General features: G+C 43.1%; 12 protein-coding genes and 4 pseudogenes across 27 annotated transcripts in view; 10 read left to right on the top strand and 6 right to left on the bottom strand.

Annotated features, from left to right (window-relative positions):
• LOC136955008 (SH2 domain-containing adapter protein F-like) overlaps window positions 1-23,045 on the bottom strand; it is a 70,957-nt gene extending 47,912 nt beyond the window's left edge. For both annotated transcript variants that reach the window (XM_067248564.1, XM_067248565.1), the window contains exons 1-2: window positions 22,417-23,045; window positions 7,398-7,533 (exon numbers count right to left, since the gene is read on the bottom strand). In XM_067248564.1, the coding sequence (XP_067104665.1) occupies window positions 7,398-7,533; window positions 22,417-22,851 (571 nt within the window). In that variant the 5' untranslated portion in view covers window positions 22,852-23,045. The remainder of the gene's footprint in view (window positions 1-7,397; window positions 7,534-22,416) is intronic.
• A 26,298-nt stretch (window positions 23,046-49,343) lies between these two features.
• LOC136955162 (ubiquitin-conjugating enzyme E2 Q2-like) lies at window positions 49,344-56,459 on the bottom strand. Of its 2 annotated transcripts, none has more exons than XM_067248785.1 (13): window positions 55,885-56,459; window positions 54,784-54,888; window positions 53,502-53,624; window positions 53,155-53,211; window positions 52,844-52,999; window positions 52,111-52,195; window positions 51,941-52,001; window positions 51,700-51,790; window positions 51,504-51,562; window positions 51,194-51,242; window positions 51,005-51,100; window positions 50,192-50,258; window positions 49,344-49,932 (listed from the first exon to the last, which is right to left on the bottom strand). In XM_067248785.1, the coding sequence occupies exons 1-13, from the start codon at window positions 56,041-56,043 to the stop codon at window positions 49,901-49,903; spliced, it is 1,140 nt and encodes a 379-aa protein (XP_067104886.1). In that variant the 5' UTR covers window positions 56,044-56,459; the 3' UTR covers window positions 49,344-49,900. The 2 variants fall into 2 exon arrangements, with proteins under 2 accessions (XP_067104886.1, XP_067104887.1); XM_067248786.1 differs by having other exon boundaries at window positions 52,859-52,999.
• Window positions 56,460-71,692: 15,233 nt separating this feature from the next.
• Window positions 71,693-77,202, top strand: chrnb4 (cholinergic receptor, nicotinic, beta 4 (neuronal)). The gene is made up of 6 exons (XM_067248513.1): window positions 71,693-71,738; window positions 73,943-74,088; window positions 74,864-74,908; window positions 75,188-75,297; window positions 75,495-76,560; window positions 77,038-77,202. The coding sequence occupies exons 1-6, from the start codon at window positions 71,693-71,695 to the stop codon at window positions 77,200-77,202; spliced, it is 1,578 nt and encodes a 525-aa protein (XP_067104614.1).
• A 3,323-nt stretch (window positions 77,203-80,525) lies between these two features.
• On the top strand, window positions 80,526-86,360 carry chrna3 (cholinergic receptor, nicotinic, alpha 3). The gene is made up of 5 exons (XM_067248547.1): window positions 80,526-80,608; window positions 82,870-82,914; window positions 84,507-84,616; window positions 84,962-86,135; window positions 86,232-86,360. Exons 1-5 carry the CDS (start codon window positions 80,588-80,590, stop codon window positions 86,358-86,360), a joined length of 1,479 nt encoding a protein of 492 aa, XP_067104648.1. The 5' UTR covers window positions 80,526-80,587.
• Window positions 86,361-104,424: 18,064 nt separating this feature from the next.
• On the top strand, window positions 104,425-109,435 carry chrna5 (cholinergic receptor, nicotinic, alpha 5). Its single transcript, XM_067249459.1, has 7 exons — window positions 104,425-104,497; window positions 106,351-106,502; window positions 107,094-107,135; window positions 107,717-107,829; window positions 107,999-108,176; window positions 108,300-109,004; window positions 109,277-109,435. Exons 1-7 carry the CDS (start codon window positions 104,425-104,427, stop codon window positions 109,433-109,435), a joined length of 1,422 nt encoding a protein of 473 aa, XP_067105560.1.
• A 1,562-nt stretch (window positions 109,436-110,997) lies between these two features.
• Window positions 110,998-111,933, top strand: LOC136955107 (UDP-glucuronosyltransferase 2C1 pseudogene; annotated as a pseudogene).
• A 1,591-nt stretch (window positions 111,934-113,524) lies between these two features.
• On the top strand, window positions 113,525-119,985 carry LOC136955105 (UDP-glucuronosyltransferase 2A1 pseudogene; annotated as a pseudogene).
• Window positions 115,976-117,715, top strand: LOC136955106 (UDP-glucuronosyltransferase 2C1 pseudogene; annotated as a pseudogene).
• A 222-nt stretch (window positions 119,986-120,207) lies between the features above and the next one.
• LOC136955228 (aminopeptidase N-like) lies at window positions 120,208-126,390 on the bottom strand. Its single transcript, XM_067248887.1, has 20 exons — window positions 125,786-126,390; window positions 125,335-125,477; window positions 124,930-125,069; window positions 124,545-124,671; window positions 124,311-124,465; window positions 124,114-124,227; window positions 123,870-124,013; window positions 123,705-123,770; window positions 123,433-123,498; window positions 123,177-123,352; window positions 122,977-123,053; window positions 122,750-122,883; window positions 122,531-122,586; window positions 122,282-122,429; window positions 122,103-122,194; window positions 121,581-121,691; window positions 121,158-121,325; window positions 120,928-121,068; window positions 120,736-120,817; window positions 120,208-120,582 (listed from the first exon to the last, which is right to left on the bottom strand). The coding sequence occupies exons 1-20, from the start codon at window positions 126,388-126,390 to the stop codon at window positions 120,418-120,420; spliced, it is 2,910 nt and encodes a 969-aa protein (XP_067104988.1). The 3' UTR covers window positions 120,208-120,417.
• A 427-nt stretch (window positions 126,391-126,817) lies between these two features.
• On the bottom strand, window positions 126,818-133,206 carry LOC136955103 (aminopeptidase N-like). 3 transcript variants are annotated; one of them, XM_067248719.1, is made up of 20 exons: window positions 132,605-133,206; window positions 132,266-132,408; window positions 131,964-132,106; window positions 131,748-131,874; window positions 131,453-131,607; window positions 131,249-131,362; window positions 130,946-131,089; window positions 130,729-130,794; window positions 130,536-130,601; window positions 130,268-130,443; window positions 130,079-130,155; window positions 129,753-129,886; window positions 129,609-129,664; window positions 129,378-129,525; window positions 129,176-129,267; window positions 128,850-128,960; window positions 128,603-128,770; window positions 127,870-128,010; window positions 127,529-127,610; window positions 126,818-127,365 (listed from the first exon to the last, which is right to left on the bottom strand). In XM_067248719.1, exons 1-20 carry the CDS (start codon window positions 133,204-133,206, stop codon window positions 127,213-127,215), a joined length of 2,898 nt encoding a protein of 965 aa, XP_067104820.1. In that variant the 3' UTR covers window positions 126,818-127,212. The 3 variants fall into 3 exon arrangements, with proteins under 3 accessions (XP_067104820.1, XP_067104821.1, XP_067104822.1); XM_067248720.1 differs by having other exon boundaries at window positions 131,967-132,106; XM_067248721.1 differs by having other exon boundaries at window positions 131,748-131,881; window positions 131,977-132,106.
• Window positions 133,207-136,938: 3,732 nt separating this feature from the next.
• ap3s2 (adaptor related protein complex 3 subunit sigma 2) lies at window positions 136,939-140,362 on the bottom strand. Its single transcript, XM_067248956.1, has 6 exons — window positions 140,208-140,362; window positions 139,753-139,844; window positions 138,749-138,860; window positions 138,422-138,493; window positions 137,627-137,734; window positions 136,939-137,442 (listed from the first exon to the last, which is right to left on the bottom strand). Exons 1-6 carry the CDS (start codon window positions 140,274-140,276, stop codon window positions 137,317-137,319), a joined length of 579 nt encoding a protein of 192 aa, XP_067105057.1. The 5' UTR covers window positions 140,277-140,362; the 3' UTR covers window positions 136,939-137,316.
• A 3,288-nt stretch (window positions 140,363-143,650) lies between these two features.
• LOC136955853 (insulin-like growth factor 1 receptor) lies at window positions 143,651-197,864 on the top strand. Of its 2 annotated transcripts, none has more exons than XM_067249620.1 (22): window positions 143,651-143,744; window positions 146,628-147,188; window positions 179,277-179,586; window positions 180,033-180,169; window positions 180,466-180,610; window positions 182,211-182,416; window positions 182,599-182,725; window positions 182,832-183,067; window positions 183,445-183,612; window positions 183,919-184,126; window positions 186,751-187,037; window positions 187,264-187,397; window positions 187,542-187,701; window positions 187,950-188,049; window positions 188,450-188,520; window positions 188,853-189,082; window positions 189,226-189,333; window positions 189,653-189,815; window positions 189,966-190,095; window positions 191,480-191,614; window positions 194,090-194,328; window positions 194,488-197,864. In XM_067249620.1, the coding sequence occupies exons 1-22, from the start codon at window positions 143,651-143,653 to the stop codon at window positions 194,661-194,663; spliced, it is 4,125 nt and encodes a 1,374-aa protein (XP_067105721.1). In that variant the 3' UTR covers window positions 194,664-197,864. The 2 variants fall into 2 exon arrangements, with proteins under 2 accessions (XP_067105721.1, XP_067105722.1); XM_067249621.1 differs by having other exon boundaries at window positions 187,542-187,708; window positions 187,948-188,049.
• Window positions 197,865-201,827: 3,963 nt separating this feature from the next.
• lrrc28 (leucine rich repeat containing 28) lies at window positions 201,828-213,218 on the top strand. Of its 2 annotated transcripts, XM_067248888.1 has the most exons (10): window positions 201,828-201,925; window positions 202,653-202,883; window positions 203,034-203,074; window positions 203,428-203,465; window positions 203,619-203,756; window positions 206,177-206,383; window positions 208,658-208,760; window positions 208,847-209,022; window positions 209,847-210,006; window positions 211,675-213,218. In XM_067248888.1, exons 2-10 carry the CDS (start codon window positions 202,716-202,718, stop codon window positions 211,742-211,744), a joined length of 1,101 nt encoding a protein of 366 aa, XP_067104989.1. In that variant the 5' UTR covers window positions 201,828-201,925; window positions 202,653-202,715; the 3' UTR covers window positions 211,745-213,218. The 2 variants fall into 2 exon arrangements, with proteins under 2 accessions (XP_067104989.1, XP_067104990.1); XM_067248889.1 differs by lacking the exon at window positions 209,847-210,006.
• A 6,749-nt stretch (window positions 213,219-219,967) lies between these two features.
• LOC136955786 (myocyte-specific enhancer factor 2A-like) lies at window positions 219,968-256,252 on the top strand. Of its 10 annotated transcripts, XM_067249521.1 has the most exons (12): window positions 219,973-220,073; window positions 223,119-223,217; window positions 231,912-232,082; window positions 236,060-236,263; window positions 245,361-245,492; window positions 245,565-245,699; window positions 246,351-246,564; window positions 246,896-246,961; window positions 250,675-250,832; window positions 253,917-254,046; window positions 254,190-254,316; window positions 254,429-256,252. In XM_067249521.1, exons 3-12 carry the CDS (start codon window positions 232,029-232,031, stop codon window positions 254,787-254,789), a joined length of 1,581 nt encoding a protein of 526 aa, XP_067105622.1. In that variant the 5' UTR covers window positions 219,973-220,073; window positions 223,119-223,217; window positions 231,912-232,028; the 3' UTR covers window positions 254,790-256,252. The 10 variants fall into 10 exon arrangements, with proteins under 10 accessions (XP_067105615.1, XP_067105613.1, XP_067105619.1 ...); XM_067249514.1 differs by lacking the exon at window positions 245,361-245,492 and having other exon boundaries at window positions 219,968-220,073; XM_067249512.1 differs by lacking the exon at window positions 245,361-245,492 and having other exon boundaries at window positions 219,968-220,073; window positions 254,426-256,252.
• Window positions 256,253-257,105: 853 nt separating this feature from the next.
• Window positions 257,106-277,384, top strand: mctp2b (multiple C2 domains, transmembrane 2b). Its single transcript, XM_067249510.1, has 23 exons — window positions 257,106-257,224; window positions 260,820-261,444; window positions 263,414-263,473; window positions 264,132-264,249; window positions 266,712-266,854; window positions 267,058-267,134; window positions 267,220-267,334; window positions 267,479-267,511; window positions 268,346-268,513; window positions 268,666-268,796; window positions 268,889-269,075; window positions 269,201-269,294; window positions 269,391-269,493; window positions 269,627-269,729; window positions 270,349-270,450; window positions 270,783-270,857; window positions 270,987-271,106; window positions 273,583-273,696; window positions 274,162-274,203; window positions 275,185-275,294; window positions 275,554-275,663; window positions 275,796-275,893; window positions 276,386-277,384. Exons 2-23 carry the CDS (start codon window positions 260,875-260,877, stop codon window positions 276,449-276,451), a joined length of 2,739 nt encoding a protein of 912 aa, XP_067105611.1. The 5' UTR covers window positions 257,106-257,224; window positions 260,820-260,874; the 3' UTR covers window positions 276,452-277,384.
• A 1,799-nt stretch (window positions 277,385-279,183) lies between these two features.
• LOC136955731 (high choriolytic enzyme 1-like) lies at window positions 279,184-280,417 on the bottom strand (annotated as a pseudogene).
• Window positions 280,418-285,306: the final 4,889 nt, after the last annotated feature.

Below are 285,306 nucleotides of genomic sequence, written 5' to 3'. Positions count from 1 at the left end.
ATAAATTGCCTCCCGGAGAAAAAAAGAACAAGAAAAAAAACAAACAAGTAACACAAGACAACAAGGCTCATATAAAGACCTTGGTCCATCATGAAGGGAATAGTAATGGCCTTACGGTGGCTGGCTCTTGTACTGACAGACAGAGAGAGAGACAGACAGAGACAGAGACAGAGACAGAGACAGAGACAGAGAGACAGAGAGACAGAGAGAGAGAGAGAGAGAGAGAGAGAGAGAGAGAGAGAGAGAGAGAGAGAGAGAGAGAGAGAGAGAGAGAGAGAGAGAGAGAGAGAGAGAGAGAGAGAGATGGTGGTGGGTTTGGTATGACGGCTTCATCAGAGCGTCGACCCCTCGGACCCACCTCATCCGCCCCGGCTGTCAGCCTGCTCCTCGCTCTGCATTACTCACACTGCACCGGACAAGCAACAGACTGGAGTGTGTGTGTGTGTGTGATGGGGGTTGGTCTCCTAGGACCACTCTGTTCTTCTCTACAGAGTTCAGTCAGGACACACTCACTCAGGACACTCTCACTCGTCTGTCACACACACACACACACACACACACACCCCCAAACTCACACACATCCCTGGAGATACAAAAGGACAAAGTGTCTGTTGGGTAGGGCAGTCTATTCTGGGTTATGACAAAAGACGACACATCCACATGTAGTCCCGACACACAGGGGGGAGATGGAACCAGGGATATTGATCCTCTTTTAGGCTTTTAGAAAGCCTAAGTTGCAGATGGCCTGGTCCCTAAAGAGCTCCAGTAATGGTGGAGATCTGCCTTAGCGCTGGCAGAGAACCTAGCGCACTCTCAGGTGTCTGAAGGGAGAGACCTACCCCGTTGTGCATTAGCTCTCCCTCGTGTTCTTTCTCTCTCTCGCGGTCTCTCTCTCGCGTTCTCTCCCTTGCGGTCTCTCTCTCGCGTTCTCTCCCTTGCGTTCTTTCCCTCGCGGTCTCTCCCTCGCGTTCTCTCCCTCGCGGTCTCTCCCTCGCGTTCTCTCCCTCGCGGTCTCTCCCTCGTGTTCTCTCTCTCCTTCTCCCAGACCTCAACAGCTGCAGCCCCAGCCAGACCCAAGGCCCACCCTCACACGGTCACGCCTAACAGAGTCCGCCTTCACACAGGAGCGACAACATACGAGCCGGAGACCGCAACACACACAGCAGCCCTTTCAGACCAGAGCAGGGCGGCTTCCACGACTCAGCAGCCTTCACACACACAGCAAACCAGCCCTGTCCACCGGCCCACTCCAGGAAACCCACATACGCTGACAGACAAGCCAATGAGCTGCAGGATATCCTGCCCCCGCTACGTCTCCACGGCCAGGGGGGGACCGCGAGACGTGTGTAAAGGGAACCTCGGATCGCTCGGAGAGCGCGGGTTTACACTGCGGCGGTGTGACTTGAGCGTGTCAAGGCAAAGTGACATTGCAAGCGTCGGGCAGAGTGGTCACCTGGGTGACGGAGCGAGGCAGTAAATGGCGGGTATAAATCCTGCGGCTGCGTCCTCTGCGGCGGCCATGACAGGGATTAATGGCGTCATTAATCTTGCCTGGAAAATGAATGACTTCGGCCCCCCCCCCCCCGACCTGCACTCTCCCCGCCCACTCACGGCCGGCTCTGGCATGACGGATGGCTGCCGGTTGTGCCAGCCCGTCCCTCTCCCTGGCACGGCATGGCACAGCACGGCTCACCAGCAGGGACTCACAGGCCAGCTTCTTCAACTCACATCCCGGTCTTACTACAGAGCACCTGTGTTTGTGTGTGTGTGTGTGTGTGTGTGTGTGTGTGTGTGGGGTGTGTGTACATAAGCAGGCAGTAAAGCAGCCCAGTGCAAACTCACTGCAGAATGGTTCTCTTTTTACAAGCTTGTGGACAGGGAAGGGGAAAAGAAGGAGGAGATGTGGGGAGGAGGAGGGTGGTGGGGAGGGTTCCTGAAGCGGCCCACTGTGGTTGACACAGGCCACGCCCACCTAAAACGGTCGAACCACACAGCTCCGGCTACAGGAGTGCGATGTGGCTGGGCCCTCCACCCACCCTGACTGAAACCAAACACCCTGACACCCAACAAACCAGGCCTCGGACGCTTTCTCAGGCATGTCTGGTCGATGGAGACCGCTTGAGATAGACCCGGGACGTTCCACAGGGGGACAGCTTCTGGCTCGGGTTGCACGTTGTTGTTTTTTTCTCCACAGGATTAACATTCCAGATATCCTAATCCAAGACCTAATCCAGTATCTGAAACGTGGGAGATATCTAAACCTTTCATCTCCTCCATGTTAGCCTATAATATCACCTGAGTTGCGTGGTGGAACTCTGAGAAATAGGATCCGGTAGGAGGACAGTTGTGTGCGATGATGCCACCACGCTTGTGCTTCGCAGGTCAGAAATCATTACCAATGCTGCAGTGAGACAACCCCGCTCATCTCATCAATAAGTCTTCAGTCCTCCTGCCGTGGACTACCACCACCCACCCACCTCCCCGCACACACACACACACACACACACACACACACACAAACGTCCCCCACGCTTTCCGTTCATTTGACACACTAAATTATCCCTTCTCCAGCCAAGGTTGTACACCACACAAACAAACGTGGAAGTAACCCTTTCACTGCAGACGAGTCTTTGAAAAGATACCACTACTAACCAAACACGCTAATGAGCAGTGGTCTCTGACCTATTGAGGCAATTATCCCGACAAGTTCCCAATACCCGGCGTGACCCTCATCCAGAGGAGGGGATAACGACTAGGTCACCATCGCCAAATCACAACCCATCTTCCTCATTTTCGTAACGAGTACACTGGCAGAAGACGGCGGATAAAAGTCGGATTTCTGGAAGGTTCCGCTGTCTGTACACGTCGTGGATATGTCCTCGGGTTTCACCTCAGTCAGCGGGGCTCACGGGCCAAGAAATGTGCCGGCACATGCAGCAGCTCTCGTAGCCTGGAGGAAGCTCGCCTCCGGGTGCGGCCTGGCTGGGAACCAGGGCACCTCATCCCACTCTCCCTCTCCTCCAAGTGTCCCAATAAGACGAACCACAGGTAGGGATATGCAGAGCGGGGGGGGGGGGGGGCACCACTCTGACTAACGAGCATGTCAGCCACGAGCCTGACCGTGAAACAGCATGGTGCAGATGAGGGGGGGGGGGGGGAGGCTGTGCCAAGCCCTGGCCGGGGGTGAGTAATTGAATGAATAATCCACAGACAGAGGAGGGGCACTTCTGCTTGGCACTGCCAGGCTCAGCTCAGGGGGGGGGGAGGAGGAGTGGGCAGCGGCCAGGATTGGGAAACGTTTCCCAGCACCGAGCGCCACGTTCCCATCGCAAAGCCGGGAAGACAACGGGTCGTCGGGTTCTTCTCCCGTGAGTCAGACGTGAGGGGAACGTTGTTCCTGAGCGTTCTGACTCAGTGCACTACTCCCTCCCTGGCTGGCTTCGACCTGGAGGAGATGATGAGGACAAATTGACTCTGGCTCTGTTGACACCATGTGTCATAAATTCTCCTACCCGACACAAACTATTTCACACCGGCGGGTGCCAGTTGTCTCAAATGCGGATGTTGCTCACCCCCCCCCCCCCCCCCACCCACCAACGCCACTTTCAAAGGTCGTGGTTTGGCCCAGGACAAGGCCAGGGTCAGAGAGCAGAAGGATGGCCTGTGTTTGCTCATCTGAGCTCAGTCATGCAGGCTGTATGCACTACAGGAGTGCCCCTGCTGTGGGAAAAAGTCTCACATGGCTCACTGACTGACCAGGCAAGGGACAACAGGGCCCCTGTGTGCGTGTGTGTGTGTGTGTGTGTGTGTGTGTGCGTGCGTGTGTGTGTGTGCTGCTAACTCAGGTAGTGGCACTGAGAAATGACTAATGGAGGACCGGCCTACAATAGCAACCCAACCCCCTCTGGCTCTTCCAGAGTTACAAGTCTCAACAGCAACAATAATGTGAAAGAGAACATGACGAAGACAGGACGAGAAAGGAAGAGGGAGTGGAAGAGAGGAAAACTGGCTGATACTATCCTTTCTTCCGGCAGCCGCACCTGTAATTAGGGAGTGCTGGGGCTTTGGTATGTGAGGAATGGCCAAACTGACAGCTGAGTGTGTGGTGTGTGTGTGTGTGTGAGGGAGAGACTGTGGGGTCTGCATCAGGAAACCTGCCTCCTCACACACACACACACACAAATGCACAAAGACATGCCCGGTATAAATCAAGAGAGACCTACAGCAGCTGACACTGAGGAAACACAAGCACATTCCATCCATCCCTTTTCTCAAAAAGGCACACACACACACACACACACCACACGGTAGAGCACACGCCAGAGCACATGCAGATACACACGCGCCAAGCACATAAAACTCTCTCACACACACACACACACACACACAATCTTCTCCACATATCTGAAGGGCGTGATGTAAGCCACAGCAGAGGGAAGATTATGAGCCAGGCTTTGCAGGTTAGTAAGTCGTGACATGCACCTCCAGCAGGTCCATAAATCAGTTGCCCGGACACAGTGGGAAAAGACTTTCAGGAGACGGAAGGATTAAACACACAAGCGTGCACACACCAGCATACACGCACCCACACACTGCCTGAGCTTGGAGGGTATGTTAACATATGTCCAACCATGCTCCGCCTCATTGTGGATGCATTTCGAGGTGTGTGTTCTGTATGTGCGTGTTTATTTTACAAGATCATTTAGTTATGATATGAAGAAACAACCCTTCATAATAGCACACTGTGACATTAGGCATGTTTAGCGTTAAACATTTTACGAACAGCAATTATTATACCCTATACCGAACACAATGCACACTAATTTAAACCCTCTAACTAACAATCAAGTCCAACTGTGCTAGAAATTACTTTGTTCACAGTTTTAGGGCATAATTATCAATATGATCCCTAAATGCCAGCCTATCAAAAATTCATGGACTTGCAAATGGATCTATAAAATGCCAGAATGTTTAGTCATGCCGTCTGTTCGAGACAATGGAGATTAAAACTGCTAGCCTCTCCAGCAGAGAAGGCAGAAAGCACTAAGTCTCATGCTTGGAAAAGGGAGAGCTCCAGTAAAGAGAGAGGCAGGCAGACAGAGAGAGAGACAAGAGAAAGATGCATTGTGTGCATGTGTAACAGAGTGTGTGTAATGTGTTTGTGAGACGAGACATTTTCAGACACATTCTACCCAAGGACATCTGAGTCTGTAGTATGTGTGCGTTTGTGTTTGTGTGTGTGTGTGTTTGTGTGTGGGGAGAGACAGGGAGAATGGGCTGGGGACACAATACACCATTACTAATAAAAATTAAACACAAATCTGATTTACCACTGATCCACTTCCTCTAATTACTGTTTTATATGCAACTATAATTCACACACCTCAGACATTTACAGGTTTAAACAATTACAGTCACTTTCATTTGAAACCTTTTAATGGTCCATATAAATTTGACCTGCTCAGTGATTAAAAATACTTCCACTGACAACCATAAAAAAGAGAGTTTCAGTTCATGTTTAGTGGGTTAGGTGTTCATATCAAGGATCTCAGAGATCAGGGTCTCTCTCTGTACAGCAGCTCTCCCTCTCCTCCCTCTCTCCCCCTCCCTCTCTCCCCCTCCCTCTCCCTCTCCCCCCCCTCTCTCCCCCTCTCTCCCCCTCTCCTCCTTCTCTCCCCCTATTCCCTCTCCTCCTTCTCTCCCCCTATTCCCTCTCTCCCTCCCTCCCCCTCCCCCCCTCCCCCCCCTCCCCCCCTCCCTCCCCCTCCCTCCCCCCTCCCTCCCCCTCTCTCTCCATTCCTCCCTCCACTGCCACGCCGTTCAGAGCCAAACACTCAAGCAGAGGGAAGCTCAGGCCATGCCACACATCACCAGGTGGAGAGAGAGCTGAACCTGTGTCAGCCTCGACAGAGACGAACGAAGGGAGAGACGGCAGAAAGAGAGAAATGTCCTTTATGACCAGGTCTCACTTCACTAACCAAATCCCATGATTGCATTGGTCTGCGCTATGGACTCTCTCTCACTCTGGCTCCACCTCTCTTAACCCACCACAGAATGGAGGGATGCGGCCCTGAAGGAAGTCCTCCACCATACTGCCAGGGCCCTGACAGGCTAGTGGGCAGTCATGGGAAACTCAGTAATTACACTGTCCATGGACAAAACATCAGCAGCCATTTCAACCACTCACTGTCATTTCCCGTGTGTGTGTGTGTGTGTTGTGTGTGTGTGTGCTGCAAGTGTGTTAAAAAATATCCCAGTTTAAATTTCAGTGTACTATTTGACAGAGGCTTGATAGCAATCAGAGCCAGCCTAGCATATGTGATAGTTTAGTGTGGTTATAAGCCTGATAGAGGAACAGCAGGGAGCTATATAAATCCACAAACGGCACAATCCCAAATGCTCCCTGACAGCTCAGTCAAGTCAACAGGAAGACAGCGAATGGCAATCAATAGCATACACCAGCAGAAATATGCCAGAGACACAACACAAGCACACTCCAGTGACAGGAACACTGATCTTCAACTCAAACTCTTTAAATTGCTTCACTGGTGCTTACTTACTTAGAGTGAGTGAAATTTTGTAATAATGGAAAAACAAATATAGATTTCTCCAGAGTTTGTCTCTAGAGTTTGTCTGTCTGGTACACAAAATTGCACGATATCCCAGCATCACCGTAACAGTATAAAGCTCTTCCAAGTCTTAGTTAAAGAAAGTTAAAGCCTAAAATGCAGAACCCTATTCTGCTTCCAGCTCCACACCTGGGACAGGTGTCATCAGATCATCACTCTGCACGTGCTCACTGTCCCGGTGTTTTGTGGTGGATACGGTTTGTCTGATATGGTCTGGGAAGCCTTCGTCTTCTCCAGAAATGGTCGACCTGAATGTGTTGTAACAGTAAAATGTATTGTGTCGGTACGCACGCATTGAAAGCAACTCTAAAAGCCAAGTCTTTCCTGAAAGAAATGCTGTGTTATTTTTACCTCACCCCTCACTGTGCGTGCGTGCATCGTCTACCTGGGAAGAAAGCTGCTGATTCTTGGTTGGTTTCTCATCTCTCCGCAGAAAATCATTTGTGCTCCACTGCATCCATCATGTACCTTGTCATTGGTGCCATCTGACCCAAGTTAATTAGTGACCAGCATATGGCCTAGTGACACACCGTGTTCATTAATGATCAATAGAGAGACTGACTCAATAATATGAATCTATAAAACGGGCTTTGACTCTTTACTGGGCACGTGGCCTGCGATTCACGAGAGGTCGAAGGTCAATGGAAGGCTAAACATGGTGCCATCAGGAGAGGGAACTTGGTTTTCATTTTGAAAACAAGAACTTGTGGAACGGTGCCAGATCTGTGAGTGGGAGTGCAGAGGCGGGAGGGGAACAGCTGCATGTACCTGCCATCATCTTCTGGGCCTCGTACGGTTCCATGTAGCCATCATTCTCTGTCACCTTCTCCGTACTGGCCTGTGTCCCGCCGGCCTGCTCTGCATCGAAGGGGTCTGCATAGTCCTCCTGCCATAGGATAATGGGCTGTGAGGAGGTAAAGAAAGGGAGAGGGGGGGGGATGAGAGAGGAAAGAGGAAGAAAGAGAAAGGGGAGAGGGAGAGAGAGAGTGAGTGAGAGAGAAGGAGGAAGGGAGTGAGTGAGAGAAATTGAGGGCGCGTGGGTGATGAAGAAAGAGAAAAAAGGGGAGGGAGGGAGGGAAAGATGAGTGATTTAAAGAACATGTTGGTCTGTGTTGAAAGTCACAGCACACTCATGGAGCCCGGGGAGTCACACAGCTGCACAGTGAAGCAAGGAGCTCCCAGGCTAAGGACCATGTCATCCACACATCACTACGGCCACATAGAAGAGGATGGGGTGCGAGACCCCAATAAATCACATCCGTTCTCTCCCTCTGTAGGCTTCTGTGCATTAGCATCTTGTTGTAATATATTTTTTACCATTTTAAAATTTGATTAATTTAGCAGGCTTTTTTTTCCAACTTGACGTGCAAACACTGCATTTAGAAAGGACTGCAGAAGATCAAGAATCAGAAGTGGGTAGCGCTATAGTATTTCGGTGGTCAGAGTCAAGGAATGGTGTTAATGGTCGCAAAGTAACCACATCTTAGCTACCAGGTGCTGTGAACAGAGAAACTACAGTTCAACAATAACATCTCAATTAGAATAGCTAGCTCATTTAATGTATGGTGAACAAAACTATAATTCTACTTGGCAATAATTACATCCCAATTCCTCAACGGCGGTCTTGCGCATCTCCTCTTTAGACAGACTTAGTTCTGCTACCGTTAATGCACTTAATTACACGATTGCTCTCTTGACAGTGCCTGTATTTCAAAGAGTGGGAGGAGTAGGAAAAATTAGACAAACCGCAACTGGTAAACTGTCTTAAGAGAAACTATTTGGTAGATTTACGTGGAGCTGGCAGTGAGCCACAGCTAATTGCAGCCTTGCTCTTTCACTGAGAATTTGATGCAGAGGACACCAATTAAGTGGACATCTTAAGACCCAGAAATAAAGAAAAGCATTCGGAAGAACAGGCTGTCTGTCGAAACAGTGTCTCACCCCCAAAATTATAATATATATAGAAAAACTTTCCTGCAGACAAAAACTGAAGAAAAAAAGAAAACAAATGTTCAAATCAGAGGAGAAAATGTGGATTTGTCGCTGCCATCTGCCATGTTGGCTCGAGGAACCAAAGGGAGGCAGACTTGTAGGGGGGGTCTGGATGGGCCACTTCCCGTGTCTGGTGCTGGGACTGCGCAGGGCTGAGTGGTGCCGGTCGGACTCTCCCAGCAGCAGGCAGACAGACGGGACAGCGTGAGACAGAGGCCTTGGGTCCAAAGACTTGGAAGCATCTCAATGGAGACCCAACTGATGGAGTCCATGAATGCATAATCAAGCATGTGCACAGGCTCTCAAAGTGGACACACACAGGAAAGAGACTGATTGGCACAACACACCCTATGACTCATTAGTTAGCTTCAGGATGTTATTTGATTCCATTCTTAATCAGCTCATCACTCATCGGGTAGGCCGAGCATGGCGGTGGCAGGCAGTCAGTCGCTCAGTCACTACTAGGTCCAGAGAACCAAGCCTCCAGAGGAACCACAGTTCATCCTTTCCTCCACAGCCTTCCCAGAAACACTGGCCACAGGGGCCAGCCCTCCCTCCCTCCCACAGGGGCCAGCCCTCCCTCCCTCCCACAGGGCCACAGCCAGAGGAAGGCCACACCTGCCGGGTGTGTGGGGAAGCTAGGGGAATTCAGACCTCGTAACACCTGCCAAAATACAGTCTATTCCTGCTTTCATGTGGTTTTGATATCACTTTATAAGATGATACTATTAATATAACTGAAACTTGTGGAGGCCTATACAGAGACATTGAGCTTGGATCGGCAGGGTTGTGTGGGTAACCAGAGCTAGTGAAGTTATGCAGAGTGAATGCGGCAGGTATATGCTCCAACATGTCACCCACGCAAGACACGGATTAGGCTCTAGAAGGGCTTTAAAAGGCACCCTTGCGTGCTCCTTGATTTTCTCTGTTACGTCTAAGACTTTCTCCATTTCCATCTGTAGGAAAATAACTGGGACTAGTTCAGCCGCAGCGTAATTACAGGTTCCTCCTCTGCTTTGCGTCTGTGAATTTAAGGGGGGGGGGGGGGGGTAAGGGGGGCCAATCAAACACAAACACCATTTGGGTTTGTTTTTCTACCGCAAATGTAAAGTATCTCTCTCGGGACGTTAATTCAATTCAGACATTTGTATTACGAGTGTCACGGTGTTTGACACTGAAGTGTGCACTGTGACAAATGAAAAGAACGTGTGCTTTTTTTTCGCCTTTTTTCCTTTCACACCTTGCCACATCTAAAGAGAGCTATCAATCACCTTGTGTGTCAGTCCTGCTCCAGGTGCAGTGGTGCACCATCCAAACCAGCTCACACCATAAACAAGGCATATGTCAGACAAACAAGGAGGTCATCTGTCTGTCTGGTCAACACAACATAGGACCCTGCCACATAAACCAAGACCCTGACCCAAAGTCCCACACAACTGACGAGCCTTCGGACCAACAGGTTATCTCCAGTGTCAGCTAACCTTGGATTTACAGTACTGCATGTCAGAAAGCTCCACACAAAGGAGAGCAGTGGATTGTGGGAGCTGGGAATATACCTCCTCACATAAGCTGGCACCAACAGCTGTAGCTTTACGATAACCACCGTGCCCACACACTTTACATGGGGCTGTGAGGTCTTGTCATCAAACAGCTCAGAGGACAGAAAAAGAGTTTATAAATTACACCAACTGGAAAAGAACATGGCAATCAAGCCAGACGTATATTTAGCAGCGGCCTTGTTCTCTCAATAATTTTTCACAATCACCCACTGAAAGCTCTTTTTAGCACCTGGTAATGTTCCTGTTCCTGGTGCTCACATGGGCTGCCCTGCCCTGCTTTTAGCTCCACTCTGAAGCCAAGAGTGTGTTACTGACCAACCTGCCTTCTCACCACCTCACCGATCAAAGCCAGCTTACCAAGAAAATACATAGTGAATTATGTAATAACATACAGTAAATATTTATGCGTGATTAAGTGTGATTGTTTGAAAAACACCTTTAAAAGACGTGGTGGAGAAGAAGGTGTTCCTGCCAAAGACATCGTAAATCACAAAAGTGAGGATAAATGTAGGAAGCAAGGAAACCAATCAAACCAGTTGAAGCAGAACAGAATGTCCCACAGCTATCTCTCGGGGGGAAACGAGCCTTTCCCCTTTGGACCTGAGGCTGATCTAGACTGGAGTGTTGGGGAGGAATGGAAGCGAGGCTGAGGAACCAGTGTTTCTCCTCCCTCTCCCTGTCCCACTGCCCTAATGACTCGACATCAGGTTGAAAATGGGGACACGGAGAGCAGGCTCTGCTGAGGAGAGAGGGCCCCGACAGAGAGCAGGGCACAGCCCTAGGACCCGCCATCTGCCCACTGGCAAACCAGCACGCGTCAGGACCACCGCCAAGCCACCAGTCATGAAAGTCTAATTCCACCCACAGTGCACTACGGCAGAGTCTCTTCTCCCTGGATAGTGTGGATGTGAGCTTGGCTAAGCAGGTATCTTCGCTCCTAAGGCCTCACAAAAGGTCTGTAGGCTTCTTAGGACAGGTCCCCTGGAAGCAGGACATATCACTGTGCCGCAGAACTCAATTACTCTCATGCTGATGTCACGCCGCGCCCCCTGGTTCAGCTTGTCTTGCTGCCGCTAAACAGGCCGAGTGTGGGAACTAGCCCCGGCCTGCTTAGCATGCATTGCATCTCTCTAGGAATGAAGTGGATTTCGAATGAGCGTGGGTCTAGTGAGAGCATTAGCTATGGAGGGAAGGTGTTACTGGGAGCTGCCTCTTTGGGTCAGCGTTCTGCAGAGGTTCCATAGAGCTTCTAGGATTACATTTCAATTGGGTCCTGGTCCTTCATTAGAAGTGAGAAAGTGCCGTTTTTAAGTCTGTGGACTACTTGACGCCTTTGCAGCTAATTATCATAAAGCATCAGGGGCCATGAAAAGGACAGCTTTAAAGTCTTAAATTGGCCACCATGCTCATGGGAAACAGTCGCTAACACGCTAGCCCAATTAAAGCTACAATAGTGAAGATTAATAAATACATTTGAATGTGTGCCCCCAATTCTTGTCTGAACTTCTGTGCTGTCCTCCAGCTCATGTTTGATTGACAGTGGTTTCACAGAATAAGCCAAGGAGGAAGGCCCCCCTTGCCAAAGGCGATTGGCTGAAACAGGATTGCTAGAACATAATTGGCTGGTAAGTAGCAAGCCACTCCAAAATTATAAATGGATATTCAACTGGCACTGAGCTGTCTGTGTTGCTAAACAACTCTCAGAGGGACTCATTAGCTTTCACAACATGTTTACAGGGGACCAACTTTTATTTTTTTACAGAAGAAAATCCTACCTATTATACCATAGTCCTCAAAAGATATGAACAATGTAAAAGTATCTTTGTAGAAAAAGGGAAAAAAAAGCTAAAAAGACCCCTTCTGATCTACAGACATAAATATCGATATGAACCGACAGAGATGAAACCAGACAGGCAGACAGACAGGCAAAGACACAGAGAGAGTAAATCAGACAGACAGGCAGACAGACAATCGGACTGACAGACAAGACATTAGTAACCACTTGATCGGCCGGGGACAGAAATGCGACAGAAATGCCAAGACTGGAGAGAGAGGTTGATGGGCTATCATCGGAGTTGCCCCACCCCCCTCCTCCCCTCATGAGACCACCACTACAGCCTGAGTGCTGGAGAGGGAGGGGGGCTCAATGGAGGGAACGGGGCGAAAAAGGACTGACGTCTGTGATTTATGTCTCACGCCACAGGGGATTTCAGCCACTGATAACCTAATACGACTCAGAGCTTAGCAGCTCGATTGCATTAGGGCATTTCAAAGGGTTATTTCTGCTGCTGTTGCTCTTTTGTTCCTAAGTAAAAAAAAAAAAAAAAACTGCTATCAAAACCAATAGAGGCCGTCGGAGGAGAGGAGAGAAGAGGAGGAGAGATTAATCCGAAAGAAAAATACCCAAACTGAAAAACGCCACACAGTGTATCGCTTGTAGATAAGCGCTACAATGCATGTTGACATGTACTGTACTGTTCAGGGCACAATCTGCTTCAGTCAGCCTCGACGAACAGAACGGCCTCAAATGTCCCCACAAGGCAATTTACTTGAAGAGAAGAGACTGCAACCTCTGTGTTGACACAATGAAGTCACTATCAACAAGATACGAGAGGGACACAGAGAAGCAGTACAAGCTCAAATCCGGTTACAATTTAATAAAACCCTATTGTGAAGTCTGCAGCTCCCTTTGCAGTATTGCTCTCGAATGAGTAAGAGGGGTCTAGATTAGGACTGCTGGCTATGACTCCCAGCCCATTTCGAGGAAGACTACATAGACAAAGCTCTCCCACAATCCAACTCTGACATTAATGAAACTTTATTGAAACGCCTCCCGAGCAAGCAGTTGCTGGCTGGGAATCAAAAGAGGCACTATGTGGCTCTGTAAGGACAAAGCAGCACTGAATGCCTACTTAAGAATCAGGGGAAGTAGCTAATCAAATTATGATGTCCCTTTTTCAATCAGTCACTGGCAATGGAAGCTAAAACACTGCTAAGTAGGAGAGTACTTCTCATAAGTCAGGTAAATCATGTTTGTCTTAGTAGGGAGAATTCATTTGTTAGCTCTGCTTTGAGCTTTCATACAGCTGCTGAAAGCTAATGTTTCATGTTTGACATGTGCTGCTTGTTTCAGAATGACTAAAAGGAAAGTATGTATTATGGTTCATGCAGATCCACAGGGAACCGTAAATTCAAAAAAATCTAATTAAATAAAAAAAACACTTTCTTGTTCAAATGAGAGATTATACAACATTGAATAATGACACTGAGTACAAGTAAGAGATTACTTATTCCCTCCCTCAGCAGAGAATCATTCTTCACAGAAACCCTACTATTAGAGGGTAATGATTTTAAGAGGGGTTTACAGCTTGCTACGTTAAGCGCCTCACCATGCAGAGGGCCGTTGTTCCTGGAATCTCCTCCTAAAACATCCAGCCATCAGTTTCACACGTGTCCCCACCCCAACTCAGAGACATCTGTGTTGTTCAAAGCCTCGCTCACACTTTTAAATGCTGACTTATTTATTAGCTGCTCCTTTAAGATTCCAACCACATTCAAAATGTGGTCCTTCAGATCCCTGGTCTGCTGCCCATGTGGGGGGGGGGGGGGGGGGGGGGGGGGGGAGGGGGTTGGGTCTTTGCACGCCCATCGGGGAGCTGGGGAGGGAGGGAAGCAGGGAGGGTCACATGAAGAAGTGATTCAGCCTGTCATTGCTCATACTTTGCATGTGAACCCTTCCAGACTCAGCCGCGGTGACGTGTCGTGCCCCATGGCGCGGGGTTTGGAGACGGGGTAAGAACACGGTTGGTGATCTACAGTAAAAGGAAACCGTTCTTGCCACTTGGTTGGGGGGAGAGGGGGTATGTAACACTGCTGGATAGGAGCGGGCTTTGCCCTGCAGGCTCGTGTCAAAGACCCTTACGAGCTTTCTTTGCACGTGCACAAACACACACACAGAACATTCTGAGGCCACCAAAAGGAAGGGGCACAGGTAACGTGTGGTTTCCCCGTTATCCAATCAGCACTTGGACGGCGGTAACGAGGTGCTGATGTTTACTCATCTACTTCCATCAATCTCTATGACGGAAACTTCCGGCATACAATCCTTACGGTACATCCTGTCAGACACACAACTGAATTTTCTTCTCTGGAAAACGTCATGTCTGCGAGAACGTTTCAACAGCAAGATGAGTGAATAAGTAACTAGAGAACTGTACAACACGGTATCATAATTTCTGCTGCGATCCAGAGCCAGCCTCCTGCCTCGATTCTTCTCCTGAGCCCTGGGGATTCACAAGAACAAGATCAAGGTCGTACATTTCTTGTTTCCTGTCAGTCCCAGATGGATCCCCGAAAAAAAACATGGAAGATGTCTTTTTTTTTATGTATCTTTAAGCTCCTTCTATTTATATTCCAAACTGTGATGACACAAACATTGCGTAAGACTGAGCCAACAGACAGGCAGAATAAACAGGACACACGGCCGCTCTGGCCCCAAAAACTACATCCCCAAAGCCTGTGTTCACACAGGTGCTCCACTTCCTCTTTCAATATCTTCTACTGTGACTGCCTGCCCAAAAACCCCAGGGCACTGTCGCGTCGTCCAGTCTTTCAATGGAATTCAATACACTTGTGTCTTTTCCGGCGGAAATCTTTTTCTTGCCATTCATTCCTTTTAGAGAGCGTGTCCACTTTTGACTCCCTTGACTCCCTAGGCAGTCGAGTGTAAGACAGATTCAACCACTCCCTACGGACCTCCAGTGACACACACACACTTGACACCCTCCCAGGACCTCAACTGGAGAGAGGGATGTTTGGGAGGAAGGGGTACCACATGATTAAGGTGCTCTTAATATGCGACAGGTATTCAAGATTAAGCACTTGAGGCTACGCTTGGCAAAATCCAATTTCCTTTCTCTGCCTTCTCTCCCTCTGAAACTGAATTATTACTCTTTGACTTTAAGAAAGAGGGAAGTGGAGTTTAAAGTGTGCTGGCTCACTAGGCACAGAGGTCCGAGGCATTTACAAACACACTCTCTCTCTAACACACACTGATGCTCTCATGGTGTTGCTACATCTACGAGCCACAGGCAAAGCTAAGCTAACTCGTTCTGTTATGCTAAATAGAAGAAAAGAACCGACCACATTATGAAAATTTGGCCTCTTCAAACAAAAGCCATGGATGTCCGTCCACTGAGAGAGTGGAGTTTGGATTTGGGTGTGTGGTGATTTATAGAGCCTGGAGAACAACAGAAAAGGACTGGGGCATAATCATGGCCAAGGGAGGATGACTTGATTGCGGAGGGAAGTGCCGTGGCCTCAGATAGCCTCTGTGTGGTGAGTGTGTGTCTAGAGGCCCCAGCACGTCAAACCCACAGCCCAGGGGACTGACAATGCATCAGGCAGGGTGGAGTCCTGTATCAGGCAGCCATCGCTAACATGGCTTTCCTCTTCTCCCAGCAGGACCCGGAACAGGAGGGTGACTTGACTTGCAGCTGTCTAAGGAACATTCAACGACCTTGTTCCCCTTCTGCGTGATCCAGTCTCCAGTGACAGAGGACTAGGTTGGAACAGGAGAGGAAAAATGAACCCTGGCTACATTGTACAGAGGATGCGGGAGCAGAATCAACATGCTTAGCCTTCCTAGTGGCAGCGAGCACAGGCTTGCCCAGTCAAAAGGGAATGTCACCAAGTTGTAAACACTTCCTTTCAGGAAGAGAGCACTTCCTTAATCCTGGAGCAACCCTCTTGGTCCTTGTTTTCGACCAAACAAAAGCAGACAGTGGCCTGGTTTCTTTACCGTTCGTCCAATGAGAACAAAACCATCCACACCCATAGCCTGAACGTAGTCTATGAGACACGGACAGATTCACTTCAAATCGACCCACAGCAATGACTTCAGACTCACATTATACAGCTCAAAGTAAACAAGCTTACAAAACACGTTTAGAGCTGAATAGCTGCCATGGAATACCATGAAGGAAATTGGGCGGCACATTCAGTAGCGGAAACACAGAGGTCAACGGTCTAACTCCAACTGGTTTACTCCTACTGACTGATACAGCAGCCCAGCCCACTGCCCAGCCGGCACACATAGCAGGCCAGCACCATCAGCCACAGCACAGTTCCTCTCCACTTCAACCTCCCAGAGCACTTTTCCCTTCCGCACACCACCCACAATTCACAGGGATAATTCCTATGTGCTTCCACTCCAAAAGGTCGGAAAAAAAACTAAAACAACACCAAACATGACGAAAACCAGAGCGGTTCTTGGAAAAGCAAAAAATGGTCGATTTGGCTAAAGCCTAGTTGTGTGTACCCAGGGATGAATGCAGTCCTACTGTTTCCAGTGAGTGACGGTTAAAAATACTCAGGCTTCACTCAGATTCTCTTTTTGAGCCAGGGGATGGAATGAAACCTCAGGGAACAATTTGTTTCCTTTTAATCAGTGTGCCCTGACGATCTCCCTGCCCATCAGACTTCTCCCCTCGTAGGCACTGCTACACACTGTCATTAAACTAAACAGTGCCATGTGTCGACAAGTCTCAAAGCTATAGTGTCTTTAACTACTAGGTTATAGCATCTAGGCTAACGGGCACCTGATCATTAGTAGAGTCACCACTGCAGCAGCAGAAACAAAAGATTGTACAACGTGACAGCTTACAGGCTGCTAGCCTGCTTTTTCCTCTCACAAGTTCAAATACATAAACAAATATATATAAAGATTCTTCTTGCTACTGCTTTCTGTCAATCATTTTCAGGAACATTTGATGGTGATCAGGATCCTCAATCACATACTGAGCTAATAGTCAAATGAAGAGCAGAACATTTCAGAGCTCTGTCCTCTAGTCATTCCACCACTCCATCCTGTGGTCATCTCCGCCTGGATGACATCACCCTTCCCAAAACAGCAAGCTCTTTTGGCACGGGACCAACAGCACACTGACTGTCTTCCTATCCGAGCAGCCTTCCAGGATTCCTGTCTCAGAGGAAACGACCACCTACGAGTTCCTGTTCCAGAACCAAGTCATGTTCATAATCTTTCTCTGAATGAATTGTATTTGATTGCACTTGAAGAACTCCTCATAAACTTGAAAAACAGTGGCTTGAGTACAGCTGGTGCGACATCCTCAAAAAGCTCTATGATATTCTAGAACACCTCAGAGAACAATACAATCGACATCAAACATTGAATATACAACTCTCATCCCAGAAGAACAAACAGTGCTAGCGCCAGTACATTATAGACCAGCCTCAGCTGTAATTATGGACAGTGTGTCCATATCAACTCACAACTACCGGGGAGTTTGAAAGCAATTATGATAATTGTGGGGGGGAAATGATTAATTTACTCAGTGTACACTATGTAACAATGAATGAATCATTAATCATAATTAATAAGGTATTCAGTTCAAAGGCTATGTTACTTTTCCAAAATAGCTTTAACAGGAGAGGAAAAGTTCAAATTACCTGATGCAGACAGCTCTTGGGTATATGACCTCAACAAATGCTATTCAATGCCTGGGAGCTCTTTCACACAGTATGTGGCAAAGCTATTAAAATAATTGAACACTTTCTATGCCATAACCTTCACAGGGTACTTGACTGTGGATTAATTTACCGTAATATACAACTGAAAGTTAACCTGAACTCATTGTTTGCATATGTGCCACATTGAAAGCAAGCTTCCACAAACATCTAAAAAATGTTCACTTTAAGCACCTAAATCTCTGTCTGGCATAAGAGTATTTTTAGGCAACGTTTGTCAATGTCTTCCATGACACTGCTAAAACAAGAAAGCCTGTTCGATGCTTGTGGAGGTGGGAAGTGAAGGGCATTTCCTGCTCTGTAGTGACATTCAACTATGCTTGCTATCACACCTACCCACGCTTGCTATCACACCTGCGCCTCACAGGATGGGTTCTGCTGCGTCCGTCCAGCCACGAGGGGGTCAGACAGCCATGTTTACTTCAGCTTTGACATTTCTTCCATCGCCAGCAGAGATGAGAGTGGGATGTCAGGACACTAAGAGCTGACAGGATTCGCTAATCGCATGCCCCTACAGAGCGGGATGCCAGGAGCCAGGGCTTTACGACTGCGGGGAGAGCGAAGCTGAGGAACGTTCAGCCATCCACTATGCCAGACCAGTCAGACACGCTGGATTTAGCCACCCTGGGAGATTGCAGCTGGATGAAGGGTGTGTGCTGTACCCCGCATCAAGAGAATCTAATTCAATCACACCAGAAAACATCAGAATAGATTGAGCATAACGCCATCGTGTAAAGGAAACCTCGCAAGTCATTGGATGTCTACTGCAAGATAAATGAAAGAGCATCTAAACCCCCATGCGCTGTTCAAAGGCACTCCTAAGCCAATTACACACAACTGTCCCTTCAAGGACTCTGCTAAACGACACCTGATTGGCTCCCAGTGCCTCCTCTGATTCCATTATCAGAAATGTGATCTGTGTTGCGGAGGCGAGGCAGCTGATGCCCACTTGTGGCATTCATCTCAAACACAAGGAGACAGACACACTCTCCACAGACATGAGAGAGAGAGAGAGAGAGAGAGAGAGAGAGAGAGAGAGAGAGAGAGAGAGAGAGAGAGAGAGAGAGAGAGAGAGACAGAGAGAGACAGAGAGAGACAGAGAGAGACAGAGAGAGACAGAGAGAGACAGAGAGAGACAGAGAGTGAAAAGGAAAGAATACATGAGATGTCTGAAGTGGAAATTGGTTTCTGAGATAGTTATTCGAGTCCGGTGGGAATGGGTCTCAAGCACAGGCCAGAAAGAAAAAAAACATAAGCAGACCTGAGACTCTCAAGGTGCAAATATGCTTCGCTGCACTTTGGGCTCTATAGTGCAGGCTGTTCTGCTTTCCATCACCTGGGGGGAGAGACGGTTAGGAAACAAAAGGTTCTAACTAACAACATAATCATTCTAAATGCTAAACTGCCAGTCATCTCTTTCATGTTCAGGGATGTGCTGAGCCAGGAGCTATTAAAAAGGACGTGGAAGAGAATAAGGAAATAACCGTGCAAGAAATCTGTCAAGCCAGATGTCTTGCTCGGTCGTACGACAGCTGTCTACGTTTATGATCCAACTGCATGCTTCTATACATAGATATGTAAACTGGTTTATGAGCTGTCCTTGGGTCCTCCCAGCTTTGTCTGTGGGAGCTAGGCGTAATGTCAATAGTACAGGCTCTAGTAACAAAGGACATGGTTGGTAGAACAGAACACAATAATGAATACAATATAATGCTGTGCCTTCAGTACTATCAATGAGAAGGTATGACTAAGTAAAGACAAGTTATAGTTCTGCACTCATGTCTATGTTGACATATTTCCAAAGTTGTGTCCGTCATCACTTTCAGGTGTCCTTGAGATGTTATTTTCAGCTGAGCAGGAGGATGGTTTAAAAGATGAGGCCCTTAATTAACTCCACCGTGGCAGGCTAATAATTGATCATCTCCCTCAACTCGCTCTACCATGAAGGTCCCGCCATGATAAACAAACAAAAAACAACAAGGGTTTGCCATAACAGCACTTCCATCAGCATGGAGATAATGGCTCTCACCGAGGTCTCTTGTAATACAAATATATATATATATCTTCATGAAACACAGCCCCTCACCATCCTTGCTTTCTTCCATGTAAACTGTTAATAATACAATGAAAGTGATTTGGAGGACTGAGATTAGGACTAAACACTATACGATGCTATTGACAGCCCAGGCATTAGGTAAGCAGTTATATAATTAGCATCCAGCAGTCAAGTAATTAAAACATCAATGGGGCTCATGCTGTAACAAGAAGGCAACAGCCTAGACTCTCTCTTGTCAGCATACTGCTCTTGAGCCAGCAAAATTGATAGAGAGACGAGAGAGAGAGAGAGAGAGAGAGAGAGAGAGAGAGAGAGAGAGAGAGAGAGAGAGAGACAGAGAGACAGAGAGACAGAGAGACAGAGAGACAGAGAGAGAGAGAGAGAGAGAGAGAGAGAGAGAGAGAGAGAGAGAGAGAGAGATCAAATGGTCAAAACTCTTAAATCACTTGTTTCAAAAAGTAGCGTTATCAAACACGAAGTTACAGGATCTAGTCCAGACACTGTCAGCACCATCCATTCCATATTCTCAGTTTGTTTTAAGGGAAACAACCTTTTAGTAGTCTATACACATGTAATTGTTAAAGATTGTCGCAAATATCTCAAATTGCTAAATATTACATTAAAATGTATCTGGTCTGGAGCACAGCAACTGAATCTAAGCCAACATGTATTTTAAGCAGTGATTTAACATTTTGTTCAGATGGCTTTATATCAATAGCAGTTTGTCTGAGTAAGCCTTGTTGGAGACTAGACAATAGCTCCTTCTGGAACATTACCTTGTCCTGTCAGATACAGAAGCATTTTTATGGTTGAGCGCTTGTGTTGCCTGGTGACCAAACCGTCTCAAGGGCAGCTTTTTGTCTTTATTGCATTGTAGCCCCCCCCCCCCGCCCCCCCCCCCCCCCCGCCCACAACAACACAAATTTCCCCACCAGAAGTCATCAGCGTATTCATCAAACATCTAGACCTTCAAAATCCAGGTCTCTAAAATGTAGCTCTGAATCCCCCATCAACTCACATTGAAATGCTATTCCTGCACATCATGTTCCTGTTTGAAGGAAGTCACTTAACCCATGCCAGAGAGTGATCTGCATGTCTGCCTGCTGCACCATATGTGCCCAGAGTGGAGAAAGGGGGGTTGAGGCAACAGTATTTTCCTGCTTGAGAATGCCATGCCTAATTGACTGCCGAGATCAAAATAAACCCCAATTAACAGGAGACAGCAGTAATCCATTTAATTAGCCAAACAGAAGCTGTTGCAGAAGAAATAAATGTTGAGTCCTGACTTTACCATTGTTTTATTCTAAAAGGAGCACGGCAACTTGATTATTCTTTACATAAATCCCTGCATTACCATCAGAATCATCAATGGGTTTGCAAAACATACTGGTACAAGACCTAGTTAAACAAAGACACATTCCACATACAAGATGCCAATTTGTACAATCCTTCCTTGCAATATACAGTATAAAAGGATTGTACAAATGTAGCCTAAATGACTACAACTGTTTCCTCCAACAACTGATTTAGTTCTCTGGCATGATGGAAAATGTTTGTTAACCCCAACACACAAACCTTGGATATTGTGTAACAGGCATCACATGCAGGAGCAAAACAGACAACGTTATGGCTACTTGTTAAACTGACATAAAAAGAACCTCTTTGGAATGGCACTCGGTGTGAACAGACCACACCTGAAAGCAGAGGAGTGGCAGGTACATGCAGGAAACAGGAAGTAGGCTAAATATGGGTCTCACACATTTTATAGTTAAAATCAGTACAGTGTTTTAATATTTAATACAACACTGGTTGGTTTGGCATCTCACCACAATACTATGATTGTGTTGTGATGTAAGAAGCTCAAAAAAGAAATACCTGGCATTGGTAATTATTGTGTCAGCGCCACAATAAAACATGGAGTTATGCAGCTATGCTGTTATCAGACCTCTTCCTCCAGTGTGAGTCGAGAAGCTGGTAGGCTACATTCCTAAGCAGAATCACACTTCATTCGTCCTTAACCTCACTGACATTGAACATCTCAAGTTTCTTTAAATGAACACAGTGTGTATGAATTCCTAGAGAGCTTGTCACTGAGCTTTAAGGCACATGGTGGAACACATTGCCTTCAAGCATTTTTGCCGTCTGTCTCTACATTTTTCTGCCGATGGTAAAACCCCACGGGGTAGACGTGAAATTGAATAATTTTAAAAATAGTAGGCCAAATGCTGTTACAAAATAACAGTTTGCAGAGCATAGTTGAAATCTATGTTACTTAAGGGTTCATACTGCTTACATCTGTTTTTGTCTATTGCAGTTTCTTACTACTAAATTGTTCTTTTGGTAAACATTTCTTAACAATAATGACAGAAATCAACAAAAATCTTTTTTTTTCCGATGTGTCCAAATGAGGTAGCTTAAACAATCAATGTGTAGCCTACCTCTCTAGTTAATACCACATGTGTGCTAATAGTGTCTGTCACGAAAACTACACGGGACCAAGTACACCTGTGCGATGTCGTTCAACCGGTTTTAACGACTATAGTTTGGAAACATTCAGTTTCAATGAGAGCAAGTAGGCTACTCTACATAAAAAGTTGTGTGCAATGTGTTTTGGACCTGCGTGGCTACTTACCTTTTCCTTATTTTCTTGATCCGAGGGAGGCGAGGTAGGAGATTTAACGCTCCCTACAGCAACAGCTTGGGCTGCTATAACACAGCTGCCCGGGGCAGAGTTGCTTTTTTCGATTGTTTCCACCTTTATGAGCCGGTGCTTTGGTGACACATACTTTATGTCCGGAGACCCCACAGAGCTCAAGCCAGTTCCAAACGAAATATTTCCGCCTGGCGTGTACGGGTCTTCGAAGTCCAGTTCCTTTTGTAGTTTGTAAGCAGCAAGAATGTCCGGCTGAGCAGGGCTCGGATAAGTGGCCCCAGAGCTTGGTTGTTGGTAGCCAGGAGTACCGGACACAGCTTCGTGTCGACAATGTCTGTAGTCCGGTTTTGGAGGCGCCGGAGGTGGTGCTTTGGTAGTTTTGAATGCTAGGTGTTCCTTGAACCATTTGGCCATGCTGCCAGTGCATTGCTCACAAGTCAGTTGAGATATTTTGTCTACCTTTCCTGGTCCTACTCTTTTTTTGTGAGCGTTGGGGTCCTTGGCTCTCTCCGACTTGCTTCGGAGTATCTCTCTTGCTCCAAGTCCGACAGAGAACCTCGCGCTAACCCAGCGCGCGCAGTCACAGGCACTTTCTGATCTCCCTTAACTCTGACACTACTGTCGCTCTGACAGCCCGACCGCTCTCTACGCCAAGCCCATGCTATAGCCCACGCAACATGGGAGAGCGCTTGTGCAAAGAAGGAATAGGCACTTCCCTGTCCCCTCACCTGAGAACATTCACTGCCATCTACCGGACTATTGTTCCGCATCTTATGCTCAACTAGGCTATATAGTTTTACCGTCATCAGCGTTTTTGTTTGTATGGGTGTTGATAAGGAAATCTAAAGGAAATTAATTTATAATTCATGGACCGGCGAGAAAATTATCGTATTCCATAATTACTCCCTTCTGTATTAGAACTCATTCCAGTACAACTGAAGGAAGATGCATCCATGACATTTACAATTAGGCTAACTAATCGTGACCACTGGAAACGCATCTGTAAATAGCAAACACCTTTCACCTGTCACCTTCCAAAACATTTGGATCACAGGCTGAGGTGGCACAAAATTAAATTGTGGTCAACACAAACTTTGCAATTCAAGACAAACCCACTCATTTGACACAATAACCAGCAACAACAACCATGGCCTTTTATGAAGCAATATTTCATTTCATATCACATCCTCCAGGAAGGTGCGCAGTGCTGCTCAGGTTAACCATGACAAAGCCCTGGGAAAAGGAACTCCCATGTATTGAAGATAAAAAATCTATTCTCTTACCCAAATATGGCCACCTTTTGATGGAAGGTCGGCAGTATAATTTTAGTCAGACATCCTTTTTATATTCCATTCACAAATGTAGCAAAAACATGAACATGCATAAAGTGAAACTGGACATATTAAAAAGACGAATATAAAGTGCTTAAACATGGGAGGTAAATCATTTAGATCCGAGCTGACATTTATAGTTTCTGAATGTAGAGTTTGGCTCTGGGTGAGGTTTCTGAAAGGCAACTGACTCCATAACACCTAGTGCTTGAATATTTGCGCTTGACTGCCAGCAGAAAAGCAGAGTTTAAAATATGCATTCCAAACCACCAAGCTCGAAGCACTGTTCAGGACCTCACTCGCCAACTGTTTCACACTACCATTACCCAAGCTTTCCAGCACCCAGGCCAGGCGCTGAACCACAGGAAGCAGACAAAATAATTCAGATACGAGAATTCAAGGTTGGGAAATTCAGGTAGCTCAAATTCAAACAGTAAAATTCAGATTTCAAAAATTCAATGATAAAAGAAACAAAACAATTTTAGCCGAAAAGAATCGAGACGAAAATATTCGAGACAAAAATATCGAGGAAAAAATTGCAGATTGCAACATCCGGGATACCAAGGATAGGTAGGGAAAACGAGCATGAATGCAATCGAACCATCTCACTTCTCCGAGAAGGATCTAGACCTCTCTCCTCAGGCCCCTCCAGGTGTAGCTGCAGGCAGTCATAAATACAGATCAATCACAGCCTGGGGTCTGAGGAGAGAGGTCAGGTCTGATGCAAGCAATACCTTGTATCCCCGGATGTTGCAATCTGATTTTCTGGATCTGGATTTTACCATTAGCTTTGAGCAGCCTGAATTTTTCTTTTTTTAATAATTTTTTGGATCAGAATTTTCCTGTTCGAAATTGAACAACCTGAATTTCTGAAGCTTTTTTCAAAAAGTTTTTGGCAAATATTTTTTCAACCTTTTTTGGCAAATATTTTTTCAACCTTTTTTGGCAAATATTTTTTCAACCTTTTTTGGCAAATATTTTTTCAACCTTAAAAAATTCAAGATTTTTATTTATTTTTTACCTCTGGAAACTTTTTTTCCCACACACAACACACAACTGTTAATATTTCTTCAAAACTTTTTTAAAAAACTTTTTCAAAAAAGTGTCCGACTGCTTGCCTCAGACCTGACCCATCTCCTCAGACCCCAGGCTGTGATTGTATGACTGATCTGCATGTATGCATGACTGCCTGCAGCTACACCTGGATGAGAGGTCTGCAGTTGGACCCATCTCGTAGAAGTGAGATGGTTCAATTGCATTCAGGCTCGATTGCCCTACCTATCCCTGGTATCCCGGATGTTGCAATCTGAATTTTGGAATCTTATTTCACCATTCAAATTTGAGCAGCCAGAATTTTTGTTCTATTTGAATTTCTGAAGCTTGAATTGTTTACATTGAAATAAATTCATATTTCAAATTTTAAAGAGGTGAATTCAAAACCAACCAATTCGGTGGTGTTTAAATTACGTATTCAATGCCTTTTAAAAAACCTAACCCTTTTAAAACATGTCACTGATTTGCGTCCTCAAGCAGACCTCAAGAAATAAATTTGGCGCTCGCTTAACCCTCTACGACAGACAATTGAGAGAATAAGGGTACACGTTACTGATGCCAGAAATATAAGTTTACGTAGCCTGACAAGAGTCTGACATGATACGAAGTTTGTACTTAGGCTACATGTGTATATTTAGAGGCCATAATGCACAAAATTCTACCTCAGAAACAACTGTTGCACCTGAAGAAGATCTAATTCAGCACTTTTCATAGAAATTGATCAGTAGTAACGTCACCCTTCACAGCTGTATTGAGTTACATTGATTGAAACAGAAGGCCGTCAACTAGGTTAAGGAAGATGACGCTGTCCAAAAGCTTTAAATGTGTTCATATCTGATATCCATATCAAATTCCATCTATGGTTTTTGGTTATTTAGGGCTACCCAGGTGTAAATCAATCAGTACATTGAACAAACCAGATGTACAGGGACAAGCTTTGTATTTTCATTGCTTGAAATTGATTATAAAAAATAGTCTATGGTCATGCAGCCTTGATTTCCCCTGGCTCTTAGTTCAAAGTAGAGTTTTTTGGGTCCTTTTTTTTTACACAGCTAATCCACATAGTTTTGTCTTTTCCGGGCACCTAAACGAAGCCGTTGTCTTCACAGAGGTGAAGAGAAGTACTGTGAGAAGCCATGGAAATTACAGCACATGTATGACATGCTTTATAGAGTTTAGAGAGCAACTGCCCACACACACTCACACATCAAAGTGTTCTCATGTGTACCCAGGGTATTGTCTGGCAATTCAGTTTCAAGTCAGGCACCAGACCAGGAAAAAAAAGAGAAAGAAATCGAGCTCTTTTGAAAACATCAATAATTCATCACACATTTTTTTACCAGGTAAATAGTGCAGCTCAGATATCCAAGTATATGTTCTAAGGCATTGATGGCATCCACAAGCCCAAATACTCATTTGGCGTGGACTCAGAGTAGAGCATGAGGAATAGCAGTAAGTTCCATCTGCCAGGTGCACAATGGTACCATCCAAGTAAAACACTTTGTCAGACATTCAAATGTTGCTTGATTGCTGATGACACAGCTTTCATATTCCTGAACTGTTATATTTTACACACTGTTATATTTTTCCCTTTTAAAAGTATTAATGTAATCCCACTTGGAAGAGGTTGTCTGTTAACATGTCCATCAACCATGAAGAGCAGGGTAGCATATGAGCCCTGTGTACAGTATTCACCACCAGAATGCTCTTCAGGTGGTAGAAACATTGCCTTGTACGTCGACTCGAGGTACAGAAGCTGTAAATATAAAATGATATAAAGCACAGCGGTGTCACCAACACACATGGAGAGGTTAGAGTAGCAATGTCCCCATGCCCACTGTTCCCACAGTAAAATCATCAATATTTCAGTGTGTTCTGGTGCACTTCCCTGCCTACTACCTCATGTACCCTCCCCCCCCCCTCCCCCCCATTTCGGCAGTCTGATTGCATTGTTTTGTCTCCTCTCCCACACCTGTCAATCAAAGAGTTGTGGAACACAGCCACAAAAAGCAGGTGGCTCCTGCCACTCAAAACCCCCACAGTGGCCATCAACTGCAGCCATAATACAAAGACCCTGAGCAAGGGAGATGAAAATCTGTATTAATGGTGGTTGTGCTCTGAAGGAAAACATGGAAAGAGTTCTAACGGGATTTATTTGTGGCCACTCTTTGGGCCCAGGTGTGCATAGATACAGTATGATCTCAGAATAATATTCTGTGTTTGTTATGAGGTCATCTCAGATTGGTGGAACCAGGTGCAGAAAGCTTGACTTCTTTCATGTCAAAGTGTATACTTTATGTGGTTATATGTAAAATAGTGGTGCATAGATGAGAAACATATGGGCACCCTTCCCACATGATTACTCCTTTGATACTGTTTTGAGAAAGTGTATTCTATGCACTCTGATAGGACACACAGAAACCTACAGTTGGCAGTTGTATAGTTAGCAACAGGACCTGTCAGTCAGGTCACCATCTCACATCCTCTCGTATCCTTTCCCCTCTCCCATTGGCAGCATTTTACCCTAGCTTTTTTTCAAGAATGAGCAACATCAAACAATCTTATCATAATTGTATAAACCTTTGAGAAGAAAATGCAAAGGAACAGTTATTAATCACTTCTATTGTATTTGTGTGGGTGAATGTGCAAAGGCTCACAATAACCCATTTGCAAATCCTCTCTTATCTTAGAAGATTTTTAACCTCTATGTGAGAGAAATCTTCTTTGTCGTCAATAAGACTGAGCCTCTGCAATATCAAATTATTCCAATATTGCCTTTTTGAAGTGATAATGCAGCATGTCAGACCTAAGGAGAACATTCCAGGCTACTAGCTGAGATGGCCTACTTTTTCCTCAGGGTTATTCGGGTTCATTTCCGCTAGCCACTTAAAAACAGATCAGTCAGATGTGCAAATCATAAGAAATGGGTTATTGTATGGCAGAATCTGCAGACTCAGTCACTGGGGAATTGATCTCCATTTAGTTATGCAATGTTGTTCAGGTTTGACACTCCCTCTGAAACTTCCCTGCCTTCCTATTGCCTCTCTCTCTGTCTCTCTCTTCCTCCCCTTGTTACACATCTGACAGCATGTCACAGTCAAACTTACAGCCTGGTCAATTATTCATGAGCTGCATCTCAAATTCCCTTTAAACACTTTCTTCTGGCCTTGTTTGCTGATTCTCATGCCAGTCCGTGCATGCCAAGCTTCTGTATTTGCTGGCATGTGGAACACAAAATGTGACATGTTACCTATTGAACCCTTTTAAGTGTGTCACTTCAGTAACGCTTCAATATAATCCTTGCACATGCCTTCCTGTTTGGGTAACAGTGTTATTCACTTACTGGGAATAATTGTGCTAGTAAGTGTGGCTAGGTGCTCATGACAAGCAGGGGCAGTCTCTGGGATAGTCTCCATGTGTTTATTTTGTCTTTCTTATAGTTATCGTTGCCGTGCCATGCTGCATGCTGAACACCCCCCCCCCACACACACACACACACACACACTCAGACTGTTTTCTTGTGATTGTGAGCTGTGACTGTGATGGATCACAGCTGCATGGTCTACAGCCCAGCCTCCCCACACTGTCAGACACAGTCAATGGTCGCAGACTAATGAACGTTTACAGGCATCTAACTCTTCGTTCCACCTCCCTATCCTAACTATCTTCTTTTAATGCACAGCTGGTATGCGACGCCATATTTACTAACATATGGGGGTCACAGCTTCGCTCATCCCTGGGAACTTGCTAATGGCCTAGATAGCTCTGCATAATCTCCATCACTCGTAATTGCTCTTTCTCTTTCTCTCTCTCTCTCTCTCTCTCTCTCTCTCTCTCTCTCTCTCTCTCTCTCTCTCTCTCTCTCTCTCTCACTCCATCCTGTGTTCATAACAACAAAATTATCATTATGTTGGTCATGCCCCACCTTGAGCACAATTTCATTATTCTGAAGCACAATTACCAAAGCTAGAATTGCTGCTGGTTAGATTCACATTGATTGCCATGTGAGGGGGACACACTGTGACTGAATCATTCCCCACCAGGGGCGTAGCCACGGGTAGGCACAGGCTTACCCAATTTGTTCTAAGGCCTACCCCAAAGACGAAAATATCTCCGAAAAATTATGCAACGAGTGCACATCGCAAAGTAAACTAGAGAGGGTACAATTTCTGGGGAAATTGTAGGGTGTGCTTGCTTGCGTCGGTTGCACAGGGGTCCGTTTTTGGATGACATTTTTACAACTGATATTTCTGTATATTTTATATAAAACTGCATACTTATTATTCATAAAGATTACAGATTTAAAAGATTTTTTTTGCTGCTCATTTACAACTGAAAATACGAGTGAAGTGTAGAATGAAATAGATTTCTTCTCATTTCCCCTGCAAGAGGCAGCCTCATCGTTGAATCAAAACGAATAAATTTGGCAGACCGGTGTAAAAATTTACCCAATCTCTATGACTTAAACGTCCTTTTAAGTGTTTCCCTTCTCGTGATATTTTAAGGCATTTACCCTACTCATATTGCATTCATTCATGAATAAAGAACCCCCTTTGAAGATTATTCTACGACGTTACCGGCAGTAGAAGATGGAATCGCGATTCAAACAGTACCATCTGCTAACTGAAAATATGCCCCCAAAAACGTAAATAAGCTTGACATTTATTTAGTGGAAAATCGCTTTCATAAAAAGCTCACTGGTAGCGATCATTGTCAGTAACAACGCCAAGTGCGATATAGCCCTGTGTGGAGAAGCTGCCCCGGTAAATTGTACAGTACAGTACACTACTGCTGTGTTCGTCTTGGTAGCGATTGCGTTGGTTGAATTTGATTTAACGTTCCGTTGTACGGTTTAGGCTGAAATTAATTATTTTCATGAACAGATTGACAAAATTTAGGCTGTGGCAATGAAGTTAAGGTTAGTAGTTAGATAGACTTTTGATTTAAGTAAGGGGAGTGCTGCATTAACTGTAAATAGTGATGTGAGAAATGCACCAAAGCGACTGAGAAAAACTGTAATGCGTGATCCTATGGAGAGCAGCAAAGGGGCAAAGTTGAGCTTCCCCGGGGAAATGTGCTCTGCAGTAACTTTGAGTATTGGAAGATGAGAAATGTGACCCGATGGCCCAGTCTTACTCTGTGGCATTGCTATCACTGTCTTGCTAATGGTTCCGTAGTGTGTTAGCACGTGCCACGGCAGGCCCGGCTGATTGGGGTCCTCAAACTGCCAGGTCCAACCGCCACAAAAAGGAAACGGTGACTGAACACCACGTTCTGCTGTCTCTGGAGACGGAAATGTCTTCATCCTAACGCCAAGTCATTTCCCTCACTGAGGGTCTTCTTTCTTTTTCGCAGCCAGGATGGTGAGATAGAGGACTAGAGTGCTCATCACTCCAGCGCTGAGAGGACGGCGCCATTATCTTCAGCAGGGGCACCGGGCTGACAGGATGCAGGAGATGACTGAGGACGCTGACAAGCTGGAGATTTAACAGTGAACACATCATCATAACTGGCACAGGCTTGGATGATTATGTTTCGGGTCGGTCCTCGTAGGAAGTTAGCTTCTCTAGTTTTTGAAGAACAAAGAACTCTTCCTCAGTGATATTTGTCAAAGTATATACATTTTGAGTAGAAAAAGTACTCATTGATTTGTTATTAATGAAATATTGGTAAACTCTGCGGGTGGCTTCAGGGATCACTTACTCTGATCTGTACTCTTATTAATCATATATTGATTTCTTGCTTACATAATTAATGTCCTGGTTGGCTGACTGTAAACTCTTAGTGTATATCAGTACCTTGTTTATCCATTAATTGTGTATTGATTTAGCACATTTATTGAAACGGTTAGTCTTAGTATTTTGAGACTAACATTAAAATGCCATACCAAACCGAGCATACTGTCTGCAATCATTATTTATTTTTATATGTTCAATGTTGGTAAAAAAAGAAAAGAAATAACAGACAGCTGCAAACGTAGATTAATAGGGCCTAATTGATTTAACTGGACATATTTTGAGGCATTAGAAATGGCATGTCTTCATATCCCTGTGTGAAGTTCCAAACAATTGTAAGTGCTAAACACATTTGCGTTGAGACTTCACATGCCACAAAACATGAACATTCTTGAGTACCTCTCTAACACCTTTCCAGACAAATTAGACACAGCTCACTAGTATTCAATGGGACTCACCCCTGGGAAATTATCGTGAGGCAATGTGCCGCTCATCTCAGTTTTATGTTCCCTGGGCAAGGACTGAAAAAACGTCAAGAAAAAAAAAAAAAAATCTAAGACCTCATCTTAAGACTGCCAGAGACTGCGAGTGCTCGACAATCACCCGGCCGTGAATGATAAATAAGTAATTTCCTAGCGGGTTTGTCTACGCAAGGGAGCGGATCCTTCCGACTCCATCGTAGCTGAGTTTTTTCGGAGGGATGATTAGATGGTGAGGATGATGGATGGACGAAGTGTGATCCCGGAGACAGGGGATGTCCGGGCCTCTCAGTGCCGGACGACTCACTACTGGCGGCCATAACCACAGCCTCATTACACTCACAGCTCAGGCTAAACTCTTTATCTTGTGACATGTTACTGAAAGGCCATCTCTAGCCAGCTGCTCGATAGAACAGCATCATCGACACCCCTCGTTTTAGAGGGAGCCCATTAGAAGCTCCATTGGAAGGAAAACGTGTTAAGAAATTCAAGGATGAGATGTGCTGCAGGTACTATAAAGAGACGGAATGGATTTCACTGAAAGGAACCGATTTAAAGTGTAGTAAAGTGTATTGGTTGGAAATTAAAAAATGGACCAGTACCCTCTGTGGATGAGCGTTACTGATCTGTGTCAGGACGTTGACTGAGAATATCTTCCCAGCATGCTATCTCAGTCCCGAGAGCACACTGAGAGACAGCAACATAGACCATTCAGAAAGTGAGCTACAGTTCACGATGTAAGCAAAACAAAAACAACACGACTACTCCAGCCTAAGGGCAAAGAGCCAAGGCAACATCAGTAGAAATGCAAGTCCAGACTGAAGCACTCAGAAACGTCCGACTCCTTTGTACGAGTATGCTCGGTCGTTTTCCTGATGTAAAGGCACACGTTTCCTCCAACTGCAAGCCCAGAGCTTAGCTTTACAGAGTAACAGCCATCTCAGCTGTAACTAGCAGCAGTTTATTGGACGTGTCTTTATGTGCAGTAAAGCTCTGGAAAAAGCTCCCGGCAGTTCTTACCAGTGACTGAGCTTTGCCTCAGACTTCTATTTCTCTCTACTGACAAGGGATGGCCATAATTCTAGCACTGTTACTTACCAGCAGTCTGGGGAGGGCTTACATTTTTCTATTTCAGCTCTCTGTGCTTCATACAATGGTGAGTCTACCACCCTACACGTGTCTGTCTGACAAGCGTTGTTCCTTACGGCGTTCCATGTATAGGAATGACTAGTGTGAAGGCATGTCTGTATGTAGATAATGTACCCGTGGAAATGTGTTTCATGCAGTGTAATTGCATCACTTATTCCACCAATTTTAGACCTCATTACGGTCACAGACTTCAGACTTTTTACCAGGTGGCTTAGAAAATGATTCTCCAAAAACATGTAGCAGCTGTATGAAGTAAAGGGATACTATAGGCTAGTGCAGCCCAATTAAGACCCCAGTGACATGAACGTTCAGATAGAGCAGTCTACTGGGACGTTCCTGAATGTTAACTACTTTAGGTGTAATTTGACTAAAGTGAAAGTAATTCTCTCTTAAGGATGAACATGCTTTGCTTTGTGTCCACCTTGGCATTGAGATGGTGAGAGTGCAAGGGGAAAATCCAGCCACAAGCATATAAATGTGTGTTGACTGGCTTGACATTCAGAGTACCAGGCTACTTCGGACACAGTTACACTGACGGAAGGATACACACCTTTTCTTCTTCCCCCAGGAACTAATCTTGTGACAGTTCGGCACTCTGTACTTTTCCCATGAGACGCCAGTGTCTGAAACAAGCTAATAACACCTAAAACTGTCTTGCACAGAGGAGGGAGACAGACAAACCAGGACGCAGAAACATAGGAATGGATAAGCCCCTATAGACGGTAGCTCTCTGAGAGGAAAGTGCCAATCAAGGCAGCTCTGCAGCATTATTTCCAGAGGACACAGTTCGTGTCTCTTCTGAGGTAGCATAATTAGCACTCGGTGATAAAAATGGGTCTCAAGGGAGCTATCCACTCACAATATATTTAATTGAACTAAATGATATAAAGGGATAAATTAAACGTGAGTAGTATTGAGCTTGCCAGAAAAAAAAGAGAGTTCAATCAAACTGTTGTAAAGGGCACGGTAATATTCTTTTTAGTGTTCATCAGATAATGGGTGTCTCTTGTGAAGGCTGAGAAGGGAATTATACAGCCACAACCTCTCTTGAGGGTGTGTGTGCATGCTAATGACCTCTCACTAGGTAGCCCCAACTCCTCGGTGGGATCCACCAACTGCCATAGCAGAAAATCCCAGGACATACTCACACACACCTAACACTTAAACACACACACACACACGCACGCACGCACACACACACACACACACACACACGGTATAGGTACATGCAACAGGAGCAGGTCAAAGTGAGTCTCACACCTTGTCTCTGTGCTCGCCTTCATTACCTTCTTCCTCCAAAATCCCCCCTCTGGTCATGAAGGACTCTTCACGTCCCACACACCCTTCTAGTCTCACACCAGCCTTCACCACTCACTGTGGCTGTCTGAGGCACCTTCTAGACCCACATTAACACCTAACCACCTCTGGCTTCCCACTCTGAGGAGAGGATCAGCTTTCTATTTGTGTGTGTTTGTGTGTGTGTGCAAGTGTATGTTCATGTCGTATCTTGTAGCTTACAGTGAGAGGTTCCCAGACAGTCAGAGTTTAAGTGCCTTAATGATAATGCAATGTAGGTGTCAGGCAATCTTTTTTTGTGCCACTTAGGGGTCATTTAGAGTCTAGCTTTCAGATCAATAGTCTGGGCTTTTGGAATTATTTACATTTACCAAACATCCAAGAGCATGTTTTTCTCCTCAATTATCAGTAAATGCATGAAGAGCTTCGCCGACAAGACCAATGATTTGGGGTCAAAGAGTGGTTTTAGTGTACTTATTGTGCAGTTTAGGGTGTCAGTTGCATATAGTGATGGGTGAGTCATCGTGGATGTCATTTTAAATGGGTTGATGTAAATTGAATCATTTTGAAAAATCAATATGTGGCATGTTGTGTTTTTATACAAAATGAGCACTTTAGTTGTTGTGAATGCTTTTCGTGGTACTTAAAAATATGACAACATACATTTTAGCACAAAAAAATAATGGAATGATCCTTATATCAGGGCAGTACATCACGTAAAAGATCCCTCAGAGCTTCACACACTCAGAGACACACACAAATATACCACACACACACACAGACCAAAGGGTGTGGAGAGAAAGTGAGATAGTGTAGCGTGTCTTTGATTTCAGCGACTCCAAAGCCCTGCCAAGCCCCGTTGCACCTCGCTCCAACGCCCCCCCCCCCCACCCCTACGCCCCCAACACCTTTTCCCACCCTGTCACAGGCAAGAGAGGAATACAAACCAACCCCCCCAACCCTGAAGCAGAGCACAGCCCCCTCCCTCCCTCCCTCCCTCCCTCCCTCCCTCCCTCCCTCCCTCCCTCCCTCCCTCCCTCCCTCCCTCCCTCCCTCCCTCCCTCCCTCCCTCCCTCCCTCCCTCCCTCCCTCCCTCCCTCGGCTCCTTCCATCCCTGGCTGCTCTCTTCCAAGGACAGGCAATGACATCCCCCTCAATGAGAGAAATGTGATTTCGCCGGATGCAGACATGATGGAGAACACAGCTCGAGGGATGGAGATAGGGGTGGGGGGGGGTGGGGGGGATAAGAGGCGATGCGGGCAAGTGTGGCGGGGGTGGGGGGTGGGGGTGGCAGGAGCTCTGTGATTGAGACTTAACTGCATATGTTTGACTGCCCCCCCCCCCCATCACCCCGCAGACACACTTCACACTCTGAAAGTCATCCTATTGGCCATCCTGCCTCAGTGACTTCTGTCAGACACCATGGTTAACAGTGGATGCCAATGAGAGTAAGAGACAGTTGTCACATCACAACCCATCAACCCAGTGTGAAGGAACCTCGGCCAGGCACAGTGTTAGCCTAGCCGCTAACAGAAGGGATAGTCTCTGAGGGTGTCATGTCATTGTTGCCATACTTTTTTCTTGTTGTGTGCATAAATCTATGGACAGGCATTCATATTTGGACCATGTCCAGTGGTCAATAAACAGTAGAGTTCGGGCCAGTGCATGCTCGCCTATCTGGACAGAGCACATGGGGTTTGTGACTGTCATCGATGAAGTTATTTAGCTCCAGAAGGCCAAAGCTGAGAGGTGATTAAAACCAGAATAGAATGTCAAGCCTAATAGATACAGAGAAGGCCACAGGATGAAGAAAAGAATGAGGGGAGAGAAATGGGGTGGAGGGATAAGAGAGAGAAAGAGGACTGGTAGGAGGGATGACAATGGGGAAATAAGGGATAGTAAAATAGTTGTGTGTGTGTGTGTGTGTGTAGACACTGGGGAATGAGCAAGATTGGCGTTACCATGGCCGGCTCTATTGCAGTTGTAATTACCCAGACTGGAGAGGAGAGGTAAGTGCACCTGACACAAGCCCCTACACTGCAATACAGACCCTGTTCTCTACCAGACTGCAACCATATGGACCCTGAGAAAACACACACAAACACGCTCTGTGCCCTTACAGGATGTCAGCTGCAAAGGAAACACATCACCTATGATACATATCTGAGATTCTCCATGTTCGGAGTCTCTGTAAGACAAACCATCCTGTCGTCTACAAGCCCGTTGCCTTGCAAACCCATAATGGTTCCGCTCTGTGGCATTTGAGAGTAAAGCGCAGTGTGCAGAGCCAGAGCGCTGTCTAAATGCAGGGAGACAAGCTTTATGGCATGACCTTCTCCACAGACATCCCCTCCCTCCCTTCCTTTCTCACTCCATCCCCCCCCCCCCCTCACTACCTTCTTCTTTTTCACCTGCCTTCTCCCCTTTAAGTCTGTGTAGCCATATCTGAGGCTCTGGTGATTGTTTCCAGAGATGACACGCGTGTCACGCAGTTGGGCTGTCCTTGACCAGACCACACTTCACCCCAGGGCCAGCTGGGGGGGGGGGGGGGGGGGGGGGGGGGGGGGGACAGAGGAGCAGTCAAGGGAGCCGTAAACTCACACACACACAGATTTATATTCTCTTGACATATATTCATTGTAAGGTTGTTTTTTTTTCACGACAGTGTAGAGTGTACGCAGTGGGATTACGTTTTGTTGAAGGCGTCCCTATGTAGTGGCATATCCCCAGTGAACAAACAGTAAATAACCATGGATAGGCCTGGCATCGAGCTCTCAGATCAGGCACAAACTTCATCCGCTTTCAGATCGCTCGGGGATGGCGTCGCGGGGGGTTGTGTGTGGGGGGCGTCCGAGCTGTGAAGCAGCACGCCGCTCACTTTGTCCCCTGCCCCTGTCTGAGGGCTCTTGCTGTGACAGCCTGGGGCCGGGGTGAAGCCAGAGGTCTGGACAAGTGACAGGTTCACACGACTTGATGCTCTGCATGTTGAGCAGACCACACAATGTGCCGCTCACCTGCAGTGCTCTCCAAATCTGCCTCCCTGTCCTCCCTTCTTTCATGGATATGGTATATTTGAACTGAGCAATGAACTGCATTTTGTCATTACAGATTGATTATTTGTCAATGTATATGGCTCAATGACAAAGGCCGATAATAAGAAAGGTCTATTTATTTAATCTGTGCTATTTTCAGGCAAAATGTCAATTATCAGACCTATTTCTACTACAGTATCTGCAAGTACACATGGATGTGAATGCGCACACACACAGAGACATCAATTCCCTGATGATGAGTAAATGTCAGTAGGCTGCAGTTTTATAAATTAATTTAGACTTCAGACTGTGGAGAGATGGATGTTCTCTAGCAAAGTGAATCCCAAAGTGACTGTTACTGGTCTACTGCAAGGAGAGCAATCAATTTTACCATCCGGAGCAGTGAAAGGAGGGAGTGACTGCTGGGTTATGAGATGAGGGCTCGATGAAAATGCACCAGGCAGGGAACCAGTTTCCTGATGTTCCCTCTGTGTGCTGTGCAACCGGCTTCCCCATGTCCCCGCACAAGTCTCCATCATGGCCCCTCGCCCTTGACTGCCTCTGCCCTGGTTACGAGCCACTCCAGACAGCCATCAAGCCTCCAGGTCCGAGGCTCCCGCTCCTAACCTTATCTGATGACTCCTCTCTTGGCGCAGAGATTGAAATTTCATTACCCTTGCAGCTTGGAGAGATTGACATTGCTTTTCATGTCACACTGTGTATCTGAGCAAGGAGAAGAACAAAGCACAGATTGTATTCTTATTCATACAGTACCTTATCGCTCACGAAAACAATGTTTATTTGTGATGATGATTCAGGAATATTCACATTATAGAACAAAACAACGATCAATAAGGATGACGCATGAATATTCATCATAGATAAAAGCAATACCTGTAAGGGCTTTTATTGGTCTAGTAAAATGCCCATCTATTTTAGTGATGTGATTCAAACTTTGGTGGGCCATTTCAATAAAGCCGGAGAGTAATCAAAACAGATCAGTATTCCTCTGAAGTCCCTTCCCTTTTATTAGCAATCTCATAAAAGTGACTATTTCAAATAGGCAATTGACTTGCTGTCCTGGCATCGGGTTTTTAATCTGGCGTAAAAGCCCATTTACAATAAATAAATCAGCTTGCATGATGTCATAAGCAACTAAAGGGGACGGCAATGCCTTTTCTCTTCATAGGAGCTGTGTGATTACCTCTGCTTGTATTCCCATAGATGAATATGTTTGCAATTATGTAAGAATCAATCACGATCCTTATCTACCCCTGTTTTGTTGAAAGTGCTGGACCGTTTCCGTAGGGACGGAGGAACATACAGTGTGTACACTGGCAAGTCTCGGTGTTCCTATGCAAGCTTGGTACACTTTCTCAAAGTCATCCAATTGACCTGACACAGAGGTCCCTCCACCTCGACGGGTCTGCAGGCCTGTCTGAGTCTGCCTCAGGGACCGGGCTAGACTGCAGCCGTCACTCTGCACACTAAACACCCCCTCCTGAGGCAGCAGGGGAGAGGCGGGCAGGGAAACAGGGCAGGCAGGCGAGGAAGAGCGCCAGCTGGGAGGCAGGCAGGCGGGCAGACAGGCAGGTGGACAGACAGCAAGGAGGAAAGGTAGCTTCGGAGAAAAACAGACAGTGGTCAGACGGGCAGAAAGACAGGCGAGCAGGAAGGCAGATATCGTTCTGTTGAACAGCCTGTGCTCATGTTCTTGCACACATGCCCACACACACCTGTTCATGCCCACACATATAAAGTGCAAAACTGCGGGATTGGACACCCGACACTCTTTTTCACACATACACATGCTTGCACCCACACACTTTTGCTTCACACAAACGCACCAGTTATTAATGAGATGACACAAACAACTACTATAACCGTGCACACACACACACATTTCCCTTGATGCTGGTGGTGCTGTGTCTAGTCATCACTCTCTGTCAGGCTTGCTCTATGTACACAGCCTGTGGCCTGTGGGTGGCTATGATGGCAGAGCCAATCACAACCACTGTCAGCAGGCCAGCCCAGAGTGTGTCAGCCCCAACATCCTCATTTATTCATCACCCCTTTCCCTTTCCATTTCTGTCTTTCTTTCTATATTTCTTTCATTCTCTCTCTCCCAATTTCTCTCTTTTCTTTTCTATCCCTGCTACATAAGCGGCTGCTCTGCCGATGATGTGAGCTGACTCCTAAAATGTACCTAATTGAAAGTCCTGGTGTTACTTAATTCAATCTGACAACAAATCCCATTTTTTCCCTCTTTATCCATACACCGCCTATCTAAACTCAGAAAGTCTCAGGCTTCAGTTATCAAAAGATCAATCACGAGTCAACCTGTCAGGGGTCTACCCTCCACAAAGATTGATAGAATGTGTCTTGATTCTGTTGCTTGACAAGTGGTCCAGATTGAACTTGACATATTTGACTAATGGTCCCGGCGAGTGTTTTGACGAGCAGTTATTACACCGATGGAAATGGGCTCAATTAACATACTCTATTCCCACTTGAACATGAAAACAGTTAGCCTCTTGATCCAGAGCCATTGCTGTGCCATTGCATGGACCACATCCTCCTGATAGTGGTCCATGCACTGCCAACTACTGTCAATATGTCACCACCGCTGGGTAATGCTCCTACTGTATCTCCCAGGGTTGGACAGCATCAGTGAATTTATATGTCTCTTGGGGCTTACACCGAGAACCTCTTTCAGAAATGAGCTTTGACAAAGTCCTCGCTCTAATTCTATAAGCATCATCCACTTCTTCTCTCCGCCCGGGGCTATCAGCATAACGGATGCCTGGAGGAGCTGCCCTCTGGCCCCCATCCCTGCCGCAGAACCCCCCCCTCCCCACACCGCCTGAAAATCAAATACACTTAATGGGAGGAGGAAACATTACAGCTGTAATCGAACCCAGAGTGGGAAGGAGTGTATTATCCTTCATCCACCCCCCACTCTGTGGAGAGGAGGTTCAGAAAGGCTGATCAGACATAACCGGAGCAGTCCTTGCCTTACATCACTCCTTCCTTCAGTGTTTATGTGTGTGTGTCTGGACCCTCTGTTCTCACCACACTTCCACACACAACCCCACCCCCAGCCACTGATTGGCCCAAATGGCTTCTGTCAGGAAATAGAGTGCATGGCCAGTGGATCAGGTTCTCCTTCTGACTGAGGAGAGAGCAGCGTGAGTGGAACGACTGGAAGGTGCTCCTCTCACCACAGACTGGCTCTCGTTTCATGGTACGGTGTTCAGAGGGCAGACTCAAGGTGAGGGAGCTAGGTTTATCAGGCTTAAGATGCCCTGTTGCTTTGGTGGTAAAAAACACGTAAATATGTAATGTACAGTACATTAAGTATACAGTTTAGCGTAAGTATACAGTAAGTATCTGAGAAGAGGCAGTATTAGGGTAGGATTAGAGTAGACTTCCCTCTGCTAATCTGGGTTTGGCTGTTTTCTGTACCAGGAATGGGATGGTTCAATGCTGTGTCATCCTTCCTGTCTCTCTCTCTCTCCCTGAGCCCCAGCAAGGCAGCCTGGCGTCAGTATCCCCCTCACCTCATCATCCAAGCACATTAATACATTAACAATAAATAATGAGGAAATCCATTGAAACAGACTTTGCATATAGATAGCCTACTTAAGGGGGAGACGGTCATTAACACAAAACTGCAGGGAGTGGCTAGCAATTAGAATCCCACCCCCATTCTTTTTTTCTTCCAGTGCCGGGCAGGAAGGCAGGAAGGCAGGTGGGCAAGACGGCAGGTGGGCAGAGGGGCCAGTGTGGCAGGAAGAAGAGGACGTATGCATATCTACACCGTACCCACACTCACCCCTTCCTCCGCTACGTGGAAAGGTCCCTAAAAGATTACAGCCACGCTGGGAGGAAGCAACTCCCAGTGCGCAACACCTTCTCATGTTGGTGGATGGGCAAACAGATCCATCGTAGATGTCACCAGTAAAAGTTAGCAGAGAGGATGTATCTAGGAAAACCAAAAAAATTGTCATCGCGTGGTGGCAGGAATGGATGTCAAAGCCCAGACAGTCATAAAGCCTCGGGTGACACACTTTCCCTCAGATTCATTACACATATGACAGGCTCTCGGTAATGAAACTCTATGCTGCTCTCTCTCCTGTCTCTGAGAGGGCTCCGTGTCCAGCCAGGAGAGGTGTCCTCGCACTAAATCACCTGAGCAGGGCCACAGGGCCCCGTCAGAAGACAGCTGAATGGCCAATCCCTTGCCAGCAAAAGGAAGGAATTATCCAGCGTCCAGCTAATTACCCAAATCACAGACAGCGGGTCATTAAATATGGGCTAAATTAAATATCATGGGCCTTCGTGTACCATCCATCAGGATTCCGGTTTCCTTTCCTCTTCGCTGGATGTGAGTCATGCTGATTAGTCTGCGGAGTGGGAAACCAGGGTCTCATTTATGAGGAACAGAAAGAGTGGATGGGAGGGTGTCCCTGTTTGGGCGCATCGGATCTACGTTGGCCATTGGCTGACTAACGGACGGTAACATGCTTTTGGCTGGCTGGCTTGCACATTCCCATACTGCCGTGGCCACTTAAAATCTCCTGCTGTCAAGAGCAGGTCTTGACATTGGTTGTAAAGGTTGTCATGGCAACAGTGGCTTGTTAGGGATGTTTATGCAGGGGAACCTGTGGTTTGCACTTAGGGTAGAAACACATTCACCATCCTCTGGCAATATAACTAGCATCAAGCAACAGGGGGACACTGAATGCAAAGATCAGATGGCATTACTCAAAATTGCATTATACAATGCTAACGTGTAATGTCTACCATAAAAGTTGGTGCAATGTATTTAGAGTCCCTAAAGCATATTTACACAATAACCCTGTTAAGTAGGTATCATTGGATACGCGAGTTATAAACAGGCCTATGTGAAAGTGTGAGAACAGAATAACGGCACATTAAATCTCCTCAGCACATATCGGCTGAACTGAGAATCCCATTCACAGCTGTGCTTGTCAGTGGTTATAGAACTTCCCACCAATCTCTTGGCTCTCGTCGTATCAATAATCAAGCCAAACAGCTGTTTTCTGGAGGCTGAGTGGAGGCACAGGGTGGCAGGGGAGACAGAGAGGATGTCCGCCCCCTCCTCTGGAGAAGCGGAAGGAGATAGAGATCTGCCAGCCAATCCTCCTTTTCCTTACCCACCTCCCTCAGTATCAGGATAGATGGCTGCGGCGCTCCCTTCCCAGGCCTCTGATGAGCCCCCTTTGTGAGGCCCGAGGAGGAGACCCTTCTTAATGGGATTGCTCTCATCCTGGGAGCGCCGATCTATCGACTGCCTTCAGTGAAGGAGGACCCCCATTGTGAACCGAATGAACTCAGAGATTGATGACGCCGGGTTCGGTGGGAAGCCGACCCACCCTCGTCTTCCATCTCGCCCAAAGGCTTTAAAGGCGGGTCTATTTGGAGGCATAATTCATATCAATGTGAAAATGAAGGGCTTGTGCCAGGTTGTCAGAGCACTAGTATAATGTTAACATTTTTCATGCTCAAGAAAGAACAGCCTGGAGAATCTAATTGGGAGGCCAGGTAACACAATGTAATGTATATACAGTATTTGCTCTGTCTTGAGGGCATATTGCATTCCAGGCTATAAAGGCAGCATAACACTGACAATGGGAGGGAAGAAAAAAACCTTCCATATGTCAGCACAACAACAAATGGCCCTGCATAAACTTTCAGCCCCATGCCTTGCTTCCTGCTCGGGAGAAATGATAGCTGCTTTAATTGAAAGAGTGTCAGAATGTATTTTTTTTCCTTTAAGAAGGCAGAGACTGAACGATTCTTTATCTGCAGGTGTCAGGGCATGTCTAACAGCCCTGTAATACAACAGGTCTCCTCTGGATGTTGGTGTGGACGACCAGACAGGCTGATAAGATGCTTATCTCTGCTGATGGCACATCGTCTTATCTCTTCTATGGCTGTTAGCCAGCCACACAATGTGACTTATGCAGGAATCTCAACACTAGAGAGGAAAGGAAGCTAACATTATTGTCTGTTTGTTTGTTGTTGTGGTGGTGCTTGTACCCTGTGTCATAACGCCCAGTAAAGACAGTTCCATCCTGAATGCTAAGGATATATACTGGGCATTACACCAAAATTCATTGATGTACAGAAATATCTGCATTATTCAATTAATGTATATCATTTTAATGATTATCCTACATATGTGTATAATGTTTGGTTTACACAAGGTTTACACACAAAACAGATCCTCTTTTGCTGTTCTTCAGTGCTGGACGATGCCGCACTTGTCTTTGGCTCTGGCTGTGTCACAAAGGCCATTTTAACCAATATAGCCTTCCCATTCATCAGTCATGTGAGTGCTCTTCAGTGCACACCATCCATCTCCCAGCCTGCTCATCCTGCTCCTGCTCCTCAAAAGAGACGAAAGACAGAGGAAGAGGATAAGGGGTGGGGGGTGGGGGAGTTTAACTAGCCCCACGACCTCCATCCACCCCCCCAACTCGCCACCCCCCTTCCCTCTTCAACCTGATGAAGCCATCAACCGACCCCGAATCCAGATGCTATGCCTCATTAGTGGAATATAGGATTCTAGATCCTAGGGCTAGCCTTAGAGCTGGCCAGTAGAACAGTCCAGGTTTGGAATTCTCTTCTGTGAAGGGCCACAAGTCATCATGGTGGAATGGCCTGGGGGAACCAGCTGTTCTCTCTCTTAAATGTAAAAGAAAAGAGGCTTTGTTCCTGCTTATCTCTCACAAATAAGCTTTTTTCATTATCGGACTGAGGTGCATTGAGAAAGGGAGAAAAGAAGGCCCTATCTCCAGTTTAAATCAATGTCCTAACAATAAGTCAGTTCTATCTCTCTGCTCTGTGGTTTAGGTATTGGGAATCAGAATAAGACAGATAGTCTACTCCAATGAGCTCATTGCCCTCCTCGTTGATCTGCCAGTGCAATTGTAGCCTGAGCCCAGACAGAGCTGCATCATGTAGCAGGTAAATAACCTTCACTCACTGCCTGTTACCTCACAAACACCCAAATAAAGGTGCAGTCAGGAACCTTCGGAGATCACCAAAGCATGGAAGGATGTTCAGGAATATGATCCTTTTGTTCTGTGGGCCTGGAGGTGGAGGGGTGACTTTCTGCTACAGTACCCTCACACAGTATTGAGTAAGCATCTGAAATGAATCATAACCCCCCCACAGTGGAAATCTATTTAGTTTAGCCCAGTCGAAGCCTGTGCAGGGAAGCACATCTCAACAGGGAAACCTCTGATCATTGGACAGTCTAAGATGAGGGGTAAAGACGTGACTATCCCATACAGATTATTTTGAATGGTGTGAACAGCAAAAAACTTGTTTACTACAAAGACTGGTCTGGTTTGAAATTCATATGAAATGAACAGAAAGGAACGGTATAATAGATGACACACAATCAGCAAATGGGATTGCCTGATTGCCTTTTAGTGTAATTTATGCATTCTATCTTCCAGAGTCGGAGAGGCAAACCGGGAATACATTTGAAATAACTTCAAGAATAGCAACATGAAAAAAACATGAAAGTCATGAAAGATGTTAACTACAATCACACAAACTTAAAATGCTGATTTGGGTATGCTTAATGTAACAGGGCACACATCCTTTCCAGCGTGGAAGTATGCAACAGGAATAAAAATCATGCAAACTACGCCATCCCTTGCAATGCTGATAAAAAGCAGCCTGGAAGCGAAATAATAATTATTACAGAAAATACTTACCGCATCTCTCTCACTCTCTCTTTATCTTGGCAATAGGTCATGCGATTCAATTGAGATTCTGTGTTGTGTCCCAGACATCTGTCCAATATTCACTTGGGATTTATATCCATGCCCTGGAGGGTTGAATCTGTCATCAGCGGTGCATTGAGACATTCAGTTGCAAGGGCAGTGCCTCTAGTGACAAAAACACACATACACTGTCCTCTGGTCATACACAATCAACGTGATCTAATATTGAATTGTATCTATCTACTGATACATTTGTTTGTCCCTCTAAGACAAACAAGGAATTCATTTGTGGTCTGTTTATAATGTGCATACATCACTTTTTCGTCAGGTGGACCTTTGCAGCAATTTCTTCCACAATACTTCATCTGGAGGAAACAGCGGTTTCTCACAGACACTTTAGGCACATGTATAAGAGAATCAAGAGGAATGACTAAATCACTGTCCAAGGTTATTCAATCTTTACCCTCGTTGCCACTGGCCATTTGTTTCTGTTTCTTCCAACCCCCAGTTTATGCGTCAGGGATGTTTTAGCCAAGAAATGTGACTTTAATTTTACAGCCACCTGGGTCCCTAGTGCCTTGGACAGGATTTTACCTTGGTCTGATGGGTCTGTTGTGCGGGGTCGACACCTGCCTGATTGCTGTCCAGCTGTTCCTCTGCAGCAGAAGGTCTCTGAAAGGCACAATGGGATTGGCTCCTTGGTCTCGTTCATGGCCCTCTTTGTCAGCCGGAGGTTACTGTTGCTGCCCCATTTTTCTGTCTTTAATTTGGCCTGACAGGGTAGATTACCAGGAAAGTGATGAACACTGCAGTCCACTCGCTTCACGGCCACGGCCAAGCCCTGTATCAGTACCATCTTAATGACATGTGAGCAAAGATTGTACAATTTATAATCTAATCTGACAGTTTAATATTCTCGTCCTAGACTTTGCCAGCATGTCTTCAACTTCCATTCGATGCAGTACAATGCCGAACAGCCAGAGTTATTGGAAACTGAGCTTCTTCCTTGATGTACCCCCTGATCCAGGGTTATGCTTGAGCGTTTTACTGATATGTGGTGCGCAGTGCAAGTCAAGCTCTGATGGACACGACTGTTAAGCCACGGGCTATCAATCAAGTTCAGTTGATCCTCAGAGCAGGCCACAGTGAATTTAGGCCTGGCCTCAGGGTCGACATACAGGCCAGCTATAGATGGGAGAGATAGCAGGAGAGATTGGATGAAGACATGCAGTATAGTGAAGTCTGGGGTTGCCAAACTAAACCCTCAAATCAACAAAAATGACGTAAATAAAAATGGTTTCAATAATGGTCAATTACCCTTACAGGAGTACCGTAGAGGTACAGATATGGTCTCTGTCTGTCTGCCTTTCTCTCTGTTCCCTCCTTTCAGACGAACGCGCCTGTATGCCCTGCATAGAAGATTGTGATCCAGAAAAGCAATTGAAAATATCTACTTTTTTTAAATTGAAAATTAGTTTTTATTGTCTATGTCATAGTCTCTTGGAGTGGATATACCTTTTAAGTGAACAGTGACTGTTTATCCAAGGCCACTTTCCAGAGATGACTTTTAAAGGTTTTCCAAATGCACTTTGTTCTTGGTAATAGTGGTTTCTAGTGTCCATAGAGGAATGAAAACAAGCAAGCACAGTTAATAGAGGACGGGTCCAGAATAATAAGAGAATTGAGGTTTTCTATTATAACTTCAGCGCTCTACATAAGTCATTGGAGATTGAAGTCTAGCCATCAAACTTCTGAATGACAAGACATGGTTATCTATCCTCCATTTTCCCTAAAAACGTAGTACGAGTAAAGTCTGTATTTGCTCATTCAAATTAAACAATAGAATGCTGTGATATGAGATTCCATCAACCTAATACTTTTACTTGAATGTGTACTATTGAGTACCCATACAAGTCATACTGTCCATTTGCAACAGCTCCCTCTAGTGGCAAATAATTTAACTCACAACGGCAACAAAAATAGAATAGATTAGACTGCAGCACATCAGACACCACCTGCTGGCTGGTCAGCAATGTTCACATGATTATGCAAACAGACAAAAAGAAAACAAACAACCAGTGACAAGCCCACAACAGACAAGTATTTCATAAAATTCTTTATTCATAAACTTGATGCAAGTTTACAAATTACTGTACATGGTCAAAATTACCCTTGCAATGAAAAATATAAAATAAAACCAAAGCATGCTAACAGTGCATAACTTTATAACCCACCCACCACAGAATGAAGCCAGAGAGGGAACCCATTATTAGGCAAGTTTATATCTCAAGCCAATATTCCCACAACCCCTAGACTTTATGTTAGACACCCAATCTAAATAGGTGTAAAAAGAAGCTGTAACTCACTGCACAACTGACAAGACTACAGACACGGGGGCCCGAGGAGAAGCAGCACCTCCACCCAGGTTAAAGATGAGACCGTCTCGTGAGGAGGGTGACAGGGACCAGGACAGAGAGGTGGAGAGTCCTATCATCTTCACTAGGTGGAAACAACAATAGTCTGCTGTGTGTGTGTTTACTGATGAGAATTAATTTGGTCTCGTATTTCTAACAATGCGCCGGATGCAGCCGATGCTCTTCGCTAACCTGATCTCGTTAATCAGGTTTTACACTGCCGTAAAAAATCCCTTTTCCAGGACCCCCCCCCCCCCCCCCCCCCCAAAAAAAATCAACCCTATTCAGTATTCATCTTTAGACATCAACCCTATACCCACAGTTACAACAGAGCAAAAGGACTTGTTATATCTACATGCGAAAAGGGACAATTAATATCAAAGGGACAAGTTGGAGTCTGTCCTGAAAACACCCATGTAGACCAGCACTGGTTGAGGTAAATGAGTGTGTTTGGAGTCAGTGTTCCCAAAAACATCCTTCAGCACGGGACCGAACATCTGTGGAGATTGATTATGTCTGTGTGGAGAGGGGTCTAAATCAAGAATGGCAATGTCTGCCCAAAAACAATCACTTCAACCTTAGCACAACAGGCTCCCCTCTAAACAACCTGAAGGATGTTTGTCAGAATAAAACTCAGAAAGTGTGCAGTCCAAAAGCAAAAATTAAATAAAAAGCACTCTTATGCTTACTGTAATTACAGGGGAATCAAATGGTAAACCAGTTATGAAGAAATAAACAGAAAAATAAAACTAGCATCTTGTGAAGCAATCCCTTGCAAAGTCAAGTGCGCATTATGTATTCCTGAGTTTGCTTCTGCAGAGAACACAGGGGCAGGGGTAGTTATAAGTGGGCATGTCTGGACCCAGGAGGAGGTGACTAAGAGGAAACCAACAACACCATCAACATCCATGCCTATGACAACAGCTATTTATGTACTTGTACTGTAATGGAGTGAATAGTGCCATATGTCATGACTGTTACAAGTCTTGTGAGAGAAAAAAAAAAAAAGAAACTGTAAAAAAAATCTACAAAGATGTGTCTTGAGAAACTAGTGAGGTGGCTGTTACTTGCACAAACACAGGTGGAACTTAATCTGACCTACATGATACATGGTCGTTTTAAAAGGAGAACTGTGTTCTGGATTAGGTTAGCTTTAAGATGACCCAAAACGTTGATAGTAAAAGCAGGATATTAACTAGGAACATGCTAGTTCCTATGCTGGGGTTCAGGACGACATACAATGTGGAACAGCGTGAGCTCACAATCACCTATGGAGTCATATGTAAGAGCATTAAAAGCAATGCAACATACTCTTTTTTTTCTGCATAATATTCACATTCTACTTAAGACTCAGCATGCTGATGGTATGGCAGAGCTGAGGTTAAGGGTCATGACTAGGTACCATAGAGTAGGCTATGGTTGGAGGAGAGGTTTCGTCTGAACACCTTAGGCCTCAAAAGGGACTTGACCAATACACCAGTCTCTTGGGGGCCAAAGGTACAACACAATGTTCCTTCCAGCCACTCAATCTCTGCCCGTGGGTTGGTGGTGGCAGTTCTTAAGGACCAGGGAATGGCTGGGACCTGTGGACCCCGTTGATTTATACTTGGAGACTGAAGAAACTTGAAAGGAGACATGTTTTTTGGTATGGTCTCGTCACTACTGGGAAATACAATGCTGTCCCTTCTCTGCATAGCCTTACTGAGGTGCATCAAGTTTCAAGAGACAGCTACAAATAGATTCAATGTCTGGAATGCCAAAACAGCACCATCTGTGCAATTACAACAACGTATGGTAAAGAATGAGGTACCACTAGAACAAGGAATGGTGTGTTGTAGGCTGTTGCCAAATATGACCTCAGAACTCCACTTCATACAGGAAATCAATAAACAGTAGTAGTCATTAAGCTTACATAATAACATGGTTTATGGTGTGTGTGTTTTTTGTGTGTACTTCTGTAAAAGTATCTGTGTAGCAAAGTTTGACTTATTTCTATAGCGTGACACGTCTTCAGAAGTTGTGATGGCCCTGCTATGAGTAGTCAAGGGTATACTAATGCAATTCCTGCCCACCCCCAAAGACCCACACAAGGTTACATTAAAAACAATTAGAATCCATTCTCGGAAATACAACTTTACAAGTTTACATGTGGAGTTAAATTCAACTACATTACAGTGATTAAATTCCAATTTGCCACTGCTAAGCCTGGTCATTGTCTCAGTATGTTGCTGACACTGCCCAAAACTCCAGCCCAGGAGGTAGGAGGAAGATGGAGGGGGGGGGAATGGGGAGCCCCCCCCCCTTATCCCCAACACCACCACTTATCTCAACAGGATATCCTTCACAGAGCAGCAGTCTCACCCTGGCCACAGGAGTCTGTGCTGCTCGTCTTCTCCAGTCAGGCAGGGAGTTTGGCTTCCGTAGACCCAGGGTATGTGTAAGCAGGCTAGCCTCAGGAGCACCAGCGTCCAGAGGAAGAGGAATCTTGGCATTATACAGATATTACACAAGCACGGACATGACAAAAGCCAGAATGGGGAGGGGCTGGGGGGGTGAGGTGGGGCTGGGGGGGTGAGGTGGGGCTGGGGGGGTGAGGTGGGGTTGGGGGGGTGAGGTGGGGTTGGGGGGGTGAGGTGGGGCTGGGGGGGTGAGGTGGGGCTGGGGGGGTGAGGTGGGGTTGGGGGTAAATCTCTGCTGCCCCTCTGGGAGGATGCCTCTGGTTAGTCAGGTCCAGTCTGAGGCCAGTGGGGCTCTGCGTGGTCGAGATGGATGTCCTGGCAGAGAGCCTCCGCTGGTAGAAGAAGCCGTGCCTCATCCATGACCAAAATCACAGGCAGAATCCACTCCTTCGCTCGCCCACGTGGGAATCAGCGGAGCCAGATGATATGGAGTCTAATACGGGGTTAGGGAGATGTCGCAACGGAGGACGGGGGGAAATGACAGGCGAGAGAAAAAGAGGAATGGTGGTGGAAAGGGAGGTTCCTGTACTGAAGGCTAGCTGAGGTGGTTTTTCAAGGGAGTCGTCATCAGTTTGGTCACAGAACAAGTGGAACTGGTGTGGGAGTTGAACATCCAGTGAAGAACATAACTCCAGTTAGGAGAAAAGGAGGGAAAAAATTGTCACAAAAAAAACAAAACAAAAAGAAACAAAAAGGGTATGGATCCTAAGACAGGGGGGTCCCAGAACTGACATGGCCACAATCCTTATCTAGCCGTCCTCCTTCGGGGGTGTGTACCAGCCTAGAGTCGAGAAAAAACATGATTAACTGGAAGATAAGGGACATCTGGCTTCTGCACATAAACATTCAATCTGCATATGAAATTCCTTTATACATTTGGTTTGTGCTAGATTATCTACATTATCTGCAATGAGAACCAACATGAGATTGTTGCCAGAAAGATCGGTTCAACCCCCCCAGGGTGATATATGGAGGGATTAAATATCAGTAAACAAGGTCAGAGATGCTCACTGGGTGTAACTGGAGATGGGAACACTCACCATTCTTTTCATGGATCTGGACCAGGGATTTATATGACTGTTGTGCTCTGGCAAGATTATACTGGTTCTGAAAACAACAAAAAAACAACAATTATACACCACACAAAAAGACAGAACATAGATTAAACCTCCTGTGCATATGTACAAAGAAATGCCTCGGGTTGCACGAAGAAAAAATGCTTAAAATAGCTTCAATTCTGGCAACTCTCCCGACATAATGGTTGGGCCCATCTTCAACCATCTGCCCTGCGGCGTGTTCTGCTTATCTGACTTCTCATTCCCACTGATTCAGCCCTCATCAACGGGACTGATTACCAAGTCCTGTCCGGATACTTCACACCCACTTAGCCCAAGATGATAACTTTCCAAGTGCCCCCAACACACCAGTCGTGGTGCGTTCCTACTCGGAATCGCAGGGGCTGACGCTTGGCTATAAATAACCCTGACTGGTCAGTCTGCTCTAAATTCTAATGGGAGCCTAGAGCCAGATTGGTCTCTGCCAGGAGTTGGGCCGAGCCTGGAAGTGACAGCATGAAGTGGACTCATCGGAAGCTGCAGAATTAAGAGATCAGCATCTTGTCCCAGGGAGTGCCAGGCAACCACACCCAGTAGGAGTTGAGTGGAGAGGCTTATCAGAGCAATAGCTGCCTGCTGCCGCCTGCGTGGAGGGAGAACTAACCAGCTGGCCACACACAAAGCAGAGCACAGCTGAGAGCTTTGCCCCCACCTTGTTCTACTCCACAGTATCAACATCAAGTATCGTGCACATCCCTGCAATAAACAGGAGCCGTTAGCCGCTTCTCTTGACCTTACCTTATTGGCTCCGAACTGCACTCTGGCTTTTCCTTTGACTAAAGTGGCATTGATCTGCATGATGACAGACTCTATGGAATAGGCACTGCTCCAGCCCTGCAACCAGAACAAGTACATTAGAATCTGATGCTACACCATGACAGAAGGAGGAACTGCCACAGAGTCTGGATAGTAGGCCACTTAACCAACCTGCTTAGTGAGAAGTTCCATGCACAGGGCTCCCCCTCCAAGGACGTAACTACAGAGAAAAGGTTAGAAAAACAGAACAGGGTACTTAGACGGTGGCCAACTGGAACAGAGTTCCCAGCAGCTCGGTGATCTCCTTGTTCCGCAATCACAGACCACCCGTTTTCACCGGCCAAACGCCCAGTGTGACCTTGAGGTTTTCACGAGCTGCTGACAGAGAGGGGAGTCTGGGCTAAGACCACCCTTCCCTTTACAGTCAGGAGGGGAGGAGTACAACAATGTCTGTGAAAACACACACACAGAAAGAACTCACCCTCCGGACAGAACAGGCGACGCTACCCGCACAAACGGAGGGTCAAAGGGGAAGTTATCCTGTCGGGAGCAGAGGGATGGAAACAACATTAGTACGGCCTCACAGCACCCGGAGCTTTAGGTCCAAACATGATCCTTGATTTACAAGGATCAAAAATCAAGGATGAAAATGAATGCTTTGTAGAAGTCCCACTCACTTTATATGAAAAGTTTAGCAGAATGTAATCCATCCCCTCCTTTTCCTTCAGGACTTGTAGGTCACTGTGCAAAGGGCTATCAGGATCCACCCTAGTGAAGCATACCAAGACAGAAGGTAAACTTCTATATTTACCAAAAATATTATAATGACGAACAGGCTGTAAATGTATTATGAAAATGCTATGTATATCTAAATCAATCTATGTGGAACTTCTGGACCCAGAAACATGGGTTACTCACGTCCTCAGTTTCACGTGCCATTCATAGAGGCTGTCGTTGCAAAGCTCCACAGAGTAGATCCCTGTAAGACACACCCAGTCTGATAAGACACACACACGATACGATGCATCCAACCTCTGTCTTTTCACATCAAGAGGACACAGTCCTGGGGGGGGGACGACAGAACGTACCGGTCTTGTAACTCTGGGACCTGTAGATCTCCCGGAGCTCCTTCATCAGGCGGTCGGAGGCCTGCACTGACCCAGAAACAGCCCCCTGTGGAGTCCAACACAGCAGGACAATATAACACCCCAACACACTATGCTCACGTCTCCGCACTGGGGGGGAATATTAAGATGGGTAAGCAACACACGTGAAACAGTGCCTTAAACGATCAAAAAGTTATGTTCATTCTCCACACCAAAGTGCATTCCTAAATGAACAATAGAGCCTGTTGTTTACGCCAAGAATATCCTCGGCTGGGCTGAAACACCACTGGTGTTTCCCTGCGAGGCAGTTTAAGAATTTCTGACAGATTTCAGATGTCAGCAGCTGAGCCACTGAATGCAGTGAAGAAGCTGGGGGAGGGAGGTCCGTCACACAAACTAATCTATTCACCACTGTGCACTGCCCCTCAGAAATCAGGCTCAAAGAAAACCTGGAGATAAAAATGCAGATAAACACACCGACAGAGGCTTAGACCAGTAAAAAAAAAAACAAGATATCTTGATCAACGCTACAGTAAAAAATATTTTCCTACGTCAGAAGTCACTACAGCTATGCATCTTAAGTGAGCGTAGCATTACTATGGGTAATCGTTGAGCGAGTTAAGCCCATATCATACATCCGTTACATCGTTAGTTCAACAACAACAACAACCCCTCATGCGCCCCACCCCAAAAAAGTATGAAAAGGTTGCCTTACCGAATGAGCACTTACATTCAAGTGGTCCTGCCTCTGGTTCTTTCTGATCTTCTCCAGGATAGCCAGGTTCTCCTTCTCGATCCCGTCGTCCTCAGACTTCTTCCCGTCCACTGGCTCCTCCTCTTTCATCTCGTAGTGGTCGAGGTCTTCGATGTCCTACGCGCGCACACACACCAGATAACAACAACATACACAATCAAAGCCAGCAAAGAGACCCTGTGATAATCCAGAACCATTGTTCTCTATGTGACACGAGTGAGAATGAGAGGGTATGAGTGTGTATGGGAAACGTATTAGAAAGTGTGACAGACCTCTCCCATTTCCTCCTCTTCCTCCTCCTCTGACGTGACCTCATCAGTGGTTCCATGCTAAAGAGACACCAAAAAAATATAAATAAACATGTTCAGACAGCAAAATATACACCATTACTGTGCTCTGGTTCAGCAATCAAGACTTGTAATGAAACAAACACTGAGCCAAAGGGTCCTGTAACTGAAGAGAGAACACAGCTCTGACAAGGACTCAGTAGCAGGGATGCAGGACATCTTTTCATCAGCCAAGAAAAGTCATCCTCAGTCTCTTGTCCTCAATGAAACTTTTCGCAGTCCTGTAAAAAATAAAATAAAAATAAAAACGACCCTGGAGGATTTAGACTTGCCTTGCGGTCTTGCCCTACAGGCCCAGCAGGCAGGGGCTGGTCGAGCATTTCCACATCTGGGTGCTGGGGCAGGTTGTACAGGCGGCAGAGATCGCAGATGAGCCTCTTCAGCTGTTGCAAGAGCTGTGCACAGCAAACAGGGGAAAGAGAAGCCCACAGACCACGTCAACACACAGTCAGTGCAGTGACAGAGCAGGGAAGACGTGTCACAAGTAGCATTCCTCATGCTCCACACCCTCGCACGCAGCCACACATCACCAAAGGTTCGTTTTCGGGTGCACATGGGCGTTGTCTTCCTGATGTGCAGGGTATACAACCAGTCCCGGCTTTTCCTGAAATCTAGAACGCTGATTCTCTAGGACAACACACAGGGGGATGTTAGCACAGCTCTCCACTTTGAAAAGGAAACCTCTTGTCTTCTGCTGCTGGGAACTGTCACCAAACCCCTCACACAACTGGCTGAAAGAAACATTTCTGATCCAAGCAACCAAAATGTGTTGAGATCTTATTTTGTATGCAAAAAATAGTAAGAAACATTCCTTCTTTATATTGTTATGTATGTAGGATTATGTGTGTATTTTTATGCATGAATGCTTCTATTCACAGCAAATGTAGAAGAGCTGTGATATAAGGTTTTAGTGACAAAGCTATGACTCAAGTAACACTCCAGTGACCACACCAAGCCATATAACTGGGGATTAGATAGCATGGCACAGGGTGCACTCATGAGGTCAACAAGTACAAAACAACGAGTCGGTCAAACTTCCTGAATTAAACACTCATCAGAGCAAACAAAAATATGTATGGCCATTGAAACACTATTATATTACATGTACAGTAAGCTGCCTTATTCTAGTGTAATGTGAACTAAAGGATGTAATTGAAAAAAGTGCGGCGAAGATGAATTAGCACCAATTATCTGCCTGCTTTGGATAAAGCTCTGCTCAGCAGGCTAGTGTTGTTGTCATAACGCAGAGAGAATGCTCCTGCTGAGATAAAGCCTGGCCCATTAATTCTTAACCAGACTCATAGGGCCAGTCAAAGCATTCTTTTTCCAATTCAACCCATTTTCTCAAGACACAAATGTGCCTGTGCCTGTTGTGAAACTAAATTAATGACTCAATTATCCAGTATATCTTGACTTGTAGTAAACCCTATGAGACAGGCATGAGTGGGTTCACGGAAGGGAAGGTAACCATGTTTTCCAACGAAGCTATGTTAGCCAGTACACACATTTTTGCTGATACACTGGCTTATGTAGAAAGTTAATTTGATATCTTACCAGAGTGCTTCCTTTTCTCACATCATCAAGGCGCTCCAACACTTGTGTCAGGCTTGGATCATCAGAGTCCACAAACCATATAGGTGGTGTTAAAGGGTATGACTCCTGTTAGAATGGGGATGAGCGTAGAAATAAGTTGTGTACTGTAATCGTCGAGCTTGAAGTAACCCTTCACAGATACACGCAAATTCGAATAGATGTATTTTAAATATTTCATTATCTATATTAGGTGACTGTAGCGATTAACGTTTCCCTGCTATGTATACAAGACATATATACCGTCTGAAAACTGATTCTAGTTACCAAGTTAAATAACTGCGCAATCATTACGACAATGCGGATTCTAGCTTCCAAAAACACTACCAAACCATCGTCATGAGCTAAATCTAGAAAAGAATGCTAGCTAGCTTCCTTAGTTTAGGTCTAGGTCGTAATGGTGATTTTAGTCAAAAGGCAAAAGCGTATAGTGTGGAATTCAATAGGCCAAATTGACGAGCTGACATATGTCAAGCACACAACACTAGTGTGGGTTAAGGTGGACGGGTTGGTTACTAGCTAACACTCGCAGTAGCGTTAGTTATCGCCACAACCGCTAACTTAAGCTAACGCTAACTAAATTGAATCATAACGAACAATACGGGTCTTTTGCATGTCTTGGACCGAGTCCCTTGATAACTATAATTCTTATTAAGAATCTTAAGTTTCATTAAATGTTCCAAATAACGTAACGACAGGATTCAAGCCAGTCTTTCCCCCTAGTTTAACTAGCTAGCGTAGCTAGCTTATTCGTTAGCTTGACTAGTTTAGCTAAGCTATCAAAGTGACTACGCAGCAAGCTGTAACGCGTTAGCCAGCAAGCAGATTTTTTCCAAGTACGCCGTCGCACTGGCTGACTTTCAATTCCTCATAGTTCGCTAACCAGCTAGCCATTGCTAACAACCAAGCTAACTTACAGTTAGCTACGCTAGCTAATCAAGTTAAACGACGTAGAGCTACAGTACCTTGCTAGCGACCTAGCTAAATAAGTAGCTAGCTAGCAAGATAAGGTAGTGGCGAAGCAACATTTCTTTTTGCTTGGCTAAACAATCATTGCCATCTTACTGTTATGTTGCAGTGGATTATCAGAAGTTTTTCTCCAGTTACATTGAACTGACAGCTTAGTTCGTCCGGCTTCCAGTCAATTATTCGGAAGCGTTCGTGGTTTGGATCAAAAATGGACTCCAGAAACTTCAATTCGGCCTTCAGCCCCGAAACCGACATCTTCCACGCATCTCCGGCTGGACCGCTGGGGAGGGGAAAAGTCGGGACTTGCTGCCGGCACGCAATCGAGTCCAAATGGTGCTAACGTTAGAAAAGCAAGCGACAACAAAGGGGGCAAGACGTGGCCGTTTAAAAACAAAGATGCTGCTAGCTGACGTTAGCTAGCGAGGCTAGCCAGCTTGCTAGCTCAACAACAACGCCTTGAATGCACGTCCGTTGTGTCTCTTTCCGTCTATTGTTGTTGTCGTTCTTGGCTGTCCTTTTGTTAATATAGTCTCAAAACTATAAAGTGTGTCTCGATCGTGTTCTTACAGTTCCTTGATATGAAAACGTTTTAGTTTCACCGCTTAACAAACAGAAGATGCCCGCAGAACTTGATCCAGACGCGGGCGCTGTGCGTCGTTGGTCCTGCTGTTCAGAGGTTTCTTCTGGGGTTTAAAGATGGCGTTTTTCCGAACCCGCAGAATCCCAGCATTCAGCGCGTGCTCAGTTTAGGGCGGAGGTTAGAGCATCAAAACATATTTTTTCCATATTGATAAACCTTGCACAATATGCATACCTTTGTGGTTGTGTAAATAGTTGATTTAATATCAGTTTGACTGTAGCTGTTATTGTTTCTTTTTTAGGATGCACCCCCAAAATTACACATACTGTAACGAGAGGAATAGTAAAGTAAATTTGCATCCACAAATTGCGTAGATGTCAGTTGCACGATTGTCCTCTTGATACATTTGCATTATCTCCATTGTATTTATTCATGTGTGATAATATAAAATGTTAGGATAGATGGTCACAATAGTGTAAGTGTTACCATGCTGGATATCCTCAGTCAGTCTTCAATGTGCTGAGAAGAGGAGCCTTTAAGAAAGACCACAAATTTAACTGGAGACCCAATGGGGGGTCTCATAAGGCATTCTAAAATTCAAAAGCATTCCATCCCTTGACAGTAAGTAAGCCTGTTACACGGAGAGGACAAAATGTAGCAAACCAAATAATGCTGCGTTCTAATCACACTGTCACAAACAGAAGTCCTGTAACCTAATATAAGGACTTGGTGTACCCCTGTAAGAAAGTGAAAAGAGAGGAGAGGTGCTTCTATGTTTAACAAGAAATATGAAAGGAACTCTGACCGTAGTGTTCAAGGGTGCCATTCCTAGATATATTGTCACTTTAAAATAAATAAAAAATAAATAAAATGATAAAATCAATCATAATTTTATAATGTATTGTTTAAACATTAATTTATATTTTACAATGACAAAAATGTTTTGCCATCTGCTGTTAAGATGATTGAGTGTAGTCTATGTGTACTCCAAAAGGAGCACATTTAATTTTAAATGTACTTAGTCAGGAATCTATAACATAAGTTACTTTAAGAGTACCAGGCACCTTACACAGATACCTGTAATATGCTGTGAAATGAGGTTAACTGGGAAACAATAGTATGAGCTGTAGAGGACATTGTTGTCCTGTGTGTTGTATTTTCTGGTATTCATCAATGGAACCTTCCACAATAGCAAACTTTCTGAAGTGAGGTGGAATGACCACCAGATGGTAGTAGACACTAACATAATGAATGTATCAATTCAAGTATGCATGGTGTGTTTTCAATTGTTCAAGACTTAAGGGCAGTGTTCAACTTACGGGGGTCCTGGGGGGTTTGACCCCCTTAATTAAGACTTGGACCCCCCCAAAAGAGGTAAAAACAACAGGTCGGGGGGGGTCGTACTTACCTGTAATTGTAAATATTACTTTACGCCCTGGAGAAGAAGTAGCCCCCCCCGATTGTCATTGTATAATTCGCACTTTGCTTAAGTGCGAATGGGAAGTGGGAATTGTTTGTAACTGTCTTGTGGAACTAGAGGGGAAAGGGGGGGGGGGGGGGTCATATCCACCTACACTTGTTATTGCTTATTTTCCTGAACACAATCTATCTGCACAAATGCAGATTTAAAGGGGTGTCTTCCAGTGAGTAATGACTGTGAATGGGGTTATGGCATCTCTGCCATGGCATTTTTCCACATGAATAGGAATTTCAATGCAGACAAGCTGTATTGAAACATTTGTCACTATTGCACCTCCCGCCCTCCTTCAAGACTGAATCAGCAAGGCTGGCATGAGCATCACTGGCTTCTGTTTGCATGACTTTGTGCCTGATGCATTTTGTATTATGTTCACATGATGGCATGACATTTTTGGTTTTGTATGATCAAAATGAAATAGAAAAAAATTGATTCTTGTTACTTAATGTGTAAGTTTATGGTTTTACATCTTATCAGTAAGTTAACATTGACTGTTTTAAAGTTTTCACAAAAAACAACTTCTCAGGGTTTATTTTATAGCCTGGTATGATCAAAATCAAACCTCTAGATCAAAATTACTCACCAAAATGAACTGTACTTGATTGTTTTGGTGAGTGACAAAGGTAAATGTGCTTGAGTGAAGGTGGGTGGCAAGACATGAATAATTCACATTAACGAACCAGGTCCTATCCCTAAATTTAAATTTATGCATTTAGCAGACGTTTTTATCCAAAGCGACTTCCAAAAGAGAGTTTTACAAAAGTGCATAGGTCAGCTCCCCTTGCCGTTGTCCCATTGATTTAAACAGCAATCACTAACATCATTACACATATCACACCTTTCCAATGTATATCTGCTGTACATGCACAGGAACCTTAATACTAACTGTTGTTCTGTATTACCAATGCTACCAAACGTGTCCCAAGGTCAAGTGGTCACTGATGGGTTTGGGTAATGCGTTGGTGGCCCTGCAAAGGCCATCGTTTCACTCCAGTGCACAGAGTAATTCATTTTTCTGACTTTATACAGGAGACCGAGGTGTTGTTTCTTTCTCATAAAACCTTCTGTGGGTGGAGTGGTGAACATGAGGTATGACTAATACAGACTCCTGGTTTCATCTCATCTATTCGTCAAAATCCCATCTGTGTGTGTGTGATTAATGACCTTAAGAGGTCAGAGTGTTGGTCAGACCACCACAACAATAATTCACTTTGAGCAGAATGTAGAATAGGTTTTATGGGTCAGCTGAGACTGTCGTTCAGTTTTTAAAAGATATATATTTTTAATAAGTAGCTTTACAATTGTAATAGTATTTTTATTATTCTTAACGTTAATCCTGTTTTATTATGGAGAATAGAGCAGCACTACAGTAACTTGGAAAAACACATCAGAAATCTATGATTTTGCTATTTGTTTTTGTCATGCTCAGCCATTTGCTTCTAGTGGCATTTAATATTGGCCCATATATCTATTAAACAGAATAATACCAGAAAATCGACCTACCAAACTCAATTTAATTATGACCTTTCCTTCAGCTGTTGATATTTATTATTTTCATATAAATCATGAAAAACATATCTATTTCTCTATTGCCATTAATAGTCCATTACCTACATACAGCCATTCATTTAGAAATACTTTGAACCAGAAAACATTGATTTGCATTCCCAAGTACAGTTTCAGTTTTCTATCAAAAAGAGAATAAATTGAGTGGGTGTTTCCTCATTCATTCTCATAGTCAACACTCATACTATAGCTCTGTCATTTTCAACCGTCCTCTTGATGCAAAGTCCAAGAGCTGTTTAACCTGACCTGCGCTTACCAGAGGTGACTTTCAGTGGCAGGTATAATCAATAACATCTACTCCTTGTTACCGGGTAATTATTTACCATCGATTGCAGAGAGCAGATGGGCATTCAGGAGCGAGGCATACCCTCTTTCTGAGTTTACGACAAGGATATAATGTTGCAGAATGAAACAGCCACATAAGCCTCTGCTCAAAACAGTTAACCTTCTTGAATCTTCTCTCCTGATGACATTTGTAATGACTGCGAGAACAACTCTGTAAACTAATAGACAGGTTTAATGACAGTTACAATTCTCTCTTTTCCTGTCCCTGTGTATGATACATCATTTATACCTCCATTAACAATGATGTGCCAGGTGGGCCTGTTTCTGACCAGTCTTTTTGAAGGTTGAGTCAGGAGGGAAAATGGAGCTTGTACAGAGTGAAATAAACATCTTTGTTTAAATGGTGATTGTCCTTTCAGACTTGTTTTATGATTGAAGAGCTGACCTGGAGTTTGTCAGGCGGATGCGTGTGTACTGCTTAATAAAGAGGCAGATTGCTGTTGTCTGTTTCTGATTTATCTTTTGCCACTGTCCTGTCTCTGTCCTGTACCCTATAGCTGAAGAAAGTTAATTAAAGAGGCAGAGGCTCATTTCCACCCTGGACAGGGGAAGCAAATCACACCCCAGCATTTACTGTCTTTATTATTACTTTATGACAGAGCCCAGCTATGCTATTGAAGGCCCTGCCATTTCAGCTTAAAGTACAGCCCTTACCATTATCTTGAAGGACGCCTATACAAATACTGGTTGATTGTTGTCGTATGTGTTCTTAATCTAATTAAAGGGCAGTTTGTGATCAGGTGCCAGCACCTTTCTTGATGAAACATTAATTGTCTCGGTAGTCTCACTAAGTGAGATTAATAACGTGGACAAACTGCCATGTTGGCATACTAGGCCTATACAGTGCAACCCAGGACACTGTATACTGTCTCATGGCTACTTAAACTAATTTGTCTGCTAATGTCCACTTAATCAGACAGGTTTACCATGTCAAATGCAGAAAGATCTGACAGCACTTTGGTCTTATAGAGTTAAACAGTTGCGGCAGTAGAATTTCTCTCTGCCTACTTTGGGGTGTTCCGAGGTCTAACTCTGAATGGCAGAAGCCATCCCTCAATTCTCAGTCTTAATTGCCGTTGCCTCTCCTGCTGACTCACCACATACACAGGTATAGTTTGTCACAGCAGACAGCACCATTCCCTACTGCAAGGAGAAACAAGATCCAATTTTCTTTCGGGGAACGGTGAGAATACATCTCTCTGGGAGAAGCAGCAAGCAGTGTCTTGGTCCAGGACGTACAGTACTGTACACGTGTGGCGTCCTGCATCCTGGCCCCGCAGGCTGGGAACTGCGCCACCCGTGCATCACCCGGCTGGGTGATAGAGATGGCAGCTCATTTACAAAGAGGCTCCCTATCTCTCATCCTCAGTGGGCCCAGCACCACCACTGGGCCTTCATAAAGGACTGTACATCACCAGGCCGGAAATTTATGGAAATTAACCAAAGGGAGACGCTGCCCTTTACGCTGTGCAATTAGTTTAATGTCACATTCACATGCAAGACATTGACCTTGAAAGTTAATATTTTACTGCAAAGCATGTATTACATGGATATCAATTCAGCACATTGACTTTACGGTGTGAATAATTGTTGAGAGGTTGAATACATTACAAGATACTATCTGTTTGTAATATTGTTAAATATGACCCTAAACTCTTAGCATTGAAGACATTCACACACTCCTACCAGTATTACAAAGCTCATTCTGGCTGGCATAGATCTCCTCTGACGAAACATAATCTGAATGCTTAAGATCTGGTACAATATATTTGTGCAACAAAAGGGTTAAGGGTTACTTTGTCCACCTTGGTGGTCGAATAAAGCTTTTACAATTCCAACATCTGTGCCTTTAGATTCCAGCTCTATGCCTCCACAGGTACTGTAGAATAACAGGAAAACAGTTCTCATCCGGCTTTTAGCATATGTTAGATGGATGTCCATATTATTTGGCAACGAGTGAAACATGGTAAAAAGGTTGAAAGCTATTTCCGACAGTATTGCACCTCACCTTGTGGACCAGGATGGAATGGATGAAGGGAGAACATGACAGTGGCAATTCACTTTGCTGAGAGAAAACACTACATTAAAACAGTATCGTGGAGAGAGGTGAGTTATGTTACTGTCAACTCACTTTTATGTCACTCTTTGGGCCCAGCAGTCATTTTTACCATCTGCTACCAATAACTTTTATCCTGGATTAATAAATTCATGCTCAGAGTAATGGCTATTTAACACTACAATGATTATTTGCCATATATTTGTTACGTCCATTTGTCTTTCTGAAAACATTGCTGCGTACTGAAAGAAGCAATTGGCACCATTCTAATCATATAGGAAATACTGCAAAATAGACTGTATGTCTTCAGTGAATTTGGATGTTACTGGGTGTAAGAGAGACAGTGAATCATGTAACATCGACCTTTGATGGAGTTCAGCCCATCTGTAAAGGTGGGAAACACATCAATTAATTTCAGGAAAAATTGCTGAAGCAATACTACATGCAATGTCCTTTCACATTTCTTGATCTACTGTAATTGAAAACATGAATGGATGCACCGTTCCAGGTGAACATGAAAATACACGTACAGAGCAGGTATCACTAAGCACTAAAAAGGACTTGGCTTAGATAGTAAGTGTATGCGTTTTGTCCACATAATTGAATTGTTCATTGACATGAATCACCCTTTCTTCAGATTGGAAATGAAAAACATTGTTATGACAGCCCAATAAAGAATTGCTGCAAAGCACAAAAAACACATCTACATGGTGTTCAAATTCATTCATAGTTAGACAAATTGTGAGTTCGGTAGAAGTAAAGAAGGTTAACATTTCATGAGAAGGTTACTGCCCAGAGTTGGCACATGAAATACCCACTCACACAATGTTCCCTTTAAAATCTGGATCAAGGTGCTGATCCCACCACACCTCTTATAAATATGTACTTCTATATATAAAAAATGAGAGCACCTTAGAAACATAATTAGAGTAAGGAGCTACTAATCATTCACTTCACTTAAGTGCTTCTCTAAACGGCACCCCTGAGGGCCATTACTCTGCTCAAGTACACAAGCAACGCCTAAAATGTCACCTTGAACTGTGGTGGCATCGCTAATGGTGTCCTGAGAGCGACTCCAGCGTCTCGATGATTAGAAGCATCGGAGGGAGAAGAAGGAATGTCAGTAAAAAGACTTGATGTGACGTGATGTTTTGTTGTTATCAAAGGTATCAAGGATGAAGACAAGTATCTAACGTGATTACTAATGCCTGTACTGAAAGATTCTGATGGAAGAGACCATGATGAAAGGACTAGCTTGACACAGTGTATAGGCAGCGTCGATGTACTGTAAGCTTGTGAGCTTATATTGTTTTATGGCACAAGGCATGCATCGCCCCATAGATATAGAGGAAGATAGCTCTCCTTTATTTGTGCATAATGTATTTTTCATGAAGTCTGTAGTGTAATGAATAAATGGACCCTGCTCTGCAAGTCAAATTGGATAACTGTTATCTGTGGATCTGTATGGTGGGCTCTGCTGCTCTGCAAGCTCCTCTAACCAAGTCAACTGCAGCCTAATCACATTTCCGCCAAAGTCCATTTACTCTCAGGACCTGGGCGGTCTGGTCAGGAATGGGCTGTGCTTGGGTGGGGAGAATGCGGGGGTGCTCTCAGAGGGTTAAGGGTGGGTTGAGAGGAGAGCAGCATTGCCTATCTATCAGTTGTAATGTTAATGCAGTTTACTGGGATAGGCAGAGGCCCTGACAGACTGACAATGGGAAAAGGAGGCCCTGCCTAAATCAATTAGCTAAGAGGACAAATATAATCTAAATCATAGCCTGCGCAGCCCAAGGCAGCGGCGTTGCAAATGAGAGGAGCAGGCGGAGAAGAGTGCTTACTCAGGCCCGGACGTAGAGTTATGATCGCAGTGCTGACAATCAAACGTACCGCCTCCTGTAGCTTCAGACGCCCAGGAGCAGAGGATGTGGAACAGGAGCCAACTTCAAGGATCAAACTGTGTGTAAATCGGTCACCCTGTCAATCACAGTGTTGTTAATGTCTACTGCAGTAGGGCTTAATAGATCAGCAGTGGTGAAAAGGCAGGGAGATGTGGAGAGAGGCACAACTCCCATTTAAAGTATTTTTTATAAAGCTTAGGTTTCCAGGGAGACTGTTTTATGTATTCCTCTGATACAGCAAATTCAGCTACCTTATGTGCAAACAAAGCATTCTTTGGCCACACAGTATTGCCTTAATGTTAAAGAACATCAGCCACGACCTACACAAGTTAACCTACAAAAAGTTTCAAAGACAAGTAAAGCTTTTGTTTTTGTGTAGTTTGACTAAGTTGCTGAGGGTGTGTGGAGATTGGGGTAACATACTCTATAATGAGGATAGGCAGGAGCATATGGTGGCTGTGCTGGGAAGCTCTATGTGGCAGATATCATTTTCCGCCTATAACATAGATCGCAGCGGAGACTTTGAGGAGAAGAGGCCATTCTGCTGGGTCCCGGGGGCAGTGGCTTACCATCTGGAGCTCTGAGAGCCTTGACACATCCAATTTACCTCTACCTGTGACTGATCCGACACCTGTCCACACAGCACTCAGGGCCACAGACTAGGGAGCTCCATCGCTATCAAAACTGACAAGAAACGCTCGTTAACTGGGTCCAGAAGTCTTTAAAGTAGAGCATGTTAACTGAGAAAAGACACCACCATTTCACCCTTATGAGGATATTCATCAGCTTTTTTCCAGAGTGCTGTTCCTGTTTTTCCCTGTGCTGTTTAAGCTATCCTTGTAGTCCTATTTTCTCTTCAAAAGTAATTCAAGTTGAGGACATTTTCATGGATAGATGGTGCCCGGAGTTTCATTCTATTAATCTGAGTGGATGGCTGGATTACACATCCAAGACAAATGTTTACATTGCTAGGCCCCAAAAGGGTCGCATTCTTTAACTACATACTTGGATGTCATCCAGGTGGGCTAAGTGCACAGGCAGGTAATTCACCTCCGGATGGGCAGGGCAGGGTATGAGATGACAAGACAAAAAAAAACTCAAGCAAAGCCTAACTCGAATTTGAATTATTGCCACTATTGTAACAACAATTGAGAGCGGGCTACGCAAAATTAAATGCACTTTTATGATGTAAAACTCTCACACCTAATATGAATTGATACAGGTATAATTAGTAGTCTCTCCATTAAAGACAGCAAAGCAGCAACTTATATTTGCAGCAACTGTTTTTCTTTTCTTTGTCCTGCATACTGTAGTTGGTATCTGTTAGTGTATCTACTTTACTCGACTCTACTGCACTCTATTCTGCTCTGCTAATCTACGGCCTATCCAGATTCCAAGCTACGTATATCATCTGGCCCAAGTCTGTATTTAAATCCCATTCCCATGACTGTCTGTGTTACAGTATTTAAAGGAATAAGGAGGCAAATGCAGATCCGATGGGTTTTTTAATAACCCACAAGGGAATATCAACAACTGAGGCATATAATTCTGAATAACAAAAAAAACATAAGATAAGCCAGGAAAGGGTAACACATAATAACTGACAACCAAGTAACAGAAAAATCCAGGTTATATACTCCACTAACAAGAATTAGAAACAGGTGAACAAAAACACAGGTGAGCGTAATAGCGTGTAATCAGCACTAGACAGCGGCGCCACTAGTAACCTGGCGAGTCTGAGCGTAGATGTGGAGTCGCTGGCCTAGACGTAAGTCTGTGTGGTCTCCTAGTTACTGTGGCTTTGAAGCCCCTTCCTCCTCAACCCCTCCACCCCTTCCCTAGAGGGGGGCTTATGGGTAATACGGAGGACAAATTCAATCACAGATATGTGAAACACTGTCCAGATGATGTCACTGACTCTCACTGACCTCATACTCTTGCTAATTGTAAACAAAGGGGTGAAATGATGCTGTTGCCTCATGTTCATTATGCCTTAGGTCGGTCACACAATCACCATCACAAAGGCGTTTTAATGCACATCAGCTTTTTCCTCACTGGTCTCAGGTCCCATAGGCAGAATTAAATGTGCCCTGGCCTGTAGTCTTGAAATTACACCCAAAAAATTATGAGTCTATCCAGATAATGATTCAGTATTTCCAGACTGATGGAAACTGTTCGTGCATCATAGGTCAAGAGTAATATATGTGTGATGTATATTTCCTCATAATAGAAATGTCTAACTGCTGTAAATCTTTGATTAGGACCTAATTAAATTGATGCCCGTTAGGATATCTGCACCCAGCTTCCCCATTCACAATGTCTTTGTTCATGACAAGAAAGGGAATTAAGAAAATGCAGATACAAGCAAAAATCAATTAGACGATTCCAGCACTTCATAAAAACCCACTTTATTTCTCACTTTAAAGTTAAGCATATCAGAGATCTACCAGGCTTTTGATTTCTACTCAAGCCCTCATGTCAGGGATCATTCACACATTAGAAACTTGTCATTTGCTCATAGGCGGCATTGATCGCCACACCTAGTGCATTCCCTCTGAAGCAATAGGCAGACCCCAACTGTTCTGTGGCACTACATGTTTGACACGTATCAAAACCCTCAAGGCCTTTATACCACTCCCTCACGCCTTAACTCAGTCCCTGGCAGGTCATTTTCATGTCCAGCAATGACACCCATTGATTAGATCTTCCCAGCTTTGACCTCACATTGAGTCCCCAGAGAGGGATATCTTTTTGGGTTCAATAAGCCCAAAATGTAGCCGGTCCATCCAGCTCCAGCATCACCATCTTTGCCTGGGAGACGTCTGTTTCAATCTATCTGTCTGGCTATGGGATTATGCATGAACCATGATGACACAGATCATCATACTGTTTTGGGCATACTGTTTCCTCTTTTTCATACATTTGTTTAACTGAGGTGCAGAATTTTAAAGCATTGGAATGAAGAAGCCTGTCATTTTCTGTCAGGTCATCACAGTGTGTTTATTCACAGCTGAGGGGGGGGGGTGCTGCAATGAAGAGCACTCTGCCTTTCTAAGTCCTATTCAACCCTTCCACCAATCCTTTGCCTGCTTTTCTGTGTGAATGAGAGAAAGGGCCATTTGTTATTGTCATACAAACCACCCTGAGCCTTCATGCTCTATGGCTGTGTGTGTTTGTGTGCGCCAAATGAGGATAAGTCCATTTATTTTGAGCTTTCTTTGTGTAAAGGTTCAACAATATCTATTTAGTTTGAGGGGAGGAGGAGGGGTGGAGGACATTAACTGTCATTACAGTGCTTATGAAATACATTCTCAAAACCATTTTAAGGAAATGGTCAGTGCCTCTAAGGTCTTCTCCGTGTCCAAAACAACACACAAGCATCATTTATAGAGAGACCCTTTCGAATGCCCTTGTTCTGTCTCCCTGTCTACACTCTCAGACACACCCTTCTAAACACATTAAAACCTCATCTGGGCAGACCAGATTGATTCCAGACAGCCATGATTGGAGGATGCCTGTCAGTAAAATAGAGCTCATAAACAACACAGTGAGTGACAAATTAAATCAATTTTACAAGCCTGTTAATGTCAAGGACCAGTAAGGTATACAGATTTTTTCACATCATTCAAGGAAATGGACAGAACCTCACACACCCACACAGGCACACACACACACACACACCCACACAGGCACACACACACCCACACAGGCACACACACACACCATGCATCACACCTTCTTTTTTATTGACATATGTACAACCACATGCCATGGATCTATTTGCATAGCTGGCAGCAAATGAGACCTTTAAATAAATTACAAACATGCTTGTAAAAAAACAGCAACTTCAAGAACGGTCCAGGAAACAGGTGACATTTGATCTAGTTTCCACAGCCCTACGGGGTAACGTGTCTATGGTGGTCACTTGATAAGTAGTTGTGCGTGTCATTTTCCACTGCTTTGATAAGGAACATTCTCTCTTTAATGATTCCAATGTCCTTGAGATTCATGTGCCGTAGAACAAGAAGCCATCATTATCCCAAATGAGTTTAGTGATTCCTAATGAATCTCCCTCATGTGCTTGTCAGCCTGATGTGGCTCTGGTACGTGACGGTGAGACAACCACGACTGGTCTCTCTCTCTCCCTCTCTCTCTCTCTCTCTCTCTCTACTACACCTTCAATATTTCCCTTTCCACTCTCTCTTTTTCTTTCAATTCAAACCATTGTAACTTTCACCCTAAGGGTTGAGGTAGCTATCATTTGCTATGAAGAAAAGCCCTTTTCCCCCCATTTCTCTTTGGCTCCTTAACACTCACATACACTTTTCAATCATCTAGTTTGAAAGCCACCAGGCCTTCAACTCTAAATCCTCTTTGTGGCAGTTCACTTCACAGAAGCCTTTGATGGCAGGGACTAAAGAAGGTTTTCCATAGATGACCGTGAACATTATTTCATCCTCTGGAAGTCTCTCTCTAAATCAGCCTTCCAGGGAATGGAGGATCAGGGACAGCCTGAACCCATCGATCCCCTCGGGGATTTGTGGACAGTGCCTCAAGGCAGGTGTAGGTTTATGTGCAGAACAGCAGAGCTGTAAGAAATGACATCACAGAGCTCAAGTCATCACGTTACGGCTGAGGGCCAGTCCCGCCCTGCGGGTATCCCACAGGGCTCCCTCTTTAGACCATTCATCTTTTCTTAGTAACTCTCCTTGTGTGAAAGACTGGGTAATGGATTCCTGACTTCAGGCTTGATCACACCTGCCTGTCCATCACTGAGGAGTCCATGACTGTCCTGTAGGGTCTAACACTTTACCTGCACACATACACCATAGTGGGCATGGACACAGAAATCCCACTAACTACAGTGGTGCTGACACTTGCCAATGAAAGGATTGAGTGTTTTATAAACTTAGCAGTAATGTGCTACATTGAACCAAAATCTGTTTAGTTTGTCATCTAAATACTTTCAGACATTGATTGACAGGTAATCTGTACACAAACACGCACAAACAAACAGACACCCACACTCTCTGTAAACTTGTGACACACGCTACAATAATAGTGAAACACCCTGCAGAGCTATAAGATGGGTATCCCTCTGCCGACGCTGGACGGAGACTGATCAATACCATCACATATGGCTCTGGGCTAAAGGAGCCAAGCACTCCAGGTAATGAACTGCCTGTGTGATATACTCACAGGGTGGGACTGCAGCTGCCCGCGCTATACACGGCTGTGCTACAGAAGCAATTCGTTGATTAGTCATTTCTCTTCCATCATGCTTCCCAGCACAAAAAACAAATCACCTGTCCACACCGTCCCTCGACACACATGGATCCCTCTCCCTCGGCCTGGTCATCACAAGCCCATACGACCCCTCATGCATCGTCTCAGGATAACACTGAGCAATCTGTCAAAGCAATCCACCACTCAGTGACTGTCAATGACTATCTGTTGAGCCATGCGTCACATAAAAAGAGATGCATCTTTAGCAGGGGAAGAATTTGACTTGAGGCACGGGTAAAGTGGTTTTCTCTACAGCTTGCTTCCCTGGCTGGCTCTCCTCCCATGTTTGATGAGGAGGGTTCAAGGATGGGAGCCACGGCTATGGATTTGGTTAACTCAGGGAGAACCCAGAGTGCTCCAGCACAGATGTGCCAAACCCTCATCATCACAGCAGACCTCAGACAGGGCTGGATATTGACATTCCCCCCCCCCCCCCCCCCCCTCACCATGTTAGGCCATGGCCAAAAACCAAGCAGTTCAACAAAGAGTCATAAAGGAATCATCCAGTGAGGAGATACAGAATCAATGGCATACATACAGATCTAAATGTGCACATTTCTGGACCAGTGACCAGTGTCTGACTGGGATCACTAGGAACAAACTTTAAACCAGGTTTATCATCACTTTAGTACACAGCACTGCCAAAACAAGGGCAAATATAAGATATTGTGAGCAGATCATGGTCATATTTTCACTGTGACAAGGAGAACAACTTCAGCCTCTTTTCAGGCAAGAGGAGAGAGGAGAAAAGGAAAAGGAGAGAAATGTGTGGATTGACGATGTTGATTAGGGAGGCAAGCATTGGCTTGAATCCAGAGTGTTTAATACAAGCACTGATTCAATACTGCTGAGATAGAACATTTTGCATAAAGTGTCTCTCTGGATTGTCATCAGTATTCTGCATGAATAACTATGGAGACATTTGTACTTATTTGGTACAGGCTTCAAAATGTTTTCATATTTTCATATTGCTGAGGTAAACGGCCTATGAGGGCTTTTTCTTTATTGCGGCCTCCAAGAGAGGAACTTTAATACCCAACATGTTCTCTGTACATCTCAGTCTGTGCATAGTAAAGCTATATTGAAAACTGAAGGCTCACACACGGCCAACGGTCATACAATGAAGGCTGACATGATAACAAACTGCCAGTTGCATTTACAGATACTTCTTTAGTTTGTATACAACTCATCATAAGAAACTATGTTTATGTATGATTAATAATAATGGAGTGGATGTTTGCATGAAGTCCTTTGCCTTTTTCAAGTGTGTCTGATACTTCATTGGGCATAATGATGATGGCTGTTTAAGCAGTGAGCAGACAATAAATCTACCTTGCTGAGATTGTACTGTCATGAGCTTGACTGGAATTCACTCCTGTAAATCTCTCCTATCCACCAGCAAAATCTTATTTTTCACCAACTGGACCTTACAAATGTCCTTACAAAACCCACGAGACTTCACCAGATGACCACAGATCAGCCATGGTAGCCAGCCATGATGAGCTGCAGGAAACAAATAATGGTAATTGAAAGTATTGATCAGACTGGAGCACACATGTCAGGATAGCATGTGGACAGACTGAGCAGAGAGTGCCTGGTTTGTCCATATCAGGTTCATTCTTTTTAGGTTGATATCCTGTAAATCTCTGTTGGGGAGATAACTATGTATTCTCTCCCAATAATATCTGACTTTATCCTATGTGTGTGTGAAAGAGAGAGAGAGAGAGAGAGAGAGAGAGAGAGAGAGAGAGAGAGAGAGAGAGAGAGAAAGAGAGGAGGAGGCCCCCTGAAGGATGGACAGATAGACTGACAGACAGAAATATGTTAGTTAACTAGTGGTGGTTGGATGTATGTGTGTTTGTGTGTGTGTGTGTGGGGGGGGGGCATGTAGGGGACAGAGAGATAAATGGAGGTCAGACCAAGTGCATTGACCTTATCCTCAGAGTCACCGAGCTGTTGGTTAATGGAAGCACTCTCAAACCATCTGGTTAGAACACACACCAGTTCACCTCAGCATTCACACTATACACTAATGAAACCTGTCATGAAGGGCTCAGAAAGCCAGACTGTTTGTCAGTTGCCCGCAACTTAGCAGACCAACATTTTCATTTGTAAGACCACATTTGCTTTTAATTAGCAAAACATGTTCAAATTGGCAGAACAGTTGTTGGACATTACATGGGGAAGAACTTGACACCATGCACTCAACACTGCATGTTATAATGGACAGATGTATAGGACAGATAATGGATTGAATATCAGATAAGGAATCGTCAGTAGTCAAAACAAAATAAGGTTTTCATAGTTACTTATTTAATTTAGAATATTTAAAGTGTATAAAACAATTTGATGTGGAAAAACAGCTTTCAAGGCTTAAAAGGAGTATCTATGCGCATAGAATGGGATAGCCTTGCGAATATTACCGCGGATTACAAGCGAACCGCACGGGACAATTGCTCTATCCCCACTGTGCGATAAAGCTGACCCCCGATCTCCACGACTTTTAAAGAAGAATCTTGTTCCAAGTAGTGCTGGAGGCAGTGTCCGTCAACACAAAAATTTGCGTTTGTAGAGGAGGCTACAAACTCATATGGAGCCTTACAGGAGTTCGGCGTGCTCGATGAGAGCGTTATATTTTGTATCTTTCTAGAGTTTGCAATTAAGGATACACGGATGGACCTTTTGTCACCGACAAAATGACTTGGACTCTCCTAATCGTTTACTTTCTCACATTAATTATATGTAAGTATGTATGTCTTGTGGGAAATGTTGGGTAGAAGTCTGATATTTCTAGTTGTATGTAAATTATATAAAGGTCTGTCATTTATGGACGTCAGAGCATATGCGTACGCTTATTTGTATTAAAGTCCCTAATTTCTGAATGCTTCACTTCAATGCAGACAAATATATTCGCAATTATGGTTATTTAACAATTCAGTATACACATTTGGGACAGGAGGGTTTAACATGGTGTTCTAAAATGCTTTAAGTGCTTGCATTATTCTGTCACTCGATTTTGTCTATTATGTACATTTTAAAATAACAGTGCATGTATTTTCTCGGTCACTCGCCATTTGTTGTTAAAGCTACGGTTGGGACCGGTGGATACGCTACTAAACAGGGGGACATGCTGAATGTAACGTTATTTTGCATGAAATAACATATAATGTCACCGCCAAACTAATGCATATCCTGCCTATTAACATAATCCTTTCACTCAGTTTTAGTTTTTGAGTAAAACCCTCTGCACTACGCTGCCGTGGTGTTGCCAAGGCCTCCAGATTGTCTGGACCAGGGGCAATTGTCGCTTGTTAAATGTCAAAGTCTTGTAATCGACAATAACTAGTTTGCTCCCTGGGGTAAAACTCACAAGACTAAAGACACAGTACTTCTCTGGAAGTTTTCTACATGCAGAGCTTAATGTCCCATCTAGTCATCATCCTTGTTGTAATCTCTACAAAGTGTCTCTACAGAGTGTCAGTAGACTGACCTTTTTAAAAGTCAGCTGCTGATTCAGCCAATGCATTAAAGCTGTTGTCCTCCCCTGTCACTCAACCCAAGAGTCAAAACAATCCTTTAATCTGCTATTATTAAAAGGAATTGCCCTTTTAGGGCATTCACACGCACGCACACACACGCACAGCAGGTAGTGATTACTAGTTTATTTAGCCTGCCTCCCTCACTTGGCAGTGCCCTTCACCTCTGGGTACAGCATGATTTGTTTGACAGTGGTCTCCCAGAGCTTTGACAACATGCCATCTGTTAAAGGCAGCCCAAGCGAGACAGATGATGGGGGCAGGATGGCAGACATGGCAGCGGGCAACAGCCCTTGGGGACACCTGTCATACAAACCACACCTCTCTCTCCTCCATGGATCTGGGCCCACCCCTGGTGATAAGAAAACTGAGAAAACGGCACGTTAATGATGCACATCAACTTGCCTGACACACTATGGTTTAGAGATCAACAACTGAACTGCATCCTGTCTCCTCTCTTTGTTAATAAACTGGTGTAGGCCTACAAGCATGCATCCCTCTCTTAGCACTACAGGCGTATTTGCCTATTTGCCTTAAAAGCAATTTCTCCTGCAGGGGCACATCACTAGCATTGTTCCCCACCCTGCCATTGTATTTTATTTGGGTGGACCCAGGCTACTCCTTCCTGCTGTGTCAGAGCAGCAGTTACTTGAGGAGGGGTGAGATGGAGAAAGGGGTGTGGAGGGAAGTGGGAACCTTACAGCATCCATGTTTACCCCGTCCTTCAAAGTTTCAGATGGGATGTGCTGATAGGGTCACCCCGCCCGCCTGCCCGCCCGCACACACACACACACACACACACACACACACAAACACACACACCTGACTTGGCTATTTATCACAACATTGGTGGTGTTATTTATGTGTCGATATGTACCCCACACAAGAGCAAAGATGGTTGATATGGTCTCAGACAAAGAAACCACAAGTTAATTAACACTGCTGAAAGAAATCTTCTTTCAATCCAGAACTTCAGTAGAAAAGTTCAGTCGAAAAGTTGCAATAATTATATATCTTGCATCTCCCAAACAAAGACCCAGCCTGGCCCTCTTTCAGTCCTCAGGGTGTTGTATACCTGATTATGCAGTTTGTGAGTTGTGCTCCAGTCCTCCATGTTCATGGAAACAGGAAGTATAGCTGTGAAAGCTCTCCTTCCCTTCGTGTTGGTTGACACAGGAACAGATGGAAGAGTGCTGTTTCAGCAACAATTCCTTGCGTTGTGCAGTAAAACATGCTCCATGAAACAGCATACAAAGGGGGACATGGGAGCACTGACATTAAATAAGTGACAAAACCAACATTACCTATAAGTCTCCCTTAATACCGGGGCCAGTGGGGTAACCATGAACCTATAAAGTATCAAGGGTAACTATCTATATCCTGTTACTGAAGCTGTTGTTGGATTCTCAGGTGGCAGCTGTGCAGACTCAGAAGAACGCCTGATGAACTGGCTGCTGGGAAAGGATCGTTACAACAAGCTGATCCGGCCGGCCATAAACAGAACGGAGCGTGTGACTGTTAAACTTCAGGTGTCTCTGGCCCAACTCATCAGTGTGGTACGACTGTAAACATTCCACCCTGAAACCCAACCAAGACCCTGGAGCGAGAAAATAAAGATAAAGAATGAAAGAAAAACTGAGAGAGATGCAGACAGATTAGAGGAACTAGTCAGCCCAGTTAATTACCTTCACAGATTCTACTGAGCGCCCCAAACCTTAATGGCTGTGATGGGTAGGATGGATGTGGTTTGCTGATCTCTCTGTCTCTGTCATGTCCAGATTGAAACTTCAGCACATTACATTAAAGGGAGCCGTAAAGCTGCCGCTGGGCTATGAGGGTGTTGGAGGATGTCCTCTGATTTACAGGGTCCTTTCCACCCTGCTGCAGTGAAACAAAGACACACACCCAGACACACACTGTTTATGGGGTCGTCGTAGCTGTGGTTGTGGCTGTGCATAATGAAACTTTGGTATTGCGTTGTGTGAACTGCGTGAAATGACAATGTAATTGCTTTATCATAAACTAACGAGGGAGAACAAAGAATGGTGTGTGTGTGCCCGCTTAACTGCCCGTGTTTCTGGTCAGGTCCTGTACATTGTCTTTATCAAAGGGTCCAACAGTACACCACAACATCAAATCTGTTCCCTGTGATGGTGTTATATATCTGAACGTGGAGCCACTAAACTAGGCCATCTTTCAACGCAACACCACATCTATCACTTTCTCTTTCACAGACATTTTTTGTTGTGTTACCTTGTTGTTTTTCGTACCTGTGACTTAGTAAGTGGTATGTTGTTATTGAAGGTTAAATCTCACTCCTTCCCTCCCCAGAATGAAAGAGAACAGATTATGACCACCAATGTCTGGCTCACGCAGGTAAGCATGAATCTCACGGTAAGACTCTATTTATCGCCACTTACAGAGACCACTTCATCCTTCTCCATCTCCGCACTCCCACTCCCTCAACTTGAATTAAAGCGTAGCCATGCCTCTTCCTCGGTTAATGCGGAACAAAGTGGCCCTATATTTGTGCTAATACTCTTCTCCAGTGGTGTGATAATTACGAGAGTAATTGGGAATGATCTGGTGCTGATGGATTATATAGAATGACTGCTGTCTGGCTGGCCCAACGTGACTGTGCCTGTGTCTCTCCAGCACTGGGTAGACTACAGACTGTCATGGGATCCTTCTGATTATGAAGGCATCGATAAGCTACGTATTCCCTCCAGACACATCTGGCTTCCTGATATTGTGCTGTATAACAAGTAAGCATCACCTCGCCAAATAGAACGTGGAAGAAAAGATCATTACGTTCTTGCAATTTAAGAATGACGAGCCTCTATTTTTCAAAGTAATGCGTGTCATTGTAATGTGGTTTCTCATTACTGCATAATAGGATGCTGAAATGGATTCTGTCCCATATCTAATCTTCTGTCGCTCCTCTTTTCTCCCCATAACCCAGTGCTGATGGCACCTACGAGGTGACAGTGTTCACCAATGCCATAGTTCAATTCAACGGCAGCATCTTCTGGCTCCCTCCAGCTATCTATAAGAGTGCCTGCAAGATCGAAGTGAAGCACTTCCCCTTCGACCAGCAGAATTGCACCCTCAAGTTCCGCTCGTGGACCTACGACCACACGGAGATCGACCTGGTCCTGAAGTCGGAGGTGGCCAGCATGGATGACTTCACGCCCAGCGGTGAGTGGGACATCCTTGCCCTTCCGGGTCGACGGACCGTCAACCCCCTGGACGCCACCTACGTGGACCTCACCTATGACTTCATCATTAAGAGGAAACCCTTGTTCTACACCATAAACCTCATCATCCCCTGTGTCCTCATCACCTCCCTGGCTATACTGGTGTTTTACCTGCCCTCCGACTGTGGAGAGAAGATCACCCTGTGTATCTCCGTCCTCCTGGCACTCACTGTGTTCCTGCTCCTGATCTCCAAGATAGTCCCGCCCACCTCGCTGGACGTGCCCCTGATAGGCAAGTACCTGATGTTCACTATGGTACTGGTGACCTTCTCCATCATCACCAGTGTGTGCGTGCTCAACGTGCACCATCGCTCCCCCAGCACCCACACCATGCCCACCTGGGTCAAGCTGGTGTTCCTGGTCAAGCTGCCCGCCTTGCTCTTCATGAGGCGCCCCCAGAATAACTCGGCTCGCCAGAAGCTGCGGCTGCAGAGGCAGCTCAGGTCCCGCAGGTCCGTGCTCGGTCTGGGTTACCCCGTCCCCTGTAAGACAGCCCCAGTCTTGTCCTCCTCCTCGGTCCTCCTCTCCACCGCTTCCGCCTTCTCCTCCCCAGGACACTTTAACAACAAGAATGCAGGCCCACCAGGGTTCAGCCATTCCTCCAGGAAGGGGGATGTCCGTTCCACAGAGTACCTGCCCAACTGTACCTTCCCTCCCAGCCAGGACCTCCGTCTAAGAGGCGGTTCCGACTGGGGGGCCGAGATGCAGGAGGCCGTGGATGGGGTCCGCTTCGTGGCTGATCACATGATGGGGGACGATGATGACCAGAGTGTGAGTACTCCATGACTGAGAAAATACATGAATAACAAACAACATTTGTTTAACACCCCTGGGCTTAAGGGGCTGCAATGTGAGCAGGCTAATTAGGAGGTGTGTTAGCAGATTGGCTTTAAGGCCTGTCTGGCCCAGAAAATGGAAGCCATGGTCATCGATTGTTTACTTAAATGAATCAATAAAATAAGGATGTGACCATGCCTGAGGAATGGCCACCTTGAAACACTGCAGAGGATTGGGCTGAAAAGGTCAATAGCTATAGCGATGTACACCTCAGCAAATATCGAGCCTGTTTCTTTCCCTTTTCTCCCTTTACCTCAATGTTGAAACAAATCTTTGTTTTTCATGTGAAGGACTTTAAATGAATCATTTATCTCTACCCATAGCCCTTTCAGAGAGTCAACGTATTCAGACACGTTCTGACCTCTCTCCGTAGCTTTCTCTCATTCCCCATCCGTCCTTCTGTGTTCCCAGGTGATTGAGGACTGGAAGTACGTGGCCATGGTGGTTGATCGAATGTTTCTGTGGATATTTATCATCGTGTGCGTCGTGGGCACCCTGGGACTCTTCCTTCAGCCTCTCTTTCAGCACCAGATCGTCCCCATCCAGCATGCTCACGCAGAGACCCCCCGCATCTGAGCCCACATGAGGGGTGGGAGGGTCAGGGGGTTTGATCTAGTGGTTTACAGCAATACAAGCAACTGTAGCTTTGGTTACATTGAAGGACATGTACAGTATTTCCAAAATGACATAAATGCCTTATGAGAAGCTAATTTGGTCTCTGTAAAGTTTAAGATATAATGGACAATTCGTTTAACAGGACTGATGCAGGCAAGACTCATGTTGTACTTGAGGAAAAGTAAACCGAATAATGGCGGTTATCACATTATTGTGTTGAATGGCATTACCAAGTTGTTCAACTCAAAGGTGTCGTTAAAGAATGTATTAAATGGTTGTACCTTCAGGCTTTGTCAATGAGTTTGATTAACCATTGATCCATAAAAGTTGGTAAAGGATTTAACAAAACCTCTTCATGACATGTTAAAAGTGGTCCATGCAACACTCTTTGAAAATATTTTTTCTGAAAATTATATGTACCGGTGATATATTCATGGTTACTAAGTGAAAATAAGGTGCACAAAATATGCAAGTGTTAGGACAAACTCATGTCTAAACATTTCCGCTTTGTACCTGCTGCATCATTCAATGATGTATTTTGAACACAAGTGGTTGCATATAACGCCATCTACTGGCTGCACTGAGCAGACTCACATCCACTGAGGTTTGCAAGATGTCGCTGTTTTTCAATCGCACACCCGTACGCACACAAGCATACGCACACGCACGCACACACACATACACATCCACAGACACACACACACACTGAACCTTTACTGCCCAATAAAGGTTGCTGAGTGGGCTCGTTAGAGATTCTGCACACTGTTGGTTCTGTAGCGAGCTTGATTTAAATAAACAAATACACCAACATCTCACAGTGCCAATAACGGTTTTGTTTGGCTTCGTTCTGTTTCTGTTCACAGTACAATTGACTGCTTCCCAACATCAATTTAAAGCAAGGTCTTTACTGTATTCCGTTTCCTGTCACTATAGCTAATTCATATCGTCTTCCAACAGAGAACAGGGGACAAAACAACAAGAGGAAATATTGAGTTATCACCGTTTTAACATAGACATGTCATCAGTGAGTTAAAGCCTATTAATTAAAGCAGTGCTGTACGATACTATTTTAGAGGGTGTTCTTGTCAGCTAAGAAGAAATATTTTCATTGATGACTGCCAGAGCCAGATGTTTCCTGTCACATTAGATTCTAATGACAAAGCAAACTCTGTTCTAGACACATGCAGGATCACTGGGCTTGGAGGTTTATAGACATTAGAACTCAAGAGTCGCCAGCCATCGCTTATATTAGGGCATTAAGGTATTGTAGAACCGGGCTTCTGGCTTCACATTGGCGAACGTCACATAACTGATATCTGTACAGATGATACATTAATAAAATATTTCTTCTTATCTCAGTGTGGATACAACCAGTGGAATGTCCAGTTCTGTGGAGAGTTGTGGGAGTATGTCATGGTCTGTACGAATAATGCATGGTGGTGTTCATGTTTTGCAGATGAAGTCTAAACACTTACTGATGGTGGGGGCTAGTTGTTCCCGCCTTATGGTTTAATTTTTTTTCAATTTCAATTTCAATTAATTTTTTTATCGAGAGGGACAGTGTACATTAATGAACATTAAAATGTAAATGCACCCAATTATAGCCAAAAGGCTAGTTTCCTTTGGCAGTCCCCCTGCCAGAGTGAAAAAGGCTACAACCCACTAATGATCACATTACTTTACTTTGCTAACAGGTCGGGTGAGGCTATAATTAAGTTGAACAAACTTCTTGTCATCAGCATTTCCACCCCACTAGTTGGACGCTGCTATTACCAATGCTAAAGTGTCACAGTGGTGCCGCAGATACCGCTGTCATTGTAACCTATAGCCTACGGTGCAATTAGAAAAAAAATTGCGGTCACGTTTGCGGTCACGTTTACGGTCTTTCAAATTAGTCAAACCTTTTTCAAGCAATCAAGTTCATTTTATTTTTAAGTAATTGCTACAGATATTTGGTTTATATATATAAGAAATTAGCTTGAGGACTCTTAAACCGCACCCTAATAGAAAAAAAACGATTGGTTATCGACTGGGAAGATAAACTGCATCTAAATTGATCAGAAATCAAAACGAATACTTTTTTACATGACCTAAACAAATCTCATGAACAATTTGGTTACTCCTTTTCCTGAGATTGCCGGTGGGGGGTTAGCCTACGACAGCGTCTGCCATCATTCTCATTGATTAACTACCCTTGTCGCCCACCCACCCTCCCTCCCTCTACCCTTTCTCTCGCTCAAGCAGTACACTGCTTCCCTGCATCTTTAGCCTGCGAGTGCTTTCACTATTGCATGCTATATTTCTCTTATTCTGGTTTCTATTTTAAACTTCCTATACCAAATGAACCCTGGATTATTTTCGTTATCTCCTAACCATGAACTCTCACTTTTCCCTCATTGTCCACACTTGTTTCTACGTTTTTTTTCTTCTGTCTGGTAAGTGGGCTACAGTTTTTGTGAGACGATGTATGCCATGGCAAGATGATCAATGCATCCATCGACTAAGTTACTTGTTGCGTTTGAATGAAACCAAATAGAATGAATTGAAGGAATTGTAAAAATCCCTAAACGAAAACCTGTAGCCTTACAAAGAGTAACAACAGGTTGACAATTTTACACGCATGTGAGATAATAATCTTCTAGAATATTGTAAAATGTTGTTTTAGCATTGTTGATAGCCTACTAAAATGTCCATAAAATACCTAATAGTTGTTTTAGTCAGTTTGTGTTTTCCTGTTGAAATTCTGTGTATTTTGAGTATCTTGTGGATTTGAGCTCCACACGGACGTGTCAATGCAGGTTAAAGGCTTAACATGTAAATTGGCACTTACAGTACTGATGGATGTTCTCGCCCAGGGTTAAATGGAAAGCCACGTTGCTCACATATGGTGTAAGGACATTCATTCAAACATTGTATTTTAAATGTACTTTGTTGCAGTAGGTGCGGCAATTGGTCTTTTACTTTGTTGAGTTTAAAATCTGACCTTCAAATAAATAATTAGATCGATTTTGGGGAAAACAAGGCTCGTGAGATTAAATCAGAAATCGTAGACCTTACAAAAGTTAACGTATGGCCAATGCGTGACTACCAGTCGACATTGGCAGTGAAAAGAATGAGTCATTAAGCCTTCACACAAGGATTAGTGAGAACATAATCGAATAAACACAAAACTACCTTCACTATAAACCTCCTATGGCATGTTTCTAACTCGGACCTCTATTACTCAGGTGGCACCTGTTCAGAAGCAGAGCACAGGTTGTTCTCTGTTATATTCTCCAGCTACAATCAGTACATACGGCCAGTGGAGAATGTGTCCGACCCAGTGGTGGTCCAGTTTGAAGTGTCCATGTCCCAGCTGGTCAAAGTGGTGAGTAGCGTGAGTAAGTGTGTGTGTGTGTGTGTACATTTGTGTGTGTAGGTACGTATGTGTGCTTTTGTACAATGCTTGTATGGGATGTCAATGCATTCTACGGTACACCAGGATAGAACTGCAAATCTCAGAAAAAGCAGAGGGACGCAAGGTAGGATGAAACAACTCTTTCCATAAATAACATATTAGAAGCAGAGCCTCTTGGAATTCTCTTAACCCTTGTGTTCTCTTCGGGTCATTCTGACCCATCAGTCATTGTGACCCACCGTTGTATTGCGACAACTTTACCGCATACAAAAACAAAGTGAAGAATTTTCTTTTAACCGTTGGGCTGTCTCAGACCCCCCACATTGCGAAGGTTAAAAGAAAATTATTTTTATTTGTTTTTGTATTGGGTAAAATTGGGTAAACACAACAATGGTTCGTTACGAACCTTTGGGTCATGTGACCCGAAGGCAGCACAAGGGTTAAAAGGAACACGCATTGATTTATGGTGACGAAAGCCCACACTGTTCGATCCTGGATGTGGATAGGATGGGAGATGGAGGGCATCCGACTATCTGATCTCAGAAGAGAGACGAAAGTGAGGATAGAGGCCACCCTGGATTGCTGTGAGGTACACCTGAGATACTCCCTTCATGTGTCTGTGTTCTTCAAAGACGTCACCAGCAACTCTCCCTATGAGCCCAAGGCTGGACCCGGTAGAGCTCGGAGTCACAGACGAGGGCTGTGTGTGGAATCACAGAGCATGGCCATGTGGGAGTGTGATAGGCCAAGAGTAGATGTGAAATGTCAGCTCTCTGAGTTCTTCACTCTTCCTCCAGCTCTGTGCAGCTAGCCCCCAGTGTTCAATCACTGCCACTTCAAATGAGCGCTCCTGGTTTTAATGCCATGTTTTGGCTGGGGCAGAGGCAGCTGCTTCCGACTGGACCCGAGTGGACGGCTTTAATTAAACAAAAAAGCATGCTCTTAGGAGAGAGGAAGATGGCTTTGTTAACCAATGAACAGATTTATTAGATCCACAATAGTGCCAGTGCTTTCCATTGCAGGATCTTAATATTCAGGCTGAAGTCATATCATATCAGTTTTTATCTTTGTGAGCGTTAACCAGCTCCCTGTGTTACTGTATGGAAGGACATAAAAGATAACCACCATTATGGAAACAACCAACCTTTAGCATGGACCATCCTTCATTTCTAGTCTATAAGATGTGAGCAGAGCATGGAGCTATTCAAGATACTGATGATTCTTACAAAACAGCGGCCAACTAAATTATTCAAGATATTGCTTGGGTTCACTGGCAAACAAACTCAAAAAACAATTAAAGACACTGTGTATCCATCCTTCCTCAGTAAATAACCCTAAAGTAGATTTTCTTTCAAGAAAAATTGGCCTCCGATCCAGAATCACCCACAGCTGAACACGACAAAGAGGGATGTAGAGGATTTCTAATGTTCTTTTAAGCTTTGCTGATCAAGCAGAGCAGGGTTCCCTTTGTTGATGGATGGCCGTTATTTCCTCCCCACGCCTCACACTTGAAAACCAATCACCAGTCTGGGATTCCTCTGCCTACAGACATTGCAGTGTGACAATGAGCTCCTTTTAAACGCTGATAGGCTATCATATGGGGCGACTTGGTCATCAGACACAACACCCCAGGAGTCTCCAAGGCCCAGGTGGTTCAAGGGTGTGCAGGCTACCTGAAGGGAGACCCAGACAGTGGGAACCGTGTTTGAGTCTGTTGCCCCAGGCAGTCACAGAAATACCTGTGCAGATCAGCATCAGTTTCGTCTGGGGTCTGCAGTCCCTGGAAGGTCTGCCGGGAGTCCAGACCCACATGAATGGTTAATTATATGCACTGGGTCATGAGATGTATTCACTCACGCTCCAAGTAACCCAGACTTGCCCCTTTTCCATTCGCCAAGTAGTCAACGCATTCTGCTGGAACTGGTGTCTAACTAGCTATCTGTACCCCTCATCCCACGCCCCTGTTGAGCTGAGGTTCACTACAAACCCTACAAAACACTGTCTTGTGTGCTGTTCTCTGGGCTGAAGAACTCGACAGCTCCTCTCAGAAAACCCCTTAATAGAAAACACAGGGACCGAACCCTGGACTGTCTGTTGTCTTGACGCTAACCATCCTAGACAGAACATGATTGCTCTTGACAGCGCGGCCCCCTTTCTTTTTTTTGACCTCTGAAACATTCATATGGTTCAAGATCCCCACAGTAAATGTATCAATTTTTCTCTGTTCTCAGGATGAAGTTAACCAGATCATGGAGACCAACCTGTGGCTGAGACATGTAAGTCCACTCCTCCTCCCTCTCCTTCTCTCTGCCTGTATGTCATACGGACAAGGTCACCTTCTAGGCTCACCATCTTAAATGAGTCTAACTGCCTAGTCTGGTATCCTATATTATTCATCACAAAAACCTTTTAGGATCATTGATCCTAGAGCGATGCATGGTCAGCGAAAGGTTTTCGTTTAACCTGAGCACTGACAGTGTCAGTTCTATCTTTTTTTGTGTCACTGAAAGATGTTGCTCTTCATTTTATGCTGAGGACATAGATTGGACATGATCGTATAGATATATTTCCTACTGTGACCATGCCTTTCAATTCCGAGATGACATCAGAAAGGGGAGCTAAGGATCTGGATTTGATGTTGCATGGTGTGTTTTGTTTTTTTATCGCATGGTTGACATGATGGCGATATATGTGATGAGCCTGTTCTGAGAGAAATGAACTGGAACAGGTCTTTGCGTCTCCCAGAGAACAACCCGGAACAAACACACGTCGGTGCTAAAGCCAGGTGTCAGGTGGCTGAGCGGTTAGGGAATTGGGCTAGTAATCAGAAGGTTGCTGGTTCGATTCCCGGCCGTGCTAAATGACGTTGCGTCCTTGGGCAAGGCACTTCACCCTACTTGCCTCGGGGGGAATGTCCCTTTACTTACTGTAAGTCGCTCTGGATAAGAGCGTCTGCTAAATGTAAATGTCAAGCCATCTGGTAGCAACATGCGGTAGCTCAACAACATGTGTACAGGGATGAAGCAGCCACGTGGGCCAGTAAAGGGAACATAGCTTAGTCAATCAAATAAAACACTGAATGGAAAAGCTAAACCGAAAGGATTAGTTAATTTGTATTTAGGTCATTGATAATTAGTAGAACATTCATTGCCTTTTTATGTCGAGAAAAGGAACAGACATAAAATATGGTCCTTGGCCAATCCCTGTGGAGCTCCTGTCAGTGTCACTTCCTGCTGACTAATAGGTCAGATGTTTATAGCTTTCCTTAGTCACAGACTGTACTCCTGTGTCTTTTATGGGACCTGGGATAATAAATAGCTGTTGCCCTGGACAGAGGGTTAGCAACACTGACTGGCCAGCTCATGAAACACTATAAACCACTGTCTCTGCAGCCTTGTGAAAAAAGTCATGGTCCCTCCTTAGTAAACGGATCCTATAGTACATAATGGTTCATTTTAGAAGATGTTTTACCTGCAGCCAAAGCTTGCATACGCCAGCAGAATAGATACTGATCAAATGGAAGCCGATCTATATAGATACTGTGTCTATGAGGATATGACGAAATCCATTAGCACAAAGCATGCTTGTTTTGATCAGATGACTTTAGCAGGACTGCACTTAAGACCAAGTGTGTTTGTCTGAGGGGGAGAGTTATTTTCTTGCCAACTTTGATTTTCTTTGATTGAGAAGCAGACTTGGAAGAAAACGATAAGAAATCTTGTCTCGTTTGTTTGTTCTCTGTCTGTGCGTTATTTATCTCTGCTTCAACCGGTTGTCAGCAATTCATCTATGACACAATTCACACAAATGGGAAAGATGTAAATGATCCATATTGCATGGTAAGTACCCTCTTGTGTCATCACCATAGATTTGGAACGACTACAAACTGAGGTGGGATCCCAAGAACTTTGGAGGGGTGGAGTTTATCCGAGTGCCTTCCAACAGGATATGGAAACCAGATATTGTTCTGTACAACAAGTGAGTGGATCGATAAATGCCAGTGTTCTCTAAACTACTTTACTGATCTATGCATTATGATAATGATATGTACACGGAGTACAGAGATCTCTGAACTGTACAGAGTAATAAATGACAGGACAAAGCACACAAAGCCTGATATGACATTTTTTCTAATGTAAGACATCTAGGTATACATACAGGCATCCATAGCATGTCCTCAATGGAGTAAGTGGGTTTAGTCTATCTGAATTGACAAATTATTGTATGATTCCAGTGACTCATTCACCACCATACCCCTTTCTCTCTCGCTCTCTCTTTCTCTCTCTCTGTCTCTCTCTCTATCTTCCACTCTCTCTGCCACAGTGCAGTGGGAGATTTCCAGGTGGATGACAAAACCAAGGCTCTGCTTCGCTACAATGGCGACGTGACCTGGATCCCCCCGGCCATCTTCAAGAGCTCCTGCAAGATCGACGTCACCTACTTTCCCTTCGACTACCAGAACTGCACCATGAAGTTTGGTTCCTGGACCTACGACAAGGCCAAGATCGACTTGGTTCTGATTGGCTCGACCATCAACCTCAGGGACTTCTGGGAGAGTGGCGAGTGGGTGATCATCGACGCCCCGGGTTACAAACACGACATCAAATACAACTGCTGCGAGGAAATCTACACGGACATCACCTACTCTCTCTATATCCGCCGCCTGCCTCTCTTCTACACCATCAACATGATCATCCCCTGCCTGCTCATCTCCTTCCTCACCGTGCTGGTCTTCTACCTGCCCTCCGACTGCGGGGAGAAGATCACCCTCTGCATCTCCGTCCTCCTCTCCCTCACCGTGTTCCTGCTGGTCATCACAGAGACCATCCCCTCCACGTCCCTGGTCATCCCTCTGATCGGCGAGTACCTTCTGTTCACGATGATCTTCGTCACGCTCTCCATCGTCATCACCGTGTTTGTGCTGAACGTGCACTACCGCACGCCCAAGACCCACACCATGCCCTGCTGGGTGCGTAGCGTTTTCCTGGGGCTGCTACCCAGGGTGATGTTCATGACCAGGCCGGAGAGGGACCCGGAGAGGGTGGCTACGGGGGCTGTCCAGCTGCTGCCCTCCCAGCCCTGTGCGCTCCACACCCTGCAGCAGCACAAGCCGCAGGCCCTGGCCTCCAGCGTGGTGTCCAGCCTGGCTACGCGGCAGCGCCTCTTCGTCAACACGAAGCTCAACAACCTCGGAGGGGAATCATTCCAGGGCCCGGCCTTTCTGTGCCGCGAGGGCCGCTGCAACTGCTGCTGGAGCCAGAGGAGCACCAAGCTCCCGGCAGACTCCGGGGGAGGGACAGGGGGCCTGGGCAGCGTGGGGGCCCTCAGCGGAGGGGGGTCCGTCGGGGTGGGAGGAGGGTGCAGCCCCTGCTCCAGCTCCGAGTCTCTGGATGGTGGACTCATGTCTCTGTACCCGCTGTCTCCAGAGATCAGGGAGGCCATCGAAAGCGTCAAGTACATAGCAGAGAACATGAAGCTGCAGAACAAAGCCAAGGAGGTGAGTGGGGTTTAGGTTAGGGTACAGCCCGAAGGATTGAAGGTCGAATTTTGTGTCACATTCGCTGAACTGTATTTTCTCTGTCTTGTCTTGCAGGTACAGGACGACTGGAAGTATGTTGCCATGGTGATCGATAGAATCTTCCTGTGGGTTTTTGTCCTGGTGTGTATCCTGGGAACAGCAGGCCTCTTCCTCCAACCACTCCTATTGGCAGAGGACATGTGACCCCCCCCCCCACACACACACACACACACACCCTCACACACACACAAACACCCCCACAAGAACACACACACTAAGATTTGGCTATTAGAACCACACCATGCACAGGTTTACACTATACAAGGTTCAAACTACATCATGGACATTCCTCACTGAAGCCAACAGACAGGGCAACATGGAGGAAGGAGACGACACATGGGTGGATGTGAGCTCCAGCCAGCTGTTCACTGTCTTTTCTCTCCATCTAAATGTGTTGATTTGCTGAAATGGGGTTGTGACCTTCTCCGTGGTTGGGACGCTGTTTTTACCACGGCAACCACTGGACAGCACACCCAATCTCCTGCTGTGATGCTTTGTTTACATCTCATTATGATAGTTACACAGATACAGAGGTCCATGCTTCTGCTTCTCAAACAACACGGAGCCCTGAACTTTCTGTCAGATGAGAGGACAACATACATGGACATACTAATAGCTCACAAGGATTTCTGAAAGCCTGTAATGGGAAATTTGGAGCAATGTTGGGAAACAATGAGTGATTTAGCACGTAGATGCCGATGTTATGTTGGAAGATTGAATTATCGTGTTAAATATTCATGGGGATTCAGTTCCGTGAACATAATATAGATTCCGTCTTTCTGTTCTCTCACCCTGTTATGCTCACAAACAAGTCATGTATCAACACACGTATTCATAAAGATCATACATTATGAACATTAAAAACAGCTGCAGTATGTTCACCGTTCAGTGGTCTACAAAAATGGTTGGTTTTATACCGTTTGTGTTTATTTTATAGTGCAAATTGTGCCGTCTTGTGGCCAATATTTAAAACTACAATTCAGTGAAAGCAACATGTTTTTCCATACATACAGTTAATTAGTTTTAATTTAAAGACCAAATTTGTTTTCCTTTAACTAAACATTTAGTCATTTAGCAGACGCTCTTATCCAAACATCTTATTGTGTGCAAATTGCACTCCTTGTCCTTTTGGCACATCCCTTTTTAAAATAACTACTGTTCTCTGCAGTCACCTCTAGAGTCGACTGAGCATCATTGTCATTTTCTAGAAAACTCAGAGCATCATGCAGAGATCAATATCTCCTTGTAATGAAGCACATAGGACGACGCAGGGATGATGTAGATGGGATGATCAGACAGCAGGCCAGGCAGAGAAGGGCCTGGTTATGACACTGGACACTGAGCGTCAGGTTATTATATCACAATCACTATGGTTCTGTTCTTTATCTCACCAGACCACATTTCTCTTGCCTTTTGCTGTGGTCTATGTTGACATCTATTCTTAAGGAGCACTGTCTTGACTAGGGGCTTCTTAAACAGAGGCAAGTAGCACAGACTGTAATAGGAAATAAAGAAATAGGAGTAGATATTTCCCAGGCCTTGACTAAGATTAGGGTGCCTGAACTATTTGTCTGTTGGTTGGTTTCTTATACCAATGCTCCACCATTAATATCACCGTGACCTTCATAGACATTGGTTAGAATGAGTAGCATCTAACAGTAAATCCACCAGCACTTGTTTTACACCAGCCAATACCACTAATGCATTAGCTAGCTACTGTAAACCCAAAGCAGTAACAATGAGAATCTTCATCCTCTTCTTGTGTGAGTATATTATTGACAACCACATATTTGATGAACAGTTTGATTGCTATAATTGAATCGCTTGGTAACAATAGTATTTGAGAATAATTTGAATCGGTTTAAATTTGTTTCCCATCAAAGGCACTTATGCAAAAGAGGTTGCATCCCAGAATGAAGGTCAGTTAACTATTGTTTCAATTCAGTTGATAGAAATCAACATTACAGTAGGTATTTTTAGTTAATTTGTTAAACTTTAAAGCCTGTACAGTGAGATAATGATTCCATAACATTCTTCTTTCTTTTTTAATGCCAGACCTTGTTCCAGCAAAGATCTTTGGCCCAACGTCTCAATGTAGAGCAGGCAGTGACCTCTTATTAACCTGCAGCACATTTGGGTTCAAGCAAGCTTCAGAAGTGGTATATGTTTATTTATTTAAAGACGGCATTGCAATTGATAAGAAAAAACAGCATAAGGAACAACATGAAACTGTATTTATTTTGACGAGAGTCATTACTAAGCAGAATGGCAACTACAGTTGTATGTTTTCCAAAAATAAATCTTCATCCTCTGAAATAAGAGGGAAAGGGGGTAATTTAATAGGCATCACAGTGATAGGTAAGAACTTATTCTATCATTCTATTTTAAAACTTATTATTTATTGGACTGAACATACAGTAAATAGAATACAGGAGTTTTTGTCTGTTTAATTAGTTGACTTTGGAATATTTGTGGTCAAAACCAAGCAATATGTAAGTCTGTAGATACATATACTGTAGTGTATGTATGTATATGGACGGTACTAACTCATTTTCCTGCTCTGCTCCATATCCAGAGACTTTGATCCCTGCTGACCTCGTAACAGGTCCATCCATTGTGAGAAAGGGAGATGATGTAGAATTTACGTGTCGAATGTCAGACCCTCAAAAAGTAGCAAACAGCAGTTTTGTTCATTGTTACCTCATCAAGAACGGGGCTATCGTTCTGGTTCAGGTGTTTGACATTCAAAAGATGAAGGCCATTTTCACCATTAGAGCTCTGAGTAACGCAGCCAGTGGCAACTACAGCTGTGTGCTCCTCGTATTGGACTCAATAGACGCAGAGCTACATGGAAGCACTGCTGTGTTTCTTCAGGTGAAGGAGAGAGGTAAGATCCAAAATGAAAAGTTACTAGATGTCAGAAAAAAACGTTTAAGTCCTCATCTCCCTCACCTTATCGCCATATTTTCTTTCCAGGGGGATGGAAGAAGCTTGTCATAAGAATTGTGTGTACCGTTGGTGTAATCCTACTCATAATATTGGTCGTCTGTCTACCTACACATCACAAAACAAGGTCAGACCATTTACCGTAGGCCTTAATCTGTAGAATGACAAACATCTAGGCGTTAACAAAAGTGCATTCATACATTCGTTAACAGGGGCTTTACAGTGTTGCAGAGGAGGGTAAGTTGTTATTTCACAGTGTTGAATGCTGGCAGTGCCTCAATGGTTATATTGGATATTTCCCCTAGAACACAAGTGGTGATGAATGAAGATTTGCCATTCGCAGAAGGAGACTATAATGGTAACATATTTTCTTTTAATGGTAAAACTTAACAGCCATATAGTTTGGTTGATTACTCTGAGATTTACTGTCTCTATCTCTATATATTTTGAGCCGGAGCTTCAAACATGGAAGAGGAGCAGTGGTATGTATAGATACTGCACATGACATGTTTCCAATCTTAGAAACTTTCTCTTTTCAGTGTTTCTCTGTGTGTCTGTCTAACATGTTTGAAATGGAAATGTTTATTTTTCAGTTCTCATCCGGTCACTTTGGATGAATTTTCGGACTGTGAGAGTATAGAAGGTAGGTGGGGATGCTTTACAAATCTTACAATATGCAACACAAAAATTGAAAGAATTCATCAACAGAGATTAATAACCAAAACGTTCAATTTTCTTGGAATCAGACAATCCTGTGTACGACCAAGTTCGGGTAAGCTACAGCTCTAAAGTATGCTCAAAATGAAATTGTAAATATTTTGGTGACTAATTGCTGGCAACACCGTTGTCTAATCACATGTATTATACAGTTCTAAGATGTAAATTAACATTAGCATGTTCTTGCTGTTTGTTTGTTTTCTGCGCCCTTCAGGATGCAATATTTGAGGAAGGTATGTAGACTGTCTTGAAGTATACAGTCACTTTGATACATAGGTTACCATACAGCTCTGGCAATATTACTGTCAGATCAAGTACAAGAAAAAATGTCTCTCTCCTAACCACACATTATCTGTCTCGCATTTTGCATATGAGTGTTCACATACCTCTTTTACTGGCACATACTTATTTTTATATACTGTGGCAACATCTTTTTGACCTTGGATATTAAGAAACATCTTTTTAAAATAATTTAGTTATTCAATCTACAGTCAAAGATAAACACACTTCCGTACAAATATAATGAACCTGACAATAAATATCCTTCTTATCCGCAGAGCCTGCGATTCAAACAATGCCTAGCAAGGTTATTTATGCAGTGCCAAGTAAGTTAAAACACTGTTCAGAGCAGCATAAGTGCATTAGCAAATAAAGGATGCAATATTATTATGATTAAATGATTGGGTTGTTGGCTTGATCCCTAACTTCAAACACGTTTTACACAGCCAGTAAATGGAAATATTGTTACTGTACACACTTAGCAAATGTTGGGACAGAGTACTTTTTTTCTCATGAGATGAGATTTTTGAAATCAAATATTGTGTTGTTTCTATGCTTTCATTTATGAATCATTTTTCAAGCTGTACACATATAGTGACGTACATTTATGTTATATTTTTTTGTCATATCAAACTATCTGTAGCTGGTTACTGTGCTGATAAAAGACTCGATCCTTCTTCCTCACTGTCTAGAATGTTCTCTCGAAACACAACACATACTATTGTGTTTCCAATAACTGTCACAAGGGGGTCTCACTTCTTCTGTCTCTTCTAGTCTGTGCTGTACATGGAGCTAACACTGTCAATTGCAAAACTACCCAACCAGGACAGCAAAGTATTTCAGGGTTTGACATCTGAACTATTCTAAATATAAAGCATTGTATTTATACATGTGTTTCAGAAATATTGTCCATATTTAACAGAAAAGCTGCAAATACTGTATATGATTTTTTTAAGCAAAAGAACAACAAAAGTCCCATATGTAGTATGAGTGACCATTACTTTGACGTGACTTTGAAAACTTTAATGTCCTCTGAGAGGCAATTTGTTGTTCAGATAAATAAATAATGAGTCAAATTACACCAACCACCAAAAATGTAATTGGGATGCAAATGAGTAAGGTGCACAAGGGAGAAAATGCAATTGTTACCGTGAAAATTTAAAACGAGAAGACTGGCAACTACAGCTGTGTATACACCTAAGAAAAACTCAGTCATTTTCTAGAAAACTCCTTGCATAATGCAGAGATCAATATGTCTCCTTGTAATGAAGCACATAGGACGACGCAGGGATGATGTAGATGGGATGATCAGACAGCAGACCAAGCAGAGAAGGGCCTGGTTATGACACTGCTACATCCTCTGGACACTGAGCCTCAGGTTATTACATCACAATCAATATGGAGACCTGGTGATAAAGGACATCATTAGGCCAGGTTCAGTTCTGTATCTCACCAGACCACATTTCTCTTGCCTTTTGCTGTGGTCGATGTTGACATCTATTTTTAAGGAGTACTCTACAGAATGTGTCTGTAATTTAAAAGCTTTGAGTTTGTTAACAGTTCTTTTGTCTGGCATAAAAGGGTTTATGATAGACAAGGCTGTTGGGAGTTATGTTAAGTAAGACCCAGTTTAAAATTACATCACATTTAGCACTCAAAAAATCAAATTTGCAAATAAGATTGTTTTGATAGACCACATTTACATAGCCAATGGGTCCTATTGTCTTGCCTTGCAATGCTATTGGATAAATGTGGTCTTTCAAAAAAAAGAAATTAGCAATTAAAGAGCTAAAAGTGACGTTGTAATTTTACAACAAGGGGTCTTCTGTTTTGACGTTAACATGTATTGACTGCTGACAGTCTTCCACTCTCACACTCACAAATCTTGCATTAAACAAACCACAATTGATTTAACAAATTACTTCTTGGATAAATAAATCAAACTTAGCTCATTTGCAGAATCATGTAAAGTTAAAACATTGTCTTGACTGTGCTACTTGCCTCTGTTTAAGAAGCCCCTAGACTAGTTTCAGGGTGTTGCAGAAATAGGAGTAGGTACTTCCCAGGCCTTGACTAAGGTTTGGGTGTCTGAACTATTTGTCAGTTGGTTGGTTTCTTATACCAATGCTCCACCCTTAATATCACCGTGACCTTTATAGACATTGGTTAGAATGAGTAGCATCTAACAGTAAATCCACCAGCACTTGTTTTACACCAGCCGATACCACTAATGCATTAGCTAGCTACTGTAAACCCAAAGCATTCAAGTAACAATGAGAATCTTCATCCTCTTCTTGTGTGAGTATATTATTGACAACCACATATTTGATGAACAGTTTGATTGCTATAATTGAATCGCTTGTTAACAATAGTATTTGAGGATAATTTGAATCAGTTTAAATTTGTTTCCTATCGAAGGCACTTTTTCAAAAGAGGTTGCATCCCAGAATGAAGGTCAGTTAACTATTGTTTCAATTAAGTTTATAGAAATCAAAATTACAGTAGGCATTTTCAGTTAATTTGTTCAACTTTAAAGCCTGTACAGTGAGATAATGATTCCATAACATTCTTCTTTCTTTTTAAATGCCAGGCCTTGTTAAAGCGAAGATCTTTGGCCCAACGTCTCAATGTAGAGCAGGCAGTGACATCTCATTAACCTGCAGCACATTTGGGTTCAAGAAAATTTTAGAAGTTGTATATGTTTATTTATTTAAGGACGGCATTGCAATTTGTGATAAGAAACAACAACGTAAGGAACAACATGAAACTGTATTTATTTTGACTAGAGTCAGTACTAAGCAGAATGGCAACTACAGTTGTATGTTTTCCAAAAATAAAACTTCATCCTCTGAAATAAGAGGGAAAGGGGATAATTTAATAGACATCACAGTGATAGGTAAGAACTTATTTTATCATTATATTCTACAACTTATTATTTATTGAACTAAACATACAGTATCTAGAATACAGGAGTTTTTGTCTGTTTAATTAGTTGACTTTGGAATGTTTGTGGTTGAAGCCAAGCAATATGTAAGTCTGTAGATACATATACTGTAGTGTATGTATGTATATGGTGGAGTCAGTTGGCTGAGCGGTGAGGGAATCGGGCTAGTAATCCGAAGGTTGCCAGTTCGATTCCAGGTCATGCAAACTAACGTTGTGTCCTTGGGCAAGGCACTTCACCCTACTTGCCTCGGGGGAATGTCCCTGTACTTACTGTAAGTCGCTCTGGATAAGAGCGTCTGCTAAATGACTAAATGTAAATGTATATGGACGGTACTAACTCATTTTCCTGCTCTGCTCCATATCCAGAGACTTTGATCCCTGCTGACCTCGTAACAGGTCCATCCATTGTGAGAAAGGGAGATGATGTAGAATTTACGTGTCGAATGTCAGACCCTCAAAAAGTAGCAAACAGCAGTTTTGTTCATTGTTACCTCATCAAGAACGGGGCTATCGTTCTGGTTCAGGTGTTTGACATTCAAAAGATGAAGGCCATTTTCACCATTAGAGCTCTGAGTAACGCAGCCAGTGGCAACTACAGCTGTGTGCTCCTCGTATTGGACTCAATAGACGCAGAGCTACATGGAAGCACTGCTGTGTTTCTTCAGGTGAAGGAGAGAGGTAAGATCCAAAATGAAAAGTTACTAGATGTCAGAAAAAAACGTTTAAGTCCTCATCTCCCTCACCTTATCGCCATATTTTCTTTCCAGGGGGATGGAAGAAGCTTGTCATAAGAATTGTGTGTACCGTTGGTGTAATCCTACTCATAATATTGGTCGTCTGTCTACCTACACATCACAAAACAAGGTCAGACCATTTACCGTAGGCCTTAATCTGTAGAATGACAAACATCTAGGCGTTAACAAAAGTGCATTCATACATTCGTTAACAGGGGCTTTACAGTGTTGCAGAGGAGGGTAAGTTGTTATTTCACAGTGTTGAATGCTGGCAGTGCCTCAATGGTTATATTGGATATTTCCCCTAGAACACAAGTGGTGATGAATGAAGATTTGCCATTCGCAGAAGGAGACTATAATGGTAACATATTTTCTTTTAATGGTAAAACTTAACAGCCATATAGTTTGGTTGATTACTCTGAGATTTACTGTCTCTATCTCTATATATTTTGAGCCGGAGCTTCAAACATGGAAGAGGAGCAGTGGTATGTATAGATACTGCACATGACATGTTTCCAATCTTAGAAACTTTCTCTTTTCAGTGTTTCTCTGTGTGTCTGTCTAACATGTTTGAAATGGAAATGTTTATTTTTCAGTTCTCATCCGGTCACTTTGGATGAATTTTCGGACTGTGAGAGTATAGAAGGTAGGTGGGGATGCTTTACAAATCTTACAATATGCAACACAAAAATTGAAAGAATTCATCAACAGAGATTAATAACCAAAACGTTCAATTTTCTTGGAATCAGACAATCCTGTGTACGACCAAGTTCGGGTAAGCTACAGCTCTAAAGTATGCTCAAAATGAAATTGTAAATATTTTGGTGACTAATTGCTGGCAACACCGTTGTCTAATCACATGTATTATACAGTTCTAAGATGTAAATTAACATTAGCATGTTCTTGCTGTTTGTTTGTTTTCTGCGCCCTTCAGGATGCAATATTTGAGGAAGGTATGTAGACTGTCTTGAAGTATACAGTCACTTTGATACATAGGTTACCATACAGCTCTGGCAATATTACTGTCAGATCAAGTACAAGAAAAAATGTCTCTCTCCTAACCACACATTATCTGTCTCGCATTTTGCATATGAGTGTTCACATACCTCTTTTACTGGCACATACTTATTTTTATATACTGTGGCAACATCTTTTTGACCTTGGATATTAAGAAACATCTTTTTAAAATAATTTAGTTATTCAATCTACAGTCAAAGATAAACACACTTCCGTACAAATATAATGAACCTGACAATAAATATCCTTCTTATCCGCAGAGCCTGCGATTCAAACAATGCCTAGCAAGGTTATTTATGCAGTGCCAAGTAAGTTAAAACACTGTTCAGAGCAGCATAAGTGCATTAGCAAATAAAGGATGCAATATTATTATGATTAAATGATTGGGTTGTTGGCTTGATCCCTAACTTCAAACACGTTTTACACAGCCAGTAAATGGAAATATTGTTACTGTACACACTTAGCAAATGTTGGGACAGAGTACTTTTTTTCTCATGAGATGAGATTTTTGAAATCAAATATTGTGTTGTTTCTATGCTTTCATTTATGAATCATTTTTCAAGCTGTACACATATAGTGACGTACATTTATGTTATATTTTTTTGTCATATCAAACTATCTGTAGCTGGTTACTGTGCTGATAAAAGACTCGATCCTTCTTCCTCACTGTCTAGAATGTTCTCTCGAAACACAACACATACTATTGTGTTTCCAATAACTGTCACAAGGGGGTCTCACTTCTTCTGTCTCTTCTAGTCTGTGCTGTACATGGAGCTAACACTGTCAGTTGCAAAACTACCCAACCAGGACAGCAAAGTATTTCAGGGTTTGACATCTGAACTATTCTAAATATAAAGCATTGTATTTATACATGTGTTTCAGAAATATTGTCCATATTTAACAGAAAAGCTGCAAATACTGTATATGATTTTTTTAAGCAAAAGAACAACAAAAGTCCCATATGTAGTATGAGTGACCATTACTTTGACGTGACTTTGAAAACTTTAATGTCCTCTGAGAGGCAATTTGTTGTTCAGATAAATAAATAATGAGTCAAATTACACCAACCACCAAAAATGTAATTGGGATGCAAATGAGTAAGGTGCACAAGGGAGAAAATGCAATTGTTACCGTGAAAATTTAAAACGAGAAGACTGGCAACTACAGCTGTGTATACACCTAAGAAAAACTCAGTCATTTTCTAGAAAACTCCTTGCATAATGCAGAGATCAATATGTCTCCTTGTAATGAAGCACATAGGACGACGCAGGGATGATGTAGATGGGATGATCAGACAGCAGACCAAGCAGAGAAGGGCCTGGTTATGACACTGCTACATCCTCTGGACACTGAGCCTCAGGTTATTACATCACAATCAATATGGAGACCTGGTGATAAAGGACATCATTAGGCCAGGTTCAGTTCTGTATCTCACCAGACCACATTTCTCTTGCCTTTTGCTGTGGTCGATGTTGACATCTATTTTTAAGGAGTACTCTACAGAATGTGTCTGTAATTTAAAAGCTTTGAGTTTGTTAACAGTTCTTTTGTCTGGCATAAAAGGGTTTATGATAGACAAGGCTGTTGGGAGTTATGTTAAGTAAGACCCAGTTTAAAATTACATCACATTTAGCACTCAAAAAATCAAATTTGCAAATAAGATTGTTTTGATAGACCACATTTACATAGCCAATGGGTCCTATTGTCTTGCCTTGCAATGCTATTGGATAAATGTGGTCTTTCAAAAAAAAGAAATTAGCAATTAAAGAGCTAAAAGTGACGTTGTAATTTTACAACAAGGGGTCTTCTGTTTTGACGTTAACATGTATTGACTGCTGACAGTCTTCCACTCTCACACTCACAAATCTTGCATTAAACAAACCACAATTGATTTAACAAATTACTTCTTGGATAAATAAATCAAACTTAGCTCATTTGCAGAATCATGTAAAGTTAAAACATTGTCTTGACTGTGCTACTTGCCTCTGTTTAAGAAGCCCCTAGACTAGTTTCAGGGTGTTGCAGAAATAGGAGTAGGTACTTCCCAGGCCTTGACTAAGGTTTGGGTGTCTGAACTATTTGTCAGTTGGTTGGTTTCTTATACCAATGCTCCACCCTTAATATCACCGTGACCTTTATAGACATTGGTTAGAATGAGTAGCATCTAACAGTAAATCCACCAGCACTTGTTTTACACCAGCCGATACCACTAATGCATTAGCTAGCTACTGTAAACCCAAAGCATTCAAGTAACAATGAGAATCTTCATCCTCTTCTTGTGTGAGTATATTATTGACAACCACATATTTGATGAACAGTTTGATTGCTATAATTGAATCGCTTGTTAACAATAGTATTTGAGGATAATTTGAATCAGTTTAAATTTGTTTCCTATCGAAGGCACTTTTTCAAAAGAGGTTGCATCCCAGAATGAAGGTCAGTTAACTATTGTTTCAATTAAGTTTATAGAAATCAAAATTACAGTAGGCATTTTCAGTTAATTTGTTCAACTTTAAAGCCTGTACAGTGAGATAATGATTCCATAACATTCTTCTTTCTTTTTAAATGCCAGGCCTTGTTAAAGCGAAGATCTTTGGCCCAACGTCTCAATGTAGAGCAGGCAGTGACATCTCATTAACCTGCAGCACATTTGGGTTCAAGAAAATTTTAGAAGTTGTATATGTTTATTTATTTAAGGACGGCATTGCAATTTGTGATAAGAAACAACAACGTAAGGAACAACATGAAACTGTATTTATTTTGACTAGAGTCAGTACTAAGCAGAATGGCAACTACAGTTGTATGTTTTCCAAAAATAAAACTTCATCCTCTGAAATAAGAGGGAAAGGGGATAATTTAATAGACATCACAGTGATAGGTAAGAACTTATTTTATCATTATATTCTACAACTTATTATTTATTGAACTAAACATACAGTATCTAGAATACAGGAGTTTTTGTCTGTTTAATTAGTTGACTTTGGAATGTTTGTGGTTGAAGCCAAGCAATATGTAAGTCTGTAGATACATATACTGTAGTGTATGTATGTATATGGTGGAGTCAGTTGGCTGAGCGGTGAGGGAATCGGGCTAGTAATCCGAAGGTTGCCAGTTCGATTCCAGGTCATGCAAACTAACGTTGTGTCCTTGGGCAAGGCACTTCACCCTACTTGCCTCGGGGGAATGTCCCTGTACTTACTGTAAGTCGCTCTGGATAAGAGCGTCTGCTAAATGACTAAATGTAAATGTATATGGACGGTACTAACTCATTTTCCTGCTCTGCTCCATATCCAGAGACTTTGATCCCTGCTGACCTCGTAACAGGTCCATCCATTGTGAGAGAGGGAGATGATGTGGAATTTACGTGTCGAATGTCAGACCCTCAAAAAGTAGCAAACAGCAGTTTTGTTCATTGCTACCTCATCAAGAACGGGGCTATCGTTCTGGTTCAGGTGTTTGACATTCAAAAGATGAAGGCCATTTTCACCATTAGAGCTCTGAGTAACGCAGCCAGTGGCAACTACAGCTGTGTGCTCCTCGTATTGGACTCTCTGCCAAAAAAAGACGCAGAGCTACATGGAAGCACTGCTGTGTTTCTTCAGGTGAAGGAGAGAGGTAAGATCCAAAATGAAAAGTTACTAGAAGTCCTCATCTCCCTCACCTTATCGCCATATTTTCTTTCCAGGGGGATGGAAGGAGCTTGTCATAGGAATTGTGTGTACCGTTGGTGTAATCCTACCCATAATATTGGTCTTCTGTCTATACCTACACATCACAAAACAAGGTCAGACCATTTACCGTTACCTGTAATGTTTATTTGTGACAAGACAAACAGCTGGGCATTAACAAAACTGCATTCATACATTCGTTAACAGGGGCTTTACAGTGTTGCAGAGGAGGGTAAGTTGTTATTTCACAGTGTTAAATGCGAGGGAGTCAGGTGGCTGAGCGGTGAGGGAATCGGGCTAGTAATCCGAAGGTTGCCAGTTTGATTCCCGGTCATGCCAACTGACGTTGTGTCCTTGGGCAAGGCACTTCACCCTACTTGCCTCGGGGGGAATGTCCCTGTACTTACTGTAAGTCGCTCTGGATAAGAGCGTCTGCTAAATGACTAAATGTAAATGTAAATGCTGGCAGTGCCTCAATGGTTATATTGGATATTTCCCCTAGAACACAAGTAGTGGTGAATGAAGATTTGCCATTCGCAGAAGGAGACTATAATGGTAACATATTTTCTCTTAATAGTAAAACTTCACAGCCATATAGTTTGGTTGATTACTCTGAGATTTACTGTCTCTATCTCTATATATTTTGTAAGACGGAGCTTCAAACATGGAAGAGGAGCAGTGGTATGTATAGATACTGCACATGACATGTTTCCAATCTTAGAAACTTTCTTTCAGTGTTTCTCTGTGTGTCTGTCTAACATGTTTGAAATGGAAATGTTTATTTTTCAGTTCTCATCCGGTCACTTTGGATGAATTTTCGGACTGTGAGAGTATAGAAGGTAGGTGGGGATGCTTTACAAATCTTACAATATGCAACACAAAAATTGAAAGAATTCATCAACAGAGATTAATAACCAAAACGTTAAATTTTCTTGGAATCAGACAATCCTGTGTACGACCAAGTTCGGGTAAGCTACAGCTCTAAAGTATGCTCAAAATGAAATTGTAAATATTTTGGTGACTAATTGCTGGCAACACCGTTGTCTAATCACATGTATTATACAGTTCTAAGATGTAAATTAACATTAGCATGTTCTTGCTGTTTGTTTGTTTTCTGCGCCCTTCAGGATGCAATATTTGAGGAAGGTATGTAGACTGTCTTGAAGTATACAGTCACTTTGATACATAGGTTACCATACAGCTCTGGCAATATTACTGTCAGATCAAGTACAAGAAAAAATGTCTCTCTCCTAACCACACATTATCTGTCTCGCATTTTGCATATGAGTGTTCACATACCTCTTTTACTGGCACATACTTATTTTTATATACTGTGGCAACATCTTTTTGACCTTGGATATTAAGAAACATCTTTTTAAAATAATTTAGTTATTCAATCTACAGTCAAAGATAAACACACTTCCGTACAAATATAATGAACCTGACAATAAATATCCTTCTTATCCGCAGAGCCTGCGATTCAAACAATGCCTAGCAAGGTTATTTATGCAGTGCCAAGTAAGTTAAAACACTGTTCAGAGCAGCATAAGTGCATTAGCAAATAAAGGATGCAATATTATTATGATTAAATGATTGGGTTGTTGGCTTGATCCCTAACTTCAAACACGTTTTACACAGCCAGTAAATGGAAATATTGTTACTGTACACACTTAGCAAATGTTGGGACAGAGTACTTTTTTTCTCATGAGATGAGATTTTTGAAATCAAATATTGTGTTGTTTCTATGCTTTCATTTATGAATCATTTTTCAAGCTGTACACATATAGTGACGTACATTTATGTTATATTTTTTTGTCATATCAAACTATCTGTAGCTGGTTACTGTGCTGATAAAAGACTCGATCCTTCTTCCTCACTGTCTAGAATGTTCTCTCGAAACACAACACATACTATTGTGTTTCCAATAACTGTCACAAGGGGGTCTCACTTCTTCTGTCTCTTCTAGTCTGTGCTGTACATGGAGCTAACACTGTCAATTGCAAAACTACCCAACCAGGACAGCAAAGTATTTCAGGGTTTGACATCTGAACTATTCTAAATATAAAGCATTGTATTTATACATGTGTTTCAGAAATATTGTCCATATTTAACAGAAAAGCTGCAAATACTGTATATGATTTTTTTAAGCAAAAGAACAACAAAAGTCCCATATGTAGTATGAGTGACGATATATTTATAATACGGGTGGTTGAAATCAAGCATTCAATCAAGCTTTATTGAGCATAAAGTACTGTACGGTGTACAGGTGTTTACAGTACGCCTGTTTACATTTGCCTTAAAATGGAGCGTTCCATATTAGTGCACACTCAAAATAACGGTTACATTTTTGGTTGTCATTGGTAATTTTCGTTGTCACTTGGTTGTCACTGACTTGGTTGTCGTTGTTATTTTGTTGTCATTTCAAGATTGACAGTAAGCAAACATGTTTCATGTTAACTTCGATCTTTTGGGGGGAAGAACTTTTGATGAGTGGTTAGCCGAAGATGAGAGAGCAAGAGTGAGCAAGAGTGGTCGAAAGCGATGTCATCAGAGACGAAGGGGACATGAGAAACGTTTTCCATGGATGCACAATTAGTGGAAATATCCAAATCAATATAAGAAAAACGTAACATGTTTAGACCTAATGTTTAAAATAAATATTATTTTATTGAAAGTGTCCCATTGTCATTGTTGTTATTTTAAAGTCAGCTTTTATGAAATGAGCAAAGTCAATTGCGAGATCTAGCTAGCTAGCTAGGCTAACAAACGTGAAGTTCACAATGCTGTTTGTCCGTTGCATAGCAACAGCCACTGTTTACAGGGACTATTTTCTCTCGGCTACTGAAATGCGATACACAATGTTTGTTGTCTATAACTATTTTGTGCTGAAAGGCAGCTTACTATTTATTTACTATTTATAATTTCGCTGGCAACCGTATTATAAAAGGCATAACGACATCTCTGACGTTGATAACAAACCAAACCGTTTCAAAATCGGTTGAAAATTGAGCAAGTTATGGTCATTTAAAAAGTACATGTAGATTCAACACAATGTTATGGGTGAGCGAGTTGACTGTAGCAAGATGGCCGCCATGTGCGGACGTTCTAGACTCCGCCGTAAGACATCTAGTGTTTATATATATATATATGGCTAACACTGTCAATTGCAAAACTACCCAACCAGGACAGCAAAGCATTTCAGGGTTTGACATCTGAACTATTCCAAATATAAAGAATTGCATTTATACATGTGTTTCAGAAATATTGTCCATACTTGACAGAAAAGCTGCAAATACTGTATATATTTTTTTTAAAGCAAAAGAACAACTAAAGTACCATATGTAGTAGGAGGGACCATTACTTTGACGTGACTTTGAAAACTTTAATGTCCTCTGAGAGGCAATTTGTTGTTCAAATAAACTAATAAATAATGAGTCAGTTCACACCAACCGCCAATAATTCAATTGGGATGCAAATTAAGAAGGTGCTTAAGGAAGAAAATGCAATTTTAACCGTAAAAATTTTAAGCAAGGTGCATAAGGGACAAAATGCCATTTTAACCGTAAAGATTTAAAGCAAGAAGACTGGCAACTAAAGCTGTGTATACACCTAAGAATAACTCAGTAACATTTAGCAGACGCTCTTATCCAGAGCGACTTACAGTAAGTACAGGGATATTCCCCGAGGCAAGTAGGGTGAAGTGCCTTGCCCAAGGACACAACGTCTTTTTGCACGGCCAAGAATCGAACTGGCAACCTTCAGATTACTAGCCCGATTCCCTAACCGCTCAGCCACCTGACTCCCTAGTTAGTAGCGTGATCTCAACTGGAGAACTTGTAGTTGTTCAGGTCTAAGGTGAGACTTGTATTTTATGTCTATGCCTTCATTTGCCTAATTTTGAATACTTATTTTGTAGTATCTGTTCTGGACAAGAGGATGATCTTCAGCATTTCAAAGGTAGGCTTTGTTAGGTATGTTTTTCTCACTGTGTCTATTTCTTCTGTAATACTTTAACCTCAAACCCTAGATAGAAATACCTACGTTAGCAGAGACACAGTTTTGTGCACACCTGCACTATAAATACACCAATGTAGTTTGTTCTTTCAAAAAATGTTCTATCTATCATCATCAAATTTTCCCCTCAGAACCATGAAGCAAGCAGTGTTGAAACGTTTTCCGGAAGTTGATAGCAGAAAAAGAAACAATGCAAGAAGCAATCTGCAGCAAAGTGTTTTGACACAAAATGTATACCATTGTGCAGTTTGACATACTGTGATGCTAATAAGCTTATACCTTTAACTTGAACTCGCCTTCTTTTTCACCTTCTTTTTCACTGTTTTTCTTTGTTCTATACGATATTTACAGAGCTAAACATCTCTGCAAACATGTAATTGTACATCGTTCTTCAAAATTTGTATCTGTCACATTTCAAAGCCTCAATAAATTAGACTGACATATGTTGAGACAGTTGGGAGTGATTAAACCATTCATCTTTAAGAAAACTTCCCACGTGTGCCCTGAAAAGAAAAGTCATTAAAATGTGTTGAGGTTTTTTTATTTATAGCTTTTTGTGCCTCTGAGGCATACACCGGTGTACAACATGAAACAACAAAGGAAGGAGAGATGTGGTGGCAACATTCACTGCGCAGTAGGCTAACGTCTCAGGCTGCTTGGACGGGTCGGAGCAATGGATGAACAGTCACTGTCATCTTACCCTGGGGAGATGCTGTGCCCAGGAGAAGGATGGAAGGAGGAGAGAGGGAGGGAGGGAATAAGGGTGGGAGGGAGATGGATTGGGTGTCTGTTAGTACCATATTACCATGTCCCCACACAAATACCCCTGATCCAGGGATCAGACGGGAGAGATCGATTTTTTCTTCACAGAGATGTCTCCAATTCTAGAGGTTCAGAAGGTATTGCCACCATAAACAAGAGAGATCATTTCCACAACAGTTAAATGCACATATGCTGTGTGTTGCCACAGTAAAAATGTACCATATACCACACACCTGTATCTACTGTCTAGCAGCAGTGGTGAGGCAGTGGTGAGGAGCAGTAGTGGTGAGGCAGCGTTGTGTCTTACGACTGGCTGGGAATAGCAATGGAGGACAATAGGGAGTGACGACAGCCCAGTACTGTAGACAGTGGCGGGAGGATTGCTGTGGAAGGGGCTCATTATCGGTGTGTTCTCTGGGCTGTGGCGAGACTGGGTGCTGGGAGTTGGGGAGCATTTTGATGGTGATTAGTGATCAGACTCTCCAGGGAGTGTGTGTGTGTATGGGGGGGGTGGCTGAGAAGAAAGGAGAAGGTGGAGGGAGGAGGAGAATGGAGAACATGTAGGGAGGAGGAGGAGGAGAAGAGTGTGTGCTGCCTGCCGCTCATTTAGAGCAGGGAATCAAGCAGCGTCTGTCTGGCTGAGGTAGGCGAGCGGACCTGCGTGGAATGGAGGAATACCGCTGTCTGCCTGCCTGACAATACAGACTTTATCCACATGCTCTAGACAGGTTAGATTCAATACTGTTGCTCACAAAAAGGAAAGACAAAGAACAGGGCTGTGTTCAGCATGTTTACATTTGGATTTTGTTTGTGCGTTCTCAGTAAGGTGAGGTGAGGGCTGTGGGCATGCTTGTATTTTAGGTTAAAAAATACAGTATTTATCCGAGTAAGCCTACATCCATAGCTGAGAAAAATGTGTAAATAATGTGTTGTGTGGAGTAAGCTTAACCATGCATGTTTGCACGAAAAAAGACTGTCAGTCTTTGTGTACGAGTCCAGAAAGGGAATTCTACCTCAGTGTGGATGCTTTGCTTTGTGTCTGTTTGAGGCTGGAGCTCTGTGATGATTCTGGCTGCCTGAGGGTGTGCCCCATGGCTGTGTGGATCGGGTGCCAGCTCTGATACCATGCAGAGGGCAGGGGAGGCTGCCACCACGCTCACTCTCTTGCTGTGCTGTTCCCACCTCTGCCACACACTGGGTAAGTCCTATGCAGCAGGTGGTCCTACCCCCTGGAGCCACAGAGGATAACCAAGAACACCTTCATCCCTTGCTTCGGGGGACGCTGTCACACTCTGAATGAGTGTGGTCAATCTAGCTTCGATCTACCTAGACAGATGAGGAGATGGGTTGAGGCAGGGCACGGGGGGAGGGAGGGGGGGTGACGGTCTGGAGGATGTTATAGTTAGGATGTGATAGTGGGACCACAGATAGTTAATGATAAGCCTGATCAATTGAGAGTGACCAATTTATGCATATTCATATTTACTGAGACCAATACTGCATCACTCTAGCTTATACCCCCTGTGTGCCGTGAGCAGTTTACGTAATTGGGACATACTCTAAATGGAGAATGCTGTATTCCCTCGATTTACACCAAAGTTGAAATAAAAAATGAACGAGAGGAGGTAAGTCAGCAGTACTTTGTGCAGGTTCCACAGCAGCTCAGCGTGGGAGAGAAGGTGTGAGGATGATAAATCTGCTGTTGTCGGGGCTATTGGTGCAAGGACATTCATATTGATCCCAATCCTGAGAAGATGACTGGGTCATCTGCTGTGGTCAGCCCTGCTCAGACTCTATCACCCCCTAGGAGAATTGACGACTCCCATTTAAAAAAACACTCATAAACATCTTATGAGGCGATCATTTAGAGTGAGGCTGCAAGAAATTTTACGACACCGTACAATGCAATCTACATTTCTCCTTATCTCCAATGAGCTGCAAACCTGCTTTAGCAAAGATGCAGCGATTCTCTGTCAAATCTTTTAAACAAACCCTGCTCTTCTTATAGGTAGTTTGCCATGCATTTGTAAAGGCTGGCCAGAGCGATTCTCTGTCAGCAGATATCTAGCATACTGAAGACTAAATGATGTAATGGTAAAGGTGTACCAGCAGTCTCTCTCTAAACCCACCCCTGGGGTGGGGGGGTAATGTCCTTGACACACAAGGACAAAAGATTCACCCTTACTGCTTTCTCACAATAAAAAAGACTTCCCACAATAGTTCTCTCATCCAAGCCCTTTAGAGCCCTTATCACACAATACAGGAAATACTGTACCTAATATATGGAGCATGTGACAGAGCCCTTAAAATACACTGAACCCCTCCACTGACAGACACATGAATCACGTGTGCCACTAGATCAGGTCATTCTGTGATGTAGTTATGAAAAGTAAACCTCATTACCTTTGAGTGGAAACTCTAAGAGGCAAATTCAGTTAGAAGGTTAGAGGGACCAATAGGGTTTACAGCAAGGGACCAATCAAAATATCTAACAGGAATCAGCCTTGTAAAGACTGGTAGTCACATAACCAAACACTATCTGCTTGACACTTGTTGAAATCCCAAACAAATAACAGTAGGCCTACTGTCAACGATTATTCTGCCAACTTTGTGATTGAGTCGTTGAATAGGGTAGGCTGAACGGCAAGTGAGCCTTATTAAATCGATAGCAGCAAGCTCTCATATATGAGAACACAGAAGTTTAATAGAGCTGAATGGCATCCAGGTGATAGATTTAATTACTCAAATTATGCTGGAGGATGAATCAATACTTCCCACAGTGTATTGATAGCCATGCTTGAGTGATACAGACATTCAACACTCCTCAGCAAATAACAACACTCCTCAGCAAATAAAGTCTTACAAAATACGAAAATTCCATCCAGCGAAACTGAAAACGGTTATCAAACATTAAAATAAAATGTTCAGCTTTTTTCAGTTGGCACACCTGAGAAGTATAGGTTGATTGATTTGCATCATGTTTTGTTGAGAGATTGATGGTCTTATAAAAAAAATCCAAGTGTTCTCTTTCTGGTTTACAATCTACTTAAGGAATCCCCAAGTTGTCTTCTTATGCCAAGACTGAAGACAAGTTGTTCAAGCACCTCTTCAGAAACTACCAGAAATGGGTGAGACCAGTGGAATACCTCAATGGAACGGTGCGGGTCAAATTTGGACTAGCAATCTCCCAGCTAGTAGATGTGGTGAGTGCAGACAGAGGACGAATGTCATACAGGTATAGGCTACAGTGGTGTGGCTTATGTGCTAAACATGCAGCATACTCCACATACAATTATTTACATTTATTCATTTATCAGACGCTTTTATCCAAAGCGACTTCCAAGAGAGAGCTTCACAAAAGTGCATAGGTCACTGATCATAACAACGAGATAGCTCCAAACATTGTGGGTAGCCAAAACATGAAGCATACATTGTGAAAAACCAAATAAGAGCCAAAGGCAAGAACCATACGAGCCTGTAGTTAAACAAGTTACAATTAAACAACATGAACCTCAAAAGTGCAAGAGTGTACCTGTAAAAAGCAAGCAACAATAATATATTTCACAGCGAGTACAATCATTTAAAATCAGTTAGGCCTACAACTAACCAACAAGAGCAACAAGTCTCTCAATAAGAGATACATTTTACATTTAGCAGACGCTCTTATCCAGAGCGACTTACAGTATCTTACAGAGATCTAAAGCTTATTGAGCTGATGGTCCAAAACAAATGTTCATGTTCCTGTTTATTCGAACTTGGCATTGGCATGACAGTGTGTTTGCTTTACCACACAGGATGAAAAGAACCAGCTGATGACAACCAATGTGTGGATGAAACAGGAAAGTATTATGCCACATGGTTAGAACACAAGCCAAACTGATTTTACTACACCACATACAGAAGCAGGGCATTGAGTACAGTTATTAGTCGAGGCAACACACCATTTAGTCCCAATCCACTCAGGCCCTACTCTACTAGCTGGTATTTTAATGGATGCTCACAGCCTTTAAATCACCTGCCCACAGCCCTCTCCTATGCCCCCCCCCCCCCCCCCCCCAACAACTTAATCTTAGTCTGCAGGGTACATGTTGCCTGCCACAGTGACAAACAGCACCATGCAAATGAGGCAAGAGAGAGAGAGAGAGAGAGAGAGAGAGAGAGAGAGAGAGAGAGAGAGAGAGAGAGAGGACCAGCAGCAACCATAGCCACATCTATCCATCACAGCTGGCCTGTTAAAGGGCAAAGCAATGAGGGTCTGTTCTCTCCTTCTATACAGCAACTGTGTCAGAATCTATGTGAAAATGGTTAAGGCTACTCGATCTCTTTTTCACACGGGACTCCTGTCAAATGCTCTCATGTCAAATAACAAAGTTGACATTGAAAACTAAAGGAGCTGGTTGGTACCTTTTTCTGTGTCCAGGAGTGGGTGGACATGAAGCTACGCTGGAAGCCTGAAGACTACATGGGCATCACAAGCATCCGAGTTCCCTCCAACTCTATCTGGATCCCTGACATTGTACTCTATGACAAGTGAGTGACAACAAAAGGTTTTCATTGATCAGCATAAACAGATATCTGGTGCTGCTGCATCTTAATGTTATCGATGATGAACACTACCAAATCAAAAATCTAATTATTAGGGGTTTTGATATGGATTAATACATGTATGTAACATGTATTGTTTTGTTTCCTCTTGCAGTGCAGATGGTTGTTTTGAAGGCACTGTTACCAAGGCTGTGGTCAGATATGATGGAACCATTGTATGGACACCACCGGCCAATTACAAGTCAGCCTGTACCATAGACGTCACCTTTTTCCCCTTTGACCTCCAGAACTGCTCCATGAAGTTTGGCTCTTGGACCTACGATGGCTCTCAGGTGTGAGACACTGTACTGACTAGATCGACACTGCACAATTATTGACTGATAATCATTGTTTATTTACTATTACATATTTGAAGTAGAAATATTTATGATTAGGTTTATCCTTGATGATCCTAGGTGGACATCCTCCTGGAGGACTTCCATGTGGACAAGCGGGACTACTTTGACAATGGCGAATGGGAGATTGTGAAAGCCACCGGCAGTCGTAATTTTAGGACAGACGACAGCTGCTCCTACCCTTTCATCACGTACTCCTTCATCATCCGCAGAATGCCACTCTTCTACACCCTCTTCCTCATTATCCCCTGCATTGGCCTGTCCTTCCTCACCATCCTGGTCTTCTACCTACCCTCCAACGGCGGGGAAAAGATCTCCCTCTGCACCTCTGTGCTGGTCTCCCTCACTGTTTTCCTGCTGGTCATCGAAGAGATCATCCCCTCCTCCTCGAAGGTGATTCCCCTCATCGGAGAGTACCTGGTCTTCACCATGATCTTCGTCACCCTCTCCATTGTCATCACCGTCTTCGCCATCAACATCCACCACCGCTCCCCCTCCACCCACCACGGCATGGCGCCCTGGGTGCGTCGCATTTTTCTGCATCGGCTGCCCAAGCTGCTATGCATGCGTAGCCACGTGGACCGCTATGCCTGCCCTGGGGCTGCTAGAGGGGGACTGATAGGAGGAAGAGTGGTAGGGGTCGGGGTGATGGACACCAACCTAGACAACAACCATCCACTGACCTCGAGGAATAACCTGCAGGCAGCGCTGGACTCTATTCGTTATATCACCATGCATGTGGTCAAGGAGAACCAGGTCAGAGAGGTGAGGCACTTTGCTGACATTAGATAAATCAAATGTCCCCACATTTATATTCTGGTAACAACTCCGTTTTTCATTTTTCAAAAATCCATAGCATTTTCTCTTTGTTGCATAACAAAATGTCCATGATTGTTTTCTGTCTTTGAGCTGACATATACTGAACTTGACTCCATCTTCAGATCAACAAATGTAATTGCAAGTCTTGATACTCTTGAGTATGAACTCAGATACAGGGTAACACAATTCAAAACATATTTGTTTGACTTTTTATGCAGGTGGTACAGGACTGGAAGTTTGTGGCACAAGTTCTCGACAGGGTGTTCCTGTGGACCTTTCTGCTGGTGTCAGTCCTTGGCTCGGCTCTGCTTTTCATCCCGGTCATCTACAAGTGGGCCAGTATCATTGTCCCCGACCACACTGGAGGAAATAGCTAAGGTCTTACATAAACCAACATATTTGAGCAAACTGCACTATGGTTCTACTCAGAATGCTGATATGAAGGTGAAACCTCACTTTATAATTTTTCATTGAATTTCACTGAACTGGATTTTAGGAGAGCCGCATTCATGATTCCTAATGGATGTATATAGAAACAAAAATGATGCTGTGTATAATTGTATGAGCATTAACAATTTTGTACTACTTTTACCTTGTTTTAATTTTTTTTATTCTCCAATAGGCTACTGTACTGTCTACGTCAATCCTAATTGCAGTGAGGTGTCAGATTTGAAGAATAGTAAGTGTATATGTAATATACTCTCTTGTGATCAGTTAACCTCCTATGACTCATGTCTCAGTCAGTTAGCAGTAACTAATGCTTTTCATTTTGTTCATTGTTAATTTCAAAGTTACTCATTCTGGTGGGAAGCAAGACTTAAATTGGGCCAAAGATACAAAGTGCCATTCTTACTATGTCAATCCTATACACAACCAGCTTTGTTGGCTCATAATATAGTCTCATATAATTAATTACATTTTCAGCTCTGAAAATTCTGATATCTGAGGTTTGGTTGGTGTAATACAGATATGTTGATAGACATAAACAAAATATGTGCTATACTGTATGTTATGTACTGTGCTTGCAGTTTCTACAGCCATGGCCAATGTAGATGTGTAGGATGCAGGTACGCTATGTATGAATGAAAGTAATATGATGATTGTTCTTTTAGAACTTAGTCTATTTTGAATTTCATGATAAATTGTAGGAACAATATGCTTTGGACATTTTTTATTCTATCAAATTCTTTCACACAGATATCGTAAATTATGGGGGAGTGTAGGATAATAAGAAAATAAATTACTATAATTTATACTTGGAACCGCCATCATTTTTATCCAGGTGTTTATGAGGGGTAAACAATCTCCTGCCTTTGGTTCAAGGGGGTATTGGTATGTTGGCAGTTAGTGTTACCTCTTTAAACTATTCTAATATTTATAAGAGAGTCAACATATCTTAATTTCATTTTTCTTATCCTGATTAACATAATAACTGATCACAGAAAGCCTTTTTTGACTTAGTCAATACAATATTTAGGTAAAAAAACAAAAAATGTTTAAACTGTTCCATTGACCAAATGGACTATGACCTGTGGTGAGATAAGAACAAAACCAACACAAAAGCAAACAGCACTTCTGAGTTTGGGATCCTTTGACATCCATGAAATATTCACGCGTAAGTAACTCAACTCTTGTGATAAGCAGTTTATATTTGTGATCAGAAATCAAACAGACTATTGCTGCATTTATCATACTCTTCTGTAATGTATTGACATTTTACACCAAGAAAAATATTGAGGTACAGAACCAATATAATGTACTGTATCTGTAAGATTGTCAACAATTATTTGTCTAGTCAAAAATATGTCCCACTTCTACTCATATAAGATACATTTAATTTATTTCCTATGCTGAAATACTTTTAAACCAAGAATGTTTGTAGTGTTTTAATTACTTACTTCAATTTGAAGATGAATTTGGGGCTTTCAGATACAACAGAATGACCTTCCCAGAAAAAGTTAAGAACTTCCTTTTATGTTTGCTCATGGAAGCTCAACAAAGGTTTTTGTTCCTTCCTCAATACCAAGCTGTTTGCGATAAATATTTTGATCCAAGTGTTAATTTTTATGAGTTACTCCAAGGGGCTGACCTATGGCTGATGAGAGTTGACTTTGTGTTTGAGTTCCCTCGTCCCACCATGCCTAATGTTATCTACATGGGAGGCTTCCAGTGTAAACCTGCTAAGCCCCTTCCTCAAGACCTGGAAGAGTTTGTTCAGAGTTCGGGAGAGCACGGAGTCATTATAATGTCTCTGGGGACTTTTGTTAGTGAAGTTCCAAAAGACATAACCAGTGTGATTGCTGCTGCTTTTGCCAAACTTCCCCAGAAGGTGATCTGGAAGCACATTGGAGAGAGGCCAGCTACTCTGGGCAACAATACCTTACTAGTGGACTGGATGACACAGAATGATCTTCTAGGACATCCAAAGACCAGGGTGTTTGTTGCTTATGGAGGAACAAATGGAGTTCAGGAAGCCATGTACCATGGAGTTCCTGTTGTGGGCCTACCTTTGTTTTTTGACCAATATGACAACCTGATTTGTCTGAATAAAAGGGGAGCAGCAAAAATTCTGTCAAAAGCCACAGTAGATAAGGATAATAATTTCCTCCAGGTCTTACAGGAAGTGTTGCATGAGCCTTCCTACAGGGTGAACATGCAGAGACTATCCAGGCTGCACAGGGACCAGCCTATGAAACCACTGGACAGGGCTCTCTTCTGGATTGAGTTTGTCATGAGACACAAAGGTGCGGCTCACCTCCGTACAGACTCCTACAAAATGCCCTGGTACTCCTACCACTCTGTTGATGTTGTTGTGTTCTTGTTGACTTTAATGTTACTGCTAATTTTCCTTCCTGTTGCACTGGTCAGATATTAAGAAATATCAGTTTTAAGAAATGTATTAAAAGAAAAATAGAATAAATGTCAACAATAATGTACTTAAATCTGTTTCTTATCAATAATGTATACATTTAGCAGACACTTTCCTGAGGGATCTGAACCTGCAACATTTTAGTTGAGGGTGCTCTCCCTCCCAAATTTACAACACTGATCACTGAACTTTGAAAACTCTATACATTTTTAACAGAGTAATATGTTTCTGTGAACTATAATGTTGACAGATTATAATTATAATTTTCTGTTATAATTTTCGGTATCAGATGTTGTTTGGCTTTTGCATTATTGCTTCTTTTTTTGCAGAAATTGACTGTGTATTTTGAAGAAATATTTTACAAGCAAAATGAAAAAAACGATGAACTAGGTCAATACTAAATGCACAGTAACCAAGCTAATTTGTAGTAAAACCATAAATACCTACAGTAAATGTATGCCTTAGGTGTACTGATATATTGTAATGTATCTGAATTCATTCCAAGTCAATGTATACACCTTATGTAACAATTAGACCACTATGGTTCAATAAAGATCAAGTTTTACAGGATGCAATGGTAAAATCATTCCAAGTTTAGTCAGGTATGCAGAGAAGGTTGACAGCAATGGTGTAATATTAGTTCTCTGCCAAATGACCTGCCCATGCTCACAAGGATGGACAAAGAACAGACAAAGAAATTATATTTCAAGGATTTGGTTTTTGGTTACAAATATGTTGATTAACTACAAAGTGGTTCCAACTAGTGAGGCTCCACTCTACTAGTGAGGATTGTATTCCTATAAAGGTCCATTATCTCTCAGGCCCACGAACCTACAGGAAACAGATCAGTTAAGGGCTAGCCTACACATTAACATACATAAAGTCTTGAAGTTAAAGTTTCTCGCAACACCCTTTACATTCAGGCAATAAGTTAACCAGATCTGCTTCCCAGCTGCATTATAAATGGAAACAGAGGGTTGATATTTCACTGTACAATCCTGTTAAATTACCAAATGCATGCATTAAGTACGGTAATCCTATACTCAGTCCAACATTAGACTTTTTGAGAGAAGGCTGATATCCGAAGTTTCTCTGTGGCAATAACATGTAGATGCATGTCTAGTAGCATGTAGTAGTGTATCCCATCTTCCTACTGAATCTCCAACTAAATATTGAAAGTGTAACGAGGCAAACAACAGTCCTCATGACAAACTAATCAAAGTTCTGAACCATGACCCAGAAGTAAATGTTGCCTTATCACCATTTAAATTGAGTCTTATCTGGGTACAATAGTCCTGTCATAAAATGGCCTGGTACACCTACCACATGCAGTGCAACGTGGGTTTTCTGATTGGTCAATGAATCAATTCAGTATCCCCTACAGTGCTTCTTAACCTTGTACCTTGGTCGAACTGTACCCTCCCACTTTTTACAGAGAAATATTTAACGGCTGCATAACCGGTTTAAAAAATATATGTTCCACCCACATTTGAAAACAAATCTACCACTGCCCTTTACACCCTCAGTCCTATCTAGTTTACTTCTAGGATTAATCTAGCCTACATAAAACCTGTGAGTCGCGTTAACTTAGATGAACGAGCTTTAAAAGTATACTAACCTTCTTCAGGTTTTTTTTGTGTGAGGTTACACACACGTTTTTTCCCCACGCTTTCTGATGCATCGTGCAGTAAGTAAGTATACAAAATAGCCTGTCTACATTTTGTATGTCTTTAAGTACTTATAATATTATTAATAATAATAATATACTGTCATGCAATGTCTAGCCTACTTTTGATACTTTTGATACCACTTTTGCAAGTCTGTCAACATTACAAACTTTTTTAAACTGCATCATTAAAAACACACTGTAGCCTACTGTATCACGGCGGCTTGCTACATTTAGAGCAATCTGACAAATTGAATGACCCTGTATCAAGGCAGTAATAATAATGTAGCTCCCTCCGATTCAATGACAACTTGAGAATTCTATTTACTGGCAATTTAGTGTATGTACAACACACAAGGTCTTGCTTTGCCGTGAGAACTAAAAAGACATAAAACATATGAATTTACACACTACACAAAGAAACATATAGCTAAACGTAATGTAAATTTAAATGACATATGCACATACCTCATTGGCCGCACAACCGAAGGGAAGGTGAAACTTGTTGTCATTTTTTTTAGCTTTCTTTTAACCTTAAACTTAAACTATCAATGAGCACTAATGATGCTGATGCTATATGATCATGCTACACAGGAGTGCCGTGGCTGCCACCTGCTTGGTCAAGTGTGTGTCACTAATTCAATTCCCCAGTGCAACACATTCCAATTCCTACACTTGCATTCAGTAATAACATAACGACAGTAATAATGGGCGAATGTACATTACCTCAACAGTATGCATAAAATACATAATCAAGAAAATGTGTTAATTAAAAATAATAAACACAAAAACTCTCTGGCAGTTACAAATAATATATTCAAATCTGGTCAAAATGTCCCCTGTCGTCCCCCCCCCCCCTCCCCCCGTCCCCCCAATATATTGATTTAAAAAATATAAATAAAAATATAAATGTGCTACGCTACGACTAGCAACCACCCACGCTGTCCGAAATTATCGTAACAAATGTAATTCGTCCTCCCCCAATGTTGACTCCATGGCTACGGCCTTGCCCTGTATGACCAAAGGATGTCTTCGTATATATCGACATTCGCTGTTGCAGCAGAGCAGCGTTTCATATAATTTAGGGTGACCAGACGTCCTCTTTTACCCGGACATGTCCTCTTTTCGAGACCTAAAAAATGCGTCCGGCAGGGATTCCAAAATCGTCCGGGATTTTGCCTTGTCGGATATTTGTATTTCTCTGGGTCTTTCACAAACTAGTTATTACACCCTTACAAGTTTGGAAAGAAAGGGAATCTCCCCTTACCAGAGCTGCCAACTCTCACGGTTTCGCCTTGTGACACACGCATTTCTACTACTATTTGCTACCAAATCTCACGCCAAGGTTTTTGGAAAAGTTGGCAGCCCTGCCTTACATTCCACCTTCCTGCACAGGGACCAGCCTATGAAACCCATGGACAGAGCTCTCTTCTGGATTGAGTTTGTCATGAGACACAAAGGTGCATCTCACCTCCGAACAGAGTCCTACAGAATGCCCTGGTACTCCTACCACTGTTGATGTTCTTATTAGCTGTTGTGTTTTTACTAGCTGTTGTTTCATTTTTTACATTGAGCATAATGTGCATAGTAAAATATATATACCGGTTAACATACAATGGACAAAAAGTGAAGTCAGATTAGAGTCACCTGAATGAAATATTGCAATTTTACTTTTTGTAAATTGTATTTTAATTTAAAATTTGTAATTTAATTGTTATCATCTAGAATAGATCAATTATCCTGAAAGGGAAAAAGTAATCTGCATAGCATCTCGTCAGATTAAGCAGTTTTGCCCAATTATCCCAAATTATCTTTTATTTGTCCCGAATGTTATTTAAACTACAAAACCATAATTTAATAAAATATTAAAATGTAAATGTCAAGGAACAATTTAAATCGGTCATTGCCAAAAGATGTGGTGATGTAATCTGCTGGGTGCCATTTAATACATAACACTATTTGTCCAATAATTATATTTGTAAAAGGGATAGGTCTTATTTTACTTTAATATTCTTTGAACTGCAACAAAAGATGTGACCGCAAAGTTGAAACAGTGGAAATTAGATGTTTAAATATATATTTAATGGATTGTTTTTCTTCAGACTTTTTGGTCATGTTTGTAACACAGTACAAAGAACAGGAAATCCAAAAATTGCTGTGGGAGGTAATAGGCGTAACCAGGAAATACATATGTGTGAAACACATCCGAAACAGCTTTCAAACTGTCACTTTTTTTGCTCCAGCTTTCGAACAAAACATCCATTGAGTATGCTGAAGAACATTTTGAATATGGTTTTGTTAGCCGCCTCCAAGCTCATTCTTTTGATTGTCTTTGCGCAAGCTGTGGGTGCTGGGAAGGTTTTAGTGTTTCCCCATGATGGCAGCCACTGGGTAAACATGAGGATCCTGGTTGAGGAGCTACACTCAAGAGGCCACAGCATTTCAGTAATTCGAGCTTCAGAAAGCTGGTATATTAAGGAAGACTCTCCTTACTATCGTGCAATTACTATTGATATTGCAGGGGGAAGTGAAGAGGAGTTTTTCAGTTTGTTTGTTTCTAGACTCGTGCAGATACAGAGACAAGGTGAATCAGCTTGGACTCGCTTCAGTCTGGACATGGAGCTGAAGGACCAGTTTTCAAATATGCACCGTAAAGTATGCGAAATGGTTACCCATATATTTGAGAGTGAAGATCTGATGCAGTCCATTAAAAACAGCAAATATGACTTGGTTCTTACTGACCCTGCCAACGGGGGAGGTGTTGTGCTTGCGCACTATTTAAATGTGCCTCTTGTTTTTAATGTTCGATGGACTGTACATGGTGAAGCTCATTTTGCAATTGCACCCTCTCCACTGTCCTATGTTCCATTTCCTATTGGTGAGCTGTCAGATAAAATGACATTCATCCAGAGGGTCCGAAACCTGCTCGTTTATGTCATGAGGCTTCATCTTTACAGACAGATAGTGGGTCCTCATTATTCAGCACTGGTTCATCGATACTTTGGTCTGGACATAGACTACTTCTCACTGTTTCAAGCTGCTGACCTATGGCTGATGAGAGTTGACTTTGTGTTTGAGTTCCCTCGTCCCACCATGCCTAATGTTATCTACATGGGAGGGTTCCAGTGTAAACCTGCTAAGCCCCTTCATCAAGACCTGGAAGAGTTTGTTCAGAGTTCGGGAGAGCACGGAGTCATTATAATGTCTCTAGGGACCTTAGTAGGAGAACTTCCCCAGGATCTTGCTGATGAAATAGCTGCTGCTTTTGCCCAACTTCCCCAGAAAGTGATCTGGAGGCACACTGGAGAGAGGCCAGCTACTCTGGGCAACAATACCTTACTAGTGGACTGGATGCCACAGAATGATCTTCTAGGACATCCAAAGACCAGAGTGTTTGTAGCTCACGGAGGAACCAATGGTATTCTTGAGGCTATATACCATGGTGTTCCTATGTTAGGCCTACCTCTTATGTTTGACCAACCAGACAACATGTCAAGGATGAAACTGAAGGGTGTTGCAAAAGTTGTTGATATTGCCAGACTAGATAGGGATGTGTTTGGGGAAGCTTTAAAGGAAGTGCTGAATGAGCCTTCCTACAGGGTGAACATGCAGAGACTCTCCAGGCTGCACAGGGACCAGCCTATGAAGCCACTGGACAGGGCTCTCTTCTGGATTGAGTTTGTCATGAGACACAAAGGTGCGGCTCACCTTCGTACAGAGTCCTACAGAATGCCCTGGTACTCCTACCACTCTGTTGATGTAGTTTTGTTTTTACTAGCCATTTTGCTCCTTATTCTGCTGTCTTTTATAGTTGTTATTAGATATGTATGTTGTAGGACTTGTTATAAAACTAAAGTTAAAGATGAGTGATTTAAAAGGAAAACATTTTGGCATATGTTCAGATATCTTCCTATAAATCCTTCAATTGAGCACAATTTAGGGCACAGTATAGATTATTTAGTATTCTGTATTTCTGTATGTTATTTATAATCAGACACATTTAAACTTCAAATGTGCCACATCACATCTGTTGTCATCTGTAATCACATATTGATATATGTGCCTTAGATTCATATTAGGCTCATACTGCAATCATTTGACATAGTTAAGTGCACTATCAAAGGAGCTTGTTAATCATTCATTAAACTACTTTGAACAAAGGACTGACCTGTCACCTGTGTCACAGTGATTCTGTTCTCATGCATCCCTTATAATTGTTTACAAAGAACACATAGCTGTCAATCTTCCCCAAACAAACTTTAAGGTCTCTGCTTAGTCAGTGTTCATAAATTTCCCACAGGTTCCAGATGTATATGTTAAAAGATCTTATAACAGAGAAGGAATGTGACTATGTATATTAATGGCAATGTAATATACTTGTAAGCAGGCAGTAGTTTGCAGAAGAAATAATACAGGATGCACATACAACATTTTAAACATTAGTAGACAGATATGAAAGCAAATCAGTTACATAATTTTTTGAATTTTAAAAGGCATTGAATACTTAATATTGAAATTTAAACACCACAAATGTGTTGGTTTTGAATTCACCTCTTTAAAATAAAAATATTAATTTATTAAAATGTTTAAAAAAAATTCAGATACAAAAATGTAATGTTCAGAAATTCAGGGTGCTTAAATTCGAACAGTAAAATTCAGATCACAAAAATTCAATAACCAAATATGTGTGTTCTTCTTTAAGACTTAGTGGTGTCTCATTACATTTATGACTGCTTGTCTTGATCCTTAGTAGTAGATGTGTGAAATCTCTGTTTTTTTCTTCTCAGGACTGCTTGAACAATATACGGATGCATTCCATTCATCTTGTCATCACCCTCCTGTTCCTCTTTCTCTCCAGCGCCCATGCAGGGAAAGTCTTAATATTCCCAGTCGATGGCAGTCACTGGATTAATATGAAAGTCATTGTTGAAGAACTGCTATCAAGAGGCCACAATGTTACAGTTGTGCGATCTTCGGATAGCTGGTACATCAAGGAGTCACCCCTCTACACTTCAATTACCATTGACACCGGAGGTGGATTTGATGAGGATTTTTCTAAACATTTTGTGTCAAATCTAATTGAGATTCAGCGAGGAGGAAAGTCTTCCTGGGCTCGTTTTATGCTGGAACTGAAAACCATGGAAGAAATCACTAAAATGCATGTAACTGTATGCAGAATGCTCACCCACATGTTTGAGAACAAAGAACTGATGCAATCTCTACGAGATGAAAAGTATGACTTAGTTTTGACAGACCCTGCTATGGGGGGTGGAGTCTATCTTGCCCACTACCTTAGTTTACCCCTTGTTTACAATGTGAGGTGGCTCTGCCAGGGTGACGGTCATTTTGCTATTGCTCCTTCACCACTCTCCTATGTTCCATTACCAGGATTAGAGTTAACAGACAGAATGAGCTTTCTTCAGAGGGTTTGGAATGTTCTAAGTTACAGCATGTCGTACTTGGTAGTCGCAGTTTATATAGGCCCACACTATTCAGCATTAGCCCACCGCTTTTTTGGTCCTGATGTTGATTATTTCACATTATTTCAAGCTGCAGACTTGTGGCTCATGAGACTTGACTTTGTATTTGATTTCCCTCGTCCCACCATGCCTAATGTTATCTACATGGGAGGGTTCCAGTGTAAACCTGCTAAGCCCCTTCCTCAAGACCTGGAGGAGTTTGTTCAGAGTTCGGGAGAGCACGGAGTCATTATAATGTCTCTGGGGACCTTAGTAGGAGAACTTCCCCAGGATCTTGCTGATGAAATAGCTGCTGCTTTTGCCCAACTTCCCCAGAAGGTGATCTGGAGGCACACTGGAGAGAGGCCAGCTACTCTGGGCAACAATACCTTACTAGTGGACTGGATGCCACAGAATGATCTTCTAGGACATCCAAAGACCAGAGTGTTTATAGCTCACGGAGGAACAAATGGAGTTCAAGAGGCCATGTACCATGGAGTTCCAATACTAGGACTTCCCCTGATGTTCGATCAACCTGATAATCTTTCAAAAATGTCAGTAAGAGGAGCAGCAAAGGTGGTTGACATTTTCACAATGGACAGACACATCTTCCTCCGGGCCCTTCAGGACATTATTCACGATCCTTCCTACAGGATGAACATGCAGAGACTCTCCAAGCTGCACAGGGACCAGCCAATGGAACCTTTGGACCTTGCCATTTTCTGGATTGAGTTTGTCATGAGACACAAAGGTGCGGCTCACCTTCGTACAGAGTCCTACAGAATGCCCTGGTTCTCCTACCACTCTGTTGATGTTGTTGTGTTTTTGCTCACTGCTTTCATAATAAGTCTGTTGATTTTAGCTGCCCTGATCAGGTGTTGCTTTAGAATGTGTATTAAGCAAAAATATAAAAATGAGTAACCTTGAATTGCCTTTGGAGCGGTTGTTTCAGAGAAAGTAATGTTATATAATACTTCACGTTAACCTTCTTGTACTCTTTATGTGGCAAATGTCTTCATATGCTTCCATAATTAAGTATTTTAACAAAGTTCAATTATTTTACTTTAAATATTCTCCCAGAAATGTCAATAGAAATGATAGCTTAGTTTTAGTGAACGAACATCTTCATAAAAAAAAATACTTAATATCTTACATATAAACACTTTATTGGGAGAAAACAAATCATACAATGAATTTGGGGTGAATGTTACATTCATAATATGTATAAACATATTCATATGCAACCAACATCTCCATAGAATAGGAATAAAATAGAAATATAACTGTCAAAGTATGAAACATTGTCCACAAATTAAGTATGTCAGTTCATAATTTAAGTTGGGATCTTAGTTTAAGTCAGTGCGGTTAGTAAGCAGCTGAAGTAGATTCATCAGTGAACCACTTAAGCACCTGCTCCTTGTTCTCTGTCACCCACTCTTTGTTAGCTCTGGTTCTCTCCAGGGCCTGGTCCAATGCCAGTGTGGCTGAGCCAAAGCCTCCCTCAATGTTTTCGTCCTTGAACTGCTGCAACTGTGTTGCAACAAAGAGAAAGTGTTAGAACTCCTGGTTGACACTTCTTGTCAGCACACAATCAGTTGACAGGCACACAAATTTAATGGCCATACTATATTAACAATTAAGCATTTGTAAAATCAGTTAAACCACAAAATGACCTTTATGTACCTGTTTTAAATCAAATTCGTTTGAGAAACGTCTGGTCACACCATCGATAAGCCTTGAAAATGAAAGTCCACCTCCACCATAGCTAGAAGAAGAGAAAGGAGAGAGTTAGAAAACATGAAACGTAATTTGTTAATGATGATATGGACAATAAGCACACAGGAGGAATCTTGAATTTTTCTGAATGTCACTCACTCATTGAATATAAAGTCCCATTTAGCTCTGACAAAGTCCCAGGCCAGGGGCTGCCCGACAACATTGCCAGCAATATAAACAATTGTAAAAGTAGCATCCTGCTTGCGAATTTTTTCTGGATCCAGACTATACTCCAAATACCTAAAATAAAACAGCATTAAAGCCATGCTTGTCGCCACCAAAAACACAATTGTTTTTTTTTTATAAAGATGAAAAGTCTAGCCATGTACCTGTTCAGTAGCCATGGCACTTTTGTACATGACAGAGCGGACATCAGCTTGTCCGCCTCTGAGGCTATGGTGGCATTCTTGTACATGTCCCAGCCAAAGTCCCACTCATCCACCCCTCCTGCTGCTATGGCACTACAGTACACCGTGGATCTCAGGTTGGGAGGAATCCTAGACAAACCACATGCTTAGATGGTGCCAGTCATGTTCTGAGTCACTTACACATAAGGGTGCGAATTACGGGGGGGTTTGGAGGGGTCTGACCCCCCCTAATTAAGACTTGGACCCCCCCAAAAGAGGTAAAAACAACAGGTCGGGGGGGTTGATACACGCCCTGGAAAAGAAGTTGACCCCCCCGATTGTCATTGTATAATTCTCACTCTGTATACAACGTGGGCTGGAGAAAAGTCTGTAAGCACAACTTACGGGTTATTCAAGGGATTGTTCATCCATTGTTTGTACCAGCCTGTGGTCAACTCGGCACATCCCTCCACACCAGTACTGCATGCCATAGAGATGGCATTGACTTGGTTGTACCTGAGGAGGTAAGAAGTAGAGGAATTAAGGAATGTTGCAAGTCAACATTTTGTTCAGACACTTGCACATGTCAACGGTTATATTACTATCTGAGCCACATAAATGCAGTCTTTATAATTCGATAACAAATGTCATGCATTTGACAATAATTAACGTTAGGGTCATATTAACTGGCATGTAACTACGCAGCAATACCTATAGTAACAGCATTATAGTAACATAGGAACTGCTATTTAAGTATGTAGACATTTAGTTAACATTTAATTACCTAGTTATTCCAAACTACCAACAATGTTTTCACTAAAGGTATTGCTATGTAGTTACTTAGCATCGTAGATAATGTAACCTCCATGTAAAGTTTTACACATTGTTATTCTAAGCTGTTTGCTTCTGATGGATAGTTTCTCTTACTGGTCAGTATGAGAGTCGGGGATTTTTGTCCAGTTTTTGGTGATATTTTTAAAATGGTTGAAAAGAGGTGTGACTTGTTTCTTGATGTAAGCCTGAGGGTTATACAAAACAGTTCTATTTGATTAAAGGACATACACAAGTGTCCACGATTTATTTGTCATTTTGTCATGTTCATCTACCTGCATAGGTCCATAAACTTCACTACGGTCAAACATGAGGATGAAATAGTCCAGGTTCCTCCGGGTAGTCTGCCAAGGCATATACTCTCTCTCCTTGAGGAGGAACTTTGTAGTTCTCAAAGCCAGTGTGGTCTCCACAATCTTTGCCCTGAAGAGGATAATGACGAGGAATGAGAACAAATGAGAACAGTCCCTTTCAAAAATGAACCTGGAAATGAAATGGAATGTATGGAATGGTAATGAGCTCACCTTGCAAGATTAAAAGCATCATCAATAATTTGAGCTCTGTTGATCAAAGGAATTTCCTAAACGGCAAGAAAAATTGGGTTTTTCGTTAATTATTTTTTACAGTTGAAAAACATAATATTCTTTAATGGTATGTCACAGTTGGATGAACAGATCAAAAGATATAGAGAGCGGGAGAGGAGGTGTAGGTGTGTGTTTGGGGGGGGGGGGGGGGGGGGTTACCTGGTGGTTGGTGTCCAGCTGGGTAAGGAGGCGCTCCCAGTTAGCAGAGTCGTAGTTCACTCTATAGAACCCCGACATGTTAGTGTTGGCCAGCACCCACTCATTTCCAGTGGTTTTCATTGGTATGTGAGTATCTATTCCAGGCCAACATCACAAACCGTTATATTACAAACCTTTTACGAAATGATTCTTTCCTCATTTTGAAGGTTTTATTTGAAAAGACGAACCTGTTTTTGTGAGTAGCCAGTGCTGTTTCTGATTTTTACCGTTTTTGATCCACATTATAGGAACAAACCACTCATACCTATGGACATCCACAAACAAACATACATACATCTGATTAGCAAATATGGTGCACAATTCAATAACACGGTTACTTTCAGTCAGAAGAGTCTATCAGTGATCACTCTACATTAATTGCAGTTACTTGAATTCAGATGGTCTGTCCACAACTGATTTGGGGTCCAGTAGAAAGTGATTCTGGGTAATGTTTCCACTCCTGGTGTCGATATTGACCACAGGAAATCCCATCTGTAGTATCCAGCGGTTCATGATGATCTCCACAGAGTGTGGCACCTCTAAGCTTGTATTGCTGTCCACTGCCTGTTAATGTAAGCACTGGTTCAGTAGGATTCATGAACATGAATGGCAAGAAGCAGTAATTAAACAGATATTTAAATTACCATTTGAAGATGCCTCCAAAGATCTTTGTAGACAGTGTTGCCATACTTAAACTCATTCAAGTAAGTCTGTGGAGGATTATTGCATGTTAGATTGTGTGTTGACAGGGAAAATGAAGAAATGTTTCTGCAAAACATGGTCCAGTGAAATGAAACTGCCTTGGAAAACTTTACCGAATATGAGGATAACTGACTTTGAGCATTGCGAAACTGCTCATAAATATTTATTTCATCACAGTTCCTAACCACTCATCCAATCACAGTGTGATACTCACACTAAGTCCTTTGGCAAAGACAGTCTCAGTTAGGAAATCTGAAAGCATCCTTAGCACAGCAGCACCCTGCAGAAAAAGCATATGGTAAGTGCTTCAGTCCTGTTTATTGAATAACAGTTGCTTGTTGGAACATGTGAAAGATCCCAAGTATAAACAAGACTCCACCTTGCTGTAAGTAATGGAGTCAAACAGCTCACTGATTTGCTCAGGTCTCATGATATCCTCCTCTTTGGATGAGAGTGGATGGGAGGAGGCAAGGGCGTCCACAGCCATCACACCATGGACTTCATTCAGGACAATGAGATTTTTCTGTATAAAAATGGGCAAGTCACACACATGTCCAAGCTAAATCGATCAAGTATTGCTTATATATGTGTCAACAGGTAAAAGTGAAGCAACTAAGGCTCACAATGTTCCATGTAGGTTCTGCAGAGTCAGCTCCGAGATAGGAAACGTAGGAGGCGAATCCTTCATTTAACCATAAATCGTTCCACCATTTCATGGTCACCAGGTTCCCAAACCACTGTGGATACATTATTCAAATTTACACAACTGCACATGGTACTAAATAAACAAGCTACCTTGAAGATCCTGATGTGACCTTACCATGTGAGCCAGTTCATGGGATATAACTGTGGCCACCCATTCCTTATCTCCATTGGAGGACATTGTAGGATTGTATAAAAGGGCAGTTTCTCTGTAGGTGATGAGGCCCCAGTTTTCCATAGCCCCTGCACTAAAGTCAGGCAGAGCAATCTGGTCTGCAAAGGACAGTCAAAATTAATTTACCTATAAACATATGATTTAAATAAATAAACAAAAATGAACACAAAGTCTTACCTGATTTGGTTAAAGGGTAGCTGGAGTTATAATAGTTTTCAAAGAACTCCAGGATTGGCCCTGTTTTATTAAGAGCGTAAAGTCCCTGACCTTCTTCAATGGCTTTTCTGCGTGCCCAGATTCTGATCTAGAAGAGAAGAGAAGCGCTCTCGGATCTCCATCTGTTTTTTTGGCTCACTAGAGGGCAGTACAGAGCATACTACAACAATGTTTCACCCTGATTCGATTTTTAAAAGGCAGAGTGACTTTAATCTAGATCTTACCTTAACTAAATGCATTTTAGCTGACGAAACATAACATAAATGTTTGGCTCAATAACAATTATCACTGATGGAAACGTTTACACTTAAAACAGGAAGAAACGAGAAGAGTGGAATGCATTTACCAGAACTTTATCACCTTCAGGTGTTCCGATAAATGTGAAGTCACTGACTACAAAAGCCAGTAAATAGGTGGACATAATCTCTGTTGGTTCGAAACTGGTTTGGCTGAGAGACTGGTCTCCGATGGTAACGTTTATTGGTTCTAAAGGAGAAACGAAAAAAGGGTTAGGGAAAACTGAAGTTGCACATACCCTGCATATTTTCGCTATCCCATAGCACTTTCAACTACCACAAACATTCTGAGCTTGTCAGCTGTTTTTTGGGTTTTAAATGCAGCTTTGATAGTGGTTGTTGTAAACTGAGAGAGATAACGACTACAATGTGGAAAGGAATATCAAGTATTTTAAAATGTCCATTTACAGTTCATTGCTAAGACGGACAGTCCAAAAAGCTAGAAGAACACTTACCGTAATTCATTGCATTGGCCAGAGCCACAGTTCCATGAGCATGAATAATGGTCATGTGGAAGATGGCTTTCATCGCAGGCTCATCAAAGCACGGAAAGGCTTTTCGGGCATCTGTTGGCTGCATTTGAGTGGTGGCTACAACTCTAACAAAACAAAAACAAGCTATCGTCACAACTGAGTTGATTTATATCGGATTTGACTTTTTCTGAGGTTCAAACTAAAGTTGACCTTGAAAGATAAGACGTGTTGAATTTCAAAGACTTGCTTTCTGACCTTACCGGTAAATTGGTAGAGTAACCTAAATTAAGAATGTTTTACTTGACTTATTACACAATAAATTAAAAACCTTCATCAATAAATCCATTATCCTTACAATCACTTTGGGTAATCCTGACATAATGTTCTCAGTGTAATTAAATCAGATGTGAAAGAGTTGCCACACAATGCTTACTTTTTCACTGAGTCCTCAAAATATTCACTCCTGTAGAATCCTCCCAGATCGTCTGACAACTCTCCTACAAAATCGGTATAGAGCTCGTAAAACTTTCCAACGGTTAGTTTACTATTAAGCTGAACTACAAGGTACTGTGTCTTCTCCTCCAACCAGGTTTTCATCAAGTTGGGTGCAGTAGCTCCATCTATCCCAGTCAGTTTGGCATGGTGTCCTTCAAACATGGTCAGGTTAAGCTTGTTAGAGTGAATGAGGATCAGGTCTGTCTCCTTCACACACTTGAATACCACAGCCGAATGTCCTGTGAAGATGTAGAGGCCATCTGAGTTCGTCTGCAGTCGAGGCCACAGAGTTACATTGTAAGAGACGGGTGCCAAAGACACAGGCAGCCTGTAGTGGTCCCACGGTTCCTTTGGGGTTGTCGGGGTGGTGGAGGTAGAAGCAGTTGTGGTGGGTGTAACCTCCCCATTAGTGGGCTCAACCCCATTGTTCGACTTTTCCTGAGAATAAACAACTGACAAAGCGATGATGGTGGCCACAGCTCCAACACCAAATATGATCAACGTGACTCCCAAAGCCTTGCTAATGTAGAATCCTTTCCCCATGGCTGCGAGCAGAGGCAGCCAAACAACGAACGCACCGGAGAGTTGAATCTGTTTCTTATTTATGCTCTCTTTGGAGAACCACAGGAGTTAATAGCTGATCTAACAGGCTCAGATCATTTAAAAGTTCAAAATAGCTGTCATAAAGATAAACAAGATAAGTGAAATATCTCCTGCACTTTACACTTGTTATACCAATGTTTCCTGAGATGTGTCACAGCATGAAGTGCATAATTTCTGTGGTTAGATTAGAGGGTGTGGACCATGTAAATACTCCTCACTGATGGCAACATATGGCGATGTTTATTGTATTTTTTTACCAAATTATCAACTTGTGACTGTGCAAATTCTACAGCTATCATGTTGTATAAACTTTAAATCAGTTTCACGATCAAGTTCAAAGTAGATATTGACCATCAACGGTAATATGTTATAAATCTTGTGCTTTATTCAAATACAGCTTTTTACATTAAAATATTTTCATCTTGAATGTATGAAATAAATGTACAAAATCAAATGAAAACATTGATTTTGAAAGTGTTTGATTGCTTACATTAAGACAATGTTATTTTTATGACATCACTCCATAAAAATGAATAGAATAATGTAGACAATATACAAACAATTGTGAATGAAAAATCACGAAACCTTTTGAACCACATCATTTAGGTACCTGTATATCTGATGAAGGCATAATATGTTGTTCCCCACAACATAATAAGCACAAACGTTGAGGTAAGGACAAACTTCTGACCTCTGTCATGTTATCATGTGATGTTGTCCTTGACATATCAGTAACTTTACAAAGTGCACACATGGCAGGGTTCAACTAGATTCATCTGTAAACCACTTCAACACATGTTCCTTGTTCTCTGCAACCCATTTGATGTTGGCTGTGGTCTTCTCTATTGCCTGCTCCAAGGCCAGAGTGCCTGAGCCAAAGCCAACATGGGCATTGTCTTCTTTGAACTGTTTTAACTGCAATAACAAAAAAGCAATCCATGAACAATCATAACATAATAGATCTGTATCATAAAATAAACCTCTGACTTAATATAAACCATAGACCTAGTGCTCATTGGGCTACAATGGTGAAAATCCATGAGACAGTCCAGGGTGTCGTGCCTGTATACTTAAGTACCTGTTGAAGTTCAAACTCAGTTGAGAATCTCCTGCTAACACCACTGATTAGATTGGAGAAGGAAAATGAACCTCCTCCATACCTGGAGAGGAGAGTAAAGAGACAGAGAGATAGTGTGTGTGTGTGTGTGTGTGTGTGAGAGAGAGAGAGAGAGAGAGAGAGAGAGAGAGAGAGAGAGAGAGAGAGAGAGATAGAGAGAGAAAGAGAGAGATAACAAGAGATAACAGGAGAGATAAATGAGGGTCATAAATGAATGAATGAATGCTGACAGGAGATTTCCGTACTGTGTTAATGCACCTGCTAGAGTGAGCTCATTGGGAATCGTGATAACTCTCACTCACTGTTCAAAGATGTGCTTCCATTTAGCGCGAAGGAAATCCCAAGCCAAAGGCATCCCCACCACATTATTGGCTATGTACTGGATGGTAGAGGTGGCATCCTGCTTCCGAATCATAGCTGGATTCAGGGAGTACCCTAGATATCTGTTATTGCAACACAGTTCAACATCTTTGTTGTGTACATGCTTTGTGGAAGTACATAGTATGTGATTTTATTAAACCCTGAACGCAGTCTCAATTTACTCAAATACTGAAGGTGAATAAAAGGTTAAAATGCTTTATGGTGAGGGAGGAATCAGGACTTTTTAAGCGGTTGTGTTAATCACAATAAGTAGATTAGCTACTGCCTTATTATCTGTTCATGGATAATGTATTATTTTTCATTAATTTATGATGTATACAGTATGTGTTCTGACTGTAACATATCTTGTGTACTGATGACAGTCACATATCTATGATGTAGGGTTCACCTGATGGAACAACAGACATCTTTTGGCTGTGTGTTGTCTTCATGTTTCCCTTTTCACAAATACTTTCATGCCTCAAAGAGAGACTTTGCTGCTACCACCATGTGTTTGAACAGATCATTGTTATTTTACTGTACAGCTGGTTGTCTAATACTTGTAAATCCCAAACCTAAACGTTTAGTCACACCATTCTCCCGGAAACAGACAACAATTTCCCCAACAGCGACTGGATCAATAAATCACAGGTGTGTATCTGAACTGCGCTGTACCTATTCAACAGCCAGGGTGCCTTTGTACAGGCTAGTGAGGACCTGAGTTTGGCAGCTTCAGTGGCCACCGTGGTTGTTTTTGACATGTTCCAGGCAAAGTCCCACTCCTCCACACCCCCTGCTGCTATCGCATTGCAGTACACCACCGTCTTCAGATTAGGATGAATCCTGTTGACACAATCTAATTAGATTATATCCCAGAGTGCTTTGTCTGATGTCTATCAAGTTAATTATTCTTTGTGCTCACGGGTTGTGGTCTGGGTCTAGCATCCACTGTCTGAACCAGCTTTGAGTGAGACTCCTACAGCCTTCGACTCCCATTCTGCATGCCATTGATATGGCATTAATCTGATTGTACCTAAATCATGAAAACAAGTGGGAATAGATTCAGGAAGGACCACACATAAAACGTTCATCATTTACATATACAACATACGGTAGAATAACTCACTGTATATCTAAAGTTTCAGGTAATAGATAAATATAGTACATATACTGTATGTGTGCAAATTATAAATGCTATAATTGATCTTTGTATCTATCAATGCAAAATATTAGTGTCTTTGATCGTACTGGTCATTGTGGCCTGTAGGTACTCTTGTCCAGTTTGATGTAATAGTTCTGAAGTGTTCAAAAAGAGGTCTAATTTGTTTCTTGAGGTATGCCTTGGGAGAAAATAATGATTTTAGAAATATTGAAGAATCCAGAACAATTGTATAGGAATACAACGACAGTTATAATGTATTCTAACTTTTTCTAATGACATTGACCATACCTGCAGAGACCCAAAGACCTCAGTGCGGTCAAACATGAGGATGTAGTAGTTCAGGTTTCTCAGCGCAGACTCCCATGGAATATAACCTCTTTCCTGGGAAAGATACTTTGTGGTTCTCAGAGCTAATGTTGTGTTGATCACCTTAGCCCTTAAGGTACGAACAAGGTTGGTTTAGTAATACAAGTAACTGGAGTAAGGATCTTGGAGGATTGTAAATAGATGTTTCCGCACCTGGCAAGATTGAAAGCATCATCTATTATCTGAGCACGGCTGAGTATAGGAATGACCTGCAGAAAAGATGGTAGGATGAAGAGTAATAATACTGTTAGAAAGTTTTGATAATAAAGGAATTTGCTGCTTTGGTAAGTTTGTCACCTGATGGTCTGTACTCAGTTGATTAAGCAGGCGTTCCCAGTTGTCAGGGTCGTAGTTTACTCTGTAGTATCCAGAAACATTTACGTTGGCCAGTATCCATTCATTTCCATTGGTCTTGAGTGGAGGGTGAGTGCCTGTTTGTACCAAAAATAAACACATAGCCATGACTTGTGCTGTTTTCATTTAAACATTATGTTGATGAAATATTATCTTGACTGGGAAGGGGGGTGAGAGGGGAAAAGGGGGTAATGCATCCAAATAATTTCCTCCAACTTTATTTATTATGTGACATGAAGATTAAAGATACTGGCATTAGATACTGGCACCTGTTTTCTGGAGAAGCCAGTGTTGCTCACAAAAACCTCCTTTTTTCATCCATTTCATGGGGATAAACCAGGTATAACTAGAGAAAGAATGGAAATGATTAGATAGAAAGAAATCCAACCTTCTGTTTTCAGTTGCTCTGTAATTTTTGGGGAAAAGGCAACCCCTTCAGTACTCTAGATCAACTATACTTGAATTCAGATGGCCTTTCCACAACAGAATCAGGATCCAGGAGAAAGTGTTTCTGGGTAATGAGTCCTGTGTGGGTGTCAATGGTGACAACAGGGAAGCCCATCTGGAGGATCCAGCGGCTCATGATGTCCTGTACGGTGCATGGGAGACTCATGCCAGGAGTATTTCTAACTGCCTGTGAAAACGCAGACATAATCATTATCTTAAAGCAGCCCATATGTAGTCAAATAATGTCATTGTTTAATTTGTGTGTGATGTTCATCTTACTTTTTGAAGATGATCCCAGAGATCAGTGTACACAGTGTTGTTAAAGGCAAACTCATTTAGGTAGGACTACGGAGAGAAAGAGAGACAATTAACTATTTAAATTGTTTGGAGAGCTGTTAGTGTGTGTGTGTGTGTCCAGATTATCTAATGAATGTGTGACTCCAGTTAATTTGTTAAGAGTTTTGACACTCACACTTAGTCCTCTGACAAACACAGGCTCACTGAGAAACTCAGAAAGCATCTTAAGCACTGCTGCCCCCTGGTATAACACAACAGAAAGCTTGTCTTAAAATTGAGCAACTTATTGTGTGATGGTTCATCAACATTGTGCATCTTCTTTTATCATTTGCTACACCCACGAGTATATCTTAGTAGATGTGCTGTAGTGGATGTGTGTAAGAGGACAGAACCTTGCTGTAGGAGATGGTGTTGAACATCTCGCTGATTTCAGCGGGAGTGTTCACCTCCTCCTCTCGGCGGGAGAGAGGGTGAGAGGATGCCAGGGCATCCACAGCAAACACCTTGTGGATGTCATTCAGTAAGATCTGATCTTTCTGTCAAGGGAGGCATGGGTGAAGTGAGAGAGATGTCTGCACACACCATGGCTTCTTCAAAGAGAGACTTTCGAGATCATGTTTGCTAAGCGTTGGAACCTTGGTTGTTTTCATGACGTTTACAGACTGAGAGTAATGAAGGTGGTGGATGGGTCTCACCATGTTCCAAGTGGGCTCTGCGTGGTCAGCACCAAGGTACTCCACATAGGAGGCAAAGCCCTCGTTCAGCCACAGGTCATTCCACCATTGCAACGTCACCAGGTTCCCAAACCACTGCAGAGGGAAACACCACACTCAGCTACCAGCAGACGTGTCTCAACAGGAAGGGATTTGAAATATTGCAACTAGCAGAACATACAGTACCATGTGAGCGAGTTCGTGGGAGATAACAGTCAGTACTCTTTCTTTGTTTCCGTTAGAGGAGATGGTTTGGTCGTAGAGGAGAGCAGTCTCTCTGTAAGTGACCAAACCCCAGTTTTCCATTGCTCCAGCATTGAAGTCAGGCAGGGCAATCTGGTCTGAATGAAATAAGACATTTCCCTGTATTCATTCATCTTTGTTCAACTCTAGATGTTTCCTCTACCAAAGGAGTTACTGTTCATCAGGAGGATGTGATTCATTAAGTGAGGAGACAACATGTTGATGTCATGTAACTTACCAGATTTGGAGAGCGGGTAACTAGCATTGTAGTATGTTTCATAAAATGTAAGTATTGGTCCTGTAACTTGTAAGGCATATTGTCCTTGTCCTTCCAAGATTGCTTTTCTGCGGGCCCAGATTCGAACCTGCAAAAGCGAAACAGATTTGTAGATTTCCCTCAGTGATAACTGCTAAATGTATCTTCCATGCCCTGTAACAACTAGATTTGTATTACCACAATTGGGCTGTCTTCCTTTGATCCATCAATCATGGCAAAGTCACTGACAATGAACGCTATTAGATACGTTGACATTCTGCTTGTTGGCTCAAATTTTGTTACAGTGACCTCTTTGCCGTCTTTGGTTGTGTTTGCAACATCTAGGAGAAGTGAGAGGAAAGAGTAAAACCCTTCAAGATGGAAAGTAAAACTAACTGTAAACATTATTACTGTCAGTTATTATGTTCCTTAGTTGTGCAACAGGTTGTGCCAAATGTTACACTGCATTTGAAAGCAATGACCCAAGTACATTAACTAACCAGTCTCTCTTCCATTGGACAGGGCCACAGTCCCGTGATCATGGATAAGGGTGATGTTAAAGATTGCTTTCATTGCCGGCTCATCAAAACATGGGAATGCTTTTCTGGCGTATGTTGCCTGCATCTGCGAAGTTGCAACAATTCTGTAGATATAATAGTCCAAAGTAAATATTAGAACACAGAACAAACATCAATCCACCCAATGTTTCAAAAGTTCACAACTAAGACTTAAAAATATCAAAAATCATAAACAATATCCACTGTAGGCCTACTTAGAAAAATAAAACATGTATTATTTTAATATATAATGCTTAATGTAAAATACATTAGTATTCTTACTTTTGGAGGCCATCCTCAATGTATTCACTCCTGTAGAATCCTTCCAGATCATCGCTAAGCTCTCCTTGAAATTCTGTGTTAAGTACATAGATCTTTCCAACAGCCAGTTTACCATTTACCTGAATAACAAGGTATTCTGTCTTCTGTTGTAGCCAAGATTTTTGTATAGTAGGTGCCGTAGCTCCACCTATCCCAGTCAGTTTGGCATGGTGTCCTTCAAATAGGGTCAGGTTAAGCTTGTTAGAGTGAATGAGGATCAGGTCTGTCTCCTTCACACACTTGAATACCACAGCCGAATGTCCTGTGAAGATGTAGAGGCCATCTGAGTTCGTCTGCAGTCGAGGCCACAGAGTTACATTGTAAGAGACGGGTGCTAAAGAGTCAGGCAGCCTGTAGCGGTCCCAGACTCCGTCATGGTTTTCTGGGGTTTGGATTGTTGGCAGAGGGGTGCTCCCCAGTGCTCCATCCCCTGGTCCACTACTGTTCTTGGCCTTTTCCTCATTATATACAACTGACAAGGCTATAATGGTGGCCAAAGATGCACCACCTAACACAATTCCTGCCAATCCAAATTTCTTGCTGATATAGTAGCCTTTCCCCATGTCCAGCCTCGGTCAACACAGATATGTGGATGACTATCTAATGTTTTGGATATTTCTTCACTCCTCTCTTTAGTTAATGGTTGATCTATGAACATGGCATAGTTTGGGGTGGCAAATAAGCTTTCTCCCGTATAATAAGCCTAAGGGAGGAGAAAGGAGAAATGAAGAAATTAGGAAGTATTGCGGTGTAAGAACTTCATGACTATGAGTCTTTTCTATCCAGTCTGTCTAGTGTTGTAAACGTTCATACGCACTGTACAGTTTCTTGGAAACCTGTGGGTTCCAACAAAGATGAGGCATTATGGACTCCATTTCCTGGAGTTGAGTAAGAGTACCAATGAACCTGTGAAAGACATGCTTTGCTTTAGGATTCACATCCTCTGCCACAATCTGCTGACTGTGAAAATAGTGTTTCTCTTTTGGGTAACTGCTGAGCCACCAGAAAACCAAAGAAACATTACAACACTTGTAGAGTCATCTTCTCTTCCTAAAGCAAGCATATGAGTCATTGACCACTAAAGAGCCGCTTTGATCCATGACACAGTACATCTTGTTGTAAAAGGCAGCATTTATAACTGATATGATTATTTCATGTTCTGATAATGTCATAAAGCAATCTTGCAGGCACTCTATTAATCATATCCAGTACATATTAATTATGAACAATGATAAAGGCTTATTAGGCACAATCAATCACATCCTTTTTATTATATTAAGAAACCCGACCTATTGAACTTGAATTTGTACTTAATGTAGGTGTGATAGGCACAGCCTTCCTTCCACATTGCTTCAAAAGCACCCAGAAATCACTAGAAATCACAAACATTAGCTATGGTTGTTGGGGGGGAAATGGTTAATGAACTGGGCTATGCAAGTATATGATTCAGCAATTCCTGCTATTTGTAGCCAAAAGGTTAGAATGCCCTCAAATAGTATGCCTAACTGATAACCTTTTGCTAACCTACCCTTAACATCTGGCAATAATGAAAAAAACTTCATCCAGTCTCTAGCTGAGACTAAACAAACTCGAGGGGTAGTTGTCAATGATCTGTTCAAACATCTCTCTGAAGAAACCAGTTAATACGAAACACACTGTAACCAACATGGTCTGGTTGGTTCACTGAGTTCACACACGAAAAAAAGGTTTTAAAGCGAAATAATGATAGCGGATACCCATTTGAGCATTGTATGTCATCAAAATAAAATACAAGAATGGATGGTAGAGACAAAGTTAGCAAGAATGTGGGAATGTCTTTCAGAAATTCCTGCATTATTGTTTTAGACAATGATGGAACAACTACTGTAACATTCCATTTCATAGACTGCCTATGATCCCAACAATAAATATACAACTACCTAGATGGTAAGCAAGAAAACCTTAATCCAAAACATGTGACCTAACCAAGGGCTGACAAAACAGAGGTTCAGGTTTGAGAGTGTGGGTGTTTTTCTTAAAAACAAAAGTCACAATACTTCCTTAGAAAAACAACGCAATGACAGAGGTGTGTGATCAGTGACCCAGTTGAACTCTTCTCACTCCATAAACACCACATGTTTCTGCCCCATCAGTGGAGGATAGTGTGTGAGTGCAGATATATCACTTGGTAGAAAACAGTGCTGAGGTCTCAGGATTCAAAGTTGATGCCCTCTGTGAACTCCCTATTAAACTATGAAAAGCCCAAGGTCACTCGCACACTGTTAGATGAGAAACTTTTGTCTGAATACTTTTCTTGTATTATGATGCACACTAGTAATCAGTTTAATTTCACTATCCCCACAGGCCAAACACCAAAGACCAAATACAGGTCAGTTTTAGACATGATACTGTTTTTGGTTTTTACAAGTAGAGGGGAGAGCACACTATATGATGAATATTGCTGTTCTTGGACTGACTGAGCTACAAAAATCAAAGATGGAGTCAAGAAGTTCAAATAGTATTTATATCTGAATTTAACTGTGTTGTTGTCTTATTTTTGATTGATACTGTCACTAAACAGACCAAAAAATAATTTCTAATAAACTTCTGGGAATATTATTTTTCATGAGAACACATTTTGTTCATATATTTGTGTATGATTATATTCAAATGAAATATGTATATATATATATATGGCTGGTATAATATCCATCTGACAGCTTTGCTATTCTACAAAGAATTCCTAAATATGAGTTGTGTTCATGTCCTGTATGCAGTTTCCATAATGTTTCTAACAGAGGGACTACTGCCTCAGAAAAGATCTGTTCACCATGATTTTTCTAGGGATCTGGATTCCAGGAAATCTGAGGCTTTTCAGAGTGAACTGATTGTAACTGTTAACACCTGGTGTTCCCGTGAAGCTCCAATGCAACAAAAACAAACATGTTTACGACAGCAACCGCTCACACATGAAACAGAATCACAGTTGCAACACATGTTGAACTGGTCAAATCTAACATGGTTCATCAGACATTTTGAGTTGTAGCAGAATATAGGAGTCAGTGAAAATCTAATTTAGAACATTAACAGTAAATCAACTACACTTCCCTGCAGCTAAGACACTGATACTGTCAATGTACATAACCTTAACTCAGTTGAGAATTCTATTATTCAACCTCAAACACCATGCAGGTAATGTAATCCACAGTGCATAACAAAACGATTTCCTACTCATATGATAGAAAACAACCCATACCAGTTCCTGTACTGAAGTTACAGCTGGATATCCAATGCAAGTATGCCTTCAAAAAGAACATGAAGCTAAAATGATGTGGCTGATGTAAAGCATACTTAAGACTCTCTCCCTAAATTCCCATCTGTGAGAATGGTGGGAGCTTCCAGTGTTTCCTAGTACTACACTAGAAAGATGTGAGGAGGGAAAAAAAACACCATCCTACAAGGGCTTCAGTGAGAGGGGGAGTGAAAGAATGTATGAACGAACCAGTGATCTCACTGTGGTTAAAGATTGTAACCCATGGGAAGGAGAAAGAATCATGCCATATGGTACAAAATGTACAACTGTACATGTTCAACAAGTATGCAAGAAGACAGGACAGCAACTAGCTACTTCAAACAGCTTCTTTATTTTCAAGTATATTATAATGACTCTAACTGTATCATATGGCTGAGCCTTTTCACCAGTAGAATTCTGTCAACTGCCAGTTTTACAATGCAAGGAACCTTTATATAGCGCATGCATTTTAAATAACCTTTTCCTAGAAATGTTGTATAGTATACATTTGATCAAATTGATCAAATATTGTATAGTAAATACAACCATGGCCCTGGGTTGAATGCATATAATTGTCTAATTAAATGTCATAACATATAGTCTTTAAAGGTATGCTTGTTTTCTTTATTCAGCGATGTTGCATGGAGGTTTCAAATCCAAATAAATCTTTCCAGACATGACTAAATTGTATTGTCATAATTGTGTGGGCGACATTTAAAATGTATGGGAACAATGTCAATATTTACAAAAAGTAAAACAAATATATAACATATGTTCCACTTGGATTATAGTTAGTGTTGAAACACATTGACCTAGTTAAATATAAATGTACAGGCTTATGTCTGGATATGAGCTGTACACATATTGAGTACATTCTAATAAATCAGGTTAATTCAACAGACAAAAGTGAGGATTGTTGTAACAAAAGCTGGAAACACAGTAATAGCTTTGGTGACACTTGGACAAATTATACAAAGAAAAAAGCTCAACAACCCAGCACACTGACATATGTGACCGCTCTTATGAAACAGTGACTAATTGTACAATGAACCACAACTGATTAACATGACACCAACTACAAAACAAAAATGAAATTTTTGCTGCTCTTTAAGTTTTGAAGCAATACCTGCAAATGCTGTGCAAATCACAAAACTGGATAAATCTGAATTGAAATGTACAGGAAGAATTATGCTACATACACTTGCCCACAGGTATAAAAATGTACGAATGACTGCAGAAAAAGCGGTTACGGTTTCATCTTAAAGAAAAAATAATCCATACTCTCGTTTCTAGAATATTAACATTTAGCCTGATTGATCAGTAGCACATTACTTCTTCGGAGCAGACTGGGAGAGGGGAATCTCTCCTATGGCCCGACACCATGGCCTGCTGTTCTCTCTGGTCAGAAGGGTGACAGGCTGGGAACTTTGATATTGATGTCTCCTATATTGATGTTACGTGGCATTTCTGGGAGGTTCATGTTCTTCACAGCTGAGACAGCACGTGCCGGAGCAGCAGAAAATCCCCCCTGAACAAAACCACGAGGGATTAAAATACACATGTTCTACGCAAGAAAATACCTACATCATCTGGGAAAAGGTTAGCCTACTGTTGCCAATGAAATGAGTCATTGTAAATCACGCATTTTCACTGATGATGACGGAAGGGGAGAAGGGGTTGACGAAGAACAGGTGATACGAGGCCATGCTCACCTCTGACTTTTCCATGCGGTTCTGTAGTTCCACTTGGGCCACAATCTCATTCATGTTGGTCTCTAACACCATACCACCCATCACTACTTCCTGCAGAATGTAGTGTACCTGAAAATGGAAAAGATGATCAAATTCCAGCTGATAGGGATAGAAAGGCACTTGTTGATTTGTCAATATACTACTAATACTAGGGTTGTTTTTAAAAGTTGGAATTACCAATGCTTGCACTTGAGAGCACTCACTGTCCTGGGTAACCCTAAATCCCTTTTCAGCAGGGTAATTTCTTTCCATCTTACCGCCACAAGGCATTTATATTTTCTGCAGCTCAAAGTACTGACTTCAAATACTGCTCTCGAATACCACTGGGCCACATGACTTCAATTTCCTGCCGAGTTCAATTAAATCAAGATGGGTTTTATATGCCCTCCTCAGCCCTTTACTGCTGCCCACAACTAGGTCATCAAGGCTGTGTAAGGAAGAGTAAAAAAAAGACAGCCTCTATGAGAAGCAAATTGTGCATTGTCTAAAAAATATATATATATATATATATATATATATATATTCAATAGTTAACTACTGTCATTAACCTTATCTCTCAGAACTCTAGAATAGCCATCCAAATCTTAAGATTAATGTTTCCATACAGTAATACATATATATAATGACATATTGGTTTCTTGATTTGAAAAAGATCAGATATTTAGAAGAGATGTGGGTTGGACCACATTAGAATCCTTATATCCACACAGCAAACTTTTTAGGATGAGAGAATGTATTTTATTTATTTGACCTCACCTTATCCATATGAAATATAAGGTCCAACTCGCAGACATTTTCAAAGCATTTATCCAGGGTCTCCACAAACACCTGTAATGATAGACTATGTCAAAACCATGCCTTTAAAATTGGAATCAGTTGCAGTTATGAAACTGTTATTTAAACTCCAAAAATATGCATAACCGCACTGGCTGGAAACAACTCCACAACAACCTACAACCCAATATAAAAATCTTTGACTTGACTTGAAAAAGACTTGACTTGACACAGGTGTCAAGTCAAGTCTTAGGATTGTATTTAAGCAGATTTGTATATTGCCTGGAGCAGCAATGGAGTGAAACTCACCTGTATAAGATCAAGAATTCCAAGCTCACTTTCTGAAGAGTCAACGCAGAACACAAAGTAGAGTGTGGCATAATGTCTGTATATCAGCTTGTAATCTGAACCACCAATTAGACTGCAGAGAGACACAAAACAAAGTTAGACTGCTGTGATCAGTGATAATGTATACATTTTAATATGAAGGCCTTTCATCTAAGCAATGAATTTCTTGATTCACAGTCACCTGCTCTACCACTGAGGTACAACCATCCTTCTCAGCAGTTAAATGCTCATTAACTATACAATGTGTTCTCTTTCTCATATCATAGTTTCTGGTTAGTATGATGTCATTCTGAAAATCAAGGCCCAAATAAAAAAAAACTTAACCCCTTGCATCCCCCTACTTGTCTGCTGTTCCTTGTGTGCACACAAAGTTTCTAAATGTCCACAACAGTTGTTATTTAAAACTAGGCAAACTCAGGATGACTTGGGTCAGACAGCTGAGCGGTTAGGGAGTCGGGCTATTAATCAAAAGGTTGTTGGTTTGATTCCCGGCCGTGCAAAATGACGTTGTGTCCTTGGGCAAGGCACTTCACCCTACTTGCCTCGGGGAGAATGTCCCTGTACTTACTGTAAGTCACTCTGGATAAGAGCGTCTGCTAAAATGTACTATCAGTACTGTGTAAACACCACAACTCCACTGCATTTGCTTTTATTGAATAGTTTTCAATGGAATAGATAAAGGCCTTTAGATAGATTTAATGGCAGTGCAAATTGTTTAAGTCACTGTACTGCTCCCTTCAACTTGCCCTTGTCTAAACCAAGTGCAAGAAGATTATTTTGTTTTATTTTAGGTACGACACCGTTGCCAGATAGCTAGACTAGTACAGTAGTGTGGAGAGAACTGTTGCTGAAATGTTCGACACATAGCCAGTGTGTTAGCTTCATAACGTTACCGTTTGTTCGTGTGCAGTTTAACTGTTGGTTTGTCTATCTAGGAGCTGAAAGATTGTTAGTACTGTAGCTACCTTCCGCCCTCCAAGAAGTTGCAGACGTTGTCATCCCTTTTAGACACCAAATGGAACGTCTCTCGAATGATCTGCTGCTGCAAATCTTCCGCCTAAACAAACGAGAATAATAGCTAGCTTTATGTCTAGGATTGCTAGTTAGACAGTCAAAGCAAAAGCTTAAATCAAAGATGAATGACTAGCTAATTAGTTAGTGCCATCTAAAGAAACGGTATGATAGCAAGCCAGATAACTAGGGTTACTTTAGCATTTCGGCTAGCACGAAATATCTGTATCTGTTCCAAACAGATGGATAGTTCCTAACTAGCTAGTATATCTGTATCTGTTCCTAACACAGTGTGTGATCACATAATTCCTAACATCATATCATCCGAGCCGGTAGTGTGCAAAGCTAACGTTAGCAAGCCTGTCGTATTCACTTGGTGGACAAAATCATCGTCTATATCAGTACTCACAAAATATTGGTAAAATCGAATGAGCCGTGGTTTCCCATGGTTGTTAAATATTAAAATAGCTTTGATCATATTTCACTGATAAGTAAGATAAATTCAGAAGTCACAAGAGATGAGTTGTTAGCTAACTGTAGTAGCTTGCCTGACAGCTGGCGGATGTGTTCGGTCGTTTCCGGTGTTTTGCTCCCAGATGCACCCCCACCTGAAAAAGCACGCCCTCGCGGGAGCGCGCGCACATACCACTCGAATCAAAAAGCATTTCAGGGCAGGGCTGTGTTGTGTGTTGCCACGAAATGCACCCCCTTCTAACTTTGACTAGGAAACTGCCACATGCATGAAAATGGTTGGTTATTACGTTGCTGTCACCAATCCACTCCAGTCAAAAACACGTGTTATTTCTTAGAGAAGCGAAGACAGAAGGATGTGTTTGTGAACTGGGCTGTATATTGTAGCATGAGGTAATGAGAAGTTTTCTTAAATGCTTACAGGGACCCCTATTGGTAAGATAGGAAACATGCATGTCCGAACTTTTAATATAATAAATATGTTGGTATCCATGCCGCAACTGTTTGTATGTAATAGTGTCACGTAAAGACAGACCGTGTTATTAGGTGAAAAGATTATCTGTATGTGGAATTAGAAGTAATCTGTAAAAATCTCCATATTTTGAATATTTATTAATATACAGTATAAATAATATTTGAATGATATTGTAAGTATTCAACCTTAAATTGTATTGTTTTCAGTACACACAAAAAATCAGGATTTGACACAAAAAACAAAACAACAACAATGTACTCAGATGTATTGTCCACAATTTTCTCTTGAAAACATGTTCATTAGGCACTGAACATCTATTATTTTTCCCTGATTTCCCCAAAATTCCATTCCTCCTGCATGAACACAGTGAAAAACAAACAGACGCTCATTAGCATGTGTGACCCATTGATGGTAAACACGTTTATTTCCACATGAGTGCAGTGAGAGAATTAAACCAACAGAGGCGGTCAAGGTATGTGGGCCTGCCCGTACTTTTATGAGGATTTAACAAATGGAAGTGGACAGGCACAACATTTACTGGGCAAAAGGGGGTCATGTTGGTACAGTGTGTACTTGTTGAAGGGTGACTCACTGTATTTGTAGTCTTGGGTGGGCACTGATATTCGGTTCATTTTCTTTTTTCGTGCGGTAATTGCAGGAATGTGACGGAAGCTTAACTCGCCTCGCCAGAGTTGAGGTAATCGGTGGCGTTCAAATAATGCTTTTGTGCTCTTCTCTCTGATGAAAGAAGTTCATAATTATGGGGATAATCAAAACTGTCAGGGATTCTTCAACGGGACTGCTTTATCTGGCTTCTACTCTCTCACTCAGCATTAAAGACCACCTACAGTCAGAAGTATCCTGTCTCATTTCCTCTTTTCCTGCTCAAATAATCAATAATCAATTATAATTAATTGGATTAAATTCATAATACAACACGGAAAATTGTAACATCATTTTAGGAATTTGACATGGCATCTAAAAATTCTGATTTTATAATTAAAAAGATTAGAATAGCCTACATCTGAAATCACCCTGGTTAACGTAATTGGCTGTTGGTAACATCCCAATGCCCAACATCAGCCCAAAATGTACAGAAAGATTCAATTTAGGAAAATATCTATTACATTGTATTAGTAGTATTATATAGTTAAGCAGTATTCAAATTGTACTGCAATCATCCCTTATAGATTGCTTCTTGACCTTAACTGGTTTCAATCATAGCCTAGGCTACTACTGCAATCAGTTACACTACACATCTAGAAGACAGTTTGGGCTCGTGGTAGTCCAACGAGACTAGCTGGTTGTTGGCGCAATCTTGAACGCTCATGCCACAAGGTGGCAACAGTCACAATAACATTGTAAAAAGCAGGACAACTGTTTTTGCATCTACTCAAAACTGCATAACAACTGATTGAATAAATAAGTAGGCCTGTTCATATATTAGGCTATTGAACACTTTTGATGCACATCAACATGTCGTTGCGCATGATTGGCTGATGATGGTTGACTAGGCCTATACATTTGAACATAAGATTGCAAGGGAATTGAAATCCAGGAATCAACATTCCAAATACTTTTCAGATCAAATTACCGAATTAATCCCAAATCGCTGTAGATCTAAACTATCGTGGTGAACATTAACTAAACATTTAAGGTCGCTCTAAAGTTCACACTATTTCTTTGTTTTTCCCATAAGCATTTCAGGTAGGCTACATAGCTACATTTATTTATCGGTTGTTGCTATAGGCCTACTTATTCATAGCATAGCATAATTAACCAATTTTACATTAAAATGTGATTTGCTTTTGATATTCTGTGTATCTTTCACAGTAGTTCTCATAAAAAGCTATGGTTTGGGGAATTGGAAAACAATCCCAATACTGGAGTTTTTTTCCAGTCTTTCTTTCCAGCCTTGTAGAACGTAGTCTGTCGTGTGAGTGACTGAGAAATCGAGCCTTGTTTACAGCGTTGAGCCTACGGAGCAGACGAGGATGGCCACAACCACACTGCAGACTGAAATATGATTTTAGCCAGAAGATAGTCTTAAGTCAACGAATGATATCAGATAATTTACTTCGAGTAGACGGATACATTGAATTATTATGTTCTCATGTGACCAAAGTGGATTCAGTTTGAAATTGTGGTCTGACTTAATGAGCGTGTGAAGACGGAGGAGGGTGGGAGGCAGATAACGGTGCAGTTGTTGAAACCATTTTTGTCCTGGCGGATATTTCGGATCAAACGTCGTGTCCTACACTCTGGGAGGGTGTTTGCGTTTTTCTTCATTCACGTGCGAGGAAAGCATATGGTCCTCATATCTGAATCTGATCGCTTTTTGACCATCAAGGACTGTTAGAATTTCATTTTAGCTTGTGAGGAGCCTTAACGAGCAAATTGCCATTTGTTTTTAAGAAATGGAGTCTGAAGATGCGGAATACCAAGGGGTAGACATTTCTACCGCATGTTTTTCTAAGACATCTCTTACATCAATTGGTAGTTCTCAAGAATGATCAAATACTGATGTATTATTATGATCATCATATACTATCTGCCGAAGAAGCCAAATCTCAAATTTTCTGCTGGATTGAGTTCACCCTGCAGCGGACTCAAAGAAATTCCGTAGCACATGAGAAACATTCGTCTTCTAGGTTGCCTGCGTGTTGCCAGTCACTTTCTGGGATTTTCATCTTCCTATTGCTACTAGCCAGCTACAAGTTAATTTGTGGCACCGACAGGACATTGGGAAAGGTCCCCCCCTCCAAGAAATTGACTTTAAAACAGTGAACATACGTTCGTGGACCTTTGCGAATGTCCAGAAGTGTCTGTCTTTGGCACTGTTAATTAATCGGGTTATAAATTAACCTTTTTAATTTATCAGGCCGGGAAGGATTTATTTTACAGGAATGAGGTCTTGTACAGAAAAGGATCATTTGACCTTGTTTTGTGGTCTGTTGTTGTGCGTCTCCACGATCTGCCTTTGGCCCGCGAATGGAGAAAGTAAGTGAATAATGGCTAGCTACTACTACTAGCTAGCAGGCTTGCTATCGCAACTAGCTAGTTATTCCCTGTTTGGGATTGGGAACAGAAAGATAACCTTAGCAGGCTAGCAATGCGCCTTTCCTCAGCTACGTCCTGAATCCGTTTAAATACCATAGTTAGCTAGCACAATCAATGGGTTTGTTGTTAAATAGCAATTGCTAAAACAATCCAAACCAACACATGGACATATTTGTATTCGTTTTAATGTTATCATTTCTCAAACATGGACTTGTAGGCTACACCACCCATGCTCACAGCCACGCACCGCCACAGATTTAGAAGCTCGTGCCGGGGAAGTCGCATTGATAGAGCGTTGTTGTGCTTGTGATGAAGATAGATCATATGATGGGTACCTTTTACTAAAACATTTATATAATGAGATCCAAGGGGAACCACAACGTACTTTAACCGAGGTTGTATAAAAGTCACTAAAATATGCTCGCAAACGTAACATTTATTGAATTCACAATGTCCAAACCTTTTTTTTTATGTCGGTGGTAGCTAGGTAGACTAGAATTGTATTTAGCAATTGTATTTGTGAACGATTGCAGTACCTCATCACATGATATCAAACAGCACGTCGTATAAAAACGAGACAATACTTGTTTGTCCCAACGTTTTGCAGTGGTAGCCAATGAGAGTATTATAGGGATAGCTAGCTTTTGCAGCAGGCTAGGTTGATGCAGGTAGACGGCCACAGGATTAATGAATAGAGCCTATATTTGCTCGTGCAGACTGCACATGGACGTGCTGTATTGTAACCTACGCATGGACTGCGTTCCTGCAATTCAACTTTCCAACTTTGCATTGGCGTGCGAAAGTTTAATAAGTTACATTAAGAACAAGCGACTTTGAATGGGATTTTTTTTTTTTGGGGGGGGGGGGGGGGGGGAGAGAGAGAGAAGGGGGGGTATTTATATTAAATAATAATTTTATTGTGAATGGGAGTGACCTTCAGTTGCATGGCAAACAGGAGTCGTCAGTTTTCTAGTGTAGCCTGTGCTATCAAGCCAAGCGTTTTGTGGTGTTGCATGGGCAGCAATTGACCAAGACCCCAAAAATCTAATATGCAGAATATGACCTTAACTCTTGACCTTTTGTAGTGGTGTCATTCACAAGTATTTGTTGGGGCACAGCACAATCTCAGAATATTAGAACCAACCAGGAGAACAACACTATTTAACTTCTGCTCTTTTGGCTTTTCAATTTCATTCAATTATTATTGTGTTTAACCATCTGGGTGTGGACCTTGAAATGTTTGATTTAGAAAAGTCCTATCAAATAAATGCATACTCCTTGATGCACAAAAGGGATTTTATGTTGGCCATGCTATTAAAATGGAGGAGATATAACTTTGGAAGGTAGGACTAATTGTATTCAATTGAAGAAATGGGCAGCATTCTTGACAAATAGTTGATCTCATTGTGTCTAATTATTATTCAGTCTTCAAAACCCTTGTAGATGTGCGAACCTGTGTGTTTTACTAGGTCGGTCGGAGTTAAAACATGCAATTTTTACCTCCTTTTATGTGTCACCACAAAATTTCCATTTTTCCAAGTATACTGTAAACAAGCCTCCCCGATTCATCCAATTCATAGTTTGTGGAAAAAAGACCAGGCTTTTAAAATAGAACATGTAAAAATACATTCACAAGCAAAACAGAGTTGGTTCTGTTGATTGGAAAGAGTGAGGAGTTTGTGAAGTGTGTGTAATTGGGTTTTACTGTTAACCCTAGTGGTTGCCGGACAGTCTGGCAACAGCAAGGCTCTCCCATTGAAATCCGAAAAAGTTTATTCTCACTTTGGCACTGGGCAATGTAAAGATTCCTTGTGTGGCTATGTTTGCCCAGAGCTGCTCATGTCTGACTTATTAATTGGAACTTGAGAGTGCAATTAACTGAAAGTTCCTACACAAAGTCAGATTTAACTGATAAACTGCTTGGCTCAATTAAGATATGTGTTGGTCTTATCTGAGCCTGTAAAGCTGTTTCACAGCATTGCAGCAGTGTCTGACAGCCTTCTGAAAACTTATCTAATGTAAATATGTGATTTGGAGGCATATACATGCAATAGAGATGGTCTGTTTGCTTAGCAGTGTGAATGGTTAAGGAGAGGTGTATTTTGACCTCACTTTCAAATTCTCATAATCTCAGTAATGAAGATCGGCCTCATCCTCTTGAAAGCCTTCCAAAATGACATGCAGTGAAATTGCAGGGGGTTAAGATGTTTGTCTGCTGTACAGAAGTCACTCTATCACCCCTCTCCCCTGTAATTTATAGGTCAGCAAGTGTTGGGTGGCATCAGCAGGCAGAGTGTGATGACAGTAGGTGACGACAAGTGGATGGTGTAGAAAGGGACAACAACCTTACTAGCTTTACCTGGATCATGTCAAATGTCTGTATTCAAGAGGCATTGAAGGCCTACTTATATGTATGATTCCAGCAATATTTGTAGAATTTCATTACAATTTTACTATTTGGCCTATATTGATTGTCAAGTGTGATATTTGCCTATGGCTCAAATTAATCATTAAAAAAGTATTTGCTTTGTCATAGGACATAAGAATGAGTACACAGCGAAAATACTGAACTTTTTCACAAAATAGATATGGTAATTGTGTAGATTTAGCTTACGTAATTGGAGTAGGGAAACCTTCATACCCATAGTACATTCACACATTTGAATTACTCGCTCGTAATGAAAATAAATGCACAGGCAAACTTGTGTGCAAATGACCATTTCTTCTGTTTATAGAAAGCGAATTCCGACCTGTTGTATTACTACTACCCAGCTATGTGTATGTGTTATTCTAATGTTTTCTTTTTGTTTATCTCCTGTTCAGTCTGTGGTCCCGGCATCGACATTGGCAATGACATCAGAGAATTTAGTCGGTTGGAGAACTGCACGGTGGTTGAGGGCTACCTGCAGATCCTCCTCATTGGCGACAAGAATAATAATGCCAACCAGGATGTCTTCCGAACCCTCAGCTTTCCCAAGCTCACAATGATCACCGACTACCTGCTCCTGTTCAGGGTGTCCGGCCTGGACAGCCTCAGCACGCTCTTCCCCAACCTCACCGTAATCCGAGGACGCAACCTTTTCTACAACTACGCCCTGGTGATCTTCGAGATGACCAGCCTGAAGGACATAGGCTTGTACAACCTGAGGAACATCACCAGAGGTTCCATCCGGATCGAGAAGAACCCAGAGCTATGTTACCTGGACTCAGTGGACTGGTCGCTTATCATGGACGCTGAATTTAACAACTACATTGATGGGAATAAGCAGTCTAAAGAATGCGGGGATGTGTGTCCTGGAATCAATGAGGACAAGCCCCTTTGCAAGCAGACCAACTTCCATAACTACAGCTACCGTTGCTGGACGTCCAACCACTGCCAGAAAGGTGAGTTTTCTCATATACTGTTTATGAAGACTTTTATTTTGTAAAAACCACAACAGGCAGTTCTGCTCTAACCCTTGAGAGATGCTGCTAACTGAGATGACCTTCACAGATATTCAATGTAAATACATATTACATGTTTGTTTATTAGCCCTACATATACTGACAGAGCTTATTGGAATGTTCGGTACTTAATACAACAAAATATTTTGCATGTGGCTTATTCAAAAATGGGTTGCTCGTATCATGGGGTGGGGGGATTTGTCACACTTAGAATATCATGTTTGAGTATTGTATTGAGTACAGCATGCAGAGGGTGAGAATATATTTGCCTGGGGTTTTCATTTGTACGTTACCTGCCATGCTTGTGGAAAGACAAGCAGTTGGCACCCACATGTGTCTCCAGTTTGGCCTTAATCTGGTGATGACATAAACTCGCCAGACTTGGAGGTTTCAAATCTGTCTGTCTTTTCGCACTCAAGGCCCACATACTGGTGGGAAAATATCCCTCAGTAAATTGGAAATCGTTCAAACTTGTCCCCTGAACACCTTTTTGACCTCACCTCTCGAAACAACACGCATTCAATAAATGCTCTCAACATCCCGAGTTGTAATTTAATTATATTTTTACAAATCCAGTGCTTCCTTTGTGTTCTGAACAGTATCGCCATGCGTAATTGTAAGGCAGAGTGGGGTACATGTGTAGCTTGAGTCTCTAAGGTCAAGAGGTCATGCAGCAAGGCCCCCTCTGAGCAGAACATAGCATGCAATCCAGACAGTGGGGAGACAGTAAGGAAAATCATGTACAAATAGGGCTTATGTGATTAACGACCACTTCACCTGCTGAACGTTCTAGCGTGTCAATACACTGACCACTGAAGACCCGTTAAGGAAGCAATTCTGTGCATTCTATATCTGTACTGTCCATCTCATGTTTTTAAGCACGGCTGAGAGACAGTTTTCACTCATGCCATCAGTTTGTCTTGAACTGATTGTTTGATCCGGGCCGCTCGACTAATAAACCAAAGTCAACTCCTTTCCTTTGTCGTGACTCCTTCCGGCCTGCCTTCTCCAGAATTTGCATCTTATCAGTAATGAAAGCAACTTGGAAATGACAAAGGAGAAATAGCAGGGCTGTAGGCAATGTAATGGAGACCTAGATGAGCCCGTAGCAAATGTTGCACCCAAAGCACAGGTAAATTGGGACCATTTGTCCTAAATGTGGTTTCTTACTTGGTACGTGTCCATGGGGGATGTTCATATATTCTTTGAATTTCTATGGGTTAGGATTGAACCTCTATCTCAGCCTCGTGAAGTAATTACTCTCTGCATTGTTGCGCACTTCTTTTTCACGCAACTCTGGTCTCACCGACTTCCAGGTAAATTGTGTTAAGATTTTCCATTTTGCCCGGAGAGTTGACCGTATCCCGGAGCCTTAGATGCAACCCTGGTGCATCCACAGTTCCAAAATCCCAGCCTTAGGTGCTTGATTGCCCAAGTTCTGTGTCGTTTCACGCCAAACAGATCTGGTTTTACCCACTTCACCAACAGTGCCACAGCCTATTATGTTTGCAGCCTGACTGTTTTTATAGTCGTGTTATATTTTTGTGTCGTTATATTTTTTAAGTGACGAGCCAATTTAGTATTGTCGTGGTGAGTATAAACAGTAATGAGTTTTAGATCTGCTTCTTTTAGCCTCAATCACATGACCATCAGCTATGGAGAAACAGAGGCCGGCTCAATGTTTATAATTGGTGGGATGGGTGAGGGTGGCCAAGTCCCTTCCTGACAGTGTTGTGGGCAAAGTAGCGGAGCTTGGTTTCATCTAAGGGATGGTTTAGCAGTAGATGGTTAGGTTTGCTTTGAAGGAAAAATGCTCTAGCAGTTCCTCCCCCTTCATATAATTGCCTTGTTTTTCCTAACACAGATGTTTCTTCAAGGGCATGTGGTAGTTTCCAGTCAGTCTGGACCAGAGCAGCACTCACTCTGCTGCCTCTCTTTAATTACCCTGCCTGAAGGTTTCGTCTGCCAAGCCAGGGCTAGGTGACATTTCAGGTAGTGTTTTTCTCAGGTAGACCATGATACCTTTTCAATATTTCTGTCTAAGAAACCTTTAAGATTTATTTTTTGTTGCATTGTTGGATAAAGAAAATGGGAGTTTGTGTCAAGATACGTTAACCTATGCAATGTTTAAATGCAAAGCTCTGGTGAAAAAGGCATGTTGTGTGCACTTTCAGACCAGTCAGTTACTGACAGGAAAGGATTTCGATGATGTCTGCTTGGCGCTCTCCTCTCATATTTTACTTTGTTTCCTATTTCCTTGCTGAAACTCTCTGTTCATCTGCCTTTATCAGGGAACTGATAACGTTTGATGATGGCACACTCGACTAGCTACTCAATTCCAGTACTGTTACCACCTTCCATTAGTGTACAATTTTGTTCCTTTCTTCTGAGTTTAGAGGCTGCCTTGCGGCATAGTAGCCATGTTTTGGCTTGACAGATTTGTATGTCTCTTGCTAACAGAGTTGTTTACTTGGTGACGGCCTTGCTGACATTGCGTGTTGGTGTTTTCAGTCTTGTGACTGGGGGCTGCTGCTGGACTGGCCTGGTCTCCTTCCCTCCCCCCTCCTCCCCCTTGTGGCTTGTGCTGCTAGATGTGAAGGAGGGAGGGGGCAGTGGCCACACTGAAAAACAAACCAGAATGACTGGTTGGCAGGTAAAGGGATAGGCTCGAGCTGTTTGCAGTGCCCCTAGCCAGTGGGGAAACACAACTGCCAGTCCACATGAACTCAGTCAACTCCATCCCTCCATTAACCTGGGCCCTTCATCCCCTCCCCTCCTCTACACACTCTCTCCCTGGCCTGTTGATACTGACATGGAGTCTCCCCTTGTGTTGGGAGTAGGCAAATGTGGCAGGGGACTGGGAATGAGGCCTTAAAGACCACTCAGGCAGTCTGGCCTCAGTGCAAAGAGGAAAGCACACAGCAACTAATGAAGTGGCCCTGAGTGATCCCATCCGCTCGGCACCAGGGGAGCAAACATTCAGCTAAAACAGAAACGGAGATAAGGGGAGGTGGGGAGTGGTCGAGACCTCTGACAACAGAATGAACCTCCCATTTTTATTGCCACCATTAATTTGGCTAAATGTAAAAGACTAGGTTTCAGCCTCAACGGGCGATACAATGATGAGACGCGGCTATTGTGTCTCTGTCTCCCTGCTTCTCTTCTCCCACACACATCATTAAGTGCTCCTCTGGTAGTGATAAAGCCTTCTCCTGAGCTGTTATTGTGTCTGTGTCAGAGTTATTCAATGCCAGAGTCAAGGTCACAGCGACTGCTTAGGAGTGTATCCTGTAGTAGTCCTGGCCTCTTGCTGACCTCCCCCAATGCAGGCAGGGTTGCCGAGACGACTATGGCCTCTATTCAAAACAGCTTGTAGCTTTGCTCGTCTGTTTACTTCTACGAATGTTCAGTACAGACTTCATATCTCATCTCAAGACGTCCCAAAACAAGACAGAATATTTACTTTTGCCAAAAACTAAGGGACGGAAGCTGACAGGATGTTTGGTCTTTTCAAAATGGGAACGATTTTGGCCAGTATATTTGTACCAGTTGAGTAAGCTTCTTCAAACTTGCAGAAGCAACTGTCAGCTAGTGCTGTGTTTCTGGTAGTTGTAGAGGGAAGAGGAAGGGGTGACTGTCCCTTTTAAGTGGGCATATAATTAGGCAGGAATTCCAGCTGGCTTAGTCATTGCTGGATGGGGGGAGCATAACGGGGGGTAGAGCGACGCTCTCGGCCATTACAGGGACCATTGACTCGCTCTGTCATTGTCAAAGAATGTGTGTGAAAATAGTGGGGGTGCTCTGGAGGGGTGTTGGAGCGGTGTTCGAATGTTCAGTGCTGATGGTTGCTGCGAGGGGGGCTGCAAAGCGTGTGCATCGTGTGATCTCGGGGGCGTTAGTAAAACCAAACAGAATTCCGAGCTTCTGCCCATACATGCAATGGAATGGTCTCAGCCATGGAAACAGGTGAGGGTGAGAAAACAGGATGCATCTTAAGCTCGTAACTTTTTGTCCCTGTGTGGGTGGGTGGGTAGAGGGAGGGGCGGGGTGAGAACCACCTGCAGCTTCTTTCAGCGATAGAGAAGGATGACTCATATACGCTTCTTTTACCTCACCTTTTTCTGACGGCCCTGACAAAACTCTGTTTGGATTAAATTCGGCAGAATGTTTACGCTAGCTGTCTTATCGAGATTCCATCTGGGTTATGTTCTGAAGCCATCATTTCAGATTATGATCAGATATGGCGTTACGGTTGTGTTTGCACAGACACAGAGAAAGAGCTAGGCTATCTAAACACACACTGTGATTCTCCTCCCTGCACTGTGCTCTGGTGGTGTGCGTGTGTGAAGCAATTAGGTCTGGTGTGGAGCTGCATGCTGACTAATGTTGCAGGGAGTGGTGATTCATCCAATACTCACAGCACTCATTCATAAAAATCTCCAGAGTACAACTACTACTAGGCAACCTCTTCCTTTCCCCTCGTGCTTGCTGGCCCCTTCCTGTGGTGGATTCCTTTCGGTCTCTACTAAATTGTAGCAATGATGGAGTTTCCTCCCCTGCCAGACAGACTCAGTCTATGCTGTCGGGGTGTACGCTGCCCCGGTCAGCCAGGCCAACACCACCCCCTCTCTGTCCTCCCTCCTCCCACTATGTCTGGCGAATACCAGCCCGGTGACAGAGGGCAGTGCGATCAAGATGAGAAAGCGTAACTCCCTCGTGTGAAAAACCGTACATTTAACGCCTTAAAATTCATCACATACAACGCCACTAGGATTAAACAAGTGCAGAATTTGTCACTTACATGTTTTAGGAAGTGTTTTACTGGACAACCATTGTCAATTGTGTTCACTACAGAGCTTAGTTGTAAGTCCAAGCTTTTTTCATCAAGAGACTTAAAGCGGCACTTGGTAATAATATCAACTGAATTCAAATATGAGAAAAACGGCAACCCCAATTCTTGTCCAAAAATTTGAATTTGACCAGTGGCACAAAGCCATACATGTTGCTAAACAACTCTCAGAGGGTCTCATTGGCTTACACAACATGTTTATAGTGGTTAAAACCTTGTATTATTTGTTTTACTGTAGAATACTTACCTATTGTACCTTTTTAAGTTGAGTTACGTCTTTTGAGGTTGGGATCTTAACCAGTGTTTTGTTGTTCAGTGAGTTTAAGTGGAGTTAATGAAGTGATTCAAAGAATACCATTGAAGGGCAATGGAGCCAACCTCTCAAGTTCCTGAGGGAGTGTGTTACCCGGGGCACACGGGCGATCAATCGCCAGTGCCTTTAAAAGTGAATTACTCTCAAAGAACTTGTTGTTTTAGAGACCACAACCCACTTGCCTAGCTGCAGTGCTAAACCTCCCACTTTCTTATGCTATTTATTACTATTTATAGGTGCAATGTACTGGCAGTGAAGCTGAACTCAATAGGAGGAAGGAAGTCAGATAGCTGTAATGGTTGACTTGGCAGTCAAAACAAAGGGTTTCAACCCCCCAGGTCATCCTCTGGCAGCGGTGAGACCACCTAGAGACCAACAAGGCTGCTATTCTGCGCAAGCCCCCCTCTTTAACATCTGTATGTTTCTAGTTAGTCCACGGATGGAAAAGTTAAACACAGCTTTACCGGGAATCATCCTCTTTTATGTAGCGTTGTTACTGTGGTCACCTGCAGAGGAGATAGCTGGACAGACGCAGCTGGAAAATGCATAATCCCATCTGTGAATTTAATGGTTGTTTGTGATGCCTACATGTAGACTTGATCAATCAACAACCCTGCTATTAGCTACACATATAAAAGATAATATATCATAGTTTTAATTTTTGAAATGGCTTGACTTGATGTTGAATGTTTTTGGCTAAAGGCTACATTACATTTACATTTAGTCATTTAGCAGACGCTCTTATCCAGAGCGACTTACAGTAAGTACAGGGACATTCCCCCGAGGCAAGTAGGGTGAAGTGCCTTGCCCAAGGACACAACGTCATTTTTCACAGCCAGGAATTGAACCGGTAACCTTCAGATTACTAGCCCGACTCCCTAACCGCTCAGCCACCTGACTCCCCTAGGCTAGTCTTTAGTAGACATCCACTTACATGGTGTCCCATGCTCCTGCCTGTCTGCTCATTCTCAGTGAGTATTGAACCATCTGTGTTTTCGTTCCGTTCATTCATCCTATTGATTTCTGTCTCACCCCGGATGACGTAAGGGAAAACGGCATCCCATTTGAATCAATAGAGAGCTTATGTTTTAGTCTTCGCTCATTCAGAAAAGAACTGTTGCGTTTTGCCTTTTATGTTTGTAAGATCTGAAAGGCGAGGAGATGTTCTAACTGTTCTCTTGTGGAAAGGCGTGGAAAAGCAATTCCCTTGTGTTTACTCTCACTCATTTGTTCTCTTCTGGAATGGGGTGGAGGGAACTTCTTTTAAAGTGTTTTATTTCTATAATAACTCAGGGTTCTGCGGTGCCAAGACCGTGAAGGAGAGCCTTGTCTGTTCATGTTGTGAAGCGTGCAACACACACACTCACTCACAAACACGCACACGGACACACATACAGCAGGGAGGGCTTTTTTCTGTTGGGTTGTATGGTTCGTAGAGATAAAAGCAGATCATTAAATTACAAAGGAGGTCTTTCGGGGTTACTTAGCTAATTCAAATGACTCTGGAATGACTTCTTGCTTTTGTTAACCCTTTGCTGTAGGCTTTGCGGATTAGGCTACAGAGGGATGTTGTCAGTTGGCTCGTCAGTATTTGGCAATGTTGCATAGAGACAGTTCAACCTGGTACTTTGTAGGAAACTTGTTATGAATACAAAGTTATAAAAATGTGATAACCAAGTAGGCAAATTCTTTTTTAATTAATATGTCATGGGTAAATACATTAATTAACTAATTGGGGATTGTATACTGTGTTGTGGACTCAAGTCATTGAAAGTATTTTTCGTATGTTCACTGGAAGGGATGGAGATTGGATGGTTAGCTTGTAAGACAGCCTGCTCCCCTCTGTCTCTCAACACCCCTCTGGCAGTCAGAATGGCTGCTAGTGACAGCAGGCTAGTGACTGTGTAGGAGGGAGATGAGCTCTCTCTGTTCCCCCTTAGCAGGCACGAAACTCTCTGTTCCCAGCATAGGAGGCTCGGCTCAGCACCCTGTGCCTCTTGCAAACACAACTCAAACAATGGAGCTCTCCCACACAGACATGCAAGTACTGCATTGCAGGGAGTCTCAGTCCATTCCAGGCTGAACTGGGCTGGCACGCAGCTAACAGCTAACCTCAGTAACCTACCAAGTAAAATGCGAGATTTTCCATGCAGGTTCGACCATCAACTACCATTTCAAAAGAGTCCAAGACAACTAGCTCCCATCTTAGAAAAGTGGAACTATTTTCAAGGTTTTTCCTTGTTTTGGAGCATTTCTTGGTCAGGGCACACAAATACTTGTCAGCGCCCTCCTGTAATGGTCACGGACTTCTGCTCCAGCTCCATGCCACTCACGCTTTGGCTTTCTGGGGGTCCTAGGGGACAAAGACTGTGGTCGGCCATGCCAGGTCAGTCCGCAGGGCAATGGATGGTGGCCTATCAGCACCACACCCAGGGGACACCAGAACAGCAGGCCACATGTATGGACCACGTGTACATATCCCCTTTTTTAGACTTCCCTTGTTCTGTACATTTGGTTCCGGAAATAAATATACACTGCGTATTGTGTATCATTTTTGTTTACGGTTCACTGTTCTCTCGCAGTGTGTATTACATGCATTTATTTGTCCAAAGCTTAGGATTGATTCCCTCTGAATTGGAGCCTGTCTTGAGAATTTGTAGTTCTTGGATTGTTTGCTTAACATGTACTAGCAATTTCCGGTTGCCCTGTTTTAAAATTAGTTTTTATTTTTGTACTAACCTTCTGCTCATATGTTAACATTCCTCAGTGGCTTAGCAGCCCTTCTTACAAATGTTGATGAGCTTTCTAAATCTTTATAAAAAACAGATAATGGAGGTAGTTACATGCAGTCATCTAGCCCAGAGACTCCCAAACTGCGCCCCCCAAGGTGGGGTGCAAGACTACCGTGGGCGGGGCCTCGAGGGCCAGTGAAAAGCTGAAATAAAAAAGTATTTCCGGTTATTATCCCAAGGCAAAATATTGGGGAACCCATGATCTAGCTGGCTTATTTAAGGTCTGGAGATTGGAGTCTGCAATCTACTCTATTGTTTCTGTTACAGTAGAGGAGGGGCTTATTCAAACTACCTTATTTGAGAGACAAAACTTCCCCTATACCAAGGTAGGCCAAAGTAGCAAGGAAACAAAATAATCTAACCAGAAGCATCGGTGTAGATCGACAGGACTGAAGCCATACAAAGAGCTGTTTGCTGCGTGAGCTGAAGCCACTGTAATGCAGCATGTGTCCAGCCCAGGAAACCTCAGCACAGCAAAGCCAGTATTATGTCATTAAGAACCTTACCCCGCCCATTCTCTTGTGCTGAAAGTAAATGAAGGGAAAGGAGGGGTGACTTGGAGTGAGTGTTGTGTGTGTGTGTGTGTGTGTGTGGGGGGGGGGGGGGGGGGATTGATGGACGATAAGCAGCCTACAGTCTGAGCTGAGATATTCCACAGGTGAAAGTAAGCAGTTATGCAGCCTTAAACCGGATGTGACACAGCCCTGGGCTCTAGTAAGGTTAGAGATTAATTGAGGATCGGGGTGGGTGTTTTGCTGTTTCATCATCAGACAAGGGAGGACTTAGTGTCAGTTAAATATAGTTGGAGATAGTACACTCTGTACCGGAAAGCCCGCTAATGCCCTGTTCCATCGTGGTAGCTCTTCGTCTGACGAGGGCTAACACCTTATAGGATCTGTACTTCTCCCACTGTTCTTCCCAATGTGATCCTCATTCTTATCATTGCATTTCAGGTATTGTGTGCCTTTTTGAGTTGCCTGACTGTTATGCTGGCTACCGCCGCACATAGTCTATTTCCACCACAGTGTCTAGTCAGATTTGATTGGAGCAATGTATTTATCATCCAGACCCGTTCACTTGTGTTGAGCACAGACATCAGTTCAGGATAGGAGGACAGAAAGAGGTTTGAACCGGACAGGGTGCAAGTACCCTCTGTCTCTCGCTTCTTGGATAATGGCCTCTGCTTAGGAATAAGCTTTATTTGTCTTCAGCCTGTACTGTAGGATCTACAGGTGTCAATGGCTAGGGATTCACCTGATGAGAGGATGATGAAGGACTTGAATCCTCGAAAAGCCCGAGTCAGCCTTCTCCGGAGCACAAAGGCGACTGAGGACGAATGCTACGGGCTTGTCTCTGAGTGGCGTGTTTGTTTGACGGTAATAGTGGCCCGCGTGCTTCTTTGGCGGAGGTCTTAATTGTTGTGCTTGTATTTAATTATGTGGCTGTGACTCGGTCGCGGTGTGTGGCTCCACTTGTGGATGTGCGTGCGTTCGCCGACGGCAGGCCTACATCCATTTGTTTGGACTGTGTTGATGGAGTAGGAGAGCGGGCAGGGGGTGCATTAGGGGCCGCTTTTCATCTGAGCATCCATTTGTGTGTGAGGAGAGCCCCTCTCTCATTAATCAGGCTGGAGAGAAAGCCTTTGAAACTCTAGTCTGTGGAGCCTCCCGTGCTCTTCAGGACATCAATTGCACACACAAACACGCACACGCGCAAACCAGGTTCACATTCACGCAACCGCCTCCAGAATGGCTCATCACCATCTTGTGTTCATTTTTGTGTCTCAATACTTTGGCCTCCTGAAATGTTCCAATATCTCGGTTTCTTTTTTATATTCTTTGCTTTAGGACAGCAGCCTTAAGGTTCTGAGAGCAGATTGTGATTAATGCCTTTGGTGGCCAAGTTTCCAGTGGGGGTGATTCTGAGTGGACCCAGCCACAAACTGACAGGACTAAAAAAGAGCATTCAACATTTCATAGCCCGGTCAACTCACTTCCGACTGGTGCACACACACAACTCGGAAAGGACCCACATACATTCGATGGCCTAATCTATTACTGTAATTCATCACGCTTTGCCTACTCTTAAGTAAACAAACAAATTGTATCGTGTGGCTTCGTACTTTAGGTCTTCATAAGCTCCTAACAACTGAAAGGAACCCCACACATTGAGTCAACCCATTGACTGACAGGTCTGTTTGCGACTGAAGCACCGAAGGATGAAGTGAGAGGCTGCTCTGACCCTGTTGCCATGGTCTGGAAGCAGGTGTGACAGGTGTTAAGGTTCACAGGGGGGACACATCGGGCGCAGGTGTTACCCGCTTCTCGTCGGCCCGCTGGTTCTGACTTGACAGGGGATCTCCGAGGTCTGGTGGTGTCAAACCCCTCACTAGAGAGAGCACGTCTCTTTGTATAGATTTGGCATAGTCTTGTGTTTCCTGGCGTTAGCCGTTTGAAATATTTCACAGCTTTGTGTGTGTCTCTCGCTCTTTTTCACTTTCTGTCTTGCTGTCATCATCTGTCCTCCCATTTCATTCAGTCTCTCTGTCTGTCTCTCACGTGACCTCCAGTGGAGGTCAGCTGTAACTGGTCTCTGGGGCATTTCCTGTTCCTGAGGGGTTTGGAGAGAGTAGGTAACTGGCCTCCTAATTTAAAGCACACCACCAGCCTTGGTGTCATCATCTCCCCCAGAGGGGCTCTCCACAGTCAGGGTTGTGTACTGTAGGCTCTTGGCCGGGCTGTGACACGACAAAACTGAGTCCTGCAAGCTAGTTCCTGTCGTGACTCTTATAACCTGTATGGCATTCATGTGACAAGAGGATAATCTGTTCTCCACAGAAAACGTGGATCCTTTTTTAGATAAATCCCAGTGTTTAGGAATATTGGCACCAAAGAGGACTTTGTTGTTGTAGTGCGTCTTTTCACCTGAACCATACAAATGAGACACACCATTGAACTAAACCTGCCTTGTATAGCAGGAGTCATAATGGTAAATATAATATATGTTCGGCCTTTAGCCTAAGCCTTTTAGATAATTTCCGCCCTGACAATTCTAAGAATAGTTTTCTTCTTCCTGTTAAGATGGATAATAATCTGAACCTCCATCATATCCACGCTGTTCTGTAAACCACAAGCTTACTGTTAAGTTTTTAAAAACAAACAACAAAAAAGACACTGAGTACCACTCCAAATGCTAAAGGACATTATCTAACCTGGGGTAGGAGGCGTGGAGATAGCTGTGAGGGGCTAATTTGAAGAGTGAACTGCCAGCCAGCTGGACTGTGGATGCTCCTACTATTAGATGAGGTGGCAGTGAAAGACCGTTGACCTGGCCTGTGGAGGGATGACACAGGGCTCTGTCAGAGACACCTGCCGCCTAGTCTCTCACTCCAGAACATTCTAGAGCCAAGGAAATTCTAGAACTCCCAGCTGTCGTGAGGGCTCACGGAAACGTCTTAAATATTAATCCTGACTTTCTTTGAAACTCCGACAATGAACTGTCATGTTCTGCGGAGAGGTTGTCGAAAGCCAGGGAGAACATGGAAAGTGAAAGACACACATACAGGAACTGACAGGTGTGATGCTTGTGCACCAACACGCTACTGTCAACCAGATCTGAACTGTCATCCCAGCAGACAAGAGAATGGTGACGGGGAAGAAGCCCTCAACGGCAATACAGCTATTTTCCATTTGAAGCAGCCCTGCAGCGCAGCTCTCCCTCGTTGTCTGTGTAGATAGCATCAGCTAACAGCAGTGTCATGGAAACAGAGTTATGCAGCACAATGGCCAGGGTTTGGGAGAGGGTACTGTTTGGGGGTGCAGTGGCTAGTCCAAAATGGAGTTTGTCTCTGTAGTGATTGGAACGTGTATAATGGGTAGGGGTGGGAATCTTTTGGTACCTTTCGATTCTTGGGGTCACGATTCGATTAAAAAACGATTCATGATTTTATGCGATTTCTAATCCCGAAAAAATAGTTTAATATAAATAACTAAAATAATAATAAAAAATACATCAAAATATAATAATAAAAAAACAAAAACATTTGTGAAACGCTAGAAGGCTGAATCTCGATTCAAATGTGAATCGAATTTCCCCCCACCCCTAATAATGGGGCACTGCAACGTCTTTTCATGTCCGTGGCAGTGCACTAGCCTGTGATTTATTGCTGGGCACAAGGACCAGGTCAGTGTGAGACAGAACTGGGGTCCCAGTTCTTTCAGTGCCTGACAAACATGCACGCGCACACACAAACACACCGTGACTTCACACACATAAGCGAAGCCTCTGACTTCACGTTGCGACATCTGCCACGGTAAAATGTTAGAAAAATACAGAACGTTTATGCAATTCCCCTAAAACAATGGTCGCAAGATCATTGTCATTGGATGTGATAAGCTAAGTGCATCAATTGTATTTGGTGAGGAGATAAAAGGACTATTGTTGATATTTCAATATGTGACGAACACTTAAATTTGCTTAGTGAGAGACATTTTAAATGTGGGTTCATAGCTTGCTCTCACCAAAGTTAAAGGACAACTAGAAAAGGGCACCATGGGGTTGTGACTTAGAGACTATAATTGCAGGGATGACATTGTGAAACAAGCACATCTATGACTAGCTTCCATTTTCTTTTTTCACTGTCACACCCATTCCAGGAATCCCCAAAGAACTTTTGTGGTTTGACTGTATTTTACTGCTCACTGTAATTTGGTCCATGTACCCTGTAACTGTCCGCACAGTTATCAACATTCGATTGAGATGAGCTTCGGTGGCTGTAGATAGCCCTAGGGGTTCACTAGCATGGTAGTAATCTGAAGGTTGCCAGTTCGATTCCCGGCCGTGCCAAATGACGTTATGTCCTTGGGCAAGGCACTTCACCCTACTTGCCTCTGGGGGAATGTCCCTGTACTTACTGTAAGTCGCTCTGGATAAGAGCGTCTGCTAAACGACTAAATGTAAATGTAGCAATCCTGTCTGTCTTTTTTTCTGTCCCTTCGTTTTTGGCTAGCCTTTGTGATTCTCTTTCTTTTCCATTCAGTAAGCGTACTTCTTCAAAAATAATAAGGCACACTTCCCCGATCTTTTCTCCTTCTGAACTGTTGGTTACCCAATGTCCTTTAGCAGGACTGGCCTTGTATAGGTCTTCACCTTGAGGTAAGAGATTGGAAAGACTTCAAGCAGGGATTCAGTAATCTCCATGATTAGTCTACCACCACAGCTTAACTTTTAACTACATTTGACATCCTTACATGCCTGTTTCATTGCAATAAAGTGTGAAACTGAAGGACAAGCTAAGCTTCTATCTCAGGTCATAGACAACATAAGATTGGGGAGTCAGGTGGCTGAGCGGTTAGGGAAGCGGGCTTGTAATCAGAAGGTTGCAGAAGGTTCGATTCCCGGCCGTGCCAGATGACGTTGTGTCCTTGGGCAAGGCACTTCACCCTACTTGCCTCGGGGGAATGTCCCTGTACTTACTGTAAGTCGCTCTGGATAAGAGCGTCTGCTAAATGACTAAATGTAAATGTAAGATGCAAAAAAACAACATATGTTTGGAACATAACATTTTATGTTTTGTCATTCAAGCTATTCTATTCATTAGCATGGCTTGCTAGGTCAAGCTACTCCGGGTTTAATGTTAATCTTGCCCTAAGCCTCTTCTAGTTGGCATTACCAAGAAATTCCACAGATTTGTTTGATATTCTGCAAGATAAGAAACAAAACAAGCAGCCTATCAAAGATGCTGGAATGTTAAAGATATCTGGTCATGTTGTGAGTTCATAAAATTTTCCACCCAAATGGGACATGCCTGCTTGGTAAAAACAGAACTTCAAAGTTCATCTGTACATTGTACTGTCATCATGTTACCCTTTGATACCTGCTCTCTGGATGCACCTGGGGGGATCCATGTTTTGATTGTGTTGTCTTTTTTGGCTTTGGGGGGAGGGTTAAGAATTTCTTTTGTTTGCTGATAACCAGTTTTGCCAATATAGCTAGATTACTGGAAGGACTCAGAGATGGGAAATGTGATACTCTATTCATGATGCCACTTCACAAAGGGCACAGAACAGAAGCGCTTTTCTGTACATGAAGATTTGAGGAACAGATGCAGAGGAACAGAAGTGGCTGGCACAGAATTTCTTGTTATTCTAATTACCTCATATCTCTTTAATCATTCCCAGAACGCCAAGTTATTCCCACTGGCATTTCATTCTTATCTTTTTCAGTTTTTACCACCTGTGAGTATTAATTCAGAACCTCTGGGCTTGTTCCCAATGACACTTCCTTTCTAGTCAACTATAGTCTGTTTATAATAATGTTGTTTTTTTGTGACTTTTCTTTGATGGGGATGGGATTGTGGGTTATCGGTGTCAAGTATCCACATTGTTGTTGTGGCAGGATGGGCGTGTTTCCAGGGCTGGCTTCAGGAGTCCAATGCCCCGTGGCCAGATGGACTAACCACAGGCCTGTGGCGTCGGAGAAAGCCTTTGCGGCTCTGAGCAACAGCGCAGAACTCAGCGGAAGCACATGACCCCCCCCCCCCCCCCCCCCCCCCCCCCCCCCCCCCCTCTGTAGTCTCAGGGGAGACCGGTCTTTCCCGTGAGAATGTGCCCATTAACACAGAGTGGCAGTTTCACACCTCATAGAGCCAGAGCTCTATTAACCTTGCTTTTTCCTTCCACTCCCCTCAGCTATCATACTGCAGCGCTGAAGTGTGCAAGGGAGTCTTGTTTTCATTTTGCGAAAGAAACAGATCAATTTTCTGTTAGCATTTCTAATTGCGACGAACATCAAGGATGTGAATGAACCTTTCGAGGACAAGCAGCAGTTCCCGCCAATTCAGTTTTCCACCTGACTCCAACTTTTATCTGGAGATACTTTAGCACAAGATTCACCAATGAGTGATACGCTAAATGATCAGTGTTTTCTCTCTCCGCTTCCACCTCAGAAATCCTATTGGAAGGATTTATAGCATCTACACAAGCTGTAATTATCACCAGGAAGCTCTCCTGCTCTTTAATAAAAACCTCTTAGTCGCTAGAGCCTCTGGAGCATACTCAGACAGGGTGGAGAGGGTCCAACAGTCCTTTGATGTCCAAACCAGCAACCATACAATAGCACAACTGATGCCAAGTTGTAGTATTTAAGCCAAGAGCCGAAGCTTATTCCACATCCTAACCTTGTCGAGTCGGGGCAGCCAGGTGTCCATATTTACAGATATCTATTTGGTATCACCCCAGATAGTAGGCACTGTAGTGCCGGAGGACCACAGTCTTACAGGCTGACAAAGGTTTAGACGTGTCATGCTCTCTCTTGATAGATAGACCCCTCACCTGCTCGGAGCAGTAGAATTATCTGCTAGGAAAAGGCTTAAAGTCCTAAAAGATGAAGCAGAAATTGCAATATGGAGACAACTCGGGCACAATCCATTTTGTTGCTCTTTCCCAGCTTGATTGAACCAGGGGTTTTTCCCCCCATGGCTAATGACATTACCTCGGAGAGAAATTGCCGCATAGACACTAAACCTCAGTGACATGCCGTTTGCCTCCAGTGATGGATCTATCTGTTGAACTATGTCGCCACAACCAAACGGGAACGCCATAAATACTGACAGACCTTTCAATTGTCGTGTCTGATAGAAAAATGCATTGTGGCGATGTTCCACAGCATAGTAGTAAGACCTGAGATGGCACTAGCTTATGAGAGGGAGGATGATGTCCCTGACTGCACTCGTACTGGAAGCGTTCGCTCCCCCTGTGGGCTGTTTGGGAGGTAGAAAGATTAGCTGTCGGGATAAATGATCTTCAGTCATGCAGACTTCTCAATGGAGTGAGTGAATGTCCCCTTTGTTTCCAGTAAGGGCAGAATGGTGAGTGTGTGGAGATGTCGCAGTCAGTGAAACAGACTGCAGGGTGGGCTGAGTGCAGAACCGTGGGCGCAGTCACCAGTGACCTGTTTGATTGTGTGTGTGTTTTTGTGCATACATGTCCTATTGCCTCACAGAACAGAGATCTTCATAGATGGTAAAAGTGGTAGGCTATTTCTAACATAATACATTTTGAATAGATTCGCAGACCTGGCATGCTACCAGTTTATTTGCGCTCTAGAGTTTAGCCAGTGACGCTTTTTTCAAAACAGAGCTGTTTAATTCCAAGACACTTTTTCTAATGTGCATTGCATAACCTGGTAAAACGCTCTGGCTGCTGAGGGGAGAGGAGGTGGACTGAGGTATATGGCAGGAGAGTCGATTTCAGGGGTAGAGGGGTGCCTCTGCTCTGGCCAGGCTCCCCGCCGAGGCCCCTCTCTCACCTCATCTGAGTGTGACACGAACAAGCGGCCTAGTTTCCCCCACACAGAGGGACCTGTGTGACCTCACTGGGGCCCACAAAGGCTTCGGAACTCTGCTCGCTTTCCTTAGGCCTGAAAACGGCTTTTTATGTGTTGTGACCACTATTCTGTTGACACGCTTCCCAGCATCCCCTTCTTCTCGTTCATGAAAACACACACAGCTGCCCCCTGCCTCTATTCGCCTGACCCAGCCATAATTAGTACTTAAAATATTTATATGGCTTCATGAAAGCCTGTGTGTGTGTGTGTGTATTTGTGCCTGCGTATCTGTTTATGTGTGTGTACGCGTGCTACCCAGCTCTGCTGTCTATTCCATCTACCACTCAAAGATTCAGGCTCCACACTTCGTAAATAAGCCACGCTTCTGGATATGAAAAAGAAATCCTCGGCCTACTTCAGATGTATTATACCCATGCTGTAATAGGCTATACTGATACAGAAGCCACCTAGTATTTCCGTTTACAATCATATTATTATAACCCCCAAATAAAAATATATAAAAATAAAAAAAATCTGGATGTGGAAGCTATAAGACAGTGCTGAATGCAGTGTTTGGGAACCTGCCTCACAGATGCATGGTAGTGGAGGTCATACTTGGGGCAAAGCCTCAGTAGTGCTGTTCCTGCGGGCCTAGTACCGTCCCAGCGGAGCACAGCCGTAAGGCCATTGATCACATGGATTAAGGCCCTGTCACCGGGGCGCCAAACAGGTCGATGTGCTCTCAGTACAGATTTAGCCCCCTGCACTAACAGTTAATTGCCATTCAAGTGTGATGTTTATGCATGAGCACTATGAGGATAAAGGAATATTTCTGGATATTTATTTGGGGATAATTAGTCATTAATTACACTGGTAGGTGCTGGTAGGGCTTGAGCATAATCGATTGTGGACTGGCGTACAAACTGAAATAGCATGGGCTATTAGGCTTCATGGTTGTGTTTTTACCCCCTTAGACATAAAATGGGTTGTCAGGAAAAAACATCTTTGTTAATTCAGAAAGTTTCGTTCTTACAAATGATAACGATATGAGAACATTCTCGCTCTAACTAGATACTGTATGTAATCTTGTGCTACAGGGTCATGAACTGACATAACAAAAACAGTAGTTTTAAATTCTGTTGCCGTTTCAGCCCTGAAGGAGATGGAGTTGAACTATTCAGATGAGTGATGAAAATAATATGTCCACAGGCATAGACATGTATAGAACAAGGAGAAAAAAGGAAATGGGAAAATGAAAACATCCCTCCCCTCTCCCTGTCCCCACGGTGCCTCAACCCTTTATCCATAAATCCCATGTCAGCAGCTGGAGTTGTTAAGCGGCCATTTTATGAATGAGAGGGAGAAGAGGGAGGGAGAGGGCGGGAGAGAGAGGGAGAGAGCGGGAAGGGGTGGAGAGAGTGCGGGGTCAGGTGGTGTGTTGCCGTTGCAGCAAGACACTGCTTATAGTCTCTACAGGGTTTGTTGTGTCTGGGGAAGGGTCTCAAAGGGTTTGTCTGCTCCCAAGTTCAACCTTGTTTTTCTCCTCTCTGTTCACCCCCCAACAGATTCATCTTGTTTATTTCAACACTTACAAGTTACAATTTCTGTGAAATGATACAGACATGTGACTATTGTGTATGTATTCACATTGAAATTCAGACATTCATTTGAGCCCCACGACTGTATGGATCACTTAAATAGTGTTTCGAATAACCTACACCCATGTCAGAATGTCAAAATGCTAAAAGAATGTACATTTTGGGACAGGTCAAGTTCAGTTTGGGACGGTTTATTTTGCACTTCGGGACGGTACTGGGACAGTGAGGGGAAAAAAGTTAGTTGCGAGCCCTGGTCACGTCCCACCCCTCCTTGCCCATTGCACCTGTCCCTGTGGTGACAGCATGTGCTTCAACATAGTTTGCGTAGTAATGAGAAACCCGGGTGACACATGGGGACCGTGGCCAAAGTCTCGTCCTCTCCCCCTTGCCCGCCGTCGTGTGTGTGTGTGCGTTTCTTGAGCGCTGCCAGCTGGCTCAGCATCTAACCTTTGGATGAATCTCTAGACGTTAGCCTCCATTTTCACAGCACTAAATAGGAATGTGTTATAGTTGGATATTCTAAATTTAAACTTTGTCAGCCAGCGGCATGGTGCTCTTAGTAATTTGATTAAATAAAAAAGATTTCTCAACTCGCAACAGCCGTCACCTGCTGTACTGGAACCAAGACTGGAGTTTTTTCTCTTTATTGTCTTCTGGCCTACTGACATGCTTTCATCAGCCTGACATGTCTAGACGTCTGCCCTTTCCCCCTTTTTCTTTTGTGCTGTTTTCATCAGCTGATTTGGCAGTTGTGTGAGTGTGAGCACAGTCTGTGCTAACCGACGCCTGGGGCGTCATTACAGCAGCAGCAGTTCGTACTTGTGGGAAGAGCATGTTCCTGTTCGTACTGCCCTCCGCCTGGCCAGTACCCTGCCTGCCACCTGTGTACCCTGCCTGCCACCTGTGTACCCTACCTGCCACCTGTGTACCCTACCTGCCACCCTGTGTACCCTACCTGCCACCCTGTGTACCCTGCCTGCCACCTGTGTACCCTGCCTGCCACCTGTGTACCCTGCCTGCCACCTGTGTACCCTACCTGCCACCCTGTGTACCCTACCTGCCACCCTGTGTACCCTACCTGCCACCCTGTGTACCCTACCTGCCACCCTGTGTACCCTACCTGCCACCCTGTGTACCCTGCCTGCCACCTGTGTACCCTGCCTGCCACCCGTGTACCCTGCCTGCCACCCGTGTACCCTGCCTGCCACCCGTGTACCAGTCTCCCAGGAACCCCCCCCCCCCACCCCAAATCAGCTGGATGACCTATAGCAAGCCAGAGGGACTCCCGGGCCACACTCTTTACCTCAGTGGTGAAATTAGCCACGGTGTTACCCAGTGATGGTCAACTTTTTTCCAGGATGTCCATCCGCAGCACACATCGAAAATACTCTCATAATGGCCTCAGCTGACCTTGCCAGACAGACTGTGTGTGTGGTGTGCTGGCTGACTGGGCTGTCATGAGTGGTTGATTGTGACTGTGCCTCCGCTCAGCCCACCGTTGTCTGGTTTCTCTCACTGACTGAGAGATATGGGGCTGTTAGAAAGGCAGAATGTGCTGGCTCAGGTGAGTTCTCACAGTCAGGGGAGATGCAGACTGGAGATAATGAGATGCAGAGTGAAGGTGCACTGGTTCTAATGAGGGTGAGTGAAAACCAGTCACAGCTGAAAACTCCCAGGCACTGCAGAAGCAAGGTTTCCAATTTAACTAACTTCGATAACTTTTTAATGGCCAGGCTATCGCTTCGCAGGTACTTTGTATTGAGCTCTATCCATCTAAGCACAGTTGGGAAAACACTGATTGGCAATTCTGTCTTTTTTTTACCATTGCTGGGAATGGAATAAACATTTTTTTCTGGCACCATAGATGCCCACGTGTCTAGCTTATTTGAAATGACTTCATCTTTGAATTACACTATTGAGGAATGTGTTTGTTCTACATTATCCTCAGGCCAAAATGTTTCCCTGTTTCTCAGCATTTAGAGTGCAGGCTGAACATTGTTTCCAAGAGAAGTTACAATTTGCCACTCCCTAGATAAGTGGGTTCTTTTCATGAATCGTCCCAGATACAGTGTACATTTTTCAAACCAAATGTACACAGTTTGTAGCAGTCTCAGGTATCCCGTGCTTGGCCTGGTGGATAGGGTGGGAAACAATTGCTGATTTTAGGATTGTAAGCACAAAAGACTTTGGTAAAAGGGTTTTGGCAGCATGACGTTGCATGGATGTGTCAACACATGGATGCTTTGCACATGAAAGGAAGTGTGGATTCCAGCAAGGGGGTGTTGCGTGCACACTGCTCCAAGAGTCCCCTCAGATGCCACTGACCACCAAACCCCCACATGATCTGGGGCAGAAAAACATGCCCTCCTCCCTCCTTTAATGTCAAAGTACTTTCAAAAGAAATGGAACCCGCAAAGGAATGCTAGATGTTTTCCATGTTTAGAGCAACTGTAAACCCGCTTGAGTGTCAAACCATTCTCATGGATTGTTATTGTCTGTTTCTCTTGTTTGCTTCGGAGAGATCATTTGAGATTTTTCCTGAGATGATCATAAACCATACAATAGGATTTAGAAAATTCCAGTTTGTGTAATTGTTGATATTTGTTGTCATGTGAAGGAAACAAACAAGTAATTTAGAAATGGGTTCAACATTTCCTTAAGCCCTAATTATCCGACAATATCGCTGTATTTTTTGTACCCTCCCTTGAAGGCGGCGATAACAATGACAGTGGTGATTAAGAGGTCGTCAGTTTGTGTGCCTGTGTGTCTATTAGAGCTGGGGAGCAGCTGGCTGTTGTTTCAGCCAAGGCCCGAGTCCCCCTGCTGGCAGCCTGCTGCTGTGCTCAGCCATTCGTCTGCAAGCTGTGTGAGGTCTCAGGCGACACCACAACAAGCTCTAGTTTCTTCCAGAGAAGGGAGGTTTTCGGAGAGGGAGGGGGTGATGGGCTGAGCAGTTACCTTCCCCTGTCAGGACTGCCTCAACTGAGACGGTACTGGATTCTTCGACATTGCAACTGTGGTTCATCGCAGTTCTTGATTGTTGGTTGGTGCAGAATGACCCCTATCACAATGCTATGAAGTGTTGAATATCAACACTGAAATAGTTGTTTTGTTGATTTTTTGTCTAAACTCGATCTCGGTCTTGACGACTTTTATAGCATGACAGTAAGCTTTCATGTTTTTATTTTATATAACCGAGTCATATGCCACTGAAAGATTAGTCTAGCTCGTGAATATATATAAATAACCCCTATAAACTAGTTAATTTAGATAGTAATCCAGCTTTGTTTGTACACTAGCCACCAAAGCATGTGAACTAGATGCTTCTCAAGGTATAATTTTTGAATTTGTGCATCAATTTAGAATCATTAAAGCCCTAACTGTTACATGAATCTACCACCCCATCCCTACAATGCAGCCTTTTCCCTCTAAAAGAAGTATAAAAAATCCCCCCATGGCTTTGTCTGTTGCAAAACGGAACTCGGGGAAGCAGTTGTTTGCTTTGAAAAGAGCAAAGGCACTTGACTTCAATCATTAATGGCAGTTTGTGTTTGACGTGTGGGCCCAACGACTTCCTGCAGCTTCCCGCTTGTGTTCATGTCTGTTCCTTCCTCTTCCTCTTCTCCGCTCATGCACATTTTCTTGGTCCTTTGGGACTCTGGGAAGTTTCTTTTGTTTGCTTATTCCTGCCGGTACCTTGAGACTCCCTGGAATGTAGGAGCGTAGGCCTGCGTTTAGGCTGGCTTCACACGCCATGTTGTGTTCTCTCTTGCACTCTCTGGTGTACTGAGACGGCCGCCGCCCCCGCCCTCCTCCTGTTCTGAATCAGTCCTACTTTGACTCTCCTGGACGTGTGTGGAGAAGCTGCGGCGCACGGCAGAGAAACGTCCGGCAGATGTTGGTGGTGGTGTTGTTGTTTCTATGTTCGGGGCGACGTTTCACCCGAGCCAACCACCCAAGCCCTGACTCGCTCCCCTCCCTAATCCCCATGAGGGCTAATCTGGCAGCAGACTGGCTGAGGGTAGTGACTCACTCGCTCGCGTCCCTGCTCAGCCCACGATGACGAGACACCTGTCTGGTACAGGGATCAATCCCTGTGATTCAGCCCCTCATCGCTCTTAAGCCGCCCCGCGTTTACTCACGACGGAACAGGCTCTTCTTCCCGTTATCCCCCCGGCCCCCGATGCACAATCCCTCCCTCCCCTCCCTCCCCTCCTCCACCCAGGTCTACACTTCCTACCCATTACTGTACCTCTTTTAATCTGGGAAATATGGGTCACAACCTGCATGTAGAATCCAAGCCAAGATGAGGTGTGAGTCAGTCATCGTGTGCTTGCAGCGCTTCATCCGACTGTGTGGGAGTAGCCATGCTCATGCTACCTCTCTTACTCGAGCTGAGTTGTTTTGCCATCAGCCTCTGCTTGAATTTGAGATTAAACTCGAGATGGCTGACATCCTCCAACTCCACTCTTTACTGGCACGCTCCTTGTTGTTAAGTTGAGATGGATCGTATCCATAGTCAGTCACGTGTTTCTTCTTGTGCCTGGTTAAGGACACTGGTCCTAAATATTACCCACAGAAACACTGTTCCTCACGAGGGCCACGAGGAATGCATGACTGGAAGTGATCGAGTGAATGAAGTGATCCCAGTGAATGAGGGTTCTCAGTGGGTGGCTGTTCCAGCCTTCCTCCTACTTGCCCCAGTCTGCGACTGTCGCAACACTGGAGATATTCCACCACAGTGACCTCCCTGTTTAATGAAGTAGAAACTTCAAAACAGTACCAGGAATAGGACAACATGGGGAGAGGTATGAATAGGGACATTGTCTTTGTTAAACTTGAGTGCTTTCAACCTATTTTTGTGTTTGTGTTGTTGGGAATTGTCCCCCAACCTCACACACATGGTCCCCATCGAGAAGCCTGTTAGTCCATGGGCGGGGAGTGGTAGGCAACTGGGAACAAAGTTTCCCCAGTGGAAACTAGCAGTAAAAGGGACACATGCTTACAACCTCTTGTTGGAGGTCAGAAGTATGGTTTGTGGACCCTCAGCTGTCGCTCACCATCCAAATCGGCTGTCCACACACACATACACGCACATATATACTCAGCAAGTGCTGGGAAGTAGAGCGTCACAGGGCCTTGGTCATAGTGACTGGAACACAGCATGCTCTCACTTACCTTTCCCTGACTGAAAGATTAGATGGGATTTCTTGTTACATCCAACAGTGGTTCTCAGTGTCACTTCCTCCATGCCTATTTGGCACTGTAATTTAGTACCCTGCTAATTTGAGTCATTCCCTGTGTGTTTCGTTTTCTTTTTAGGACTTAGGTCATCGTTAAATCTTTTTATTTTTTTTATTTTTTTAAGGTGAACGCAGAGTATAATTGTACGTTTCAGTATAATTTAGACTGATTTCGCACTTTGTCTAGACGTTTTTGGAAGTCTAGCTTCTCCTTGCTTTGACATTACATTTAGTCATTTAGCAGACGCTCTTATCCAGAGCGACTTACAGTAAGTACAGGGACATTCTCCCCGAGGCAAGTAGGGTGAAGTGCCTTGCCCAAGGACATTTTTTTGCACAGCAAGAATCGAACCAGCAACCTTCGGATTACTAGCCCAATTCCCTAACCGCTCAGCCACCTGACTCCGTTTGACAACGTTAACATTAATCATTCAATGAGTGTGTGACACTTGCATGCTTGATGTTTAAGTCACCAGCACAATCTAGATTTTCTGAGACAGCTTGTGTAAAGGAAGTGTTGAAGTAAAACACTGCGAGTGCCATCGACAGAGGTTAAATGAGAGGCGCAAGCAGTTGTTTTTCTACGCTGGTTCGTGTTTTGGAGGAGTTACAAACACATGCCCAATGCTCCAGAGTAAAACGAGCAGGGCAAAACAAGCAGCAGTAAAAAACAAAGGGGCTGCTACCACAAGCCATGGCAGAGATGCCAACAGCTTGGCATTACTTGGCCTGCTGTATGTGGAGCTGGGAGACCCAGTGCGGAGCAGGGGGCACAGCTGTGCCAGCACACACAGGCTGCATCAGTCCCCACACAGGGCCGTACAACTACACTAAATGTCTTGCACGCACACACACACCTACAGGCATCACCGTAACTGCAATTTGAGCATTCTGGTACTGTTCTGCTGAATGTCCGTTGGTTATTAACATTGACATTATCACATGTTGTTAACTGTTTTCCTTTGGTAAGTTCACATGGTTTATTACGTGCACAATTTCACATGCTTTTGAGGAAAATGCCGGCATTTAGCAATTTGTGTAATTGAGATTAGGGATCACTGGTGGTGGATTTCCAATGTGAATGTTGGTGTTGTGCCAGCCATACTCTAAGCTCTGGAGTGGTGTGACAGGGCAAAATATGCCAGCGATGTTTCAGCCCCTGTAGAGCCACTCATTCATTACCATGACACTACTCGAGAACCATGAAATTGAACGGGGAGGGCAAGTGGGGAAAAAAACTAGAAATACTTACGCTGCCCAAAGGACTGCATTTAAATACCACATCGTCACCCTGTTTCAATTTCAATAGTGTGGCGGCAGTGCCGTTTTGGAAGTTTCCAAATTTTCGCCAGTAGGACTGGCGGTCTAGGGTGACTGTGCCACGCCGGGTTCCACGGGTGACGATCGACAGGTGACGTGATGTCACCCTAGGACTAGACTAGAAGACAGCCAGGAAGCAGTCTCATTAGCACGACTCCTAACAGTCAGGATGCAAATGAGTCTGGGGGTTCTGGGCCCAGGCAGGCAGGCAGAGAGGGGAACAGCACAACTCAGAAGCATGCTCACTGTCAATTACAGGCGACAACACACCAGCACCACCGTGCCCAGGTATCAACCCTGCTAATGAGAGAGAACCCACCTGGAAGCCCCCTCCTGCTGACATCCAGGCAGTGGAGCGAGGCCAGGTGTCACTGGAAAGAGTTTCCTTGTCTTTGTCTCCGTCATCACAAATAGTTTCCTTCTTTTCTTCACTTCCACTACTTTTCCACGACTCATTCTTTTTGTTCCAGAGTCCTCCTCCTTGGTGGTGGTGGTGTGTGTGTGTGTGTGTGTGTGTGTGTTTGAGAGGGAGAGTGTGTGTGTGTGTGTATAGACACACATCTGTCTGCCTTCCCAAGACTGCAATTGGAAAAAGTGATGGATCTTTATGTTGCTTGTTATGTTGAGGATGTGATGCGATCATTAAACTAGCTGTTGTCTTGGGGAACACAAGGCACAAGCCACAAACCAGCAGGATCCAAAAACAGGTCCTGGAGCCACAGGGAGGAAATCGCCCACAGACAGGCAGGCCTCATGGAAGGGTGCCCCCCTTGTGGGAGAGAGAGCACTGGACTTGATTGGTGCTAAGAACACAGGAGGGGGTCTTATTAGATTGTTCATTAATACGACTATCCCTTTGTCTAGATCCAGTGTAGCCTGTTGTCAGGTTTAAAATAATGTTGGAATGCTTTTTTGTTGAGCCGTCAATTCAGCAGAAATGTCCTCCCCTGTTTATTTCACGTGTTCAGTTCATGTATTTTGCTACCGTAGGCCCAATGCAGAGAAACAACCTGCTAAGTGACATCCTCAAACTTAATTCCACATTTACTGGTTCACTGCTCCTAGGGATACGTGCTGTAATCCACCCAAAAGCCCAGAGAATCTGAAAGGTCATCAGTGGTGGTGAGAGAGAGGGAGAACGAGAGAAAAAGAGAGGGAGGAGACGAGGGAGAATTAGATAGAGAGAGAGAGACAGAGAGAGAGAGAGATAGGGAGAAAAGGGTGGGGGTGAACGAAAAAAAACCAAAGTTGACACACTGCAGCTTTATGTCTCACTCCCTCCCTAGGCAGACAGAGGTCTTGTAAAACTCAACCCAAGTCATGTTGCTTTACATTACAGGACCATGGACGGGGTGGTGCTCTGTCTCACACTCATTTTAGAGGAGGGGCGGGGAGGGGGAGAAGGGGGGGGGGGGGCTGGAAGGAAAAAAGGAGAGAAAGAACATTCTGTGCCAGCAATTGCAACCTGTTTTTCTCCGGTCTGTGGCAGCCAGAGATCAGTCGCGATGAAAGAGCCTCAGCTCAACCTGCAGAGTGTCCTGAATGAATAAGGCAGAGGGGCTGCGGTGACAGTTGACTGAAAATAATGAGAGGCCAGTGTTTTCATACCTACTCCTATCTGTGTACAGCCTACAAGGATTGGCAAGAATGCAGGACAACGTGTTCAACATGTGGCCCTCCATCCCTCCTCTTTGATCATTGGAGCACACACCTGTGCATAAACCTGTCGTTTAGGAGGCGTAAAACCATTGATAAGCCAAATGCAGTATTCTTTCTAACAACCCTAGCGTTTAGCAGTTTTGCGAATGCTGATTGGTGCTGCTTTCTATTTTTGGAATTGCATATTGATACTCTGTAGTATTGTGTGGTCCAGCTGTCTGGCTCCAAAGCACTGGGAGGATTGATGATGGGAGGATCTAGTGAAGAACACTGAGAGAGTCGCCCATGTTTTCCCTCCCGTCGCCTGACACACACCACATGAATGGAGAAGCAACAGTATCATGTAGCTGCGGGCCATCCTCATTTTCATACTCGATTTCCACCAATCTGTTTTTCTTTCAATGAGAGGATCCCACTGCCTTATAAGGAGATCCCTCCTACAATGGAGCCTGGAAAGATTTGAATAGGGGCAGCGTTTTGGCAATGGAAAAATCCAGTCCCTGACTTGAGTCCCCTCCTCTACAGGGGGAAGTCTGCCTTGCCTCAGCCCTCACCAACTCACTCAGTAACAAGGCAACTCTTTACAGCCATCTGGATTGATTTGGGCCTCCATTACATGGCTGCATGAGCCATGGGTGGGTGAAAGGGGGGCAGACACTTTTGAGGGCAGGGAAGTACTCCTCTAACACCGCTGGTAGAAAATGCCATGCATGCCTGAACACAGAAGCCTAGCGTGGGCCCTTCGCAGGGCCCTCTCCACGCTGTCACCAGACCACTCGCCCACTTCAAAGACTTCCCAGCACCCCTTTGTACTTTCAACTGTCAGTTAAGATACGATGCCTTCACCCTCCCCCCCCCCCCCCCCCCCCAACCCCCCTTCTCCTTCGTCAAAAGAGAGGTTATTTATTAACAGAAGAATGAGGAAACGCCAGTTGCCTTAATCATTGCAAAGTTTACAAGGTTAAACAGTTCGCCATTGTTGTGCCGGCCAAACTGTTGTTGCTTCACGTATTCTGTGTTTTTCCACTTGATGCCCCGCTTGTATGAGCGTGCATTAAGGATGTCCAACTCTGCTCGGGAACGCATATTGAAACATAAAAGTCAACGATGCGTTTAATTGCGGGGTATGTTTTCTCAAGCATACATCGCAGTAGTGAACCAACCAGGATGCTTTAGGACCATAACATTAGTCCATCTGCCTTCCAAGTCCAACAAAGCAATTGAAGTCATTATTCGAGATGACACTAATTAGAGATTCCTCAACTTACTTTTTGTATACTGTATTAACAAGGGATGGTGCTTTATAAATCCTAGTGGTGCCAACAGACTAATGATTCGCTTTTGGGCCATAGTAGGTCGTAGTGGTTGGATGTCTGTGGTTCCTTCATCTCGAATGGCTTGTTTGCCAAGGAGACCATGTATTCCTTGTCCCCTGGGATATCCTGGGACTGTGGGGAGATGGAGCCTGAGTTCCTGTAAGTCAGTGTGTCTGTCCCCACCTCACCTCCCAGGTGGGAGAGAGTCTGCCTCCCAGCTTCAGGTCTGAGCTTCTCTACCTGTCGGAGCTTGTTGCTATGTTTCATGACCCGCTCGCCTCTTCAGTCCCGGGCTGAAAGATCAACACAGCCAAATGAGTTGCCAAACGCTTGTGGAAATGCTTTTGAATTTGCATGCGGTTCAACACCGTCTTTACAAGACGAGCCAGCAGCTGTCTCATCCCAGCGGCAGGGTGAGATCACTGCTGTCCCTTGTCTTCGCTCATTCAGGTTGTTCCGTCAATGTTCCTAACCCTCTTTCCTTTAATAGACTATTCTTGTTGGAATACATAGCCTATATACACACACACACACACACACACACAACGGTGAACAGTCGTCTACTCTTACATGACTAGTGTTTCCATGGCGATGGGAATACTGATACATGACCGCGGTGTTTTATTGTAAACAACAGATCTGGTTGTTGTCAGGGACGTTGCGGAGCGAGGTGCTCTCGCACTGCCGAGGCTTAACGTTAAATTAACGTTTTTTCAAGTCCAACTGTCAAGTTCAACTGTTTTGGAGCGGAGAGGAGCGTTGGTGCACACGCAGGGCAAGTGGATGTGGCTTTTGAAGAACGTCTTGGTCAATGTTATACTCTTAAGTCGGTGCCGAGTTATTGGCCAAAGCAAAGTCAACAACATGCCCATCATTAATTATGTCTGCAATAGCTCACCATTGGCAGAGAATCGTTTTTGTCACCATGCAGGGAGAACAACAAGCTCTCTATACACAGGGCCTGACTTAGGGCTCCATACCGTAGACGCTTTTTTAAACTGCAGAGCTCGCTTGAGAAAGTCTAGACGATGAAATTACCAGAAAACTAAGAATCTCTGTTTTGGAGAGAAATGGTCCACTCTTCCCTCAGACAGTTATGTTAGTGACAGCATAACCAGAAACCATGAAACACGCTGCTCTTTCCTCAATGTAGGCCATGCTTGTGCTAAAGCTGGTGTTTTCCTATGCTAGTGCTGTGACCTGAATCAGTTTTTCCTCTCCTCTGTTACAATGCGCTCCTATTTAGAATGATAGCAGAGGACCTGTATGAATTATTTGTAGCAGGGCAGGCTGGGAAACGTGGAGTGGAGTTGTGTGCGGCTCCGGAGCAGGACTGAGGGAGAAACAAACAGCAGGTCAGCACTGCGAACGCAGTGTTTATCTTTTAGACGCTGTCAACAGTGTGTGGTAGAGGGAGACATTTGGATGTCTCTATGGCAGATGAATTGGTGTTGCGTTTTATAATTCAGCCAGCTCTAAATATTTGTTTCTGAAGTGTTGTGGGTTGTAGAGGCATGTCTGTTTTGTGATTGTTGCTGCATGGTTCAGCATACCATACCAATGAGCATTTTGTTTTGCTCTCTCTTTTTACAACCTCTAACTACAGATATGGAAGTTTTCCGTTTTCTTCTTTTCCCATCCCTCCATGTATTTATTATTTTCTTTACTCTAAGTAACCTGATCTATAACCCAATCCCATCATTCACTGTCAATCGAGCTTATCAGACAGTGTTGTTGTCTATCTGTGGTACGCTTCTTAAGACTTCGTTTTTTGACCATAAGGAAATTTAGGAGGAATGGTAGTCAGCCACTCAACACCAACTGTAAAAACGACTCCCCTAGTAGGCTAAACACATGCAGTAGCGGATGTAAAGACCGTAGACTCTAACCTAAGGCATGTCGCTTGTCGGAAGGCACACCTCCTGTATTTAATGTGCTCTCTCTCAGCTGTGAGCTGCTCAGCGTTGGTGGTAGTAAACAGTGGAGTACGCATATGCCCCTCCCTTCCCCACTCCCCTCCCACCCTCATTTTACCTCACAAAAACATACTGAAGGAGACTGGAGATGCCGTCCGTCGGGCCAAACAGCCGTCTTAGTGTGCGTCGTGTGTGTTTTCCTGCACACGCGTGTGTGTGTGTGTGAGCCAGAGAGGTTTTAAAGAGAGGCTTGCTGACCAGGGAGGAGCTTCTCATATATTTTTTTAACGAGAAGCGCAGTGCAGACTCACTTAAGCAGAAAGCTGCTCAGGCAGGTCTCTCCAACCTCCCCGTTAGGTCAGGGATGTTTGTGACAGACAGAGAGCCGGGGAGGGAGGGAGGGAGGGAGGGAGAAGGGGGTCACATGATGCCAGCCCAAGATCACAAACAGCTTGGGGATCACATGGTAAGAGCCATAGCCTGAGCTTAGCTTCCTTTAAACTGGAGCTAGGGTGCAGGTTATTTTAACCCCCACCTTTCTCCCTTCTCTCTGTTTTTCTCTCTCTGTCTTACATAAAGTTCAATGTTATCCCACGGCCCAAAACAAACACAACATTTGATATTGTTTATTGCTGATTCATGGTGGGTGTTTACCCATACACACACATCGTTGTGCGTTCCTGCTCCCCGCATGTTTGCCCGCAGTCACCTGGCAAACGGCTCTTTGCATGCATGCATTCACGGTTAACGACTTTGCTGGTCCCCTGACGTTAAATTGGTTTGACGGACAGGATTGGGCTATTGTTGGCGTGGTTGATGGATTCGAGTGGATGTTGTGAAGGCATGATCTGATTAAGCTAGATGCCCTCGTAACAAACTGGAAAGGTTCCCAGAAGTGTTTGTGTGTGTGTGTGTGTGTGTGTGTGTGTGTGTGTTGTATGTCTGAATTGTTGTGCATTGGCACCTGGAATTCCTAGCCTTAATTGAAGAATCTGCCTGTCTTTGTTCACCCAGTTCAAAAGGCCAATGCAGTTTTCAATTTGTGTCTTCATGTGTTCTAAGGAACATCAACACGCTACTTGACAGGACAACTGTTATTCCCCAGGCTGCCTACTCTGTTTTTTTGCATAGCTGTGTTCCCAAGTTTGCTGGTTTTAGAGGACAAGAGGATTAACATTCTGCTGTATGATTATACCGCAGGCAATGCCATTCTAGGGATTTTTGACATAGCACAGCCCAAGAACAGAGGCAGCCCAACATGAAAGAAAACAGCTATACAGTTCAACAGTGCTGTCTCTCCTTCTCCCTCTCTTGACTCTCTGGAATAACAGCAGCCATGGGCAGTGTACAGGCAGCCATGGGCAGTGTACAGGCAGACATGGGCAGTGTACAGGCAGCCATGGGCAGTGTACAGGCAGCCATGGGCAATGTACAGGCAGCCATGGGCAGTGTACAGGCAGCCATGGGCAGTGTACAGGCAGCCATGGGCAGTGTACAGGCAGGTAGCCTCCCTCATGTCAAAGAAAACGTGACACACAATCACGCATGCAAGCTTACACAATCTTCAGAACATGTACATCGTGTACTTTTCACACAAACAACCCACACAAATCTGACACGAGTCACACACGTAAACGGGTGTCATACACATGGGAACACACGGTCCAGTGAAGAACACAAACGCACACATATGCACATTCTGTGTGTGTGGGGGGGGGGGCATCCTACAGGAGGGGGCAGAGAGAGAGAGAGAGCTGTGTGTGTGTGTCTGCATGTGTTTGTGTGTGTGCGCGTGTGGCATGTTTTTTTTTTGGGGGGGGGAACTCTGCAGAGGGCTAGCCTTGCGTGTCTGTGTTGCAGAGATTTGCACAGTGGACCGACCAGGGAGGGCTCTGGGGGCAGGGCTGCGTGTCTGCACTCCACCGCTCCGCAGATTCATACATGTACGCCACACACACCGCTGCAAACGCATCGGGGATGTGCAGCACGCGCACTGCAAAACACCGCTGTACAGCCGTCATTTTGACCGACATCGATCTCTTGACTATTGGCTGGCCGATGAGCCTTTTCCCTCTATTCTATTGGCTGCGAGTGGGATGGATGTCTGGCTCCATAGAGCATGTGTGAGCGGCAGACTGTTATCCTGGACTGTACATCACATGACCCAGGCCCAGACATGTTCTTGTTACGCGGTTGTCTGGCAACCACATAATCCCAGCAAGCAAAGCATGAATTGATTGGCATCCTCCCTGCTCTGGTATGTTAGAAATCCATTCGTTGGCCAGACACAGTGATATCACTCCCCCCCCCCCCCCCCCCCCCCCCTTTCACCTCACTCACCCCGCTTTCGAGATCCCTGCTCAGTGCTCGACAGTAATAATATTTTTCTGTCACAAAGCCAGATCTGCTGTTGAGGGCTGCTGCTGGACCCTGTGTGGTTCTGTGTTGGGAAAATGGGCTGTAGAATCTCTTCTCCTTTCTCTGTTCATCTGGGACAGCGAGTGACAGCCTGTACTGTTCGTTATGTCTTTGTGTGACTGTATCTGCCGTGTCAGTTGTGGGCGGACCTTGAAACTACATGTCACAATAAAGTGGTCTGAAGGGGGTCTGAAAGTCAGCTTACTACACGCCAAATCCCTGACTACCTGTAACCTCTCTCTCTCTCTGTGACTCTCTCTCTCTTTTCTTCCTCGCCAGTTTGCCCGGACAGCTGTGAGCGGCGGGCGTGCACGGCAGAGGGCGAGTGCTGCCACGCTCAGTGCCTGGGCAGCTGCACGGCGCCCAACAGTGACACTTCCTGCGCCGCCTGCCTCCACTACTTCCACGAGGAGCGCTGCGTGCCCGACTGCCCCGCCGGCACCTACAAGTTCGAAGGCTGGCGCTGCATCACCATGGACCTGTGCTCTCGCGTGCACGTGCCCGACTTTGACCGCTTCGTCATCCACGAGGGAGAGTGCATGCCCGACTGCCCCTCCGGCTACACCCGCAACGAGGACTCCCCCGACAGGTGAGGCAGGGCTTTTTTTTTTTTTTTTTTTAACGGTGCATTCTGGAAGTGATTAATTGATTTGTTTTTTTTATCAGTTCGATGTTTTGCAGCTTTAAATAAAAAAAATCTATACTTTTATTAAGTATACTTCTTATTAATTGAAAGTAAATGAAAAATATTATGAAAAAAATTGATATTGTGTTTTTAAAATATTTTTTATCCTTTTCAAATTCAGTTAAATCAATACTGAATGCCTGTAGAAGGCACTGTAGCGTGGTTTTCATCTGCCTTCAATTTAGGCACATTAGGGCTATTACTGTCACTGTGCCTAAGCCTTGAAGTCCCATAGGAATGCTAACAGTCTGCATGCAAGATATCTAAATCACCTTGGGAGTTCTAACTACGCCCTTTTGATTGTTTTCGACTGTTTCTCCTCTCCTCCTCCCCTGCTCTGTGTCCCCCAGTATGTTCTGTTCAGCCTGCAACGGCCTGTGTGACAAGATCTGCGACGAGAAGGTCATCGACTCCGTGGATGCCGCCCAGTCGCTCAAGGGCTGCACGGTCATCAAGGGCAACTTGCACATCAACATCCGCCGAGGACGTGAGTGCACAGCACACTGCCTGCTGGGGAGTACACACCTCGAACCCCTACAGATCAGCACCCAACTCACCTTCCTCATTCAAGTCTTAATAGGCCCCTGTGTCCCGTTGCTAGTAATCGGATCAAGTAAATGGACTGCATTTAAGTCCATGACTTGACTTCATCAAGTGGTTTAACTGGTAACATAGAGATGTGGAGAGCACTGCATCTCCTGAGCTGGCTGCTGTGTAGGTTCGGAGTGGTCGTGGTGGAGCTCTGAGCGGGGGTCTGACGTGTGTGTGTGTGTGTCCCTGTAGAGAACCTGGCCACGGAGCTGGAGAGCTTCATGGGCCTGATCCAGACTGTGACGGGCTTCGTGAGGATCAGACACTCTCACACCCTGGTGTCCCTCTCATTCCTCAAGAGCCTGCAGCACATCCGAGGGGAGGAGCTGTCAGAGGGGTACGCTGTGACACACAGATACAGATACACACATTCACACCTTCCGTTTCCTGAACCTATGCAAGAATGCATTGTGGTCAGTTTTTTTTTTTTTTAAGATATATTTTTAGCATTTCCTGCCTTATTGAATGGTGACAGGAAAGGTTTTACTGGATGAGTTCCTCCTTTCAATATTTGAATATACATACCCATCAGTCTTATCAAAATGCTTAATAATGAAATAGGTTGAACCTAACATGATTAAAAAACTATCTTAAAACAATATGAGAAGCGCAAGTGTAGACAAACGCCTGCTCCATTACAGAGGAATTTAAGTACATTGTACTGTAGTACTGCCCCCCCCCCCCCTCCCTCCCACCAGTAGATGCTCTCACCTCATCTCCTTCAGAAGAGAGAAGGCAGACGGCAGTGGTTTGTTCTCAGGAATTTCCTACTCCTCCGAGCCCTCCTTTTATGTTGTCTGTGGCCGTGAACGTTGCCACGGCAACCGGGTGAGGGTTGGGGGGGTTGGTGGTGGTGTAATTCAACGGCGGTCATCGAGGAATGTGAGCGGGTATCATCCTCACAGAGCAGGCATTCTCACGGTTGGACTCAGGGCTGGACTGAGGATAGACGGTAACGCTGGGAAACCTGACCACATGACTTCACATACAGTTACTGAGCTTTGTCAAGTCACTGTTGCTAGTTTGATACTGTGGCGTATTTTTTTATGTTATTGGACATCAAAAACATTTTATTCGATAGACGTGTAATGAAAGCATTTTTGTTTAACTAAAGGTTGATCCCAGAGATTAAAAAGGCCTTTCCTGATTTTAACCAAACAATGTCACGTTGTTGTGGTTATGTGTACTCAGACAATATAGTTTTAATTTTTTTTGCTTTGTGTTACTATAACTTTGCTGATTAGCCTGTCCTTTCTCACGGCCACTCGGCGTCCACCTCACAAGGCGACTGGAAAGTTCTCAGAGGTGGCATTCAAGGTCACAAGAAGGCCTTGGCCATCTCCCCCTTCCTCCCCGCCTGTCTTTGAGTGAGGTTACACTCTCAGGAATTTTACTGTCCCAAGGCCCACATTCCTGGCATTTCTGGAACCAAATTGGTTAAAGTCATAAACACCCCATCCCAATCTCCCAGTCTGGCCTTGTTAAATCTCTCCATTTCCTCAACCCCCGCCCGCTCTGCTGGAATGCCACCATCTTACAAAGGGGTTACTTAAGATACAGGCAGTAAGGATGAACTCAAAACAAATGTACTTTTTTTATTTTATTATTTATTTGGGGTCTTTGGACTTTTATTTTTAATTTGTTGTATCTGAGGATCTACCCCAACCTCTGGTAAATTCATGTAAATGGGTTGGGCCATAATATCCCATAAAAGCCATTCATCTCTTCTCCTCACCCATGTGATAGCTCTAACAGGAAACAGGAAATTACTGGGTAGGAGGAGACAAGGAAGAAAGCTTTTCTTGATTATTAGAACACAACAAAGAGTTAACAAGTTCATGACACCAAATGCGCTGATAAACAGTGTGGTGTCCCTTGTCCTTTATCTGTACTTCAGGGTTTGCATCCCTAAATATACTTCCCTCGTCTTCCTCAAGGTATGCCTTCACTGCGCTGGACAACCAGAACCTGCAGTACACGTGGGACTGGGGGCAGCACAACTTGACCATCCACAGAGGCAAACTCTTCTTCCGCTTCAACCCCAAACTTTGCCTTTCCGAGATCCGCAAGATGTGGCAGAAGACGGGCGTCACTGAGAAATACGTCGAGTCGGATATCCGCAACAACGGAGACCGAGCCAGCTGTGAGAGCCATTTCTATAAATGAACATATAACACTAAGGTCCACTGCATCAACAACACTGTACACAGCCCCAATATCATCGAGTTCACTCCTACTAAACTGTACTTATGTCAGTTGAAGATTTTCTGCTTTTCATTTAACGACTAGACAGAGAAACTAAGTCTGCGTTTTGATGTTTCCCAGGTGAAAGTCAAATCCTGAGGTTCAAGTCCAACAGCACCATGAGTAACAGAATCAAACTGACATGGGTTCGCTACAGGCCTCCGGACTACAGAGATCTCATCAGCTTCATAGTCTACTACAAGGAGGCGTGAGTCCTTCTAGAACCCTCTCTGATGTTCCAACACTTGACCCCGTTGTCATTTTTTGCCTAGAATCCAAAATCATCATTCTTACGTCTGTGTGCCTTGATTTAGTCCGTTCCAGAACATCACAGAGTTTGACGGCCAGGACGGCTGTGGCTCCAACAGCTGGAACATGGTGGACGTGGACCTGCCCCCGGATAAGGATTCTGACCCAGGGGTCCTCCTGTCACCCCTCAAGCCGTGGACCCAGTACGCCATCTTTGTCAAGGCCATCACGCTGGTGGTGGAGGACAAGCACATCCTGGGGGCCAAGAGCGAGGTGGTCTACATCCGCACCAACCCCTCAGGTAGGCCTCACCGCTCATGTGGCAGTAAGTATGCCAACGTTATCAATCAGCGATGCTACGTGCTACAGAAAAAGCTACAGAAAATGGGCATGTCGCTGCCTGCTAAATTGCTTCGGAAAGTGATACCTGACTTACATTTAGTCATTTAGCAGACGCTCTTATCCAGAGCGACTTACAGTAAGTACAGGGACATTCCCCCCGAGGCAAGTAGGGTGAAGTGCCTTGCCCAAGGAAACAACGTCATTTGACACGGCCGCGAATCGAACTGGCAACCTTCAGATTACTAGCCCGCTTCCCTAACCGCTCAGCCACCTGACTCCCAGCCACCTGACTTGATGTTTGGTGAAGTATACCCTTTTCTGTTTCCTTCCTGGCAGCCCCCTCCCTGCCCCTGGACGTACGGGCGTACTCCAACTCCTCCACCCACCTGGTGGTGCGCTGGTCTCCCCCCATCTCCCCTAACGGCAACCACACCTACTACCTGGTACGCTGGCAGCAGCAGGCGGAGGATAGGGAGCTCTACCAGCACAACTACTGCTCCAAAGGTAAGACTGCGTGGTGTGGCTTGCAGCGTTGGTAACGTAAGGAGAATATACATTTACATTTAGTCATTTAGCAGACGCTCTTATCCAGAGCGACTTACAGTAAGTACAGGGACATTCCCCTGAGGCAAGTAGGGTGAAGTGCCTCGCCCAAGGACACAACGTCAGTTGGCATGACAGGGAATCGAACTGGCAACCTTCGGATTACTAGCCCGATTCCCTCACCGCTCAGCCACCCTGACTCCCCTGATATACAACTCTCAAGCGTTCCTCAGTGACAGTGGAGCCCTCTCCCACCTGTTGTTGCAGAGCTGAAGATCCCTATCAGGATAGCAGCCACTGGAGTGACTGAGGTAGAGGAGGACATCAAGTCTACAAATCCAGATATGGCCGGGGGGGAGAAGGGCCCATGCTGCCCCTGTCCCAAGTCTGTCGGAGACCTGGAGGCTGAGGCCGCAGATGCCTCCTACCGCAAAGTCTTCGAGAACTTCCTACACAACTCCATCTTCACACCAAGGTATGGTTATGAAGAACCATCATACTCTGCATTGTATCGAGGTAGATGACATTCGAGCATTGTAAAGCCAGCTGAGAAATTTGAGGGAATTTTGTTGACTTCCTTTTGTCTGCCCTGTCTTATGTTGATCACCTTAAAGAGATCAGGGTGTACTTTTGGTTCTTACACTATTCATACACACCATGGCGTTGCCTGGTCCTGTCATGTATGCTGATAAGAATGTCCACGCGTGGTCTCAACGGTCGTTTATCACCTATTACTAACGCCTGAAGGTTGAGTTGAAAAGGTAATATAGAACATTGTTTTCCTTTCATAATCCTCATTTCGTCTTCCTGGTGCGGCGGCGAGGTTCAAAGTATAAAAGGCTGGGCAACTCCCATGAGCCTTTGAGTATTCCGCAAATGAATCATGGGACCAGACTTTGGCTCTGTTTCTACAGGGGAAGGTGGTTAGCGCTGGTCTCAAGAGTTTGGAACTTCCACCGATGATCTAGTTGTCTAAAGTTTAGAGTGTAAACCATCATAAACTAAACCTAGTGCAGTAGAAGGTCAGCACGCGATCCGTCCCTTTCTATCTCCTCATCAAGCTTTTTAGAGGGTCTGGACCCCAATAATTGTGATTTAAGATACAACTTTTGTTCATATGGAATACAGGTCACCTTTGTTAGTTTTGGCCAAGGAGTTGCGTTTTTAGTCGTATTACCAATATAAGAATACACAGGGGTGTACGTGAAATGAACCTGGTTGGACAAAAGGGCTCACTCAGGTGAAGTTGCACATGTACCTGCCAGTCTTCAATGTACAGTTTATGAAAGGCTCTCAGCTCGTAAATCTACTTTACAGATAAGGGAGAGGCTGCGATGCACTCTGTAGTGGTCCCAATAACATTCCAGCTTTGACTTATACCCCAGGCAGTAAAGACCTGAGACTGGGTGATTTTTTTCCCTTCTTCCCTAGTCTGAAGGGAAAGAACATAAATCTTAATGTCTGGGATGTCATGGATGTAGCACACAGGACCATTTGCCGCCAAAACAAGAAGTGACATCTGTATCAGGTTATCTCCCACCCTCGTTACAGCCATGAGAATGCACTCTTTCACACTAACACTCCTAGAACCTTTGCACTTTATTCCGTTTAAGAAATCTGTACGTGTCTGTCTGTACGATGGAAGTTTGTTTTAGGGCTGTTGCATAGTAAGGATCCGATAAGCTGATTTTGGACATTTCGGTAACTCTAGAGTAACTGTGGCTCTAGGAACAGGTGTTTGTGGAAACGGCTCTTCCCAGTGCGTCCACCGAGACCCAGCAGCAGACACTGGGTTTTCCACTCCTGCTAAGGGAATAATAAGCGTGGCCATATTTCTCTGAAACCGAAAATGGTGTGTGCGTGTGCACCTCATCCCTTATTGTTCTGCCGGCGGGGGGGTTGTGGTGGCTCGTTCCTTTTTTCCAGGGCTGTTTTGTCATCGTCTGGCTGTCGAGGAACACCGGCAAGCCAAAAACCTGTCAAAGGCGTCTCATAGCAATGTTTCTGTCCCCCAGCCAACAGCTCTAACTCTACTGAAGAGTCCATATCTATGAGGGTGGGTGGGGGGGGGGGGGGGGCATACGAGGTCCTCAATAACCATGGAGGGGAAAAACAAATGGATTTAGAGAGAGGGAGGAATTGAAAGAAGAGGAAATAATTTCCAGTCCGCCGTTACCCGGCTCCCCTCAAGACATACACACACACACACACACACCACTTTGTCTGCACTGTTTGGAAAGACTAGCTGCCAGGAAATGTACAGGAGCCCCATCTGGAATAGTAATGGAAGAAAGGGAAGATCCCCTCAAGCTGGACTGTAGAGATCAATGGCTATGAGTTGGGCTGGTGCCGGGCCAGAGAGAAGGAGAGCGAGAGACAGTGGGTGTAGGATGGGAGAGAGGTATCCAATACACACGCACGCCTCTCCTTCAGATTCCCTGTCACCACTCGTACAAACTACAGGCCGAACGCTGTACACGCCGCAACTTTATCCGAGACATTTGTTTGCAGGGGCTGAAATGGAGAGTAAACACAGTGTTTTTAGGGTGACTAACCGTAGCCTCGGTGGCAGGGGAGCAAAGTGACTAAAGGCTCTAATTTAAGGCTCTCTGGAGGTCTGTGAATGGAGATGTCATGGCCCTGGAACAAGGGGGCGGGGTGGGTTGGAGGATGGACTTGAGTTCCCTGGCAGCTGATCTAAGGCCAGGCCTGCTGTCCAGAGTCTCTACTTGCTTTGGCACACACAGACACACACGCATCCATCAGGAGATAAATAAAGGCCTCCAGCCTCTCTGCAGAGAAAGTGCCCATGTTCCTTCACAGGGGTGTGATAGTGGGGTCCCTTCCCCCACACAATGCCTACCGGTGTCATGTGAGGACAGGCATATCATGGAGGTTTGAGATGAAAACAGTCTGAGGGACACGGGCCTTTCTTCCTAGCTCTGGCTGCTACAGCTGCCGTCCAGGTGTTTTCCTTCAAATCTCTGATCTCACTGTGACATCAACGATTCTACAAACCTAAGGGGGGTTTCCACAAAATATCACACTGTTCGACTCACTCTGTCTCTCTCCTTTTTCTCCTCCCCTCGGTTCCTGCAGACCCCCGGACCGGCGCCGGCGAGATCTGTTTGGCATTGCCAACGCCACCTTCTCCCGGGTCGCGACGAGCCCCAGGTTCAACGTCACGGCCCTGGATGCCAACGCCACGGACGCAGAGCTGGCGGAGCGCGAGTACGACTTCCAGGAGCGCGCGGTGAAGGAGCGCGAGCTGCAGATCCCGGGGCTGCAGCCGTTCACCGTGTACCGCATCGACATCCACGCCTGTAACAAGCAGGTCAAAGGCTGCAGCGCTGCAGAGTTTGTCTTCTCCAGGACCAAGCCTGCAGGTACAGCTCAGCTGGCTTCACAAACACACTCACACACAAAATTAAATGTTGGTTATTAACAGTTGTACTTGTTCAGAGACTGAAGGAACCTCTCTGGCTGTTCGTTAGCATGGAGGCCCATAGACGCCAGGGTGAACTGTGCTCGACGAGCTGTTTGTAAAGAGGGCGTCGGAGTAAGCGATGTGATTGATGCGTCTGATGTTTGATTGTCCTGTGGTGGTTCCAGAGAGGGCCGATGACATCCCGGGGCCGGTGAGCTGGGAAGGCCAGGAGGATTCTGTGTTCCTGCGCTGGCCTGAACCGCTCCGACCCAACGGCCTCATCCTCATGTACGAGATCAAGTACAAACTCTCCACTGATGTAAGTCACCTAATCGGCTTCTTCATAACAGTGGAGCCGTAGGCAGGTTTTTCTTCCCCCCATGCTGTGTCATGTGCATGTAAAAGTAGGCGACGTATGGTGGGTCTAACGGTGTGTGTGTCTGCGGCGGGCATGCAGCTGGAGAAGCATGACTGTGTGTCGCGCCAGCTGTACCGGGAGCAGAAAGGGGCACGACTCAGTAACCTGGGCCCAGGGAACTACTCAGCCCGCGTGCGAGCCACCTCCCTGTCGGGCAACGGCTCCTGGACAGAACCAGTGGCCTTCTACGTGACCCAACATGAACGTAAGACATGCACGTGTACATCAAGACAAACACAGTTTGATAAACAATGACACAGCTGTTTTCAGTATTGTTGGACTGTATACATCTGCTAAATATGACTGATCTCAAACGGATAAAATTGTATCATCAAATTGTATTTTGCCATGCGCTGAAACAAACAGGAAATCAGTTTGCTTCCGTTAGCATCCTTTAGCATCTGTTAGCTCTTGACCGAATGCTCCTCTATAAAGTGGCTCTGATCCCAACAGGGTACGAGTCTTACCTCTACATTGTGATCTTCGTGCCCCTGGCGGTGGTCCTGGCCATCTGCTTGCTCATCACCACCTACTTTGTTGTGAGCAAGAAAAGGTACGTGTATGTGCATGCACGTCACTAGCAAAACACTAGCAAGACAAGACTCATGACAACACGACATCTCAGTATGCGGTCGGGCAATTAGGAGGTGGGGGATAAGGTAGGGATGAGGGGCAAGATCGACTTATTTTTAGCTGCGGTGCGAAAGAGCAGAGGTGTACGTTTTTTACTCAAGGTGCTTAATGGTGCTGTCGTAATGATCTTTTAAACACATAATTCTGGCTTCAGGGGTTGTTTTGAAATCTGTTTTATTTTTGGGGGGGTAGTCTGAGGTGAATTTTCATGGGCCTAAGCTTGTCAGGAAAAAAAGTAATTGTTGTAAAACGCTTTCCATTAATTTGCTGTTAAACGTGCGTGCCCCGTGTCCTACAGCTCTGTGCTTTGGTTTTCATAGGAACAGTGACAGGCTTGGGAACGGAGTGCTCTACGCCTCGGTCAACCCAGAGTATTTCAGCGCTGCAGAGAGTAAGTCAACTCCACACTGTCTACCTGCACAAGTGTGTGTGTGTGCACGCGTGTGCAAAATCGAGTCACTATATCAGCAACGTGAATGTGCGGCTGCATGTTTGCATTGAGGGCTCGAAATTGCGACCATTTTGGTTGCATATCATATGCTTGACTCAAGCAGCTGGATGTACAAAGCCCTGGTGGGTTGTTTTTCAATTAAGTTAGGAGTACCACAACTACAACCTTTATTTTATAGATTTATTTAATCTATAAATAAAAGTAAAAATTAGATTAATTTCGATCCCTGTAATCATACTGAGTGTGTGACTGTCCCTGTCCCCCCCAAACAGTGTACGTCCCAGACGAGTGGGAGGTGGCCAGGGAGAAGATCACTATGAACAAGGAGCTGGGCCAGGGCTCCTTTGGCATGGTGTACGAGGGCATGGCCAAGGGTGTGGTCAAGGACGATCCGGAGACTCGTGTAGCCATTAAGACGGTCAACGAGACCGCCAGCATGAGGGAGCGCATCGAGTTCCTCAACGAGGCGTCCGTCATGAAGGAGTTTAACTGCCACCACGTGGTAGGACACCGGCATGCACCGCAGCTTGTAGGATGTACAGAGAGCACTTCTTAACCTGGACCTGGAAATCAATCCAAAGCTCTTGGGATGCCTCAGAGTTGAAAAGCTTCATTAAAGATGCCTGTGCTGTGTGATTGGTGCAGGTGCGCTTGTTGGGCGTGGTGTCGCAAGGCCAGCCCACTCTGGTGATCATGGAGCTGATGACCCGGGGAGATCTGAAGAGCCACCTGCGCTCCCTCAGATCCAAAGAGGTACGCCCTGCCCTAAACCCCCTCCACTGGCATCTCTCCTGTCTGGTCTCTTACCCCCTGCCAAACACAGCCCTCCGTCCCCGTGACCCCTCCCCCCCGCCCTTCTTCACATGTTCAGGGCCCTGAACTTCTCAGATCTTGTGTACCTGGAGTCACTTTCCTCTACTCCAGGTCTAAACTCTTTCCCTCTCTCTCTCTTTCCCTCTTTCTCTCGTTCTCTCTCTCTCCCCCCCCCTCTCTCTCTCTCCCCCCCTTCTCTCTCTCTCTCCCCCCCACCCCTCCTCTCTCTCTCTCTCTCCTCCTTGGTGTACCCTTGCAGCCAACCTCGTCCGCCCTGTGCCTGCCCCCCCTGAAGAAGATGATTCAGATGGCGGGTGAGATAGCGGACGGCATGTCCTACCTCAACGCCAACAAGTTCGTCCACAGAGACCTGGCGGCCAGGAACTGCATGGTGGCTGAGGACTTCACCGTCAAAATAGGAGGTGGGGGGAAGAAAAACAACGGACATGTCATATCATGTTGTGTCCTCTCTTAGCCCAGGAAGCAAAGCAGCATGAAAGCACGAACACTGTAAACGACGTTTCAGATACAGGAGATATGGATGGTTTGAACCTCTTGCTGTGTGTGTGCAGACTTCGGCATGACGAGGGACATCTACGAGACAGACTACTACCGTAAAGGAGGCAAGGGCCTGCTGCCAGTACGCTGGATGTCCCCAGAGTCCCTTAAAGATGGCGTCTTCACCACCAACTCAGACGTCTGGTAACTGTCCCCTCCCACACACACACACACACACACACACCCATAAACAATAACTTCTGGGGGATCTATTACTTTGGGAAGAACGTCAGCTTATTTTTCCATTTACCCATACAGTAGAGATAATCTCTGCCTAGCAACAAAAGACCTTAACAGAAGATCACAGTGTCCTCTTTAGTAAGACAATGCTAGGGGATAGAGTTAGGAAGACCAGTTGAAGTCAGTGAATTCTACCTACTTAGACGCCACATTTCTGGTTTGGATATTCAAAGGGAATGGCTAAAAAGGTCCTGGCCCAGCTTCTGTGTGTTTAAATCCAGCCTGGTGAATATTTAAGTTGTATATTTCCCTCGTGTTTTTTTTTGTTCCGCACGCACGCACACACACTCTTTTCCCCTTTCTCTCTGTCTCTCGCTCCCCCTCTCTTTTTGAGGACTGCACCAGGATGTAGACATCCACTTCAGTAACAGCTGCAGTCGATACACACACACCGCATTCCTCCTCTTCCCTTTCCCCTGCTCCGTATCTTGAGTCAATTTGTAGTTCCATGTAGCGATAAGAGGCCACTCTGGCTCTCAAAGGGTAAGATGGGGGGAAGGGGTGGTGTGTGTGTGAAATTTTCACTGGCTTTTAAGACCAAGGGCCTCAGTTAAACACACCTCTTAATTCCGTTTCTTGAATTAGGAAGAGAGAGAGAGAGAGCGAGAGAGAGAGAAGAGAGAGAGAGAGAGAGAGAGAGAGAGAGAGAGAGAGAGAGAGAGAATGTCCCCAGGCTGAGAGGCTGCTCTTTTGTAGTTGTCCAGATGTTGTGAAATTACAGAGCGGGCCCGGTCAACTCTGCCAGGAGAGGCAACTGCCCGCCCCCCCACCCTCCATATCTGCTTCTTTGAAGTCTTGAGATTAAACCCAGTGCAACGTGGAAAGAAACACTCATGCACCACCATTAACCAGACTGCGGGGGTGACCATTCTCTCGCTCTCTCTCTCTCTCTCTCTCTCTCTCTCTCTCTCTCTCTCTCTCTCTCTCTCTCTCTCTCTCTCTCTCTCTCTCTCTCTCTCTCTCTCTGTCTTTCTGTCTCTCTCTTTCTGTCTTTCCACCATCTTCCCTCCCTCCCTCATTTAACGAAGCACTTTTTATTTGTTTTTGCCGTGCTCTGGAGACACTGCTGCTCTTGCTAATTAGATACAAGATGTTTTGGGATTGTGTGCATGTTAGCCCCTTGAGGCTAGGTTGGAGTGTGTTCTGTTTGTGTGTGTGTGTGTACATGAGTAAGTGCCTATTTGTTTTCTTGCAGTCTTGAGTGAGAGGGGGATGCTGTGTGAGACCCTTGTACTTCCAGCTTGTTTCTATTTGTGTGTTCGAGAACCTCTCTTGTGTCTCCCCTCAGGTCGTTTGGAGTAGTGCTGTGGGAGATCGGCACCCTGGCCGAGCAGCCCTACCAGGGCATGTCCAACGAGCAGGTGCTGCGCTTCGTCATGGAGGGAGGACTCCTGGACAAGCCGGACAACTGCCCCGACATGCTGTGAGTGTTTTTCCTCCCCCCCCTACACACACGCGCGCACTCCAACATGAAACACTGCATGTGTCAACGATGCTGGTGACACCCGCTCTGTGTACGAGCGCGGCCTTGGGCCTTCAGGGATTCGTCCGTTGAAGGCCACATTCTTGTTCAGTTGAAAGCACCAAGGTCGTACGACAGCTCGGACGCGTCACCTGAGGGCATTCGTTTCCCCTCGTGCATAAGGACCTACCCCCGGCCTCCCAAGCCACTCAGATGACCCAGCACTCAGTGATGTCCAGGCCCCGGTGGTTTTGGTGTATTTAGAACAGCACGAGGTGGGGCAATGGTCAGGCACCGGATCATAAGACCCACACACTCACAGCTGGAAGGCTGCATCGAGCCAAGTGAAATCCATAATTGTTGGCGTCACTCACGGCTAGTTTTTTAATAAAGCCTGATGACATCATGGACTGCCCGGCTGGCTGGCTGGATGACTGGCTGGGTGCTACAGAGTCCTGCTGCTGTGCCCACAGAGCTGAGGCCGGTAGAAGGGACGGCTGGCGTTCCCACAGTGGAGGAGACCAGGCCAAGGGGAGGAGCAGACCTGACATCACAACCCCTCTGCTCTTTCCAACTGCCGTGGGTGTCGAAACAAATTCGGCCTCCCCTCTTAAGCAGCTCCGCGGCTGTCATATTCATCCTCGGGGACATTAAGATGACCGTTTCCACCAAAAATAGGTGACGTCAGTGACACGTTTATGTCTTTGGAGGGAAGTTTGTTTGATATGTGCTGTGTGTTTTGGTCACAGTTGACCTCACCTTTTTAAGGAAAAGTTTTGGTGCTGTGCTGCCAGAATCTCTGGCTTCTCCGATTGCCCGGATACAGTGAAGGGGGGGGGGGGGGGGGGGGGGTGGGGGGGGTTATAACTTTCAATTGCGTTTGTGCGTTTGCACACACGCATGTGCCTGCACTCCCTGACACACTGAGCATGTGCCTGCACTCCCTGACACACTGAGCATGTGCTAAAGGCTGCTTTTCTGCTTTTTAACAAGCCAGTGGAGAATTCCTGAGGGCTGCGGTGTCAAATGTTGCAAAAATGGAATCGTTGCCATTTTTGTGAGGTAGTATAGAGAGAGAGAAAGACATCTTTTTACTGCTGACAAGATATCTAGATGCCCTGCTGTCCTGCCGAACATGTAAATAGGAAGGAACAAATACGCATACCTCGGTTATTTTCCCTCTGCCTTTCCAAAATAACGGAATGAGTGTGATACATTTTTTATGATTTCTTACTGGTGCAGTTGCAATAAGTATGATTCATATTTATCGCGGGTAATAAGACAAATGCAAACCATGTTTTGAGTTCCGTGGGCCTTGCACAGTCAGTGCGTGTGGCGACACCGACAAAATAAATCGATCTCCCCTGGGAGCAGCTAGACGCCTGACCTGACAGGGATGTGCCACCGTCACCCCTCCCAAGCAGACAGGTTCCTCTTGCCCGCGGGCTAGGGTTCAACCATCTACACCCAGCAACTGTACACTGCATGCTAAATACAAACCTCACACACACTTGCCTGCATTCCTCTATACAGAGAGAAAGAGAGAGAGAGAGAGAGGTGGGTGGGTAGGTAGGTCGGTAGGTCGGTAGGTGGGTGTGTGGGTTGAGAAAAGTTGTGAAAGAGAGGCACTGGGAGAACGCAGCAGTCCAGGATCTCCTCCATGGCCTCGTGTCTTATTGACCGCAAGCGGTCCCCCGTCTGTAGTGAAACGGCGCCCCGGCCCCTTGAGCCTCTCCTGGTTCCCCTTCAGGGGGAGCTGGGCTGCCTGGCATGGAGAGAGCGAGGCTGGAAGGTATTTGGTTTCAGCAGCCTCAGTACTCCTGGTGTATTCTTAGCTTGTTTGTGTATAATTAAAGGTGTGGTGAACCGGAATGCACCGCGTCCCAAACTATCCTATCATTGACGCAGCCGCTGATGCTGCTGCTGCTGTTGTTGTTTTGATGGCAGTTGACTTACAGCATTAAGTGCGTACAGTAACAGTTTTTTTTGTTGTTTTGTTTTTCTTTGCCTTTTTATGCGTTTATGAGCTCTGCTGGTTTATTCTCGGGTTATTTCACAAATAATTTTATGTCATTATATAGTTGTAGTCACAGATAACACAAACTACAAATTAGACCTTCTCTTTGAGCGGTGGCGCAGTTGTTTGTCCCATTCCTGGTTTGAGGTTTTGCTATAATTGTGGAGTAGACCGCCATCTGTTGACCAGAGGAGAGTACTGACGACAGCATCAGATAACTGCTTCATAAACAAACCTGTCGGCCCTGAAAAACAAGCCATTAAAACCTCTGCCATTTTTAGAAACGAAGAGTAAACGTTAAACTAAACCAAATATTGGCATGCCAATTGAACCAACTGCATCCAGTTCCTTTTGAAAGGATTTTTTTAAAAGAGATTCATTGTTGACCGTATTGTGTGTGTGTGTGTGTGTCCACTCAGGTTTGAGCTGATGCGGATGTGCTGGCAGTACAACCCCAAGATGCGTCCTTCCTTCCTGGAGATCATCAACAGCATCAAGGAGGACCTGGATCCTCCGTTCAGAGAGATGAGCTTCTTCTACAGCGATGAGAACAAGCCCCCGGACACAGAGGAGCTGGACATGGAGGTGGAGAACATGGAGAACGTTCCCCTGGACCCTGCCGCGTCCAGCCGACCGCCCATCTGCGCCCCAACATCCAGCCAGGCCTCCGCCCCAGCTCAGCAGACACCACCCTCTCAACAGACGCCCCCTTCCAACCAGGCCGGTGCCTCCACGAACCCGGTGGCGCCCTCGCTGGGGCCCGGCGCCCCCTCTGCCCAGGCCCAGTGCTCGGCCCCCTCGTCGCCCTGCCCACCAGGCTTGCCTCTGGACAAGCACCCAGCGGCGGGAGCAGTGGGAGCAGCAGGGACCAACGGCCCCGCGGCGACGGTCGCGCTGCGGCCTGCCTTCGACGACTCGCAGCCATACGCACACATGAATGGGGGTCGCAAGAACGAGCGTGCCATGCCTCTGCCCCAGTCCTCGGCCTGCTGATCCAGGGCCCACAGCCCCCAACCTCTCCCTCTCTCCCCTCCCCCCCCAAAAAACTTGTGACCCCTCCTTCGTTTTTTCCCTATGGAGCCTGTTTTCTCTAAGGAGAATTCCTCCTCAATACACCTTTTACATGTCTGCCTAGTCGTCTGTGCTTCCCTGGGAAACCAGGAAACATTTGACTCAGCGGGAGAGAACCGGAATTGGAAAACACACGAGGGCAACGGTCTCTGTTCTACTGTCCGTCAGTGGACTGTCTCTCCAATATCTTAGTATTGTGTTTTTGATCTCTCATCGATTGCCCTGATGTGACAAACGACCTGCTGTGGCGTCTGACGTGGAGAAAGAGGATGAGGAGACGGGATGAGGACCGTTCTGGAGTTGGTTCTCTACTGATGGCTGAACTTATTTTATATATATAGTTTTTTGTTACTTTTTTATAGATTTCCGAATAGGGAAAAAAAAATGTGCAGGCCTTTAAGAATAACTGTCAGTTTGGTGGGATGCGGGCGGGCATTATTATGAAATCGATTAGCATATCTGGAAGCAAATCCAATGGAAAAAGCACTTCGAGGTTGGTCTCTCCATATACGTTTGTATCTCTGTAGGTTTAACAGACACGCATGTGCACCTGTCCATGGAGTGGAGAGCTTGTGCTCCTCTCACCCTCTCAAAGATGGTGGTTGCCATCCATCCACTGGGAGCACTGGGTCAAAATGGCTGCCTCTAAGGGGCAGTGGTTTCACTGAAAAGGGAGGGGCAAAAGTAATTCTGCCAAATTTGTTGCCAAATTAGATATTTGTTTTCTTCTCTACTCCTTCCCTTGTTTGCTCTTGATAGAGCATGGAAGCAACAAAATCGCGCATTCTTACACATTTTTACACTGGCATATTTATGGGTTTTTTTTTCCTTCTTTTTTGTATAACAGTATCTTATTGAATTATCAATGGAAATAATATTTTTTTCCCCCAACACATCTCTTCTCATTCATAGTTTGACCAGGGGTTTGTATCCTACAGTACCACAAGTCACCTAGAAGGTTAAACCACAACTTTAGACACACCAAGTGCTGTTACAAGAAGCATAAAGTACATAGCGCCAAAAAAAGCAAATAATGTAATGCAAAAAAAAAAGAGAAAGAGAGATTGGTTTAAGAACACAGTTACGAACACTAATATTCTATAGACTAGACCTTGTATAGGCAAAAGTGTTCACTCAAGGCAACATTGTATACAGCAGGTATTTTTTTTAGACTAGTCATTAGTCTCTCTAAGATCCAGACATTCTATATTGGTCTTACAGTTGTATGTTAGACCACAGAGCATTTACATACACATCATTTTTTTGTGTCACTTTTATAACTTTTTTACTGTTTAAGATGTTCATCTAATTGTCTGTACAGAAAGAAGCTGCTATTTTATTCTTTATTTCTCTTGTGGTTGTAATATATATCTATATATAAAGAAAAATCCTTCAGGTTTAATCTTTGACCGTTTTCAACTACAGTCCATTTTCTTATTCTTGTATTTCTGCAAATATTCATATGAAACAAACATTGTTTCCCCTTTGTTCCTAAAGGTATGATGTTTTGCCACATATTGTCCAATGCCTTTTCATTTGGTTCCTTTTTTTTTAACCATACATTTTCTTTTGCTAGACTGAAATCTTTGTCTTTTGTAGAGCGGTATAGTGGTTGTATTGATTACTGTTGGTAATAGTGTCGGGCTTCTCAATTTGACACTTTCTGCTCCTTGTCAGTGCTGTTGTCCTCTAGCGCTGTGTAAGGTGTCGCCACCGAGTCACCGCTGAATCTCAGGTCAAAGTTTAAGCGTGACTTTTCTCCACACATTCTCATTGATGTTTGTACGCTGTCCATCAGTTTTATCTTCAGTGAGCCGTCTAGCATTAACCCCTCTGTAGCAGAGCTAACACTGCAGTGCGTTGAGGTTTAGTGTCGTATTTACTGTAGAGTCATCTTTGCTTCCTCTGTCAGGGTCTGTGTACTGCACAGTATATTTCACTCCCTGGTCTAGAATTAGAGCTTTCACTAACCTGAGACTCCACCCCTATTCAACATAATACAGTCACAGAGGAGTACACCCCCCTTCTTCGTAACAGCATGTTTGCCATTAACTGTCGATGAAAAGGATCTCCCCCCCCCCCCCAAAGTAATTATCTTGTTGTTTTTTTTAAATTAAGATTAATGTTAATATTATAGACACAAGCTCAGTAAGACCAAACCAATACTAAACGTATGTATGAATACTATAATAAGACATTTCAAACACAATGAATACTGTAACTGAGCAATGCATACATTTATGTCAGTGAGAAGTTGTGATATGGAGAGGACCACCTGGTAATTTATATTGAAGGATTGTTCACCTCAAATTTAAGATGCATATTATTTAGTTGTCCCTGCCCATGTTGCTTTCCCAGTATGATTATTTATTTTTGTGATATGTGTTCATCACTGTACAAATGCCCTGCGAGTAAGTATTACATGGAGAATATTTTTCTATTTTTTTTCCCTTTGCTTTCATGATTGGAGGATAGGATGTAGTTTTTCCTTCAAGCATTTATCTACCTCACTCTTTTTTAGATCTATGTATGTGTATAAAAAGACAATACATCTCACTTTTTTCCTCACGACAGTACTGTTCTCTCTTATCTGATAGACCTCATTAGCTCTAGAATATAAAGAAAACGACACAAGTCTGGAGTGGGGAGGTGGAGCCCTGGAGACATTTATGATACACGGACACGATTGGGCTTTAAAAGCTATGCAGTTTCATAGATACTGAAGTTGTATGCGTCCTATCTTTGCCATTTAAGGGGAAAAACAGTAAATGCAGGAGTTAAGAAACACTTGTTCATTATGTCTGCCTCAGTCCTATCCTCCTCACTCCTGCACATATTGATCATTCCCACAACCTCAGTTCCTCGGATTATACAGCTGGCTAAGAGAGGGGTTTTGTAAACTTTGTTTTGAAAATTGTTTTGGTATATAAATGGATTTAGAAAGATGTTCATTGAAAGAAGAAAAGAAACGGCGATGAAATGTCTGTGACCATGTTGGCTCTGTATGTTCCAGTGCTGTTATGAAGTGTATTGAGTTTAAAGTGAACATTGTTTGTGCAGACACAGCTTTGGAGAACCAAACCACCATTAATGTCAATTATTTATTAAACACTGCAAGGCGCATTTGTGGCTAGCTCCATTTCCAGCAAATGGCCCCCAAACTAAGGAAGATACCCTCATGATGTATTCTCCTCAAGTTTGACTTGGTCAATTCTAAGGTAAAAACTTAACATGGAATCGTGCATTCTGCATCCAACAGTCACTGTGTCTTGTACTGGCCCAGTAGAGGGTTGCCTTGAAGATGATTATTATTGACAATTAGCCATCCTCACCTTTTTAACTAAGCTTGTGACACAACAATTATAGACACAACGTTACAGACACAAAGATAGCATGTGTGAGCTTGACATGCATTTACTGTAACATCCCAAGTGGTATGTTCTCAAAGCTAGAGCTACACCTTTTAATCTTACACCACATGCTGAGATGTCTCGATACTCTAGGAATGTACTAGTGTCTCACAGTCAAGGATGGGAATTTAGTGTCTATGAGTCAGAGTGTTAGTTTCAACATCCCCTGCTCTGGAAGGTTATATCTGTTTACCCGACATTAATAGCAGCAACAAACTGTTATTACTAGTAAACAGAATATATTGAGGTCAAAACACCATATTTTACCAAGTAGTCTATGGTGGGTAAATAGATTGGCATGGAAGGTTGTGGACAGAAAGGTCTTTCTCAGAGTCCGGGTTTCCTTTCTTGGCTGTTGCCTCTGTCTCACCAGTAAGAAAACACTGTTTCCCCTCACTGTCTTTTACTCACCCCACCTTCATCTTCTTTCAAAGTACCCTCCTCAAAGATGGTCTCTGCACACAGCCACCCAGATCCCAGAACAAAACACCCTCATTCTCCTCTACCACAGACATCTACCACAGACATCTTGTTGGTACCATAACAGTGGGTTTTAGGCCGTTTTCCCTACTAGATCCATTGATCATGGGTCTTGGTATTCTCAGGGCCGAAGTGTTTGGAGTGGAATAGGGGGAGACTCCTCGGCTGCCCCCATAATCTCTACTCTACTACTGCTGCTGCTGATGTTGCTGCTTCAAACCTATTGAATCAAGCAAAGGCCTTTACATGTAGAAAAGTAGAGCAATATGAGATGATACTGGAAAGAGATAACGAGGCAATTCTGGGTTCATATCTATCCATGTACAGTATATTATAACAACCAGACACAGACTTTCAGAATATTGAGATTGATAAACTAAAAATGGGTGAGGAAACTTTGAGAGCACCCGAGTCGTTTTGTCCAAAGTTTAGATGGTTCAAACCAGAGATTTGAGCTCTAGAGAATTGAGAGTCAAAGACTTGGAAGAAATGTTGAGAAAAAGGTTTGCGGTCCATGTCTATTGAAGCCTGGCCGTTCTGAACACAAGGCACTTAACTCTTTCTTGTTTTCTTTTAATACGAAAAGATTAGGCTCCAGGAAATAATAAATGGAGGGTAGCAATGAAACTTGGGGTTGGTAGAGTGGCACATTGCTGGATGGAAAATGTTTTTGTGTGTTATTTTGTTAAAGAAAAAATAAATCCAGATCACCAGCTTTGTGCTCGTTTTTTGCGTTATGTATATGGGTGCAAGTGCATCACATTTAGGTGTACAGTATTCTTTCATTTTTCTTTAAGTATAGACATCCGTGCTATTTATTGTATTTTTTTCCATATTCTATTGTATGATTAGTAAGTTGGCCTGTTGCTTAGTGAATGTCCGTTTACAACAACAACAAAAAAGACCTTTTCTTTCTTTCTTACTACTATACAAACACATCTACAGTAGATTACGGGTAGTCCTTTGACAAAGAAAAAGTGAAGTTTACATAACTTTATTGAGCAATTTTTGAATTGCAATCAATGCTAGCTTGCCGGTTTTATTGGAAACTTGTGCAGAAATAGATATGCTCCATATAATAGTTAAAATAAGATGGAGACCCCTGGGTCTGCCTGGGGTTTTGAATATGTACTATCTCTAGAGTTTGTACTGAAAGTATTTTATAATTAATTGACCCAACAGTGCTAATCTGTTGGGCATTCCTGCATTTTGTCACAAAGGGGCCTTCATTTTCTTCAAATAATATTTAAAAAATGACATGAATCATATGACCCAAATGGAATTCATTTTTGGGTAAAACTTCACCATAGATAGTGCCATTGATGTATCTGTTTGGATTGGTTTAACCATAATGTATCTCTTAGAAATCTTCAGCAACTACACTCCATGTATGTAATACACCATTGCAACAGTACATCTTGGAAAGGTTAAGATGAGTATACCAGATACATGTGAAATTCATGAATGCATTCATAATTTCATCAATTCATAACTGACTTATTTGTTGTGATATAGACACTGCATCAGTGGGGAATGGCAAGTTGGTTAATGTAGTAGCCATAACTTCCACTGAAGGACCTACAAAAAATGTGCTATTGCAGACAATAGATCTAAGGGAGAAATGGCTATGCCCCCCCCCCCCCCCCCCCCCATTAATTTTGGCTACTCATTCTTATGTCATCATCTCACTCCTCTCTATCTCTCATCACTTAGAATGACTATCTGTGACTTACAGAGACTGTCACATGGCATTTTTGCATCAGAACTTTTCCACTGGAGTCTATTCCATTTAATAGAAAAGGATAAAAGATGAATGAAAGGCTTTTGTCTTGTTCTCCTACTGTTTCCTGTTATGATTTAAACTCAACTGTAGTGCTGTAAGGGTGGTCTGTTTTTCAGTGGACTGAACTAATGTTATAATTCTCATTCTAATGAATCAAACGTGAGAGTGAATTCGTTGGGATCACGGTTGTCTTGGTGTTCTTATTCCCTCACTGTTATCTGCACGGCTCCACGCAATCTTGCCGTGTTGGTGATGTGGATTTCTATGGTCTTTAAAATGCCAGTTGTCACTGGTGTGAAGTTATGATAATGGTTATTTCAATGTTTAGTGGTCTGACTTTTATTTGCCTCAATTCTACCACTGGAGAGCATCATATAGAACTGACATTGAAAACAGGACTCTTGTCTATATATATACAGTATATATTTTATTTTTTTGTTACGAACGATGGCCAATTTGTTACCAAGAATTTGATGTGTGTAAATTATTCATACAAAACTCCTGTGTTTATATTGAAATGATTCTTTAGAGATTTCAATTATTTTTTTCTTTTGTATATTCTGTTGTAAGAATTTATTCCTGGTATCAATATATTCTGAATACTTTACATTCTGGGAGAAATAAACTGTTTATTTTAAATGGCAGAAGGAGAGGAGAATGTTTAGTTTCTCTTATTCATTCTTTTTCTAGTCATTTAAATTACCACAAGATTTAAGTTGAATAAAAATGTATGCAACAATTTGGTTTGTTAGCCCTTATTTTCTACAAGACTTAGTCTCACATCTCGAAACACTTACAGTAGCATGCCTGTTGGGGATGGACCCCTTTTACTTTTGCATACCAATCCTTTCTCTTCAGATCTTTGAAAACCATCTGCATAGGGGATGAACTAGTGGCCGGATTGGCCTTAGGCCTTCAATGGGACCTCTCTCCCTGTTCGGTCTACTCCAGGACTGCTGCCAGCTTAGCTGTTTTCTGCCCAATTGGAACCCAATAAGAATTTGCTCTTTACTAAGCAAATTATGCACTTGGAACATCCACAAAGAGACCCTGCAAGCTGACTTGGCTCTCTGGCCCAGGTCATTACCTCTTTGAGAGGACCACCATGCCACTGACAGCAATGAGACCTATTTTTCACTTTCCTACAGTGCCTGATTCATTGCATTACAGCTAGTAGTTCCTCCGTGGATCCATTCATTGTTCAAAAGTTAAATAGCAGTACAAATAGTGTATGCCATACTTACTTTTTCATGATTACAATTTTAGTCTAAATCTAAAATTATGTCCGAAGCTAAACCTTGGACGTTATCGCACATTCAGGATGTTGTGGAGTGCCCCCGTGTGGTCCTTCAAAATAATTGACAAATTATTCCTTAAAAACTACATCGACCGGCAGCGGTTTTGACCAGAAATGACGACTCGCGTCAAGTTTGTAGATGAAATGACTAGCTAGCAGAACTTTTTACATATGGGGCGAAGTAGAATGTAATGATGTGTTGTTTTTTAACAAGGTAAGACTGTGTAAAGATATTTCGCTGCATGCATGTATACTTACTGTTAAACTTGCATGAGTTATAGAGTGACTGTCTAGAAACGTAGCACAGCGAGCTAGCACTACTACTGTAGCTGTCTTGGCCTGGGTAAACACAAGCGCATTAGCCTCGTAGCTGCAGACAGGCCTACCTGCACTGTATGAATTGGAGTTAGTGTATGACACGCATCGCAAAGGACTTATTTATGATCGCAAGGCTTGTTGATAGTTAGCCGTAGGCCATGCTTTTTGAATCGACGACGCAGCTAGTGGTTCGTACAGTCTTGCCAGTGTTAAAGCTAGCAAGCTACTGTCTTATCTAGCTAAGCTATCCTATCAGTAGTAGCTAGCTACGAAGACCAACTCAACAGAGTGCCGGCTATACAGGCTGAAAAGTAGAACATGAATCAACTTGAGGCATTTTAACCACAGTCAGCTATAGCTAGCTACAAGCAGCTATTCTACCTACACTTGAAAGAAACAGCTGAGAATTGTCGGATAGTAGGCCCTACTTCGTTTTAAGATGTCAAAAGGACATAGATCTTAGATGTTCCTTTGACATCTCCTGACCTTGGCCTTGCATCAGTCTTCAATCCAGCAGCGTAATCGCCACTGCTGTATGTCATTCACAGTCTACATTATAGTCTCGCTTGATTTATCTGTGATTGTAGGTTTAATTTTGCATGGCTACTTGTTTCTTGTTGTAGGCCATGACAGTGATTTAGAAGGTGTGACAGAAACACCTCTTCAGAAGTGGCTTGTCGATTGAAATGGCCTCTGAACTCCACGAGGCTATATTTGTGGCCAAACAGGAGCGCCACAAGAACCTGTTCCTTAACTACAGAAACCTGAGCATCTTCCCTGTGGAACTCCTGAAAGATGAGGGTCTGCAATTTTTGGAGAGGCTATACATGAAGAGGAACTCTCTTACTACGCTGGTGTGAAATTGACATGGACGACAGTGTTTTAAAGTGTGGTTTAATGAAAATAACATTTGAGGCATTTTATTATTGTGTGTGGAAAATTTATTCAAATGAGTATATGTTTTAAATTAATATTCATTCTAACTTTAACCCTCTCTTCCATAGCCTGACAGTCTTGCACAGAAGCTCCCAAATTTAATTGAGTTGTAAGTACCAATTTAAAACAAAATTATGTAGACACAAGCGCATACTATTGTCCTTGTAATACATGCAATTCATTAGTGGAATATAAGACAGTCAAATCCACACATGTGCTAATAGGGAATTGCGTTCTTATTGTATTGGCTCTGATTGTAAATTATCCCCTTCTATACTCTGTACAGCTGCTTGGAATGAATCCTGGGGACCAGTGTTTTACATTTAGTCCAGTAGATGTCGCCAGAGGTTTTAGAGATGAATTATGCCTGAAAAAGGCCATTGCTTTTTTTTCCTTCCACGTGCCATCATCGTGCTTTACTCAGAATGTAAAACATTACTAATTAACTTTATGTTGTTTAAGGTATCTTCACTCCAATAACATAGTCATCATTCCTGAAGGTAAATCCTTCTCTATTTTCCCTTAGTAGCAACATTAGTAGAGGCCCCTACAAGAAATGTTTTTATTCACACACTAGTATCAGGAAAGTGTTTATTATTATTATTATTATTAATTTAAAATCTACTGTTCTCTTTGTTTCCGATATTGTCCAGCTATTGGGAACCTAGCCAAGCTTCAGTCCCTGGATCTGAGTGACAATGCACTTCAAGTAATTTGTCCTGAAATTGGTCGCCTTCGCTCACTACGACATCTGAGACTGGCCAATAACCAGCTGAAATTCCTTCCTCCAGGTATTGTTATCTCACTGTATCTCTAGCACAATGTATCGAAACATCATATGCAAAAAACACACAGTTATTATTCCAAAAACTAGCAATTGGACCTAGGATCTATGTGGTAATTTCATTTCTTGATAGTCGCACCAAGAGACATGTTATTAAACCTTTCAGTGTCGTCCGAATCTGATTGTTTGTTAGAGCCTCTTAGTGGGAGCTCCTTTGGCTCGACATCGCCCTCTCAGTCAGGCTATTCCTGGCCTGTGGTGTGTCTGAGCCCAGGCCTGGGCTGGCAGAGAGGCCCCTTCAGCAAACGTATCTACAGCAGCCAACATCTTCTCCTCTCTTCCCCCTTTCCCCTCTCCTCTGGACACAACACACCTCACTCTCTGCTTTCCTAATTTAGTAACGGTAAGCCCAAATATGCAGTCAGGAATGGCCTGCGGAATGTCAGGCAGACGCCCAAAGAGTGCTGTGTTGTTTTAGCAGCAGCCAGGGGTTCTGGGTCGGGTACTGACGGGGTGTGGGTGAGGGAGGTGGCGGGAGGTGGCGGGAGGCGGTGGGAGGCAGAGGTCAGAAATGGACTCCTTTGACCTCACCTCACTTCTAACACAATATGTGGCAGACAATATGTGGCAGACGTATCCCATGCATCAATCTAGTTACTGAGAAGATTTGTTGAATCAAGAATTTTGATGTAATTTGACTGAAAGCTTAAGCTTACAAATGATTTTAAAGTGTCACTCTTACCAATGAACAAATATGTGATTGGTAGGCCCAATATTTTGACCTTCAGTTATCTGGTGTTTTCCACTGGCTTTTTCTTTATTCACTGTGTACTATGACACAGTGGCTCATATGGGTTGACCAGAAAACGGTGGTCATAGTGTATTGAGCATGTGCAAGGCTTTGTTAAATCAAAAGAAGTCAGCACACACATTACACAAATGCCGAAGGAGTCTGTCCGTCGATTTTGGACGATCTCAAGTCCTGTGACCACATTTCTGATCTTTGGTTAGTAAGTAAGGCCACAGTAGTCTTTCTTTGCCAAAACAAACCTCACTGCCTCTCACTTTACAGGAGATTCTGTGTTTTCTTCTTGAACATTGTGTGTTTGAGTAGACCGGGTAAGAGAGCAACAGGGAGGACAGGCGAAGGAATGGGCCACCAAGGCAACCGGCCAACCACTTTACCTCGTTCAAGTCTGTTGATTGAGAGCCCTGAACTCATGCAGCCTTTACATTTTCCTGCTAGACACATAGCGTGTTTTTCAGTTTTTACCATCTAAATCTGATAAGAACAGACTGTTCTGCCATGCAAGACTACAGGGATGTTCATGTGTTAACTATGGCTCAAGTGAATAAAGTACAGGGCAGGCTGTTTACTTTCCAATAACATTCTATCAGTTTCTGTATGTCACCCCTTATCTCTGCTGATATGCGTGTTTGTGGTGGCGATAGTGTTAGGTGAAGTGCTGTTTGTAAATATCTTGTTAAGTACCACAGTCTCAAAGTATACTAGTATGCATATTTTATGAGGAATGTTATTTATGTATGAGGCAGTTGCATGCAATCCATTTGTAGCAAGGTAGCTCACATAAAAATTGAGGGAAACTAGCCAGCACCGTATGTTGTATGTAGAACAGTACTATTTTTATGGCATTGCAAGGCATGTTGACTGAAACAAGTGCTGAGTCAGCAATCTAGTTGATAAAAGCACCATGATCAGTGTTGTTTTCGTTAATGGTAAATCCATTGTACTGTAAATACCCTTCATGACAACAGAGGGTATAGGCTGACAGAAGACCCCATAAATGCTCTATAGTAAACACAGCAAAGCACGTTATAAGATTCCCTCCAGACATGATGCAAATCACAGAATAGAATTTGAGGTATGATTTTACTCTGCAGTGCTCCATAAGCAAGCCAGTGTAGTTTAGGTTTGCTTGTCTTAGCACTGTGCGATAAAAGGTTGCCAGTGAAGTTGTTTTTATTTACTCAGTATAGACTACCTTTTTGACCAGGAGCATAGAAGACAGTCTTTTCTTACTCTGTACCTCACACTTTCTCGCCAGTCCTCATTAGTGCCGTTAACGAGCTGGAGAGATGCTCTTTCTCTCTGTGGACACCCTCCCTCCACAGGGGGTAGATCCCTACGAACTCAACGTCAATGAGAAGTTCTATGGAACAAACTTAGGTCTCATTATCACACATTTGTTTTGGGAGAACCAGGGTCCTTGTTTCTCAACAGGGTACGACCGGAAGCACGCTTCGTTTTCTCTTTTGCCCTCATTTCCTTTTTACGAGTTAGCGATGTGTCTGAATGTCCCAAAACATACTCCACCACGCAGTAGTCCACCTCATCACTCATGAAAACAAAGCTTCAATGTCTGCTCGGGCTCTGTCTAAGCCTGACCTCTGGGCGTTGCGTTCCAGAAATCGGGGACCTGCGAGAGCTAGAGACTCTGGATGTTTCCATGAACCTGCTGAGCTGGCTGCCTGAGCGCCTGCACCAGTGCCTGTCCCTGCAGTGCCTGACCGCTGACCGCAACCACCTGCACGGCCTGCCCCGCCAGCTCTGCCAGCTGCAGAGCCTCAACGAGCTCTCCATGGCTGCCAACTGCCTGGCGTCGCTGCCCTTGGGTAAGTCACCGTGGGGTCGGTGGGAGAGGGGTTAGAGGGGAATTCTGTGGTTTTGGATCTTTATGCTGTATTTTTGTCAACTTTTGTCCAAGTCTAGACACAGTACCAGATAAAAATGTGTGTTATTCTATATCTGTGCTTTTTGATATTGTTTTTATGATATAGCATCCATGACTATTAATATTCGTAATAACCATTACACATCTATTTAATAAATACCTTCAAATGAATAAACCTAAATTGCCAAATGAGGTGGTGGATCAAGTCCTTGTTTCAAAACATCCCATTTTGAGTAAAGAGGGAAGCTGGAGGTTCCCTGAGAGTATGCTGGCTTTATGCAGGTTCACATGGGATTTTGTGGGAGAGCGGTGAGCATGGTGGATGAAGGCCTTTGAAGAGAGGTTACACAGAGTAGATCAAAGCCTGGAAAGCGGCTTCCCCCACACCTCTCCTGCTGCTGACAGCCCGACAGACTTCTGGGCTGGCGACGACTCATCTGGGCAGCACACACCTCGTAACTCACACTGAGAATGTAAACCCTACTGTCTTTGTGGTAACTTTTTGAAAGGAAGTTCCTTTGCTTTTTGGCCTGTTGAATGGCTGCTTCCAGGTCATATGAATTTGTTGCAGTTTCATATGCGCAAGTTATCTTTTCTTGTCTTTTTTTTAAAGTTTATGTTTTTAAGGAGTCGGAATCTCTCTTGGCCAAGAAGTTGTCCCCTCAAACTCCTTCTGGTTATAGTCCTGCTGTGTACTCCATGTACATTTCATATTAGCTTGCTACATTTATAATTGTAACTCTTTTAAAAGGGTAAATTAATAATGTAATGTGCAAACAGGCCCATATCTCAACATTATTGGTGCTGTGTCTGTAGCCCTATCCAATCTATTTCTCCTCATGCTGTGGTACATGATGACAAGCAGGAATCTGTATGTTACACGCATGTTCCAAGCTCCTGTCTCCTCTGTCTGCATTTACCAGGGGATGTTTTTCAGCACAGAGTGATCTTTGTTCGTCGTCAGCCATGTGCGCGGCATATGCTAATGGTGTGATGTCAGGGAGCACTGCTCCAGCCAGGGGCCCTGTGTGTGCGTGTGTGTTGGGGTTGTGTGTGGGTATCTTCTGGGCTCGTCCTGGGTCTAGGCCCTTTGATCTGTCCAGTCTGGTTACCGCCCGCCTGCCTGTCTGCGTGGTGGAAACGCTTCAGACACTGCCTGCCCTCCGCAGCGCTACAGGCCACATGAAAAGGAACCTTGTTGCTGTTAGTCCTCCACAGATGGACTGCTTTTCTCTGCTGTAGAATACAGATGTGTGTGTGTGTGTGAATGTGTGCTAAAGAGAGAAGGCACAATACCAAATGCCAATTCCACACACACTCAGAGCAAGAAGATTAGGAGCATGTAAACACCACGGTTTCTGTCCTTTTTTGTATATAGTTGACTTCCAAGACTCTTGAGTGCTGACAGCTAAATGGGACCGCTTGGCAGTTACCAAATAGGTATTTAATAGCCACCATTACAATAGCTGGGTAATCTCCCCATTGACATAATAGATGTAATTTGGTGAAGAGGCATTGGACCATCTCCTTGCTTGCCACCCCCTTTGATGGATTCCCTGGCCGTCAGCCTCTCCCTCAACCACCCTCCCCTTTCTCCTCCCTCCCAGCACAGTCACACCCGTGCCAAAGCCTCCAGGCTAGGGCTAATGGCACAAGCCGGGTGAGTGCAGCAATGAAGGCAGTGGATGGGGTTGTTACCAGGGTGAAGCTGCGGGTGCGAAGAGCCCCCTTGCTGTGAGGTGCTGAGAGGCAGCCCAGGGGGGTGGGGGTGAGGGGGGGATGATAATGATCCAAGCATGCTAATAAGGGCCTTGGGAGGAGGGGAGGGACAAGGTGTGTGTGTGTGTGTGTGTGTGTGTGTGTGTGGGCGGGTATAGGCCCCCGTCCTCCCTCCCCACACATCTTCAAAGGATCTCATATCACTACATCGTTGCCAGAGGAACACTCAAGGATAGCATTGACTCAAGTTTACATCAAGGGCAAAGAGTGTTCCCACAGTCAGCCTTGCATATTCAGCCAGGCTGTGGATGCAGGTGGAGAGGAGAGTGCTTCTCACATGGCCCCGACACGTGACGAGTAGGATCCCTCTCGTGGCACACAAGGCCTCTCTGGTTGTGTGGAGATGTTCATGTGAGCTCCAGAGGATGCTGGCGATGGCTCAGCAAGGTAAGGATGTTTCTTTTTGTACTTTTACCATCTGTTGTTTTGCCTTCAGATTTGGGCCGCTCCCGGGAGCTGCAGTTTGTGTTTGTCGACAACAACGTTCACCTCAAAGGCCTTCCCTCCTACCTGTACAACAAAGTCATTGGCTGCAGTGGGTAAGTACAAGTTTTTTTATTATTATTATGTTGGGGGTTTTTTGACCTGTGAATGGCTGCTCACTGTCTGCTCTGTCTCTGTGCAGATGCGGTCTGTCAGCACAGGTACCAGACAGCAAGCTGCTTTCCCTGGCCCTGGGGGAGGTGGCTGTGCCCCTGCCAGCCGAGGTCAAGACAGTAGGCTCTGAGACGGAGAGAGTTGTTCCTCTGGAGGAGCTTGCCATCAGGGCCCTGTATCACATCTGCCACCAACATACCAAGGGTGAGCCAAGCCCATATTCTGGACAACCTGTAGAATGTAGACAGAATACCCATTTATACTGTAGCTTATTCTCCAAACACACATGTAGGTTGTCTGAACACCAAAGCCTCACTCATTTATTCCAGCTATACAGATGTGAGAAGTTCCTTCTCTTTGAGTCTTAATTGGAAGTGTTTGATTTTGATGAAGTGCTATTTCGCTGTGGGGTAGTGCGTTGCACTTTGTCAGCTCTTTAGGATTCAACCATACTTCTGACTCACTCTGTTTAAAAAAAAAAAAAAAAAAAAAAAAAAAAAAGATTAAAGAAAGAAAAGAAGACTTGGAAAGTATCTCATTATGGCCTTTGATGTCCCAGAAGAAGATTCACTCAAAACTAAATTTCTCCATTGTTGCTGCAAAGATTATTTTTTTTTGTGTGGCAAAATATTCTCAGTAGTTCGAGCCACATTCCCCAGTAGAAAAGGTTTTTCAGATTGGAGAATCTGTTGTTTTTGGTTTTTATTTTTTATATCCAACTGTCACGCAGTCCTTTTATAGCTGCTTAAAACCCACATCAAGAAAGCAGTGTTCTGTAGAAGACATTTTGAGATGGCTGACTATTACCACAAGCATGAGTAACTCATTGTGTGTCTACACCAATGAAAGGTTGGTACAATTTAAGATCTTTTTATTGAATACATTTTATTATTGTGTTGACTGCACTGTGTTGGATCGTCTTGTGCAGCACACAGCAGTGACACCTGTCTAGAATGGTCCTGGGCACAGCAGTTGTAGAATGACAATGAACTAGCTAACATTAGCACTGTTGTTTCCTTGCGTCTCAGAGCTAAGCCTCTTGCCGGCCTTCCTGTTGCCCAAGAGTCTACTGGATGTACTGCTGTGCCCCCTGGGCCACTGTCACCGCTGCAGCCAGCCCATGTTCACCATCGTCTACCCCAAGCTCTTCCCCCTCAGAGAGACCCCCCTGGCTGGGGTGCACCGCAGGTACGCTACGAACCAGGAGAGGCTGTGGAAGTGCATGATTAGCACAGGCGTGCAAACTCGCATCAAACGTGTATATACAGGATAGACGGATACACACACACACACACATGCATCTTTCTCCTCCCTCCCCTTGTGTCTGTACACATGCGCATACAAACACGCTCCATAGCTCACACCTCACTCCTCCTCTAGTGCCGCCAGCTCATTTTCAGCTCAGCGTTCCCGGTACTATCCATCTCTGCCACCCTCGGTATGTGATAAAACACCCTGCACACTCGCCATCACGTGCTCCACCTAGACTGTGGTTGGTGCTAGAGAATCTTATCCTCCCTCGATCTCTACCTCCCTCTGTACCTCTGTCTTCCTCTCTCCACATCCCTCTCTACCTCCCGCTCCTCCGTCTCCAGCCCTCTCTCCAGTGCCCCCCGCTGCCAGTGCTCAGTGCAAGGCTGGCGTGGGGGGCAGGTTTGTAGGGACAGGCAGGCTAATTGAAAGGGAAGGCTGTCGTGGCTGATTCCCTCTGACAGAGCTGCTTTGCCAGGGGAGGCTCTGTTGCACTGCCACCCGCTGTGAGTTAGTACAAGGTGTGTGTGTGTGTGTGTCAAATAAATCCTTTTTGGATTTCACTGCAAGACCTTGAAAAGCGGTAGAAAGTTTATGTTTCACTGCAAGACCTTGAAAAGCGGTAGAAAGTTAGTAGCAATTGTAGTATAACTACTGTTACTACACCTTCTAATTAAACTACTGCAAGTAACTGGCTATTGTTTTCAGTCCCTGCTAGTGTCATATTCTACTTCTCTGTATGGAGGGTTGACAGTACAGACTGTAGGACCTACCACAGAGTCCTTAAATTTATACCAACCTGCCAATGTTCAGTATTTCACGCTTTGATACCTCACCTCCCTCCCCCCGTCCTGCTGACGCACTATATCACATCAACCCACAAGCTAATCTCCTCACTGGAATGGCATCCACAGGCTTGTCACATACCCTCCTAGTGTCTACTGTCACTTAGCCAAAGCTCGCTAACTTACTAGCCTGCTGCTAGCCTTCACGCCCACACCCCCCACGCCCCTCCCCCCTCCCAACGCTGGTGTTGGCAGGCAGAGTCAGAGTCAGTGGCGTGCTGTATAATCAGTGTGTACAGCCCTGGCCTACGTAGCTTCCTTGTCTGTGTTGGAGTGGACCGTGGGTGGGTGGGGGAGGGTGTTCAGACAGTAATTTATGGGGCTGTCTAATTGACAAAATGAGATGGGGAGATGGAAGGCTGAGGTGATTAGAGTCTGGAGAATATAAGCCTCAGACCCCCGCTGTTTCTGCTGCCATGTGCAACACCATGGCCAAACCCTGGTCTCATCATGATGTCTAAGCACAAAGGGACTCATCGTAGAAACGCACTGTCCTTGTACCTGGGATTCATATGCCACTTACTGTTGGCAAGTCTGTTAAATGGCATGTATGGAGGGTCAGATGGCTGAGCGGTTAGGGAGTTGAGCTATTAATCAGAAGGTTGTTGGTTCGAATCCTGGCTGTGCAAAATGACGTTGTGTCCTTGGGCAAGGCACTTCACCCTACTTGCCACGGGGAGAATATCCCTGTACTTACTGTAAGTCGCTCTGGATAAGAGCGTCTGCTAAATGACTAAATGTAAATCTGTCTTCTCCATAGGACCACAGTGAGTTTCGTGGCCTACTGCTGCTCCAGCCAGTGTGTACGGACGTTTGACCTCCAGGGATGACTTTGTGGCGCTTGCCCCTCCCTCCTTGCGGAAGCACCTCCATTGGTGCTGGTCTCCTTGACAAGTAAGAAGGAAGCCTATTTGAGTCCATTAATGGACAGTGATGCTTCTCCCATCTCCACTTCTTCTGTGTGGGGAGAGATGAAGGATTGAACTTGAACCTCATCCATTCACTGACACGGTGAAGGGGAAAGATGAACACTGAATGGATTCAAGTCGTGGACAAGTCTTAACTGCACTTTTAATTCTCAACCTCCCAGTTGAAAATAATTTTAGTCATGGTGGTTGGCTAAATAAAAATGTCCACAAACTGTCTGAATATGTATAAATGATTCATCTCATGTCTGCAGTTGACAACATCACAGTAAAGTACATACTGTTTGTAATAGCCTAATCCCCAGCCATAGAGTTTAGTATAGTGCAGTCTGTTGGTAGGTTCCTCTCAAAGAAAGGAAGACTACTCTACAGGTCCTTCACAAGCGGAAGTAAAGTCTTGAAGAATGAGCAGACAATTCTGATTTGTTTTTCTTAATGGAGGATCTATTTTGGGTTTTCTATAGATTTTTTGAATAAATTAATAGGAAGTTTTTGATTAAACTTTTGCTGACTGGAATGTCTGTTTTGAATAAGCCGCCTTTAAAAAAGTTCTGAAAATATATTCTTCAAAAACCAAAGGTTTGGCGTTCTTTCGCTTTACCTCTCTTTGTTAAGCAAAATGTTTGTGATGAATGGAATTGCAATACATTTCAAAATGAATACACATTTCATGTTTGAGTGTTGTTCAACACTAATTTAGACTTATCAATTGTTCAAAATTGTCAGGTGTTAACCAGATGTGAAAAAATGAATGTTTTTAATATTGTGTTTTCCACTTTACACCATGGCTTGTGCTGCATACACATGAAACTTATATGAATGATCTCCTTTTACTGTAATGGGCCACACATGACAGGATCCAATTTAAAAGACATGTATGTTAATATCAAGACCCAAAAAGCCACATGTCCTACCAGCATAGGGGGCAGCAAAGCTCTGTCAATGTCTTAAGAATGTAACCGAACACTCAAACAGCATTTAGTGGTGCTATAGAATCACCAGTCAGCTCAAGAGAAACTAACTATACTTTAAGAATTGTCAAGCTAGAGCTCTGGCAAGTTATTGTTTTGGATACATAATATCTGAATTGGCAACTCAACATTTTTGAAGAATTGTGAAGCATGAATATGACACATTAAAAAAAGCCAGCAAAGTATTGACATGATTGGGTCTACTACAAAGACTACCTATTGTAAAGCATCCTACTGTATAACATTGGTTGAGTCTGAGTTGAATCCTTTTCAGGATTCCTGCACTGTGAAGGCCTTGTGTCATTCATTTGTTTAACTGAACATTGTATGTTTATCATTACTACGTTGTACAATACCAAGTTATGATTATTCACTTTTATTTGAATTTCTTGCATTTTGCAATAAAGATCATGAATGTTTAACATTGATGGAAAGGGTCTGAGTCATATCATGTACAACACACGAGGGTCTTCAACATGCTGCAAATATATCCCATGGTTTACTTTTTGAGTTAAACAATAGCATCTCATACAAACGCACAAACATATTCCATATATTTAATTATGCTGTTTGTTTTTGGAGAACAGCACTGGTCAGATTGCTGTGTGTGTGTGCTTCTGGCCTGTCCTTGCCACATCAGGACCAAACACCTCCTCCTCCTCTTCCCCTCCTCCTCCTCTTCCCCTCCTCCTCCTCTTCCCCTCCTCCTCTTCCCCCCCTCCTCCTCTTCCCCTCCTCCTCTTCCTCTTCCCCTCCTCCTCTTCCCCTCCTCTTCCCCTCCTCCTCTTCCCCTCCTCCTCCTCTTCCCCTCCTCCTCTTCCCCTCCTCCTCCTCTTCCCCTCCTCCTCCTACCATCCAGTCCAGAGTCTCAGCATCCAAGATGGCTCTCTGTCCTCTGCAGCTGAACAATGAAAGGGAAGATTGTGTTTTTTCTCTAGGGCATCTATTTATAAAGGGCAAAGCCAAGGCATCAATCTGACCCTGATTGTAGCCTGTCCATCTATACACCATGCATGGGGCTCTGCAGGCTTTGGTAACAAAGTCTTGAAATTGTATGATCAAAAAACATCACGAAGACTAGACTGTAGAGTGGATACAAATCCACTCTACACCTGCGATTCCCAACCCGTGGGCCGCGGCCCACTAATGGTCCATTAGGGTAATGCAGGCGGGCCTCCAAACCAATGAAAAATAAATATAAAAATATTTATATATACCGTTCATAAATGATTATTAAATTATTAAATGTTTTCATGATATTTTGTCTTTAATTCATCATGACCAAAACGCTTATAGATATGCCTGACATGTTGACAAAAGACCAACTGACATTTCCACCTTAAATTGCATACGCCCACTTCAATTCACTATGCACGCATCACTTCCGCATATTGCATAACCCAAGTCAACAATTTCCGGTAGCGAGCAGTTTCGTTAGTTCTCAACAAAAAAAAACAGTTTTTTCGGGTTGCCTTCCCAAAATGACTGTTACGATGTACATGGGAATCCATGTTGCTGCGCTTCAAGCAAGAGGGAAAAGAGCAGTACTGCCAGTACTGAAAAAGTACGTTTCGAGCTACATGGACAATTACGAAGGTAAGGTTTATCTATCTCACACAGTAAAAGTAGCTAGTCTAGCTATCACTAGCTAGCTTTTGAATGGATTTCAGCAGTGACGTTAGCTAGGCTAGCTAGCTAACAATTTTAAACTTTAAGAATGGTTGTAGTTACGCAGGTTACCTCTCTTTACAATGTGTGCTTACTGTGGCGCTGATGGAGACTTTGTCTTCTTTGATCGCTCAAATACATTCTACATTTACATGACGCTCTTATCCAGAGGGTTAGTAAGTACAGGGACATTCCCCCTAGCCTGGCTCTGCCCTCCTACGTACTTCTGCTCAATTTTGATTTTGCTTCTGTACTAGGTCTGGCCATGAGGTAAGTAAGTCAGATGTCTCCGGTTAATTTTCTACCGGCCAATCAGCGAACAGAGGGAGTGGCTGTCGTGCGCTAGTTTGTGTTGTAGTTCCGTAATGGTGGCGGAGAAAGATTTGAGCGAAGCCATTCAGTCCGTTGTGGCAACGCTGCCGAATATCCATAAGCTAAAGCCAGAGCAAGAACAAGAGTTTTGTTGGTGGCCATGATGTTGTGGCCCTCCTCCCCACAGGGTTCGGGAACAGTTTGATTTTCCAGCTACGGCAGCTAGCTCTGTTAAGGTAGTGGTGAAGGAATAGGGTAAGGCGAACACTAGCGATTGGTTATGGCAGATCAGAGTGGCTCTGGGCAGATCCAATAGTTTTAAACTTCAACAGAGTACCCGCCTACAAGGAAGTCAACGCTTGTCAATGGAGCGAGGCCAGACTCTCTGTACAAATGCAATGTACGAGAGTCTGGTTAGGACCAGGCTACATTCCCCCGAGGCAAGTAGGGTGAAGTGCCTTGCCCAAGGACAAAACATAATTATGCACGTCCAGGAATCGAACCGTCAACCTTCTGATCAATAGCCCGATGCCCTAACCGCTCAGCCATCTGACTCACCTCAAATTTAGCCGTGAAAGCGAACTGTTTGGCTGACGTGATGTTGTTAAACGTGTGAAAAGCGCAAATTAAGTGAACGGATGGGTTGTTAGTTGGCCCTATGCAAGTGGGCTGCAAAGTGGAAAAGGTTGGGAATGGCTGACCTACAGTATTACTGTGCATTGGGGTCCCTAATCAATACAACATTAATACAACCTTTTTTTAAATACTTTTATATGACCAGGGAAGTTCACAAGTATTCTGCATTGAGCACCAACGAAACTCAGATTCCCAGAAGGCATCCTAGTCCCAGTGAGGGTTGCTACCATGGTGCCTATTTACTGTACTCCACTGATCTGCATAAGGAAAATGTGTTTGTCATGATTGCTCACGGTCATTTTAGTCTTAAATTATCTAAGACTGCCATTGGTTGTGCAGGAGTGAATAGCAGTTTAGAGTTCATGAGTTCGTGAGAAACCAAATCTAGCTCAGTGTTCAGATTCCCTGATGTTTGTTAATCAAACCAACCTCCTATATGTCACAATTACTATTCCGTTCACATACACACCCTGCCTTAATGTGCTTTTCACCTTCACTCCTGGCTAAGTGTCCTGGGGGACAGTGTTTTGTGGTATCAGGTTGCTAGTGTAGGAGACACTTTGGCGAGGTCACGAGCAGCCATGAGGTGGGTCTGGGTTGAGAGGCAAAAGGACACACACTCCAAACTTACTGTATCTCACCTTAACATATATGTATGTAAAAAATGAATACTGTACTATACACAATGCCCATTGGTTTAGAAGATACAGTATGTTTTGAAACAGTTTGAAACTTCAGTAAATGCAAATAAGCTGTAAGGATGAGCCAGGCTCCACAATGAGCTAATGTGCTACAGAAGGATCTGAAGGATGCGCTCTTGTCTTTGCCAAAGGAAGTTATTTGGGGTGATGGAGCGACAGGGGTAAAGGGGTAGCAGAATGAGGAAATACAAATCAGCAATCAAACTTCTGAAAAGGAACGGGGGTGAGATCATTCTTTACCAAATTAATCACAAATGTTTGGCAGAGGAAGAAACAGACTGACACCCCTGGCCCTCATTGACCAAAAAAGGCAAGAATGAAAAAGAAGTGAGAGGAGTAACTTCAGGCATGGTTAGTTAAATATGTGGGGTGCAAGTGGAGAGAACGCGGACGCTAGGCTAGTTCTCAGATGCTGTATGCGTCATGTGAGTATGACAATGTTCCTTCAAAGAATGGATCATGTACATGGGTATAACAGCTCAGTATAGGTTCAGCCGCAACACCCACCTGAACCTGACTCCACAAAGTGATAAATGATTTGAGGGTGTTAAACTACATTACGTATACTGTAGAATCTCATGATATTTTGAGCCAGCACGGTTAACTCTGATAGATGAGTGGAAAGTGCCGGTATGCTAGACCGTCATTTTTTTTGCACTGCTCCTCTCTCCAAGGAGCAGGATTTATATAGATTTGGTCCTCTGGTTTCCATTGGTTGAGAAGTTGAGAGATTCTCCCCTATGGGGCTGAAAAATACTATGGATGTGTTTGTTTGTTTGTGTGTGTATGTGCATATTAATGTCTGTTTGAGAGAGAGAAAAGAGGGAAAGAGAATGATATAGAGAACATGTGTGTGTCTGTCCATTTGTGTGTGTGTGACAGCAGGAACAGCTCTAACAAAGAGTTGAGCGCTCACTGTGCAACTTTGACCTTTACTCTCAGCCAGCTCTAAAACCGATGTCGTCATTGTCAACTTCGGCTTCATTATACCCCACAATGGGACAATAGCAGGAAACAGTGTGTATATGGCAATACTATAGATAATATTCAACAACCAGTTACCTTTGGGAGTACTGTTCAAGTTTGACCATTAGGTCACGGCATAATCTAGTTCTTCTGATCTACATTTGTATTGTAGCTGCTAGTTAGTTTTCACAGGTTTTGATCTGGTTTATTTGGGATCCCCCTCTGACTCCAAAACATAAAACTATTTACACCTCAGTATGGTACTGCACACAAAGAGAGGATGTTGCCAGATCTGGACAATTTAGGGAACAGGTGCATACACAGAGCATTGCACGCATGAAAACTGATCCACCAGTACTGATCTTGAGGTACAGTCATACTATATTCTCTCAATAAAGATGAAATTATGATAATGTGTAACAGGGTGATTTTTGTTTAAACTGATTCTATTGTGGGAAGCTCAGGTCCTATCACAAACAAACACTAGCAGGTTCCTTTGTGAGTGACTTCAATGTCACCTCCAACAGCAGCCTTGGAAAAAACAAACAGATAAAGCAAAGTGCAGAGAGTTAGGATGGGGCAGAGAAAGGGTTCTGTCAGAGTGAAGAGCCAACAAAAGTCTTAGGCTGAATGACACAAGCTTTACCTTTTACAACTTTAATGGAGACTTTACAATGAGTGTGTGTTACGAAAACCCAGTGGCCTTCGCCAGGAGAGTTAAAAAAGATGGCAGTACTGCACTTGAATAAGAAAAATGACAAATGGTTATTAGAATTAGGATTAATCTCTGGTAGATTAACTTTTTGTATGGATAATTTACTCTGTTATTACTTTCCAAGATCATAAATTCATTCACGTGGACTATTCTTTGCATAGATGCTAATGGGGCATAGAGTTAAGAATCTCTTTCCTGCAATATTTCCTCTATATTCTTCGCTGCTATGACTGTAATTGACAGTCAGTTGGACAGTTATCTCATTCATGGATATATGTCTCCTGGGGACAGGGCATGGCAAGAAGTTTAGATGTTGTTCACAAGACACTCAGCTGTACAGAGACAACACAATATATTCCATAGATAAACATCAATATTAATCAGGACCATAGACATAGGATAAGGGAGGGTAGTTTGAGTGCCAGCAAACTTCATCCTGGGTACAATACAAATGAGATACTCCACCCCCTTCTGCCAAGTCCCCCTCCCTCCATGCTTCACCATTTATACGCCAGTCTGTATAACCTCCCCTCTGAACAATATCCTGCCATGTCCAGCTTGCAGTTTCCAGAAAGGGCCATAAATCATCGCAAAGCAAACATTTGTAATCCATAATGCCTTTTCCTGACACAGAAATGTATTACCTGTGACGGGCAAGCAGATGCTTCTCAAGCCCCCTGTGTCTCCCTCTGTCCACCTGTGCCAACAGATTCCAGTGGAGAGAATGGAAGGGGGAAGAAAAAAAAATGAAGCGAGGAATAGTCAGTGGATGGCAAGTTGTTTAATGTAGAGGTGTACACAGGTTTACCAGGTTATGATTGGATGCAGAATTTTATGTTTTATGGATTGTTTAAGCAACTTTTTCTCTACAAAAGGGTGTGAACTTCATATTATTAAATCCTGTCAACAGGAAGTAGCTGGGGTTTGATTATCAATCAAAAATCCTGTGATTAAAGTGATAGAGCCACTTATTTCAATAAGAATACTGGATTATATGACCATCCGTCTTTATGCCATCTGAGAAGTGCAGGGGTAAGGAGACATTGAATAGCTTGGCTAATCCATGAATAAAATGAGAGACATAAGAATTTGGCCCAACCGTTGTGTCAAAATGTGTATGTGCAGCTAAATGTCTGGGTTGTCATTTCATATTTATATTTTTATAGCCCATTCCGGGGACACTGTATATCCGTTGCTGTAAGATTTAGGAATTATCTGGTCATCTGAAAGCTGATATAAACAAGATAGGGGCCAGATATATAGCTTGCTGTGAGTGTGGAGAGGAATCAACACAAACAGACCACAAGCAGCACACAGACAGGCACAGGATATCTGTCTGACTTCCTCTTCCTTAAACACACATGCCCGGACCAAAATTTGGGGTTACTGCAGTGTGACTTCTGGCCTGCGGGATTGAGGTTTTACTCACAGTAAGCACTTGACAATGTGGGATTGGAGGGAATGAAAGGTGACATTACAAAATCCATGGAATGATATTTGGTAGTAGGCTAGTCCACTTTAGTCTTTTGACCAAGAAGTGGTATTGTCGCTTTAATTTATGCCACTGAGACATTCTGCATTAAAGCACTGGTAGTAGTATAGTTGCTTTACAGTGTACTATACACTCCCATGTGTTTAAACAGTGCGAATTTAAATGAAATATGCTCATGTCACTAATCTCTTAACTCCAGATGGCGCCGTATTTGATGTCATTTGCAACGGCCATGGACAATCTTTGTTCGCAGTGTGCATCTACAAGGGAACCTGCATCAGTTAGTGCACAAAGTAGGTGCATTATGTTTAAAAAGAACTACAGTGACTGGTAAATAGGCCCTACCTAAAACTTAAGTCCAGAAATTAGTAGGCTAGGACTTCAATTTAACTAAATATCAACATGGCAAAAGTTTCATAAAACACGGCATAGCTATTTATATTTGGCTACCATAATGTTCGACATTAGTTTACTGTAGAAGCAATTGTGGAAAAACATTGAGAGCCTTGTTTTGTCTCAACTTGTGACGCTTTTCAGTGTAGTAATAGGTTATTCCCCAGTTAGGAAGAGTCAAGTGGGAGGGTGCTGTTGTTCAGAAGGGAGGAGCTTCGCAATGACAAGAGCCTGCTTCTCTGAGTTTGTTAGTTGCTTTCCTAAAAATAGCAGACGAGTGTCAACGTGAGTGAAATTACGCCCATGTAACACTGTCTCTCTTGGAGTCGTTTTGATAAAAATATATCTTTATCGAGAAAAGGACTGGGAGGGGAACAGGGTAAGTTACAAACCGCGTTATCTTTGCTCATAGCGTTGTGCAGAGAGCGAGAGCTTGAGAGAGGGGCTGAGGAAACAAGACGACCGCTGTGTTTTGGTAGTCTTTCTGAGATTTTACTTTGCAGCACATTCAGATTGCAACTTAGTTTTAAGGTACATCCTAAACTGACATCACTAGTATAGCCTATGTCTGTATTCATGTCTTAATTTATGTTTGACATGTACAAACATTATTATTACTTTATGTATGCCCCCTGTAATTATTAATCCCAGTGAACTGTACTTTGCTGTGAATGTAATAATTGTGTGCCATTATCTAAAGTGAACTACTATAGGTAATAAAGGTAGACTACTAGCTGTTAACTAGCTAGATCTCAGCAGTGGAGCAGTCTATTCGTGTGATTTTTGGAAAAATGTTCTACCAGGGCTACTGCTGTAACCTACTGTATTCCAAGTAACTACATCGATCCCAATCGTGATAAACTAAGCTATCAGTTAGCGCTCTAAAAATAATATGCAGTGGAACACATGTCGGATTTGTCCATGAAGAATTATTTTCAGAACAGAAAAAATACTGTGACAGTATACCCAACACATGATTGTCGGCTATGTATTTCATTAAATACATGGTCACGAGTTACAAAGACATAGGATCAAAGCCTTTTTACTTTAACTCATTTTTATATTTATACAAGATCTATGTATGCAGTCTCTTAAAGATGATGCCGTCTACCCATCTCCCTTTACTGCATATTTCATCAACAGTTACCAGTCCTTCGACTTCAGTTTGAATTATCCTTAGTGTCAGTCTGTCTGTTTGCTTTAGTAATTACAGGCTACAGAAGACAGGTAATCAGGTCATGGTACGCTGTCATGAAAGTGACCTCGGGGACCATGTGTGCCCCTAATTTGTTTCACTGTGAATATATTTTCAATCACCGTCACAATGGCCAGTCTAGAGAACTGTGTTATTATTCCTGTTAACTCTCTGTTATACTGTATTACATTAAAACTTTGTTGTTGTGAGTATGGGGTTATGTAATTATCTCTAATCAATTATGTTATTGAATTAGTTGAAAGGGAACATTTCATTGCTTTTGAATGACTCAAAGGTACGTTTTGAGGTTAATAAAACTATTATGACTTGCATTGAAAATATTTGATAGAAACCACTCCTTTGTCACAATTCTAAATGTTTTTTTGTTGTTGTCATAATCCCATGACCTTGTGTGTTATTAAGAGCAGATGCCAGATATGTGAGTATATACAGAGTTAGATTACAAGTCTTCATATGAATTTGGGAAGGTACGCCCACTAGGGATACACTCTGTATATTGCAAGACATTTTTATACAACATAGCCTATTGCCAATAACAGACCTGGCAACACAACTGGGATTCAATCACATCAGTATTCTCATATTTAAAAGCATTTCTTGAGCCTTATATTACTTTTAACTTCCACATCATATAATTCACTTATACCTCAATAAACTGATTTGTTTGCAATCAGCATGTTATGCACTTCCATCTCATTTAATCAAATGCATTTTACCCCACACGCACATGTAATTAGATGAGTACAATTTGATGAATACCGTTTTGCAGTAGATGCTGGGGAGAGGATTTACTGGCATCGTGATGACTGAGCAGTGAATGGAAAAGTTGCTCTCAACATCGAGTAGCATTCAATGGCTTTAACTGGATGAAATATCTGTCACAGTATTCTATTTATTTTATGTCACGGCTACGTTTCAGCAGAATAAAACAAGGATAGTGTGACTAAAACACAGTGCCGTAACCTTGGCTTGATAGTCATCAGTGTAGGATAAGGACACATGATATTCTGGTTCTAATGAATCCATGTTCCTCAGGTTTTTTTCCCCCTTTCTCCTTGAGCTACCCAATGAAAGGGTATTTCTGGCATGGTGGTAAACAAAAATAGCAACAGTTCTAAGGCACAGACGTCTTTTTTAGCACTGCATAACTCGGAAATAGAGACCTCTGTGTGTGTGTGTGTGTGTGTGTGTGTGTGTGTGTGTGTGTGTGTGTGTGTGTGTGTTTTTGGGGGGTATTGAAAGGCTATTTCTGGAACTCACTCTGTAAGTGAGTTTTTTCTAGTCAATTACATGACACACTTCTCTAGTGGATCTGATGCTGCCTGTTGCTACAGAGGAGTGCATTCCTTATTCACCCTGATTAGCTGGTGTGATGCATGGCTTAACAAATGATATTCCTTATCATTCATCATATAAATAATGATGGATCTATCTCCACTCCACTGTTGGGGATTTATATGCAAAGAAATAACCTAACTACAGTTAATCTTGCAACCAACTTTGAATCAGAATCAGACCTGGCTCTTTTTTTCCCCCGTGTATATATTTTGCTCTCTCTCTCTGTCTCTCTCTCTCTCTCTCTCTCTCTCTCTCTCTCTCTGTCTCTCTCTCTCTCTCTCTCTCTCTCTCTCTCTCTCTCTCTCTCTCTCTCTCTCTCTCTCTCACACTCTCTCTCACTCTTGCTCTCTCTCTCTCTCTTACTCTCTTACTCTCTCTCACTCTTGCTCTCTCTCACTCTTGCTCTCTCTCTCTCTCTCTCTCTCTCTCTCTCTCTCTCTCTCTCTCTCTCTCTCTCTCTCTCTCTCTCTCTCACACTCACACTCACACTCACACTCTCGCTCTCTCTCTCTCTCTTACTCTCTTACTCTCTCTCACACTCTCTCTCACTCTTGCTCTCTCTCTCTCACACTCACACTCTCGCTCTCTCTCTCTCTCTCTCTCTCTTACTCTCGCTCTCTCTTTGTGTGTATGCCACTGTGTGTATCAGTGCTCTTGATGTGAGCCACTCAGTGGAGAAGCACTAAAAAGTACATTCTCTGTCGGGAGACATCAGCCTCAGTTGAGATCTATACTTGCAATATCACTCTTCATTTAATCTCTTCAAAGGATTAGTGTGAGGGAGCCTTTTCTGAGAGCTGCTGTAGAAGGTGGATTCTTTCACTGTGGTCCTGAGGTACTGAGCAAGAAGTCTTCTCCTCTTATTTTTAGCACAATCTTAACCACCCCGAGTTTGAGAGCCTGCCGTAGGTGAACCAACCCTAAGAGATCTGTGTCCTGCCAAAAGAGGAGTATTACGGTTACTGCCAGGTAAGATACCATTGCTATGAGCTACAGCTTGAATCACGACCATTTACAATCATAAGCGTCTCTTGGACCTTTCTGTTGTTTTGCTTTGAAAATTGTATTGCCTTCTACAAGTTCTTTGAGCCACATCCTTACTGTGATTATTTCACTGGTCTAAAATTTTATTTTCACTGGCTCAGAGGTATTACGGTAACTTTTCATTTGGGTTCCATGAGTCGACATGCCTTTCACTGTAACAGACTACAGTGAGTTGGAGCCATCCCCACTTAGCTCAGCTGGATACAGAATAACATTTACTAAAAGTCCTGAATTTCATCTCAGTGTTTTGTCCTTTATGACCAGTCCAATGACAACTCTCCTGATTGAAATCGCTTACAGTTATCCCTCAAGGCCTGCGAAAATATTTAGAAAGAGGTGTATTTAGTATTACAGTAGGCAAGTGATAATAGATATGATATGTTTAGTTTGTGGAGTGATACCTTCTCTGTAAGAGACTGGAGGTACATCTTTGTGGAGTGAGGTTATGTATGTTTAGCAAAGGAATATCTCATATTTCAGTTTTTCTGGTGCATGTATAGTAGTCATTGTTGGCTATCAATGGTTTTGCTTTGTTTTACATAGTGCTTTTAAAATGATTCTTGATAAGTTAAAGCATTCCAATATGCCTGTAGAGCTGTCCCAACAAATGCATTTTCAATATTGATAGCTCATCTGTCACTAAAACATGTAGTAGTTACTGACAAAAAATGCCTTACCGATTGTTCTGAAAGTTTAATTTGATTTAAAGATTCATTACAAAAGCTTACTGTAGCACTGTTATAATACAAAAGTTTAAGGAGATTATGTAAACACACTGCAGGCACTCTTCCAAAATGGGCTATTCTGGGTTATAATGGATGTGTTATAAAAGCACTCTGCAGAGGTTGCTTCTCCTTTGGCCTAGCTCTGATCCACCATTGTTGGAGCCCATATTGCCATCAGCTTAAGTGCCATTGATGCACAGTCCCTAACCAACGCAAAACTGTATGTAGCCTCGTCTCAGAACTAAGGGGACTCAGGTGCTTTTGCACAAGACCTTAGAGGAGCATACAGAATCCTGAAGCCTGTGAATAATCGTCTTGACAGTACAACCCATCGGACACATGACTGTTTCAGGAAGGAACATTAAAGATACAGAGCAGGTTCACTCTTAATGACTCCTCCAAGAAGTATGTTTTAACAGCTTTTATACTAGTCTGTTACAGGCGCTACACTAGATATGGGTATGCTGTGCTCTCCTCTCCTTTCTCGCCTGTCTGTGGCTTTTGGAAGTATTCCTGCTGGGTTGCCCAGAAATTATGCTCCCAAGCTGTCCATTGGAGATCTCAAACCCAGAAAACCTCTGGCTGCCTCCTGTCTGACCACTAGGCCACATCGCCACACGTTTGATGCTAAATAAGTTCCAGAGGAGCTCAGAAATTACACTCAATAAATAAAGAAATCAAATAAAATTGTTTCCAAATATTATCCTCTCAATCTACTTTCCTGTATTCACATAAAACTGTCTTTGTTGCCCCTGTAAATAGGTTTTGCTCAACTTTGCCAACTTAAACTGTGAGCTGGGTTTGAGGCAGCATGTTGCAGCTTAATTAAACTGCATGTTGATTTAGAGAGAAAAGGTCCAAACCCAAGTTTTCTTTTTTTTTTTGGTCTGCTTCTAGTCCTGGGTCAGGTTTTAATACAGCCTACACATTATGAACTAATGTAAACAGATTACTATTACACACCATTAGAGCAATGTTAAATCTATGTATTAAGGAGGATGTTTATTTTATTGTCTATTTTATTGTCTTATTGTGTGTGACATAATTACAAATACAGATGGCTTTTCACTTCAAAACAGTACATTCAAAATAAGGGTTTTAATAATGGTCGATGCAACTCATTAGTTTGTCTACCTCTCATTGATGACCTTGCTTTCCACTATCACTGAAGTTAATCCCTGCTGGAGATGGCTTCAGTCTTTTGGCCTGGACCATTACATGCATGGGAGGGGGTGGGGGTTGAGACGGTACCTGAGCCATCAGCTTCTTTAACTCTCTTCTAATCCTGTTGTAGCATATAATTCCTCTCTTCCCCCAGCACTTGTGCACTTTAACCCTCCATTGGCGTGCATGTTCATACACTGACTGTTACCACTGGCAGTGTGTGTGTGTGTGGGCGTCATTGGTGTATTTAGTGCGCAGTACTCGTGATGCAGTCAGTGATTAAGATGTTGGTGAGACGCGCACACACAGATTCCCGGAACTATAGATAGATAGTGCACAGTGCCGTGATGAAGTATGTGACACACACAGACCTAATTGAAGACCTAATTCACCATACAGCAGTGTGTACAGTTCTGCCTAAGGGGTGTTTGCTATGTTACATTAACGTTTGTATATTTTTTACTTTGTGCTGTAAAATAGTCTTGTATTTTCGGTATCCCATTCACATAAATAAGACACCAACAGTTCATTTGCATGAACATTGTTCGTGTCATAGGTAATGTAAACATGAATAGGAATCATACTATACCGTATGACCCCACTGAACATCTCTGTTGTTTACTCAGTAAATACAGTCTGAAGACAGGAAAATTTGGTTGGGGCAGCCCAAGGAAACCCTGGAGCTCAACTCTCGGGATAAAGTCCTTAAATGTCTTAACAATCGCTGCACCACTTGAAAGCAAGATATCACTTTGCTGAAAACACTTCATTTCAGTGAGAGCAGAAATTAACAAGTTGGAAGAATTCATTATAATTTCATTTACTAGATCAAAAGATAGGGCGCGATACTATATACGATATTATGCAGTGTTCTTTCTCATTTTGGTGTCTAGTTCGGTGTTAAACACAAATTCATTATATGATAAAGAGTCTGTTTGGGAAGGTTTAACACGGTTATCGATCTTGAAGAAAATAATTATTGTTGAGCTCTCTTAAAGTTACTTATTTTAACTGACTACAGTTGAGCTGCTGTGCAAAGCAGCACATTGTTTAAAAAACTATGAAACAAGGTAATGGTCTCAAACTAGGTATTTGGTCAAGACATTAACTTGGGACATTTAAAGTTTGTAGAAAATAATGGAAAAAGTGTCTCAGTTTTAAAAGTTCAACAGTTTTTTTGTGTTTTTTTTAATATAAAAGAACAGAGGCCAAAGAAGGAGAAAATCTGGTTTTACAGGGCAGCCTGTCTTTCGATTTGTGGGGTACGCATGACATCACCCTCTTTGTGTTAAAAGGACTGACAGCATTCAAGAAGGGAAAATATGATTCCACTGCAACTGTTATAAAAGCAACACAATAATGAAATTACATCACAGCAGGCAGAGTAATTAAATAAGCAGGTTGTTGTCAAATTTTTACTAGCTCTGCGCACAGCTTATGAAAATGTGAGTAATAGTGTTACACTTAGACGGATGGGGTTTCAGCGAGCACAGCTCTCAGACTGGGGATAGATGTCTAGCGTTATGGATTGTTTCAAATTAAAATGGGTTGGTCATAGAGTCTACATGGTGGGAACTGAAGGTATCTGAAGGTAGTAAACAAACTAGCTGGATGGCGATCCTTTTGACAAGAAAATGTGCGAGTGTGTGGTCTGTTTTCTGGGAGAATGGTCTGGTCTATGAAAAAGCAAGGATGTTTATCTAAAGTGGTTGTACTACTTACACATTTATACACTGCACATTTTGACCTAATGAGGTTCTGCTTCACAAAATCTCAACCAGGCCACGTGTCATACTGTCCTCTCACTGAGTAGCCAATCAGAACTCTCCCATCATCATCAGCTGAGCCAGGATAAGTGGGAGCGATTTTCCCATCGTAAGCTCAGCATCACAGCCCTTTCAGTTTGGGTGGTGAGAATGCAGAACAATTAAAAGCATTTAATCACTTTGGCCCCTTAGCTTCCAGTTAAATAAGTTGTCTGGTAAAGGAGTAAGATGAGTTTAATTATTACATCACGGAAAAAAACTAATTGTTTTTTTGGTACTTTGCGGTTTGTGACCCGCAAAGTACCAAAGGCCACTGTCAATACTCAGACAGCATGACACCACATTGAAGCACGTCTGGCTTTGAGTAATGAATTAATCACAGTAAATGGCCGGGCCGTAAAAACATTGAGAGCTGACAACTGGAACAGTTATGGCACTGGGGGCAAGGCCAGTAAAACGCTAATAATGACTGGAGAGATATTTTAATTGAAGCCAAATGAGAGATGTTTTACAAATCTTTAACATAGGTGGATTAAAGGTTAGACTGTTATTGTTTTGAAGCCTGTTTAAGATGCCCAAATTTGGTATGTTTAAACCATAGAGTAGAGCATAATTTGCATTACAGAATACATATTTTATGTTCTTTGAAGTACCTGTAACTTCATTATCTCCTTGAATAAAATTTCATTCGTATCGCTTGCATCAAAGATAGTCTTGGGGAAAAAAAGAGAAATATTTAAAACTGTGTTGAATAATTGAAAGCTGTGTTAAGGCAATGTACAAGACTACAGTGAGTAAACATGCAGGTTATTGAGGGCTGAGATATCCTAACATGGCCCCTGAGGAGTAGATCCTTGATTCATCCTTGTTGTTTACCATTTCTAAAGTTCTCGTCCGAATAACATCAAAAGGCAGCCATGCACTATAGAACTCGCCAGAGGACTGTGGGTATGCTGATTTCCTCACTGTCCGTCTGATTATGCCTCCAGCGGGCACTTTAACTGCTGATGGACTTTGATGCAAATTCAATAGAAGGAGGGGGTGAATGACGGAGAGTTGATTGTGAATGCAAGCCCTTCATTGGAAAGCCCTGAATGCTTGCAAATAATGTGGATGCAAACAATCTGTTTTTTTCTGATAGCGATAGAGGACCAACATTCAGTGTAATTGGCTGGTATGGCTTTCCCACACTTTTAGCCCCATCTCTGACCAGCATCTTACCAATCATTGAGTTGAATTAACACATAAAAGGTCTGCAAGAGTTCAGTTCATAGTCATTGGCATCTCTTGTGAGCCAAGCCTTGTGAGGATGTTTTGAGAGTGAATCTCCTCGATGGCTTGCTTGTGTTACACGTTAGCAAGGGTTTCTCTGAACTCTCATTGATCCAGTTTGGGACTCCTGTTGGGGTTCACATGGGGGTCACCACCATTACAGCACGGCCCCCTACCTCGGATATCAGCAGACTGCCATTAAAGGGAGATTGATGGAACTGCTACCAATTACACTACTTTTACACAGAGCCTAATGGGCCTGAGAAAGCTACTGGACAGTCACAAGTCAGCCATGATAACTACAGTACTGTAGGAGCTTTTGCCCATGACTCTGGACAAGTATGGAAGTATTGAAATCCATGGACTGTACTGTAGCCGCCTGTGGCATTTATCAATTGAATTTTAGTACAGTATGTGGTATTTAAGATTTCACATTTTATGCACTCAAGTTGAGACATTGCTAATGAAATTAGCATAGGCCTAACCCTTTTTAGACACATTGAACATATTAATATGCAAATGAAGATACAGAAGACAACTGTTCCATTGTTCTTCTTCAATCAGTCAAAGTTAATTTCAATACAATATCTCTGTGTGAATACTACCATGCAGCACCATCAGCACAGTCACACTCTGCCAGTGCAATATCTCGCACTCCTAAATGGTATATAGTCTTATAAATGCCTGAGTAGTCTCTCTCTTTCTCTCATTCTTTCTTTCTCTCTCTCTTCTCTCTCTCTCTCTCTCTCTCTCTCTCTCTCTCTCTCTCTCTCTCCCTCTCTGTGTCACTCCCTCTTTTTTCTTTCTCTGCTCTTTGCTCTCTCGTTCTCTTCCTCTTTCGTGCTCTTCTCTCTCCCTCTCAAACACACTGTCTCCCATCTCTTTCTCTTTATTTCTCTTTTCCTCCTCCATAGAAAGTCTGTGATTACACAATGCATTCATTCCTCAGTGCTATTGGGGTTGACAGGCCAGTGTTGTATGTGGCAGAGGCCCTCTCCATGCAGGCCTTGTTATATTTCTCTTCTCAAGTGTATGCTAAAAGATGACAGTGCTGTGGGAAGTGCAAGGCAGTTCTGTGTGTGTGTGTTTCAGTGTAGAGTCAAGGCACATGTCACCTCATTGCAGGGTTTCTCAAAAGGGGACCACACAAACCCAGCCAGTTATGCTGCTGCCAGGGGTTTTGACACCATGGTTCTCTGAAGGAGAACAGTATTTATTTTCTTGTCAAAGCTATACATTGTTTTTTCTCTCCAAATAAAATCTCCTTTTCGCCTCAGTGATCTCTTTCTGTTTCTACCTCTGGCGTTTCCTACCAAACTTCCACCTTGCATCTTCAGCTACAACAAGGTAGACCTTGTTAATTACAGCTTGTTAGTTGCCTTAGCAACAGAAGTAAGGTGGAGGAACAGTGGTGAATGTGGTGATGGGGTGGGGGGAGGGGGGGTTATTGTCAGGGATCAGCTGTGTGTCTGGTTCACATCAGAGACCAACATTACCACCCCTCCACTTCACACTCTTCTCCACTGCTACTTAGACCACAAATCCTTCTCCCTGAGCTATAATAACATGAGTCATCTGCATGACTGTCAGGCTTGAACTCTGACCAAATTGGGTGACTGTGTTTCCACCAAATCTAGGCTGTATTTTAAAGGCACCACTAACACACACTACTGGGAGCAAAAAAAACCTTGCAATTGTTGTAGTTTACATATGAAAAGCCGAGACTAAACAATTTAACAACAACCTGAGGACAAGCAGCCCCTGTAGCACACACCGGACATTGCTGTTCTTGTTTAGTCACGAGGGTTAGGTCAGAAAAAGAAAAAGGGGAAAAGATGTCAGGGGAGGTGTGTCCACTGATCTCCACTCTGCCATGGTCGGACCGTGGAGGACACAAAAACAGGAAGTTGCCTGGGAGCAGGAAGCTCCAAGAGTGGGCTGTGCAAAGCCTGTGGTAGGATGCAGAGGTCTGCGACAGGAAGAAGGGCTCGCATGGACACGCTTTGACGGCTCAATAAGATTTTACTGATTGACAAAAGATTAAGAAGCTTCCTTGGAGTGGTAGAGTTCACCAAACATGACGTTTGTTCCTCACAGACACTCGGAAGTTTGCAATAGTTGACTTGTGTGGGGTTGTGTAAGATGTTTTTGTGCTATGCTAATGTGAACATAGAAAATTGCAATTTTTGTTGTGAGGCTAAATGTTAATAAAGACTATTGTGTTGTTGTTCAGCACTTGTTTGATAGAGAAGCATTTGAATGAAAATGGCCTCCGTCTATAGTTCTCTGAACAAGCGAACTGAATACCAAACTCTGAACATTTTCTTGCAAAGCCGCAGTTCCAAAACTCCTGTAGAATCGGATATCACACTTACAAGAAAAAAAAGTAGTTTGTTTTGGAAGGAGAGGATGTGATGTCTTTGGAAGTACCGACAAAGGTTACAAAGGTTTTGAAGCTCATGGATTAGATGCTGTGTTGTGTAGTGCTATACATGTTTATTTGGAGAAGAGAACCCAGTTTTATTGATTAATACTCCATAACAACAGCTTGTAGACAACAACCATAGTGTTTAATGACATACATGGGCAGGATAATGTTTGCTGTGCATAGATCGTGAGATTTTACGGTACACTGTCAGGCTCTCATTGAAGTCTGTGCTTCCCTCTGCCGCCTGGTGTTGATTTTCCTTACAGTGGGGAATGTGAGTGGGCTTAGGGTCATATTGATTTTTATGTCAAGTAGATGTAGTTTCTCCTATAGTGACATATTACATCTGTATTGATCTCTGTATGCAGCAACTTTCTGGTTAGCACTTCCAAGAAGTACACACTGTAATACTGTCTTTTATACCGTACACAAAGCCTTAAACATATGTTTAGTCCATCAGCAGGTAATGTACACTTTCTATATATATCAATATAGCAAAACTTTTCTTTAGATCATACAAACTGTAAAATGCAAAACAGATTGGTCTTCTTCAACCATATGTTCTAGTCACCGAGATAGTAAATCATATAGAACACATACATCATCTGCAAGCCCTATAAATCAGCTCTGTCATAAGATGGCTTTGGTGTCATAGTATCTGCTGGTCTGCTCCGGACTGCACTTCAGGTCCTGGATCTTGGCTCCACGTGCTGCTATAATCCTGGGGTGAGGGAGGGGGTGGTTGTGGGGGGGTGTCGTTTGGATAAACCCCCTTCACCCAGCCCTGACCTGCTTCTGTGTACCTCTTTAGATTCAATGAGATTAGGGAAGGGCTCAGGGACTTGGGGCAAGGCTGAGAAGCCAAAGGACTTCTGAGGAGAGGTGGGACAGTTAGCTGCTCAGGTGGGAACGTCAGTCTGGGGATCTATAGCTGCACAATCCTTCTCAGACTGTAGTGTTGGTTGTTCGAATAAGTAGGATTAGCTTTCAGCTCTGGTGCAAAAGACAGTTTGAAAGGATAAGAATGGAGATAAATATATGAAACCGGAGGGGATGTATTTTATAAGGTCGGTAACAAACTACACTTATTGATTTTTTTTTTTTCACGTTGGTAACAAACTACGCTTACTGGTTTACATTTTGTTTTGTTTGTTTCACAACAAATCACAACTTGTTTTTCTATGATTCCTTTTCATTGTAAAAAGTTAAGGAAACGTGTCGACTTCAGACTCAAGCTTTTTCCTCCGTGTCTCTTTTTCCACAGTTGTTGAGGCAAAGTGAAGACAGAGAGACAATGTGTTAAGGATCCGTTCTGGAATATTCACACAGACGTTGTTTCTGATATTCTTTGGGTGTCAGAGAAATCAAACTCGATCCCACCATGGGGCGGAAGAAGATCCAGATCACACGAATCATGGACGAGAGGAACAGGCAGGTCAGTGTCACCTTCACATGTCACCTTCATATGTCATCATTTTTCAGTCCGTCTTCTCAAGACTTGCCAGTCTCTTTCACACCTCAAGCAATGTTTTTTCTCTCTATAATGACTTATATTTTTGCAGAATTGTCTTTTTGTTTGTATAGTTATCTCCTAAAAAGATAATTGGAAGTCAGTCAACTGTGGACTAGAAATCTATTAGTGTGCATCCACACTGGCACCTAGAAACACATTTATGCAGCAAAACTTCTCTGCCTGAAAAGAAACCCTCACTATTTGTTGCATGCCTATTCAGTAATTTTTAGAATATGCATACTTATTCAAATCCCACGTCAGTCCATTATCCATCCGCCCTGCTGAAGTTAACCTGAAACAGGGTGTGGTGGAACGGATGGTGAAGATGTGGGCCCAGTTTTTCCCAGCCTCTCAGGCAAGGTGTGGTAGGATACTGGATGTCTTGTCGAGTGCTGGGAAGGTAGGCAGGCAGGCTGGCTGCCCCTGTCTGCGGTACCAGCTGGGATGCTTGGGGCAGTAATTAGGGTTAGCCCGGGCTGGACGGCACCCTCTCATTAGCAGGGTGGGTCAGAGGGACACACAGCAGCCTTCTCTCCCTGCCTCACCATCGCCCTCTCCAGCCACACAGCCCACTGGAATCCACTCTGTCTGTCTGCCTCCTCTAAATATATAACCCATGCTAACGGCACAACAAATACCAGCCTGTCTGGACCTCTGTCTTAGACTGGAAATAGGGATGCGGCCGGAAAAAAGCATCTGTAGGCCTATATGATATCTATATTTGATGTTGGTTTGTTAGGTGGGTCCATTTATAGATGTAGTATGCAAACTTCAACGCACCCCTGTCACTTTAAATGTATGGTTCAGCGTTATATTATATTATATTTTTGACCGCTGCATGAAAGTTTGATTTGATTCCATGCAGTCGCTCTGAAGCATGAATTACAGCATGTATCTGGATGTTGCTATAAGAGCCGTTGGAGATTTGAAATGAACCTGCTGCAATGATCGTCTCCCAAATCAGACTCACAGCTTCTCCACCGAGGAAAAGTAAAATAAAAAAAAATTGTTGTAGACCTCCCTAACTTTCTCCACACAACACTTTAGCAAATAGTTTATTCTCGTAACGGCACAGTTTCGGATATTTTCTCCAGCTAGGTCATGCTCGCATGATAAATCTACATAAACTTTCATCGCAAAAATCGCTTTCTATGGGGTTCTAATGAGTGTTTGCTCGTTTTGGACGATGTGGAACAAGCCTCCGAGGCTGAGCTCTCTGGGGCTTCTTGTCGACTGTCCTCAGGGGAATCGTTATTAGCATACTAGCGGTGTTGTGGTGACAAGCAGAAGCTCTGACTGTGTGGCCGCTCCACAGGCAATTAATAACCCTGACATTAAAAGAATGTGCTGTACTATAACTACGCTAATTACAGACAGATACACTTGGAGTAGTGAAAAGAAGTCCCCACTTGCATAATCGTTATCAAGGCTTCTAGATTCTTGACCTTTTGGATATTTATTCAAATCACTGAGATGCAATGTTGAGGCCTACCCATCCAAATATTTGGTTGGCTTTAAGCAGAGCCAGAAAAAAACGTAATTTGTGTTAAATGGCATTTTGCTAATATAGAGCAGCTTTACTTTATTCTAACTTAATGAAAAGGAGAATTATTCCAGCATCAATAATGCCCCACTATACCTTTCAAACTTGCTCCTCTTCGACATGCATGTTACCATACTGTGGTCCTCTTACCTTCCGGTCCTTACTAAAGATGCCTTTTTTTGGCTGCCTCCGGGATATGAAATATGTAAAGATAAAGTACCATCATGCATATCATAGTGCTACTCACAGTGCCCAAGTTAAAAGCCCCATACCAGGTATGTCTATGAGAGTGTAAGAGGTCTTCAGTCATCAATAGGCTTCGTTGAGCACGATGCCAAACACAAACTGACATGCTAGTGGCTAATGCAAAGGCTATAGGTGGCAGCTGTGATGTTTACAAAACCCCACAAGTTTCAATTGGCAACTAATCTGTGAACTACTTAAAAATTCTGTGATAAGAATCACTGGTAAGATTAGTTATTAAATGAACTACAGGAATGTGTAGCCATTTTCCAATCCCTTCCCTGACTTCATGGGTTCCATGGGTGATCAAAGAGAACTATTTCAAAACGAGAAGGGTTATGCTTGATGGGAGTCGTATCTCTATGTGGTATGAGGTGGTGTGATGAAGGTGCTGGGCCAGTGAGGCAGCTCACACGGTCATGCTGGAGTCTACATTGATGTGAAGTGTTAGCATCACCAGTCACGACACAGGCTTTTAGAGTGGACAATGAGATGAGTCACCAAGCTTACTGTGAGGTCCTCTGGAGATAAGATGACCTGTTATCTATTACATATGATGCATGGTGGCTTATACTAAAAGATGTATGAAGAAAATGATTGGTGTGTGAAAGCTATTAATATTTATCTCTGCTTTGATGTGAAGTGCTATAAATTAGAAATTACTTTTTTAGTCAAACAATCCATGATAGCCTTTTTGTTGGTTGGTTACTTTAGGGTATTTTGATTGGCCTCCCAGAAGCAGATGTAAATAGACAGGATGAAAATGGACAGAATCCTGTATATCTGCTTACCATCTTGTCTGCTGTAATGTGTGGGAAATAGCTGGGATGCTCCAGTGACGGTGACCATCATCTTTAATCCCCCCCCTCCCACCAGAACTCCTCTCCAGCCAATCACTCGGGCACATGCTTCACCCCCCCCCCCCCCCCCCCCCAGGGCTAGCCTGTCAAGTCTGTCTCTATACTGACTGAGATGCTCTCTGAAACACATTTCTGTTTGATGAAGTCAACTGCTGGTCCGCTCTCAGTGCCTCAGTGTTCTTCCCAGGAAAGAGGCATTTCCTGTTCTCCCTGCCTGTGAGGATCCCGTCTCTGTGGTCTGATCTTGATGAAACACAGGGAAACAGTGTTCCCAGCGTCCCATCCAAGAGCGGGCAACTGACATATCGACTCACACATTTTTCGCCTGGAAGTCACCAGTGTCCATTACATTTTGCCAGATGAGAATGAACCTGATATTAGTGCTGGAGTATAACAATGAGCTATGGGTGACTCTAATCTCCGGTCATACTGTACGCCGGTACAGTATCTGCCGTAGATCAGCTGTCTGTGGGACCAGGGACTAGACAGTCTGACCACTCCCTTCTTATCAGGGCCGGCCACTGAGCTCTCTAACCATCAGGACTGCGGGGGCTTGGTTGTGATAAAGAGGAAATAGTGAGTAGTCAAAGGGTGGAGTGGGAGAGAGGAAAATAGGCGTATGGGAGAAATAGCCAGCTCCCATAGTCAGCACTCTAACATATGTGTCTCATTCTTGCATCACACTTCTCCCTCCCTCTATCTCTACAAGGTCTCTCACTCTGTTTCTTTCTTTCTCTTCATCTCTCACACTCTCTCAAATATGGGGTTGTGTTACAACTGGATCAATTTGTTGAATGCAGCTCTCTCCTTCTCACCAACACATTTTACTTCCTCAATATCGCCTAGTGGGCACCTTTTTACATATGGCTGAATGACCTTTCACTGTCAAACAGCTGACACAGACACGGTGTCAGCCTCTACTGCTCCTATCGAAACAAAGTGATCGGCTTGTTCTTTGCAAAGGGTCAGTAGTTTGCGATACAGCAGCTGTTGAAGGATAAAGCTATGTTTATGTCAGTGTCACCCTGATTTTTGGTCAGGCCCTGATTTTCAGCACCTTGTTCTCCAGCAGAACTCTGGCAGCTGAATGTTAAGTGTTTTTGATCATCTGCAATCTTTTTGTTCATTTAACCTTGAAAGTTTGATCATAGACTTGCAAGGTCTTACTTGAACGCGATTGTGAAAAGAGCCTTTGATGCTGATCGTGGAACTTTACTCAACTTCAATATCTGTCTCTCCTTGTTTGTCTTCAGGTGACCTTCACCAAGAGGAAGTTTGGTCTGATGAAGAAGGCCTACGAGTTGAGCGTTCTATGTGACTGTGAAATAGCCCTGATCATCTTCAACAGCTCCAACAAGCTGTTCCAGTACGCCAGCACCGACATGGACAAGGTGCTGCTCAAGTACACCGAGTACAACGAGCCCCACGAGAGCAGGACCAACTCAGACATTGTGGAGGTAAGTGTCAACGCATTTAGTTGTTGCTGCATATTTCCTAATTCTGAACCGTTTAAGCAATGCTACGATCACCCAGTAGAAAATATCACTGTCTAAGCTTGGACTGATTGGAACATGGCTTCAAAAGGTTGTGTAGAACTTCATACATTTCCTTGGAAACAACAGCTCAATCTATCGCCCATACCATGGCAACCTGTTCTTGGAAAGAGCCTCATTAGCCATGCACCCCTCCCCTCCTCGCCCCCTTCCCCAAGCTAGTTCCATACTCGCTGGCGTGGGGGTGGAGGGTGTAACTGCTCAGCGCTCTGCTGCACCATGTCCCTGCCATGTTTGTTTTTCTAAGTATCAACACGCACAGATTCTTTACTTTTGGATCTCCATGAAAATCCTCCAATATTTGCCATTTCCAAATTTTGGCAGTCCTGAATGTTATCATGTTATGTTTTTTATGAGTGTTCAGCGGGGAATTGAAACAAATGGTGTCTCAGGGGTGTGTTGGTTGCTCTCCACACATGGTCTAAATAGTGACAAACTGTTCTTAAAGAAAACAACGCATGGAACAGAGTCTTGAACGAAACGTGGACTGCATGTAGGGCCCAAAAACCTGTGGGGTGATCAGGGTCTCCAGCGTTGTTGAAATCATTGTTTGAAAGCAAACAACCCCTGCATAGTCAGGAATACCAGCAAAACCATATATATGTTTCAATGTTGACAGACGTTGGGAGCAAGATGACATCTCTGCCTGTTCAGCGTGTGCCCTGTAACCGTTTTGTTGTCAATCTTGAAAGTCAGCTCTGAGGAGAAGTTAGAGAGGTGCACTGTGAACCATTTGATTGGTTTGTCAATGTCATGCAACCGTGTGTCATGCCGACCGTGTTTTTTTGTTGCATCATAGTCCCAGTCCTGGTCCCTAAGCAGTCCTGTTTCTGATCTTGGCCTCACTTCCATTAAAAATGAATGGCCAAGATGACTCACGTTCACACTGTTTATGTAACGGTAATGCAATGTTTGCCTTACTGAGAGAGTTTTCAACTCAACCCATTGCACCCTTACACCCAAAGATTCAAGAATTCAGAGGAAGCTAAACTTCCCAAACCTAAATTGTGTTTGTTTTCAGTGTCCCTCCCAACAGTTTAAACTGGCAGTAGTTACCTTCTCTCAGAAAAGAGTTATGTTGTGCACATATTTTCATGGTCATGTTTATGTCTGAACACACAAGATTCTGGAATGTACATGTTCTTATTCATTACAGATTATAGGAGTTTATCAGGTCAATCCACTAAATGGATAAGTAGTAAGTCGGACTCTATAACACACTTCGTCCCTGTCTACAATGTTACAAGAAAGCCTTGTTTGAGAAACCCAACCTCTACTAGACCCTCCTTTGTCCTTAAGCATGCTTCCTTCCCTCATTGAGTATAGGTTAGTTAGATTGAAAGCTGTAAAAGAACACTTCTCTCCATTGTTCAGATAGAGTTCACATGCTGATAGTTAAGGATATAAACTGTATTAAACTGACGCTGGCCTTGTTACACGTAAACAGGATCCCAGTGCAACTTGATGTTCTGTTCAGACTTCAGGAATTCTCTGCACTTTTGGAAACTCTGAAATAAGTATCTGTAAAGTATGTGATTGATAGTATGAGATTGATACCATCCTCCTGTAAACTTTACATTTATGTAAATGTAAGATTTGTGAAGGTAGTCAAGCATTGTGTGTTGGCCTCAATGCTAGGATTCCTTTTTTCTTTTATGATTACAGTTTATACTCAGTTTACAAAATACAAATCTACAGATCATCAACTAAGCCGCCGTCCGTCCTATGATATGAAACCCAACATCTCCCATTGGACAAGAACCACCTGTGTCTTCTCCAAAGGTCATTAGGCAGAGATGGATTTGCCTATTTCTGCTCCTGATTTGCTTTTCCACAACGGCAAGCTGACACAACAGCGAGTGAAAACAAACACTGTAAAATGAGAAGTTATACTTTACATACTGGTTAGCTATTTGCAACATTCTGTTGCTGCATTTTGTTTAGCTGTGTCAGCAGATCTCAACCTTGCTTCTCTCGACAGATCTAACCAAATCAATGGGAATGGCAGGAAAGAAGTGTTTGATTTCCATTCTTTTGGAGCTTACATTTTATAAAAATGTGTGATTATGCACAAGCTTAGACTGGTGATTTACAATTTTAATTCCACATATATTTGGAAGAAAAAATATCCGATTGACGGTTTTACTCATGAACGTGCTGTAATAAAGGAACCGAATGGAAAAGATTAAGTTTGAATGTCAACCCCGATGAGAGTGGTGAGTCAGTAGGACTGCATCTTTTATGATGAACGCCAGTTAGGCATGAACAATACAATGTCCAGGCTGGTCAATTAGTGTGACAGATCAATTGCTGCTGTCAGAATAATGAGGCAGAGGTTACGATTAGAGTTGAGTTTCACCAAGTACAGAGTCTTCATCCAAAGTATGCAATGTAATCATTTGGGCAGCATGATGTGTGGACAAGATAATATAAATGGAAAATATAAATGGAAAATATAAATGGAAAATATAAATGGAAAAATTAAATATTTTATGAAACTATAGCCTGCTACCATATGTGGAGTTTGTAAGTAGTTGGTCGGAGTGCCAAGATTTTTGCCCCCTGGAAGATTTACGCTCTTTCATCAAAAAAGCGACCCCTGTCAGAGTTAGCATTGCAACATCATGCCCTATCAGTGTTTTTGCCATCTCTCATCTGGGCGATAAGCCAACTTCTAAAGGCTAATCCACAGGGAAGGCCTAATTTGTCTTTGATGCACACCAATGACAACATAAAATCAAGAAATTGTGATGTGAAAACACTGAGTATTACAGTTGGATTCATGGCAAGTGTCCAGATTTCTTTCATGATCCGATAATACCAGCTTTGACATTTGAGATGTCTGTAGGATACACATGCTTAGCTACTTGACAGTTAAATACCACTTTAAAAGGAGGTTTGTCCCTGAAGTATTTTAAGACACTTTAAGACACATTTTTTTTAAATAACTAGCTGTAAGCCAGTGATGTCATGACACACGTACAGAAATCGACACTTTATACTCCCTGTCAGTATTACTAGCATGAAATCAAAAGTATCAAAGTAGTGACTCTGCAAATAAAATAGAGAATTATGTAACCCTGTTACTAAATTCCTGAATAATTACACACAAATCCCTAAAAACCTTGCATATATTATCTAGCATTATGTAATCGGATTACCAACATAAAGGGATACACTGATGGGAAAGTGATTTTTTAAAATAATTATGTAACTAGCAGCAAAGTAAAGTGGATAGTTCAGTTTCAGTAGAGATACAGGGAATCTAAATTACATGTTATTTCATAAATGTACTGATGCTGTATTTGCAGTAATGTCTCCAATAGAACTGTGAATATATTACAGTATAACTAACCTATCATACAATACTGAATTATAAGTTTGATCTTTTACTCCCCCCCCCCCTTCCTTCAGGTGATCTGTGATAGTTTGAACGGACAACATTAGGAATGCCATTTAAACAAAATCAAACAGTAGTAGTGTTGACAGTGGGATGAATCTACGCATGTTTGTTTTGAGAGCATGTTCCACGAAGATGGCTTGCTCCAAAATTTAGATTTAATATTTAAAGAGGAGTCCCTGTGCAAACACAGATTTGTGTTTGCACAGGGACAGCTCCGTGTGAACAGAGCTCTGTTTCATCTCCATCGTTCCTGATGATATCACCATGCGGTCAGTTCATACCAGAAATACTCAAACATCGTGTCCAAGAGAGACTTTGGATTTCTTATTGGGTGTGCTTTGCCTTTGGCAAGGGCACAACCTTTGTTCTCTCACATATATATTATTGGGTGTGCTCAAGCCTTCGGCGAGAGCACAGGGTGATAACTATTTACTCATTTTACTTTGTGATGTGAAACACAATTGTGAAATGTAATGTACAATATTAGCTGATATTATTAAGGAAGTAGGCCCACATCTACTTTCGGAAACGGTAGTCTACTATTTCACTGAAGCATTAGCATCATAACATTAGCCTCTGTTGCCCGGGCAACACATACTACAGTGGTCTATGATGCATCCTGTTTTCAATCGTTAAAATAAACACTCCTCACAAATACATTTTCGTTGTAGGATTTATTATGACATTACATTAAAAGTAAACGATTTGTTGGTGACATTATCATTACCTGTGGTTTAAAACCAGTGTTGCTCACTGCAATGCTGTAGCCTACGCGAGACACACTACAAAAACATCTACACAGCTGTTTAGGAAGTCAAACGGCGACAGAACATGTAAAGGCACTCCCCTTACTTAAATCAAAAGTCTTTCAATAGGTGAAACTATCTGACTACTAACCTGAACTTCATTGCCACAGCCTAAACTTTGTCAATCTGTTCATGAAAATAATTAATTTCAGCCTAAACCATACAACGGAACGTTAAATCGAATTCAACCAACGCAATCGCTACCAAGACGAACACAGCAGTAGTAGTACTGTACTGTAGTAGTACAATTTACCGGGGCAGCTTCTCCACACAGGGCTATATCGCACTTGGCGTTGTTACTGACAATGATCGCTACCAGTGAGCTTTTTATGAAAGCGATTTTCCACTAAATAAATGTCAAGCTTATTTACGTTTTTGGGGGCATATTTTCAGTTAGCAGATGGTACTGTTTGAATCGCGATTCCATCTTCTACTGCCGGTAACGTCGTAGAATAATCTTCAAAGGGGGTTCTTTATTAATGAATGGATGCAATATGAGTAGGCTAAATGCCTTAAAATATCACGAGAAGGGAAAAACTTAAAAGGACGTTTAAGTCAAAGAGATTATGTCAATTTTTTCACCGGTCTGCCAAATTTATTCGTTTTGATTCAACAATGAGGCTGCCTCTTGCAGGGGAAATGAGAAGACATCTATTTCATTCTACACTTCACTCGTATTTTCAGTTGTAAATGAGCAGCAAAAAAAATCTTTTAAATCTATGTAATCTTTATCAATAATAAGTATGCATTTTTATATAAAATATACAGAAATATCAGTTGTAAAAATGTCATCCAAAAACGGACCCCTGTGCAACCGACGCAAGCAAGCACACCCTACAATTTCCCCAGAAATTGTACCCTCTCTAGTTATAGTTATTCTCTGACCTATTGAAAGATGTTCTTATATACACTCATTTATTTTGTATGTACAAATGTAACAATTGTATTGTTTCTAGACTGATCATTGTTTTTTTAATTTTGAGCAGCAAGACAGCATAATCACACATGTAAGTACGACTGATCAAAATAGAGCTAGCAAAGTCTACTAATAACTTGCAATAACAGGGATTGAGGCGTGAGTGTCTGGGAATGCAGTCGGTCCTCTATATAAAACCAAATGGTGGACATGTGCCTTGGCCAGGCTGGACTGTTAGGACCACGCCTGAAGTAATTAAGGGCCAGTTGCTTGGATGTCATTCCAGAGGAGTGCTGTCACTGTCTTGATCTTTCCTCCAATTAGGAAAGTCACCCTGCTTCAGACTCCACCCCTAGTCCTTGACACAAATTCCCAATTATGTATTTCATTTTTTTAATACCTTAAATCTATTTGATAAATCCCAAAAGCATTACATTGCCGAAGACGGTGATGGACTGCAACCCCTCTCAAGTGGTTTAATTGAATAGGTACGTAATTATTATGCAATATATCGGGAGAGGTACTGCTCAGATTGGCCACTGTACATATCCACACATTTGAACAGAGTAATCTTAACAGGGAGATATTGTCACATTACACTAAAGTATGGTATGGCCGAGGTCAGGTTTCAAGGTGGATTTGCACTTCCCAGAACGTGGTGGTAGACAATAGATCTCTTTCCCTGGAGGCCGTGTAGTTTGATGTGTCCTGGCTGGCTGACAGGACTGCTGAAGGCCGCCCATGCAGGATCGCTGCTTAGTGAGTTATGGAAAGATGAGAGCTGAAGAGGAGCAGTGAGATCTGTGTTAACAGGTGTAATTCTCCGACCCACGGCACAGCTGACACTTGTATACGGTACACCTGTTCTCTGCATGTACAAGCGTGACAAGAAATTGAAGACGACCAACTTCTGAAACCAGTGCATACATATTTACTCTTACTATTTCTTTACTGTAATTTAGAAGGAAAAAACCCTTTAATCACATACTATTCTCCTGTCCTCCTGGCTGTTACAATTAAAACTAAGAGTGTATTGGCTTTTATACTGTGGTTAATGGAAGCTTCCTGTCACTGTATCGATTAGGCCAGACTGAGGGCATTATCAACCGGACTAAACACTGGGGTGTAGCATTGAGTTGAATTCATTTACATTAGGGATTAAGTGTCCAACGTGGAAGAAATTAGATGTGTGCATCTAACGAGCACACACTTTTGTTGGTAGTTTGTGTATTGTGATTCCAGGGCATTGCTCGGTCATGTTTTTTGGTGTGCTTTTGTAAAGTAAAAAAAAACAAAACAAAAAACGCCACACAGAACGCATTGTGTGCTGTGCCACAGTGATTGATTTTGGGTCAGGCTGGGATCTATCTGGTCTCACATCCTGCTCTCTTTCTTTCTCTGTCTCTCATTTCCTCGTTTCCGTTTCTCTCCAGTCTTTTCCTCTACGCTGTCGCTCTCATTTGTCTGATCCTCTTCCCATATAGTGCTCATTCTCCCTCCATCATTCTTTCTCCTCTATCGCTGTCTTATTGGAACTCTTAATTGTACTCATAAATATTTCAGAGGCCAGTGAGAATGGAGAGATTAGGGAGGGGCAAAGCTGCAGAGGGGTAGTATTTCACAGACCCTTGGATTGGAGAGATTTGGCTGCAATCAGAGGTCAAAGAAAGCATCGGAGACATCCAATTTCACAATCAGTATTTGTGATGTCAGCATCCATCATGTATGACACAGTGATATGGTGATGTTAAAGTTATTTTAATAAGTTTGGCTTAACTATATACTGTACCTAGAGTAGATGATCAATGCCTTTCCAATTGTAGGAAACACATTAATCGAACACAGTAGCAATCTTTAAAGCAACTTATTAATTTTTTATTGCCCTTCTCCACCCTGCCAAGTAATAAATTCCAAAACCAAATCAAAAGTTGTTATAGGCAGACGGTAAAAAATATATGAGGCCATTGAGTCTTGTTTATGTGGGTGATAACAGCTTTGTCTAGTCTGAGCTGCAGATTGCCCCGCCAGGAACAACGCAGGGATGGCTGTTGCTATTTAGACACATTCAGTTATCTTGAAATCCCAATTACAAAACATCGAGTAAGCTTCAATAAAGAGACAATATGGCTTCTGCTTGCTCTACTAGAATTGGAACTTGTGACTTGTAACTGGTGTCTGACTGATCACCCAAAACCTCCACCTTGGCAATCCCACCCCTCCAACCTTGTTTCTCCTGTTTGCCTGTCCTCTATCTCATCACCCCCCCCGCCCCCCCCCCCCACTACCAGCCCCTATCTCCACAGCAGAGATAGATAAGAAGGCTCTACATCCAGAAGCAGACTCACGTGGTGACAGCAGTCAGTTTGGACAACAGAGGGAGGGGGAGGGGGAGAGGCAAGCTGTCTGGAGATAATAACCAGAGAGACTTTCCCTGCCCTCTTCAGACAAGCTAAATAACATAAAATCTTGAATCAATGTGTATGTTTTGTACTTGAAGCGTCTCAACGTAAAGAATAGTTTGTTTAACTCATTAACATACCAAAGAGGACTGAAACGACCCAGTTAAAGCATTGTCTGTCCCTTCATGAAGTCTTTATGCTCCTTTAGGACTGATGATGACTAAAATGAGAATTAGCCTTGGACACTACTGTTCAAACATCTCATGCAAGCACAGTCCTGAGGGTGTCAGTGTGATCATTGACCTTCAGGGGTTGACCGACCAGGTCCTTTTATGGCCAGGGGGCTGGACTGAAGACCCCCGGCTGGCCACAGGGACACTGAGGAGATGACAGGTGCTGGATGGAGAGAGGCACCTGCTCTGCCATTTGCTCATGGAGTCCCTTTACTGGAGGCAGTAGGCACAGCCAGCAGGATTGACAGTACATGCCCGGACATGTGGTGTTATAGGCTGGGGGATTTTTTTTCCCTTTTAAGCGCTTGCTTTTGATAGAATTATCATCTAAATACATTTCAAGGGAAGGGAAAAGCTTGTTATGAACATTGAAAACAAGCATGCAAGATTGAAGACATTCTAGAGCATGCAATGGAAAGGGCACACTACTCAACCATGCTCTTCATTCCTCCAACTCAAGTGCCACTTGATATAATGTAAAGGAGAAATTAGATATGAGCTCTGAATTGGGGGAGGGGGGGCGGGGAGGGGGCAGAGCAGTGCTCAGGTGGGGCACAGGGTCAGTCTCCCCCAGTTGTCAAAGCTGTCATAGAAGAGCAGCTGTTTCTTACTCTCCCTGGGTTGCTGATATCAGGACATTGCTGCTGGGTAGGCAGACACGCAGCTTGAGTTGGTCCTCATTAGTTAAGAGACACAACGGTTGCAGACTCCAAGTCTCTTTCACCTACAGGTGCCTAAGCCCAAAGGAGATTGTCATTACTACAATACCGATGACATGACCTGCTGAAGCACCCAGACAGAGGTCATTGAACTTCTGGATAAGGGCTGCTTTTTGGTCACATGTGCATGAGGGAAATTACTTTGATTCTGTGACAGTCACATTGTGATGGGGTTTTTTTTTTTTGTCAACCATGTCCGAAATGACTACTATAAACAAATACGAAGTAATGTAGTATAGCAGAGGACGCCCACACAGCTACAATACTCTTGCCCTCCATTTCTTCTGAAATGTGAAAATGAAAATGTTCAACTCAAGCGAAAGACGCAAATAATTCACGTGTTTGCATTGACTTTAGGACATTTTCGCGTTTGGTGTGAACACAGCATAAGCTTTTTAGGAACACTTATTTATACAGTAATACATGTTTTCATACTCTACTCACACAATTTTGACTTACAGCATCATGTTTTGGAAAAGCTTTCCAAAACATTTCAGTGTGTAAATGTACCGCATTTTATTTCAGAAATTAAGAATCAAAGGCCATAATGACTGTGCCAGTCCTGAGGCCGACGACTGTTTTGGCCATAGCCCTGATATGGACGAACGCTTCCCCAAGCTAAACGAAGAGAGTGCTGTTATGTACAGACGCTGTGGTGTAAGTACAACCTCCTTCCTTCTCCGCCGTTTTGTGTTGATTCCCTGTCTTTTATGTTGATGTCCACCACAGGCGCTAAACAAGAAAGAACACAGAGGTTGTGATAGCCCGGACCCCGATGCCTCCTATGTCCTCACCCCTCACACTGAAGAGAAATATAAAAAGATTAATGAGGAGTTTGATAATATGATGAGAAATCATAAAATCGTAAGTAAATGAATGGAACGTTTTTGCTTGGCTTTATGGCAAAAAACAAAAAACAAAAAAACACTTCTCTCCCTCTCTTAAATGTTTTTATTGTTATTTTTTTTTTATCACTCTTGACACTGACATAAGTCACAAGCAAAAATGACAACATTCTTTTCATGTCTCATGTTAGCTACACCTTAACCAGTTCACCTTCCACAAAAGAACAGGTAGTAGTTTCAGCCGTTCTGAAACTCCCTAGCCACTGTTTAAAAGTATACAACTGTATTGTTTATTGTACTGGTACTGTATATGCTAGTGTACTGTATATGACTTCACCATTATGTCCATCACTTACTAATGTTACAACTAACAACTTCATTGCACTGAATCTGCAATGGTCTGCTAATGCTACCAGTTTTGAGCATGTCAAATGTTTTGATTGTGCAACAATGTCTTCACTCTATCACAAAACCATGTCTATCCATGTCATTTTATATTTAGAGATTTTATAGAAATAGTAATGGGACATAGTTTGACATAATTTGATGACATCCATCAATGTACATTCTTCAATAATAAAAACTATTTTAAATGTTGGCCTTGTCTAGTGTTCAAAGAAGTTTTTTCACCCATCGCTAATTGTCTGATTTTCCTATATTGTCCCTCCAGCCCAGCGGTCTGCCTCAGCAAAACTTCTCCATGCATGTGGCCAACCCCAGCAACCTGGCTCAGGCCTACAGCCCTGCAGGCTCCCTGGCTTCCCAGCAGGCCCTGGCTGCAGCCACCCAGGCCCTCAGCGACAGTGGCATGCTCTCCACGCCCCATGGACAACTTCCCAGGAACATGGCCTCTCCCCAACGTCCCCCTAGTGCTGGCAATGCAGGTTAGTGTGTTTTTGGCTGGCTGCGTGTGTGTGTGTGTGTGTGTGTCTGTGTACGTTTGCATGTGCCCGTGTGAGCTTGCACTCGTGATAGTGAAGACTCTATGTAATTGAATCACATGAAAGCTTTAGAAAAGGCAGTTAAAATAGGAATTCATTATTCGGCTTCAGTATTCGGTGGTTCCCAGAAGCTGTGGCTATGCCCGGAAAGCTGTGCTGCGGCTGCTGCTGCTAATGAAGCGTGCTGTGTTATCCTGCTCCGACTGTGCTCCTCACACATGGGTGGGCCACGGCCTGCAGATGGCTGATCCTCTCACTCTGTGCCTCTCCTCAGGTGGCATGCAGGGGAACGCTGAGCTGGCAGTGCCAAATGGAACAGGCCCCAGCTCTGGCCCAGTGGGTAAGTCCCTGAGGAGAAATCCATTAGCTTTGTGGCCTCAGCGTGTCCTAGACACTTAAGTTGTGGATAGGGAGGCGGTTAGGCTACTGGAGAGTTTTGTTTAGGATTAGTATAAACCTTAACAGGGTATTTGGGACCAATACATTTTCTCAAAAAGCTTTTAAACCTTGTTCATTGTAACAGGTTGTGTTTCCATACATCCGTGAACAAATATATTGGTGTTTTCCAAAATATTTTTCCTAAACCTGCAAAAAGGTGGTACTTTCATATACCATGAGTGTATTCCTGTTGTCGTTAACATGAAACAGGATTTACATACTTACAAAGCTACCAATAGGCTGATATGGACTGATATCACAAAGCAATAGGAGATAGCAGCAGATGTGAGTGTATCAGCCTCTCTCCAGTGTCACACCACCAAGGACTCAACCAAGGTCACAGGTCCAACTGTTCCTTTTTGGCAGAGCCAAGCCCCAGTGTCATTTTTACTCTCTAGTGTCCTGCTATGTTTGTGTTGGCCCAGTATATGTGTGGTTTGTCTGTCTCTGCGGACAATTACACATTTTCTAGTTTGAAGTATGAAGAAATAATACAGTTAATAAATAAAATAAAAAACACCATGGCTGATAATTTAAAGAGAACCGAGGAAGAATTCATTCACTTCAGCCCTGATCTTGTTGTCAGCACGTGGCAGTCCACTAGTAAACATCTCCCTGGGTGCACTGACAGGTGCACCTGTTTGTGTGATCCGTCTGCTCTCCTTTTATGGGCGACGGTAGGTCTCTCTGCATTTTGCCTGTGCCGTCAAAGCTCTGCAAGCACGCTGTCCATGTCAAGCCTGTGAGGGGGGCCGTACACAATGCCCCTGACGGCCTGTCATGGCCACTATTTGCCATGTGACAGACGGGGGGTGGCAGGTGCCTGCATGTTCCCCTCAGACTGGACTAAGTGCACTGGTGTTAAATCAGGTCTAGCCAGTGAGTAAGTCTGTAAACCGCAATCCCTCTGTCGTAAATGAATGTATAAATGTGTTCTGTGGCATTTTATGTTCCGGAGATTAAAGTCTGTGTACTTCACATGCCCCAGTTTTAACCAACATGTGTGATGTCACAGGTTTAACCAACATGTGTGATGTCACAGGTTTAACCAACATATGTGATGTCCCAGGTTTAACCAACAAAATGTAAATCCTGAAAGCCTAATCTGCTTCTTGGCTATGCTGACCTGGCAGCGTCTGTCTCTGTTCCCAAGGCTGATTCGTAGAGACAGAAGGCAAGATGACAGTCCCCAGTTCCCTTGACCCTGTCTAACAGGAAGACTACAGACCCCATAGTGCTCTAGGGCTCGGGACTACAAGTCTTTTTACCCGGTTATCCTCTGCCTTGGGTCTACCTGCCATAACCTTCTAACTCCAGGCTTCCATTCCCCTTCTTTTGAAATCCGCTGGACAGGGAAAGGCTTTTACATGGCCCACAGTTTCTTTGTGAACTCTCTAAGAAGCATTTAGAAAGACTGCCTGTGGCATGCAGGCTGTTCTAATTGAATTATGGATTCGGTTAAGTGTCATGTCAGGCTACATAGTGCTGTTCAAAGAGGAGTGTTACGGTAAAGCTGGAATGGCAGGGTTAGTTGATGTGTTGCTGTCGCGCTCTATAAATCTTAGGCAAGGTTAATAGCAGAATGTTGAGGATGAGTTTAGTGCCAACACTCGCTGTAAATATATTTTGTCTCTCTTTATTTTGCCTGATATTTTCTTTCATTTGTGAAGTAATTGCCTGCTTCTTCCTCCTCCTCCATGCATTTATGCAAAGTTGTATACATGAATGGCAGCCGAGCATTCATACAACATACCTAGTTATACAACACACTGCCTCATTCATGGCCTCCCGTTGTGGCTTAACCTTTATAAAATGCTCAAAAATTATTTTTCTTCAAGGACATCCTCAGCTCTACCATAGCTAACCTTATGTAACAGCAAGTGCAAAAAGTCTTCAACACTCAATAATTCAAAAGTATCTCTTAAAAAATACATAACTGTACATTCTTCCTGTCCACTTCGAGTTGTTTTCAATGGAATGCTGCACCTGGGACTGTAACAAAGCAACAAACCTGGTTTATGAGTCAATAACAAATGCTAAGGTGAAAATTGGACCCCAGGGATGTCAAGGGATGTTTATAATATTGCAGTTTGGTTCTGTTTACAGCAGCGACAGGGTTTAGGAGGCAGCCTGCAGTTTAGTAGTGCTTAGACACAAGGAAGGAGTGTGGAATGAGTAAATGGAATGACTAAATGTTTTCTCAGGAGAAGTAAGGCCCTCCAGCCCTTCAGATCCAGGCTGTGTACTGAGAGGCGGGGCAACTGAGACTGATTGCCTGCTCTCCCCTGGATGGCTTCCATGCGATGACATCACCTCAGAGTGATCGTTATCAGGGCAGAGTAACAGAGCCTCTTACAGTAATGCTAAGCTCTATCTAGCCTATCCGACCCTCCCTTTCCCCACCCCCTTGTCCTCAGCAAGGCTATCACGGCCACTTGGCCTGCTGCCCTCCACATTGTTTACTGATGCTGGCCATGGAATTTACACACTTAAAAAAATATATATATCAAAAGAGTAAGTGTCCTTCGCTTGGTAAACAGGACCGTATCACAGTGCTATTCTGGTCCGTGTCGGTGTGTGGAAGACATTTGAGAGATCAGGTTTCCAATGCGAAAACGTGAACATTAGCTGTACCGTCCCCTGTGAAATCCCCTTGTGTTAGTAGGTGCTGGTCTGAGGTCTGACTGGAATATTTTCTCCAGGCCTGGCTACTCGACACTTGCATAGCTGAGGCAGGAAATGACTGTTAGGTGGGCACAAAAGACCGACATGAACAGAATATTTTGTCCCTGAAACATTATTCAAAAAGCCAATCCTGTTCATGCTTAATTCATGAGCTGTTAGCCGTAATAGCTCTACCCAAATGACCTCCAACAGTAAAAGCAACGTATTGTTTTTTCAAATGGCACTAGTCCTGAGAGAAATTCAGACGGCACAGAATGAGCCAGCAGATGGCCTTACGTCAGATGTAAAAGAAATTGGAGTCGCAAGACGTATCTTGGCATTCCACCAGGCATCGCAAGCATCTCATTGACGAGGGTCTGAACGCAGAGAGTATAGTCCCCGAGGAACGACAACATAGCAACCCTCCTTCCTACGTCTGACCAGCAGCTGCCAAAATCACAATGGATTTCTCAGAACAAATGAGCAGAATTACCAAGTCCCCACTTTATCTTTCCTTCGCTGTGCTTCTGAATAGCTCCCCATCATTTCAATTCATTATTAGATTTGAATGTCACAAAACACCATTGTGCGATATTGTAGGCTCTACAGGCATTGAATGGTGACTAAAATGTTATTCAGTTATGAAACTTGCTGCCAAGTGAAAAGAAAATGACAATTTAAAGTTCAGTTGCTGTTGTTTGGGACTGACTTTTTAATATGATAGATGTGATGGACTTCATTTTAAAAGCCCTACAGTACAGAGTTGGAATCAAAACCAACATAACCTGACATACAGAACGTTGAACACCACTGCACCTTTGAAAAGAGGGGAGCCTTTCAGTCTGATGCTCTTTTCCATCTTTTATTTTTTGATCAACAGGTCAACTGGTGCCGGCTTTGGGTCTTTGTAACATTGTAACGTGCCCTTTGATTTCTGTGTGTTTTGTACAGGGAATGGCTTTGTGGGCAACCCCAGTGCAAACAGCTTGGGAAAAGTCATGCCAACCAAATCCCCTCTACCCACTGGGGGAAGCCTGCCCCTCGCCAGCCGAAAGCCTGACCTGAGGGTAGTCCTCCCTCCGTCCAACAAAGGCATGATGCCACCCCTGGTGAGTATGTCCATGTGTACCTGGGTAGCAGGTTATGCCATAGCACAAAACAAAGAGGCACTGACTCATTTTCGACTCTAAATTAGTTACTGCTACTTTTTCTTCTAAATATATACTGTAGCCCATGGCATGCAACAGAGCCCATGATGGATATTATATTGTGGTTATCGTAATTATAGTGAGCAAACTTTCTCATCCCCCGGAGCACCTGGGACCATGTAAAACTGTCAGAAGCGTGCATCAAACCGCAAATGAAAAAGAAATGAAGTGTTTATGGCTGAAATCTTTCTAATTATTTAATGGGCTGCATTCCTCTAAGAGGTGTATATAGGCGAGGTTAACTGAATACCTTATACATGAAAGCGGCTATAGTAGATACTGAAGATAATCTCCATGCCAGGATCTCTAGGTCAACCTATGGTGCATTGATTGATTGATTAATACAAAAAATGCCCAAAAGAAGTCTACAGTACTCAAGAGTAGCCCACCTCCTCATCTTTTTTTCATTTAAATGTAGAACTGTTGCATGTCAGGTTTAATTGTTAGATGTTGTGTACTGTGTGTGTGTGGTTGAGCCTGATCTCTCTGTTCCATAGAACTAGCTTCTTTGTAGGCATGTAGGACAGGGGCTGACAAATCTATCTTGCTGTCTCTCTTACACCATACACCAAAGTCTTTTTGGGTGGGAAAATTATAACAGAAACACTATGCCCCTGCCAACTACTATTAATCAATGTGGTTTCAGTTCAAGTAATTGCTATACACAGCACACATGAAGCTAATTTGCTGACAATGATCCTAAACATAGACCTTAGTCATACACAGTCTATAGAGAGTCTGGCAGATTGTTACTCTCGCTCACTCTCACTCATCACACTTGTGTACCCCAGTGTGCATGGTGCTGTGTTATTGATTTGCCCCTAGTCACCCCTTCTCCCGTTGCCTTGCCTCCCACTCTCTGTACAAACATTGCGCAGTGAAACCCAGGAAGTAACAATACCGTGATCGGGAAACCACACTTTGAAATGGTTTTCTTGACTGAGCCAGAAGCACACTTCCAAGGCGCACACGAAAGTTCTGACCTTTTGATGTTCTCCACTAGAGATCTCTGTATGTTGGCTGGTGTTCTGACCTTTGTAACCACTCCACAATATTTCTTTCGTTCTCTCTATCTTGTGCAGTCAGAGGAGGAGGAGGTGGAAATGGTGAGTTGGATGGAATGCCTACGGGATGAATAAGGAAATGCTATTGAAAATAAACTATTGATGGAGGCCACTTAATGATTAGAACCCTTCATTATTTTCTCGCTTATAAAGAGTACAAAGAGTATGTAGTTGGAAATCACTGTGTCAACATGGATCTTCAGAATCAGAATTCGGTTTATTTGCCATGTATGTTATACAAACACGGAATTTACTGTGGCAGGGAGGTGCAAAACACTAAACATATACAGATCTTAAATTAAGTAAAAGTACAAAAGTTTAACTATTTCTATGAACTAAACAATCTAAGAATACAACAATTTAAATATAAAATAATATATATATAAAAATAAGAATAATGAGCAGCGTGAATGGACAACATAGTGCAATCGGATACTGAGATAAAGTGGCTTATGCATACTGAATTGCCATTAGATGGACTTATAATAGTTAAATAAGTGAATGAATGTCAACTATCTTACTATGAATTGCTCTAAATAATCTCACTCTATAGATCATGACGACTTGAATTCAACAAATATTATATCCTATCCTTTTCTTCTGGTTTGAGAAGACATTTAGCAGTTAATGCAGTCAAAGTTAATTGTTTAACACATTCAGAATGTGTGATATGGCATCACCAACTTGCCTGAATGCCTCTGGGTGAGTCGAATAAGAATAAAATGACATGGGGGACAGTCATCTTTTTTCTGCACTACGTCCTGTCAAATGATTTGAAATATATTTTTAGTTTTTTGCAGCATTTGTCTGATGTTCAAAAACATCATAGAGTACTGCCTTGTGATCTTAACCACATGGATAATGTCATTGACCCTGGTTCCTCTGGTTTATTTTGAAATATTTTTTTCAGTTCCTCTTCTCTATTTTTTTCATGAGATGAATAACGTCATTTAGGATGATGTCAGACAAAACAAGACTCTAACTTTGATGATTTCACCTGGCTACAGCATGTAGCTTGGTCCACAAAATGAGGTCAGATAACTTGATGATTTTTCTTACTCTTGACATCAACTAAGCACCATGCAAAGGTTGTAATGGGATGTTCTGTTGATTTATAGTAGATAGTTGTTAGCTAGTTATTTTGTTCGTTGAAAATGTACAATATACGATTGCATGACTGAGTGGTCTGTGTTGTGGTCGACGGTTTGACCTTGAGGTCATTCACTGTGCTGACAAGTTGCTTGTAATGGGACTCTACCAAGTACTCATCACACCATGTAAACATGCCTGACTACTCCATAAGAAATAACATGAAAAATCATGAATGGAATTTAAATGGTAATTTGTGGACTTAAGAATCTTATCTGTCTACCTTAACTTACCTGACTCAAATGTCGCCTACTAGGAATGACCATTTTACAGTGTTTCCTCCTAAATTTCCCATGCTTTATAATTAACTATAATTCATTTTAATTAATGGAAATACTTATTTTCTACAGTACATGCCCTCGACTTTATCTTCCCTTATTCATTGGTTTAACCCACAGTTAATAAGACTTTCTTGTGGGCTTATACTGACACCAGGTGGTGAACAATAGTGGTGTTACGGCCTTTTCTAGATCTGTATGATTCCTTTGACAGCATTATTTACATTTAGTCATTTAGCAGACGCTCTTATCCAGAGCGACTTACAGTAAGTACAGGGACATTCCCCCGAGGCAAGCAGGGTGAAGTGCCTTGCCCAAGGACACAACGTCAGTTGGCATGACCAGGAATCGAACTGGCAACCTTCGGATTACTAGCCCGATTCCCTCACCGCTCAGCCACCTGACTCCCCCATTATCTGTTTGATTGTCTTTCATGATTTAATTATGGTAACGAATACATTTAATTCATGACAATTTACTGACTTTTTCTGTAGAGCACCCAGAGGCTGAATAACAGTTCCCAGTCCAGCCAGTCCCTGGCAACTCCAGTGGTCTCAGTAAACACCCCCAGTTTGCCTCCCCAGGGTCTGGTCTACCCAGGCATGAACTCTGCTTACAACAATGGTCAGTGTTCTTCAGAGTTATCGAGTATATACAGATTTTCATTACTTTACCGTTACCTACCCACTCGTGTCTATTACAAATCACATTTGTCCTTTGATTAATTCTGTAATAATAGTGTGTTGAATTATGTTGTGTTTCTGCAGAGTATTCCTTGAACAGCTCAGATCTTTCCAGCTTACAAGGTTTCAACTCTCCAGCAGGCCTTTCCCTGGGCTCCATGTCGGCATGGCAGCACCATCAGCTGGGTCAGGCTGCACTGAATTCACTGGTGTAAGTAACTCCTTACACTGCCGAACAACAAATATTTAAGAGGGTGACTACTCTATGATATCCTGTTACCCTTATTCAAATGAGTGATTGTCCCCCCTTCTCCTCCCAGCAGGTCTGGCAACCACATACCTCAGGGCTCTAACCTCTCCGTCAACACCAACCAGAATATCAACATCAAGTCTGAGCCCATTTCCCCTCCCAGAGACCGTGTGACCCAATCAGGCTTCATGGCCCAGCACCCTGCCCCTCCCCCACCCCACACCTCGTCCTCCTCCTCCAGGCCAGAGATGGGGCGTTCCCCTGCCGACAGCATCAGCTCTTCATGCAGCTCTTACGATGGCAGCGACCGGGAGGACCACCGGTCAGACTTCCACTCCTCAACGCTGGGGGCGCTGGCCAGACCGCAGGGTGGGACGGAGAACAGGGAAAGCCCCTCGGTCAAACGCATGCGCATGGAAAGTTGGGTGACTTAAAACCTGTCACATCACACACACACACAAAATGAGGTTGTTAAACCTTCCCAGAAAGCACAGGAAGTATACAATATGCGAGTTTCGTTGTTTTCACATCTTTATTATTATTCTTCACTGTTTTCATATCAGATTGAAGTTCTTTGAAAATTTACTTTGAAAAAGTGTTTGGATTATTAATCTTCAATCTTCAATCATAATTTTTGTTTATGATTATTGTTCGTAATCTGCTTTTCTGGGGTAAAATGTTGTTCAAGCGACCAGATATGTTCTACAGTATCTGATCAGATAAACATTTGTTTTTCATTGTGGATTTATTGTGGTCACTGCTGCGATCTAAGGCACTTATTTAAGTTTGCAAGATGCTACAGCACAGATATTCAAAGTTCCAAATATTTATCTTGATTTTGGGCTAAGCTTGGAATAACTATCTACCCTGCCACTTTGTGTGGCCTGATGTAGCTATACAAGATGAGTTTTCAGATTTGATTTCATCACAAGGACTAAAGTACAAAGGGATCGCCATGGGAGGAGAAAGAGCCTTAGTTTCTCATTGTCACAGGTTTTTGTTTATTCACCCTGTTAGCAGTTCAACTGTAAAGCAATACATCATGGTCTCCTCCCTCTCTTAAAAACCACATTCTTTATGTCAGCCAAAGCAGTATGCTGATTTTTTTATGTAGTAGTGAGTGTATTTTGATAATTTCCACAAAATAAAACATTGTTTCAGCAATATATAGAAAATTGAAAGCCATGGACACTTGCTGTTCTTTATGTATAGTGAAAATAAACAATGTCTTTTGTTATATATATAGCAACTCTAACATATATAATATATATATATATATTATATATACACACATATATGTATATATCTATATATATACGCATATACAAATATATATATATATACATATATATCACTTTTTGTTGTATGTACTTATATCTGTTGTACCTTCAAATTTAAAAAAGGTATATTTTGTGGATTGTTGCCATGTTTACAAGGCATCATTCTTTTTGATCAAGTATTCACTGGGTAATATTTTCTATTTTGTTAAGTAAACTTTTCTCTTTTCAAATAAATACTTTGGTAACCAGTTTTAGAGTTGGTGGGTGATAAGTATGTTAAAATTGGATAGACTACTGGTAATGCCATCTGGTCACAATACGTTGAAATATATTTCTATACTGGAAAATTGATTTGCTAATAGTAAATTGTCCCCAACTGTGATCATTTTGGACCTTGCAGATGATATTCAGTTCTAGGGTTCCGTCCAAGACGTGCCAAGTCTCATCTTTGGGCAGATGGAAATAAAGCAGCTATATGTACTTAGAGAAAATGTCCAATGTGGATAGTTTTTTGTGTTTGATACATTGTTTATAAAATGTAAATGTTGTACATACATTATTGCCTCCGTATGAAACATCAGATGCAGACATTGATTGAAGTGAAATACAATATATGTACCCACAATCTCTCTTAGTTGTTGTTGTTTTTTATATTGTCAGTTATGTAGACAGCACCTCATTGGATGCTATGTCCCCCCTAGTCATCGCTCACCCTATGTGGGTGACTAAGCACAATCATCTGTGGGAGCTCGTGAGTCATTTTTCTCAGTTCTCATGGCAACTCCCTGCCCTTAGTCATACTTGACAAGTCAGATCGTAAAAAAAAAATACTGCTTTTATATTGTTGAAAGTAACGTTGTTTCATTCACTTTTCAAATATATATGTTGTATTGGAATAGAGGGAGAATTCTTAGCACTAAGCAGTATTAAATGTATGTGTTAGAATTTAGTATATTGATTTACTCCAGGGCAGACTATTTCAAGTAGGTTTAACGTGCACGTTATAATAATAATAATTTGCCACTAGAGGGCACCTTAGATTGCATCATTATTGTTCAATAGTGAGATTAATGAAGATTGTGTCTGTGGGAAATGTACTATTCTTAATGTACTAAACTTTACATTAGGCCACTGTCCCTTGCACACACGGAGAGTTAACTATTTATGTACTTTTGGGTTATTTTTTACTAAAATTGGGTTACGGATAGGTACTGAAAAGGAATGGTCTGGGACACTCTTAACAAACGTGCAATTGCAAACATGCAATCGTAACTTGTTGTTAAAAGGTAAATCGATAAAATTCCAAGAAGTCCCCCAACTACCCAAAGCTCCATAGTTGTCAACAATAGATGGTGGTGGACGGACAGGTTGTCCACTACGATGGTTTTTATGGGCTTTAAATAAATATATCGGCCGAACATTATTCAGTGGCACTACCCTTTAATTCGCTTGCTGTCGAAATCCGTTTCATCCGACACAGCGATTGCTGATGTGTTGCGCCGCCGTGCGCACTGAAACCATCCTGTAACTTTGAAGAAACTGAAATTTTGCCGAAATCTTCAGAAAATGTTTCTTGCGACGGAAGAAAGGTACATATCCCCTCTTTAAGCAGGTTCCGAATTAAGAAAATTAGGCTACCTTGATTGACGTTTATATCACTTTGTTAATCATACAGCCTACTCTAAAGTAGCCTACAGCCTACCTGGGGAACTAAGTTTATGTTTATGTTGTAGGCTGTCTTTTATTATTTGGCTACATTGAAAAACGATTCTAGTAGGATGGGGTGTTATGTAGCCTAATTATGTTTTGTCATGCAAGACAACTATGAATATGCACTAAAATAAATAAGAATAATTAGATTTGTGACATTCTTGTAATAACGCCTATGCCAAAAACCAGTTAGGATTAAGCGGATTTATTTATTTATTTTGGCAAGCAAATAATGTTGTCATTAGGACTGTCATTTAGAAACTATTAATTATTTTTATCACTTTCTTGTTCCATGCAAGACTACTTTTGACATATTTTGACCTATCTCTTATTTACAATCAATCGCATAATGTAGTGTAGGCCTGTAGTAGGCTATAGCCTACAATACGAAGGCAGAGTTTAAAACTAGATTTGAGATAGCATCGCTCCCAAAGAAGGTTTGGGGCGATGTCCAAAAACCTCTGCTGACCCTCTGCATGACATGGTGTCGTTCTCGCCCTCGGTTATGCGATCTGTTTGTTAGCTAATGGTGCTGTCTGTCAACTTCCGTGACACTCAGCTCTGCCCCCACCACTTCCCCTCATTTGGGGCAGATGCTCAGATGCCCTCCTTCTCTACATGCTGAATGGGGGAGAGGCAACCGCATCATCCTACTGTAGGATTAGTTTTAATCGTGCCAGGGCAAGATAGTCAGAGCACAGGCCTGTGCACTGTGGGAGTGGGCGTGTAATATCAGATAAGCCAGCAGCCATAAGGCTCAGGTTTTCTCCTCAATCTAACTGACCATGTTAGCTTGATGATTCATCACAGTAGAATTGGTATTTTCATGAGGTTAATTGGTTAATTTGTCCCAATATTTGAGTCATACAATCAGAGTGATACAATCAGAGTGATACAATCAGAGTGATACAATCAGATGTCACATGTGGGATGTAGACTGAATTTTGAGACCTTGAGTTTCGGTATCCATTGTATAGCGCATTTAGCTGTATTTTCAATGCTAACAAGTGGAAAGAGCAACTTCCTCAAACAAGCAATGTCACAAAGATGTTGACATTCGTTTATACACTGAAAACAAGCATGAACTGCAGCTTATTTTAAATTCACACCTCAACGTCTCCTTGAAACACACTGCTCCAGTATCACAGATCACAACTAACTAGTCAGTATGAAGCTGTGAAAACTGCCTCAATTTAAGAGGGTTCTCAATGAGTATCTATGCCAACCCTCATATTCATGCTTTCATAAAAAGAAAAAAACTTTTTGATAAACATTGTTGTGATGCAGTCTAATCCTTTTATTTGGGTCAGGCTATAGAATCCTGCTTCCTGGATTAAGAGTTTTACGATTTTCTTTGAACAAGACTTCTCTGAAATTTCATAAAACAGAATCAATTGCAGGCATGCAAACTCCTAGGTTCGTGGCCTTGGCCAACAAAGCATTTTACCCGTGCTTCGCAACTTTACAACTGGCTCTGGAACCAATCGTCACTCCTAATGCCTAAACCTCACAGCCAATCAGGGGCAGACTGGGGAGAGGTTTTCTACATTGATCTAGCCTCTTGATTTTGCTCTAAAAGTGCACTAGATTGATGCATTTAACTTTCAAATTTAAGAATTTTTCTTATGGGGGAGCATGTCCCCGGACCCCCCTAGAGGGTCGGGGGTTCGCCGTATCGTTCTCACCTTTTTTACCCCTGACCTGTTTGCATGCCTGCAATTGACTTGATATTCCCACGAGTCTCTCATACATTTTGTCTTGAGAGCCATTTGTTTCTTACCATCTTGGCATTTCCAAAGACAATGAATAACCTCAATTAGTTTACAACATGCTCATTATTTTATCAGTGTTCCCAACGACTGATTCTTTGCCCTGCACATTGATGGCATGGTCAAGGGTCAATGATGAGGACAAATACAACACATAAACCGATAAGAGGCTTATGGTGCGGTTGCATTTTAGAAAGTGTGTTTCTGGAGTACAGAGCATGGCGTGCTCAGGTTGCTGTGCTCTACACTAGGAGAGGCACAGCACAGCACTCACAATGGACACTGGTATCCCTCCACTCGGCTCATTTTAAGGGATTATTTTCTCTGCAGTTTGCAGTGTATTATCATCTGTTGGCGTTTTTCATGTCCAACTTGCTGTTGTGACGTAACAATAATGGACAAAGGGATCTCCATAGATAAGTGTAGATGGTTCATCTGAGTTATCTAAATGCAAACACACAGCTATGATGAGATGCATGTGTATTATTTTCAAGTGTATAATTTTTTTACCTAACAGTTAGGCTTAGTTTTTTGCAATATTTTGTGTCTGCCTCTAATGAACTCATAGTCCTGTTATATGATGGTGGTTACCAGTGACACAGTATTGGCCTGTTTTGGGACAAATATAAGGTATTGTGTGGTGTAAACACTCAATCATTACTGAGTTCCCTTCATTTGTTTCCAGAAGTAAAAGTAAAAGAAGAATTTAGTCAATTACTTAATTTTCAGGTTTTTAAATAAAGTATTTGTGGCATTGCTCTTATATTTTGCCTTGAGATTCTAACATGCCAGAGCTTGTGTGAAAGCAGTAATTATATCCACATGAGAATTAGAGCGTATCAAATCAAATCAGATCATTTCAGATTTATATGGTTACCATATACCAGATTATACAACAATAAGTGTCATTGACTATAATAGTAGAATTAAATATTTCCTTTTTTTCTACTTTACATATTTGAGTTCTCCTTTTTATGTTGTAATTTAGTGCTTTGTCTCTGTTACAGGAGCTGTTTTAAATAGATCACAGAACCACCCCACACTTTCTCATGGTGTGATGGGAGTGCCACTTTATGAGTGTGTCTAGTAGCCTTAGAGCCAACTCACGGAGCAGGCATTGTTTAGGGTTGCTGCCAACTTCCCCGTACCAGAAGACGTACAGTTACACGATAACATTTCTGAAGTTATTTCCTGGGTTGAGCTACCACAGTAATCAAATTCATTTGATCTCAATCTGAAGCTCTTAACCAACATCCTTTTTAAATGGTACAGACTAACTGACATTTCAGTATGTTTGTTTCTGTTACTATTTGCAAGACATAAAAGGCTTGCTGTCAGTAATGAACTTGACTCACTTCTTGATCTACTTGAAATAAAAGTTATATAACTACAAATGAGAGATATAAATGCTACAGTAAAGCATGTAGCACTGATAATGTTAAGACTGACAACACTCAATGTGTTGTAGCATGATCTTCAATCCACTCATTGGACATACTTTCTCTTTTTAGGGAACAATGTTATGAATAGATGGTTCTGCTGGTGGAACACATTTGACTGAAATTGTGGTTTAACAGTGCTTAATCTAGTTGGACAAAGAGTGATGTATTGAATCACAAACGCCAGTACATGAAAATCAAACAGATTATTATTGTTGATTTTTCTTGATTGTTGATTTTTTCATCTCTGGCTTTTCATGTTACAGGCCTCAATAATGCTAAATTCAGACAGATTTTGAAGCTTCGCCCAACTATCTCACCATGGACTCGAAGAAGCCGAGCATGTTGAGCCAACTGCGCCACCGAACCAGGCCCCTGTTCAGCAACCTTCGCAAAGGAAAGAAGAGCCCCAGCAAGCCTGAGGTCCGCCCAGAGCACATGCTGGACCACCGGATGAGCTTGTCTGTGCCTGACATCAGAGACCTGCGTCGGGAGTCCTGCCCCGTCCCCTCTGCCCTGCGGCCTCCAGACTTCGGGCCCCCCGACACCTACCACAGTAGTCCTTCCAGCCCACAGACTTGGTGTCAGACCCCCGTGGCAGACCAAGGGGTTGTGAACTGTCCTGCTGGATCTACCCTCGCTGTGAGGAGTTCCCCCAGACTGGGTGTGCCTATAGACAGCACTGACTGTGCCTCTCAGGAGTCTGGACACAGCAGGGGCCCCTATGAGGAGGAGGAGGAGGAAGAAGAAGAGGAGGAGGGCCTCCCAGACCAGAGCTCCAGAGCAGCTGGGTTCATGGAACAGCAGCCAAGGGAACTGGCCCAGACTGAGACCATGATACTGAACAGCAGAACTGTCCCTTCTGTGGAGGTATCAGACGACATCACTGAGGTAACTGCTGTTCTGTCTCATTTAGCAAAGATGCTATTATTTTCTAGCAGTTTGCTTCAGGCACTTTCAATTTCAAATTAGATTTTTGCCTGCCATGTTTTAGTTTTTTAATCTTTCTTATAATCCATTAGTCTTGTGTTGTTTTAGCTATGAGAGAAGAAGAGTCTATTCAAACTCTTGATGGGAGATGTTTTTCAACGTATTTGATTACTCAACAATGAAAATCAATATGACTGTAAAAATCAACAATGGTGCTGGTCTCTGTGTTAGCACTAGTAGGCTGTATAATGTGACACTTCCCTATGCCTCTACTATGTCACTGGCCTACTAATAGTGCTTAGAGTTCAATAGAATCACTTCAGGAATACATAAACAAAGCATGTAGTCAGTTACACAGCTGATTTTATCTGTTTTGAACTGTAAGTGCATTTTTTTAATGAATGTCTTATCCTCTGTTGTATTGTTAGTTTATATCTGATAAAAACATGAACATTGAGGAATTAAAATAGAAAGCGCTGTTGTACTGTTCTCCGATGTCGCACATAACTCAGCACTTCTCTTCAGTGGACAGACTCGGTGCTATTAGATTGGAGGACACAAAGTATTAGTATCTTACTGTATGATTTTAAACGTATGCAACAAGGTTGACAGATATACAGTTGGTCTGGTGACGTAATATTGTTTTTCAGTTGTGGTTAAATACTGTCGGTGCAAGGTTACTGCGAGCGACTTGTCAGATGCACAGATTGTGTTCATTGAGACTTATCGTCAGCTCACTCTTTAACATAAAGAGTGGGCATGATTTGTAATAACTCATGGCCCAGGTCTTCTATTGGAAAACGTAATGTCAACCTAATTTTCATGTCGACCTTAATCTGCAGTCACAGAACCATATTATTCAACATGCAGCCTTGTCACTCAGTGAGGCAGAATGGATGTCTTATTCAAAGGTAAATGTTTGTTCAGCTGACATTCTGCTCAATACCCAATAGTATTTACAGGGAGTACAAAGGTCAACACTCATCTGCCTACAAATCCTTTGTTTAAAGATGGAGAGAAGCTTGGTTTATAGGCTGACCTCATGGTGTCCTCTTTCTGTTCTCTTCATTTGTTTCACTATACTGCTGCACTTCAACCCCTACGTGATCCAAACTTTACTCCAAAGTCTTTTTGCAGATAATACATATATATATATATATATATTTGTTTTATTCCTTCTGCATTATATACTGAAGACCAAAAGAAAATGACGCTACACATAACATTAGGTTTTTGTTCAAATTTACTAAAGCTAACTTCAGTTTGATATCGTAGGCACTTTAAAATGACTGTGAGTGAAAAGTGTTGTTACCCTCAAGACACAACTGCTATTTTGGAAGCCTTGAAATGTGAAGTGTTAAACATCAGAGATTACTTTTGGGTTGGGACCAAGGTTAAAACAAACAGTGCGTGTAGGCGCCAATGGGAATTTACAAGGTTATCTTACATACACACCCAAATGGGTATTTGGTTTAAGTGAGTTAAAATAAATAGATAACTTAAAATCTTAGTGAACAGAAAGGTGTTACTCAAGGTGTGCTACAGTGGAGTGTCAAAGGTTTTTCAATATATATGGTACTTTTAAGCTGCACAGCAGTTTATTATGCAGAGATAGAAAATAAATGCTTTGGGGTGTTTCTCATTACTTTGTTCTTTGGCTTAACATTCTTAATATCCAACGGCAAAGGAATTTTTAATAACGACATGAAGGCAATAACCCCAGGCAGTGCTAGAAAAAGGGGTTGGAGCACAGTAACACTTGAATACAGACCAAACTACTCCCATTGCCAAAAAGTTTTGTAGATGAAGTTTAGGATTATATTTTATTTATCTTGTACATCCTTGGTTTTTCACCTGATGAATTTGAGGTTTTACCTTATAAGTATCGTAGCCAGCAGGTGCTCAGACGTTTTTTGTTTTGTCTCCACAGCACCATAGCAACAGCAATGACCTTGATGCTCAAACCTTCCATGACATTGAAAACAACGGTGTAAGTACTTAAGTAAATACTGTCAACTCATGCTTCCTTTAAAACAGACATTTAAATGTGGATGCCATACGTTATTATTGTCCCTAGATATTAAATTCACGATTGATGGCATGAAGAATGTTTGGTCAGTATAGCTGTGCTGTGTATGAATATAGGCCTCTTTTTTGCACAATAATAGATTGCAGCTTTGTCCTTTGGTTGAAATTGAGGCTTCAGAGTTTAAATCCAGATTATGGCAAAATGGGCAAGACCTCATGTTAGAGAATATTCAATACAGTGTGCATTCTGGATGAGGCCAGGTCTGGTGTTTAGAGTAAGGGGCTATCAGGGGATTGTGGTTTATTCTCAGAAAAAAGTGGTGCTTTGTATTTCTGTGGTATTGTGATACATCTTAAAAGTAATTTACTGTTGAAGCCCCCTGAGATAGACAGCCAAGCAGAGCCTCAGAAGAACTTTACTCAAACTATGAGTCAAGCAACGCATCCAAAGTCGTGTTAGAAATAAATCATAAAATGTATGTTGGAAATATTACATGGTGGTGAATATCAGTTCATGTTGCTTTACTGTAGACCTTGACATCTTTGACCTGTGGTATAAGTAATAAACAATAGGACAAGGACATTGCAGACAATACTAACATTTCTCTCTATGTTCACAGTTCGAGATGGGCAGTGAGGCGCTGAGTGTGTCGGAGAGTGTGCGCGAGCTTCAGAGGTCCTACCTCCTCAGCATCAATCTAAAGGAGGGCCGTAATCTGGTCATCAGAGACCGCTGTGGTAAGACAGTGCTACCGTACTGTATCACCATACTCAGAGTTTCAGTTACTGAACTCTGAAATGCCCTGTAAACGTTCCAACATGAGAACGAGTGAAGTACACTTCCAAATTAGAGTGCGGCTCCGGGTTCATATTTCTGTCTGAACCCGACCCGAGCCAGATAGTCAGATGTCCCACTCTGACTCCGGACGTAGTTAACGTAAACCTAAGCACTGAGTTTGAAACACAGACATTAGGTCCATTTTGTACGCTATATTTTCAGTAAAAAGTGGTTGAATCAGCATGTCAAGTAGTCTAGCCCAGCCGAAATTATGTAACCCAAACCCAAACATCGTTTAATTTTTTTTGGCCAAACCCAACCCTACACGTTGCGTTACAACAGGTCCAATCAGGCTCAGGTAGATGGGTAGCCACCCTCTTCATAGATTAATCCAATCTATGCAGGAGTTGCTGTCAGGGAAAGTTTATTTTGGTTTTAAGATGTCAGGGTATTCTATTTTACCACGCGATAAGATTGATATCATTACTTTTCAAAGTTAACTATGAGGTTTTGTGGTAGAATCAATCCTGTCTGGCAATGTTGCTCCAGTGAATAGAATGCTTCTGTGTACTTCCTGACTGAGTTATCTGTATTGACTGCAGAGACGAGTCACACTTTCTAAGAGCCAAAACAGCATTCCACACAACCTTTCTAAACTTGTCGAGGGAGAGAACAGTCACACCGTGGACTGGCCACACCTTTGCCATTATTCATCACTTAATTCCATTGACACAGGGCGTTCATAGCAGAGATCCTGTTTCATGGGCTGCTTACCACACAACGCCTTCTTTAAAAATGTAGAGATGGGTCTGGGGGCTGTAGGTCCTGTTTCAGGGGGTGTGAATATATGTTCAATACAGAATACTCAATGAAACATTGTCACCGCAGGATCAGGTAACTCAGTTTGACATGCATTCCTTTCCAAATATACAAGGAGACTTAGCTGGTTTATGACAAATATGGCTTGTTGCCATGGCATGTTGACATGGGATACACACAGGTTAGAGAGACATTATTTTGTCAGTCAGATGACTAAAGAATTAGGCTGCCATCTGTTGGTGGATGGAAGAAACACCACACACTCCTCAGACAGCGGACACTTTTATTTCAACATATCAACAGTGCATGTAGTAGGTTAAGCAGCTAATCAAAACATGCACAATTGTTGCAGTATTTCAGTGGTTAGTGTAAAGTAACAGTCTGTATTTCATCCAGACATAGTGCAACAATAACATAATCTGGACTAAAAAAACATAATTCTGTTGCTAGGGCAGTACAACAATAACAACAACAAAATTCCAGTGCAGCCTCGAAAAAATAAATACAAATACTTATTATAAGACTGCTACAGATTTGCAAATACATGTTATGATCCTCTGTAACTTTACTACTGTAGATTCATGTAAGATTCCCATCATGTCTACAGTACCGGTACATGGTTTTTGCACTTGCAAGAAATTCTTGCAGCAGTGTAGTGGTTGCTCATTCAGGAAGTTGTGCCTTGTTTGGTAAAGATTATTGGAACAAAACCACTTCCTCTTTATTCTGGTGTTACCTCTTTTTATGTGTTTTGGGCCATTGGAGATGAGGAATGACCAACGTTTTTGTTGTCATTGTGTTGAAAGGAATGTTGATTTACCTATAGTTATTGTTTACTGCTCTTTTAAATCATGCCGGTGTACTGTAATGATGGTTGCGTTATAGTTTTGGAAGGAGATTGTGTTTCTTCCTGTGTCTTACTTTGAAGGGTAATAAAGTCGTTTCACTGTTTTCTTGTAAGAGTGGAAAGACTAGCATGTCTGATTTTATGGTCATATTAGAAGAGTGCATTGTTTAAAGGCTGTCTGGTTTGGAAACTACATTTCCAAAGAAAAGATGTCTATTGAGGAACCTGAGATGATTTGTGACTTGATGAGTCACAAAACTGAGTCAGGGAGTCAGGTGGCTGAGCGGTGAGGGAGTCGGGCTAGTAATCTGAAGGTTGCCAGTTCGATTCCCAGCCGTGCAAAATGACGTTGTGTCCTTGGGCAAGGCACTTCACCCTACTTGCCTCGGGGGGAATGTCTCTGTACTTACTGTAAATCGCTCTGGATAAGAGCGTCTGCTAAATGACTAAATGTAAAACTGTATTATAATGATGCTCACGAGTCCCAGGTGCAGATATCAATCATATCTGTGGAAACATTGGTATGGGTGCCTTTTAAGACTCTCATGAATAAGAGTATGTTGGTATGTGTTTATGTATCTGTTTTCTTTTTTTCTTTATGGTGTATGTCTTGCTATTGGGCAGAGAGCCTGTAATAAAGTTTAATAATATAATACCAAAATATGGGTAAAACTAACCCGAAACATTGCTGCTTTGGTATACTGGTATGTTTACATTGCAGAATCACTTAAAATAAAATAATATCTTTACTCTCAGGTACCAGTGACCCTTATGTGAAGTTCAAATTAGATGGAAAAACAATCTACAAAAGCAAAGTGGTCTACAAGAACTTAAACCCAACATGGAATGAATCCTTCTCCTTCCCTGTCCGGGACCTGGATCATAGACTCTATATTAAGGTAAGAGGAGTCATGCAGCACATGAAGATGAGATTTGGGTATATCACTTGAGGGTTTAGGTTGGTTGAGGGGCAGTTCTATGGGCGTATGTGAAGCCCTCTGTGACATGCTTGCGTGTAAAAAGGGCTATACAAATACATTTGATTTGATTTGGGTATATCACTGAAGTGTGTCATGACAGTAACTGGTCTGATACTGTGCAGGTGTATGACCGTGATCTGACCACTGATGACTTTATGGGCTCAGGCAGTGTTCTACTGAGTGAACTGGAACTAGAAAAGTGAGTGACAGAGCAACGCCATTCACCATGATTACGACTCTTATCTAAATGACGACCCGCAGAAACTGAACCAATGTTTTCACAGAACTTGTGAAATGGTCCTGCGGCTGGATGACCCCAATAGTCTGGAGGATGACATGGGCGTCATTGTGGTGGACATGTGCTTGTCCCTCAGAGATGGGGAGGGTAAAAGAAATAATGTAAGAAGTTTTTTATTTTGTTTTACATTGTTCTGTTTTGTTTGTATTCTGCAAGTACGTGTGTGCTTTTCTTGTGTTTTATTTGTAAAAAATTAGCTGACTAACCGATGATATTTTCTTTTGCATCTGACACGGATTATGCAGAAATGGCCGCCTAAAAGAAAACGTAGTTTACGGGTAAGATATGATGAAATGCAGTTGAAGTACAGTTTACTATAAACCTTGTTAAGTAGATCTATAATTACAGACACAATAATATATTTCTATTTCCACAAGAGGGCAGTGTGTCTCCAGAAAAATTCTAGGTTTTATTTAAACGTTGTGATGTTGGTTGATAAAAGAATTGGTTGATAAGACACATTTCTAAATGTGTTATTTGGATTTTTTTTTATTATGTACATGTAAAGTATTAAATTGCAATTGTAGCATTATTTCCTTACTTAGATTTTTAATTAAGTGTCGAAAGGAACACGGCATGATTGTGCCAAGGCAGAGACTGCTTGATGTGTCTAATTGAATATGCACTGTATTTAGTTCTCCCCAGCAGCTTTCCTTGATGTAAGCTCACCTAATTATCTTAGAATATGGCCATTATCATGTTATGTAAGAAAGCGGATTGCCTTCACATAGGCCTGCCTGTACTTAATCACCTGGTGAAATAGAGGATCTTTTTCAATATTCTTTCATGGTAAAGAAAGGAGATAATGTGCTTTCATTTAGCAGTCCATGTGCTCCATTTATGATTGATGGAGGTTCCATTTACCAGACATATTGAAATTTTAATTTTGCTACATAGACTGATGGTGTATTTTCTTCATTTGTTGCAACCATGTACTTAGGTGAAATGTTGTTGTTTCAATGTGATGTAAATGCATGGGATCCATTCCAGTTTAAATGAAAAATATATTCCTTGTCGTTCACCACATTTTCATCCCCATCTGTTCTTTGCTTCTCTCTGTCTTTCTGTCTCCTCTCCTCCTCTTCTCCTCCTCTCTCCTTCCCCCCGTCCAGTCAGGTGTGTCGCACCAGAGCCGTCGCCTGTCCGAGTCCCTGAGGAAAAGCCAGTTATGGAGCACGGTGATCAGGGTCACCCTGGTGGAGGGCCAAGACCTGCCTGTGGATGGCCAAGGGGAGGTGTTTGTACGCTTTAAACTGGGCGACCAGAGATACAAGAGCACGGTACATAATAGAGGAAGAACTTGGGTCGATTCTGCTTTCCTTGGCTACATTTGAGTTTACACGTGGATACATTTTTGCTTCACAAATGCTAGATCAGTTGAGTGAGTATGAATAGGGAAAGGGTATCCATTTATTTTCACTCCTCATAACAGAATCAATGTAAGAAGCCCAAACCACAGTGGAGGGAGAGATTTGACTTCAATCGGTTCCTATACAGTCCAGATGTCCTGGAGGTGGAAGTCTGGTCAAAAGAGGGAAGAAAATATGAAGAGTGTTATGGAAGGTAAGTTTAGCCTTTTCAAGATTTCAAAGTTTCACCATGTAGTGTAATTGTAAAACTTCACTTTAGTTTCATTATTTCTGCTTGGTTTTCAGATGTGAAGTGGACCTGTCCATGGTTCCTGCCAATCAGACTCATCTGTTCAACCAGCCGCTGGATCGGGGTAAAGGTCGTGTTGTCTTCCTGATATCACTGAGCGCGTGCAGTGGCGTCTCCATCTCCGACCTGTGCGCTCCGCCCTTGGAGGAGGCCCATGAGAGAGACAACATGTTCGAAAGATACGTCAGTAACTCAGCCATAGCAGAATATAAAATGTAATGTTTTCTATGAAACATAGATGATTGTAACAAATGTAGTGATTTGAGTTTGAGTGTTTACAACTGAGGCACTTCCTGTCTTTGCTGCAGTCTTTGAAAGGGTCCTTTAAAAACCCAAGAGATGTCGGCTTCCTTCAGATCAAGGTGATCAAGGCAGCGGATCTTTTGGCGGCAGATTTGAATGGTATGGACAGAATTACTTTTAATTATGCAGACAGAAATGCTTACTTGAGATGATTCTTGGTTTTATGTGGCATGTAATCTGCATCACGTCTTACAGGGAAGAGTGATCCATTCTGTGTGTTGGAACTGGGGAATGATAGACTGCAGACTCACACTGTCTACAAAACTCTCAACCCAGAGTGGAACAAAGTCTTTACCTTGTAAATGAACGGATCATTTCGCCATTCATGTCTGCTAAGTGTAATATTTTTGAAGAATTCAAATGACAACATGTCATTTCAGTTGAAAAAATGTTGACTACATTGCATCAATTTTTGGTCTGTTTTCCTCCAGCCCAGTTAAAGACATCCATGACATTCTGGAGGTCACTGTGTTTGACGAGGATGGTGACAAACCGCCAGATTTTCTTGGCAGAGTGGCGATACCCTTGCTGTCTGTAAGTCAATATCTTAAAATAGTGAAGAGAGTAGAGCAGCACTTGACCAATCCCTCTGGGGAAATTGGACTGTTGGACTGTTACAGTAGCAGAAGCAAGAGGAGCAAAAAATCAAAATATACAATGCAATATAAATGCATACTATACAGCAACGATTCCCAACCTGTGGGACACGGTCCAATAGTGACCCGCTAGAGTAAAACAGATGGGCCGCCAAACCAAAGAATTTTTATATATACTGCTGGTAAATGATTATTACAATTCTTACAAATTTTTAAATTACATTTTGCCTTTAATTCATCATGAACGATACACCAATAGATACGCCTCACACGTTGATGAAAGAAAGCTTACTGTGGCACTGATGGACACTTTTGTCTTTGATCGCTCAAATACATTTAGCCTTGAAAGCGAACTGTTTGGCTCCAATGGTGTTGTTAAACGTTTGATGAGCACAAATTAAGCAAACGGATGTGTTGCACGGCCGCAAAACTATTTGAGCTATGCATGTAGGAAAGGCTCCTACACAGTATTGCAAATCATATTGTAATTCTATTCTATTGTGACTCTCAATATAGGAATCGTATCCTAATGCTCCTTTTTTTTCTTTGCAACCCAGATCCACAATGGCCAGCAGATAGCCTGCCAGCTGAGAAAAGAGGACTTAGGAGCCCTAACCAAAGGGACCATATCACTAGAACTGGAAGTTATTTTTAACCCTGTAAGTAGAGTTTTCAGCAACAATGAGGACATGAGAACATGATGGCTATTACAGATGGGCAAATCCTCACTGATAAGGCCATCTGTAAGGTACTAACACACTGGCCAGGGAAGCAGCGAGCAAACACACAGCCCAACTCCCCCAACAGATGGACTTCAGATTATCTAATCACATAGCTGGATTCAATACAATTTAGCTCATCGTTGGCATTCGCTGGTGGCAGAAAAATGTGAAACAATTGAGCTGTAAAATGTATATTATAGTGCACGCAATACAGTTACAGTTTTTTCTCAGTGTCTTCCCTCTCCTCTTTCATCATTCTGTTTTTTTAGGTTAGAGCTGGTATCAGAACATTCAAACCAAAGGAAAAAAAATTCATGGAAGACAATCCAAAGTTTTCAAAAAAGGTTGGTCTTTAATAGGTATTATTTGAGTTGAAGCAATTTCACAGAAGTCACCTGAAATCTATTGAATAGCTGCAAAAACAAAAAAATCTGATTATATTCCATTAAGTATGTGTATGTATTTCTCATCAGATCCTGGCCAGAAATGTACTCCGTGTTCGTACCCTCTACAAGGCAATAATGTCTACATTACAATATATCAAAAGCTGCTTTCAGTGGGAGAGTGTCCAGAGGAGTCTCATAGCATTCCTGGTAAGTAATTTCCCCTTATCACCAAACGCAATCTACTATCCCCCCTCACCTCTCCCCGCCCCCGTTCCCCAAGTCTGCAACACAACTGAAGTTGGTTCGACCCCTCCTTGAACCCCTCCAAGTGCTGATCTTAATCAATGCTGCGTAAGGCTGCGGCATCCCCCCTTGCCTCCAGTTCTCCGGCAGCTTTCGAAGCATAGCTGAGCTGTTTCAGGTACCTGATGGGCCTCGGGGCTCAGCTGGAGAGACTGCATGGTCCCACTGGAGTTGAGATAGTCTATTTTTACTCTACTTCCCTGACAACTCATTAACTCTCCACTCAGAGTGTGGTTTCTCTTGCAGTCCATTATATGTACATATATTACTATGTAGCTAGTCCAGTTATATGTTTTTTTCAAGAAATGTTTTCAAGGATCATTCTGTAAAATCTGCTAAATGCAAAGCGGTTTTTAACAGAGGGTTTGTTGTTTTCAAACACCATTCTTTGCAGCCCTAGAATTGGGTGGTTTGAGGGGTTTCTTAGAACGATCATCTTAGAGTAAGTTAAATTAATGCTGCATATAGCCTATGTATTAACTGTGTAGGCGGAGGGGTCAACTAAAGTTCTTTGTGACTTGCTGCCCAGTGTCCTGTAGATGGGGCTAAAGTTTTTCTTAGCCAAAAGGAAGCTATTTAGGCCCTAAGACTGGCTGAAGTAACTAAAATTACACTCATATAAATGATGCCGTTAAGTGTAAAATCTACACTAAGGTTTAATTGTTTTTAATTGTGATCTATGTTTTGTTTTGTAGGCGTAATTGTCTGTTTGTGTATTTGCAGTCACAGTCAAATGTAAAGATTTTATTGAAGTAAATGCAATGTAGACTTAAAATATTGAATTGCCTATATATTGGATATAGGGTGATTTCTAGCAATGTATAATATCTGTGTAAAAGAGAATAGATACACACTCAAGCATGTATGCACACACACACACACATGCAGACAACCTGCCTCCCTGCTACAATATACTGGACCATCTGCACAGTGTTTTTTCAATCGTGTTAGCCTGCTGAAATCTCCACAAATAATGTATTCATGCTAGACAGCCTCTGTAAGCTGTGGTGAGAAATGACAGAAGAACCATCCCACATACAGTATAATTGATGGTATTTTCTTTACTAAGACAATAATGAATTCTTTGATTGCCTTTGCAGTCTTTTCCCAGAAATAGAAACAGGTGAATCTGTGCACATGGATACATATATATACTGTATATACCTATTAACATCACACATCTGTTGTATACTCAGTTTATGAGTTTAGAATTACTATAGCTATGTACATACTTATGTAAACAAGATCAGCTCCCCTAACATTGGAAAAGTAGAGTAAAACTGATTTTGTACAATATGGAGTATTTGAATTAGTGCATGCATTGTTCCATGAACAATTCAATGTTATCCTGTTCAGTAGCTCTTTACATTTAATGGTGTTATATTTTTATAACGCTATCACATGTCACAAGCACTTTGCAGTGTAAGCCTCTTAAAAGCGTCTCAAGTTGAAAATGGAGCACAATTCTCCCAGTCTTTACGGTGCACATTTTTCACGTATACATTTGCACGGGAGCGTGACTCAGTCTTTTGCCACCCCTGTTTTTCAGTCACTTAGAAATATCCACTAATAAAACATAAACCTTTTAGCGGGGAATTAGTTTCATCTCCATTTCAGGCCGTGTTTGGCTTGAGATAACAGAGACAAGAGCGTGCTTGGCTTTTGCACATTAAAGGGGGGGATATCTGCCATCTTTTATGGCAGTTGGTGCCTCCGAGGAGAGAAATGTCTTTAACAGATGTTCACTTTTATTTTTATTAGCATATAAAAACATGTAAATCCTCCTCATGCCGCTTGGCTCCATGCCTTCTTCAACGTCGCTGCCTTTCTGACAGGATTATTTTATAGCCTCGTTTAGCAGTACAATTGAGACATCACAAACCATATTTCTTTTTTTCTCCTTTTATCTGTTTCCCCAAGCCACACAGGTGGAATCTGCATTAGAGTGTGATTATCAATGCTAAAGCCACGATCACTCACAGATTCCCCTGCGGTTAGACTGAATGGTTCGCCAGCTTTAATGTACACATGATAAAAGAGGCTGAACAATTACACTTAAGTGGTTAATGTCAACGCATATGCAGGGGGTTTGTAGATCGGCTGTTCAACTAAGCATAGCGTGGGGTGTGCATACCATATGTAGAAACATACAATATGTTATATGAAATATGAAATGTTTGAAATATGAAAGCTTTCATAGGGTTGGGTTCCTTTCTTCGCCTTTCTTCAGAACGGGTCCTTAATCAGTTGTTGGTTGTACAAAAAGCTTTAGGCTACTCTTGATAAGGGTGCTTTTGAAATGTTGTTAAGTCTGGACGGCACTTGGAGAAGGGAAACCTTTTCAGACTCCTGTGCCTTTCTGCTCTGACCTTTCCTTCAGATGTTCTTGGTGACGGTGTGGCACTGGGAGTTCTACATGTTGCCCCTCTTCCTCGTTCTCCTCATCTCATGGAACTACCTCCAAGAGGCCTCTGGAAGAGTCAATCAAGATTTGGTGAGTACAAAGACTTGCTCCTCCAAAAAAACAAAAACATCTTCTGCTCCATCGTCCATCATAGACCAGAAGCTTCAGCACATTTAGTTGTTAGTCACCACGGAGGACATGTGAGGTCCTCTGCACACATGTCCTACAGCGCCGGCTCTAGCCCCTCGTTTGCCACATACAGTCTAAGCTGTAGGGGTGAGCTTAAGATGTGCCTGAGATCAACAAAAAATCTTCACAGGTCAGTGGTAATGGAGCTCATCTTTACCATTGTTATTTAGCTGTTGGTGATATGAACGGCAGTAGACAGATAATGACTGGAGGGGTGGGGGGTTGGGGTTAGTTTAGACCCAGGGTCAACTAAAACACCCAGGGTGCAAGGGGTCGATACTCAGAGCAAGTGTTGAGCTGTGTATTTTAAGCACTCTCCTACTCGTCCCCCTCTAACATCATTTTGGGGATTCTTACTTTCCTTAGGACCACGTGGATTTTGCCGATGAAGATGACGAAGATGAAAAGGTGTATTAACGTTCCTGTTTCTGTTTCACTCCTGTCCTTTATTTACTTTGTTCGTCCTTCATGCTCACTTTAGTTCATGCTCACTGTTAGCAGGGGACGCTTCCAAAAATCCTGTCTTATTAAAAGAGGAACATATTAGGAGGCTTTACAAAGTCATAAAGCTCAGTCTTCAGAGTGTTCAGAGGGTTTTTCCCTGGTGCCACAGAGGGAATCTGTCTCAGTAGACATGTGGTGTGCTGTGTGTGTGTGTGTAAAAAGCGTTGAACACGACTGTGATAATACTGACTGCCTGCTGGTGTATACAGTCTTACCCAGAGTCCTCTGATGAGGCTCTGCTGAGAAGCCTCATCTGGACGCTGTCATGCCGAGTCATCTCAGCAGTACTTAGCCGAAACACGCACGTACTGTACAATGCATGCATACACAGCCAAGCAGTGACTGAGACCACTGGTTGACTGTCTCTCCGGTCAACGTAATTATTTCTCCTTTGTCAAGTCCCCACTCTTTATTTATTTTTGTTTTCTCTGTTTGATGTTGAGATATCTGCTGTGTCTGAAGTCTGCATGGCTGTGTGACTTGGTGTCCTGCTCCTTCTCCCTTTCTCTCTCTGGAGATCTTCACCCAGAGTCCCCGGCCTGTTCTGTTTACTTTACGGCTGTCCTCCCCTGGTGGGAGCTGAGCTCTTTTGGCTTTTGGATAGCCTGAGAACCGTTCAGTGATAAATGGGCTCCTTCATCTTTTTGATAATGCAAAGTCCAGTCCACTTTGAAGCCCCTTTTCACCCTAGTTTAACAAAGTGGAAACCAGGATTTTCAGCTCCTATCAGTTTTGCCAAATAGCTTATTAGTGTAAATTTAGGCCATAAATACATATTTATTTCCATCTGAAGCTTAAATGATGACATCTTCTGTTTTTATTTTTAAGATCTTTGTGCCAAATTTAGTTGTTTGCAAATAGCTCACTTGTTCTTTAATGTTCTAGGAATCTGAGAGGAGAGGTTTGATGGAAAAAATTCACATGGTTCAAGAAACTGTCATCACTGTTCAGAATCTATTGGAGGAAATTGCATGCTTCGGGGAGAGAATTAAGAAGTGAGCATGTACAGCAATATAAACCTGAATTGTGTTCAATGCAGGATTATTTTTGCTCCCCCATAAAATCATTTTATACATGGATTCTAAATATGTTTAATTATTGTACTTAAGTGTTTAAACCATGTATAAACTATTTAGAATTTTAGCAACATTTTGGTACAACAGTGAAATGTAGTTTAGGTTAGGAAAACATTCAAATTAATGTTTTAATCCAGTGTTGTATTTGTATCTTCAATGTTTTGTTTTCATTTTTCAGCACATTCAACTGGTCTGTGCCCTTCCTGTCCAACCTGGCATTCCTCGTTTTCCTTATTTTAACAGTTATAGTGTACTTCATTCCTCTTCGCTACATTGTTCTAGTGTGGGGTAAGTGTGTATTTGACACTTTTCATTTTCACATTTGTTTAATTAAAGAGCCAGTTAATCAAATCTCCAGACTAGTGTTGATTATATGTTTATAGTCAATGTGTAAGTCTGCCTTCAAAATGTCTGTTGCAGGTATAAATAAATTCACCAAGAAATTACGGGACCCTTATGCGATTGATAACAATGAAGTCCTTGATTTTCTGAGGAGGGTGCCTTCAGATGTTCAAAAGGTAAAACCAGAGATTAAGACTCGGGAAGCTGCAAATCCTTTAGTCTCTCAATTTAGCGTTGTACTGAAATATCTCAATGTCTTTTCTGAAGAATGTCTGTAATTTGCTTCATCTGGATAATTATACCTCTGCGTAATTTCTGTTGTGCTTCTACTCTGAACATCCCTTTGTGGGAAAGAACAGTACGATATGAGACTTTGCCACCGTGTGTTTGCAAGGAAAACATCACGGTTCCCAGGCAGAAACGCAGCAGTGGAGAGCCGTTGTGACACTAGTGTCATGACTCAGCTGGTGGCCCTTACCCACTGTGGCCCGATATCTCTGCTACGAGGAGTGCCCTGCGCTCCACTGCTTAGAGTGTTCAGAGGGTGACTCATTGCGCTCGAGTCTTTGTAGGTCCCCTCCTCTCTGTGCTTCCCCCTGTGGCAATGCGTCAACTCAGGCTCTGCTAGGTTAACCTGCCCCTTACTACACTCCTGTCTCTGTCTACAGGTGCAGTACAGTGAACCGAAAGCCAGCAGCTCACTAAGCCCACTCAGGAGGAAGAGAACTACATAGAAAGGTGTCAGGGCATGGTCGGGGCACAGGTTCCGAACGGAGAACACGGCTTGCACACTGAACTCAATGCCCATTCCTACCAATGAATAGCCCACGCTATGAAGGATAAGGAAACTGCCGACGAAAGCTGCTCCTAAATTCCCCGTCTGGTGTTACTGGTCGAGTTTGAATGCTCACAAAATGAATGTTTTTAAAAACCACATTTGACACTTTGATACACTACGGCACTACAAGTTTTTTTACTGTCCATAGAGTTAATATGACTATTAACTAAAGCAAAACACAACCACCATGGCTGATTTGGTTTGTTTTCTAGTTTTTGTAGCACTGTGATGTAGCTACTCATTTTATTATACCCTGTGGTTATACTTTCTATTTAATACAAAAAAAAAATCCAAAGCTACTTTATCCTAGTTATTACATATGTTTTTCCTTTATGCCATGATATTCTGATTGTTAAATGTGTATGTAAATAAGATGGTTATATAAGTAAGATCTGTCACTCTTACATGTTATTGAATGTACTTTGAAAGTGTTTCACTTGGCTGTGGAATGTATTATTCTCTTAATTTGCCATGTGGGATTTGTTTATCCATACTGTAGTACACTATATCATGGCCAACATTATACTGTACTGTATGTTACTGTTTATAACATTTAATCACAATTTAACCATTTAGTTTCTTACTGATTGTGGTCCAAAATTTATTACGATAATGATCATGATTTTAGATTTAAAAAATTATATAAATCTTTTACCATCTGTATTTCTGGTGTACTTATTTAACTTTAATTACCTTTTTACTAGTGAATGCCATGGGACCAAATGTAAAATTTTGCACACCTAATATATCTTGAAATAATTTATTCATGATTATCACTAATGAGAATTATCATCTCTTCTTTACAATGCAATAAATGCACCTGAGTATGGATTTGTCTCTTATGAAAATCCTTAATAAATGTGCATTCGTCTTAATAACAATATATACATTTTCCCCAATAAAAATCCTAGTAATTCTGTGAGTATCATGATATATTGACAATCTCTTCATTAGGCTTTCATGAGGCTGCTGCTGCTCACGGAGACCTCTCCACCACCCAGACTGCATGTGTGCCTGCTCCTCCAGGCACCGCCACAGGCGGCTGAAGCTGAGGACCTCAGCGACCTGTTCTCAGCTGCTGTGACGAGCAGCCTCAAGCTACAGGGCTATCACACAAGCAGCACCAGCTTAGTTGCTGCTCACTTTTTGAATTGAAATTAAAGGGTTTTTCATTCCAGCTGCAGCCACAAGCAACATTCACGCTAATTTAGGGACAGGAAGAAAATATTCGGATGGAGATCACGTCACTAAAGTTGAACTCATAGAAAGCGATTTAATGATATTGGATTTGTGTTACTTGAAACTAGTATCCAATAATTATCATTGTTAAAAGTTATTCAAATAGTTAAACATGTTGACTTGTAAAGTAGATTATATATATGCAACTATGCTGTACGAGTGACCTTTTTTCTTCTTTTACTCACGTTTCATATATTCCATATTCATATTCTTCCAAGGACACTATAAGGACATCTCAATTTGACACATATGGGCTGGACATGAATATGTATAGGGAGTGGGATGCTTCAAAATTACCAAGTAAAATCATGAGTCGGGCAAGTGGGATACACATGAAATGATGTGATGTGGCATATGCATTCTGATTAGCCAGTGATCGTGTGGTCTCAGAAGACTTGTTAAAAACTCAGTGTCTAACCTGAAAACATTCAGCCGTGAGCTCATTGTATGTTTAGGCTGCATCACACGGTCAGTTTAACACAATACCAATAATACAGTGTACAATCTCAAATTACAGATAAAACTGCTTCCACATAAAAAACCTTGTAAGATCACATTTTGAAGGTTTGTTTGTTCCAATGGGCAACACTGCACTTTGCTTGTACAGTAATTAGGTCAATCAATAAATTCATACAGCCTCTGTTTAGACTCTACCCTGCAGCCATTGAGCATGGGGTCAGTGCTCTGTAACAAGAACTCATTGATTACTTTGCATGCTTCTAAATGGTTTTCAAGTAAAAAATCTATATATTTATGATTTCAAACAAAACTGCTCATAAAGGGGAAAGACCATGCCATTACGAGATTATTTACTATTTATTTTCCTTATAAGAGTTGTGACAAAGAAATTGGCATCAAACTGTAAAAACGACATTTCAATCATTAGCCAAGTGAGTGTTAGGTCAGGTCTACTAGCCAATGCCTTTACCAGAGGCTTGCTCTTGATGCCAGTAACACTCTGATTGTTCTACCTCTCGGTCCTTACAGTCTGCGGCCCTACTGCCCCCCGCCCCCACCAGCTGAGGCTACAACCCACCACACAGGGTACAGTGGGGCAACATCAAAGCCCTTGCTTCAGAAGACCCTCCAGGCTATTACTAGCCAAGGGAACCATGGGAGAATATGTCAAAACAGTTCTACAATAATATAATCAAAAACAGAAGACATGGATTTTCATTTTCTCCCCACATATGATCCTGAATAATTGTAGTCCTCACAGTGATCCACCACTGATGAATATGTATATCATCTGATTAATACAACATTACTAATTTATCTAATCTTGAATGCATTGTCATTGTATGGAACAGTACTGCAATGGGTCAGATTTCATGAGCAGTAGACTATAGTCAACTCCAAACGTTTCTCCTTTGTTTCCATGTCTCCCTCTTAGCAGCTATACAGTTGATTGACCCTCAGTATGTTGATATCGGACATACCATTTCTCTGGGCAACACTAACGTTCGGGTTGGGGATAGGGGTGAGTTATTGATCTGCTTATGATCAATAACTGCAAAGGATACTCTTCCATAGTGACTTCATGACTGAAGAGTAGTCTCAGGGAGTGTTCAGGTTGTTGGTCGTGTGCTTGTCGAAGTTGTAGGTCATTGTGATGTCAATGTTAGCCCAGTTGATCCTGATGTACTGGTCACGGTCACGGTCACTCCTGGTCTGCTCATGCTGGAAACCCAGGGAGTGGAGGATCTCGTGTTGAACGACATCAAAGTGAACACAACCTTCATGGCTCAATGCTGAGGTAGTCATGCTCAGTCGTTTGAGGCACAAAGCGAATGCAGGATTTGGTAGCAAAGGCCCTCAGGGCAGATTCAATTGTCTTCTTCTTGTCGATAGATTAAACATTGCTCTACGTATAGGCCACCATCACCACACCCTTAGAGGCTTTCTCCCATTTGCGTTGTCCCTCCTATGCCGGTTACTTGTTTACATTTACATTTAGTCATTTAGCAGACGCTCTTATCCAGAGCGACTTACAGTAAGTACAGGGACATGCCCCCGAGGCAAGTAGGGTGAAGTGCCTTGCCCAAGGACACAACGTCAGTTGGCATGACTGGGAATCGAACTGGCAACCTTCGGATTACTAGTCCGACTCCCTCACCGCTCAGCCACCTGACTCCCACCTGTTTGATTGTTGGTGGCCAGAATCCTGCTGCTGATGTCTAAACATAGATCTACATTTGTCTCTCCAGATCCATCTTCCAGGTGAGGACTGACTTGGGAGAGTCCCAGCAGCTGCAGCAGTAGGACAGACGGTCTTCGTCTTCATGGTCTGGACGTTCACTGTGGCCTCTAGTTGGTTGAAGTTGCTTTGTGCTGAAGCTGGATGCCTGAGTCCAGTCAGTTTTTCATACTGTCCTCTACAGGTGTGTGCGGGGGGATTAGAGGTTTGAGTTGTGGCTACTAATCCTACATAAATGTTTAAAGATAGCAGACTAGCTCACAAATCAAACATGGTTTAACCAGCGCTGGTCACTACATAATGCACCCAATTAAAGTCATCTATTTGTTTACTCAGAGTATAAGAAACTCAATCAAATTTACACTTATCAATTAAGCCGTGTTATAACCTATCTATCTTTCTTTCTTTTACCGGCTTTCCAGACATTGTTCTCAAAGCGTTCAAATGCTAACTTAATCTGAGACAACTGAATATGAGATTGTCTCTTTAAAATCAATTCCCCAAAAATGTTTAAAACTTTTGAAACCCGTTTTCAAGATGAGTCTAAGCTGTGAAAGTCCTACAGATATTTAAGAGGTAGGGAGAAGCTATATGTTCCTCCGTGTGTCCGTCCGTGAGTATGATGTACAGCTATTGGAGCACTTGCATATGTATAGGATGGTAATAGGCTCCTGAGGGAGATGTTGCAGTGGTTGTGACTGAGATGGATCTTGTCCTAATGGATTCAAGATGGGACAGTACGGGACAGCCTAAAACTCTCTACAGGACACACTTCAGTCTAAGACTCCTCGAAACATGTCTACATTTCTATTTATCATTCTGAACTAATGTGTTAATGTGCACGCTGCTGATTTTTTCCCGTTAGGTTTACAGCTAAAATAAAACACAAATCTAAATTAACTGACTTTTCTGTGAACTATTTAGACAGCATATCTAGTTATTATATCATTAGTATGTTTGAACAGATTACTACTGCATTGTTGAAGCAGTGTGATTGATGTATGTTGGTTGGGAGTTAAGCAGTATTTTGAAATATTTGAGCCTTGCTTTGTCAAATTAGTTAAAAATCATGTTGAAATATAATGCAGTCACATCAATCCTGAGCTTCATAAAGTGTAAAGATGAATCATGTAAAGAAAAGAATGTGTGTGTTTTCTCTCAAACAGCTCTCATCCCCCAATCTCATCAGCCACCGTGATTAAGGTTTGGCACCGGGGATTGTGCTGTCTTCTTCTGGAGATATTTCAGCTGCATTTCTGACACTCTGAAAAGAGGGGAAGATAAAGGAGGCGTTGGAGAAAAACCCCACCCTGTTGTGTGAGTCCTAGAGAGGGCCTTGAACCCTGCCATTCACGCCTTTCTCTTCATCAGCTGAGTCTAATTGCCAGAGAGGACAGGAGACCCTGGGCCAGATCGCTCCTTATCCTCTTTAGCGCTTTCAGGCAAATGAAAAGCGAGCTCCTGCTTTTGATCTTTTCTCTGATTTGCTTTTTCTTCTCTGTCATCCCTACCATCCTCTCCTTAGGAGTGACACCAGCTCCTTTCACGAGCTGCCCTCATCTCCATCTGCCCAAAATAATGACCAGGCCCAGGCTTTATTAAACAGAGGTGGAGAAGGGAGGTCAGTGCAGGGAGAAGGAGAGGTCTGCAGGGGGACCCCAAATGCATCTAAGGAGAGAGAGGGGGTCCCCTGGTTCCAAATCTGCTCCATAGCTTATTATACTTTCCTTGCTTTCGGTCCTCACACCTCACCATTTTCACGGAACCGCCCAAATAAAAGCTTTGTACAGACTTTTAAAGTAAGGCTTGTCCATTTCAAATGGTTGTGCAGGCCAAAGTACAATGAGATCCACAGTTGGCAAGGGACAATGGAAGCTTGTGTGGTTTCTTAGTGAGACTTCAGATGAGAGGATGTTGTTCTCCACAACCAAGGGGATGGACAACTACAGTTAGTGTTGATAACTAGTGGACAGCTTCTTTAAGCTTGGATCCACACCATGATGTGTAACTTTAAGAGCTGATGTGGGTATTTGTGGGTGATGGTAATTTTATTATATTAAAAGAAAGTATTGTTGAAATTAACACATTTTATTAAAATAGTTTCTTCATGCTTAACACAAGCCATTTACTGGGCAGATGATATAGCCAGATGTCTTCACATTGACAAGCTATTGGCTTCCTTCATGCTTCATAGCTGCCTCTGGGACTTCATGTTCTCTTTGATCTGGCTGACTGAGGGAGCTGAGCTAGACAGACACTGTGGTGAAACTGAGGCACAAGGCCGGTAAAACAATCTCATCAAAATATGTTGGGGTACCGTGTTCAGACCGTGTCTTGTGGGGAAGAAGAAAGAGAATAGAGAAAGAGGGAGGAGGTATAAAGCTGGAATGAAGTTTTCTTCTTTTTTTGTTTCTTTCTCTTCTTTTTTTGTGGCGAGACGTTAAGGCCAGAGTGTGACGGATCTCAGAGAGTGCAGGGTGGGGGGGGCAGAGGGGGGGGGGGGGGGGGGGGGCGAAGGGCTGGAGTGCGAGAGGAAAAGGGCACAGTGGTGGGTCAGGTTGATAGAGATGTCAGCACTGCTTCAGTAATCTCATGACGCCTGAGCCCGCCGAGGGGGAGGGGGAAAGGGGGGGAGGGGGAAGGAGAGGGAGGAGAGGGGGCAGGGGTAGAGGGAGGAGGAAGGAGGGGGCGCCCAGGCCTAAGACACCAGCGGCACAGTGACAGGAACAGGAGAGACCACCCCAACAACAGCACCAGGGGTTGGGAGGGAGGGAAGGGGGAGGGAGCTGATATTCGGTTACATATTACGGCTTATAGTTTACACGCCACATGAGTTCCAGTTCCCTTCAAGCAGCATATCATGAAGACATAAAAAGAAAGGCGCAACCATTGAGATTTAGCTATAAGCACATTTGGTAACCGGTTTGTCAGTTGGTCCTTTGACGTACACTATGAGGTACAATATTACTGTTACTGTTCGATCTGAAAGTATCAGCCAAATTAATTATTTGAAATATTGGGACAAAAATAGTTCAGATGGAACTATACACATTGAACTTGTCTAATACAGTAACATGTACAAAAATGAGTACAGGAATAATAAAATTATAAATAACAAAATGCCATGGTTCAATATTTCTCACAATATTTTGGCATTAAAGGGTTTTGCCTACCTACTTGGTAATAAAAGTGTATGACTTGTGTGTTGATATTTCATTTAACGAGCTCCACAGAAATGAAATGTGATTCTGGAGGAGATGGATATCTTTAGTGATCTGTCCCTCCTCCACAGTAGCCGGAGCCAAGATGTCGCCCTGGGTTTCCTCATGCTGTAAGTGTGTTTTGTGTTGTTTTCCCTTTTGTCAGAGACAATTACGTTCACTATTAACAAGCATTCTTCTGTTATTATTCATTTCAATTAGAGGGAGACGGTCATTTGAGCTGATAGCTGGGAGTGTGTTGAAAAGACTGGGGATGATGGTGTGGTGACAGATTGCCAGAGCGGTCCAGTCCTCCATCTTCCTTGTTTTATCACAAAGAGTTTACAGTGGATTGGAGCATTGCCGTCTGTGCTAAGGGCCCACATAATGACTTATTGATAGGGAAAAATTATGCTACGTTCACTAGCATGTTAGCTCGACGACAGCGGGTTGCAACGTTGCAGACCCAGTGAGTGCACAACTAATGCAATTAGGCATTGTATAATGAATGCACGCAGGAAGGTTGTTTCTGTTTCGTTTTATCTCTTCAAAATGTTTGTGTCCTCCTTTCAGAAACTGAATTGGAAGTGAATGATAGAGTTTTGTATCTAACAACAAAATCTATCTCTTTTTTGTTGTTGTATTGGAATAGTCAGACTGAACCATGACATGATTTCCTAGTGTCAAAGGCTGCACCAATTCTCAGCATGTTCAGATATGACACTCATGCGCCCTGGGCTGTCCAAAGCAACGACATTGTGCTTGTGTCATAGCTGCCCTTCAACAGCAGATGAAGCTGTCAGAATACCAATGTCTTTATTCTGACAGGCGCTCCACCCACTTTTTTTCAGACTGCTGCAAATAAATATGTTGGGTCTCAAAGACACTGAGGCAGACGTTGGACAGTGGGTCAGGGGGGCAAACGCAGAGCAAAAGCATTCCCTTCCCCCTGTAACCTGCTCTCATTGAGGCTGGTCACCTCTCTCTGGATCCCTTTCAGGGGAAAACTACCCTGGGCCTCAGCTTTCACATTGCCTCCCTGCCTGCTTGCCTCCCTCCCTGCCTGTCTGCCAGCCTGGAACCTCACAGTGCTGCAGTCTACCGCTCTGCACTGTCTAGGTCGAGGTCTCCGCTATGTCTGCCTGTGTGCCTGTCAGGGCAAGACTGGGCTTTGGTTAGTGTTATCCTAAGCATCGCCTACAACATCTCTGTAACGTGCGGTATGAGGAATGCTACATTGTTATCATGGACTGGATATTCTCATGTCGTTACCAAGTTTTTAGATCCGAATTTTGCTTGCTGAAATGTTTAAGCTTACTGTGAATTTATTTTAATTTCAGTGACTCATTTGATCAGAAATCACTGAAGATTAAACAAACCCCTATACTTGGCCTACAGTTTTCCAGACTTTCAATTATTAGGTTCTCAAATTAATAATAAAATTATTGTTTTGACATTTACTATTTTTTCGACATCATCAGCATTAATAAACGTTGGTAGTTCACTTAATTACAAAACATCAGGCTTGTTGATCTTTACTCTTTCCGCTGCCAAAAACTTTCATTTCATTTGTTCTGAAACATTCAACTAACAACAAATAGGGAATAACCTGAAAAATAAGAAAATAGTCTGTGAAAGACTTTCTGATGCACTGTACCTCTAATTATACAGGTTATATAAAGCAAATATGTTGATTATTGTCATGACAACTGGCACTTAAAAATGTCCATTAACAGATGTATATATCCGGTCTATTACACTTTGAATTATGTTTCACAAGTGTAAATAAACAATGAATTGGGTGTATTTATTTGGTTATAGATACTTCTCAACTATGTTAAAACACTGTACTCATTGTAATAACAACTTGCAGTAACATTCCATTACACATATCATACAGGTTTATTGTGTTTATTTTTATTTTTATACATCAATATGAATATATTTTTTACAATAATATCTGTGCTTTCTACTTCTTACATTTTCAAACCATGCTATAGTAAGCTATATGTCAGAGCCCATACTTATTTACTGGTACTTGAGTGAAAAAGTGTAGTCAGTACTTCAACTTTTACCAGAGTTTCTTTAAACATGAGTATCTGTACTTGTACTTGA

The sequence above is a fragment of the Osmerus mordax genome, chromosome 13 (genome assembly GCF_038355195.1).
Source record: "Osmerus mordax isolate fOsmMor3 chromosome 13, fOsmMor3.pri, whole genome shotgun sequence".
Taxonomy (NCBI): domain Eukaryota; kingdom Metazoa; phylum Chordata; class Actinopteri; order Osmeriformes; family Osmeridae; genus Osmerus; species Osmerus mordax.
The sequence above is the reverse complement of the archived record's forward strand: the minus strand, read 5'-3'. Positions and strand labels throughout refer to the sequence as shown.

Excerpts from the sequence above, each read along its gene's own strand:
- LOC136955162 (XM_067248785.1), bottom strand. The coding sequence starts at position 56,043 with ATGTCGGTTTCGGGGCTGAAGGCCGAATTGAAGTTTCTGGAGTCCATT. Across the intron at positions 53,212-53,501 it reads CTGTAGGGCAAGACCGCAAG|CATGGAACCACTGATGAGGT; the intron begins GCAAGTCTAAAT and ends GTGTCTCTTTAG. Across the intron at positions 52,196-52,843 it reads TGAATGTAAGTGCTCATTCG|GGGGCTGTTTCTGGGTCAGT; the intron begins GTAAGGCAACCT and ends TGGACTCCACAG.
- chrnb4 (XM_067248513.1), top strand. The coding sequence starts at position 71,693 with ATGACTTGGACTCTCCTAATCGTTTACTTTCTCACATTAATTATAT. Across the intron at positions 74,089-74,863 it reads TGGCCCAACTCATCAGTGTG|AATGAAAGAGAACAGATTAT; the intron begins GTACGACTGTAA and ends TTCCCTCCCCAG. Across the intron at positions 76,561-77,037 it reads GGGACGATGATGACCAGAGT|GTGATTGAGGACTGGAAGTA; the intron begins GTGAGTACTCCA and ends CTGTGTTCCCAG.
- chrna3 (XM_067248547.1), top strand. The coding sequence starts at position 80,588 with ATGTCCCAGCTGGTCAAAGTG. Across the intron at positions 80,609-82,869 it reads TGTCCCAGCTGGTCAAAGTG|GATGAAGTTAACCAGATCAT; the intron begins GTGAGTAGCGTG and ends CTCTGTTCTCAG. Across the intron at positions 82,915-84,506 it reads CCAACCTGTGGCTGAGACAT|ATTTGGAACGACTACAAACT; the intron begins GTAAGTCCACTC and ends TCATCACCATAG.
- chrna5 (XM_067249459.1), top strand. The coding sequence starts at position 104,425 with ATGCAGAGGGCAGGGGAGGCTGCCACCACGCTCACTCTCTTGCTGTGC. Across the intron at positions 104,498-106,350 it reads CCACCTCTGCCACACACTGG|GAATCCCCAAGTTGTCTTCT; the intron begins GTAAGTCCTATG and ends AATCTACTTAAG. Across the intron at positions 107,136-107,716 it reads CAACCAATGTGTGGATGAAA|CAGGAGTGGGTGGACATGAA; the intron begins CAGGAAAGTATT and ends TTTTTCTGTGTC.
- LOC136955228 (XM_067248887.1), bottom strand. The coding sequence starts at position 126,390 with ATGGGGAAAGGATTCTACATTAGCAAGGCTTTGGGAGTCACGTTGATC. Across the intron at positions 124,466-124,544 it reads CTACCCTTTAACCAAATCAG|ACCAGATTGCTCTGCCTGAC; the intron begins GTAAGACTTTGT and ends TGTCCTTTGCAG. Across the intron at positions 121,326-121,580 it reads AACAATCCCTTGAATAACCC|GATTCCTCCCAACCTGAGAT; the intron begins GTAAGTTGTGCT and ends TGGTTTGTCTAG.
- LOC136955103 (XM_067248719.1), bottom strand. The coding sequence starts at position 133,206 with ATGGGGAAAGGCTACTATATCAGCAAGAAATTTGGATTGGCAGGAATT. Across the intron at positions 128,011-128,602 it reads GCACCCTGGCTGTTGAATAG|ATATCTAGGGTACTCCCTGA; the intron begins GTACAGCGCAGT and ends TTGCAATAACAG. Across the intron at positions 127,366-127,528 it reads CTGAGTTTGAACTTCAACAG|TTAAAACAGTTCAAAGAAGA; the intron begins GTACTTAAGTAT and ends TTGTTATTGCAG.
- ap3s2 (XM_067248956.1), bottom strand. The coding sequence starts at position 140,276 with ATGATCAAAGCTATTTTAATATTTAACAACCATGGGAAACCACGGCTC. Across the intron at positions 139,845-140,207 it reads TTCGATTTTACCAATATTTT|GCGGAAGATTTGCAGCAGCA; the intron begins GTGAGTACTGAT and ends TCGTTTGTTTAG. Across the intron at positions 138,861-139,752 it reads AACTTCTTGGAGGGCGGAAG|TCTAATTGGTGGTTCAGATT; the intron begins GTAGCTACAGTA and ends GTCTCTCTGCAG.
- LOC136955853 (XM_067249621.1), top strand. The coding sequence starts at position 143,651 with ATGAGGTCTTGTACAGAAAAGGATCATTTGACCTTGTTTTGTGGTCTG. Across the intron at positions 147,189-179,276 it reads GTCCAACCACTGCCAGAAAG|TTTGCCCGGACAGCTGTGAG; the intron begins GTGAGTTTTCTC and ends CTTCCTCGCCAG. Across the intron at positions 183,068-183,444 it reads CATCCGCACCAACCCCTCAG|CCCCCTCCCTGCCCCTGGAC; the intron begins GTAGGCCTCACC and ends CCTTCCTGGCAG.
- lrrc28 (XM_067248888.1), top strand. The coding sequence starts at position 202,716 with ATGGCCTCTGAACTCCACGAGGCTATATTTGTGGCCAAACAGGAGCGC. Across the intron at positions 202,884-203,033 it reads GGAACTCTCTTACTACGCTG|CCTGACAGTCTTGCACAGAA; the intron begins GTGTGAAATTGA and ends TCTCTTCCATAG. Across the intron at positions 208,761-208,846 it reads AAAGTCATTGGCTGCAGTGG|ATGCGGTCTGTCAGCACAGG; the intron begins GTAAGTACAAGT and ends GTCTCTGTGCAG.
- LOC136955786 (XM_067249521.1), top strand. The coding sequence starts at position 232,029 with ATGGGGCGGAAGAAGATCCAGATCACACGAATCATGGACGAGAGGAAC. Across the intron at positions 245,700-246,350 it reads TGATGAGAAATCATAAAATC|CCCAGCGGTCTGCCTCAGCA; the intron begins GTAAGTAAATGA and ends TTGTCCCTCCAG. Across the intron at positions 246,565-246,895 it reads CCCTAGTGCTGGCAATGCAG|GTGGCATGCAGGGGAACGCT; the intron begins GTTAGTGTGTTT and ends GCCTCTCCTCAG.
- mctp2b (XM_067249510.1), top strand. The coding sequence starts at position 260,875 with ATGGACTCGAAGAAGCCGAGCATGTTGAGCCAACTGCGCCACCGAACC. Across the intron at positions 267,135-267,219 it reads AGTGAACTGGAACTAGAAAA|AACTTGTGAAATGGTCCTGC; the intron begins GTGAGTGACAGA and ends ATGTTTTCACAG. Across the intron at positions 268,514-268,665 it reads ACCAGAGATACAAGAGCACG|AATCAATGTAAGAAGCCCAA; the intron begins GTACATAATAGA and ends TCCTCATAACAG.